The 255,782-nt window shown below is 49.8% G+C and overlaps 2 protein-coding genes and 2 non-coding genes across 5 annotated transcripts; 3 read left to right on the forward strand and 1 right to left on the reverse strand.

Annotated features, from left to right (window-relative positions):
- Positions 1-11,408: 11,408 nt before the first annotated feature.
- CRTAC1 (cartilage acidic protein 1) lies at positions 11,409-167,462 on the forward strand. Of its 2 annotated transcripts, none has more exons than XM_029060567.2 (15): positions 11,409-11,503; positions 29,396-29,601; positions 106,426-106,622; positions 116,407-116,543; positions 123,157-123,313; positions 137,610-137,744; positions 143,809-143,954; positions 147,719-147,855; positions 154,144-154,226; positions 155,142-155,242; positions 155,751-155,919; positions 163,795-163,940; positions 164,549-164,591; positions 165,942-166,085; positions 166,960-167,462. In XM_029060567.2, exons 1-15 carry the CDS (start codon positions 11,495-11,497, stop codon positions 166,986-166,988), a joined length of 1,839 nt encoding a protein of 612 aa, XP_028916400.1. In that variant the 5' UTR covers positions 11,409-11,494; the 3' UTR covers positions 166,989-167,462. The 2 variants fall into 2 exon arrangements, with proteins under 2 accessions (XP_028916400.1, XP_028916399.1); XM_029060566.2 differs by lacking the exon at positions 166,960-167,462 and adding an exon at positions 166,756-166,918.
- Positions 67,759-67,896, forward strand: LOC114810920. The gene has a single exon (XR_003758609.1). It is a non-coding gene; the product is annotated as a small nucleolar RNA SNORA7 (small nucleolar RNA).
- LOC114810551 lies at positions 80,508-80,645 on the forward strand. Its single transcript, XR_003758247.1, has one exon. It is a non-coding gene; the product is annotated as a small nucleolar RNA SNORA7 (small nucleolar RNA).
- A 21,575-nt stretch (positions 167,463-189,037) lies between the features above and the next one.
- On the reverse strand, positions 189,038-205,962 carry GOLGA7B (golgin A7 family member B). The gene is made up of 6 exons (XM_029059889.2): positions 205,639-205,962; positions 195,289-195,414; positions 194,070-194,222; positions 192,947-193,048; positions 189,188-189,304; positions 189,038-189,103 (listed from the first exon to the last, which is right to left on the reverse strand). The coding sequence occupies exons 1-6, from the start codon at positions 205,648-205,650 to the stop codon at positions 189,038-189,040; spliced, it is 576 nt and encodes a 191-aa protein (XP_028915722.1). The 5' UTR covers positions 205,651-205,962.
- Positions 205,963-255,782: the final 49,820 nt, after the last annotated feature.

Here is a 255,782-nt window from a genome sequence, read left to right on the forward strand (position 1 = left end):
GACTACCCCCTCTTTCCACAGAACACTTTCCCAGAAGACACATTTCTCCAAAAGCTCCATCCCCCTGCATCCATACCAGGCTCTACCCCTCCAAAGACCCTCTAGGCCATAAACTCGTTGTGGACAGGGAGTGTGCCCGCTATATTGTTGTGTTGTACTCTTCCAAGCACTTAGTAAACTGCTCTTCACATAATAAGCGCTCAATAAATAGGACTGATTGATTTCCTTAGAGCACCTCTTCCCTAGAATTCCAATGCTGAAACAAAGAGGTAATTAATTATTTATTAGATGATAAGTGCCTCAAGGGCAGGGACTGCTTCTTTTTACCGCTACTGTATGTTCCGGAGTGCCTAACACAGCGCTCTCTACACGGCCTGCGTTCAGAAAACGCTGTCCATAACGATGACCAGCAACTTCTTTATTAACGCAGGCTGAAAAGGTGAGCTTGCTTTCAGCCCAGAAAGATGAAGATTGAATGGGGGACATGATGGAAATTTACAAAATCGTGAAGAGTGTTCACTGGATGAATGTGGAATTATTCATCAAATTCCACAACACCAGTACTGAGGAGTGCCCTTTGAAGCTTGAAGATGGTAGGTTCAAAACAAAGAAAATACTTTTCCACACAGCGGGTAGTGAGACTAGGGAGTTTGTTTGCAGACCATTTTAAGCAGTAGGTTTAGGAGAGGTTCCTAGGAAACATGCCTGGTAGGGGCAAGAGAGTATAAAGGGCAATACCCAAACCACCAGCACTATTATCCATTCTTTTTCTCAGGTTCTAGGCCTTCAAATCCCAGGAATGAGGCTGGTCTGTCAGGCTCTACAGGCAACCTTCATCATCACCATCAGATAAACTCATTGGACATTAGACAGAAAGTTAGGGGTTTAGAAGGGAAAGCCAGGCTGTGCATCCCTAAACAAAAGGATTCACGCCAGGAGGGGTATGGAGGGAGGGCTCCTCTGATCACTCTGTTGCCACTGGCAGACAGAATCCTGGGCTGCAGGAGGAATCACTGCCTGGCCCACAGTGGCATTGTTTATGGTTTTCCCTGGGTCAATTACATGACAAGAGGCTGCAGCTTTATTTTATTGGATGTCAGAGGAGTCCGTCTAGCAGTTTGAGAAGGACGGCTTTGCAGGCTCTAAACCCAGTTTTCTGGTGAGGGAGGGAGGGGAGAGCTGATCGGGACCCTTAGCCTCAGGGCCCCTCTGTATTTTCTGGAGCCCTCACATCTGTGGTGGGATTAGGTGAGCTCCCAGTGAGGGCAGCCAGCCCCGATCCAAAATGAGTGGGAGAACGACTAGGAGATGGATTAGAAAGCAAGAGGATGAGGGGGTCAGAGGGTTGGGTGGCTGCGAGAGGGTAGGTCGTCAGTGATCTAACCGCAAGATGCCGGTCTAATGGCTCGTACTAATTGTGCTAGCGAAAACGATTGCTCTATGTGGGTTGAAAGACACAGAGACAGGCAGACCCAGACATACAGACGACCCAGACATACAGCCTCTCACATATGTTCTGGAAGAGAGGAGAGGAAAGGACGAAGCACGAGGGGCAGGATGGCGCTAACATTTCTTCGGCCCCAGCGGAGACACTTTGCAGGAAGCGATTTTGAAAAGCACAGCTACCTGCTGCTGCAGCTCGGAACCTTGGAGGAGCAGAATGGCCTAAGCAGGGGCCTGGGAGTCGGGGAAACTGGGTTATAATCCCAGATCCACTACTTGCTGCTGTGTGACCTTGAACAAGTCACTTATCTTCTCTGTGCTTCCGTTTCCTCATCTGGAAAAGGGGGGTTAAATATCTGTTCATGCTCCTATTCAGAATGTGGACCCTAGGTGGGACAGGGACGGTGTCTGACCTGATTATCTTGTATCTAACCCAGTGCTTAGTACAGTGCTCGGTTCATACTAAGCACTTAACTAAGCATGCCACAATTATGATTATTATTGGCCCACCCCTTCCCACAAATCGAAGTTATGGCTCTGGCCCTGGCTCAGTCCATTCATTCATTCATTCAATTGTATGCTTACTTTGCACAGAGCGTTCTACTAATCGCTTGGAAAGTACAATTCAGCATCGGATAGAGACAATCCCTGCCCAACAACAGGCTCACAGTCTAGAAGGGGGAGACAGACAACAAAACAAAACAAGTAGACAGGCGTCAGTACCATTAAAATAGATAAATAGAATCATAGATATATGTACATCATTAATAAAAGAAATAGAGTGATAAATATGTACAAATATACACAAGAGCTGTGGGGAGGGGAAGGGGATAGAGCAGAGGGAGGGAGTAAGCGGGGGATGGGTCAAGTAGCCACACCGCTGGAGTGGAAGATAGTCCTCTTCCTAGTCTCCAGTCAAGCACCCCCCAATCTAGACTGAAGAAACACCTGCTCGCCCAGGGCTACTCTTCTCAATTAGGAGCAACTTTCTGCATAAGGGGCCACCAAACAAAACCAAAAGACTGTGTCTAATTCTCGTCTGTATGTTTATCCCAGCATCCTGTACAGCGCTTTGCAACAAGAAATGACTATTACAACTGCAACTACTATTAACTCAGCTTTCAAGATGGCTCATTGCCCTTGCAAAGGAGGAATTTGGGAGAGCAGGGGCTGTAAATTCTTCCCCCAACAATTTGGAGTCCTGAAAATCACTCTAAGAAGGTAGAAATGAAACCACAGAAACTTAAATGTGATACTGCAATGAAGTTACGCCAAGTCATTACTATTATTTCTTGACGGGAGATTGAACTGTTCCAAATCGTGTTAAGATTCTGATGAATGGTGCAAATGAGGTCGTCTAGTTGTTAGACATTTGTGAATGTGAAGTATGTCTGGACAATTCACAAGTGGACGGAATCCACTGCTCAGGTACCAAGGGGCTTTCTCCAGGTAACACATTCATTCAATAGTATTTATTGAGCGCTTACTATGTGCAGAGCACTTTACTAAGCGCTTGGGATGAACAAGTCGGCAACAGATAGAGACGGTCCCTGCCGTTTGACGGGCTCACGGTCTAATCGGGGGAGACGGACAGACGAGAACAATGGCGAGAAATAGAGTCGAGGGGAAGAACATCTCGTAAAAACAATGACAACTAAATAGAATCAAGGCGATGTACAATTCATTAGCAAAATAAATAGGGTAACGAAAATATATACAGTTGAGCGGACGAGTACAGTGCTGTGGGGATGGGAAGGGAGAGGTGGAGGAGCAGAGGGAAAAGGGGAAAAAGAGGGTTAAGCTGCGGAGAGGTAAAGGGGGGATGGCAGAGGGAGTAGAGGGAGAAGAGGAGCTCAGTCTGGGAAGGCCTCTTGGAGGAGGTGAGTTTTAAGTAGGGTTTTGAAGAGGGAAAGATAATCAGTCTGGCGGAGGTGAGGAGGGAGGGCATTCCAGGACCGCGGGAGGACGTGACCCAGGGGTCGACGGCGGGATAGGCGAGACCGAGGGACGGCGAGGAGGTGGGCGGCAGAGGAGCGGAGCGTGCGGGGTGGGCGGTAGAAAGAGAGAAGGGAGGAGAGGTAGGAAGGGGCGAGGTGATGGAGAGCCTCGAAGCCTAGAGTGAGGAGTTTTTGTTTGGAGCGGAGGTCGATAGGCGACCACTGGAGTTGTTTAAGAAGGGGAGTGACACGCCCAGATCGTTTCTGCGGGAAGATGAGGCGGGCAGCGGAGTGAAGAATAGACCGGAACGGGGCGAGAGAGGAGGAAGGGAGGTCAGAGAGAAGGCTGACACGGTAGTCTAGCCGGGATATAACGAGAGCCCGTAGCGGTAAGGTAGCCGTCTGGGTGGAGAGGAAAGGGCGGATCTTGGCGGTATTGTAAAGGTCAGACCGGCAGGCCTCGGTAACGGATAGGACGCGTGGGGTGAACGAGAGAGACGAGTCAAGGATGACACCGAGATCGCGGGCCCGAGAGACGGGAAGGACGGTCGTGCCATCCACGGTGATAGAGAAGTCCGGGAGAGGACCGGGTTCGGGAGGGAAGATGAGGAGCTCGGTCTCGCTCATGTTGAGTTTTAGGTGGCGGGCCGACATCCAGGTGGAGACGTCCCGGAGGCGGGAGGAGACGCGAGCCTGAAGGGAGGGGGAGAGGACAGGGGCAGAGATGTAGATCTGCGTGTCATCTGCGTAGAGATGGTAGTCAAAGCCGTGAGAGCGAATGAGTTCACCGAGGGAGTGAGTGTAAATGGAGAACAGAAGAGGGCCGAGAACTGACCCTTGAGGAACTCCAACGGTTAAAGGATGGGAGGGGGAGGAGGCTCCAGCGAAGGAGACCGAGAATGACCGGCCAGAGAGGTGAGAGGAGAACCGGGAGAGGACGGAGTCCGTGAAGCCAAGGTGAGATAAGGTATAGAGGAGGAGGGGATGGTCGACAGTGTCAAAGGCAGCAGAGAGGTCGAGGAGGATCAGAATGGAGTAGGAGCCATTGGATTTGGCAAGAAGGAGGTCACGGGTGACCTTAGAGAGAGCAGTCTCGGTAGAGCGGAGGGGACGGAAGCCAGATCGGAGGGGGTCTAGGAGAGAATGGGAGTTAAGGAATTCTAAGCATCGATTGTAGACGACTCGTTCTAGGATTTTGGAAAGGAAGGGTAGTAGGGAGATAGGGAGATAACTGGAGGGGGAAGTGGGGTCGAGAGCGGGTTTTTTTAGGATGGGGGAGACGTGGGCGTGTTTGAAGGCAGAGGGGAAGGAGCCCTTGGAGATTGAGTGGTTAAAAATAGAAGTTAAGGAAGGGAGGAGGGCAGGGGCGATGGTTTTAATAAGATGAGAGGGAATGGGGTCCGAGGCGCAGGTGGAGGGGGTGGCACTCACGAGGAAGGAGGAGATCTCCTCTGAGGATACTTCAGGGAAGGATGGGAAAGTTGGGGAGGGGGTCGGTGGGGGGGAGGGGAGAAGCGGAGGGGTGACTCTGGGGAGCTCAGACCTGATCGTGTTGATTTTCATGAGGAAATAGGTGGCCAGATCATTGGGGGTGAGAGATGGGGGAGGGGGAGGAACAGGGGGCCTAAGGAGAGAGTTAAAGGTCCGGAACAATCGGCGGGGGTGATGGGCATGGGTGTCGATGAGGGAGGAGAAGAAGCTTTGCCTGGCGGAGGAGAGGGCAGAGTTAAGGCAGGAAAGGATGAATTTGAAGCGTGTGAGGTCGGCTCGGTGCTTGGACGTTCGCCAGCAGCGCTCCGCAGCTCGAGCATAGGAGCGTAGGAGGCGGACGGAGGAGGCGATCCGGGGCCGTGGGTTAGTGGAGCGAGAGCGGCGGAGGGAAAGGGGGGCGAGAGAGTCGAGATGAGTAGCGAGGGTGGAGTTGAGAGCGGAGACCTGATCATCGAGAGTGGGAAGAGAGGACAGGGCGGCAAGGTGAGGAGAGCAACCTCTCAACAGTCCGGAGAAGTCTCCATTCCTACTGCTTAGTTGATTACCAACTTGTTTACAGTCCCAAAGGTTTATCACTTCTTAGCTGTTTCCTTTATCTTCAGGATAAAAATTTAAAAATGTTGGTATTTGTTAAGCGCTTACTATGTTCTAAGCGCTGGGGGAGATTTACAGGGTCATCAGGTTGTCCCACGTGAGGCTCACAGTCTTTACCCCCGTTTTACAGATGAGGGAAATGAGGCGCAGAGAAGTGAAGTGACTTCCCTAAAGTCACACAGCTAAGTGGCAGAGCGGGGATTCGAACCCATGACCCCTGACTCCCAAAGCCAGGCTCTTTCCACTGAGCCACGCCGCTTCTCTAAGGATAAGGATGTGAGGATAAGGATAAGGAAATAGTCCTTACTCTTTCACTGTTTTGCAATTTTTGATCCGAGACAATGTACTCTTGAGTTTTGCAGCTTCAGTTTCCCCACTTCTCTAATGGGGAGGCTACTCCCAGGCCTCTTCCTACCTGGTGATTTTCCCTAAAGTGCTCTACATTCCAAGGAGAAAGGCACTCAGAAATATGGAGGATACAGATGATGCTGTTTCTTCGGCAAAGCTCTGCAAGTGATGGATGTTTCATGGAGACCGAGATGAGGTGGGTGGGGGCGGGGGGGAAAGGCCCGAGGAAAAAACAAAAATGAAAGATCTCTGATGGAAGGGAAGGGGTGACAGGCAGTGAAGGGAGTCTGTTGCCATGCTCGGCTCTCCTGCTGGTGGCGGTTTGGGGAGAAACTGGTCGTCTGAGCTCTTTTTACTATCTCCTCTCCCCCTTCAACCATACTGTGCTATTTGGATCACAACCTGAATGTCTGGGGCCAGTAAAATTAGTGGATAGAGCACAGGCCTGTGAATCAGAAGGACCCGGGTTCTAATCCCAGCTCAGCCACGTCTGCTATGTGTCCTTGGTCAAATCACTTCACATCTCTGTGCCTCACTTACCTCATCCGTAAAATGGGCATTAAGACCGCAAGCTCCATGTGGGTCAGGGACCGTGTCCAACCTGATAACAATAATAATGATGGTATCTGTTAAGCATTTACTATGCGCCAAGCACTGTTCTAAGCTCTGGGGTAAATACAAGGTCATCCATCAGGTCGGATGCAGTCCCTGTCCCAAATGGGGCTCGCGGTCTTAATTTCCATTTTATAGACGAGGTAACTGAGGTACAGAGAAGTAAAGTGACTTGCCCAAGGTCATGCAGCAGACAAGTGGCAGAGCAGAGATTAGAACCTTGGTCCTTCTGGCCAGTGCTCTATGCCACGCTGATTGTCTAACTCGTATCTACCCCAGTGTGTAGAACAGTGTTCGGCACATAGTAAGCACTTAACAAGTACCATAGTTTTGGGGGGGGGTGTTTGTTTTTCTATCGTATTTTTACAAGTGTAATGGGTAAGTGTGCATCACATTGGAAGGGTGAAACCCACACCCATGGATATAATCTTACCATCAGTAAGTATTGACTTCGTACTGAAGGGCAATTCTAGAAAGGTTTACGTTGGAGCTGAAATGACTCCCAAGCCCGTGCTCTTTCCACTAAGCCACACCGCTTCTGGTTGAGAAGCGGAGTAGCTCAGTGGAAAGAGCCCGGGCTTGGGAGTCAGAGGTCATGGGTTCTAACCCCGGCTCTGCCGTTTAGCAGCTGTGCGACTGGGCAAGTCACTTCACTTCTCTGGGCCTCAGTTCCCTCATCTGGAAAATGGGGATGAAGACTGTGAGCCCCACGTGGGACAACCTGATTATCTTGTATCTACCCCAGCGCTTAGAATAGTGCTCTGCACATAGTAATTTCTTAACAAATACCACCATTATTATTATTATTATTTCAACAGAGATGCTAGACAAGTTCTCTGTCCACAGGAGTTTACAGTCTCTAGACTGTAAAATCCTTATGGGCAGGGAATGTGTCTGCTAATTCTGATGTATTGAAATTGCCCAAGCTCTTAGTACAGTGTTCTGCACATAGTAAGCTCTCAATGAATACCATTGATCGAATGATTAGAGGAGGAGGCAGAAATTAAAATAAATCATGGATTATATACCCAAAGCGCTGTGAGAACGAGGGTGGGATGAACATCAAATGGAGATTCACATCAAATCCATAATCAGTGAAGTCTGCACCCTTCAACCGTCTGCTGAAGGCAAGACCAGACCAAGACCGATCCTTGTTCGGAACGCTGAGGGGGAAAAGGAACATCTGTGGATGAGACCGTAAGCTCGTCGTGGGCAGGAAAACATCTGCCAGCTCTGTTGTGCCGTATTCTTCCAAGCGCTTAGTACAGTGCTCTGCATATAGTAAGCACTCGGTAAGTACCATTAGTTGATTGATACCGAGGATGCGACATGTGGGGCAACTGCCCCTTCTAGTCACTCTTGCAGTTGGAATCCAAGCCGGCGCCTCTGCTATAAGCCGGTCAGCAGGGAGGACACAGAACAAAGGTGGTGATTCGGAAAAGGGATTATGTCAAGATGCTCGTGCTGGTTGTGAAGCGGGGAAGAGGAAAATGAGGGATGAGCAGCTGGATGGGGCCAGTTCTTCTTGGCATGTTCACGTGCCCCATCAGGTCTTGCAGTGAATCCCGGCTGGATTCCCCGGAGAGCCTCCTGGAATAAAGGTTTCAGCTTAATCCTTTATTTTCCCTACAGGTTCGTTGAATTCTTACCCGGGTGGTTGCGGGACGGCGCGATAATATTATGGAGTGTTTTGTGCAAAGATCGTAGACAACTCTATATAGGTAATGTTGATAATTACAGGGCCGGTTACTAAATCTGACGGGGGTCTAGATGAGGCAAAACTCTGCAGCTGCTGCTTACGACTTGGCACAGCGGAGAGGGAGGTGAGAAAGGAGCCAGGAAAGGTGTGCTCAAATGCTCCGGGATTGAGCGAAAGTAGCTAATTATTATCAGACGCCGCTGCCCAACTGAGCGGTGAATATGGGTCTGATTGGGGAGCTTTGGCGGGACAGATACGGTGCAAGGATCTCAAGGGTCAGCCGGTTCTTGCAGTGTACTGCCCGGGGTCGACTCGACAAGGACCGAGCTGTAGGGAGTTGAGTTTCCCAAGGCTTTTAATGCTTTCCACTCCAGAGTCAGAGCAGAGTGGCCAACTCAGGAACCCGAAAGAGTCCATTCTTGGCACGGTAATAATAATGGTATGTGTTAAGCGCCTACTACGTGCCAGGCACTGCTCTAAGCGCTGGGGTTGATTCAAGGCAATCAGGTCGGACACGGTCCCCCGTCCCACGTGGGGCTCATAGTCTTCATCCCCATTTTACAGAGGAGGTAACTGAGGCCCAGAGAGGCCAAGCGTCTTGCCCAAGGTCATTCATTCGATCGTATTTGTTGAGCGCTTACTGTGTGCAGAGCACTGTACTAAGCGCTTGGGAAGTATAATTCAGCAACAAAGAGAGACAATCTTTGCCCACAACGGGCTCACGGTCTAGAAGGGGAGAGGCAGAGAGCCAAACAAGGAAACAGGCATCAGTAGCATCAAGGTCACACAGCAGACAAGTGGCGGAGGAGGGATTAGAACCCACATCCTCTGACTCCCGAGCCCGTGGTCTCGCCACTAGGCCACGCTGCTTCCGTACAACCGCCCTTCTTGCCCACCACGGATCTGGCTCCCTCCGACGAAGGTTCCCTCGTCAACTCCCGCCGTCCAGCTTTCTGGGGCTGTGAGTGACGGCTGAAGATCTGTCTGTCTCCCGTGGGATGACGGGCCAACTACGAATCCACAGATATTCCCTTCTCCCTCTCGGGGGTCAGAACGAGGATCGGTCTCGGTCTGCCCTTGCCTTTAGCAGACAGTCGAAGGGAACAGACTTCACCGATCATGCATTTGATGTGAACCTCCATCCGCTCTTCATCCCACCCTCGTTCCCACAACGCTTACGTACCTATCTGTGATTTATTTTAATTTCTGCCCACCCCCGTCAATCAGTCAGTGGTACTTACGGAGCGCTTACTATGTGCAGGGCACCGTACTAAGTGCTGGGGCGAGTTCAATACAACGGCATTAACAGACACGCTCCCTGCCTATTTACGGTCTAGAGACGGACCAGGTTACGTTCGAGAGACCGTAAACTCCTTGTAGACGGGGACCGTGACGCCTAAATCTGTTGGGTCGTACTCTTCCGAGAGGTTAGTATAGCGATCCGCACAGAGTAAGTGCTCAGCATATCTAATCGGTCGGCTGAATGAGTTCAGTTCCCCTTCCCAGCCGGGCCTCGGGCCTCAGAGGTCTTGCCTGCCGGAGGGCGGGGTGGATGGTTCACGAAAGGTTCCAGTAGGAGTTGAAAGGCCCGCTGATCCGTCTCGAAGTGAACTCTAGGATGCCCAAAAGAGCAGATAGTCCCCTCCGGGTTTAGTCACGAGGTTTAAATGGGCTTAAGTGGAAAATTAATCTAGCTCCCCTCCTACCAACTCTTGGTGCATTTCCCAGTTCCGACTCCTTCTGTCGGAGAAATGATAAATAAATAAACCCCTCCGATCCCCGTGGAAGCGTGCCGATCCCGGAGAGAGGGCTGGGGGCCGTGGGCGGCGCGGGGACGGAGGGAGGGACGGAGGGAGGGACGGAAGGAGGGACGGAGGGAAGGACGGAGGGAGGGATGGAGAGAGAGATGGAGGGGAGATGGAGGAAGGGATGGAGAGAGACATGGAGGGAGGGATGGGGAGAGAGATGGAGGAAGGGATGGAGAGAGACATGGAGGGAGGGATGGGGAGAGAGATGGAGGGGCGATGGAGGAAGGGATGGAGAGAGAGACGGAGGGAGGATGGAGGGGGGATGGAGGGAGGGACAGACGGAGGGATGGAGGAAGGGATGGAGGGAGGGATGGAGAGAGGGAAGGAGGGCCAGGCGGGCCGGGCGGGGCCGGGCCGGGGAAGCCTCGCCGCGGGCGGGGAGGCGGGGAGGCGGGGAGGCGGGGCCGGGCGGCTGCGGGCTCTGTCTGGGCTCAGCCCCGCGCTCCGGAGAGGCTCGGAGAGGATCTCGCTCGGGCTTGGCCTGTGCGGGGTTCGGGAGAGCGCAGCCGGCCTCTTCCTCCTCCTCCTCCTCCTCCTCCTTTTCCTCCGTCTCCTCTACCTTTCCCTCCTCTCGCTCCTCACCTTCTCCTCCTCTTCCTCCTCCTCCTCCCCTTCCTCGTCCCCTTCCTCCTCCCTCCTCCTGTTCCTTCACCCCTTCCTCCTCCACCTTGCCCTCCTCCTTCTTTCCCTCCTCCCCCCACCCTCCTCCACCTCTCCCTTCTCCTCTTCCTCGCCCCCCTCCTCCCTCTCCCCGTCCTCCTCCTCCTCTCCCGCCGGCTTCGGCGGTGCTCTCCCCTCCCCTCCCCCCCTCCCTCCCCCTCCCCCACCCCTCCATCCTCAGCAGGTCCCGGGAGCCCCCTCCCCGCCGCCGCTCAGCCCCCGGCACGTCCCCTCCGGGGCCAAAGACCCGGCCGGGCGCCGGGGCTCCGCAGCGCGGACCGTGGCCATCAGCGCTCCGGACGGTCCGGGCTCCCGGCCTCGGGAATCCTTATCTGCGGGGGGGGGGGGGGGGGGGGGGTGGGAGGGACGGGACAGAGCTGCGGCTCCGCGCCTTTGTCCGTGGCCGGAGGGGACCCCCCTCCTCTCCCCCCCAACACGCACCGACTGGCCTCCCCCGGGGGGTCCGGAGACCTCTGGGGGACGGCTCGGGGGGGAGGGATGGAGGGGACGGCGGGGATGGAGGGGAGGGAAGGGAGGCTGGTCCATCGGGCCGCCGGAGGTGAGGGGCGGCGGCGAGCCTCCCGTCGGGCCGGGGTCGCCGCCCTCCCTCGACGCCGCCGCAATCCCGGCTCCTAAATCAGGCCCGTTTTCCCCCCCTTTTCAGGTTCGCCGCCTCCCCATTGGCCGGCCCGGCCCCGCCCCGCCCCGGCCCGCTCTCCCATTGGCCGCCCGCCCCGGCCCGCCCTTCGCATAAGCCCCGGCGCGCTCCGGCGGAATGGTATAAAGCGGAGCGGCGGCGGGGGCCGCTCACCGGCCACCGGCCACCGGCCACCGGGACCCACGAGGCGGGGAGCGCCCTGCTCCCAGCCCTCCCTCGCCCCGGCGCCCCGCTGGGGCCGAGGATGGCATCGGTGAGTACCCCCCCTCCCCGCCCCCGAGCCCTCGGGCCGGGGAAAGTTTGGCCCCCATCCCCTTCCCCTCCGCCCCGGTCCCCTCCCCCGGGCTTCGCCCTCCGACTTGCCGAGTGGCCCGGGGACGCCCGGACCCCGGGGGCGCCGGGCGGAACGGGGCCCCGTCTCTCTCGAGGTCCGGCGGGGAGATGAGCGAGAGGGGGAGAGGCCGAGGGGGGAAAGAGGAGGTGAGGTCCCGAGTCCCGAGAGCGAAGGCGAGGGGGGAGAGTTTGGGAGGTCAGGGGGTTGGGGATGGGGAGCCAGGGACGGGAGGGGACACGAGGAGGAGAGAGAGAGGAGGCTTCCCGGGGAGGTAGGACGGCCTCGGTCCCCCGGGGTGGGGCCGAGAGCCTCGCCGGTCAAGGTGTCGGGGCCTCCGGCCAACCGGAGTAGCCGGCCGGGACCGGTGCCCCCCCCCCCCCCCCCCCCGGGGGGAAGACGAGCTCCCCGAGGCTGGACGCGGGCGTGACGGAGGGCCGCCGGCAACCGACTCCACGCCCCGCCGCTTCCCGGGGCCCCCCGACGCGGGCTCCGCTCCCCGGACCGAGGGGCGTCCTGGCTCGGAGGGCGGGGGTAGAGGGGGCCGGGGAAACGGAGTTGGACACCCCCCCCCCCAGTGGGGGAGGGGGTGGAGGTCGGGGGTCGGAGGGGGAGACGGGACCGTGGGGGAGTGCCGGGGCTCCCGAGCCGTGCGTCCGTTGTCGAGGTCCGCTTCTGCGTCGGGACCCGGGGCGGAATCCGGAGTCATCTCGGCCCGGATCGGGGCCGCCCAGACGAGGTCGGGAGCGGCGCTGCTCCTTACAGACTTGGCGGGGCGGGCGGGGGCCGGGCCGGCGCAAGCCGACCCGCTGCCGGGAAGTGGCCTCCCCGGCCCGGATCGTTGGAAGGTCCCGAGGATTCGAAGTCTCGGGTCCTCGGCTCCGACGGGCCGCTGCGGGCAACCCCGGTCCCGAGCGAAGGACTTGGGGTTGGGGGAGAGGTGTCTCGAGTTCTGGCTGGGCTTCTCTGGGGACCGGGCCCGGAGAGGCTACGGATCGGAGCCGGACCGCGCTCGCCTCCCTGGGCCGCAGGCGACAGGTCGGGGGTCGGGAAGGGCCTCGTGAGGTCACTGGGAGGAGGAGGTGGTGGAGGCCATGATGGCAGTGGGATGGGAGGGAGGGGCCAGAGGAAAAGCTTCTGCTTGGGCAGGAGTTCTTGGCTCACCTTCACAGGTTCCCTCCCGGTCCCGGGAGAGGATGCCCGAGGCACCCCGCGTGACTTTCAGAGGTACGGGACGCTGAGGGTCAAGGCTCTCAGGAAGGGAAGGGGAACGAGCGTTGGCGCCTCTCCCCTTCTGCAGGCCGGTTCTGGGCCATGTGCTCCCCCCCTCCCGTGTTTTCCCTTCCCAGAGATGGAGATGTCTTATTCTAAAACCAGGAGGGGAGATGAATTCAGCTGCATTCAGCCAATCTGGGACTCAAGCGTTAATCAGAGTAGGAGACGCTGGGTGGAGAGAGGGCAGCGAGTCATGTTAAACGATGGCTCGTGTCTATACGATTTTTCATGATTGATTAGCTTGATAAAGAAAAACCCCTTTTCCCAGTAAGTTCTGAAATGTAGCCAAGAGTCTGTGGGAAAGAATTTGGGGTATCACTCCCGGCCTAACTCCCGGGCCAGGTTTCCGTTTCCTGGCCCGGTGCCCTCCTATGGAGATGGACTCTAGGGAGATCTGCATTTGGGAGGGACGGAAGGAGGGAGGGAGAAAGGGAGGGCGTAATCTTCGCCATCTCTCCTGACCTGAGACTCACTGGGTGGCAGATGGTTCGTAAGGGTATCCTGTTCCCCGCATCCCATTCCTGGTCACCGCTAGGTGTTCTATGCTCCGGGCCAGGCCGCGTCCACCGGAGTCGGTGAGCGGGCGTTAACTCTCTGTCCGAAAAGCCTCTAAAGAACGAAACTCCCTAGCCCCCGGTCGATTCCTGTGTCCGGAACCGACATCTTCTGGGTATCCCACTGGGGACCTGCACAGAGAGACGCCCGTCAGGTCCCGTGACTCCTAATGTCTACGTCTGGTCACACCTGCCGTGATTTGGTGCCCTGCTGTTTCGGGGGTTGGCTCCAAAGATCAGAGATGTGGGCGGGAGGTCTCTTCTGTGATTGAGTGAGCTACCGCACTGTGATCTGTAGGATTCTCAGGAGCTAATCTGCCCACACCCACCATTACCGTGCAGATCTGGGAATTTTAGAGGGGCTTTGCCCCGGCAGAGGGCTCTGGGAGCCTTCCCCTACCTCGTCAGTTTTTGCATCTAGTCCTTTTAAGGGTTCAGTAAGCGGGGAAACCGACACGTGGACTTGAAGATGCTGCCACTCTGGCCTGCTTCTCTGGTCATCACACCCAAGGATAGAGCTTCTTGGGTCCTAACCTAGGGTGATCGGTTGTCCCCACTTTAAAGAACCACCCAGGCTTCCTGAAAAATCCTAACTTTCAGAGCAGGATGTCCCCATTTTCCCTTTAAAAAATCTGGACTTTCTGCCTTAGTTTTCCACTCCTGAGATGACTCCCACAACCCCGGGCAGGGAATGTGTCTGTGTATTGTTGTATTGTACTTTCTCAAGGGCTTAGCACAGTGCTCTGCACACAGTATGTGCTCAATGAATACTATTGAATGAATGAATGAATGAACCCCAAACCGCACTGGGGAGTCCCAACTCCAGTTTCTGTAGTGTACCACTTCTTTAGGTTCCCTTAGGCCCTGAAGCATGAGATGGGCACTTCCCACTGGAGATTCCAGAACTTACAAGGTGAGAGGAGAGAGCAGAATCCTCTAAAGCTTCCCTTCCGAAACAAGGCTTGGGAAGTCCGTAACGGAAGTCCCCTCAGGTTTGGGTGCCATATTTGCCCAGGGATGACTTGGATGAGGCCGGCCAGCCTACGGCTTCCAGTCTTGATCCCGGTGTTGATTATGGGCCCAAGGCAGTTATCATGAGCACTAGGCTGATCTCTTGTTGACACTGGCTTTCTGGTGAATTTGCCTGCTCAGCTGGGGTTGAGGACCCCTCAATCCCTCCCCCAGCCCCATCACACACGCCAGAGAGATTATCTCCTCCTCTTCTGCTCTCAGGATGGATTCTCAAAGCTAAGGCCTAGTGTTCAGTTCTGAGGGTCCACTTCCTCCCAGTCAGAGAAAGCCAGAGGGTGGAGGTGAAGAAGCTGGAGAAAGCCAGCCCCTGTTTTGGGGCCCAGGGACATGGGCAGGGATCCTTTGAGGGGGTTCCCTTCTGCCACGGCCATTCTTATTTGGGGGGGGGGGGAATTACTCAGACCCCACCTGCACTCAGGATGTGAGGGAAAGCATTGTACTATTGATTCCTGGTGAAGGATTTTTCTGCTGGGAAAAGGTTTCCCGGGAGCACGGTGATATAAGAATGCTGACGATGTCTGTGCTCACCAAGCCCCCCTCTTCCTGCAGAGACGGTTTACATGCCCAGCTAGTGCCCTCCTCTTGGTTTCTTTAGGATACATAAATCCAGGCCTGAAAGCGTCTGTCCCACAGTCGAGGGATACGAATCCCAATCTACACTTAGCGTCATAGAAATTTGAGGGGGTCAAATTCCTGAGGGTCTTCTCCTCCCCTCAGCCGAAGTCGTGCTCTACGGGCTAGAGGAGTCTCGGACCAGTGATCGCTGAAGTACAATCAACTTTCTTCTCTTGATAATTTCAGCTTTTCTTGAGCCCTTGGCTGTGGCTTGAAGCAGTAATCATCACCACTGCGGCGCTGAGTTTAAAGGCAGAGACAATTGGTTTATGGATAGAGCAGGGCAGAAGGAACTGGGAACCCGGTTCTATTCCTGGCTCCGCCAGTGACTTGCTGTGAGATCTCAGATAAGTCACTTCCCATCTCTAGATCTCCAGTTTTCTATCAGTAACTCTTTAGGTCTCACAGGAGAGAGGGGCGGGGGAAGAGGGAGGGCTGCCTCTGTGCCAAAGTGATTCCTCTGTAGAAGAAAAGCCAAAAAATATGAACTTCAAAAGCCAAAAAATGTATTTATTTATGGAGGGCTGTGGGGTTTTTCCTTGAAAGAAACCTGTTGGCTTCTTGGGAGACAAAGCATTTACTTTTTGGAAAAATTCCAGTCCCCGCATGGTGGTTCCAGCCCAGGAAACCTGATCAACATCCAGAGGAGAAACGGTGAGCTGCAGAGTAGCCAGATGACTGGCTCTGTCCCAATCCAGATGGGAAAGGGAGTTTGGCTGGAAACTTTGCCACACTGCACCTTCCTCAGCCCTGCCGGCTCTCTGGTGGGAGAGAGAAAGCCCTGCACTGCACTCGAGTGAAGAATGGGGAAGAGTGTTATTAATTAGTAAAACCTTGTTTACTTAACGGGCATATTCTTAAAGATCTCTTTCAAGGGACGTTTTGACATATTACTTTAATTAGCCACAGAAGAATCCTGAGTGCAGAGAGTGTAAAATGACCCTTCCTGTTGTTTCCAGGTTCTCTTATCTTTGTTTGCACCCGACAAGTACAGTGACAAGGTCATAGGAGTCTGAGGAAGTAACCTAGGAGAGGGTGCATCTCGTTGGCAGAGAATGGAATTGCAGGGGGAAACCATGGGCTCCTGAAGAGCGAAACTGGGGGGCTCCTTCCTTCACAACTCTTCTTTCATTAACAGACGGGAGCCGGGAGGGAGAAATCCAGAGGCCACTGGGCTCTGCCACTTGACCGCTAAGGTGCCGCTTTAGGGAAGAAACGACCGAGGCGGCCGGGGCTTGGTCGGTCCACGGCACCCTCCCCTCGCCCATTTTTCTGTCTCGTTTGGGTAGAAAATCAATTCTGAACTGCATTGACAGTTGTGTTAGTGAAGCGCTTTCCGACCCACAAGTGTCACCAAACTACAGCCCACTCTGTAGTGCCGTTCCTTCTCCACCCAATTTTACAGCACCGGTGATAATCGTCGAACAGATTGAAGTTGATTGGCTATGTGACTGGGGTAAAATAAGCCCATGTTTAGGTATTTTCCAGGTGTTCTCCCTCTCCTTCTCCACCGGTCTCTAGGAACTGGCTTTTTCTGGAAATAGCAACGTGGCATCTTTCATTTCGGTGCTCAGCCTTTCGTATGAAGAATTCAGCGTGGGCCAAGTTAGTTTTCAGTAACCCCTGCAGAGGTTGAGGAAGAAATCCATAGGACATGATCCACTCATCTCTCTGAGACACCGGGTATCTTGGACTCTACCCTGGCGGGGAATTGAGGTCCAGAACGGGGGGAACTTGGTGCACACAATGATGTGGCAGTGATGAACCTGAGAGAAGGACTGACGCCTACTTTCTACGCTATCCTGTACTTGGTAGTTCTCTAACTTATTTATCCTGTGATCCTCTTGAGGGCTCTTGTGATCTCTCCTTCTCTCCCTCTCCATTAACAATTACAAGATGAAAGGACTTCAGTGCAGTTGACGAGGAAAGGGGTAACATAATTCCTTGCTTTTCCCCAAAGTAGAAATGTCCCTGATGACAATTGAGGTGATAAGAAGCAAAGAGCTCAGAAAGAGGAGAATGTGCTGATTGTGTGCAGGGAAATGGTTGCACCGGGGAGGCAGTGTGGCATAGTGGGAAAGCTGCAGCCCTGGAAATCAGAGGCCCTGAGTTCTAATCACGGCTCTGCCACCCATTCACTATGTGTCCTTGGGCAAGACACTTAACCTCCCCAAGCCTCAGTTTCCCCAGCTGTAAAATGGGGATAATAATACCTGAACCCTACCTCACGGAATGTTGTGGGAAGTCAATAAAAATAGCCAGTGTAAGGTGATTTGGTGATAAAAGCATCAGACAAAGACTCAGTAGAGGAGCAGTGTGGTCAATTGGAGAGAGCACAAGTCTGGCAATCAGAAGGACCCGGGTTCTAATCCCAGCACCACCACTTGCCTGCTGTGTGACGTTGGGCAAGTTACTTGACTTCTCTGTGCCTCAGTTTCCTCATCAGTATGATGGGGATTGAGACTGTGAGCCCCATCTCTAGACTGTAAGCTTGTTGTGGACAGGAATGTGTCCATTTATTATTACATTGTACTCTCCCAAGTGCTTAGTACAGCGCTCTGCACACACTAAAGAGCTCAGTAAATACAACTGAATGAATGAGGGACATGAACTGTGTCCAACCTGATCAGCTTGTGTCTACCCCAGCGTTTAGAACGATGTCTGTCACGAAGCACTTCACAACACGCTATTGATGTCTGTCTATCCTACTGATGCCTGTCTACTTGTTTTGTCTTGTTGTCTGCCTCCCCTTTCTAGACTGTGAGCCTGTTGTTGGGTAGGGATTGTCTCTATCTGTTGCCGAATTGTACTTTCCAAGTGCTTAGTACAGTGCTCTGCACACAGTTGGCGCTCAATAAATACGATTGAATGAAATATGGGCTTTGGAGTCAGGGCTCATGAGTTCGAATCCCAGCTCTGCCACTTGTCAGCTGTGTGACTGTGGGCAAGTCACTTAACTTCTCTGTGCCTCAGTTCCCTCATCTGTAAAATGGGGATTAAGACTGTGAGCCCCACGTGGGACAACCTGATTCCCCTGTGTTTACCCCAGCGCTTAGAACAGTGCTCTGCACATAGTAAGCGCTTAACAAATACCAACATTATTATTACCATGAAAAAAACAAAAGAGCTGCACGGGCGATTGTGTCCCATCCGATTGTCTTGTACCAACCCCAGTGCTTGGGGCAATGCTTTGGCACATGATAGGTGCCTAATAAATACCCTAATTGCTATTCAAATGATTATTATTACAACCTAATATGTCTCCACCATCAAACGGCTGTCCCTTTCTCCCATCCTCCTTCACCCACCCTGAATCTTCGTTGAGATCTCTGATTTCAAAGATGTCTCGCTAGGACATTCGTGGAGCTCCTCAGTTCCTTCTGATCCTCTCTGCTGGTCCTTGCAGCCTACAGTGAGTCCCAGATTTCTTCTGTGAGAAGGACTTGCCAGCATATTGCCAAATTTAGCAGATTATTCCTTCTTCTCCAGATAACAATTTCCATACCCAAGTTTTTCCACCCCCCCCAGCCTCCCAGTTAATGCATCTTTATCCTCCTCTTTACCTTGCTCATCCCCACTTCCCTCCATGACCTCCTACTCCTTGGCCCTGAAAAGATTTCTCTAGCTCTCTATTTAGTTGTCCTTTGTATTCGAAGAAGACACTACTGGCCTTGAAGCGCACTTATGAGTGCATATATGTGTGTCTGAAAAGGCGAAGGTAGAATCAGCAGTCCTGGCCACGATGCATACCCTAAAACCTACCCCTTCCTGTGTTGTCGTGTTTGGTGTTGGCAGCTCCTGGCACTGTTTTCTCTCTTGATTCCTTGTCGCCTTCCTTAACGAGCATTTGCTCGAAGAGAGTCACTCCCCTTTTGACGGCAGTGCACCATGCAATTCTGTCCTCAGCAATAAGTTCCCACTTTTCAGCTGGGAGGAGGTATTATCTGAGGCTGAATTTTACCACGTCCTTAAATGGTTTTGCTAACTCTCTCTCTCTCTCCCATATTACTCTTCCTCCTGAGTCTTTGATACTCAACCCTCTGAAAAGATCATACTGAGATGCCTGTCTAACCACACCCTACACCCAATGTCTTTTCTTATGCTGTGGAGTCGTCTCTGACCCATAGCAACGCCATGGACACAGCTCTCCCAGAATGCCCCACCTCCATCTGCAATCGTTCTGGTAGATTGGTAACCGCAGAGTTTTCTTGGTAAAAATATGGAAGTGGTTTACCATTGCCTCTTTCGGTACAGTAAACTTGAGTCTCCGCCCTTGACTCTCTCCCTTGCCGCTGCTGCCCAGCACGGGTGAGTTTTGACTTGTAGCGGATTGCCTTCCACTCGTTAGCCACTGCCCCAGCTAGGAATGGAATGGATAGGCCTCTGCTTGACTCTCCCTCCCGTAGTCGGGCCTGGTAAGCACTGGAAACTCTCCAGGTGCGACACTCGGAGGGGTCCTACACCCACTGAAGTTTGGGAACGCCCTTCTAGGAAACTCTCCCCAGAAGCACCAGGTGGCTTGGGGAGTTGGTTATATAGTTTTCTTTGGGAGTTGGTTTTGAGACCCCTGTCTGACAGAGGTTCCAAGGTGTCCACTGAAGAGATTGGGTCATTTTCCCTGGAGCCCCTTTCTTAGTTTCCAAGGAATTCATATTGTCTTGTGGGTATTCATGCCTTTTTTAATGATATTTAAGTGCTTACTATGTGCCCCACACTGTTCTAAGCACTGGGGTAGATACATGGTAATCAGGTCTCTGTCCCACAGAGGGCTCACAGTCTTAATTCCCATTTTACAGAGAAGGTAACTGAGGGACAAAGAAGTTAAGTGTCTTGCCCAAAGTCAGAGAGCAGACAGGTGGTGGAGTTTGGGATTCAAACCCAGGTCCTTCCTAACTCCCAGGCCCATGCTCTATCCATTAGGCCACGCTGGTTCTCCTAAGCCTTCACCAGTGGGCCCAGTCCAGAACAGCTCCCCAAACTAATCCAACTTTCTGGTGAGGAGCTTGGTGCTTCATCAGATAATGGCCAAAAAATGTCCGTTTCTGAGAGGAACCAGGTGTTTCTACCGGGAGACTTAGCGAAAATAGGCTAACCAGTAAGAAGTTACTGTAGCGTGATCTCAGAGGGGACTGGGTTGTAATCTCCAGGGGAGAACATTGACGGACCAAGAGGGAAAGGAGCTTCTCCTAGTTCCCAAAACAACCTGGCAGTAGAACCAGAGCTAGAACCCAGGAGTCCTTGCCCCTGTTCCAATGTTCAGCCCTCGAGATCCACCCGCCTTCTTCCTCACTTTAAAGGGAAATCCTGTCTATTTAGTTGTTGTCTTTAGCCATGTGGTCTCTCTGGAAGTGGGTTGCTATTTTTCATGCTCATCTTCCTTCCAGACACTGTTGATGCCAAAACTCTTCCTGGTATGGTGAAAGCACTGGCTGCTTCCAGACTGAAATCCCGAGCTCAATATGTAGCTTCAGCTCCACTAAACCATCCTTCTAGAAATTCTCTCCTGTGCGTTATCTCTCTCAGCACCTGGTGGCAGCAGAGCCAGTGGGTGTGAGCCTTTGACGAAGAGTCAGAAGATCGAGAGACCCCGTCCAAAAGCCTCCAGGAAATAAGCAGGAGACTCGGGGTGCGTCGCTTAATGGATCTACTTAGTCCTTTTTAAAAGACTTGGCAGGTGGCGAATGGGGAGGAGACTTTAAGGAGCGGAACATAAATGATGCAAGGATCGGAAAATCAGACCTTAAAGGAAAGGTTAAAGTGAGATGGTTTCATTTGGCAAAGAGGAAGCTGAGGGCTGATGTGATAACTGTCTCCAAGTATAGGAAAGGCTGGCTCTAACTCACTGAAAATGAGCAGGGGACCAGGATGTTACACAGGAGAGCATGGGAGAGGGCAATGAATGCATCAAGGAGAGTTTTTCTAAGAAGCAGATATTCTAGGGTGGTGGACTGTCAGAAGTATCCAAGAGTGGGGAGAAAGTCCAGGGTTTGTGAGCATTAGGTTGTAATCCCTTGAGGGCAGAAACTCTGTCCTTTGCTTCTGTTTCAGCCTCCCCAGTCCCAGTGATGGATTGAAAATTCCAGGAGTGGGTTCATGTGAGCAGGAATAGAGGAGGTTTGATCCAGATTGGGGACATAGGACTTTAAGTGTGTGCGTGTGTGATTCTTCCCCAAATAAGAGTGCCTCGAGGTTGGGTGTTATACTTCAGAAAGAGCTCCAGGAGCAGATGGCCCGGAGGATGGGTGTCTTCATGGAAGGTTTATCCTGGGGGGAGGAGGAGGAAGTGGAGGAGGAAGAAGAGGAAGTGTCAGGAGGGGAGGCATTGTTCATCAGTGGGGTTCTTGGGGACTTGTGTGCTTCGACCTTGATCCGGGGACCTTACCTTAGAAGAGACCCAAACTCCTGGGGCCCCACCAGACTGTAGGTGATCTGGAGTTATATGGGTTCATCCCAAGGCTTTTCCGAATAGGAGAGAATTTAACAAGGTCCACACGACCCAGATCTGCCCCTCTGGGTATCTGTAACTGGGACAGGGCCTTGGGCTTGTCCCCCAGTTGAGGGGCAGCTCAGACTTCTCCAGTGGCTTCAGTGAGGTCAGTTTCCTTTCCCTGGGCATCCTCTCCCCTCCTCCTCCTCCTCGGGTCCGAGGTATTCTTCCTTAGGGCAGGTTTCTCTATCCGTACTCTGCTACTCACCAGTCCCAGACTGCTTCTCACTGCCTTCTGATCAATCATCCTGATCTGTAATTAGAACCATCAGTCAGACCTGTCCAGAATCAACCACTGGAGGAGACCGGGGCCTCTAGTTTCCTTTTTTTAAAAGCTATTTCTTAAGGCCTTACTGTGTGTTAGGCACTGTCCTAAATGCTGGGCCAGACACAAGTTACTCAAGTTGGACAGTCTACATCCCACATGGGACTCACAGTCTTAATCCCCATTTTACAGATGAGGTAACTGAGGCATAGAGACCTTAAGCGACTTGCCCAAGGTCACATAGTAGAAAAGCGGTGGAGCCGGCTCCTTACGGTCAATGAGTGGTATTTATTGAGGCCTAGTGGTAAATTGGTAAATTGATAGGTAGGGAAATGTTAGAGATGTCGGTGTATACACAAGTGCTGAATTGGAGAAATGGTTTTCAGAAGAGCTTTGAGGGTGGGTGTATGTGTTGCGGAAGCATTACGATCTGGCGTATTTTAAGTCTTGGGTGCAGGGAGAGAGGGGTTTCAGGTAGGGGGAAAGCAAGTACCTTTCTAAGTCATAATCACCTTTGAATCTAGAATCACCTAAAAATCCTACAGCACCTCCAAATCAAATCACCCGGCACCACCATTACGCTCAGCTATTTATTGAGATCCCAGAACGTTACATGACTGCAAGCGACATTCTGCAAGGCTTGGAGAAAGCTGCTGTAGACAATGCTCATAACCCAGTGGAGAAAAAGGAACTGGAAAATGTTCATTGTAAACTTAAAAAATAAGTATATATGTCCTTAAATGTTAAATTCAAGTCAGGACTAAGACCTGTACACGTAATATATGGATTCTAGACTGTGAGCCCACTGTGGGCAAGGATTGTCTCTTTTTGTTGCTGAATTGTACTTTCCAAGCACTTAGTACAGTGTTCTGCACACAGTAAGCTCTCAATAAATACAATTGAATGAATTCCTATTAATCACATATCCTTCCATGATTAATAGGTCATTTCTCCACCCTATCCCATCCCCTTCTGCTACTTCAGCACCTCCCTGGCCCCTAAAACCTGGATAGTCACAACATCCCCGAAGCACTTAGGTACGTAAGTGTTATAGTGTACGTATCATGTATGCAGTGTCCTCTCCCAAGTTCTTAGTACAGTGCTTTGCACACAGTAAGTGCTCAGTAAATTTGATTGACGTATCTTTATGCTCCATTGCTTCCCCCTATCTAATTTATTTTAATGTCTCTCTTCCCTGCTTGATTGCAAACGGCTTGAAGACAGGGAATCATGCTGTTGATTTCTATTAAACTCTCCCTAGCACTTAGGTCAGTGCCCTGCACAGAATAAACACTCAGTAAATGCTATCGATTGACTGATGGATTGGTCCCTGTGACTAATCCAAATCTTTCACTGGGTTTTCTGAAACCCTCACTTAACAGGGGATGATTCCATTCTTAATCAACCTTTTCCTCTTCCTGCTTCCCAACCCCTCGTAGCCCTCCCCAAGGCCAAATGTGTCCTGCACTCTTCGTTAACAGATCTGTGTTAGCGTTGCTCTCAGTCTCCCCATCCCCTGGTAACTCCCACGTTGGTGACTTGGACATATCTTCTCTTCTCCTCCCGAGGGCTGCTGATTTTTCCACTTCAAAAACTGGCAAACTCTATATGGAATTTTAGTGAAGTCTGATTCATTTCTATTTAACGGAGAGAAGCAGGATACACTAACATTTCAAATGAAATGTGCCAATTTCCAAAGCAAGCCGCTCTGTCTCTCCCCCGCTTTGCTCTCCGTTCCTTTCCTCACAGCTCCTGCCTCCTCCCTCCCAGCCTCTCAGACACCCTCCCACCCACCCACCTACACACGCAGATGCAGCCCCAGTCACAAATGGTCCCTTCACCCCCCACAACACCCGCACATGCTCTTCTTCCTCCTCTTGGCAGGACCTTATTTTGCTAGCAGATCAGTGTACAGAGAAAACAGTTAGGGAGCAAGATGGTCATTTGCTGCTCTCCCCATTTACCCCTACCTTCTAGTTCCATTTATAATCAGGCTGGAGAAGCAGCCTGTGCAAAGTAATAATTATAATAATAATAACAAATAATAATTGTGGTATTTGTGAAGCACTTCCTCTATGCCAAGCACTATGCACTGGGTAGATATGGGATAAAGCAATCTGACACAGTCCCTGTCCCACATGGGGCTCTTAATAATAATGATAATAATAATAATCACATTTGTAAAGTGCTACTATGTACCAAGCACTGTTCTAGGCACTGGGGGAGATTCGAGGTAATCAGGTTGGACGCAGTCCCTGTCCCACATGGAGCTCACGGTCTTCGTGCCTGTTTTACAGATGAGATAACTGAGGCACACAGAAGTGAAGTGACTTGCCCAAGGTCACAGAGGGAGGGAGAACGAGGTATTGAATCTTCATTTTATAGATGAGGAAACAGGCCCAGAGAAGTTAAGGGACGTGCTCTAGGTCACACAGCAGGCAGACTGGGGAGCTGGGGTTCGAACCTGGGTCTTCGGACGCTCAGTCGTGTGCAAAGAGAAGCAGTGTGCGTGTCAGAGGAGCAGCTTCCTGCCGACACTTAGACAGTGTTGGATATTAAAGCTGGAAGAGGCCGCAAGCAGATCATCTGATCCATCCCTCTTTGTCCAGTCAGGTGGATCCCTAAATCAACCGGAACAGAAGTTTTCTGTTTTTTAATACACACTCTCTAGGGTTTGATACTCCTTAACTGACCTTGGTAGCTTGCTCTTGTGGTCAGTCATCCAGCCATTCAAGAGTGGGGGCTTTCACATTTTCTTCTGTGATTATCACAGCCTGACCCACCCTCCTATCCCCAAATCTTGGGCGATTCCAACTTCCCTTCGAAGAGCTCCGTGGACACCCCTGACTCACGGTTCCTTCCATTCCTCCACTGACCTTCGGTCACACCCTTCCCCATCAAATGGCCGCACTCTGGGCCTTGTAATCCCCCACCGTTGCTCAGTCATCAGCTCCTCCAGCTGCTCCACACCCTGAACTTTGAGCTTCCTTTAGCAATAGGCCTCAGGAGCTATCACGAAGAAAGACTCATACAAAGTGCCTCCCTTAAAACAGCAGAAAGGGAGGTCCGTTTCTCCTCAGGATTGCCATCAGATTAGATAGCCTCAATTTGACTGATGTTCTTCACTCTGCTTCCCGACTCATAGTGGACTTTTCTTCCCCTAAGGATGTTCTTGGCCCTTCGCTTCAACCCATCAGGTGGCCATCCTCTCTTTGCTAATACTAATCATATCACTTGTTAAGGTATTTGTTAAGTATAAGACAAGCAGCGTGGCTCAGTGGAAAGAGCATGGGCTTTGGAGTCAGAGGTCATGAGTTCGAATCCCAGCTCTGCCACTTGTCAGCTGTGTGACTGTGGGCAAGTCACTTAACTTCTCTGGGCCTCAGTTACCCCATCTGTAAAATGGGGATTAAGACTGTGAGCCCCATGTGGGACAACCTGGTTCCCCCGTGTCTCCCCCAGTGCTTAGAACAGTGCTCTGCACATAGTAAGCGCTTAACAAATACCAACATTATTATTATTAACTCTATACTAAATGCTGGGCTAGATGCAAGATGATCAGGTGGGACGCAGTCCCTGCCCCAAGTGGAGCCCACTTGTCTGAGGTGAAGGGAGAACAGGTATTTAATCCCCGCTTTGCAAATGAGGAAACAGGCGCGGAGAAGTTAAGCGACTTGCCCAAGGTCACAGAGCAGACAAGTGGCAGAACCGGGATTAGAACTCAGGTCCTCTGACTCTCAGGCCCGTGCTTTATCCATTAGGTCACGCTGCTTCTCTTTGTATCTGGCAGACCACCACTCTCTCCACCTTCAAAGCCATTTTAAAATCACATCTCTCTTCCGCTATTAGGCTCTCATTTCTCCCATTCATCCTTCCTCCTGCATCACCTCTGCATTTGACCTGTACCTCTTAAGCATTTGATATTCACTTCACTCCACCCTAAACCCTACAGTGCTTATGTACATATCCTTAGGTTCTGCCCTATCCCCACTCAGTCATTTATTCCAATATCTGTCTCCCCATTTACACTGTGAGCTCCCTGTGGGCCGAGAATACGTCTATCAACTCTACTGTGTTGTTCTCTAACGAGTGCCTACTACAGTGCTCGACCCTCACTAAGTGCCCAGTAAATACCATTGGCTGATTGATTTCCTATCCTGATAAGTAGTTCTCCTCTAGAAGACATCTGCGCTCCTCGCTAAGCCTTTGGGTCCTCCATTTCCACCTCCGTGTCCTTGGGATCGATGGCCTGTCTCTGTCTTCGTAGAATTCTCTTCAGTTATTGGTATGGGGGTGGGGAGTGAAGGGGGCTGGCATTTGCACGCTCATGTGCATTTTCTTCAGATGGCTTTGTCTCCCTCTCCTTTCCCAAGACAAGTCCTTTATGCCTTTGATCTAATTAAAGCAGCTTGGGTATGTTCATCAGCTGAGCACAGATGGGAAGAAAGAAAGAGCTACTCCTCACTGCTATAGGCTTCCAAAACAGTACTGCTGGACTCATGAACACTCTGAATTACTCAAGGGCACAAGGGACTCTGCTTCCTGGACCCTGTTCTCTGCTCACTGCTTTCACTTAAGCTCAAGAACAAGACAGGCCCTGGCTGAGACTCTGACGAGGAAATGTCAGCAAGAGGAGGTCTGTGGATTGGAATCGCCTAGATTTTCCTCCACCACACTATTCCCCAACATCATCATCATCCTCATCATCGTGGTATTTGTTCAGGGCTTACTTTATGCCCAGCACCGTCCTTAAGCGCTGGCATAGATACTAGATCATCAGTTTGGACGTGGTCTCTGTCCTACATGATACTTACGGTCTAGAGGGCGGTAATTGAATCCCCATTTTGCAGACGAGGAGACTGAGGCACAGAAAAGTTGCCCAAGATGAGTCAGGAGGCAAGTGGCAGAGCCAAGGTTCGAGACCACAGCGCCTGAATCTCAGTCTCATGCCTTTTCCACTAAGTCACCTTCATCATGTTTGTTATTTACTGAGGGTCTACTGAGTGCAAAACACGGTGATAACACTTGAGAAGCAGCGTGGCTCAGTGGAAAGAGCACGGGCTGAGGAATCAGCTGTCATGGGTTCTAATCCCGGCTCTGCCACTTGTCAGCTGGGTGACTGTGGGCAAGTCACTTCACTTCTCGGTGCCTCAGTTACCTCATCTGTAAAATGGGGATTAAAAGTGTGAGTCCCACACGGGACAACCTGATTACCCTGTATCTACCCCAGCGCTTAGAACCGTGCTCAGCGTATAGTAAGCGCTTAACAAATAACAAATACCAACTTGGTAGAGCACAACGAAAGCAAAACACGTGATCATAGCCCAGCAGAATCTTACAGTCTAATGGGTTGGATAGCAGATACATGTGATTTATAAATAGTGGGAGCAGGAAGCTCTTAGGACAGTGCTCTGCACACAGTAAGCGCTCAGTAAATATGATCGAATGAATGAGAAAGAGCAAAGATATGACAGGAAGTAGAATACATATATCGGGCCTCAAAGTGGCTACCTGCTTACTTGGGGCTCAGAATAGGTGAGGAACAGCCAGGGGAAAGAGCCCAGACCTGAGAGTCAAAGGAAGTGGGTTCTAATTCTGGCAATGCCACTTACCTGCTGTGTGACCTTGTACGTTACTTTTCTCCTCTATGCCTCACTTTCCTTAACTGTGAAATATTATTTGACTCTGAATCCCAGGTCAGAAAGGGATTGTGCCCGACCCAATTATATTGTATCTACCCCAGTGCGTAGTACAGTGTTTGGCACATAGTAAGCGCTTCACAAATGCCATCATTAGAAGCCAGATGTAGCTAATGTGCTTCCTCACCCCAGCCCCCACTGAGATTTCCCCACTGTGCCAGAGCCAGCCCGGCCCTGTGGTAGGCTGCAAGCAAGACCTGTTCCATCACCAAGAGGTGAACTGCCTTCCTGAAGGAAAATAGACTCCCTTCCCCTTCTGGGCACTGATGGATCCATGCCAGTTGGTCCACTGGGAACCTCGGGCTCTTTTCTGGATCTTGTGCCCCAGAGAAGAGCTTTGTTGTGCCCTCTGGAGAGGGACGGAGTTCCTTCACTGCCCTCCCTGGCCCCCCGCTGCTGTCTCCTGGGTACTAGTCTCTCATTCCCCTGGCCCCAGGCTCCTTGGCAACACTCTGAGTTATGTTAGAGATATAATAATGAATTATACAAAGTATTATACATAATTAATTTATAATAAAACACGCACGGGATGGTTTAATTTCTCCAAGTGACTGATGCGGTGCCAGCCAGCTCCTGCCAGAGAGTGCATGTGCCTTGGCTGAGTGCAATAGCCCTCGTTCCCCATTCCTAATGAGGGGCCCGGCAGCTCTTGGGAGAGAGAGTTGCCTCAGACGGATGCCAAGAACTCAACTCCCTCTGCTGCCCCTGGGACCTGGGCCAGCGAGAGGCACCTCTCCAGCTGCCAAGGATTCCTAAATCCGCCCAGTTCCCCTGGCCTGAACCCCTGGGAGGTGGCTCAGCCCCGGTGTCCCGGTCTGGAGTTTCCTGAGCTCCTAGATATCTTGATGTGGAGTTCTACTGCTCTCTCCTCTCAGGACTTGGTGGCACCACATGGCAAGAAGTGGCTCCCGTGCCCCTCTCCCCCACACCCACCCAACCCATTTCCCAAACAGCGAGCGAGCTTCCCGTAGCCTGCCCGCTGCCCATGTCCTGCCGGTTAAAGACCTTGGCCCTTCCTAGTGATGCCAGGAATCGGATTTAGCCGAGGAAGAGATCTCAGGCTGCCCCAGACCACAGATTGAATAATGGACAGAGGTCACGGGTTCTAATCCCAGCTCAGCCACTTGTCTGCTCTGTGACCTCCTCCAGACTGTAAGCTCGTGGTGGGCAGGGAATGTGTCTGTTTACTGTTGTATTGTACTTTCCCAAGTGCTTAGTACAGTGCTCTGCACATAGTAAGTGTTCAGTAAATACAATTGAATGAAGTCACTTCACTTCTCTGTGCCTCACTTACCTCATCTGGAAAATGGGGATTAAGACTGTGAGCCCCATGCGGGACAGGGACTGGGTCCAACCCTATTTGCTTGTATCCACCCCAGTGCTTAGTACAGTGCCTGGCACATAGTAAGCACTTAACAAATACCACACTTACCATTATTATTATTATTGTTTTTATTACCGTTACCTAGATCAGGCCAGTCCTCTCTCTCCGGGGGCGGCCCACATCTTTCCGGGTCGGGTCATCTTGGGCCTTGGAACTCAAGGGGGCTTTGTGATAACCTGGTGCAAGCTGAATATTGCCCATTTGATGTGAGGACGCTGGGTGAGCTTGAGGTGACCCCCTACCCCCGCTCAAGTCCTGAGCCCAAGCCTCTCCACCCGGCCTAACGCCCGGGCCTCACCCTCCTCCCAACCGGAGTCAGGCCTGGAAGCTGCTGACAGGCCCTGCTCTGCTCTGCCTACACTTGATGCATCCCCTGAGAATGTGTCTATCGTTACACTGTACTCTCTCAAGCATTTAGTCCAGTGCTCTGCACACAGTAAGCGCTCGATAAATACGATTGACTGACTGGCCAGGGGACTAAATGCTCACTGTTGGGGTTTCAGATGCTGAGGCTGCTGCTCCTGCCATCAGTTCTCCTGCTGGGGTCGCCCCCGGCCAGCGAGGGATCCCACAGGGCCGAACCCATGTTCACCGCCGTCACCAATTCTGTCTTGCCCCCGGACTATGAGAGCAACCCCACGCAGCTCAATTACGGCGTGGCTGTCACGGACGTGGACCACGACGGGGACTTCGAGATCGTGGTGGCCGGGTAAGTACTCCCCTCTGCTCGGTGAACCCCACGCGGTCAGCCCCATGTCCCTCCGTATTTGTTTTTGGTGGGGGGTGATTCTCCTGGGACGTTGGAGTTAGGAGGTGCAGTGGTAGCCCAGGTGCTCGCCTTTAATAAGCCCTCACTTCCCCTATTTGCCCACCTTCTGTGTCACCTCTGCTCTTGGGTCTGTACCCGTAAGAAATTTGATTTTCACTCCCACCCCTCACAGCTCTTATGTGTATATCCACGTCTGACTTATTTTAATATCACTCTCCCCCTCAAGACTGTAAGCTTCTTGTGAGCAGGGATTGCGATTATCTACTCTATTGCAGTGCACTCTCCCAGGCCCTTAGCACAGTGCTCTGTTCACAAGTGAAGCAGCACGGCTTAGTAGATAGAGCAGGGCCTGGGAGTCAGAAGGACCTGGGTTCTAATCCCGGCTCCCCCACTTGTCTGCTTTGCGGCTTTGGGCAAGTCACTTGACTTCTCTGGACCTCACTTACCTCAGCTGTAAAATGAGGATTAAGACTGTGAGCCCCATGCGGGACTGGGACTGTGTCCAACCTGATTTGCTTGTTTCTACCTCAGCGATTAGAACAGTGCTTGACACGTAATAAGCACTTAACAAGTGCCATAATAATAATCATTATTATGTATTCATTAAATACCATTGATTGATGGATTGACTGATGGATCGCTTCCTAGGAAATATTCTGTGTCCTGTCTCAGACACCTCCCTTCTCCCTCGCCTTTCCCAGGTGCTAGAAGAGGTGATGCCTCCCACCTTCCTTAATCATTATAATAGTAATTAGGGCATTTATTAAGTTCTCACTATGTGCTAAATGCTGTGATAGCTATAAGGTTATGAGGTAGGACACAATCCCTGGTCCACACAGACCTCACAATCTACCTTACCCCCACTATACAGATAAGGAAACTGAGTCCCAGAGAAGGACATAGATTAGATCAGTTGTGGAGCTGTAGCAAGAACACTGGTCCCAGCCATTCGTGCTCCTTCGCCATTTTCCCCTGACTTTTTGAATCCTCAAAGAAGGTTCATTCCTACAGTTTATCTCCTCAGATCCCAGTGAGAAGTTGGTGGCAGGTGGCTTACATTGTTTATTTCAGAAGCAGCTTGGCCTAGTGGAAAGAGCCCAGGCCTGGGAGTGAGAACACTTGAGTTCTAATCTCAGCTCTGCCACTTATCTGCTGTGTGACCTTGAGCAAGTCACTTAACTTCTCTGTGCCTCAGTTACCTCATCTATAAAATGGGGATTAAGACTGTGAGCCCTGTGTGGGACCCGGACTGTGTCCAACCTATCTCGTAACTTGTATTCAGTCAGTCAGTCAGTTGTATTTAGCTAGTGCTTATAGCGTGAAGAGCACTGTACTAAGTGCTTGGGAAAGTACAATATTACAATATAATAGACACAGATGTTCTTCCCCTCGACTCTATTTATTGCCATCGTTCTCATCTGTCCGTCTCCCCCGATTAGACCGTAAGCCCGTCAAACGGCAGGGACCGTCTCTATCTGTTGCCGACTTGTTCATTCCAAGCGCTTAGTACAGTGCTCTGCACATAGTAAGCGCTCAAGAAATACTATTGAATGAATGAATGAATGCCCACAAGAAACTTACAGACTTAGAAGGGGAGACAGACATTGTGATAAATAAATAAATTAGTTTGTATGTAAGTGCTGTGGGGCTGGGAGAGGGGATGAATAAAAGGAAAATCAAATCAGGGTCACTCTTGGAGGAGGTTTGCCTTCACTATGTGCCAGGCATTTTACTAAGCGATGTGGTGGATGTAAGCAAATCGAGATGGACAAAGTCCCTGTCCCAAGTGGAGCTCACACAGCCTCAATCCCCATTTTACAGATGAGGTAACTGAGGCCCAGAGAAGTAAAGTGACTTGTCCAAGGTCACACAGCAGACAAGTGGCGGAGCCAGGATTAGAACCCGTGACCTTCTGACTCCCAGGCCCGGGCTCTATCCGGTCTGTCATTCAAATACCATTTGAAACAAACAACAACAAAAAAAACCCAAAATGCTGAGACCCTGAGCAGCTGAAACCCCGAGTTCAGTGGGCTTGATTCTAAGTTGTCATCTCTGTTATGTTCCAAAGCCTCCTGTAACATTGGCAGGTCATTTGCCTCAGTTTCCCTCTGAGGTGACTTCCAGGGGTGGGGAATGGGGATTTGTGGCCCATCCCTCAGGTCTGGGTGACTGGATATGCATATGGATAACTGCAAAGATTTTTCTTGAGCCCTTAACGTTACCTGCCCAAGGTCATAGGCGAACGCCGCAGAGGGACGTAAGATTTCCAATCCAGGTTTTGGACACCTGGCCCGAAGCTTCGAATACTTACTCGGTCGTCCTGGCATTCATCCACGTGATCAGCCCGTGCCAATATTCCTAGTCTGGGTTGAGCAGAATCCAAATTCAGTTTTATGATAATTGCATCTGGTGTGTCAGTTGCTCTCTAGGTCTGCAGCTGTAGGTAGGCGGAGAAGAGGTCCTGATGAAGGCAGCTTGCTCATTTTCCTCCAGGATTTCAGGGCTATGCCTGCAGCGGGAAGCGTAGCAGGAGAGGCTGTGGCGATCAGCAGGACCCTGCCTATCTGCCCTGACACCTCACCCCGATGCCCGACTGCAGCAGTCGGTCGTATTTATTGTTTACCGTGTGCGGAACATTTTACTAAGCGCTTGGGAGAGTACAGCATAACAGATGCGTACCCTGCCGACGACGAGTTTACAGTCATCCCCGCTCTGGGACCACACACCCCCGCAGGGTTCCGGCCCCGGCTTCGCTCACAAGGGCTCCCCGAGCTGCCCTCTCCGATCCTTCGGCTGCTAGTGGCGACGGTGACTCTCTGGGCTTGCAGCACTTTGGAGCACTGGGCTCCTTCCTAATCAATCATTCCATGGACTTCTCCCTTCTGCATCGTCCTCACACTTGGATCTGTACCCTTTAAGCACTTAATAATAATAACAATAATAATAATAATTCTGGAATTTGCTAAGTTCTTACTGGGTGCCAGGCACTGTACTAAGCGATATTCATCCCACCTTCAGTTTCACAGCACTTATATACATATCCACAATTTATTTAATTCATTCATTCAATAGTATTTATTGAGCGCTTCCTATGTGCGGAGCACTGTACTAAGCGCTTGGAATGTATAAATCGGTATACATTGACAGGTTTACAGTCTAATTGGGGGAGATGGACAGACAAGAACAATAGCAATAAATAGAATCAAGGGGATGAATAGAATCAAGCCCTTCCCTCTAGACTGTAAGTGTCTTGTGGGCAGGGCTTGTGCCTTCCAACTCTGTTGTATCGTACTCTCCCAAGCAGTGGGAAGCAGCGTGGCTTAGTGGAAAAGAGCCTGGGCTTCGGAGTCAGAGGTCATGAGTTCGACTCCCGGTTCTGCCACTTGTCAGCTGTGTGACTGTGGGCGAGTCACTTCACTTCTCTGGGCCTCAGTTCCCTCATCTGTAAAATGGGGATTAATTGTGAGCCTCACGTGGGACAACCTGATTACCCTGTATCTCCCCCAGCGCTTAGAACAGTGCTCGGCACAGAGGAAGCGCTTAACAAATACCAACATTATTATACAGTAAGTGCTTGATAAAGGCCACCTATTGATTGATTGTCTACTGTGTGCAGAGCACTGTGCTAAGTTAGTACAGAGTTAAAAAAAAATAGTGGTATTTGTCAAGCACTTACTATGTGCCGTGCACTGTACTGAGTGCGGGGGTGGATACAAGCAAATGGGGTTGGACACAGTCCCTATCCCTCACGGAGTTCACGTCTCAATCTCCATTTCACAGATGAGGTAACTGAGGCAAAGAGAAGTGAAATGACCTGCCCAAGGTCACACAGCAGACAAGTGGCAGAGCCCGGTTAGAATCCATGACCTTCTGACTCCCAGGCCCATGCTCTATCCACTATGCTATGCTGCTTGTAATAATAATAATAATAATAATGTTGGTATTTGTTAAGCGCTTACTATGTGCAGAGCACTGTCCTAAGCGCTGGGGTAGACACGGGGGAATACATGATGTACCGTATGTGCTTGGGAAGGTAAAATAGAATTAGGAGACATGTTCCCTACCCTCAAGGTGCTTACGGTCTAGTGGGGAGACAGGCACTGAAATAAGCTACAGATAGTAAGAATTAATAAGAGTATAAAATTATGGACATAGGTTTTCCAGAAGGTTGTGAGTACCCAAGGGCTTGGGAGGCACGACGAGGCTGAAATGGCTTTTGGGAGAATATTAATTGGGGAAATTAACAAACCAATGGAGAAGTCTTCCTGGAGGAGATCACTGGGGGCAGGGAACGAGTCTATCAACTCTATTATACTGAATTCAGCCAAGTGCTTAGTATACTGCTCTGCACACAGTATGCTCTCAATAAATACCATTGACTGATGATTGAGATGTGATTTCAGAAGGACTTGGAAGATGGGCAGAGCAGTAGTCTGTAGAGGGAGATAATTCCGGGAAGGAGGGAGGGTGTGAGCGGCAGGAGGAAGAAAAATGAGGCACATGAGGAGCACTGTATGAAGCACTGGGAAAAAAACATCTGGTTGAGAAGTAATAATGTTGGTATTTGTTAAGCGCTTACTCTGTGCAGAGCACTCTTCTAAGCGCTGGGGGAGATACAGGGTAATCGGGTGGTCCCACGTGAGGCTCACAGTCTTCATCCCCATTTTACAGAGGAGGGAACTGAGGCCCAGAGAAGTGAAGTGACTCGCCCTTAGTCACACAGCTGACGGGTGGCAGAGCCGGGAGGCGAACCCATGACCTCTGACTCCGAAGCCCGGGCTCTTTCCACTGAGCCGCGCTGCTTCCCCCAAGCGGAGTAGAGTAGGTTGGCTTGAAAGGTGAGAGAAGAGTGCCTGCTGGGGTGTGACTGGGGTGCAAATGCTTAGGGAGTCCCTAAGTCGTCAGCTCCAGTCCTTCTCCCTCTTCTGTTTGTTAGGGGCAGGGAAGCCCTGCTCCCGGTGCCCACGTGGAAAGTCCGGGACTCACCCAAGGCCACAGGCTAAGCCTCGAGGGGAGAAGCAAAGACAGTCGAGCGTCAAAGGCCTTTTTTAAAAAATGATCCCATTGTCTAATACCTCAATGGCAGACTTTAAGATAGCAAAGTCACAGGCCATAGTAATAGTATTAATAATAAGAATAACTGTGGTATCTGTTAAGCACATACTATGTGCCAGACACCGTACTAAGGACCGGGGTGGATAGAAGCAAATCGGGTTGGACACGGTTCCTGTTCCCTGTGGAGCTCACAGTCTCAAATCCCCATTTTACAGAGGAGGTCCCTTAAGCACAGAGAGGTGAAGTGACTTGCCCAAGGTCACACAGCGGACCGGTGGTGGAGCCGGGATTAGGACCCATGACTCTCTGACTCCCAAGCCGGGCTTTAGCCGCTGTGACATGTACAAAGGCCAGAAGCAACAGAGGAGATCTTCTCTCCAGCACTGTCCAGCCTAGGCCTGAGAAGGACTATAAAAGCTACTCTTTACGGTTCACGATGGCAGCCTTCTTGTCTCACCTAGGAAATGGAGAGGTGAGAGTGCAGTCATGGATCCACCATGATCTAAGGACAGGCTTTGCCTCACTTCCCTCATCTCCATTCCTGCCCTGACTCTTTAACGGTGGCCACCATCCCATAGTGACAGCTTTTCTGTCTCTTCTTTCTTCTGCTCCTCATTGTTTCCCAACTCCCTTCAATCATCATCATCTTCAGAATCACAGTGCTGTCTGTCCAGCACTTGCTATACGAGCCAAGCACCGTACCAAACACTGGGTTAGATACAAGATAAGCAGATCGGATAAGCGGTCCCCGCCGCTCACAGTCCAAAGGGGAGGGAGGAGTCTTTCCGCCTTTTGTCCTTTGTGAGAGCAGAAGGGATCGCTATGAACAGTAAAGGAGGAAGATTGGGCATCTCTAGGTACGAATGGCATAGACTCGCAGGGTTAAGAGACTCATGGGAGGTCACCTGGTCTAGAGCCGTTCTGAGGGTGTTTTATGGCTCGCCAGTGGGTCATGAAGAGCTCCCCGGCGGACCATGAGGATTCCACCGCAAAGGGAAGGAGGTCCGGCAGCTGTCGGGCGCTACCAAACCATCCAGGTGGATGAGACGCTCACAGAAGACTGATGGAGCACGTTGACTGTGGGGGAGAGAGGGAAGTGGCCGAGTGGAAGGGCATTTATCCTCTGATCCCGGGGAGGCAAAGTCGGACGGCTGCTTCTCAAGCTCTGGGTTTTTTGGGTTTTTATTTACAGGCGTGCGATGCCCCGCGGAGGTGGCTGGAAAGCCCTGCTTTTGTCCACCTCCCGGGCTGCAAGAGAAAAAAATTTTTTTATGGCATGTGTTAAACCCTTACTCTGTGTCAAACACTTTCTAAGTGCTGGGGGAGATACAAATAAATTAGGTTGGACACAGTCCCTGCCCTTCATGGGCCTCACAGCCTAAATTGGGGGGAGAACAGGAGAAATGAGGCACAGAGAAGTGAAGTAATTTGCCCAAGGTCACACAGCAAGTATTTGGCAGAGCTAAGATTCAAACCCAGGTCTTCTGACTCCCAGACCCGTGCTCTGTCCACCAGGCCGTGCTGCTTCTGAACCATCCCAGGTCTCCTGCCTTTCAGCAAATGATCTCACAGCCCCTCTCCAGAACCCAATCCAGAACTGATAAGTCCTCTCAGTCCCTTTCCTCACAGCTAACCCAAGTCCCGCGCACTGCAGCAGAAGCAGGAGGAATTGAGGCCTCCCAAGATGAGATGAGAACATCTGTGTAAGTCTTTGTTCTCTAGGTGACAACCCTTCAGATGAAAGTAGACTAGGCAGCCACACCTTTGAGATGTGATTTCAGAAGGACTTGGAAGAACCTCTGTGGGAAGTCGCTCCCTTTCAGTTCCAGGTGACCTCAGTCTCATCTATCTCGCTGCCGGTTTCTTGCCTACTTCCTGCTTCTGACCTGGAACTTCCTCCCCCTTCATATCCGATAGACGATCGCTCTCCCAACCTTCAAAGCCTTTTTAAAAATCACATCTGCTCCAAGAGATCTTCTCCAACTAAGCCCTCGTTTCCCCTACTCCCTCTCTCTTCTGCATCATCACCCTTGCACCTGGATTTGTACCCTTTAAAATAATGTTGGTATTTGTTGAGCGCTTACTAGGTGCAGAGCACTGTTCTAAGCGCTGGGATAGATACAGGGTCATCAGGTTGTCCCACGTGAGGCTCTCAGTTAATCCCCATTTTACAGATGAGGTCACTGAGGCCCAGAGAAGTGAAGTGACATGCCCACAGTCACACAGTTGACAAGTGGCAGAGTCGGGATTCGAACCCATGACCTCTGCCTCCCCAGCCCGGGCTCTTTCCACTGAGCCACGCCGCTTCTCTAATGTTGGCATTTGTTAAGCGCTTACTATGTGCCGAGCACTGTTCTAAGCGCTGGGGTAGATATAGGGTAATCAGGTTGTCCCACGTGAGGCTCACAGTTTTCATCCCCATTTTGCAGATGAGGTAACTGAGGCACAGAGAAGGGAAGTGACTTGCCCACAGTCACACAGCTGACAAGTGGCAGATCTGGGATTCGAACCCATGACCTCTGACTCCCAAGCCCAGGCTTTTTCCACTGAGCCACACTGCTTCACCCTCAGCCCCACATCACTTATGTACGTAGCGGTAATTTATTTTGATGTCTTTCCCCGCTTCTAAACCGTGAGCTCTTTATGGGCAGGGAACGCGTCTATCAACTCTTGCTTAGTACAAGTGCTTAATACAGTGCTCCAGCACTAGGTAAATATGATTATTTGATCGACTGGACATGATCCATTGGAAGGGGTCTGACTGACCAGGGCAGGGCACAAGGAGAGGGTTATCACCTGCTTCTCTCAGGCTTCAGTTCTATCAGGAGACCCCAGTTTAGAGCTCTCCTTTTCCCTCCCTGACCTGGCGGGAGATCTGGCCAGTCATTGATTCCAACGGGGTTCCAAACTGCGTCCCCAAGTTGCCGACGAAGGCCCGGAGCAGAGCGTCGGGAGGAACACAAGGACTTAAAATCCACAATGGAGAAGCTGCAAAATTCTCATGTTAAGGATGATTCCCTCTGCCTTCAAGAGAAGGCAAGGTAAAGGAACCAGAAGCCAGTCAGAGGCCGGGGGTGTTGGGAACTCCGGGCTGAGAACGACAGTACAAAGGGAAAGAGACGGGGAGTGAAAGGTCTGCGGTCACGGGGACCGGAGAAGGAGAATGCTGGGAAACTGGGGGAGAGTTATAGGGGCAGAGCGGGGAAGGCTGAGGGATGTGTTGATTTCCTTTGGGGAAAATTTTATTTGGGGGAAGAAGCGATCGCTGTATTTGGGGCCGTAACTCAATAAAGCAGTCCAGTTTGGTGCTGCACCTGACGGAGAACCTGTTCAGTTAACATCAGTAGACCCACATAAAAATAAATATAAACCAGATTTATCCCTTTCTGGACAGGCGAGAAAAGGTATGATTTTGGCTGGGCTGCGAGAGCCCCTAGATCTTTTTCAGGCAGACATAAAGCCAATCATCCCCCAGTTTGAATTTGAGCCGATTATTTGTCCTCCCTCTGTATAGTATTATCTGCGCTCCATTCGTCAAATACAAGGCGGCCATCCCATAGTCATTTTGAATTCTGATCCTCTCTTCCGAAGTGCTGGCTACCCCCACCCAGGGTGGTCTCATCCATAAATTTAATGAGCATGCTCTGTGGGCCATCTTTCAGGTCGTGGATTAAAAAATATTCAACTGTGGATCCTTGACCATCTGCAGCGGGACATTATTTGGTTCATAGAGCTTGGGCCCCGGAGTCAGAAGGTCATAGATTCTAATCCCGGCTCTGCCGCTTGTCTGCTGTGTGACCTCAGGCAGGTCACTTCACTTCTCTGTGCCTCAGTTACCTCATCTGTAAAATGGGGAATAAGACTGTGAGCCCCATGCGGGACTGAGACTGTAGTCAACCCGATTTGCTTGTATCCAAGCATTATCCACTTTAGTAAACTGCCTGGCACAGAGTAAATGCTTAACGAATACCACAGTTATTATTATTATTATATTACTACATCTCCCCTTGACTTAGCACCCACCTATTGAGAATCATTCTCTGACCATCCCTCCATTTCAACCACCGCTCAGGAACATTTATTATTGACTTGAGTTTTACTAGAGGCCCTGTGTCCCCAAGATCCCTTCTCCCAGTTAGGGTTGCTGCGGCTGAACTAGGGAAGGGCCTCCTTAGGCTTTTCACATTTGAGGAAAGTGAGATATTCAGACTTTGCTAATTGGTCAATCAGTCAGTTGGCCTTGTGGAGGTTTGGTGGGGTCACGGTGTGATCCATTTGTCCTGGCTGCACGGTGGAAGGGCCTCTCTAGGATTTGCACATTTGATGAAAGCGAGATACTCGGCCATCGCGAGTTGGACAATCGGTCAATTGATCTGTGGGGCTTTGGTGAGGTCGCAGTGTGATCTGTTCATCCTGGAAGACTGCACATGCTGTGGGCCGGAGAGCTGTCTGCTCACTGTTGGGAGTTTGGGGTATCCTGGCTCCGTTTATCAATGCCATTGATTTTGCGCAGATTGCCGGTGAGTTTCTGTGGTGTTCCACAGTCCTCGGTTAACTGTGATCGAGAGAGTGTGCGGGCGCCTGACGCAGGGAAGACCAGAAATGAGCACTCTTGTGTTCCGCGCGGTGATCAGCAGAGGAAGAGGCCCCGCTCAGCTCGGCAGCTGCTGCTGGGAGACTGCCTGGACCGGCGAACGGCTTATCTGCTAAACTGCAGGTGCAGGATTTCGATTGGCATATATTGTCCCCTCTGGGACAGGTTGCAGTTCGGACTTGAGCCCCATGTTTCTGCTCCCCTGTCATGTTTCCCATCAGTGGAAGGTCTAGTTAACTGTCTGTCTGGATCAGCGAGGACCCAGGAGTTTCACCACTCTCAAGGGGAAAAGGGCCAACTCCAGAGGGTTCCCGACTCTCGGGGAGCTGCCCCCTACCTCCTGATGGGTGTCCGCCTTCCCTGGAAGCAGCAGCTTCCAGGAGAATCCCCAGTAGTCTATCTCCCATCCCTCTCGGCAAACAACGGCCATTTGGGCCAAATTGAGAAATTGAGAGAGGGATGGAGGTCAGTGTGTTCAGAGAAGCAGCATGGCCTAGTGGATAGAGCATGGGCCTGGGAATCAGAAGGACTTGGGTTCTAAACCTGGCTCCACCACTTATCCTATTTAGTTGCTATTGTTTTTACGAGATGTTCTTCCCCTCGACTCTATTTATCGCCATCGTTCTCGTCTGTCCGTCTCCCCCGATTAGACCGTGAGCCCGTCAAACGTCAGGGACCGTCTCTATCTGTTGCCGACTTGTTCATTCCAAGCGCTTAGTACAGTGCTCTGCACATAGTAAGCGCTCAATAAATACTATTGAATGAATGAATGAATTATCCGCTGTGCGACATTGGGCAAGTCACTTAACCTCTTTGGTCACTTAACCTCTCTGTTACCTCATCTGTAAAATGAGGATTAAGACTGTGATCCCCATGTGGGACTGAGACCGTCTCCAACCTGATTAGACTGCAACTAACCCAGAACAGGGCTTGATACATAGTAAGCACTTAACAAATACCATCAGCATCATCATCATCATCAGAAACACTGGGGTGCCCCTCCTTGGAGGGCCAGATTTGCTTTTTGAGGGCGAGCCTGGACCCTCTCTTCCTCTTTCCCTGATTCATTTTTCTCCGCAAGTCTTTGCCTCCTAACTACCACCTCAGTACTTGTGTACTTATTGATTTATATAGTCCATTTGAACATGTTGTTTTTTCCACCTAGGCATCTTTTCATTCTCTTTAACCTCTAATCTGTAAATTAGGTTGTGTCTCTCCTATTGAACTCCCTGGGTGCAAAGACTGCGTCTTTTACTTTTACTGTACTCTTCCTAGAACTTAGTACAGTGCTCTGCACTCAGCAGGCACTCAAGAAATATTTCAGATTGATTGAGCCCAGTTTCCCACTGGGCATGGATTTGGAGGAGAAGTGCAGATTGGTCAGACAGGAAAGCACAGAGCCAGCATTCTTCCTCTGTCCCCGGCCATAATTTCTGATGGGCCATTTTGCAATCAACCAGTCAGTCAATCCATGGTATTTATTGAGTGCTTACTGCATTCAGAGCACTGAACTAAGTGATCGGGAGAGTACAATATGATAGACGTGGTCGACACCTTCCCCACTCACTGCCTGCAGGATCGTGGCACCTTTGTCCAAGGTCAGGCACCATTCTGTCACCATCAGCGTCATCCCATCACCATCTCTCATTTTGTCTTCCCTCTCTGCAAAGTCCCGAGGAGGCACTTTGAGATCTTGCCCTGTGACACAGGTGAGGCCACAGGTTTGGACAGGCAGAGTTGGTTGCAGGTCCCAAAGAAGAGCTCATCGGGGCACGAATGCAGGCAGATGAAGTGGAGAGGGAGTGGGCAGAGACAGAGACGGAGAGAGTCGTTCAAGCGACAGGGCATCTCACCTTTCTGGGGGCTCAGGAAAGGCCCAGTTAACTGTGTCCAAGCTGACAGGAGGTGATTCTAACAGGATGGAGATTTGGCATATCAGGTGGACTGGGTCAGGGAGTGGAGAGAGATTTTCAAGGAGGATGGGGACAGGTGAGAGTACCCTGGAGAGTTTGGAGCAAGACTTACTGCCTTTCTACAGGGGATCCCTGGCGATTTGGGACCCCTCTTTGCTCCCAGCTTGAACAATGCCACCCAAGGTCAACCTCATTTGACAAAGCCTAAGTGGGGGAGTGCGTTCTTTGTGCAGATGAGGACTCCCACGATCTCACTCAGCCAACGTCTTTCCACCCTGACAGGTCACAGCCTTAATGATGCCAGGGGTCAATGGCCCAGCAGCCCCCAGAATCCTTCTGGGCTGAGGAGGTCACCCTTATTCCCAGGCAAAGTTGGGAGCAGCTTAGAAGGCAAAGGCCATAGACAAGACTGGAAAGGAGGGATTCAGTGTGGTTCTCTCAGAGTTGGAGAATCAGTGCTCACCTACCTGGAAATCCAGGGGGTTGCACAACTGGGGTCCTTCCATCCTTGAGAGGGGGTGTATGCATGGGGAAGGCCAATCCCAGAGGCTCTTGCCAAAGGGTTAGGCTTCACCTCCTTAATTGTGGCATTTGTGAAGCACCTACTATGTGTGAAGCACTGTATTATTGCTGGGGTAAATATAAGATAATCAGGTCCCACATGGGGCTCACAGCCTAAGTAGGTAGTAGAACAGATATTGAATCCCTATTTTATAGATGAGGGAACTGAGGCACAGAGAATAATAACGTTGGTATTTGTTAAGCGCTTACTCTGTGCAGAGCACTGTTCTGAGCGCTGGGGTAGATACAGGGTCATCAGGTTGTCCCACTTGAGGCTCACAGTCTTCATCCCCATTTTTACAGATGAGGTAACTGAGGCACAGAGAAGTGAAGTGACTTGCCCACAGTCACACAGCTGACAAGTGGCAGAGCCGGAATTTGAACCCATGACCTCTGACTCCCAAGCCCATGCTCTTTCCATGAAGTGATTTGCCCAAGGTCACACAGCAGGGATTAGGACCCAGGTCGTGTGACCCCCAGGTCCTCTGACTCCCAGGTCCATGTTCTTTCTGTTAGGTCATGCGGCTTCTCTTTGGGTTTATTTGTCATCAGTCATCATCACTGTTTTTCGGGGCCCTTGCAGATATTCTCCTTCTAGTCGATTTAGGATTATTTTTGCAAACTGGAGCCAGAGAAAGCACTAATCGTTGAACTCATTTACCAAGTCTCCATAGCAAGCAGCAGCTAAACTCAGGAAAAAATGACTGACTTAAGTTTCATCTCCTCTTTCAGCTCCTTCCCAAGGTGAGGATAAGAAGGAGGCGTAATTTCAAAGGTGGATGACACGCAGGATGGCCCAAGTGGAGAAGGGTGGGGAGAGGGAGCACAGCTGGAGACAGAGGGAGACTTGAGGGATGGCAGGCACCCAAGGTGAAGAGAGGGGAGGACTGGTGTAAGTGCACTGTCAGCTGGCTATGTTGCTCTCCAGCTGGTCACGACATTGAAAATTAGTCCGTGGTTACGGGATGACTGGAAAGAGGACGGAGCGGAGTTTGAGCATATACTGGGGAGGAAGGGTCCAAGCTGCTGTTCGTGACAAGAGCTCCCAGCTTCCCCCCACCCCCCTGCTCTGAGTGTGAGGCTGCCCAGCTGGCAGAACTAAAAATAACCCTGGGGGGCATGCGATGTGGGTCATGCCACAGGCACAAAGACACCTAGGCCTGGCCCTGGGAGGAGGAACCAAGGGCTGGGCTCATCAGTCCCTAAATAATTGATTTGGCTGCATAGAAAAGGCAAGTCTCGCCGTTCATGCCCCAGTCCTTTTGAAGAACTGGAAATTACAAAGGAGGGGGAAAAAAAACCCTGCACATTTCCAAAGAATTGAGCATGTGCAGAAGGCGGAATGCTCAAGACAGAAGGTTGGGGGAGGGGCTGGAGGGAGCCTGTCCCTTAGAACCTCCTCCATCCTAGAATGCATCCCAGCATGTCCCCGTGAAGCCACGTGAACATGCTGTGCAAGTTTGCACCCCAGAGTCCACACCTCAGCCTCAATCCCTAACCAGGTCATTCATTCATTCACTCAATCAATCGTATTTATTGAATGCTGACTGTGTGCAGAGCATTGTACTGAGTGCTTGAGAGAGTACCATATAACAATAAACAGACACATTCCCAGCACACAACGAGCTTACAGTCTAGGGACTGGGGGGAGACACACATCGATACAAATAAATAAATTACAGCTATGTACATAAATGCTGGGGGGCTGGGGGGGGGGGAGAACAAAGGGAGCAAGTGACACAGAAGGGAGTGGGAGAAGAGGAAAGGAGGGGCTTACTCTGGGAATGCCTCTTGGAAGAGAGGTGCCCTCAATAAAGCTTTGAAGGGGAGGAGAGCAACTATCCGTCAGATTTGAGGAGGGAAGGTGTTCCAGGCCAGAGGCAGGACAAGGGCTAGGGGTCAGCAGTGAGATAGGTGAGACAGAAGCACGGTAAGGAGATTGGCATTAGAGGAGCGAAGTGTGTGGATTGGGTTGTAGAAGGAGATTATGAGGTTGGGTAGGAGGGGGCAAGGTGGTGGACTGCTTTAAAGTCAATGTTGAGGAGTTTTTGTTTGATGCGGAGGTGGACGGGCAACCACTTTTTTGAGGAGCAGGTGACATGTCCTGAATGTTTCCGTAGAAAAATGATCTAGGCAGCAGAATGAAGTATGGACTCCAGTGGGGAGCGATAGGAGGCTGGGAGGTCAGCAAGGAAGATGATGCTGTAATCTAGGTGGGATAGGATGAATGATTAATTAACATGGTAACAGTTCGGATAGGGAGGAAAGGGGAGATTTTAGTCATGTCGTGAAGGTGGGATGGACAGGATTTAGTGATGGATTGAATATGTGGGTTGAATGAGAGCAAGGAGTCAAGGATAATGACATGGTTAGGGGTTGTGAGACAGGAAGGGTGATGATGCCATCGACAGTGATGGGAAAGTCAGGGGGAGAACAGGGTTTGGATGGGAAGATAAAGAGTTCTGTTTTAGACATGTTAAGCTTGAGGTGACCGGAGGATATCCAAGTAGAGATGACTTGAAGGTAAGAGGACGTGCAAGGCTGCAGAGATGGAGAGGTGGTAGAAGACATGGGAGTGAATGTGTTCTCCAAGAGAGTGGATGTAGATGGATAATAGAAGGGGACATAGAACTAAACCTTGAGGGACCCCCACAGTTAGGGGGTGGAGGGCAGAGGAGGACCCCACAGAGAGATTGAGAATGAAAGGCCAGAGAGATGAGGAGAATCAGGAGAGGACAAAGTCAGTGAAGCCAAGATTGGATAACATTTCCAGGAGAAGGGGCTGGTCCACAGTGTTGAAGGCAGCTGAGAGGTCGAAGAGGATTAGGATGGAGCACAGGCTGTTGGATTTGGCAAGAAGAAGATCACTAGTGACTTCGGAGGGCAGCTTCTGTGGAGTGAAAGGGATGGAAGCCAGATTAGAGGGGGTCAAGGAGAGAATTGGAGGAGAGAAATTTGAGAGAGTGGATGTAGACAACTCACTCAAGAAGTTTGGAGAAGAATGGTAAGAGGGAGATGGGACGATAACTGGCAGGAGCCTTGGGGTCAAGGGAGGGATTTTTTGGATAGGGGAGAAGACATGAGCATGTTTGAAAGCAGTGGGGAAGAAGCCACTGGAGAGCTAACGGTTGAAGATAGCTGTTAGGGAGATTTGTCAGGTGGTAATAATAACAATAATTGTGGTATTTGTTAAGTACTTACTGTGTGCCAGGCAGTGTACTAAGCATTAGAGTGGATAAGCCCCCCTTTTCCTCAGCTCCCCTTCTTCTCCGCATCACTCTGACTCGCTCTCTTTGCTCTACCTCATAGACTGTTTAGACTGCCATCACTGGGCAGGGATTGTCTCTGTCTGTTTCTGAATTGTACATTGTAAGTGCTTAGTACAGTGCTCTGCACAGAGAAAGTGCTTAATAAATACTATTGAATGAATACCCCCGCCTCCCTGTCCCACAGCACTTGTGTATACATGTACATATCTGTAATTCTATTTATATTGATGCCTGTTTACTTGTTTTGATGTCTCTCTCCCCGCTTCTAGACTGTAAACCCGGCGTGGGCAGGGATGGTCTCTCTTTATTGCTGAATTGTACTTTCCAAGCACCTAGTATAGTGTTCTACACAGAGTAAGTGCTCAATAAATACAATTGAATGAATGGATGAATGCAAGAAAATCAGGATGGACACAGTGTCTGTCCTACATGGGGCTCCCTGTCTCGATCCCCATTTTACAGATGAGGTAACTGAGACAAAGGGAAGTGACGTGACTTGCCCAAGGTCACAGCAGACAAGTGGCAGAGCTGGAATTAGAACCCATGACCTTCTGACTCCCAGGCCCATGCTCAAAACACTATGCCATGCTGCAGATTCTCCCACTGTCCCCATCACCACTTGACAGATCACACTTTCTGATCTCTCTTTGGCTGACTTTCTTCTTCAGAGATTTTAAGGACCTGAATTTATGCCAAGAATCAGGGAAATTCCAAATTTCCAAAGAAATGAGTATGTTTAGAACTGTGCTGAAGAGGGCAGAATTTGAGGATAACCAGAGAGGTAGGGTGGCCAGTCACCCTGTTTTATACAGGACAGTCCAGTTATCAGTTGGTCCGTCCACTGTCTGATGTGGATTTGGCCCCAGAAGCCTTTATGTCTAACTTTTTGGTGTCGTCGCCCTCCGCCATAGCACCTGCCTCTGAGTTCCATGGTGCCCGTGTTTCTGCAGACTTCAGAGAGAGTGCGGAGGGTCTGAAGGAAGCTGGGGGCTGGCCCCCTTCTCTGGAGACGTGATCTAGGTTTGGAAAACTTATTAACACTTCTGCCGAGTGGCACATGTGACTTTTTTAAAAATGGAATTTGTTAAACGCATACTATGTGCCAGGCACTATACTAAGAGCTGGGGTAGATACAAGCAAATCGGATTGGACATAGTCCCTGTCCCAAGTGGAGCTCACAGTCTCAATCCCCGTTATACAGATGAGGTAAGCGAGGCCCACAGAAGTGAAGTGACTTGCCCAAAGTCACACAGCAGACCAGTAGCGGAGGCTGGATTAGAACCCATGACCTTCTTACTCCCAGGACCTTGCTCTATCCACTACGCCCTGCTGCCGCTGCTTTAGTGTTCTTGCCTTGAAATTTCCACCTTTCCCGCCTGATCTCCTTCTTCTACTATACCGTTCCTGCTGCTGGTCCTAGGAATCAGGTGGAGGAGATGGTGCCATCATTGGTAAAGCAGGTTTTTTTCTGGTATTTGTTAAGTGCTTACTACATTAAGCACTGTTCTAAGCACTTTCCCCCCTTCAAAGTCTTATTGAAAGCAAATCTCCAAGAGGCCTTCCCTGACTAAGCCCTCCTTTCCTCTTCTCCCACTCCCTTCTCCCACTCCCTGACTTCCTCCCTTTATTCATCCCACCTCCCAGCCCCACAGCACTTATGTACATATCTGTAATGTATTTATTTCTCTAAATGTCAGTCTCCCCCTCTAGACTGTAAACTCGTTGCGGGCAGGGAATGTGCTTGTTTATTATTGTATTTTACTCTCCCAAGCACTTAGTACAGTGACTGATTGACTGACAGATAATTTCCTTAGGCATTCTAAAAAGAGGAGAGGCGAAGTGGGAATCCTGAAAGATGGTTGGCTAATGTGGATGGTCACCAGCAGACATGGCTACCTGGGCAACCATCGCCTGGGCTGTGGCACCCGGAGTATCATCGGCACTATCCTGCATTCACTTTGGCTACAAACGAGTCCTGAATTTAAAACACCTTTGCCTGCAGTTCCCAATGTGCTACAGCCCTGCCTGCCTACCTATGCAGGATGTGGGACAGGGATTGTGATTATTATTATTGTGGTATTTGTTTGTGCCAGGCACTGTACTAAGTGCTGGGGCTGATATAAGCAAATGGGGTTGGACACAGTCCCTGTCCCACAGGAGGACTCAGTCTCAATCCCCATTTTACAGATGAGGTAACTGAAGCACAGAGAAATCAAGTCACTTGCTCAAGGTCACACAGCAGTGACAGAGCCAGGATTAGAACTCATGACCTTCCAACTCCCAGGCCCTTGCTCTGTGTTCAGTCCGAATTGCTTGTATTCACCTCAGTGTCTGGCATACAGGAAGTGCTTAACAAGTATAACAATTATTATTACTATTACTATTAAATCCTGCTACAGTAACGTAGGACACCTAGATCCTGCTAGGACTCACCCTTCCTTGTGGATTGTCTCCTGTCCCTGCTCTCTTCCAGACTTCTCTATCACCTTGGATGGCACGACCATCCTTCCCGTCTCTCGGGCCCGCGATCTCGGTGTCATCCTTGACTCATCTCTCTCGTTCACCCCACGCATCCTATCCGTTACCGAGACCTGCCGGTCTCACCTCTACAATATCGCCAAGATCCGCCCTTTCCTCTCCACCCAGATGGCTACCTTACCGCTACGGGCTCTCGTTATATCCCGGCTAGACTACCGTGTCGGCCTTCTCTCTGACCTCCCTTCCTCCTCTCTCGCCCCGCTCCGGTCTATTCTTCACTCCGCTGCCCGGCTCATCTTCCTGCAGAAACGATCTGGGCATGTCACTCCCCTTCTTAAACAACTCCAGTGGTTGCCTATCGACCTGCGCTAAACAAAAACTCCTCACTCTAGGCTTCGAAGCTCTCCATCACCTTGCCCCTTCCTACCTCTCCTCCCTTCTCTCTTTCTACCGCCCACCCCGCACGCTCCGCTCCTCCGCCGCCCACCTCCTCGCCGTCCCTCGGTCTCGCCCATCCTGCCGTCGACCCCCGGGCCACGTCCTCCCGCGGTCCCGGAACGCCCCCCCCCCCACCTCCGCCAAAGTGATTCTCTTCCCCTCTTCAAAACCCTACTTAAAACTCACCTCCTCCAAGAGGCCTTCCCAGACTGAGCTCCTCTTCTCCCTCTACTCCCTCTACCGCCCCCCCTTCACCTCTCCGCAGCTAAACCCTCTTTTCCCCCTTTCCCTCTGCTCCTCCCCCTCTCCCTTCCCATCCCCTCAGCACTGTACTCGTCCGCTCGACTGTATATATTTCCATTACCCTATTTATTTTGTTAATGAATTGTACATCGCCTCGATTCTATTTAGTTGCCATTGTCTTTACGAGATGTTCTTCCCCTCGACTCTATTCATCGCCATCGTTCTCGTCTGTCCGTCTCCCCCGATTAGACCGTAAGCCCGTCCAACGGCAGGGACCGTCTCTATCTGTTTCCTACTTGTTCATTCCAAGCGCTTAGTACAGTGCTCTGCACATAGTAAGCGCTCAATAAATACTATTGAATGAATGAATGAATGAATGCTCCTCGTCGCATTCCCGATTCTAATTCCCCACTGAATTTGGGGGGGGCTGTGAGTTAAGTAGTGAATTCCTCCAGTGTGGAGCAGTGTGGGGAAGTCCCAGCCCCACTGTACTAAAGGGACAACAGACACAGAGCAAGGCATATTGTGATGCCCCGGAAACAGGGGTAGAAAGAGGTCCCTTCTGTCACCTCCCTGGGACTTGGGTTGTCAGTCAATCACTTATATTTACTGAGCACTTATTATATTCAGATCACTGTACTAAGCATTTGGGAAAGCACAAAATCCTGGTTGGGCCCCGGGGTTCAGGACTGATCTACAGCTGGAAGGAGAGGAGGAGGAAAAGAGCTTTGCGGGAGAGCGTCGATGCCATTCTGGGCTCATCGGGGGCTTTGGTCTGCTCAGGACCAGGCAGAGCTGATTGAGCAGAGCCTCTGGAACAAACCTAAACCAGGCTAGGCCAGATGACCCGCACCCATAGCTATCTGGATTAAAATTCTCTGGGCCCTTTCCAAGAGAGTCAGTTGTTATTTGGGTTGGTGGGTGATGGGTGAACTTGCCGCTTAGCCCAGTTTTAGTAATAGCATTAGTTACTTCTTATCAATCAGTGGCACTTAGTGAGCGTTTACTGTGGGCAGAGCACTGTACTAAGCACTGGGGAAAGTACAATACAATGACAATGATGATGATTGTATCTGTTAAGCGCTTACTGTTTGCAAGCACTGTTCTAAGCTCTGGGGTGGATACAAGCTAAAGCTTACAGTCTTAAATCCCATTTTATAGATTCATTCAATAGTATTTATTTATTGAGCACTTACTATGTGCAGAGCACTGGACTAAGCGCTTGGAATGAACAAGTCAGCAACAGATAGAGACAGTCCCTGCCATTTGACGGGCTTACGGTCTAATCAGGGGAGACGGACAGACGAGAACGATGGCGATAAATAGAGTCGAGGGGAAGAACATCTCGTAAAAACAATGGCAACTAAATAGAATCAATAGAAACAGATGAGGTGACTGAGGCACAGAGAAGTTGAGTGACTCGCCCAAGGTCACAGAGCGGACAAGTGGCAGAGCTAGGATCAGAAGCCACGTCCTTCTGACTCCCAGGCCCTTGCTCTATCCACCAGGCCATGCTGTGGAGTTGATAGACACATTCCCTGCCTACATTGAGCGTAATTTTATGCTTAAATAAATTCTCAACCAGGTTTCCTTTCCCAGTGTTTAGCGCAGTGTTTTCCACACAGAAAGCACTTAATAAATAGTATTACCACGATTACTAGCATTTACTGAGCACCTCCATGGTGCAGCATCCCATATCAGGTGCTTGGAGAGTACAGATGCAGAAGCGACCTGTTCCTCGCCCATAAAATGTCTACAAACCGATATCGAAGGATTTACAAATGTGTTGAAGTCAAATCATCGCGAGGTTCTCTAGGCTGTGGTGAAGCCCAAAACAGCTTGCCCCCGGCCCAGGAGGAATCAGAGATGATCGGAGCCGGGTAACGGGTCCTCCGAACATCCCGCTGCTCCTACCGTCTTAGTGGCCGAGAATGTGCCCGTCTGCACTGCTCTGATCCTGAGGTCCCGAGACCACCCCGAGCTCCAGTCCTGGGCCCCGGCCTCCTCTGGAGTGGGGCTGTGCTGACAGCACTCACTACCGCTGTGGAAATCCCATTAATTGAGGCAAATATGAGCCGGTGTGCCGGCTCAGGTGGGCTGCCAGGAGGAGATGGAGATGGAGACGAAGACCGTGAGCTGTGTGTCCCCTTTTCTCGTCCCCCTGCCCCTCACACACGCAAGGGCGGCATTAGAAGAGGCTTACTGGAGCCTTCTGAACAACAGTGTTCTCCGAGTGCACGCAGGAGACTGGGGCATTTTCAAGTGGGTGTGCAGCTGTGTGTGTTTGCCCGTGCACCATTCTCCTTTGGGGGCACACCCAAGAGTTTGCCCACCTTGTTTGCCCCCTAGACTGTAAGCACGCAATCTGTCTCCCCCGATCAGACCGTAAGCCCGTCAAACGGCAGGGACTGTCTCTATCTGTTGCCGACTTGTTCATTCCAAGCGCTTAGTCCAGTGCTCTGCACATAGTAAGCGCTCAATAAATACTATTGAATGAATGAATCGATACTATTGATTGAACTGTTTGCAGTCAGTCAGTTGTATTTATTGAGCACTTACCGTGGGCAGAGCACTCTACTAAGCGCTTGGAAGAGTACGAAATAACTCCATAACAGACACATTCCCTGGCCACAAGGAACTTACAGTCTAGAGGGGGAGGCAGACACCCATATAAGGTAATAATAATGTTGGTATTTGTTAAGCGCTCACTATGTGCCGAGCACTGTTCTAAGCCCTGGGGTAGATACAGGGTAATCAGGTTGTCCCACGTGAGGCTCACAGTTAATCCCCATTTCACAGATGAGGTAACTGAGGCACAGAGAAGTTAAGTGACTCGCCCACAGTCACACAGCTGACAAGTGGCAGAGCCGGGGTTCGAACTCATGACCTCTGACTCCCAAGCCCGTGCTCTTTCCACTGAGCCACAGACATGACATGAGAAGCAGCATGGCACAGTGGACGGAGCATGGGCCCAGGAGTCAGAAGGTCATGGGTTCTAATTCCGCCTCCACCACATGTCTGCTGTGTGGCCTTGAGTAAATCACTTCACTTCTCTTTGCCTTAGTTACCCCAGCTGTAAAATGGGGATTGAAACTGGGAGCCCCACGTGGGACAGGGACCAAGTCCAAGCCGATTTGCCTGTATCCACCCCAGCGCTTAGTACAGTTCTCGGCACACAGTAAGCGCTTTACAAATACTATTGTTAGTATTATTATTACATAAGTGGGGCGGGGCTGGGAGAGAGGATGAATCAAGGGAGCGAGCTCATTACAAACAGCTGTTGGCCCAACTTCTGGACCGGCCAGGACTGCTGCCACTCACAATCTTGATGACCTCCAATGGCTACAGTCATATGCCCTCTCTAGGGGCAGCTGGGGTACATGGCTGACGTGAAATCACAGGAAAGCACGCCCCACCACGCAAGTTGGAAACTGTGCACTGAGCAGCTCTGTCCCTAGACAACCCCAGCTTCAGTCTGACTCGCTCTCAGCCATCTCTCCCACAGCCAAAAATCATCTTCTCTTGGCACCCAGCTTGTGCGATTCGCTCTTCCCCGGCCCACCTGCTTCCCCCTCACTCCCAAATCAATTTTCCATCTCTAAGTCATTGCGATTGTCACTCCTTCTCTCTGGAACAGTTTCCAACCTCCTCTTTGCCAAACCATGCCCCCAGTCCTCCCTCAGAGAGCTATTACCCCCTCAGCTCCTGGAGAAAATCTCAGATCCAATCCGCTCCCCTGCTTGGGTCCGGGCCTCCTTTTCACAATGTTCATCCTATGGAGCAGTGGAGCTAGTGGTGTGCATTAGCGAGAACGTTCACGTTTAGCAGCTTCGGTCAGAATTTCATCAAATTCTCATGGCCCTCTTCGAGACGACTCTCTCTGCTGCTTTCTCCCCGGCTCTACAGCCTGGTGTCCTGGCCGGGGCTCACGCGCTGTGAGTTCTCTGGGTTCCCATGTTGATTTTCCCGTGAGCCCTCTCTCTTCATTTTCATGGTTATTTACTGAGCACCGACTGTGTGCAAGGTACTGTATGAAGGGCTTGGGAGACTACCCCATCGGGGCCTTGTGGGTTCACAATTTTGAGAAGCAAGCACTGCCTAGTGGAAAAAGCCCAGGTCTTGGAGTCAGGGGGGTATGATCTTGGTCAAGTCACTTAACTTCTCTGTGCTTCAGCTTCCTCATCTATCAAATGGATATTCAATATGTTCTTTCTCCCCCTTAGACTGTGAGACCCATGTGGGGCAGGGATTGTGTCCCAACTGATTTTCTTTTATCTATCCCAGAGCTTAGCCTAGTGCTTGGCACATAGTGAGCATTTCACCAATGCCACCAATATTATTTAATATTGACACCTGGGGTGTGGTGGGAACGATTTTGAAACTTCCAGGAATCCAGAATGGTCTACCTTACTGGACCAGGATTTGGGGAAGGAAGGTTGGGTTAGTGCATGTGTGGGTGTCAGGGGGGTGACACTAGAGAAGCAGCTAGGCTTAGGATAAACAGCACGGGCTTGGGAGTCATGAGTTCTAAGACTGACTCCACCACTTATCAGCTGTGTGACCTTGGGCAAGTCACTTAACTTCTCCGGGCTTCAGTTACCTCATCTGTAAAATGGGGATTAAGACTGTGAGCCCCATGTGGGACAACCTGATTACCTTGTATTTACCCCAGCATTTAGAACAGGGCTTGGCACATAGTAAGCGCTTAACAAATGCCATCATTATTATTATGACACTAATGCATAACTACAGAATGGAGTCAAATGTCCCCCCAAAAGGCAAGGAGTTCTAGCAAAATGCATTACTGAATTTTCACGGAAAAAGCGTGAAAGGATGCAAGAGATGTTCTCTCAAAGGCACTGCTGCTGCTGCTGTTTGACCATCAACATCACTGAACCTGACTCAACTGCTAAGGCATGAGCTGTGACGTTCAGATTTAACCCCAGAAAATACAATAGACTGAGGCTTTAATGAAATCTAGGATTGTGCAGGAGAGAACTTTATGTCAAAGAGAGATTCTAGACAATATCTTTTATTTTCAAGCATCTAGGACTCTTTGGTAACAAGAACAATAATAAAAACAACAATTAGAAAAATAACATTTAAGCACTTAGTGTGTGTCAAGCACTATTCTGAGCCCTGGGGTAAATACAAGGTAATCAGGTCGGACACAGTTCCTGTCCCACATGGGGTTCTCAGTCTAAGCAGGAGGGAGAACGGGTATTGAATCCTCATTTTTTATAGTTGAGGAAACTGAGACACAGAGAAGTTGTGATTTGCCCAAGATCCCACAATTAGAACTCTGCCTGATTATCCTGCCATTAAATAGGTATTAAGAAGTAGTAAAAGTAGTAGGAATAATAGTAATTATTCAATTCTTACTGTGTTTAAGCACTAATTGCTGATAAAAAATACATAGTCTAGGAATAAAGTTGATGTTATGGCTTGTTTCCTGATTGTATTGCACCAGCATAGTGTGAGCTGGTTCCTTTTTCCACAGTATAAGTGTGTTGCAGAATACACTCATTCGAGTTCCTTTTTCCTGTGTTCAAAAGCCCACCTCCTGAAGAACAAAGGATCAGAACGTCAGTCCTGGTGCCTCACACACAGTAAATAGAAACCCAGATCGCGACTCAGATGAACCTATTAGAGGTAGGGAAACCAGTGGGAAGGATAAAAGAGCTGATGGTACAGGCTCGCCTACATAACATGGGAACTTTTCCTGCGCCACCAAGACCTTAGCAAAACCCCAGTCCCATCCTCGATTTTGGACCCGCCAGGCAGAGCTGAAGTACAAGAGTCATAACACCTTCCATGTATCAGAGCCGAACAATGGCTATTTCCACCACACTGTGGGGTTCTCCTTGGAATCAGTATGGGAAGTATGGTCTCCCCCCACCCCACCCCCCGCCCGCCCCAGAGCACTTACGGATATAAGTATAATTTTATTTATTTATATGGATGTCTGTCTCCCCCATTCTAGACTGTGAGCTCATGTAGGCAGGGATTGTCTCTATTGCTGTATTGTACTTTCCCAAATGCTTAGTACACTGCTCTGCACACAGTAAGGGCTCAATAAATACAACTGAATGAATGAATGAATGCATGAATGAATCCAGAAAATCCACCAACTGGAAAACCCAACCACAAGCCATCACCGCTGTTTAATTTGAGAAACAGCATGGCGTGGTGGTTAGAGCACAGGCTGCGAGTCAGAAGATCATGGGTTCTAATCCTGGCTCCATTGCTTACCTCCTGGGTGACCTTCAGCAAGCCACTTCACTTCTCTGTGCCTGAGTAACCTCATCTCTAAAATGGGGATTGAGACTGTGAGTCCCATGTGAGACAGGTACTGTGTGTAACCCAATTTGCTTATATCACCCCAGCGCTTAGTACAGTGCCTGTCACATAGTAAGCGCTTAACAGATACCAGTTATTATTAACCAGAATCAGAACAGAGGAGAAAGCAGATCAATCAGCAACCAAAGCTGACCAAAAAGAAGCATTAGGTAAGGGGAGCACCAGGGAAATATGGGACGACCACATCTATCTCTGGTTAGGAAAGTCTACAAAACAGCACAGATAGATAAATTACAAATTTATAAATTGGATATAGTTTTCTAACATATTATATCGAGAAGCAGCATTGGCCTAGTGGAAAGAGCAGAGGTCTGGGAATCAGAGGACCTAGGTTCTCGCCTAGGCTCCACCTCCTATCTGCTCTGTGTGACTTTGGGAAAGTCTCTTAACTTCTCTGTGCCTCAGTGACCTCATCTGTAAAATGGGGGTTAAGACTGTGAGCCCCACGTGGGACCTGGACTGTGTCCAACCTAACTAGCTTTTATCTACTCCAGTACTTTGTTCAGTGCCTAGAACATAGTGAGTGCTGAACAAATACCCTTTAAAAAAAAAGTTTCCTGATGTTGTTCTGTTTTTCATGCATCTTTTTAGCTCCCTAGCTCCTTCACTAGGTTGTAAACCCCTTGAGAGCAGGCAGGGAACATGTCTACCAATTCCATTTTATTTTTCCAAGTGCTTAGAACGGTGTTCTTCACACAGTAAGTATTGAATAAATACCATTGACTGATTGATTGATTGATTGATTGACCAATGCACTTTTCTAATATGCTTTTGTATTTATGTTTAATAATAATAATAATGTTGGTATTTGTTAAGCGCTTACTATGTGCAGAGCACTGTTCTAAGCACTGGGGTAGATACAAGGTAATGAGGTTGTCCCACGTGGGGCTCACAGTCTTCATCCCCATTTTACAGATGAGCTAACTGAGGCACAGAGAGGTTAAGTGACTTACCCACAGTCACACAGCTGACAAGCGGTGGAGCCGGGATTTGAACCCATGACCTCTGACTCCCAAGCCCGTGCTCTTTCCACTGAGCCACGCTGCCTCCCCTACTAGATTCTAAACCAATCGAGAGCAGGGACTGGCTGCAGTCTTGTCTAACTCCCCACAGCTTTACACAGAGTGCACCCTCAATAAGTAAATCTTTTTCTAATGGTTCATTCATTCATTCATTCAATAGTATTTCTTGAGCGCTTACTATGTGCAGAGCACTGTACTAAGCGCTTGGAATGAACAAGTCGGCAACAGATAGAGACGGTCCCTGCCGTTTGACGGGCTTACGGTCTAATCGGGGGAGACGGACAGACAAGAACGATGGCGATAAATAGAGTCAAGGGGAAGAACATCTCGTAAAAACAATGGCAACTAAATAGAATCAAGGCGATGTACATTAACAAATTAACAAGGCGATTCATTAACAAAATAAATAGGGTAATGGAAATATATACAGTTGAGCGGACGAGTACAGTGCTGAGGGGACGGGGAGAGGGGGAAGAGTAGAGGGAAATGGGGGGAAAAGAGGGTTAAGCTGCGGAGAGGTGAAGGGGGGGCGGTAGAGGGAGTAGAGGGAGAAGGGGAGCTCAGTCTGGGAAGGCCTCTTGGAAGAGGTGAGTTTTAAGTAAGGTTTTGAAGAGGGGAAGAGAATCGGTTTGGCGGAGGTGAGGAGGGAGGGCGTTCCGGGACGGCGGGAGGACGTGGCCCGGGGTTCGACGGCGGGATAGGCGAGGTGGGCGAGGAGGTGGGCGGCAGAGGAGCGGAGCGTGCGGGGTGGGCGGTAGGAAGTGAGAAGGGAGGAGAGGTAGGAAGGGGCAAGGTGATGTAGAGCCTTGAAGCCTAGAGTGAGGAGTTTTTGTTTGGAGCGGAGGTCGATAGGCAACCACTGGAGTTGTTTAAGAAGGTGAGTGACATGCCCGGATCGTTTCTGCAGAAAGATGAGGCGGGAAGCGGAGTGAAGAATAGACCGGAGCGGGACGAGAGAGGAGGAAGGGAGGTCAGAGAGAAGGCCGACACGGTAGTCTAGCCGGGATATAACGAGAGCCCGTAGCGGTAAGGTAGCCGTCTGGGTGGAGAGGAAAGGGCGGATCTTGGCGATATTGTAAAGGTGAAACCGGCAGGTCTCGGTAACGGATAGGATGTATGGGGTGAACGAGAGAGACGAGTCAAGGATGACACCGAGATCGCGGGCCCGAGAGACGGGAAGGACGGTCGTGCCATCCACGGTGATAGGGAAGTCCGGGAGAGGACCGGGTTCGGGAGGGAAGATGAGGAGCTCGGTCTCGCTCACGTTGAGTTTTAGGTGGCGGGCCGACATCCAGGTGGAGACGTCCCGGAGGCGGGAGGAGACGCGAGCCCGAAGGGAGGGGGAGAGGACAGGGGCGGAGATGTAGATCTGCGTGTCATCTGCGTAGAGATGGTAGTCAAAGCCGTGAGAGCGAATGAGTTCACCGAGGGAGTGAGTGTAAATGGAGAACAAAAGAGGGCCGAGAACTGACCCTTGAGGAACTCCGACAGTTAAAGGATGGGAGGGGGAGGAGGCGCCAGCGAAGGAGACCAAGAATGACCGGCCAGAGAGGTAAGAGGAGAACCGGGAGAGGAAGCCAAGGTGAGATAAGGTATGGAGGAGGAGGGGATGGTCGACAGTGTCAAAGGCAGCAGAGAGGTCGAGGAGGATCAGAATGGAGTAGGAGCCATTGGATTTGGCAAGAAGGAGGTCACGGGTGACCTTAGAGAGAGCAGTCTCGGTAGAGCGGAGGGGACGGAAGCCAGATCGGAGGGGGTCTAGGAGAGAATGGGAGTTAAGGAATTCTGAGCATCGATTGTAGACGACTCGTTCTAGGATTTTGGAAAGGAAGGGCAGTAGGGAAATAGGGCGATAACTGGAGGGGGAAGTGGGGTCGAGAGCGGGTTTTTTTAGGATGGGGGAGACGTGGGCATGTTTGAAGGCAGTGGGGAAGGAGCCCTTGGAGATTGAGTGGTTAAAAATAGAAGTTAAGGAAGGGAGGAGGGCAGGGGCGATGGTTTTAATAAGGTGAGAGGGAATGGGGTCCGAGGCGCAGGTGGAGGGGGTGGCACTCGCGAGGAGGGAGGAGATCTCCTCTGAGGATACTGCAGGGAAGGATGGGAAAGTAGGGGAGAGGGTCGGTGGGGGGGAGGGGAGAGGCGGAGGGGTGACTCTGGGGAGCTCAGACCTGATCGTGTTGATTTTCGTGAGGAAATAGGTGGCCAGATCATTGGGGGTGAGAGACGGGGGAGGGGGAGGAACAGGGGGCCTAAGGAGAGAGTTAAAGGTCCGGAACAATCGGCGGGGGTGACGGGCATGGGTGTCGATGAGGGAGGAGAAGAAGTTTTGCCTGGTAGAGGAGAGGGCAGAGTTAAGGCAGGAAAGGATAAATTTGAAGCGTGTGAGGTCGGCTCGGTGCTTGGACGTTCGCCAGCGGCGCTCGGCAGCTCGAGCATAGGAGCGTAGGAGGCGGACGGAGGAGGCGATCCGGGGCCGTGGGTTAGTGGAGCGAGAGCGGCGGAGGGAAAGGGGGGCGAGAGAGTCGAGATGAGTAGAGAGGGTGGAGTCGAGAGCGGAGACCCGATCGTCGAGAGTGGGAAGTGAGGACAGGGCGGCAAGGTGAGGAGAGATGCTTTTGGAAAGACGGATGGGATCGAGAGAGCGGAGGTCTCTGTGGGGCAGTAGCGAAGATTTGCAGGGGGAGGGAGTGTGAGAGATGAGGCGGGTGAGAAGGTTATGGTCAGAGAGAGGGATTTCAGAGTCGGTGAGGGAGGAGATAGTGCAGCGGTAGGAGATGACGAGATCGAGGGTGTGACCGAGTCGGTGAGTGGGCGCGGTACGGTGGAGGAGGAGGTCGGCAGAGTCGAGGAGGGATAGCGGGCGGGCGGCAGAGGAGACGTCGGGTACATCCATGTGGATGTCGAAGTCTCCGAGGATCAGAGTGGGCAGAGAGAAGGAGAGAAGGAAGGTGAGAAAGGGGTCCAGGTGGTTGAAGAAGTCGGAGGTGGGACCGGGAGGGCGGTAGATGACGGCGACAAGTGTCTGGAGGGGGTGGTAGAGGCGAATGATATGGGCTTCGAAGGAGGGGAAGGAGAGGGAGGGGGGAGGAGGGATAGTGCGGAAGCGGCAACGGGGCGAGAGGAGGAAGCCGACGCCTCCTCCCTTACCGGTGAGTCTGGGGGAGTGGGAGAAGGAGAGGCCTCCGCCGGAGAGGGCGGCGGCGGAGACCGTGTCTTCGGGAGAGAGCCACGTTTCCGAAAGGGCGAGGAGGAGGAGAGAGCGGGAGAGGAAAAGGTCATGGACGAAAGGTAGCTTACCTGTAATAGAGCGGGGGTTCCAGAGGCCACACTTGAAAGTAGCTGTGGGTGCAAGGGGGGGAAGGGGGAAGGGTGGGGGGAGGGGAGGGTTTGGATGGGAAGGAGGTGGCGGGGCCCTGGACGGGGAGAGGGGGATGAGGGGTGGCGGTGGGACAGGAGGACTGGGATGGGGCGTGGGTGGGGAAGAGAGAAGGGAGGAAGGGGTGAGGAGGGGGTTTGGTGGGGGGGAGAGTAGGGGGAGGGGGAAGAGGGGTAGCGCTGGTAAAGTGGGGTTCTAGGGCGGGGGAGGGGAGGGGGGGAGGAGACAGAGGAGAGAGCGGGAAAGAACTGAGCGAGAGAGGGGAAGGGGAAGGGGAGGATAGGAAGGGGCGGGGGGGGGGGGGAGGAGGGACATGGCGAGGCCAGAGAGGTGGGTGGCAGCACTGGCGACAATAAACAGTAACAAATGAAATCGGTAATATAGCAACATGATACAGTATGATACAATACAGTAGTGCTAAATATAGCAACATAATAATAATAATAATGTTGGTATTTGTTAAGCGCTTACTATGTGCTGAGCACTGTTCTAAGCGCTGGGGTTGACACAGGGGAATCAGGTTGTCCCACGTGGGGCTCACAGTCTTAATCCCCATTTTACAGATGAGGTAACTGAGGCACCGAGAAGTAAAGTGACTTGCCCAAAGTCACACAGCTGACAAGTGGCCGAGCCGGGATTCGAACCCATGACCTTCATTCAATTCATTCAATAGTATTTATTGAGCGTTTACTATGTGCAGAGCACTGTACTAAGCGCTTGGGATGAACAAGTCGGCAACAGATAGAGACAGTCCCTGCCGTTTGACGGGCTTACAGTCTAATTGACCTCTGACTCCAAAGCCCGTGCTCTTTCCACTGAGCCACGCTGCTTCTCTTGATACAGTATGATACAATATAGTAGTGTTAATAAGCGGGCGATGACCAGGGTCGGGGGTAGGCTCGATTAAGGGGCGACCCGATCAAACTCAAAGTCAGGCGGCCGGTGAGGCCAGAGAGGTGGGTGGCAGCACTGACGACAATGAACGATAACAAGCGAAATCGCTAATATAGCAACATGGTACAGTAAGACACAATGCAATAGTGTTAATAAGCAGGCGATGACCAGGGTCGGGGGACGAGCCGACCCTACCCTATCAGACTCAAAGTCAAGCAGCCAGCGGCCGAGAGAGTCCCAGAGCTCATGACCAAATGTCCCTGTGGCGGCGGGGGGGCCCTGAGGTTGTCCGGGATGGGTTGGGGCCGTAGGCGGCGGCTAAGGTAACGTAACATGGTGACAAGAAGGACGTCGTCGCCCGGGGGTGGGAAGTAGAGAGTGGGTACAGCTTGAATAGTTTGGAATGGGGTGAGGGACTGATTCTCTTTGATCAATCAAAGAATGTAATTTTATGAATCCGTTGTCTATGGAGCTGAAGTTGGCTAATCAATCAGCGTGGCTAGTGGATAGAACAAGGGCCTGGGAGGCAGAAGGACCTGGGTTCATTCATTCATTCAATCATATTTATCGAGCGCTTACTGTGTGCGGAGCACTGTGCTAAGCGCTTGGAAAGTAGAATTCAGCAATAGAGGCAATCCCTGCCCACACCGGGTTCACAGTCTAGAAGGGAGGGAGGGAGACATCAAAACAAGTAAATAGGCATCAGTTACGTCATTATAAATAAGTAGAATTATACATATATACACATCATTAATAAAAATAAATAGAATTATAACTATAAATATGTAGATTTTTATATATATGCACAAGTGCTGTGGGGCAGGGAGCGGGGTAGAGCAAAGGGAGCGAGTCGGGGGGATGGGGAGGAGAGGGGGGAGGGTTCTAATCCTGACTCCACCACATGTCCTCTGTGTGACCTTGGGTAAATCCCTTAACTTCTCTTTGCCTCAGTTACCTCATCTGTAAAATTGGGATGAGAGTGTAAGCCCCAAGTGGGACAGGAACTGTGTCCGACCTAATTAATTTGTATCTACCCTAGTGCTTAAAACAGTACTTGGCACATAGTAAGCACCTAACAGGTACCATTATTATCATTATTATTAATAATAATAATAGTATTTATTGAGTGCTTAGTCTGTGCAGAGTACTGTGCTAAATAGCTGGGAGAGTACAATAAAATCAGTAGACCTGATCCACGCCCTCAAGGAGCTTATTATCTACATCAACCAAGGCCTAACGACCTTAATTTCCTGGGTCGTTAACTTTGTCTTCCCTTCATTGTTTCTGTCAAATCCACTCTTCCAACCCTCGTTGTCATAACCAAAGGTTTAATCCCTTAAATGACTGTCCCACATTTATTTCTCTAGGCAAAGCTATCTTGAGCATTAGTCCCGCATAACACCCTTTCCTTGGTTTCGAGAACAGCTTTAAAACACTTAGTCTTCCCCTCTCTAGATTCCCCTCATTTTCTGTGTCGGAAAAATCAGACTTGTTTTGAAAGTCTGTATGCTTGGGCATCTTAATGATGTTGTTTTCCCTGTGACCAACTCCTAGATGCTGATGCTGTTTGCTTTCGAGAGTCCGTGCCTGTGTCTTCAAACTATTTTAAGTATTTTCTCCAGGGACCATTGATGATATTACTCTAGCTACTGGAGGTATTTCTTCTCTGTTGTCCATGTATCAGCTCCATATTGCACGGTGAGGATTACAACTGCCTTTTAGACCATAAACATAGCTTTGGATTTATTGTCATCATCTTCAAACACCTGTTTTCTCAGGCAACCAAAGGCTGCAATTGCATATTTAAATCAATGTTGGATTTCTTTGTCGGTTGGCCTTTTGTGAAAGATGACTTCCAAGGAATAAAAAATAATCAGGCTCCTCTAGAGGCTCACCAGTAATCAGAACTAGCTGAGATAAGGGAAAAGAGCCTGGTTTTTATGAACTCTCTTCTCTCCAGCCTTCTTTCCTCTTTCTCGGCTCTCATCCCAGTCCCCCTTCCCCGCACTGTCTCCCGGAGGTCCTCCTTCCCTTATCTCCTCTACTTCTGCCAAGCTGACTGTCTGTGGGCTTGCAGTCCAAGCCCCATTGTCATTCCCAGCCCCAAATTGGTCCCTCATGGTAATTCCTAGCCCTGGATTTCCTTTCTGCCATTGCCTCGAGCCTCTGGCTTGCTCTTGTTCCCCTTTTCTTCCATCCCCGCTCCCCTTCCCTCCTTCCCACTCCCTCTGTAAGTGCGCACTTGCAAGGACAGAGCCGAGTTTGCTGGTGTATCCGTTTGTCAGAAGAAGAGAGGCAGGAGAATTTGCTATCGAAGGATCTTAATTTCCTGTCCAGCATCCTGTAAGCATTTTGTAAGCACCTTTAGTCTAATCTGCACAATCCGTTCATCGATCAGTGGTATTTATTGAGTGCTTACTGTGTGCAGAACACTGTACTAAGTGCTTGGGAGAGTATGATGTAGCAGATTTGGTAGACCCATTACCTGGCGCAGTGGAAAGAGCACGGGCTTTGGAGTCAGGGCTCATGAGTTCAAATCCCAGCTCTGCCACTTGTCAGCTGTGTGACTGTGGGCAAGTCCCTTAACTTCTCTGTGCCTCAGTTCCCTCATCTGTAAAATGGGGATGAAGACTGTGAGCCCCACGTGGGACAACCTGATTCCCCTGTGTTTACCCCAGCGCTTAGAACAGTGTTCTGCACATAATAAGCGCTTAACAAATACCAACATTATTATTATCATTATTATTATTATTATTAATGATCTCACATCCTAGAGGGTAGCTGGGGCGTTGTGCATCAGTCAGAATAAGGGGACTATCTGCTGGGACTGAAGTGGTTTTTGTTTTTAATAGTATTTGTTAAGTGCCTATTATGTGTCAGGTAGTGTCCTAAGCACTGGGGTGGATACAAGGTAATCAGGTAGGACACAGTCCATGTCCCACATGGGGCTCACAGTCCTAATCCTCATTTTACAGAAAAGGGGGACAGGAAAGTTAAGTGACCTGCCCAAGGTCACACTGCAGACAAATGGAGGAGTCAGGATTAGAACCCAGGTTCTTCTGACTCCCAGGCCCAGGCTCTAACCACTAGGCATGCTGCCTTTCTATCCAAATGGTTTCTATCCAAAAAGTCACCGAATGCACCCCGCACATGGTAGACAGACTCATCCAGGATCCTGAAAATAGCTGGATAACGTGAGCAGTACAGGTCACGTTGGCTACTGAGAAGGTGACCTTGGAAACCACCAACTGACATCATACTGCTGTCATTTGAGCCACAAACAGGTTGTTTATTTAAGATTCTCATGTGTCCTTCACACTGAGCTGCACTCGTTCTTGCTTAATCCCTTGTTTTGGGGGGTTTTTATGGTATCGGTTAGGCGCTATCTTCTAAGCACTGGTGTAGAGACGAGATAGTCAGGTTGTCCCATATGGGGCTCACAACCTTAATCCCCATTTTACAGATGTGGTAACTGAGGCACAGAGACGTTAAGTGACTTGCCCACACAGTGAACGGGGGGGGGGAGGATTAGAACTCAGGTCCCTCTGACCCCCAGGCCTGGCCTATGCACTAGACCATGCTGCTTCCCTTCACAGCAGGAACATGATTGGTAGGGATGAACCTGTACAAGCAATACTGTGAAAAGCCCGACAGTGTTATCTATTCTTTCACTCAGATTCTTTGTAAACTGGACCTACCTATCTAAATAGAAATATTTACCCTCCATTCCCACTTGCAAGATGGCACCCGGAGAGTTTCCAGTATTCTACCCGTCTCGACTACAGGAGGGCGAGTCAAGCAGAGGCTCACCCATTCCATTCCTAGCTTGGGCAGTGGCTAGTAAGTGGAAGGCAATCTGCTAAAAATCAAAATTCACCTGTGCAGTGGCAGTGGCATTGATAGCAGTGGCGTGGGAGAGACTCGAGGGTGGAGGCTCAAGTTTATTGCTCGGAAGAAGGCAATGGTAAACCGCTTCTGTATTTTTACCAAGAAAACTCTATTGGCTACACTACCAGAACGATTGCAGATGGAGGGGGAGCGTTCTGGGAGAGATGTGTCCTTGGAGTCGCTATGGGTCGGAGACAATTCGAAAGCATAAGACAAGACAGGATCATCCATTCGGTGGTTAAGCTTCACTCTTCACTGGGATTTTGGTCATGGTCAGGAATACCAGCCCAGGCCAAAATACCAAGAAGAGTGTTGTAGGATGGTTCAGCATTGTTTGATTCCTCTCAGCCTTGAAAGGGTCAGAGATGGATTGGTATTAGACACATAGTGTCCCTCAGTTGACTGATTCACGAGGTCAGAGAAGGCCGCAGAGAGAGTTTCACGCTACTCTTGATGTATTTCCTGTAACTGTTAAATGGCGAAAATTGTGTCTATTTTGCTTCTTGATGAACTGAACTCTCACTGAGATTCCAGCAGTAACTTTGGCAGGTCGATTGAGATTGTGTAGGAGAACTTATGTATTATAACATCTATTTATATATGCACATGATAATCAATCAATCAAATGTATTTATTGAGCATTTACTTTGCGCAGAGCACTGTACCAAGTGCTTGGGAGAGTACAATATAACAGACACATTCCCTGCCTACAGTGAGCTTACAGTCTTATATATTATAAATTATAATAAATATCAATTTAATGTATGCCTCCCCTTCTAGACTGTAAGCTTATTTTGGGCAGGGAACATGTCTGCTAATTCTGTTGCAGTGTACTCTCCCAAGTGCTAAGCACAGTGCTCTGCACATAGTAAGCACTCAATAAATATCATTGATTGATTGAGTCTCACACAGATCTTTCTGGAATGGAAAGTAAAGGTCTGTAAGTCCTTTCTACCATGGAATTATGTCCATTTTTTAAGATGATCAAAACCAAGATATCCATCGATCTTGTTGTTGTTTTTATTATTATTATTGCTATAAGCTTACTATGTTCAAGCTCTGTTCTAAGCACTGTGGTAGATACAGGTTAATCAAGTTGGACACAGTCCCTGTCTATATGATTCTCACAGTCTAAGTAGGAGGAAGAACAGATATTTAATCTCCATTTACAGTTGAGAAATCTGAGGCACAGAGAAGTGAACTCATTTACCCAAGGACATAAAGCAAGCAATTGGCAGAGCCGGAATTAAAACCCAAGTCCTCTGTCTCCCGGGCCTGTGCTCTTTCCTTTAGTCCATTTCGAATCTCCAAACAAGATACCTTGGGGCTGGGAAGGGATTCCTCCCTTCTCAGCCTCAAAATGCTGAAAGCTTTGTGCTTGTAGTCAAGCAACTCATCTATTACCTTATTATTCTAGTCAAATTAGCTTTGATGTTCATTGGCAAAGTAATCAGGTGCCTCTTCATAGGTGCTGCAGCAGGTGAACTAAAGAGGGCCGCTGACCGTCTCATTGTTGTTGATTAAAATTTACCATTTTTAATTGAGGCTCTTTTGAGGTTCACACAGCTTCTCCTGTAACTGCCTTTCAGGAATCATTCTAAGGGATGTAATCAAGAAAATAAATCAGGAGTTGGCCTGAGAGACATCAGTTTTCGGCACTGCTCAGGTTGAGTGGGTGTTCTAGGGATCTCACTGGGAACAAAAATGTGAAGAAACAATGCTTGGATCAAGGATGTCATGGATTTGTTTTTCTGATGGAACAGAAGGTTATGTTCCATTCATGAGTACTGAACATCTACTGAATGCAAAGAGTTATATTGTGTTTGGTCAAGAGAAGCAGTGTGGCCCAGTGGAAAAGCACGGGCCTGGGAGTCGGGGGACTCAAGTGTTAACCCTGGCTCTGCCGCTTGTCTGCTGTGTGACCTCAGACAAGTCACTTAACTTCTTTATGCCTCAGTTACCCCATCTGTAAAATGGGCATTAAGATTGTGAGCTCTATATGGGACAAGAGTCGCATCCAATCTTATAATTTTGCATCTACACCAGTACTTAGTACAGTGCCTGGAACATAGGAAGCATTACCCCAGAGATTACCTTCCCTTTTCCTTGTGGTGGTTGGGAATCAAAATGAGAGGGTTTTCAGAAGAAATGATAAAAGTGGACATGAAATCAGGGAAACAGCAATGGCATTTTGGAGGGAGGGAGAGTAGAGAGAATAATGTGGTTATTGTAAAAGCATTGTTAATGTTGGTATCTTATTATGACCTTGTTTTAAAATAGTTGACTTTTGTAATATTAAATAAAGAAAAATCTCTTCTAGCTAGGTCTGGGTAAGAACAGTGAAGGTGGGGTCAGATTGTAAGGGTTCTGGAGACATAAATAAGGAAACTTTTTTGAAGCATTTGCTCTAGCGTTGTCTTACGAGGGTGAACAAACCTTTAAGAAAGTAAAGAGTAGAGGCTTTAATTCTATCCTTCCTGACCTCTTTTCATCGCCAGGTAGGAAGGAAGGGAGGGAGGGACTCCTGTTCAGGAATTTTGGGCCTCTCTGGCCAACCTAGACCTAATTCATAAGGCTGCTCCAATTCCCAGCATGCCCCCTCACTGCTCTGGAAGAAAATTATCCAGACTACAAAGTCCTGAGTCCAACTTCCTACTTTCGATCCCAAGATCATTAAAATGACACAAATGACTGTGTTTTCTCGGAAAGACTTGCTTGCCTCGGGTTCCATTACATTTCCATATTTTCCAGGAATTTTAGTGGGGTTTAGAGGATTCTCCAGTACTGGCCTCTCCTGTTGACAGTGGATCATATGACAACCTCATCCCTATTGCTCCAAATCCCCATGTTTGTAGTAGAATAGAGATTTTAATTGCAAGAGGTAATCCCACTGATCACAGTTATCCAGTCAGGAAAAGATGAGACAGATTGTATTTGGGGCACCTTTTCTGGCATCTTCCCCATCTGGAATGAGCAGAGTAAACTGCTTTGTCACAGGTACAGCTGCTAAATCTCACTTCTGTCTCCTGCAAATGCCAGATGGCCATCTTTTATCTGCTGCTTTCATTCAAGTTCATGATTATTGTATCAACAGCATTATTGAGTGCCTACTGAGAGCAGAGCACTAAACCAGGGGTTTGGGGATCATACAAATGAGGTAAAAGATATGATCCCTGCCCTCAGAAAGTTTGCAAACCAGAGGGAAGGCAGGAAGCATTAACTGTCCAATAAACTCTAAAAAAGTAAAGAACAGATATAAAGATTCGCAGGTGATTTGAGTGGAAAGAACACAGGCCTGGGAGTCAGAGGACCAGGGTACTAATCCTTGCTCTGCCATTTGCCTGCTGTGTGACTCTGGGCAAGACACTGTACTTCTCTGTTCCTCAGCTACCTCATCTGTAAAATGGGGATTAAGACTGTGAACCCCATGAGGGACTGGGACAATGTCCAGCTTAATTACCTTGTATCTGCCCCAGCATTTTCATTCATTCATTCAATCATATTTATGGAGCACTTACTGTGTGCAGAACACTACTATGCACTTGGGAAAGTACAATACAGTGATAGAGGCAGTACCTGACACATAGTAAGCCCTTAACAAATACCATTTTATAAAGTGAATAAACAAATGACAAATAAGTAAACAGATAGATGAGGGAGTAGTCTCATCAGGAATTCTGGATGAATTTTGGCCCTGAGACTTCAGGACCAAGAACCTCTGAACAGGAAATCTGTAAACTCCTTGAGGGCAGGGATCATATCAAGTCTCTATTATAGTCTCCCAAGCACTTAATACCATACTCTGCACAGAGGAAGTGTCCTATAAATAATACTGCCGATGGATTGCACACCACCACTTAGACAGCCTCTTCCCAGCCAGTCGTGTTCCCACTCTGGCACGGCTGCAGCCGCAGGTAAGCAAGCAGCAGTGCAGTTAAGTGCAGAGGGGAGGCAAAACTTTCTATATGCGCATACACACACATATACCTCCTCCTACCGAGTATGCCCCCTCTCAGGGTTACACCTGGAGAGTTTCCAGTACTCTACCAATCTCGGTTACGGGAGGAAGAGTCAAGCAGTGGCCTACCCATTCCATTCCTAGCTTGGGCAGTGGCTAGCAAATGGAAGGCAATCTGCTACAGGTCAAAACTCACCCACGCTGGGCAGCAGCGGCATGGAAAAGAGTCGAGGGTGGAGACTCGAGTTTACGGAAGGCGGCAGTGGTTTACCACTTTCGTATTTTTACCAAGAAAACTCTATGGATACACTACCAGAACGATTGCAGATGGAGAGTGGGGCGTCCTGGGAGAGATGTGTCCGTGGTGTCGCTATGGGTCGGAAATGACTCAACGGCGTAAGACAAGACACACATATACGTACAAAATATCTGCTAAGCACTTACTATGTCCCAGGCATAGTACTAAGGCTGGGGTAGATACAAATTAGCTTGGACAAAGTCCATGTACCACAAGGGACTCACAGTCTTTATCCCCACTTTACAGATTAGGTAGCTGAGGCACAGAGAAGTGAAGTTCATTTGATTGATTCATTCCTTCATTCAGTCATATTTAGTAAGATCTGGGGGGTGAGGGGAGAGCAAAGGGAGCAAGTCAGGAAGATGCAGAAGGGAGTGGAAGATGAGGAAAAGTGGGGCTTAGTCTGGGAAGGCCTCTTGGAGGAGATGTGCCTTCAAGGTCGTACAGCAGGCAGCAATATAAAGCAGCAGCAGGAAGCAGCATGGCATAGTGGATAGAGCACATGCCTGGAAGTCAGAAGGTTGTGGGTTCTAATCCCGGCTATGTCACATAGCTGCTGTGTGACCTTTGGCAAGTTGCTTCGCTTTTCTGTGCCTAATTTCCTCATCTGTAAAATGGTGATTAAGACTACAGACTCCCCCCTTCAAAGCTTTACTGAAGGCACATCTCATCCAAGAGGCTTTCCCAGATTAAACCCCACTTTTCCTCACCTCCCACTCCCTTCTGTATCACCCTGACTTGCTTCCTTTGCTCTCCACCCAGGCCAGCCCCTCAGCACTTATGTACATATCTGTAATTTATTTATTTGTATTGATGTCTGCCTCCCCCACTCAAGATTGTAAGCTCATTGTGGGCAGGGAATGTGACTGCTTATTGTTGTATTCTCCCAAGCGCTTAGTTCAGTGCTCTGCAGACAGCACTCAAAAAATACTATTGAATGAATGAATGTGGGACAGGGACGCTGTCCAGCCAGATTTACTTGTATCCACCCCAGTACTTTGTACAATGCGTGGCACACAATAAGCACTTAACAAATACCAGAATTATTATTATTGTTATTGACTGACAGAGCCATGATTAAAACCCTGGTCTTCTGATTCCCAGGCTGTGCTCTTTCCACTAGATCAACCTTAGGGCTCCAACTGCTGAGGTGATCGGCTTCACGGACTCCGTCCTCTCCTGGTTCTCCTCTTATCTCTCTGGCCGGTCATTCTCGGTCTCCTTCGCAGGCTCCTCCTCCCCCTCATCCTCTAACTGTTGGGGTTCCTCAAGGGTCAGTTCTTGGCCCTCTTCTGTTCTCCATATACACTCACTCCCTCGGTGAACTCATTCGCTCTCACGGCTTCAACTATCATCTCTATGCAGATGACACACAGATCTACATCTCTGCCCCTGTCCTCTCCCCGTCCCTTCAGGCTCGTATCTCCTCCTGCCTCCAAGACATCTCTACCTGGATGTCGGCCCGCCACCTAAAACTCAACATGACCAAAACTGAGCTCCTCATCTTCCCTCCCAAACCCGGTCCTCTCCCTGACTTCTCTATCACCGTGGATGGTACGACCATCCTTTCCGTCTCTCGGGCCCGCGACCTCGGTGTCGTCTTTGACTCGGCTCTCTCGTTCACCCCACACATCCGATCCGTCACCAAAACCTGCCAGTCTCACCTTTAGAATATCGCCAAGATCCGCCCTTTCCTCTCTACCCCAACGGCTATCTTACTGTTACAGGCTCTCGTAATATCCCGGCTAGATTACTGTGTCAGCCTGCTCTCTGATCTCCCTTCCTCCTCTCTCCCCCCGCTCCAGTCTATTCTTCACTCCACTGCCCAGCTCATCTTCCTGCAGAAACGCTCTGGGCATGTCACTCCCCTTCTTAAAAACCTCCAGTGGTTGCCTATCAACCTCCGTACAAAAACAAAACTTCTCACTCTAGGCTTCAAGGCTCTCCATCACCTTGCCCCCTCCTACCTCTCCTCCCTTATCTCTTTCCACTGCCCACTCCGCGCGCTCCGCTCCTCTGCCGCCCACCTCCTCACCGTTCCCCATTCTCGCCTATCCCACCGTCGACCCCTGGGCCCCGTCGTCCCGCGGTCCTGGAATGCCCTCCCTCCTCACCTCCGCCAAACTAATTCGGGCAAGTCACTTAACTTCTCGGTGCCTCAGTTACCTCATCTGTAAAATGAGGATTAAGACTGTGAGCCCCACGTGGGACAACCTGATTCCCCTGTGTCTACCCCAGCGCTTAGAACAGTGTTCGGCACATAGTAAGCGCTTAACAAATACCAACATTAATTCTCTTCTCCTCTTCAAAACCCTACTTAAAGCTCACCTCCTCCAAGAGACCTTCCCAGACTGAGCTCCCCTTTTCCCTCTGCTCCCTCTACCCCCCTTCACCTCTCCTCAGCTAAGCCCTCTTTTCCCCCCTTTCCCTCTGCTCCTCCCCCTCTCCTTTCCCATCCCCTCAGCACTGTACTCGTCCGCTCAACTGCATATATCTTCATCATCCTATTTATTTTGTTAATGAGATGTACATCACCTTGATTCTATTTATTTGCTATTGTTTTAATGAGATGTTCATCCCCTTGATCCTATTTATTGCTATTGTTCTTGTCTGTCTCCCCCGATTAGACTGTAAGCCCGTCAAAGAGCAGGGACTGTCTCTGTTACCGATTTGTACATTCCAAGCGCTTAGTAGGGTGCTCTGCACATAGTAAGTGCTCAATAAATACTATTGAATGAATGAATTGATGGGATGGAATGATCAGAGGATTTAATCAATGGTATCTATTGCATGCTTACTGCATACAGACTACTGTACTAAGCCCTTAGGAGAGTACAATGTAGTTAGTAGAAATGATCCCTACCCACAAGGAGCACACAGTCTAGAGGGGGATACAGAAAATAAATTATGGCTTGGGGAAATAATAGAGCATAAGACTAAATTAAGGATTAATTAGGGATGTAATTATGATGAGTTGGGGAGTGTCTCCTGGAGGAGATCCTTTGAAAGGAGGGGAAGGTGTGGTTGGTGAGGCTGACAAGGAAGGGCCTTATTGGAAGTAAGGAAGGTAGAAGTAATGGGTCAGAGACAGTAGTAACCTACTCCTGGTTCCAGAGAGCATATGGAATATGTCCTACGGGTTTGTTTTCATCAAAGTACCCATTTGGAGGGCAGGGAGCATTTGTTAAGTGCTCACTATATGCCAAATATTGCACTGGGGTAAGCACTAAGCACTAATCAATCTGAGAAAAAGATTCAGAAACTGAAAAGCAGTTTGACCTAGTGGAGAGAGCACAGGCCTCAGAGTCAGAAGGACCTAGATTCTAATCCGGGGTTTGCCATTTCTCTGCTGGGTGACCTTGGGCAAGTCCTTAACTTCTCTGTGCCTCCGTTACTTTATCTATAAAATGGGGATTAAGACTGTGGGTCCCATGTGAGACATAGACTGTGTGCACCTCATTAGCTTGAATCTATTCTAGTGTTTAGTATGTAACTGGCACATAATAAGGGCCATAAAAGTACCATTTATAAAAGAATATCAATCAATCAATGGTATTTATTGCACGCTTATTGGGTGCAGAGAGACAGGTTAATCAGTCCCTGTCCCAAATGGGGCTCACAGTCTAAGGGGGAGAACAAATACTGAATCTCCCATTTTACAGATGAGGAAATTGAGACACAGAGAAGTGGCTTTTCCAAAGTCCCACAGCAGACAAGTGGCAGAGTTGGGATTAGAATCAGGTCCTCTGACTCTCAGACCTGTGCTTTTTTTCCCAGGCCCCACTGCTTTTCAGCATGCCCATGCCTGTCTTTTATCAAAGGGAAGCCTCACAACCCCCCTAGACTATAAGCCCGTTGTGGGCAGGGAACTTGTCTACTAACTCTGTTATAGTGTATTCTCTCAAGCACTTAGATCAGTATTCTGCACACAGTAAATGCTCAATAAATATGATTGACTGATTGACTTTACTACCCCCAGTTCTTGACAAAGTGAGACCTGATTCAATCACAAGGATCCCAGATGATTGGAAGTTTCATTCCACTGAAGTCTTTATCCTTTGTCCTCATTACGACCCTGATGTCTTTTTGTCTGCTCCGCTGGGTCTGTTGTTGTTTAGTCTGTGATTACTTATTGGTTGGGATTGTCCCAGCTCATTTCACAATTAACCAACTTTCCCTTTCATTTATGCACCTGTCTCCACCCTGAACATGCCGGGCATAAGGCAACTCTGCTCCAGGAAGGGAGCTTCTAAACGTGCTTACTATGTGCCCGGCACTGTCATAAGTGCTGGGGGTAGATACAAGCAAGTCGGGTTAGATACAGTCCCTGTCGCACCTGGGGCTCACAGTCTCAATCCCCATTTGACAGGTGAAGTAACTGAAGCCCAAAGAAGTGAAGTGACTTGCCCAAGGTCACACAGCAGACAAGTGGCAGAGTAGGGATTAGAACCCATGATCTTCTGACTCCCAGGCCCACGCTCTATCCACTACACCACGCTGCTTCTCTTCGGGGCTGATTTGAGCTCATGAGAACCTGCTCCCGGCGGAACACAGACCTCCCCATCCCATCCCAGAGAGCTCTTGGTAGGTCCAGTTCTAGTCTAAACCCAAATCCCAAATCTCGAGTGGACCAGACTTGAGACCAAAAGCAGGCTACAAAGGCCAGGTAATGTCTACTAGCTCATCAACTTTGGGGCCCAGACTGTGACAGCTTGCTCATCACATTGTCCTCCATCACAGAATGGATTTCCCTCGGGGCAAGGAAGAAGGAAGGACAAACTGAGGATCTGCTACTGTGGGAAGTATTCCTGAGAACAACTAGGAAAGATTCCAGCCTGCGAAGGTGGAGAGTGGGGACTCACATTCTCTCTATCCTGACTGCTTAGTGACAAGTGTGCATGCCCTTTAAGATACAGCTAGGGTGTCTGGCCCATCCAATACTGCTTACGTTTCGGAGCAAATGTCTCCTTGTGCTCACTGCTTCCTCTTCTCCAGGAGAGGAGGAGGGGAGTCTTAGAAAGGGCAGGAGCTGCCGCTAAACCTGGGTGAAGCGGGGAAAACGTCTTCACCGCAGAGATTGTTCTGAGGGAAACACCCCTGACTGGACTCCTGGTCCGGCCGGATGGCATCAAGCAGTCTACATCTGCTTGGACAGCGTCTCACTTAGCCGTAGCTCCTAATTCTCCGAGAAAGAGAAGACTAGGCTCAGGGTCCAGGTCTGACCACATCCCCTGAAGGAGTTAAACTTCCTTCCTTTCTCCTTGAAGCGTGAAGATAAGATTTACCCTGAAGCTTCTCTCTAAGGCAAGAGAGAGAGAGAGAGAGCCCTGCAACAACTCTTTGCCCAAAGGAGAATAAGGAGGAGATTCCTGGGCCATGCTTCCCTGCTTTCCCCTCTCTATGTTGGAGGTGAGGGGACGAGGGGACTGGATTTCGGGCTTCAGGAACAGGGCCCCCTTCCCCCCCTTGCCCCTCACTTTCTAGCGAGGGATGGGGCGTGGGAGGGGGATAAGGGGAGAGATAGAGGGACGGAGAGTCAGCCATCCAGGGCCTGAGATTTCTCTCCTTGCTGGGATTGGTCCAAGTGCATTTTGTGTTAAATGCCGACATATAAATTTGCAGCAGTCTCCCTGGGAGCAAATGGGATTCCTTCACCCAGGCCTTAAGTGCTGCCATTTAACCAGATTTTCTCAGAGCGTCTCCCTCTCCCCCACCCCTTCCCCCTTTGCTGACCCCTCTGCAGCCTCGCAGGGAATCAACCTAGCACAGCAGCCTCCCATCCCGCCTCAAAACATCCCCACAAATCTCCACGCCTTTGACCAGCCCCTCGCTTGCCTCTCTCTTTCCTTTGATTCTTCCTTGTCTCATCTCTGTCTCTCTGGCCTCTCATTTCATCCTGTCTCCATGATTTCCCTCCCTATCTCTCTCTCCTCCTCCCTCCTCCATCTCTCTTCTCCCCCCCCCCCCCCCCCCCCCGCTCCCCCATCACCACCGCCCTGCACCTCCACCACCTTTTCCCTCCCTTTCCTCTCCCTCCCTCTCGACTGAGCCGAGGCAGCTGCTTTCTAATGCGGCGGGCGAGATGCACCGATTCATTCAGCCTCACAGACGCTTTAAGGTCGTTACTAAATATATCAAGAAGAATAAAAGGGTCTTTTTTCCTCCTCCTAAATGAGGAGCATAAATTTTGGTCTTCGGAAGCTATCCTGTCCTCCCTGACCCAGGGTGGAGAGGGGCCCGGGGTGGGTCCAAGATCTGCTGATTCCTGGTGAGCCGCTCCTCGCCCCCCTCCCTCCTCCCACATCCCCTGTGTGTGTATACACACACAACACACATACCCACCACAGACACACACTTTCTCTCCACTGAAAGCCCTGTTCCATACATGCTTCAACGCCCTGCAGAAGACTAATGGGGGGCAAAGGCAGACACTGAAATTGAGGGGAAGATAAGTATTCTACGAAATCAATTTCACATCTTCCAGGAACTGAACTGCTCTGGAGCTAGTCAAAGGGTAAAGGATGGGCCGACCACCACTAAATCGCTTTCACCCCCCTGGGTTTTTCAAGTAAATTGGGAAGTGTGAAGAAGGGTTGGTGTGGCCGTCCCCGACCTGGGGTCCTCTGGGAATCAATTGATCAATCAGCGGAATTTATTGAGTGCTTCCTTGTGCATAGTGGCTTAATGGATAGAGCACCGCCCTAGGAGTCAGAAGGACCTGGGTTATAATCCCAGTTCTGCCACTTGTTTTATGTGTGACCTTGGGCAAGTCACTTCAGTACTCTGGGCCTCAGTTCCCTCGTCTGTAAAATGGGGATTAAAAGTGTGAGCCCCATGTGGGACAGGGACCGTGTCCAACCTGATTAACTTGAATCTACTCCAGCAATTAGTACAGTGCTTGGCACATAGTAAACACTTAACAAGTACGATAATAAGTATTATTATTATTAAATTTGGGGGTAGGAGAGTGAATAGCCAACATAATGGGGGAGATGACACTAAAATAAATTACGCCGGAGAAGCAACAGAGTTTAAAGCTGTGTACGTAAGTGCTACTAGGGAGACGGGGTGAGTACCCAAGGACTTAGGTGATACAGAAATACTGGAGTGGCACTAGGAAGGGAACTACAGATGGGCGATGAGAGACCGGTCAGGGAAGCCTTCTGGAGAAGATGTGATTTCAGAAGAAGCAGTCTGCCAGATGGGCAGGGGAAGAGTGTTCCAGTTGGAGGAAAGACATGAGAAAGGGGTCAGCAGTGAGAGAGATGGGAGAGAGGCGTAGTGAGAAATGCTCTAAAGAGGTGGTAATGGGTGGCGGGGGGAGGCCTCCAACCCTCTGTTTCCTCCTACTGGTTCAGTGTGTGAGGGTCTGGGGAGGGACATCTTTCTCTGAAATGCTCCATCTGAGCCCACGTGCACTCAGCCACCCAAGGCCCTTCTATACATATCGATTCACCCACTCTGTGATGCAAACACCCAGATTCTAGTCCTGGTTCTGCCACTTGGCAACTGTGTGACCACTTACCCTCTCTGGGCCTCAGTTTCGTCATCTGTAAAATGCCCTTCCGCTCTATCTCAGACTGTGCATCGAGTGTAAAAGGGACTGTATCCACTCTGAGTATCAATCAAATGATCAAACACATTTATTGAGCACTCATTGTGGGGAGAGCACTGTATTAAGCGCTTGGGAAAGCACAATATAACAGAGTTGGTAGACATATTCCCTACCCACAAGAAGCTCCTGGAGAGGGAGGCAGACATTAAAATAAATCACAGATGGGTACATAAGTGCTGAGGGATTGAGTTTAGGATGAATAAAGAGTACAAATCCAGATGCAAAGATAATACAGAAGGGAGAGGATGTAGGGGAAATTAAGGCTTAGTTGGGAAGGCCTCTTGAAGGAGATGTGATTTTAGAAGACTTTGAAAGAGTGGAGAGTGATGGCCTGTAGGATTTGAACAGGGAGGGAGTTCCAAGCCAGAGGCAGAACGTGAGTGAGGCGTGGTGGCGAGATACGCAAGATTAAGGTAGAGTGTGCAGGTTGACACTAGAGGAGTGAAGTGAGCATGCTGAGTTGAAATAGGAAATCGATGAGGTAAGATAGGAGGGCCAAGGTGATTGAGTGCTTTAAAGCCAACGATAAGGAGTTTCTGTTTGATGTGGAGGTGGATAGGCAACCACTGGACATTCTTGAAGAGTGGGGCGATGTGGACTGAACCAGTTTTTTAGAAAAATGATCTGGGCAGCAAAGTGAAGTAAGAACTAGGAGGGGAGAGGCAAGAGGCAGGAAGGCAAGTCAGGAGGCTGATGCAGTTATAAAATAAGTGCTTGGATCAACGTGATAGCAGTTTGGATGGAGAGGAAAGCGTAGGTTTTATTGATGATGTGAAGGTAGAACTGACAGGATTTGATGACACTGAATATGGGGATTGAATGGGAGAGATGAGCTAAGGATAATACCAAGGTTACGAGAGAGGGACTATGGTGGTGCTGTCTATAGTGATGAGGAAGATGGAGGAGGGCAGGGTTTAGGGGGGAAGATGAGGAGTTAAGTTTGAGGTGTTGAGGTTTGAGACATACAAGTAGAGATGTCCTGAAGGCAGCTCATTGTGGGCAGGGAACATATGGGGTTTAAGACTGTGAGCCCCACATGGGACAACCTGATTTATCCCAGTGCTTAAAACAGTGCTCAGCACATAGTAAGCACTTAACAAATACCATAACTATTATTATTATATGTGCTAATTGTGTTATACTCTCCCAAGTGTTTAGCACAGTGCACTACACACAATTAGTGCTCAATATATATCACTGGCTGATTGAGGAAATGAAAGACTGCAGCAAAGGAGGCCTGGAGATAAAGATTTGGGAATTATCCACAGAGAGATGGTAGTTTAAGCCACGAGAGTGAATGAATTCTTCAAGGGAGTGGTTGTAGATGGAGAATAGAAGGGGGACCAAAAGTGAGCACTGAGGGGCTCCCACAGTTAAGGGGTGGGAAGCCGAGGAGGGACAAGCAAAAGAGACTGAGAAGGATGGCTATAGAGAGGAGGAAAATGAGGAGAGAACGGTGTCAGTGAAGCCCAGGTTGGATAATGTTTCCAGGAGAAGGGGGTGGTTCACAGTGTCAAAGGCAGCTGAGTGGTTGAAGAGGATCAGGATGGAGTAGAGGCTGTTGGATTTGGCAAGAAGGAGATCATTGGTGACCTTTGAGTCAGTTTTGGTGGAGTGAAGAGGGTGGAAGTCAGATTGGAGGGGGTTAAGGAGAGAATTGGAGGAGAGGAAGTAGAGGCAGTGGGTTAGCCAACTCCCTCAAAGGGTTTAGAGAGGAATGGAAGGAGAGAGATGGGGCAATAACTGGCGAGAGCCAGAGAGTCAAGGGAGGGTTTTTTTTAGAATAGGGGAATTATAGCTATGAGCATGTTTGAAAGCAGTGGGGAAGAGGCCACTGGAGAGTGAACAGTTGAAGATGGCAGTCAGGGAGGGAAGAAACGCACATAATAACAGTAACGATAATAATTGTAGCCATTTGTTAAGTGCTTACTCTGAGCAGAGGACTGCACTAAGCACTTGAGAGAGTACAATATAACAGAGTTTGTAGACCCATCCCCTGCCCACAACGAGCCTAGGGTCTAGAAGAGGAGACAAAGCCAATATAAATGAATAACTTAAAGATCTGAACTTAAGTGCCATGGTGCTGAGGGAAGGGTGAATAAAGGGTGCAAATCCAAGTACAAAGATGAAGCACAAGAGAGTGGGAGAAGGGAAAATGAGGGCTTAATTGGGGAAGGCCTCTGGGAGGAGATGTGATTTTAATAAGACTTTGAAGGTGGAAAGAGTCACTGTCAGTTGGATAGGAAAAAGGAGGGAATTCCAGGCCAGAGGCAGGATGTGGGTGAGAGGTCGGAGGTGAGATAGATGAGATTGAGGTACAGTGAGTAGGTTAGTATTAGAGGAGCATAGTGCACAGTGTGGGTTGTAGTAAGAAATCAGGGAGGTAAGGTAGGAGGGGGAAGGGTGATTGAGTGCGTAAAGCCTAGGATAAGGAGTTTTTGTTTGATGTACATGTGGGTGGGCAATGACTGGAGGTTCTTGAGGAGTGGGGAAACATGGACTGAACATTTCTTCAGAACAATGATCCAGGTATAAAAGTGAAATATGGACTGGAGTAGGGAGAGACAGGAGGCAGGTGGACAGCAGGAGGCTGATGCAGTAATCAAGTGAGAAGTGTGGCCTAATGGATAGAGCACAGGCCTGGGAGACAGAAGGACCTGCATTCTAATCCCGGCTCTGCCACTTCTCTGCTGTGTGACACTGGGCAAGTCACTTCACTTTTCTGTGCCTCAGTTACCTCATCTGTAAAATGGTGATTAAGACTCTGAGACCTATGTGGGACAGGAACTGTGTTCAACCTGATTAGCTTGTCCACCCCAGTGCTTAGTACAGTCCCCTGTCCCCTATGTGGGGCTCACGGTCTCAATCCCCATTTTACAGATGAGGTAACTAGGCACAGAAAAGTTAAGTGACCTGTACTAGGTCACACAGCAGACGAGGGACAGAGCCGAGATTAGAACCCATGACCTTTTGACTCCCAGGCCCGTGCTCTATCCACTACACCATGCTGTGGCATCGAGAAGTTTAGTGACTCACCCAAGATCACCCAGTAGATAAGAGGCAGAGCTGGGACTAGAACTCACATCTCCTAATTTCCAGTCCTTGTGTCCTTCACTAGGCCAAGCTGCCCTGTATATATCCAGATGAAAACTGCCCTCGCTGTGACCTAGTGGGCAGTATGGACCCCGGGAAGGAAAGCAGTGAGAGACAATCAATCAATCAATTAATCTGAGCATTTACTGTGTGCAGAACACTGTACTAGGCACTTGGGAAAGTAAAATAGAACAGAGTTGGTAGACACATTCCCTGCCCATAAGGAATTTACAGTCTAAAGGGGGAAACAGACACTATAAATAAATATATCACAGGTATGTACACAAGTTCTGTGGGCCTGAGGGTGGGGTGGAAAAAGCATGCAAACTCAAGTGCGAGGGTGAGAGAGAAGAGAGAGTGAGTCAGGGAAGGCCTTTTGGAGGACGTGCTTTGTAGGTAGGAAGGAGTTCCATGCCAGGCAGAATGTGGGCAAGGGGTTGGTGGCGAGATAGAGGAGATCAAGAGAGGTTGGCATTATAGGAGCGAGGTGTGCAGGTAGGGTTGAAGTGGGAAATCAGCGAGGTGAGGTAGGAAGGGGGAAAGGGATTGAGTGCTTTGAAGTCAATAGTGAGGAGTTTCTGTTTGACGTGGAGGTGGATGGGCAACCATTAGAGGTTCTTGGGGAGTAGAGAGACATGGATTGAGCAGTTTTGTAGTAAAATGATCCGGACAGTAGAGTGAAGTACGGGCTGCGTGGGGAGTGACGGAGGCAGGGAGCTCAGTGAGGTGGTAGATGCGGTAATCAAGGCAAGATAGGACAAGTGCTGGGATCATCATAGTAACAGAGCGGTGAGGTCAAAGCCTTGGATGTGGAAGATGATTTTGGTTGCAATGTGCAGGTTGTTTGAGAGTGGCACAGGGCTGTACCCTGGGAGAATAGTGAGAAGGTGATGCCCGGAGTCCCGCTGGGACCTGACCAGGCTGGTAGAGGAGGCAGAAGGTGCTTGCTCAGGGCTCAGACTTCATTATATTTGTGTGCTCTTTATAAGGCCAATTAAGGTCAGGCCATTACGTTCAATTTTAATAACGTTATTGGCAGTACAAGGCAGACGAGACTTGCCAAAGTCAATATATCAAGGCTCTGTATCTCGGAACAGGCGTTTGTAGTTTTCACTTTGGCTTCTTTCCCGTTTCCCAGCAACGGCCCCTGCCCCATCCAAAAGGGTATTTGAGCATTGTTCTGGGGAATGGGGGTGGGGCCGAGGCATGCAATGGGAGAGGTGTGGGAGGAGAGGGGCGGAACCAGGGTTGGAGGGACCGTTTTTTCTGCCCATTCCAGGTGAGCCTCTGAGGCGTGTCTCTAGAGCCGAGGGAAATCCGTTATTCACAGAGCTATGCATTTAGTCAACCGAATAATGGTATCTGTTGAGTGCTTACCGTGTGCAGAGCACCATACTAAGCTCTTGGAAGAGTACAGTCCAACAGAGTTGCTAGGCGTGTTCCCTGCCCACAGTTAGCTTACGGTCTAGAGTCTAGCCCCCACTGGGAACGGGTTCTGGAAGGGCCATGGTGTGGAAACAATGACGCAGGAGGGAGAGGGAGTAGGAGAAATGAGGGCTTAGTTGGGGACAGCCTCTTGGAGTTGATATAATTTTTATAAGGCTTTGAAGGCGGGGAGAGTGGTGGTCTGTCATATTTGAAGAAGGAGGGAGTTCCAGACCATAGGGAGGATGTGGGCAAGAAGTCGATGGTTTGATGGATGAGATCAAGGTACAGTGAGCAGGTTGGTGTTAGAAAAGCAAAGTGTGCGGACTGAGTTGGAGTAGGAAATCAGCAAGCTAAGATAGGAGGCCCCTCTCAGGGTCGCACCTGGAGAGTTTTCAGTACTCTACCAGTCTCAGCTACAGGAGGGAGAGTCAAGCAGAGACCTACCCATTCCATTCCTAGCTTGGGCAGTGGCTAGCGAGTGGAAGGCAATCTGCTATAAGTCAAACTCATCCATGCTGGGCAGCAGCAGCATGGGAGAGAGTCGAGGGAGGAGACTCCAGTTTACTGCACGGAAGGCAGCAGTGGTAAACCACTTCTGAATTTTAACAAGAAAACTCTATGGATACACTACTAGGACGATTGCAGATGGAGAGTGGGGCGTTCTGGGAGAGATGTGTCCATGGTGTCGCTACGGGTCGGAGACAACTTGACGGCATAAAACAAGACAAGGTAGGGGAGACCAAGCTGAATTAGTGCTTTGAAACTGATGGGAAGGAATTTCCTTTTGATGTAGAGGTGATTGGGCAACCACTGGAGGTCCTCAAGGAGTGGGGAGATGTGGACTGTTGGGTTAAAAAAAGAATTCAGACAGCAGAGTGAAGTAAGGACTGAAGTGAGAAGAAGACAGGAGGCAGGTAGGTCAGCAAGGAGACTGATGTAGTAGTCAAGGGTGGATATAATAGGGGCTTGGATCAACACTGTAGTAGTTTGGATAGAGAGGAAAGGGCAGATTTTATTATTATTATTATGGTATTTATTAAGCACTTACTTTGTACCAGGCACTGTACTAAGAGCTGGGGTGGATACAAGCAAATCGGGTTGGACACAGTCCCTGTCCGACATAGTCTTAGTTCCCATTTTACAGAAGAGGTAAATGAGGCACAGAGAAGCGCAGGGTTTTGCCCAAGACAAGTGGCAAAGCTGGGATTAGAACCCATGACCTTCTGATTCCCAGGCTTGTGTTGTATCCACTATGCCATGCTGAAAAGAAATTGGGAGGAAAGGGTTTGGTTGGGAAGATACAAAGTTCTGTTTTGGACATGTTAAGTTTGAGAGGGCAGTGAGACATCCAAGAAGACATGTTCTAAAGGTAGGAGAAAATGCGAGCTTAACATAGCATTTGGTGCCTAATAAGTATTGATTATCAGAGGTTAATGTTGCTTCCAGGTGTGTCCAGAGGACCTGAGTCAGCCCAGATGTCTCCAGGAATTTCCCCCAGCCCACCAAAACTTGCCACATCTGCCATGGATCTCTCAAAGGGTCCACAGTGGTCTCCCACCAAAATCCTGGGGTATCTTGAAGCTGTCTTGAGGTTGAAGCGGGCCTGTTGGGTCTCATTTCATCTGTTTCATTTTGGCAGCTGTCTGCACTGTTCCACGTGCAGTGATGGGACAGAAATGAGTTGGGGTGCTTTTGCCGTGTCCCCACCTGCCTAGGCCAAGCCAGTGGAGGGCTTCCTTCTGAGGCCCTTTTCCACAGCCCCTCTGCAAACAACTACAAGAACCGTGATCCTAGAAGGCCTCACCCCTTGGACCGCTTGACTGCAGAGTAAGCTGTGGAGTGAGGGATCCCTCCTCAGCTGTTGAGTTGCTTCTCTCTAGGTCTTCCAGAGAGCTGTTGGGGTTCTGGCTTCTCCAGCCATGTGTGGGCCTGGTACTGCAGGCACATAGGGAGGATGGTCATAGGGTCAAGTTGGGGCTGGTGAATGGGTCAGCCATCCTGGTTAGGCACTGCCCTTGGGGGCGATCAGCTCTGGAAGATTCTGGATCATTCAGGAGAAGTGCTGCCTTTGCATCTTTCCTCCTTCCCTGGGCCCATCTAACAGCATCTTGAGCCTCAGGACGAGCTGGAACTGATCACCTCCCTGGGGTTCAGGATACCACCCCAAACCCAAAGGGGATCAGGCAGAACCAGTTCCTTCTTAGGAGCAGAAGGAGAGATGTATTGTCTGCTGTGGTAACAGAGGCCTTTGAGCCGCTTGAAAGGCTGCTCGTCGTCAGTCAGTCCTCAGTATTTATTGAGCAGATGTGTGTCCTTCCGTTCAGCCACAGCCGTGTTGTTAAGGTTCGGTCCGCTGCCTCGAGTGCTGTTTTGTTTTTTTTGAATCGAGGTTTCTCCTTTTTGCATTCCTGCCCTGGATGTTCATGTGGCGGCGATGTGAGCGCGTGGCGTTCTGCATGAGTGCCAGAGGTGTGTATTGAATTTCTGTTTCGGATCATTTAGTGCGTGGTGACAGAGGGAGCGGATGTTGCTGTGATTCAGGTGGAACCAAAATGGGCTATTCTCTTTGTGTTTGCAGTCCGATCAGGCTGTGTAGCTGTGCTCAGCCACTGCCCCTCCTCCCTCCTCCCCACCTACCCCCACCCCCCGCCAGAATAGCCCCTTTCTGGAGACTGTTTGCTGGATGAGTCAGTGCTGCTTGGGAAAGCCTCTGGAAAATCAAACACTTGCTGGCAGATTTTCTGCAGTATTAAAGTGGTTAAAAACCCTTACAGGACACAGGTTGTTACTGAATTAAACATTGAAACAAATAACAATCGATACGGTAATAGTATTTAATATATACTAAATTGTGCCATATTTAATAGCAAGTAGGAGAAGGGAATGAGAATGCTTGCCTGCTCATTAGAAAACCATAAGTTTTCGCTCAGTAACATCTCATAATCTGGCACTTAGACGGTGAGCCCCATGTGGAACAGAGACCGCGTCTGCCCTGATGACCTTGGTCCCCAGGGCTTAGTTCAGTATATGGCACATTGTAAGTGCTTGACAAATAAAACAATCATTGTCATTATTATTATAATTATTATTATTATTCAGAGGTTGCAGGTCCAGCTTTCTTCGGACGAAAGATTAAAGTACCTGTCTTCCCAACAGGACAAACCACTGTGATCAATTCTCAATTACTCATAAATGAATTTTACATGCTCCTCAGCGAAGCGCCTGCCCTCTCTCATCTCCCAGGATGCAGCATGCTCAATCTTTCTTTCTTCCTTTCTTTATTTCTTTTTCTTTCTTTCTCTCTCTCTTTCTCCTCCATTGATTCAGAAACTCCTCTCCCCCATCATCCAGACAGATCCTAGGACAGTGCCCTCACTGCCTCCCCTACTTTAAATCAATCCATGATAATTACTGAGTGCTTACTGTGTGCAGAGCTTTGTTCTGGGCTTGGGAAAATAAAACAGATTTGGTAGAAGTGAGCTCTGCCCTCAAGGGGCTTACATTCTATGGGGAGGCGGGGAGGGAGGGAGATAGACATGATAGTAATTGGAGAAGCAGAATGGCCTAGTGGATAGAGCATGGGGCTGGGAGTCAATTCTAAACCCAGCTCTGCCACTTGTCTGTTGTGTGACCTTGGGCAACTTATTTAGCTTCTCTGTGCCTCAGTATTAAGATTCTGTAAAATGGGGATTAAGACTGTGAGCTCTATGTGGGACAGGGACTGTGTCCAACCTGATTATCTTGTAACCACCCCATTGCTTAGTCCATGACACATAGTAAATGCTTAACAAATAGCACAATTATTATTATAGATGTAGATTAGTGATAGGGGAAATATCTCTTAGCGTGGTTCAGTGGCAAGAGCCTGGGCTTGGGAGTCAGGGGTCATGGGTTTGATTCCCGGCTCTGCCACTTGGCAGCTGTGTGACTGTGGGCAAGTCACTTTACTTCTCTGGGTCTCAGTTCCCTCATCTGGAAAATGGGGATGAAGACTGTGAGCCTCACGTGGGACAACCTGCTGACCCTGTATCTCCCCCAGTGCTTAAAACAGTACTCTGCACATAGTAAGCGCTTAACAAATACCAACATTATTATTATTATTATAGACCTTCTCCCCTCCATTGGCATGAGAGTTGACTGCCCTCTCTTGGGCTCAGGGTTGGATGTTCTTGCCAGCCATAACTTCACTGCGATGGTGCAAGCATTCCCCAGGCTTGATAGCGACCGTAGGCTGAGTGGATGAGAAGGAAAATGCTTATTCCTCTTTCCTTGTTAATAACAACAATAATGATGATTACTGCGGTATTTTTAAGCACTTACTACGTGCCAAGCACTGTACTAAGTGCTGGAGTAGATACAAATTAGGTTGAATACAGTCCCTGTTCCACCTGGGACTTACAAAACTAAATAGGAGGAGGAATAGGTATTTAATCCCCATTATACTAATAAGGAAATTTAAAGAGAAGTGAATAATAATGATGGTATTTGTTAAGTGCTTACTTTGTGCCAAACACTGTTCTGAGTGCTGATAATACTGATGGCATTTGTTAAGCACTTACTATGTGCCAAATACTGTTCTAAGCACTGGTAGATATAAGGTAATCAGATTGTCCCACGTGGGGCTCACAGTCTTAATCCCCATTTTACAGATGTGGTAACTGAGGCCCAGAGAAGTGAAATGACTTGCCCAAAGTCACACAGCTGACAAGTGGCGGAGGCGGTATTAGACCCCACGATCTCTGACGCCCAAGCCCGGGCTCTTTCCACTAGGCCAAACTGCTTGTGAAGTGACCAGCCCCAGGTCACACAGCAGGCAAATAGAAGAGCTGGGATTAGAACTCAGATCCTCCAAATTCCAGGCCCCTGCTCTTTCCACTAGATCTCATAGCTTCTTGTGCTTCTCCTTCCCTTTCCCACCTTCCAGCAGAACCCACATATGTCCTGTGGGAGGAGAAAGGCAAAGGGAAATGGGATTTTGTGCCCACATAGACTACCCACTGTTTGTTCTTAGTTCAGCCTCATAGATAAGCTCCAAAGATACTCCAGCCAGTAGAAACCTTCACCTGTCTGCCTACACTTTTCCAACCACCCCCAGCCCTCCTGCTGCCTCCCAGAGCATCAACTAGGAGATCCCAGAGCATATGCCTGCCCCTCTCCCACAAACACAAGTTTCCAAGAAATCCAGACCAAAAGGGAACAGAAAGAGAAAGGAGAGATTCAAGTTAAACACTCCAAAGACAGATCTGTTGTGGAGGAGAGGAGGGGATGGGTGAAGAGAGAGGAATGAAACTAAGACTATGGAGCTGATGTTATTAACATTTTTATTGCCCTTTTTTTTTACTGGCCAAGGCTCAACTTTTTTCAAGCCCTAGACTTGAAGGCACATCAATCAGTCAATTTATTGAGCCCTTATATGTGCAGAGCACTGTAATAATAATGATAATAATAATAATAATGTTGGTATTTGTTAAACGATATGTGCCAAGCACTGTTCTAAGCACTGGGTTAGATACAGGGTAATCAGGTCGGCCCACGTGAGGCTCACAGTTTTCATCCCCATTTTACAGATGAGGTAACTGAGGCACAGAGAAGTGAAGTGACTTGCCCACAGTCACACAGCTGACAGGTGGCAGAGCAGTGATTCGAACCCATGACCTCTGACTCCCAAGCCTAGGCTCTTTCCACTGAGCCACGCTGCTTCTCTTGGGAGAGTAAAGTACAACAGAGTTGTCAGACACATTCCTTGCCCACAAAGAGTTTGCAGCCTAGAGGGGGAGATAGCCATTAATATAAATAAATTATAATATATCATTTTAAGATATGTATATAAGTGCTGTGGGGTTGCGGGTGGGGCACATATCAAATGCCCAAAGGTCACAGAACCAAGGGCACATTCATTCATTCAATCAATAGTATTTATTGAGCACTTACTCTGTGCAGAGCACAGTACTAAGCTCTTGGAATGTTTAATTTGGCAACAGATAGAGACAATCCCTGCCCAATAACGGGCACAATCTAAACGGGGGAGACAGTAAAGCAAAGCAGAACAAAGCAGAACAACATCATGAAGATAAATAGAATCATAGAGATATACACAACTGGGGCCCTGTTCTTACAGTTCTCTTCTGAAGAAAGGGAAAGTAGGAAATGAAGTCTAGAGAAAAAGCAGAATAGAGCTCAAATCTCATTTTAGCTCTCTCTGACCTTGCTCTGTGACTTTGAGCAAGTGAGCACCCGGATTCCAGTTAGCTTGAGAGGAACAAAGAGGTGAAAGCCAGATCTAGTGGGAGAAGAGAGTGGGTTGGTAGGATTCACTCCTCAATTTTTACTATCTCCATCCTGGTTCAAGTTTTTATCACCTCCCAGCCAAATAAATTTAACAACCTCCTTACTGGTCTCTCCTCCTTAATAATAACAGTTATGGCACTTGTTAAAGGACTTTCTATGTGCAAACACTGGGGTATATACAAAAATAATCAGGTTGGACACTGTCCCTGTCCTACTTGGGGCTCACAGTCTAGATAATAATAATAATAATAATGTTGGTATTTGTTAAGTGCTTACTATGTGCCGAGCACTGTTCTAAGCGCTGGGGTAGACACAGGGGAATCAAGAGGGAGCAGGATTGAATCCCCATTTTCCAGCTGAGGTAATTGAGGCACAGAGAGTTAAGTGACTTGCCCAAGGTCACACAGCAGATAAGTAGCAGAGCTGGATTAGAATTCAAGTTCTCCGACTCCCAGGCCCGTGTACTTTCCACTAGGCCACAGTGCTTCTCGCCTCTCCAGTCCATTTGGCTTGTGGATGCACAAATCATCTCTTTAAAATGTGGCTCAGGACACATCACCCATACACTTCCCCTCGTCGCTAAACCTCCAATGTCTATTTATTTCATCTCACATAAAACACAGGCTCCTAACCAATAGCTTCAAGACCGTACACTCTGGACCATAAGCTTATTCATTCATTCATTCAATAGTATTTACTGAGCGCTTACTATGTACAGAGCACTGTACTAAGCACTTGGAATGTACAATTGGGCAACAGATAGAGACGATCCCTGCGCAATGACAGGCTCACAGTCTAATCGGGGGAGAGGTTGTTGTCAGGGAACATGTCTATCAGCTCTTTTCTACTGTACTCTCCCAAGCGCTTAGTACACTTCTCTGCACACAGTAAACACTCAATAAATGCCACTGATTAATTGAATGATCGATTCAAGGCTCTCCTACAGCAGTTTCCTCCCTACCTATCAACTCCCTTCTCCTGTTCCCCTCCAGCTGGCCCTCTTCGCTTCTTCCAAGCTTATCTTCTAACTGACTCTCACCAAGGCCCAGTAGCATAATGCCTCCCCCGCTTCTAGATTCACCCCCCTTCTAGACTGCGAGCCCGTTGTGGGCAGGGATTGTCTCTGTTGCTGAATTGTACTTCCCAAGCACTGATGACAGTGCTCTGCGCACAGTAAGCGCCAAATACGATTGAATTCATTCATTCAATAGTATTTATTGAGCACCTACTATGTGCAGAGCATTGTACTAAGCGCTTGGAATGAACAAGTCGGCAACAGATGGAGACAGTCCCTGCCGTTTGACGGGCTTACGGTCTAATCGGGGGAGACGGACAGACGAGAGCGATGGCAATAGAGTCGAGGGGAAGAACATCTCGTAAAAACAATGGCAACTAAATAGGATCAAGAACTCCAATGAACTTGAATGAATGAACCCCAATGGCATCCATTTATGATGAGCAGCTTAAAGCTAAACACTATTATCGATAACCACATCTTTCCCATTACAATCCAGCCCAACCACTTCAATCCTCTAACACCAACCTATTCACTGTATCTTAATCTCATCTCTCTCAGTGTTCACCTCTTGCTCACACTCTCCCTCCTCTGTGAAACTCCTTCCCTTTTCATATCGCACAGACCATCACTTTCCCCATCTTCAAAGCCTTAATCATATTCATTATTCAGTCAGTCGTATTTATTGAGTTCTTACTGTATGGAGAGCACTGTACTAAGCGCTTGGAAAGTACAATACAACAATATCTACTCCAGAAAGCCTTTTCTGACTAACCTCATCTACCCATCCTGTCCTTTATGGGAAGCAGTGTGGCTCAGTGGAAAGAGCATGGGCTTGGGAGTCAGAGGTCATGGGTTCGAATCCCAGCTCTGCCACTTGTCAGCTGTGTGACTATGGGCAAGTCACTTCATTTCTCTGTGCCTCAGTGACCTCATCTGTAAAATGGGGATAAAGACTGGGAGCCTCACGTGGGACAACCTGATTACCCTGTATCTACCGCAGTGCTTAGAACAGTCCTCTGCACATAGTAAGCGCTTAACAAATGCCAACATTATTATTCCACCCTTCTGCCCATCTACATACTTAGGTCTGTACCCTCTAGCCACCTTGATACTCACCCCACCCCTAGCCCCAAAACATTTATGCACACATTTTTATACTCTGTTACTTCCCCTAGCTGTAAACTCCTCGAGGACAGAGGTCATGTGTACCAACTCCATTATATTTTACTCTCCCAAGGTCTGTACTCAAAAAGTCTTCAATAAACACTATTGGTTGATTGATTGAACATCACAAGACATATCTGTGGTGGGGAGGGAAACACCAGATTTTTGAAACCCAGCCTGAGCTGGCCCCTGGAGGGTACCCTGCCCCAGACTCTCCAAACTTTGAGGTGCTTCCAAGGGGGGCCTAGAGCTTCTTCCAGATCTCAGGAAACTAACCACCCCACTCCCTTAGCCTGATGAAGTTTCTCATGATGCAGAGGTGGAAATTTACCCCCACCTTCATTGGCCTGGGTTGTTGCCTCTCCTTTCCACTTTTTTCCACTCTTTTACCTATTGTTTTTTGTCAGTTTAGCTCCTTTACTCCCCATTAGATTACAACCTCCTCAAGGGCAAGGATCAGGTATAATGATTTTTCAAACTCTAAACTCTTCCACAGAGAAAACACACCTTCCTCCCTCCCCAGCAGGGTGACTTTGAGGATGAATAGAGCCCTTCTGTTCTTCCTTCACTAGAGCTAGTCAGGGCAGACCAGGTCAGCTCCCCCAGTGAACTGACCAAATTTCCCCTCCAGTTTAAAATGGAACTCAATGGGGGGATTGATTTTAAGGGACAGGACTATGGCCAAGGAATATGAAGGATGGGGGTAGAGGGAAAGCAGAAACAAGAGGGAGATGGGAGAGAAAAGAGAAGGGAAGGAGGAAGGAGGAGGGGAAAGAGAGTGAGAAACACAGAGAAACAGATGCACCCATATCCCCTCACACTATAGCAGGAGGAGCAGGCACACACACACACACACACACAAACACACATACACACACACCCAGAGGACTGGCTTCAGGCTGAGAAAGGAAGCAGCCCCCATTAGAAATTTGAAGGTGACCAGGCTGAGTCAGACGCGGCACCGATGAGGAACCCACCGTGGCTTTGGGGAAACGCTTTAGGTTACGGAGTTCGGGACAACATCCATATGACATCATGAAATTATGCTGCATTGTGCAAACAGCGGAGCTCGATGATGTCATGTGGAAGGGGAAGGGGAAAATTTCTCCCTGCAGTAACAAGTGAGGGCAGTAGCTGCAGATACTGGCTCCATTCTCAGCTGCCACTCCGCAGATCCAAGTCAATAGGCAACCTCCCTTCTGGGGGTGACCATCAATCAATCAAAAAAAATCAATTGTATTTGCTGAGCGCTTACTGTGTGCAGAGCACTGTACTAAGCACTTGGAAGAGTGTAACACAACAGACACGTTCCCTGCCCACAAAGAGCTTACAGTCTGGAGGAGACGACAGACCTTGATATAAATTATGGATATGTACATAATAATAATAATGATTGCATTTGTTAAGCGCTTACTATATGCCAAGCACAGTTCTAAGCACTGGGGTAGATACAAGCTAATCAGCTTGTCCCCCATGGGGCTCACATTTTTAATCCCCATTTTACAGATGAGGTAACTGAGTAGTTAAGTGACTTGCCCAAGGTCACAGCAGACAAGTGGCAGACCTAGGATTAGAACCCACGTTTCTGACTCCCAAGCCTGTGCTCTTGCTACTAGGCCATGTTGTGGGGTTAGGGGAGGGGAGTAGGGGGTGAATAAAGGAAGCAAGTGTGGACGATGCAGAAGGGAGCAAGAAAGAGAAAATGAGGGTTTACTCAGGGAATGCCTTTTTGGAGGAGCTGTGCCTTCATTAAGGCTTTGAAGATGGGGAGAATAAATGTCAGATATGAAGAGGGAGGGCATTCCAGGGCAGAGACAGAAGTGGGTGAGAGGTTAGAGATGAGATAGATGAGATCGAGGTACAGTGGTTGGCATTAGAGTGAAGTGTGTGGGCTGGGTTGTAGTAGGAGAGTAGCAAGGTGAGGTAAGAAGGGACAAGGTAATTGAGTGCTTTAAAGCCAGTGGTAAGGAGTTTTTGTTTGATGTAGACGTGGATGGGCAACCACTGGAGGTTCCTGAGGTGTGGAGAAACATGGACTGAATATTTTTGTAGAAAAATGAACTGAGCGGCAGAGTGAAGAATGAGTGGGGACCTGACACTGGATAATTGATCATGCCACTTACCAGGATCCATTCCTCTCTGCAGTGACTCTGGGAGGGCAGGGTCCAGATCAGCCCTGGGGTTTGGGAGGCCTTTAGGGGTTTGGGCTGCTCTGGGGAATTCTACATCAAACCAAACAGCTATCAGAAAGAACATCATGGCCTAATGGAAAGAGCCTGCAAGTCATGAGACCTAGATTCTAAAACCCATTCCACCACTTGCCTATTGTGTGACCTTGGGCAAGTCACTTACTTTCTCTGTGCCCCCATTTCCTCATCTGTAAATTAGCCATTTAATATCTGTTCTCCCTCCCCCTTAGACTTTGATAGCCATGTGAGACTTGGACTATGTCTGACCTGATTACATGGTATTTACCCAGGGCTTAGAACAGTTCTTGGCACATAAAAAGTACTTAACTAATACCTCTGTTATGATTATCAACCTCCTCATCATCACTATCATCGTTAGGAGCTGGGCTGAAGGAGAAGCAGCCGAACCCATCTCTCTGCACTCAATAAAGCGCTGGTTCCACGTTCTTCTGTCCTATCCTGTAGTTAGCTTCCCAGCTTCCAGGAACTTTAATAAAGAGAATTAATCCCGTTTTTCACTTTATGGACTTCCCACCCATTCCACTTAATAATGCCTGAAGCCCCAGTCCTGGGTGCCCGATTGAATCCAATGCTTCTTAAGTCTATAAAGCCAGATACCTCTCCGCCAGTTGGACTTTTTAACATATCTGTTAATAAACGCCGGCACGGTTACGCCAGCCGAGTTGTGGCCTGTAGTTCATTTTCTAGGAAAGAATCCAATTTGGTTATTGTTGCTGCTTAGATAGTGTTTTATTCTTCTACGGAAGCAAATGGAGAAGAGCTGAGGCTGCTCAGTGTGACAAGCCCCTTCGCCCCCTCCTCAGGGCAGCCTGACGAGGAGGTGAAACTAGCGAGAAAGCAGCATGGCACAGCGGATAGAGCACAAGCCTAGAAGTCAGAAGGTCATGGGTTCTAATCCCAGCTCTGCCACTTGTCTGCTGTGTGACCTTGGGCAAATCATTTCACTTCTGGGTGCCTCGGTTACCTCATCTGTAAAATGGGGTTGAACCTGTGAGCCTCACATGGGACAGGGACTGTGTCCAACACGAGTTACTTGTATCCAACCCAGTGCTTAATACGGTGCCTGGCACATAGTAAGTGCTTAACAAATACCACAATTACTATTGTGCCTGGGCTTTCGCAGGACAGGATTGCAACCATGGAATTTCCTTCAATTGTTTTGATTCCTGTGGGGTTTTGTAGCTTCTCTGTCTTGTTATCCAAATGTACTCCAGAAGGCCATTGTCTCTATCTGTTGCCAAGTTGTACATTCCAAGTGCTTTGTACAGTGCTCTGCACATAGTAAGCGCTCAATAAATACTATTGAATGAATGGCCAAGCACTGCTCTGAGAATCAAGGGGCTGATCCTGTTGGACCACACTGTTTCTCTGCATGACCTTGGGCAAGTCACCTTTTCTATCAGATTCCTTCTCTGCAGGGGTGTCAAAGGCCTCCCAGGGGGATCATAAGGCGTCATGTCATGAGCAAGGGGACTGGATATCCTCTTTTGTTCCCTCTTTAACCTTTGATCCAGTACTTAATTTATACCGATAAATCCTGTTAGGGATTTAATAGCAGCACGGTCTAGTGGAAAGAGTTCGGGCTTGGGAATCAGAGGACCTGGGTTCATTCAATTCATTCATTCAATAGTATTTATTGAGCGCTTACTATGTGAAGAGCACTGGACTAAGTGCTTGGAATGTACACTTGGGCAACAGATAGAGACAATCCCTGCCCAATGACAGGCTCACAATCTAACTGGGGGAGACAGACGGACAAAAACAAGACGACATAATCACGATAGATAGAATCAAGGGGATGTACACCTCATTAACAAAATTAATAGGGTATTAAAAATATATACAAATGAGCACAGTGCTGAGGGGAGGGGAAGAGAGGGGCAAGGAGCAGAGGGAAAGGGGGCTTAGCTGAGGGGAGGTAAAGGGGGGAAGGGGAAGGGAGCAGAGGGTGGAGGGGGAGCAGAGAGGGAGCAGAGGGGAAAGGGGAAGCTCAGTCTGGGAAGGCCTCTTGGAGGAGGTGAGCTCTCAGGGCCTTAAAGAGGGGAAGAGAGTTTGGCGGAGGTGAGGAGGGAAGGCATTCCAGGACAGCAGCAGGACGTGAGCCAGAGGTCGACGGCAGGATAGGCGTGAACGGGGGACGGCGAGGAGGTGAGCGGCAGAGGAGCGGAGCGAGCTGGGTGGGCAGTAGAAAGAGAGAAGGGAGGTGCTCTGCCATCTGCCTACTGTTTGACCTTGAACAAGTCCCTTAACTTCTCTGTGCTCCAGTTTCCTCAGTCATTCATTCAATTGTATTTATTGAGTGCTTACTGAGGGCAGAGCACTGTATTAAGTGCTTGCAAAGTACAATACAGCAATAGAGACCATCCCTGACCATAACAGTCTTATAGTCTAAAATCCTCATCTCTAAATGGGTATCCAATACTTTTTCTCCCTTCTACTTAGGTTGTGAGCTTCATATGAAACAGGGACTGTGTCCAACCTGATTATCTTGTACCTACCCGAGTGCTTATTACAGTGCTTAATTAATTTAATTCATGGTATTTTTTAAACTCTTACTATATGTCAGGCACCTTACTAAGCCCTAAGATAGATACATGAAAACTGGGTTGGACACAGTCCCTGTCCCACTTGGAGTTCACCGTCTTAATCCCCATTTTACAAATGAGGTAACAGGCCCAGAGAAGTCAAGCGACCTGCCCAGGATCACACAAAAAACAAGCGGTGGAGCTGAGATTAGAAGCCAAGTTCTTCTGACTCTTAGGCCCATGATCTATCCACGAGGCTACGCTGCTTCCTATGTGGCATCCTTAAGTGTTTGCCATATAGGTAGTATATAGCATATAGCATTAAATAAATAGGGCAGAGAAGGCCCCATTGCCCACCATGCAACACCTTCTGAGTCATGGCATAATAATAATGTTGGTATTTGTTAAGCGCTTACTATGTGCAGAGCAGTGTTCTAAGCGCTGGGGTAGGTACAGGGTAATCAGGTTGTCCCACGTGAGGCTCACCGTTAATCCCCATTTTACCGATGAGGTAACTGAGGCACAGAGAAGTGAAGCGACTCGCCCACAGTCACCCAGCTGACAAGTGGCAGAGCCGGGAGTCGAACTCATGACCTTTGACTCCGAAGCCCAGGCTCTTTCCACTGAGCCACGCTGCTTCCCAGGCCAGCGTCGACGCTGTGAGCTGTGGTCACTTTGGCCATAAATGGATGTGTTCTACGGGTAATAAAACTTCGTAGGCAAGTCACACGTGCTGTACCTCTGCCCATCTACACAGCTTGTCCCAGTCGTGCACACCTGGCAGGGATGAGAGAGTGTAAGTTGTGCTGCTCAAACCACTTATTTCAACCCATTCCTGTAGGTAGCTTCTCCGTCCTGAAGGGTCGGGACCGAGGCTTACAAATTGTTCTGGATGAGAAACTTCATCCTCAGCAGCAGCAGCAGCATCATCTTCATCAAGTCATTATGAAAGAGGTGCCGAGGCTCAGGCAATTATGCAATTTTATATTTTAAATTTGTAAAGATCTTCTCAGTGTGCTGTTGTTAGTTTTGATATGGAACCGTAACGGCACCGTTCTTTAAAAGAGGATCCTCCTAAGGATGAGTCTTCAATGTTACAAATGTAAAGATATAGATTTTATTTTTCGTTTCCAAACTGAAATAGCAAGCTCAGTCATGCCAGGGCCATGACCTGCCCATTCCACCCTGGCACAAACGAAGCCTGCTTCTCTCCCACCATAAGGAGGTCCTTTGTGGGCAGAAAACTGCCTCCCCTTTCTGGTGTGGAACTCGGAGCAGGGAATGCACAGATGATTCTCCGAGGCCTGGTCTGTGAGAGGCAAGGCTGGAGAAAGAAAATTCACAGTGGGGCAGGGGAGCGTCTCTCCGTTTAGCAGTTTCAAGCCCAGCCCATGTCCCCGCCATTGTGGGTTTCATCTGACCAGACAGCCCCGTAAGTGGAATGTTTCCCACTTTTGTGCCCCCCAGAATGTTTTGTAGCGAACCCACCTGACCGTTTTTTCCAGGGTTTGACTCAACCTCCCACTCTAAAAATGCGTATAAGAAAACAGAGCCCTCCCACAGCACACGATTGGCTGCCTAGCCAGGGGATTCGCTGCCAACTTCTGGCACCATCTCAGCCCTTCCCTTCTCCCCACCCCTCCCTTTGTTTTTCCCCCACCCACTGGAATAGCAATAATAATAATAGTGGTATTTGTTAAGCGCTTACTATGTGCCAGGCACTATACTAAGTACTGGTGTGGAAACTAGCAATTTGGGTTGGACACAATCCCTGTCCCGTGTGGGGCTCACAGTCTCAATCCCCATTTTTCAGATGAGGTAACTAAAGTCCAGAGAAGTGAAGTGACTTGCCCAAGGTCATGCAGCAGACAATTGGAGGAGCCGGGATTAGAACCCGTGATCTTCTGACTCCCAGGCCCGTGCTCTATCCAGTACACCATGCTGCTTCACACCGCTACAAATCCGAGACTCCTCCCAGGAACGTTCCCTCAACCGTATTGTTCCTCCTGCCCCCCCAGGACCTACCTGCCCAGAAAGCTCCTGCCTCTAGATTCCCAGCCCAACCGGACTCCCTCTGGCCCCCAAGAGGGCAAAAGATCTCTTCTGAGCTCCCCGCTGCTCTTATCTCCTTTCTGCAAAACTGAGCTGGAGCGGGAAAGCAAAATAAAAAGCTGTCACCGTCCCTAAGGCCTGAGAGTATGTGAAAGAATGAAAATGCAGAGGTGGGAGGAGCTGTGGGCTGAGGAGCTGCTTGTGGGGAAGAGACAAGGAAGGAGGATAGAGAGGGGGCAAAGTAAGCCAGGGAGGAAAGAAAGACTTCTCCCCTGCCCAGGATACACACACACACACGCAACACATCACACCTCCCTCTACCCTAACCCATATTTCCCCACCATGACCCTTCCCCACAACCATCTCAAGCCAAATTTCCATTTCTATTATTTCTCTGCTTCTGGTTCATTTTCTCCTCTCCCTTACCCTTCAAAAACCACTCAGACAGCCCCTCCCACTCTGGGAATCTCTTCTCTCCTGGACAGTTAATCAGTGGTATTTATGGAGCGCTTACTTTGTGCAGAGAGCTGTACTCATTGTCATCTGGGTCCTCGATTCAACTGGTGAAAGCCAGGATCGGCGGCAAGATTAGGATGAAGTGGGTGCAGAAACTGTGAGCCCACAGTCCACTGAAACATTCACAGGGCCTTTTTAATAATGTTGGTATTTGTTAAGCGCTTACTATGTGCAGAGCACTGTTCTAAGCGCTGGGATAGATACAGGGTAATCAGGTTGTCCCACGTGAGGCTCACATTCTTCATCCCCATTTTACAGATGAGGTAACTGAGGCACAGAGAAATTGACTTGCCCACAGTCACACAGCTGACGAGTGGCAGAGCCAGGATTCGAACCCATGACCTCTGACTCTCAAGCCCGAGCTCTTTGCACTGAGCCACGCTGCTTCTCTTTTTCACCAAGCAGAGGCCCCCTCCCCACACCACACTAAGCGGGAAGCACCAGGGAGAGGAAGGAACCTGAACTGGTCCTGTAGGGGACAGGGAGACGTTCTCCAGGGCCAAGATTAGTCAGTTAAGCCTCCATCTGCTCAAACCCCCTCCCTGCCCCACAACACTTGTATACATATGCACATAGTTCTTATTCTATTTTATTAATGATTTGTATATCTATAATTCTATTTATTTATATTGATGCTATTGATGCCTGGTGACCTGTTTTGTTTTGTTGTCTGTCTCCCCCATTCTAGACTGCGAGCCCATGGTTGGTAGGGATTGTCTCTATTTGTTGCCGAATTGTACTTTCCAAGTGCTTAGTACAGTGCTCTGCACATGGTAAGCGCTCAGTTAATACGAGTGAATAAACGAAATGAAATGGTGGGCAGCCACATTCGGCTGCCCCTGGAAAGACATTTTCATGGATGAAAAAGGGGGTGTAGCGTGTGAGGATGTACACATGCATTTTGCAGGATGCTGCACCCCTGCCTGCTCATTGCACTCGGTGCCTCAGCGCAACTTCACCTCCAGGGACAAGAGACTGTAAGTGGCACTGGGCAAGTCACTGCCACTAGACTCAATTCTTTAGCCTGGGTTTTCTGTCCTGAAGTGTTTGCTCCTGGATCGAGGCTTGTCCGTCATCCTCCATGGAAAACACCATCACCTGCTCTCTTCTTCACCCCAGTGGGTTTCTGGGTTTTCCTCTTTTTTTTTTCCTCATGGTATTTGTTAAGCACTGGGATAGAAACCAGTTCATCTGCCCCACATGGGGATCACAGTCTTTATTTACCATTTTACAGATGAGGTAACTGAGGCACAGGGAAGGTAAGTAGCTTGCCCAAGGTCACAGAGCAGACAAGTGGTGGAGCCGGGATTAGAACCCTGGTCCTTCTGACTCCCAGGCCCGTGCTCTATTCGCTAATAATTATTATTATTATGGTACTTGTTAAGTGCTTACTATTTGCCAAACACTGTTCTAAGCGCTGGGGGTGGGGGATACAAGGTGATCAGGTTGTCCCACGTGGGGCTCACAGTCTTCATCCCCATTTTCCGGATGAGGTCTCTGAGGCACAGAGAAGTGAAGTGACTGGCCCCAAGTCACACAGCTGGCAAGCGGCAGAGCTGGGATTAGGACCCATGACCTCTGACTCCCAAGCCCGGGCTCTTTCCACTGAGCCACGCTGCTTCTCTAATACATGCACATATACCCCCAGATACCTGCACATGTGTACAAGCACACACATACGCATATACAGATCCACAGAGCCTTGGTCCCTCATTCTTCCCACCGCCCCGTGCCTACCCCATGAATATTTTTAGCTTAGTAAAATGCCCTGTGTGGGTCAGTGCTTTTCACTCTTAGACAAAGCCAATTTACCTCCACCCCTTCCCCATCCAGATTGAGTCACACAATCCCTCTGCTTCTGCCCAACTCACCCTCTCCTCTCTGAATTTCTATTGCAGGACATCTCCCCTATCCACACTCTTTACTGGGCTCCTTTACCCCTTATAATAAATGAAAGCAGCTGGAGTCAGCTGGCTGTAGAGCGATCCATAACCTCCAGGGCAGGGAGGCTGGTTCTTCTCTCCAACACCCATTGCACCTCCTAAGTGACCTTCAGCCATCCTTTTCCCATCTCTGAGCCTTGATTTCCCAATCTGGGAAACAGGGCAGCGAATGCTACGGTGTGGTCGTCGTGGGAAACAGCCAAGGAAGGTGATTCTAAAAAGTACTTTTCAAAAAGCGGGTTCTCTGAAAATGCGGAGGAATAAGAACCAACCTATAAAACACTCAAGTCAGTGACAAATCTCTGCCCCTGCCAAATCATAATGAGTCGTCACTGGAATGTGACTGGCCCAGCCCCTTCACTCCTAACTAAATCCACCTGACACCTCCCAGCTCCTTAGCAGCTGGTCACAGGCATGAAGAGCACAGATTCCAATTACCCTCCTGACTGCCTCCTCCATCACCCGTGGGACTCATCCACCCCAGCTCTGCCCCTCTCTCTCACCGGCCACCTGTGGCGGACTTCCCGGGGAGTGTGGGGGAGGGGAAGGAGGGAGGGAGGGTGGGTTCCATCCCTGAAGCCGCAGCCTGGAGAGCCCCCCGTGATTGGTCCTCAAGTCAGAGAGGAGCACTCCAAAGTGGGTGCATGCCAAGTACACATCCCTGATTCGAATCTAAGCAGCTCTAGGGACAGGTGGGGCTTAGTCTCTGAACCCCTCCAGGCCTGTCCCTTGCTCTCCCTCGGCAGAGAAGAGAGGAGGGACCCAGCTGAGGAAGCCAGAAGTGGAGGAGGCAGGATGGATGGGGGAGAAAGTCATCATAGTGATACAGTATAGAGATAGCAACACCTGGGGTTTTGGAGCTGTGGGGCACGATGGGTTAATACCGTATTCATTCATTCAATAGTATTTATTGAGCGCTTACTATATGCAGAGCACTGGACTAAGCGCTTGGAATGTACAAATCGGCAACAGATAGAGAGTCCCTGCCCTTTGATGGGCTTACAGTCTAATCGGGGGAGACAGGCAGACAAGAATAATGGCAATAAATAGAGTCAAGGGGAAGAATATCTCATAAAAACAATGGCAAATAGAATCAGGGTGATGTACATCTCATTAAACAAAATAGGGGGATGAAGATATATACAGTCGAGCGGACGAGTACGGTGCCGAGGGGGTGGGACGGGAGAGGGGGAGGAGCAGAGGGGGGGGGGAGAAGAGGGTTTAGCTGAGGAGAGGTGAAGGGGGGTTAGAGGGAGCAGAGGGAAAAGGGGAGCTCAGTCTGGGAAGGCCTCTTGGAGGAGGTGAGCTTTAAGTAGGGATTTGAAGAGGGGAAGAGAATTAGTTTGACGGAGGTGAGGAGGGAGGACATTCCGGGACCGCGGCAGGACGTGGCCCGGGGGTCGACGGCGGGATAGGCGAGGCCGAGGGACGGTGAGGAGGTGGGCGGCAGGGGAGCGGAGCGTATGGAGTGGGTGGTAGAAAGAGAGAAGAGAGGAGAGGTAGGAAGGGGCAAGGTGACGGAGAGCCTTGAAGCCACATAACAGGCGCTCAGTAAATACTGTCGATTGATTGGTTGATTGACTGATTTGGGAACAATAGAGGGCTCTGGGGGTCACCAAGGAAGCAGCAAGGTGTAGTGGATAGAGCACCTGCCTTGGAATCAGAAGGAATCATCCTAGTAGAGATAGTAGTTGAAGCCGTGAGAGTGAATGAGTTCTCCGAGTGGGGGTAAATACAGAATAGTATGGGACCCAGAACTGAGCCTAAAAGGGCTCAGTAACTCAGTAACTGTAACTCTGTGTGAGTTACAGAGTGGGAGTTTCTAACCCCAACTCTGCCACTAGGTCTGCTTTGTGACCTTGGGCAAGTCACTTCACTTCTCTTGCCTCAGTTCCCTCTTCTGTCAAATAGGGATCGAGACTGTGAGCCCCCTGCGTGACAGGGACTGCTTGTCCAACCTGATTTCATTCATTCATTAAATAGTATTTATTGAGCGCTTACTATGTGCTAAGCGCTTGGAATGTACAATTCGGCAACAGATAGAGACAATCCCTGCCCAGTGATGAGCTTACAGTCTTTTCCATTCATTAATTCAATCGTATTTATTGAGCACTTACTGTGTGCAGAGCACTGTAGCACTAGGATTCTTCTACTACAATTCATGACCCATCTGCCCATTTGGATTCCGTGGTAAGATTTTGGATTTGCTTGTATCCACCACGGCATTACTATGTGCTAGAGTGCCTGGTACATAGTAAGCGCTTAACAAATATCATAATTTTTTTTTTTAAAGGAGACTGGTGTTCCCAGACACGTGAGATCCTCTGGTCTCCTTTAACCCTGATCTCCAGTGGCAGGTCATTACTCATGGACTTAGAGAAGCAGCGTGGCTCAGTGGGAAGAGCTGGGGCTTGGGAGACAGAGTTCATGGGTTCGAATCCCCGCTCTGCCACTTGCCAGCTATGTGATTGTGGGCAAGTCACTTCACTTCTCTGTGCCTCAGTGACTTCATCTGTAAAATGGGGGTGAAGACTGTGAGCCTCACATGGGACAAACTGATTCCCCTGTATCTACCCCAGCGCATAGAACAGTGCTCTGCACATAGTAAGCACTTAACAAATACCAACATTATTATTATTGCTATGGACTTCAATCCTATTATCCTTTTTCTGTGGTATGTGCTTATCATGTGCTATGCACCGTAGGATATATCCAAGATCACCAAATCAGGAACAACCTCTGCCCCACATGAGGTTTACACTCTAAGGGGATGGGGAGAAGAGTCTTATCCCCGTTTTGCAGATGAGGAAACAGAGGCATAGAGATTTTTGTGGTGTCTGCTCTTTGCCAGGGGTATGTTTAGCAAGTGACTTTTTTTAAATTGGTATTTGTTAAACACTTACTATGTGCTAAGCACTGCACTAAGCACTGGAGTAGATACCAAGTAGTAAGATTAGAAACAGTCCCTGTCCCACTTGGGGCTCCGAGTCTAAGTAGAAGGGAGGAGGATTTTCTCCCTATTTTACAGGAGAGGTAATTGAGACGCAGAGACATTGAGTGAATTGCCCCATGTCACACAGCAGACAAGTCGCAGAGGTGGTGATGATGGTATTTGTTAAGCGCTTACTATGTGCAGAGCACTGTTCTAAGCGCTGGGGTAGATACAGGGTAATCAGGTTGTCCCACTTGAGGCTCACAGTTAATCCCCATTTTACAGATGAGGTAACTGAGGCGCAGAGCAGTTAAGTGATTTGCCCACAGTCACACAGCTGACAAGTGGCAGAGCTGGGATTTGAACCCATGACCTCTGACTCCAAAGCCCAGGCTCCTTCCACTGAGCCATGCTGCTTCTCTAATGGGATCAGAACCCAGGTCCCCTGACTCCCAGGCCCGTGCTTTTTCCATTAGGTCACACTGCTTTCCCGGAGAGGCAGTGATGCTGTAGGAAATGGGATGGACCACTAGGATGACTGGACATTTTTCCTAGTTAATAATAATAATAATAATGTTGGTATTTGTTAAGCGCTTACTATGTGCCAAGCAATGTTCTAAGCACTGGGGTAGACATAGGGGAATCAGGTTGTCCCACGTGGGGCTCACAGTCTTAATCCCCATTTTACAGATGAGGGAACTGAGGCACAGAGAAGTTAAGTGACTTGCCCACAGTCACACAGCCGACAAGAGGCAGAGCTGGGATTCGAACTCATGAGCCCTGACTCCAAAGCCCGTGCTCTTTCCACTGAGCCACGCTGCTTCTCATTAGTTGTATTAATGAGATTCCATTCAATCGGAATCTGACAACTTCCCAGGCTCTGGTGGTGTGGAGGAGGTGGGCATCACTAATATAATAATAATAATGATGTTGGTATTTGTTAAGCGCTTACTCTGTACAGATCACTCTTCTAAGCACTGGGGGAGATACAGGGTAATCAGGTTGTCCCATGTGAGGCTCACAGTTAATCCCCATTTTAGAGATGAGGTAACTGAGGCGCAGAGAAGTTAAGTGACTTGCCCATAGTCACACAGCTGACAAGTGGCAGAGCTGGGATTCGAACCCATGACCTCTGACTCCCAAACCCGGGCTCTTTTCCACTGAGCCACGCTGCTTCCCTATCCCGCATCAGTCTCGGCGTCGGGTCATGGGACAAGCTATGGCTGTCCCCGGCCCACCACCCTTCTAACTGGCACCAGGTCCCACCGGGTCACCGGCCGGGCCGATCCCCAGCTCCGGTGTCCGTTAGGGAGCCCCGGGGGCGGCCTGCCAGGCGTGGATTCCTGGGGACTATCGCTAAACCTCACGACAAACGTGGACCACCGGCAGACCAAAAGATAAACCGATTCACACTTTTATCATTGACCAACAGCACTTTGAGAAAGACGAAGGAACTGAGGCCCAGAGAAGTGAAGCGACTTGCCCAAGATCACCCAGCAGAAGTGGGATTAGAACCCAGATCCTCCGACTCCCAGGCCTAATCTCTTTCCACTAGACCACGCTGCTTTTTGCTATTGTGCATTTAAAAATGGCATTCCTAATGTAAGGTGTCAACCATTCAACTAGATTAGAGAAGCAGCGTGGCTCAGTGGAAAGAGCACGGGCTTGAGAGTCAGAGGTCATGGATTTGAATCCCGGCTCCGCCGCTTGTCAGCTGTGTGACTGTGGGCAAGTCACTTCACTTCTCTGGGCCTCAGTTATCTCATCTGTAAAATGGGGATCAAGACTGTGAGCCTCATGTGAGACAACCTGATTAGCCTGTATCTACCCCAGCGCTTAGAATAGTGCTTTGAACATAGTAAGTGCTTAACAACTACAAATACCAACATTATTATTAGACTGTGAGCCTATCATTGGGCAGGGATTATCTCTATCTGTTGCCGAATTGTACATTCCAAGCGCTTAGTACAGTATTCCGCACATAGTAAGCGCTCAATCAATGCTATTGAATGAATGAATGAGGAGTTACTGGGCGATGCTGCCAATGGAGCTGGGTCAATTGGAGACCCAAACTGGTCCCCCGGGAGTGCCAAGGTGGAGCCAGGGACCCTACAGCCCAGATTCTGAAAGACCATCTTCGGCCCGTTGGGTCTCCGGGATGCAGCAGATGCCAGGTCAGTGCGGCTGGGGGCCTCGGTAAATGTGCCCCTTAATGTTGGCGAGATGGCCTTGACCGCCTTCGTTCCTCTGCAGCGGGAAAATGGTAATACAATCTGCCGCCTGGTTGGAGATGCTGACGGTGGAAACACATACTGCTCAAAGTGCTTCTGGCTCCTGAGCAGGCCTTTATCTAATCACCAGCCATGGGCCGGGACTCCAGAGCCAAGCTCTGGCAGAGCTGGGAAGCAAACCCAGGCCTTCTGTCTCCCAACACTGTGCGCTCCCCATTACAACCCGCTGCCACCCTGGTTGGGTAGGCTTCCAACACTCTTTGTTAGTGCTCCTACACTTTTGCCCATCCTCTGTCCTGCTGACTTAGTGTGTAATAAAATAAAAAAGAAATTGTAGTATTTAAGGACTTACTAGGTGCAAAGCACTGTCCTAAGCACTGTAGGATACAAGGTGATCAGGTTGACCCACGTGGGGCTCACAGTTTTAATCCCCATTTGTCAGATGAGGTAACTGAGGCACAGAGAAGTGAAGTGACTTGCCCAAGGTCACACAGTTGACTAGCGGCGGAGCCGGGATTAGAACCCATGACCTCTGACTCCCAAGCCCGCGCTCTTTCCACTGAGCCACGCTGCTTCTCTAGTCTCCTTGTCCTCCAAAGATGCTAGACCACCACTCTCTCCACCTTCAAAGCATTAAAGGTCACATCTCCAAATGGTCTTCCCCGCTTAAGCCCTCTTTTCCCTGGCTCGCTCTCCCTTCCGCGTCACCTATGCACTTCGATCTGTGACCTTTGGGCATTTGCTATTCACCCCAACCCCTCAGCTCTCTTTTCATATCTTTAAATTATATATTATCAATTATTTATTCATATTAATGTCAGTCTCCCCCTCTAGACAGTAAGCTTGTTATGGGCAGCTAATTCTGTTGTATTAATAATGTTGATATTTGTTAAGCGGTTACTATGTGCAGACCACTGTTCTAAGCGCTGGGGTAGACACAGGGAAATCAGGTTGTCCCACGTGGGGCTCACAGTCTTAATCCCCATTTTACAGATGAGGGAACTGAGACACAGAGAAGTTAAGTGACTTGCCCACAGTCACACAGCTGACAAGTGGCAGAGCTGGGATTCGAACTCATGAGCCCTGACTCCAAAGCTCTTTCCACTGAGCCACGCTGTATTGGACTCTCCCAAGTGCTTAGGATAGTGTTCTGCCCATAGTAAGGGTTCAATAAATACCATTGAGTGATTGATTGTCTTCCTGTTCAGGGACCAAGCCCCTGTTTCCTTGTCTTGTTGCTGCCAAGGAGGCCTTTGGCTTGGCCAACATTTCACACACCTCTGACCTCACTGGCTTTGACCCTGGCTGTTGGGTCTGATTGATAGGGTGCTAGATGTTCCATCCCCTTTCCCAGACCTCTGAGACTGCAGATTGTTTTGTTTTTATGGTATTTTTTGAGTGCTTACTCTATGCAAGGCACTATACTAAGCACTACGGTATATATAAGGTCATTATGTTGGACACAGTCCCTGTCCCACATGGGGCTCACAGTTTTAATCCCCATTTTATAAATGAGGTAACTGAGGCCCAGAGAAGTGAAGTGACTTGCCCAAGGTCACACAGCACACAAGTGGCAGAGTTGGGATTAGAACCTAGTTCCTTCTGACTCTCCCCAGGTGATCTCAAGAGGAAACAAATGAGGAAAGATTCAATTTCTCTCAAGAAAAGTTTTCAGATTAAAAAGGGGATAAGGATTCAAGCCAGTTGGGGGTTTTTCTGAGTTGAGTTTGAACAGAGAAGGGTGACAAACCCTGAAACAGCAGTGGACAATGGAGAGAGCTTAGGCTGCAATTCAGGGGGTCTGGGCTCTAGCCCCACGTTCACTGTCCTCTGGAGTATTTTGAACGAGAACTTTCCCCTGGCCAATCTTTGTTACCTTCATTTGCAAAATGGGAAGAATTGTTTGAACTCCTGGGTAACTAAGAGTCACTCATTCAGCTCTTTCCCCGCTACTTACCCTCACTCCTCTCCACTACAACCCTGCTGGCACATCTTCCTCCTCTGATACCAACCTACTTATTGCGCCTCACTCTCGTCTCTTGCCAATTACCCCTCGCATAAGCCCTCCCTCCTGCCTGCAACTCTTTTCCCCCCCTTCTCATCTGGCAGACCTCCTTTGTCCCCATCTTCAAAGCTCTACTAAAATCACATCTCCTCTATAAAGCCTGCCCTGACTAATCTCTCATCTCCATCCTATTTTCCCTCCTATGCACCTAGGTGTACCCCTTTAGCATTTAGATACACCCACAGCACTTATGTATACATCTTCCAAACTTGACTGCTTCTCCTACCTTTAATTTATTTAGGTGTCTACCTCCTCCACTAGACTGGAAGCTTCTTGAGGGCAGGGATCATTTCCACTGATTGTACTGTAACTCTCCTGAGCACCTAGGACAATGCTTTGCGCAGAGCAAGCGCTCAATCTGATTGATAAGGCTGCCTGACAGAGGAGCAAAAATGTCTGGAGGTTCCAGGCTCTGTCGGGAGAGCTTCTTTCAAGAATCTGAGATGAAAAAGCATGGAAACCCCACCTGTGGAAGGAGTAAAAACTTCACAGTCAGAGGACCTGGGTTCTAATCCCAGCTCTGCCACTTGCCTGCTCTGTGACCTTGGGCAAATCACTTGGCTTCTCTGTGTCTCAATTTCTTCATCTGTAAAATAAGGATTCAAAACCTGTACCCCCTCCTACTTGGATCGTGAGTGCCATATGGGACAAGGACTGTGTCCAACTTGATTAACTTGTATCTACCCCAGCACTTAGAACAGTGCTTGACACATAGTAAGCACTTAAATATAATAATGATAATAATAATGAACAAAGAGCTGAAAATGAATCATTGGGCAGGTGAGTCTACCCACCTTAGACTGTGAGTTCCATGTGGAACAGAAACTGTGTCCAATCTGATTAATTTGTAACTATCTCAGCATTTCCCCTGGAGAGTTTCCAGCTCTATACCAGTCTCGACTACAGGAGGGAGAGTCAAGCAGAGGCCTATTCCATTTCTAGCTTGAGCAGTGGCTAGCAAGTGGAAGGCAATCTGCTACAAGTCAAAAGTCACCTGTGTTGGGCAGCAGCGGTATGGGAGAGAGTGGAAGTTTACTGCGCAGAAGGAAGCAATGGTAACCCGCTTCCGTATTTTTATCAAGAAAACTCTATGGATACACTACCAGAACGATCGCAAATGGAGGTGGAGCATGCTGGGAGAGATGTTTCCATGGAGTCGCTATGGGTTGAAGACAACCCGATAGCATGAGTCAAGACCCCAGCACTTAGAACAGTGGTTGACACAGAATAGGCCCTTAAAAATATTATAATATGGATCATCAGAGGGCTGGATCCCCAGGCAGAATGGCCTCCTCCCCTCATGCTCATCTGTCTCTCTCGTCCACCGTCTCCTCTAGGTACAACGGCCCCAACCTGGTTCTGAAGTACGACCGGGCGCGGCGTCGCCTGGTGAACATTGCGGTGGATGAGCGCGGCTCCCCCTACTATGCGCTGCGAGACCGTCAGGGCAACGCCATAGGGGTCACTGCCTGTGACATTGACGGGGACGGGCGGGAGGAGATCTACTTCCTCAACACCAACAATGCCTTCTCAGGTAGGAAACCTGGCTCTGGCTTCTCCCCTTCCTCCTCTTCCTCCTCCTCCTCATCTTTCTTCTTCTCCTTATCTCCTCCTCCCCTTCCTTCTTCCCCTACACTGCCTCTGAAACCCTCCTCTCCTGCCAGTCTCCTGCTCTCTAGCAGATTCTAAATCCATAGGAAGCTTCTGGCATCCCATAGCCAAAGGCCCATCTCACAAACAGGGGAGACAAGCTGGGTTCATCCCAGGGCAGGGTAGAGCATCAGAGCATCTCATACAGAAAATCTGCTCCTGGTGGGGAGTGAAGGGGGAAAAGTAATGAACCTGGACTGCTAAGGGTTCTTTCTTCTTCTAAGACTCGTGGACCATATCTAGGATGAGGGAGGGAGTGGGATGAGGTGGGAAGGGCTGCACCATCTCTAGGATGAGGTAAGAGGTGAGGTAGGATGAGGAGGGAAGTCTTATTGGTGGGCTAGAAAATGCTCTTGGCCCCCTCAGTATCCACATATGGAGAAAAATTCCCAGGCCATGCACTTCAGCCAGGAATATCAGGTGTGTCAGACTCTGTCTCAGCTCTGGTTTCAGATCTGGTCTCAGGTTGCACCTCTCTCAGGTTTGGTTTCAAGCCTTGCCTCAGTTCTGGTTTCAGATCTGGCCTCAGGCCTGGTTTCAGATATGGCCTCTCTCAAGTCTGAACTCAAATCTTGTCTCAGGTCTGGTCTCAGACCTGACCGCAGGCCTGGGCTTGGGTCTAGTCTCGGGTCTGAGTTTGGGTCTAGTCTCAAGTCTGGTCTGTCTCAGGTCTGGCCTCAGGTTGGGCCTCTTTCAAGTCTGGTTTCAGGTCTAATTTCGGGTCTGCTCTCAGGTAGGACCTCTCTCAGGCCTGGTCTCAGTTCTAGTCTGGCCTCAGTTCTAGCATCGGGCCTGGCCTTTCTCAGATCTGGTCTCAGGTCCGGCATCTCTCAGGTCTGGCCTTAGGTCTGATCTCAGACCTGGTTTCAGGTTGGGTCTCTCTCAGACCTGGCTTCAGGCCCGGTCTCAGGTTGCCCCCCTGCCCTCTCAGAGTCTGGTCAGAACTAAGCAGCCAGAGATGTCCTGAGAGTTAGCTCTGGGCCAGAGTGGGATTGGGAGCAGCTTAGTATCTCAGACTTTTTAAAAAAAGGATATTTGTTAAGTACTTATTGTGTGCCAGGCACCGTACTAAGCCCTGGGGTAGATACAAACTAGTCAGGTTGGACACAGTCCTTATTCCACATAGGTCTCACAATTTTAATATCCATTTTACAGATGAGGTAACAGATACAGAGAAGTAATAATGTTGGTATTTGTTAAGCACTTACTATGTGCAGAGCACTGTTCTAAGCGCTAGGGTAGATCCAGGGTAATCAGGTTGTCCCACGTGAGGCTCACAGTCTTCATCCCCACTTTACAGATGAGATAACTGAGGCACAGAGAAGTTAAGTGACTTGCCCCCAGTTACACAGCTGACAAGTGGCAGAGCCAGAATTCAAACCCATGACCTCTGACTCCCAAGCCCGTGCTCTTCCACTGAGCTTTGCTGCTTCTGCTAGCTATGCTGCTTCTGCCCAAGGTCACACAGCAGACGTGAGGCAGAGTAAGAATTAGAACCCAGGTCCTTCTGACTCCCAGGCCATGCTCTATCCACTATGCAACACTGCTTCTCTGTTATTCCAGTTATTATTCTCTATTATTCCAAGGTGTTCCAATCATTCCAATAACGCTGTTATTGACTTGGCTTCCCAGGGGCAATCTGATCTGGGGCCAGCTGGCCTCATCCCACTTCCTCCATAGAGCCTCAGAAATCCCTAGCTGGCTTCAAACTAATCCTACCTCCACGGCTGTGGGTCCAGGGTAGCCAGTCCAATAACATGCTTAGGTCCATCATCACCCTCCCACTATCCAAGCGACACTGCCATCTTCCAACTGGCCTCCTTCCCCAGGACCGGAAGTTACCGTCACTTTCCTACCCGGCACCCAAATCTCATTAGAATGATTTTTGCTGGGCCTTGTGCCCCCAACTACAGATCACTCCTAGTTGTCCCATCTCATTATCACTGTAGGGGGAGAATTAGGGGTTGAGAGGGGAAGAGGGGCTCAGTGCTTAGCACGTAGTAAGTACTTAACAACTAAACCATTAGTATTGTTATCCAGGTCCCAGTAATCCAAGGCACAGACATACCTTCAAATAAGCTTAGCCTGCCTCATCACAAATTCTGAAGGGTCGGTCGAGGTAGAAAGTTTTCAGAGGTGGAGGTACATTTCCAGGGGCAGGGAGTGTGGGGTAGGCTGGGTGATCTCCAGGCCCAAGGGAGCCAGAAACAACAATCTGCAGCTCTGACCCAGCCCTATAAATTAGTGATCATCCCCTCCCAAGTATCAGTGCAGGATTTACTCCCTTCGGCTGAGGCACAGATTGGGTTACAACACTTAATTGATGAGCTGAGGATCCCTTTAATGTGGTCTAAATCAGAGGATTACAGATATGTCCTCGATTGGGAGGTAGGGACAGGCCTCAAAGGGAGGATCTTTAGGGGAGAAAGGGCACAGAGTAGAAAGTTAAGTATTTGGGTGAAAGGAGATGGATGGAAAGGGAAATGAGAGGCAGAACTGAGGGAAGTACCTTGCTGGTTAGGATCTGGGTGGAGGAGGACTAAGAGAGGGCTGGGGGAGCCTTAGCAAGAGACCAACACCCCCTTCCCTTCCAGGAGAGACAGGTTCCTGGGGTTGGATGGAGGGGGCCACAGAGAGTGCCTCTGCAGTTACTCTCGCTCTGAGCATCCAGTCTGTAGTTCCCCTGTCAGGGCCTCCCAGGGAGACGGTAAAACCTCAGCCTATGATCTGGCTGAATTAGCAGGGGACTGGGGCTCCCAGGGCCTGGAAAACTAGGCTCTAGCTCTGAGCCTCCCCTTGACCTTCTGAGGGTTTGAGGGATGTCTGTGGTTTTGAGTTAATTTTTCAGTTGAATGATTCAATTGATTCATTGACAGCGGATGGAGGTGTGGAGCAGAGACACTTGTGCAGTGTCAGCGCTTTCTCTCTGTCCCGCTGGACCAGGTGCTCAGCAGCTCCATCCCCAGTCAGGGGTGGAGAGCCCAAGCCCCTCCCCCATCTTCCCCAGGACTGTTTAGGCCAAGAAATGTTCTAGCCTTGGGGGCGGTTCTTTGAGTTAAACACTAACACACACACATTTCAGGTTGGAGAGTGAAAAAACTCCAAACTGTGACTTTCCGGCTTATTTCTCTTTGGAACCCTGTTCGCTCCCAGTTCTCACATCCCATGTCTAAAAATCCCAACCCCTCTTTCACCGCCCCCTCCCCCATGCTGAAAAGGAAAAGTTGGCTCTCAAGGTTGGGGGCACTTTCGGTTGCCCATCCTCACTTTCCGCATCTTCTCCCAGACCACATCCAGGCCTAACATTGTTCCAAAAATGTGGAGCCAACATCAGTGGGAGGGAGTTGGGGTACTTAGCCGATGGGATGGGGAGGGGAACCTAAGGCTGCAGGTCCCACTGAGCCTAGGTGGTAGACCTGTCTACCAGCCTTGAGTGGGAAAGAAGACAGAGTAGAAAGTGGGATTCAGCAGGGTATGGTACACCTGTGTTATCTGTTTCCAGTGCAGATAAATTTAGTGTCATGAGGTAGACTTGGTGATGCAAAATCCTCCAGGTTTAATAATAAGAATAATAATGATCAAATCCACAGAAGGCACCTGCCAGGCACTTGTACTAAGCGCCGGGGTAGATAAAAAAAATAATCGGGTTGGACACGGTCCCTGTCCCACAAGGGACTCACAGTCTTAACCCCCATTTTACAGATGAGGAAACTGAGGCACAGAGAAGTTAAGTGACTTGCCCAAAGTCAAACAGCAGACATGTGGTGGAGCCAGGATTAGATCCCAGTTCATCTCACTACCAGGCCTGTGCTCTTTCCACTAGACCACACTAGTCTCTCAGGCCACAAACGACTGGCATTCTCCCCAACCTCCAAACTGAATCCCCCCTGCTTTCGACTGGAGCACCAAGTTTCCAATCCACAATCCAAGCACCTCAACCTCCAATTACCTTTCACTGGGTATTCCAATCCCCAACCCCTAAATTAAGTTCATGGGTAAACCTTCATCTGTTGGTTTTCCCTCTGCTGAAATGGATTTCCACATTTGGGGTGGGGTTCAGGCTGTCCCATCTGTTGCTTCCCCAACCCTAAAACTATATTTACTGACCAGCCATATTCACAAATGCTGCTGGGGGCCAGAGTCCCAGAATATAAGTTTTTGGGTTGCCTAGATTAGATTCATGGTAAACCCCAACCCACCGAACTATATTCACAAATATGGCTTGGTAGTCAAGGGAGCAATGAATACAGTTCAGAGTTGGAGCTACAGAAAATCCAATTATGGGAATCAGAGAAATGTTGCTTAGTGGTCCTGGAAAGGTGTCCCTGGGGTCAGGGCTACAGTAAGATAGAGTTCGAGGGTCTTGGTTATCAGCAGGGGTTGGGGGGGGGTGAGGAAAACATTGAAATTAACAACTGGTGGAGGAGAGGGGTGCCAGGGGTCCTTTACAGAATCACCCCCCCACCCATTCTAGATCATCTCCTCTTTGGGTTTCACTCACCAGCACTGGCATCCCTTGTCGATTCTGGTAGCTGAGGCAGCAACCGGGAACATTCCAATCAAGGTCAAAATCTCCTCAAGACAGAGCTTTCAGGTGACTTGTCCTGCCTCCTGCAAGCCCCGCCTCCCGACTCTTTCTCCTCATCTCTCAGGTGGAATGAACCAGCTTCAGATGCAACACCTGCTCCCTCCCTTTCTGCTCCTTACCCTAGCCTTCTGGGGTACTGCAGCTGCTAGAGTAGTCACTGCAGCTGTGGTTGCTCTGAGCCATGAGGAGCAAGAAAGTGCTCTTTTGGCCTCAGTACCCTTGCTTGGCACTTACTAAGTGCTAAACAAATACATTAATCATTTATTATCTTTGTTTTTAATCTTTATGCTGTGGTCACCTCTCCTTATATATGTCTCCAGGACCCTATCCCCTCTTTCAGGGACCATGTCTAATTCCCACATGTACATTCCTTCCCAATTTTAGTACAGCGCTCTGCATATGAGTCTCTCTGGTTTCTCCAGAGGGAGGCAGCTGTGGTGGGGTGAAGGAGCTGCTTCCGCAATCAGAAAGGCTCAGCACAAGGCAGGAGTCTGGTAGAAATCATGAGCTCTTTGCCCCTTTTGTTGGGCTAATGGGGTGCTTTTGGTTTATTTCTGGTATTTTTTGAGTGCTTACTGTGTGCAGAGTACTGTAGTATTTTTATGCTCAGTAAAAGCTGTTGGTGTCACTTAGGATCCTTTATGAAATTTATAAAAAAAAAAATTGGGGACTGGTAGACCTGTGATCTGACTAAATTAGCAGGGTCCTGGGGGCTAGGCTTCCTTGCTGAAATTGGGAGGAGTAGCTGGAGAGGAGGAAGAGAAGAAAGACTTTTTACCTCCCTTTACATCCCTTTAAGTAATAGCAGTGATGTTTTCAAGTGCTATGCACTGCACTGGGACATGCAGTGTAATGCTTAGTACGGTGCCTGGCACATAGTAGGCACTTAATTGCCATAATTGTTATTATTTCTATTAATAAACACTGGGGTAGGTACAAGATTATAATAATAATGTTGGTTTTTGTTAACCACTTACTCTGTGCAGAGCACTGTTCTAAGCGCTGGGGTAGATACAGGGTAATCAGGTTGTCCCACGTGGGGCTCACAGTCTTAATCCCCATTTTACAGATGAGGTAACTGAGGTACAGAGAAGTGAAGTGACTTGCCCACAGTCACCGAGCTGACAAGTGGCAGAGCTGGGATTCAAACCCATGACCTCCGACTCCCAAGCCCATGCTCTTTCCACTGAGCCATGCTGCTTCTCTGATTATCAAGTTCAGCACAATCCATAACCCACATGGGGCTCACAGTCTAAATAAGATGGAGAGCAAGTATCGAATCCCCCTTTTACAAGTGAGGAGACTGAGGCACAGAGAACTCAAGTGATTTGCCCAAGGTCACACAGTAGACAAGTGGCAGTTCTGAGTAGAACCCAGGTCCTCTAACTACCAGGGATGTGCTCCTTCCACTTGGCCACCCTCTCTCTGTTCAAAGCCCGTGTCTGACATTTTCTGAGTCCCAGGCATGCCCTTGCCCACCTCTCCCACATCCTTTCCTTGCTCCTGAACGTGGGGGCTAGTACTTAGCTGCCAGCCAGTGCTGGAAGGGGAGAAGGGACCATTCACTTCTGCTACCTCCTCCTTCCCTCCCCCTGAAGATGCCTCCCTCCTAGCTCTCCCTTGCCCCCTCAAGGAGCCCCCAGAAGACAGGCTCCACATGAAAGTCAGTAGGTCCTCTATACCCTCCCACCCCTGGGACCGCAGCCTCCGGTCTCTCTGTGTGCCTGTGCCCCCTCCTTCAGCGGGAGCAGCCCGAGCTGACTGCGACCCTGTGAGGAGCGGGCAGAGAGATGACGTCCTGACACAGAGTGGGGGCCACCATCCAGGGGTTTATTACCTGTCCCATCGACCCACACAGCCCGCTGTTTATCTGTCTTCCTGACACACCTAATTACCCAGGTTGCAGCTGCCAGAGCATTTGCTCTTCCTAAATCACGGGTTCCCATTACTCCTGTCGCCCAGGCTGCTCTGCTGCTGCCTGCAGAAGGCCTGCCATTGATTTTGCCGTTCCCATTTATGATCTACAAGGCTCTGCACTGCTGTTGCACATTTTACCTTAATTAGTTTATTCTTTTGGGCGTCCCCGGTCGGCTCTTAAGCCACGTGGGGGCTCGGTTGAGGGAGGAGCTGTGGAAAAGTAGATCACCCCCTCTCAGGGCACGGGAGCGGTGAGGCGTCGCTGCTGGATCAAGAGCCGGATGGCAGCGGGACGAGGGCCTGGGGGGCAAAGGCTGAGGAAACACTGGAAGAGGAGAGACAGAAGGGAAACGGCGTGGCCTAATAAGGAAGCAGCGTGGCCCAGTGGATAGAGCAAGGGCCTGGGAGTCAGAAGTACCTGGATTCTACTCACAGCTCTGCCACTTGTCTGCTGGGTGACCTTGAACAAGTCGCTTAATTTCTCTGTGCCTCAGTTCCCTCATCTGTAAAAAATGGAGATTAAACCTGTGAGCCATTAAACCTGTGAGCCCACTGTGGGACAGAGACTGTGTCCAACCCAATTGCCCAATCTATCCCAGTGCTTAGTACAGTTCTTGGCACATAATAAGTGCTTAACAAATACCATGACTAATATTATAATAAGGAGGAGCAGCCACTGGGAGAGTGGTCTGTGGGAGGGAAAGTCCTGGAGCTGGCTTCTCCAAAGATGGAACCAACTGACAGGATGTTTGTGCAACCTGCTGTGATCCCTTGGGGTTGGGGTCAGGGCAGCCCTGAAGAGCAGCTCCAACAGTCTGTCCTGAATCCCAGGAATCCCCAAGACCAAGGCCTTGGGAGCCTAACTCTCTTCCCCTCTTCAAAGTCCTACTGAGAGCTCACCTCCTCCAAGAGGCCTTCCCAGCCTGAGCACCCCCCTTTCCCTCTGCTCCCCTTCCCCTCCCCTCCCCCTCTGCTCCTCCCCCTTCCCCTCCCCTCAGCATTGTGCTCATTTGTATATATTATTTATTACCCTATTTGTTTTGTTAAGGAGGTGTACATCCCCTTGATTCTATTCATCTGGATATGTTGTCTTGTTTTTGTTTCGTTCTGTTTTGCTTTGCTGACTGTCTCCCCTGTTTAGTCTGTGAGCCTGTCTTTGGGCAGGGACTGTCTCTATCTGTTGCTGAATTGTACATTCCAAGCTCTTAGTACAGTGCTCTGCTCATAGTAAGCGCTCAATAAATACTATTGAATGAATGAATGAATTTCGATGACCTTGCGGGTTCAGGGCTGCCATCCTGCCGACTCAAGAGCGCAGTCCAATCTACATGTATATCCCCCTTCCTGCAGGTCCCCCAGGGCTGCCCTGGACCTGTCTAAACCCTTGAAGCGTGGGGATGCAGAGCTGATTCCACCTTAGGGACCAATTTGGGTTTCCCAGGGCCAGTGTTCATGGAAGCTGGAGCCCCAGGAATCCCTGGACCAAACCAAGCCCGATTCAAACCCAAGGAACTGGATGGGCTTCAGGAATGCAGCAAACTAACTTTCCACTCAGGGTTTTGTGGCACCTTCCCACTCTCCCTTTCCAGGCCCTCCAAATTAGCCTCACGGATTCCCCTCCCCAGCTGCTTTGGGGGTTTCCCAGGACACCGCACTCTCAGACCCAGGGCCAACGGCATCTCTCGGATTCTTGCTGGGGGGACTTGAGTCCTCAGGGGGGATAGCTAGGCTGGGCACTGTGGGGAAGCAGAGAAGGGAGGTGTGACAGAACAGTTTTCAAGCCCCTCTCTTTTCCTGCTGCAACCCCAGACTTGGGAGTGGTTGGTGATTGGTGCTTCTGCTGCTGCTGCCTCTTCTTCCCATCATCCTGAGACCGAACGGTAGTTAACCCCGCACCTCTCAGAACCTCTGCTCCCCGTGGCCTCAGGGGAAGACCACCCAGAGGAGTCTGAACCCCAAAAGATCCCTCCCTAGGGCATATTGAATCCCTCCGAAGTGGGTTCTCTTTGGAGGTGTCTTTTCTTAGGGGGATCAAAGTGGTGACTGGTATCCAGGAATTATTTTTGGCCACAGGATTAGAAGGCAGGATGGGAAAAACTATCTGCCCCAGTTCTGAAACTTTGCAGTAACTAGGGAAAGGAAAGAAAGAAACAGCATGGTCTAATGGATAGAGCGCTGGTCTGGGAGTCAGAAGGAACTGGGTTCTAATCCCAGCTCTGCCACTTGCCTGCTGTGTGACCTCGGTCAAGTCACTTCACTTCTCTATGCCTCAGTTACCTCAAATGTAAAATGGGGATTAACGCTGCGAAACCCCCGTGGGACATGGACTGTCTCCATCCTGATTATCTTGTATCTACCCCGGCACTTAGTTGGGTGCCTGGCACATGACAAATGCCATAACAGGGACCACCGCAGAACAACATGTCAGCCAGGCCTGGGACCCCCAGAACCCCGGGGGACGTCTGCCTGCTACTAGGCTGCACTGGGGCTTCTCTTCCAGTTCAGGGGGAGATCCAGGAAGCCCAGAGCAGTTTGGGGGCCTCCGTGATGCTGTCCAGAGGGCTGCAGTGCCCCTAAGAGCCTCCTAGGGTCCCCTTATTAGGGTGTTGAATGCCCCAAGAGGAAATGGAAAAGGACCAATGACACTTTAGAAAATATAAACGCTCAGCTGTGCTTCCTGGAGTTAAGAAAACCAGGCTAAAGCTTTAGGGCAAGGGGAGGAGGGTGGAGCCACTGGAGGACTCAGCATGGCCAAGTGGAAAGAGCATAGGCCCGGAAGTCGAGGACCTGGACCCTGATCGTGGCTCTGCCATTTGTCTGTGGTGTGACCTTGGGCGAGTCACTTCACTTCTCTGGACCTGCGTTTCCTCATCTGTAAAAATGGAGATTCAATACCTGTTCTCCCTCTTAGATTATGAGTCCCATGTGGGACAAGGACTCTGTTTGACCTGATTATCGTATATACACCCCAGCACTTAATACACTGCTTGGAACATAGTAAGCACTGAACAGATAGCACAATTTATTAATTAATCAATTCCTTGTCCAATGGCCATTGTAGTTGGAAGTCACAATAGACATCACGTTGGCAGCGAGGGGAAGGGGGATCCCTGTCTTGATCTGCTATCCACTCCATGCCTCCCCTCCCCCATTTGCTTTCCAGGAGTGGCCACGTACACCGACAAACTGTTCAAGTTCCGCAATCACCGCTGGGAGGACATCCTGAGCGATGAGGTCAACGTCCGCCGGGGTGTGGCCAGTCGCTTCGCTGGACGCTCCGTGGCCTGCGTGGACAGGACGGTGAGTGAGGAGAGCAGAGTTCCCGAAGCAGGTGTTCCGGCAGGGTTACAGGGAGGATCCCCTAGAACTGCTACGTCAGGACCCGGAGCGGGTGCCGAAGGGACAGCTACCGGCCGGGTGCACAAGGAGGGCTTGTGTTAGTCGGTCAGTCGATCGTATTTATTGAGCGGTTCCTGTGTGTGGAGCACTGTACTAAGATCTCGGAAGAATATGATATATCAATAAAACGGACGCATTCCTTGTCCATAATGAGCTTACAGTCTAGAGGGGGAGAGAGAGATTATTATAAACAGATTATAGGTATGTATCTAACTTATGTAAATTATTTTCATCATTTCCTGCACACCTGTCCATCCCCCTCCCACAGGGATCCAGCTCCCCTTGGATGTGGGGTAGTGGACTGTCCCTTTTGAGGCATAAATATGGCAGGGGGTCTCACTATCTTTGGGAAAGGTGGGTGGCTGAGGGGTTGGGCTAGATCGGGCCCACTGCTTTTGTTACTCCAGAGGCCTGTGTAGGGAAGCGGCGTCGCCCAGTGGAATAGAGCGCAGGTCTGGGAGTCAGAGGACTTGGGTTTTAATCCTGGCTCTCCCACCTAATAATAATAATTGTAGTTTTTGTCTACTTGTCCGCTGTGTGACCTTGGGCTGTCACGTAACTTCTCTGTGCCTCCGTTTCCTCAACTGTAAAATGGGGTTTAGAACCTACCCCCTCCTAATTAGACTGTGAACCCCATGTGGGACAAGGACCATGTCCATCCCAATTATCTTGTATCTATCCCATTGCTTAGAACATTGAACAGCACACAGTAAGCACTTAAAAAGTACCTAATTAATCATTATTATTTAGGAAGGGCGTTTTTTCTGCTGAGAGACCTGTAGAATTAAGGGGATTTTTTTCCCTCTTAGACTCCTGCTCTTTAGCTTGGCAAGTAATCATCGAGGGAGCAGGGGTCATGGCTTGGTCAGCCATTACAGGGCCACCTCCAGCTGCCTGGGGACCTACTCCCTGGAAGAAGGAGTGAGGGTAGCAGGGGAGGAAAGATGGGGCAGCTCACCTCAGACTTGAGATGACACAGAGGGGGATTTGGGATGCAGTGTGAAACTTCACAGCGGGGGCCTAGAGTCCCTGGCAGAAGGCAGGTGCTGGATATAAATATTTATTTTTTAACAAAGTGAGACTTGGATGGGGAGCCAAGCTAGACTGCAGAGCTACATTTAGATTTGACCTGAATCCTTTGCATCTAGACTCCTACCTTACCAAGTGTTGAGGAGGGGACGGCCATGACAGGCCCAAAGAGAGGGGAGAGTCCCACAGGGACTTGAGCCTGGCAATTCTCCAGCCATGGGTACTAGCCCATGCCCACATGTCTCCTAGGACCACCAGGCCTGCTTTCTACTTGTCCCTTCCTCTCTTCTAGTTTCCTTCAGACTGGGGGTTTCATGGATTGGGAAATATCATCATTCAATCAATCAATCCGTGGAATTTAGCAGCGTGGCTCAGTGGAAAGAGCGTGGGCTTGGGAGTCAGAGGTCATGGGTTCTAATTCCTGCTCCGCCACTAGTCAACTGTGTGACCTTGGGCAAGTCACTTAACTTCTCTGTGCCTCGGTTGCCTCGTCCGTCAAATGGGGATTAAAGCTGTGAGCCTCACGTGGGACAACCTGATCACCTTGTACCCCCAGAGCTTAGAACAGTGCTTTGCACCTAGTAAGCGCTTAACAAATACCAACATTATTATTATTGTTATTATTTATTGAGCACTTTCTGTGCAGAGCCCTGTCCTAAGGGCTTGCGAGAGTACAATACAGCAGAGTTGGTAGACATGTTCCTTGCCCACAAGGGGCTTAATTCATTCATTCAATCGTATTTGTTGAGCGCTTACTGTGTGCAGAGCACTGTACTAAGTGCTTGAGCACTGTACTAAGCGCTTGATGTCTAGAAGGGGACTCAGACATTGAAATAAGTTACAGATGGATACGTACATAAATCCTGTGGGGCTGAAGGTGGGGGTGAATATCAAGTGCTCAAAGGGGACACAGAAGGGAGGCCAATCAGGGAAAGTGAGGGCTTAGACTAGGAAGGCCTCTTGGAGGAGATATGACTTTAATAAGGTTTCGATGGTGGTGAGAGTAGTGGTCTGTCAGATAGTAAGTTGGTCAGGGATGAGGTGGGGGACACGGGAAAGGGGTCGCTGACAAGATAGACGAGATTGAGGCACACTGAATAAGTTAGCAGGGGAGGAGGGAAATGTGCAGGCTGGGTTGAAGTAGGAGATCAGCTAGGTTCGATAGGAGGGGGAGACCTGATGGATATGGAGACAGGAAATCTGTCTGACCTGATTATCCTGTATCTGATTGGTGGTTCACTCCCCACAACCAGGCTACTAAATCTTGTCACTTACACTGCATAGCATCTCTCAGTCCTTGACCCAAGCCCTTGCCTAATTGTGGTTTTTGTTAAGTGCTTACCTTGTGCCAAGCACTGTACTAAGAGCAAGGGTAGATATAAGATAATCAGTTCCCAATGGGGCACAGTCAAAGTAGGAGAGAGAACAGGCATTGAATCCCCAGTTTGCAGATGAGGGAACTGAGGCACAGAGAAGTAAATTCATTCAATAGTATTTATTGAGACCTTACTATGTGCAGAGCACTGTACTAAGCGCTTGGGATGTACAAGTCGGTAACAGATAGAGACAGTCCCTGCCCTTTGACGGGCTCACAGTCTAATCGGGGGAGACGGACAGACAAGAACGATGGCAAGAAATAGAATCGAGGGGAAGAACATCTCATTAAAGCAATAGCAAATAAATAGAATCAGGGCGATGTACATCTCATTAACAAAATAAATAGGGTAATGAAGATATAAACAGTTGAGCGGACGAGTACAGTGCTGAGGGGACGGGAGAGGGGGAGGAGCAGAGGGATGGCATTTGTTACGCGCTTACTATGTGTAAAGTACTGTTCTAGGCCACACAGCAGACAAGTGGCAGAACCAGGATTAGAACCCGACCTCTGATTCCTAGGCCCGTGCTCTTTCCACTAGATCACGTTGTTCTTTTCCCAGTATCCCCAGAGTCCTTTAACCTTCTCTTCACTGGACTTTCATCTCCAGCCTCATTTATTCGTTCAACTGCGTATAACCCTCTGCCACAAACTAACCTCCCATGATCCGTTTCAGCACAGCGCACACTGAAAAGTCGTGTGGCCCAGTGGAAAGAGCACAAGCCTGGGAGTCAGAGGACCTGGGTTCTGATCTCTGCTCCGCCACTTTGCCGTGTGACCTTGGACAAGTTACTTCTTTGTCCTTCAGTTTCCTCAATTGTAAAATGAGGATTCAGTATCTGTTCTTCCCCTAATTAGACAGTGAGCCCCATGTGGAACAGGGACTGTTTTGTGTCTACCAACTCTGTTGTATTACAATTTCCCAAGCACTTAGTACAGTGCTCTGCACACAGGAAGCACTCAATAAATGTTGTGGATTGATCGATCTACCCCAGTGCTTAGAACAATGCTTGACACATATAAGTGCTTTACAAATACCATAATTAATAAACCACTACTCTTTCATGCCCTCCACGAGCTTCAATTCACCAGCAAATCAGGAGAAATAAGCATCTCGGTTCTTCCCAGAGGAAATGAAGCTTGAACACGGGTATAAGAGAGATGGCTTGCTGGATGTCAAGTGGAAGGTTATTTCAGGCTAAGAGCACCACTGTGAAAGAAGACAAAGGCAAGAATAGGAGATGCTGCCCAAGGAGATATGTGCTCATTGGTTGGAAGAAATTGAGCCAGGAGCTATGGAAAGATGAGAGGGTAGAGGAGGGGGAAGAGCCGGACTCAAGGACAATTTGCTTAAATCCGGTTGAGAAACAATGAGGAACTGAAGCAGAATAGCCTAGTGGATAGAGCATGGGCCTGAGAGCCAGAAGTACCTGGGTTCTAATCCCGGCTCCACCACTTCTCTGCTGTGTGACCTTGGGCAAGTCATTTGTCTTTGTGCCTCTGTCACCTCATCTGTAAAATGGAGATTGACTGTGAGCCCCATAGTGGACATGGACTGTGTCCAACCTGATTAGCTAATATTTTCCCCAGCACTTTTTACAGTGCCTGGAACATAGCAGTCGCTTGACAGATAACGTAAAAAAAAACTGGATGGAATAATGCTGTGGTAGCAGACAGAGGGGACTGTTATTTTGCCCGCGCCTTTATCGACTGATGAAAAAGGATGGGGGCTGGAGGAGGGAAGGCTAATAAAGAGTTTGTACTCTCCCAAGTACTTAATGCAGTGTTTGGCATGCAGTAAACACTCTACAAATACCATCGATTGAAAGAGAAAATTGTAGTAGCCAAGATGGGAGGTGACCAGAGCATTCACAATCAATCAATCAATCAATCAATGGTATTTATTGAGCAGTTACTATGTGTAGAGCTCTGTACTAAGAGCTTGGGAGAGACAGTACAAAAGTTAGCAGACACGTTCCCAGTCCACATCGAGTTTACAGTCTCCAAGAGGTGTTGCAGTAGGGACAGGGAAAGGTCCTGAAGATGCTATGGAAGGGAGAGAGGTGAGGGAGGAGTCAAGATGAATAAGGGTTGGCTGTTGATGATGATGATGATGACATTGATGATGGCATTTGTTAAGCGCTTACTATGTGCCGAGCACTGTTCTAAGTGCTGGGGTAGATGCAAGATAATCAGGTTGTCCCACATGAGACTCACAGTCTTAATCCCCCTTTTCCAGATGAGGTAACTGAGGCACAGCGAAGTGAAGTGACTTGCCCAAAATCACACAGCTGACAAGTGGCGGAGCCAGGATTAGAACCCACAACCTCTGACTCCCAAGCCCGGGCTCTTTCCACTAAGCCACGCTGCTTCTGTTGAGGGGGTGGGTGTCTTCCAGGAGCAAGAGACATTAAGGAAGAGAGAAGACTATGGGGGAATTGGGTGGAGGGGAAAGAGGATGATCAGGAATCTTGTCTGCGATGACGATGGCGTGGCTCAGTGGAAAGAGCATGGGCTTTGGAGTCAGAGGTCATGAGTTTGAATCCCGCTCTGCCACTTGTCAGCTGTGTGACCGTGGGCAAGTCACTTAACTTCTCTGTGCCTCAGTTACCTCATCTGTCAAATGGGAATTAAGACTCTGAGCCCCACGTGGGACAACCTGATTCCCCTGTGTCTACCGCAGCGCTTAGAACAGTGCTCTGCACATAGTAAACGCTTAACAAATACCAACATTATTATTATTATGATATTAGTAATAATAATCAGAATCGTTAAGCACTATGTGACAAGCACTATTCTAAGCACTGGGGAGGTTACAAAATAAGCAGATCGGTCACAGCCGCACACAAGGCTTACAATCTAAGGAGGAGGAAGAACAGGGATTGAATCTCCCTTTTACAGATAAGGTAACTGAGGTACAGAGAAGGGGAGTGACTTGTCCAAGGTCAAACAGTAATCACATGGTAAAGCCCAGTTTAGAACCTCGGTCCTCTGACTCATTCATTCATTCCATTCATTTGATCATATTTATTGAGCGCTTACTGTGTGCAAAGCACTGTACTAAGCGCTTGGGAGAGTACAATATAGCCACAAAAAGGCACATCCCTGCCCACCGTCTAGAGGTCCGTGCTCTTTCCACTAGGCATGCTGCTCCTCCACTAATGATGACGGTGATGATGAAGATGATGATGTCGAGAATGATGGATAAACCTCTGTCCTGAGACTTCAAGTCCAAGAAACCGCATGAAAGGATTGATGATGTGGCCGGTAGTTTTTGCTGGGCTACTCAACTCCCTCATCTCTGACAGTCCTGAGCCTGCTGGGGCGCGGGGCACAGTGAACTGAAATTGCGTGGCGGGTGACAATCTCGCTGAGGCGGGGAGAGATGGAGGACTTGGTTGAGGGGTCAGAATTTGGTTGAACGAGAGGTATCGGAGGTTTGAGAACCATTTGAAAAGAGATGACAGTGGAAGTGTACGAGAAGTGGACGAGAAGCAGCGTGGCGCAGTGGAAAGAGCGTGGGCTTTGGAGTCAGGGCTCATGAGTTCAAATCCCAGCTCTGCCACTTGTCAGCTGTGTGACTGTGGGCAAGTCACTTAACTTCTCTGTGCCTCGGTTCCCTCATCTGTAAAATGGGGATTAAGTGTGAGCCCCACGTGGGACAACCTGATTCCCCTGTGTTTACCCCAGCGCTTAGAACAGTGCTCGGCACATAGTAAGCGCTTAACAAATACCAACATTATTATTATTATTAAGTGTAGTGGTAAAGGAGAAAGCAGAGATTTCTGGAGAAAACCAGCTCTCGGTGGGAGGAAAAGAGAGGAAGGCAAAGAGCCTGGAGTCACAGGAGCCCCCGAGAACCTTTTTATCGGAATCATCAGGCCTGAGAGTTTACTGTGGGCAGAGAGCTGTGCTTGATGCTTGAGAAACATACAGAAGAAGTCAATCGCTGCCCTCAAGAAGCTTACAGTTGTAAACATAAGGGAAGGGAACATGTGTGTTGCTCCTATTATACCTTCTAACACTCAAAGGGCCAATGAAAGCATACATTCATTTCTGTTCACTCCTCCCCTCCCTTCCTTCCCCTCCTGATTTTGCCTCTTACTTCAGGGCTCCGGGCGTTACTCCATCTACATCGCCAACTATGCCAATGGCAACGTGGGCCCCGATGCCCTCATCGAAATGGATCCAGAGGCCAGTGACCTCACCCGGGGCATCCTGGCACTCAACGATGTTGCGGCTGAAGCAGGGGTCAATAAATACACAGGTAAGGAGGGGTGGGGGTGGGGGAGCAGGGGCTCGAACCATAAAGCCCTACAAGTCTGAGCTAGTGGAGTCTTGGGGAGCCACGTGGACAGTGTGGGCCTCTGCTCAGAAAGGGAGGACCAGCTGGAAATTGACTCGAGAACTCCGCAGCCCATTTTCCTCTCGAATCACCCTCCAGCTCCAACTGATTAATCAATCCGTGGTATTTATTCAGCACTTAATGATGATGATGGTATTTGTTAAGCACTTACTATGTGTCAAACACTGTTCTAAATGCTGGGGTAGATACAAGATAATCAGGTTGTCCCGCATGGGGCTCACAGTCTCAATCCCCATTTTCCAGATGAGGTAAGTGAGGCACAGAGAAGTGAAGTGACTTGCCCAAAATCACACAGCTGATAAGTGGCGGAGCCGGGTTTAGAACCCATGACCTCCGACTCCCCAGCCCGTGCTCTTTCCACTAAGCCACGCTGCTTAGAGCACTGTACTAAGCATTTGGGAGAGTACATTCTAATAGAATTGGAGGGCACAATCCCTCTCAACAAGGACCTTAGTCTAGACGGGGAGGCAGACATTAAAAATATATTAGATAGAGAAAAAAATAGTGACGTATAAGGAGAAGCAGAGAAGCAGCATGGTGTAGTGGATAGAGCACGGGCCCGGGAGTCAGAAGATCATGGGTTCTAATCCCGACTCCACCACTTGTCTGCAAGTCACTTCACTTCTCTGTGACGCAGTTACCTCATCTGTAAAATGGGGATTATGACTGTGAGCCCCACATGAAACAGGGACTGTGTCCAACTCTATTTGCTTATATCCACCCCAGCACTTAGTATAGTGCCTCGCACAAAGTAAGCACTTAACAAATACCATTATTATTAAGAACAGAAGTATTGTGGGACTGAGGGTGGGATGACGATCAAGTGCTTAACCCTAGTCCCAACTCCCGGGGGACTCCCACTTATAAGTTTTTGGGGTTCCCTATAGATAAGATGTGTTCGGCCTGGGTGGAGGGCAGAGTAGGGACTTGGGCAGGTTCTTTTTAATCAATCAATCAGTGGTATTTATTGAGTGTTTACTGTGTGCAGAGCGCTATGCTGAGCTCTCGGGAGAGTACAGTATAACAGAGCTGATAGACATTTCCCTGACCACAGTGAGCTTATAGTCTAAACTGGGAGTCCGACAATAAAATAAATGTATGTAAATACCGTGGGGCTGAGGGTGGGCTGGATAAAGGATACAAGTTCAAGTTCCTATTCTCTGAAGTCTTTTACTCAAATCCGTTCTGTGAACCAGACCCATCCTGGGGGAGAAAGTCAGCAAATCATCAAAGCTCAAATTTAAAGTATTCTTTATTGCCAAACAGCAGATGAAATTATTTACTTACATGCAAGCAGCCAGGAATCCCGGACCAAATCCCTAAACTTCAGTCGAATCACGTCTCAGACAGCTGGGACTGAAGTGTACTGTTTTCGTTTCTGCCATGTCTCTTGGCTCACTTGGGCTTGAACTCTCCCAAACGCTTAGTATAGTGCTCTGTACACATTTATCACTCAAAAAATGCCATTGATTGATTACTATGTGGTTACTGAGAAGCAGCATAGCCTAGTGGAAAGAACACAGGCCTGGGAATCGGAAGACCAGGGTTCAAATTCCAGCTCTTGCAGTTGCCTGCTACTTGGGCAAGTCACTTAACTACTCTGTGCCTTGGTGGGGATTCAATCCCTGTTCTCCCTTCTACATAGGCTGGGGGTCCCATGAAGGACAGGGACTGTGTCCCACCTGAATAACTTGTATCTATCCCAGCACTTAAAACAGTGCTTGACACATAGTAAGCACATAACAAATATCATAATAATACCACTATTTTTAGGTTAACCGGCCCCCACAAAACACCTTTCTGGTCACGCGTCCCGTTGTCTTGGTTGCCAAGGAGGGCCAGCCTTCAAGGCCTAGGCAGGGGAGGGGAGGGCGGTGTTGATGGTGGTGTTTTTCTAAATTAACCACAGATGCTGACAAAACGTCTGAGAATCAGCTGTCAGGACATTGCTGATGGCAGGTCTTTCTTTCCGTTCACAATTTTTGTGCCAATTCTTGGAAGGCCAAAGTTCCATATAGCGTCTTCAATTAACTTCAACTTCTCCGGTCAGTTCAGCCTTGAAAACGTAAATCTGTTAGCCTCCCCATTCCCACTGTAAACTGCAGTTCTTCTCAAACCCCTAACCTCACAGATTGACCGATTAAGAGCTCTAGAGCTCCACAGTTACCCTCCTCACCTATTTGTAATAATAAGCATAATAATTATGGTATTTGTTAAGCACAGACTATGTGCCAGACACTGTTCTAAGTGCTGGACACTGTTCTAGGTCATGTGGGGCAGGGGGAGGGGGGAGGGAGGAGTTCCAGGTTGGAAATCTTTTAGTCCACCCCCTGCCTCCAAGGAAGGTCTACCTTATAGGCCATTTATCTTGCTTCTGCATCCAAGTTTTTAATCAATCAATCAATGATATAAATTGAGGGCTTACTATGAGCAGGGGACTGTATTAAGAGCTCGGGAGAGTACAATATAACAGACTTAGCAGACATGTTCTCTGCTAAATAGGTAAAAAATCTGGTCCATGAGCTCCTTCGGACCAGGACCTGGAGGGAAAGACTAGGAAGGATTTTGCCAATCTAAAGAACCATGAAAATGGTCAAGGGGTTTGCTGCAGAAGGAAAGAAATCGCCCCAGTCGAAAACAGAAACACAAAAAGAAGCTTCAGTTTAGGTCTGTACAGTCAATCTATCTGAATTCAATCAATCAAGCGATGATATTTATTGAGTGCTTTCTGAGTGCAGAGCACTGTACTAAGCATCTGGCAGTGTACACTGCAACAGAGTTGGTAGACAGCGTGGCTCAGTGGAAAAAGCATGGGCTTGGGAGTCAGAGGTCATGGGTTCAAATCCTAGCTCCGCCGCTTGTATCCCAGCTCTGCCACTTGTCAGCTGTGTGACTGTGGGCAAGTCACTTCACGTCTCTGTGCCTCAGTTCCCTCATCTGTAAAATGGGGATTAAGACTGTGAGCCTCACGTGGGACAACCTGATTACCCTGTATCTACCCCAGCGCTTAAAACAGTGCTCTGCACATAGTAAACGCTTAACAAATACCAACATCATTGTCAGCTGTGTGACTTTGGGGAAGTCATTTAGCTTCTCTGTGCCTCAGTTACCTCATCTGTAAAATGGGGATGGGGATTAAGACTGTGAGCCTCACGTGGGACAACCTGATCACCTTGAATCATCCCCAGAGCTTAGAACAGTGCTTTGCACATAGTAAGCACTTAACAAATGGCATCGTTATTATTATTATCATGAGGAGTTTGCATTCCAGAGGACTTCCACGCAAGAGTCTGGCTGGCCAGTTAATTAGTGACTCGGTCTGCAGAGGCGAAGGGATTGGAACTCTGGAAAATGTTGGGCCTTTGGGGGAGGCTTCTCGGGGAGGGGAAGTATACTGATGTGAAAGGCCTTTTCATGTGACCTGTTTGGATTAGGACAGCGAGGCATCCCGGCAAGGAGTTAGATCTTGCCCGTGAAAGGGTTGGGGCCAGTGTGGAATCCAAGAGGGATGATTAGGCTTCAAACCAGGGAGAGGCAGCAGGAGCTGAGGAAAACTGGGGTGAAACGTGGTCCCGTGTAGGATCATCAGCCAGCAGCTCGGGGAGACCCTGTTCCGAGAGCAGCAATGGGTGGAGATAGATGTACCCTATATATTACATTATATATGGTATGTTATGTGATACATAATAATTCATTATATATAAGGCCATAATGAGCTTACAGTCTAGAGGGGGAGACAGACATGAATATAAAGAAATAAGTAATTTATAATGCGTAACATTATATATTACATCATATGCCTATTATACGATATATATTGCCTGTTATAAATTATATATTTATATTCATGTCTACCTCCCCTTCTAGGCTTTAAGCAACAAACACGTCCACTAATTCTGTTGTACTGTACTCTCCCAACCACTTAGTACAGTGCTCTGCCCATAGTAAGCGCTCAGTAAACACCACTGATGGATTGATTGGTGCACAAGGGGCAGCTGGAGATGTAAGCCCTTAACAAATACCCTCATCATCATCATGTTCAGGGCACAAGTTTCAACCCCTGGCAAATAGGGCTCAAAGTCATTCACCCACAGGCTTGCAGTGGTCCACCTCTGTTCCCAGGGCCAGTGCCAGCTCCGCAGTTGCCCTCCTCATCTGCTCCTGTAGTTGGGGAGGGGTCCCACGTTCCAGTTTGGGCCTTTGGGAATAAGATTTCTCCCCCTCTCGGCTGCCGCAGAGAGGTAGGCTCAGGCCCCACTCCCGGAGCAATTCCATGACTCCCCCCGGCCGACGTCTCTGGGAAGATGAGACTTGGCAATAAAATGAAGCAATCTCAAATTTACAGCATCGAAACAACCCTCTCCTAGTCGGGTGGGAGTGGAGCAGAGTTGAGAAGCAGTGTAGTCTAGTGGAAAGTGCATAGGCCTGGGAGTCAGAGGACCTGGGTCCTTCTTCTGGCTCCACCATTTCCCTGCTGTGTGACCTAGGGCAAGTCACTTAACTTCTCTGTATTTCATTTTTCTCATCTATTAAATAGGGCTTAAATAACTATTCTCCCTCACCCATGGACTGTCACCCCAGTGTGGGACAGGGACGGTGTCTGACCTGATTATCTTATATCTACTCCTGTGCTTAGCGCAATGCTTGGCCCATAGTAAGTGGTTAACAAATACCCCTTGGGACTTAACATGTCCAAAACAGACCTCCTCATCTTTCCACCCAAACAGTGTCCTCCCCGTGACTTTCCCAACACTGTAGACAGCACCACCATCCTCCCTTCCTCACAAGCCCATAAACTTGGCATTATCCTCGATCCATCTCCCTCAATTCAACCCACATAGTCTGGCACCAAATCCTGTCGGTTCAACCTTCATGGCCTTGCTAAAATCCACCCTTTCCTCTCCACCCAAACTGTTACCACTTTAATACAGTCACTCATCCTAATCCTCCTGGATGACTGTATCAGCCTCCTTGCTGACCTCCCTGCCTCCTGTCTCTCCCCACTCCCGACCATACTTCACTCTGCTGCCCAGATCCTTTCTGTACAGTATTGACTATTATTGACTATGTGGACAGAGCATGGGCCTGGAAGTCAGAAGGTCGTAATTTCTAATCTCAGCTCGGTCACTTGTCTGCTGTGTGACCTTGAGCAGATCACTTCACTTCTCTGAGCCTCAGTTACCTCATCTGTAAAATGGGGATTGAAACCTTGAGCCCCACGTGGGACAGGGACTATGTCCAACCCAGTTTGCTTGTATCTACTCCAGTGCTTAGTATGGTGCCTGGCAATATAGTAAGCACCTAACAAACACCATCATTTTTATTATTATTGTTGTAGATGGACTCCTATTATTATTGACTATTATTATCAACATTATTATAATTATTATACTGTACTATAATAATAATAATGGCATCTGCCTAGGAGAATTGAGGAGTAGGTCCCTGGGGTGTTTAGAATCTCTTCTGAGATAATAATGATAATAATGATGATGATGGCATTTGTAAGCACTTACTATGTGCAAAGCACTGCTCTAAGCGCTGGGGTAGTACAAGGTAATTAGGGTGTCCCACGTAGGGCTCACAGACTTCACACCCATTTTACAGATGAGGGAACTGAGGCCCAGAGAAGTTAAGTGACTTGCCCAAAGTCACACAGCTGACAAGTGGCAGAACCGGGATTAGAACCCATGACCCATGACCATGAATGAGATGACTCATTCATTCATTCATTCAATCACCTTTATTGAGCGCTTACTGTGTGCCGAGCAGTGTACTAAGTACTTGGGAAAGTACAATACAGCAATAAAGAGAGACAATTCTTGGCCACAGTGAGCTCACATTCTAATAATGATGGTGTTTGTTAAGCACTTACTATGTGCTACGGATTGTTCTAAGCACTGGGGTAGTACATATTCATCAGGTTCGTTCATTCATTCATTCATATTTATTGAGCGCTTACTGAGTGCAGAGCACTGTATTAAGCGCTTGGAAAGTACAAATTCGGCATCAGATAGAGACAATCCCTACCCAACAACCGGTTCATAGGACTCAGTCCCTGTGCCACATGGGGCTCCCACTCTTATCCCCATTTTACAGATGAGCTAACTGAAGCACAGAGAGGTTAAGTGACTTGCCCAAGGTCTGGCACAGCCGACGTGTGGCAGAGCCGGCATTAGAACCCTTGACCCGTGACTCCCAGGCCCGTGCGCTCTCCACATAATGACCTTGGGCAAGTCTCCGCTCTCCATGACTCCCTCTCAGTGGAATGTCTTCCCTCCAAAGGGCTTTTCCTGACCCCTGCGTCCACCTCGAGAGCCCGTCCAAGCTCTGCCAATCACTGTAGTGGACATCCCGTCCAGTTCCCCTGTGATGGAGAAGCAGCGTGGCTCGGTGGAAGGAGCCCGGGCTTGGGAGTCAGAGGTCACGGGTTCGAATTCCGCATCTGCCACTTGTCAGCTGGGTGACTGTGGGCAAGTCATTTCACTTCTCAGTTCCCTCATCTGTAAAATGGGGATGAAGACTGTGAGCCTCACGTGGGACAACCTGATGACCCTATTTCTCCCGCAGTGCTTAGAACAGTGCTCTGCACATAGTAAGCGCTTAACAAATACCAACATTATTATTAAGTCACTTCACTTCTTCTCAGTTCCCTCATCTGTAAAATGGAGATTAACTGTGACCCTCACGTGGGACAACCTGATGACCCTGTATCTCCCCCAGGGTTTAGAACAGTGCTCTGCACATAGTAAGCGCTTAACAAATACCAACATTATTATTATTATTATTATTATTATTATTATTATTATTATTATGGACCACTGGAGAGGCCACACTGTTGGGTCACAGTGCCATCTAGTGGCCAGCCGGCTGACTCTCAGGGGAATGCGCTGTCTCGGGGGCGCATCCCAAACCCTTGGAAAGAGGAGTTTAATAGGTAGCCCTTAAGGCACCCAGAGAAACAGTCCCAGCCGAAATGAAAACCCCATCCACCCGTCAACGACTGCCGAGCATCCTCCCGGGGACGTTGAGCCCAGACAGCACCCCAAGTCCTCCTGGACAATGATAATAATAATGTTGGTATTTGTTAAGCGCTTATTATGTGCCAAGCTCTGTTTTAAACGCGGAGGTAGATATAAGGTAATCGCGTTGCCCCACGTGGGGCTCACAGTCTTCATCCCCATTTTACAGATGAGGGAACTGAGGCACAGAGAAGTTAAGTGACTTGCCCAAGGTCACACAGCAGAGAAGTGGCAGAGGCGGGATTAGAACCCACGTCCTCTGACTCCCGAGACCGTGCTCTGTCCACTAAGCCACACTGATAATGTGGGGTGCCCGGGGGCGGGGACTCCTCTGGGGGTGGGGGGATGTATGGGGGGGCACTCCCTCCCTCCTGGCTTCGCAGCCAGAAACCTCCACTGAGCATGGCATAATAATAATAATAATAATGGTATTTGTTAAGTGCTTACTATGTGCACAGCACTGTTTTAAGCGCTTGGGTAGATACAGGGTCATCAGGTTGTCCCACGTGAGGCTCACAGTCCTCATCCCCATTTTACAGATGAGGTCACTGAAGCCCAGAGAAGTGAAGTGACTTGCTCACAGTCACCCAGCTGACAAGTGGCAGAGCCGGGACTCGAACCCATGACCTCTGACTCCCAAGCCCGGACTCTTTCCACTGAGCCACGCTGCTTCTCTAGTGGCATACTGGATAGAGCACGGGCCTGGTTCCAATCCCAGCTCTGCCTCCTATCTGCTGTGTGACCTTGGGTAGTTGCTTCACTTCTGTGGGCCTCAGTTCCCTCATCCGTAAAACGGGGATGAAGCCTGTGAGCCCCACGTGGAACAGGGACTGTATCCAACCTGATTTGCTGGCATCCACCCCAGCGCTTACTACAGTGCCTGGCACATAGTAAGCACTTGAAAACCACGATTATTATACCTCTAGACTGTAAACCCATTGTGGGCAGGGACTGTGGCTATTGTCATAGTCAATCTCCCAAGCGCTTAGTACAGTGCTCTTCACACAGAAAGCGCTACGAATGACTGACTGACCCCTCCCTTTCACGCCCTATCAGTCTTCCAAGCTCCCCTCCCCAGCATCCACCCCCGCAGGCCTGTATCCCCACATCTTCCTGCCCACACCCAGGACGGGGCTGAGCTGCAGGGGGTGGGCACCCTCCATTCCAGAAGCATCTGGCCCAGCTGCGAGGCGGTGATTAAGGAAGACTTAAAAGAAATTTAGAAAGAAAATGAAGGTGGATTTATGGTGTCGGGCGGGGCGTTGGGCTGCTGGCTGGGAGCGAAGCAGAACAAAGGGGCGACCGGGCCTGATTTATAGGAAGTCATTATGCGAGGAGTCAGAGATGTGCACAGCCCCAGCTGGGGCCTCCCTGCCGCTCCCTTGTCAATGTCACTCCGGGGAGGCACCAAGGGCAGAGGCAGAAAGGCTGTGCAGGGGAGACCCAGCCCCGTCAGTTGGAGGGAGCTAAGGGTGGGCCCCAAGCGATCAGGGACCCCCTCCCTTATTCTTCCCGCAGATGCGGAGAGCCCTGGAGGAGGGTACCGGAAGTGGGAATAGGGGTGGGTTAAGACGATTCTCTCCCAACCCCTTATTCCACCTCTCTCTCATCACGGCCGAGAGATGTTGGAAAAGATTCTTGCCCTGGTACCTGCCAAGCGGCATCTGAGTCCAGGAAAGGCATCAAAGAGAGGTCCCTTCCCCTGCTCCTCCCAGCCACTGCAGTCAGGTCTGGCAGAAGGATGCTGCAGAGTCTGGAAGGAAAGAGGAAAGAGGAGATGGTGGCAGAGATCTTCCCCTTACCCCCACCTTCCCAGACTTCCCGGAGAAAGCAGGAATGGGGAAGGTGAGATGTGTGGGTGATGGTTAAGATATGCCCATGCTTGGATGGCTTGGGTTCTGAATTCACAGAGGCCTTGGCAACAGAGACACAGCAACGCTGCAGCTCCCTTCCCAGGGAATTTCCTGCTGCTGTTGCTGCATTTCTGGGGCCTCTCCACTTCTTTCCAGCCTTCTGACTCCCCTCCAAACCCTCCCTACCCGCCTACCTACCCATCTCCTTCCACTAGGCCACCTCCAGGTTCTTGTTCCCCGAGCCGAGGACTCTAGCAAGTTGGGGTCCCCCAACAACCCATTCCTAAAAGTCCCAGTGCCCTCCCACCCTGCCTGAAGTCCCTGGACACTTAGTTGCCCTTACCATTCCAACTGTGAGCCAAAGCCCCCTGGGGCTGTCAATTCTATGCTCTATTTTCCTGAAGTGTCACTGCCTCTGTGTTCATGGCTATGCATGTGTGAATCAGACTCTTCTGTATGCATAGGCTTATCACCAGTTCTGTACTTATATCAATCGGTGGTATTTCTTGAGTGTTTGCTGTATGCAGAGCACTGTGCTAAGCACTTGGGAAAGTACACTAGAACAGAGTCCGTAGAAACGTTCTCTGCCCAAAATCACTGTAGAGCCTAGAGGACTGTGTATGACTGTGGTTGAAAATATTGCTCTGGGGTAGTCGTATGTTCACAGGAGCAATGCTCAATAAATACCTTTAATTGAATGATGAATTCCAAGTTGTGTTTTGTGCTAAATTTGTAGAAATGGTTGCAGATTCTATATTCATGTGTGTGTGTGTTTATGCCCCCACTAGACTATAAGCTCCTCGAGAGCAGCCATCGTGACTCCCAACACTATTGTACTCTCTCAAGCTAAATTTATTACTGTGGAGACAAGTGCTCAATAAATACTATTGACTGATTGATTGACTGGCCAGTAGCTGAGTATGCTGGTTTCTTTATGTGAATGTGTAGGAAGAAAGGCTCTAGCAAAAGATTCCAATCAAATGAAGGAGTCTGCAGTTGGCTACGTCAGAGTGGACCACGTAACGATTTGAAAGTTAATTTTCCAGTTATAATTCCAGTTATTGGCCAGGTTTACCAGGGTCAAACTTCACACCCAATCCCACTTTATGGAAGTAGGAAGCAGGTGGCTCAGAGTGGAGCCACACGTAGCTCGAGATGCCCTCTTCAGCCCTCCCTGGGGTCCCCCATGTCAGTCTGTCTTTCTGCCAGTCTGATGGTGTTTCCGACTTTGATCCCCCCGGCCCCCGATGCCGTGCTCCGGAGTGCCTCTCGGACCCAGTGGGACTCTGCCAGTTAGGAGGACAGTGCAGTGTCTCCAACACCCATAGATGGCTCCCAGAGATTGGATTGACTCACAGGGAGGCCAAAAAGCCCTCCGGAGTGTGGCCTATCAGTGGTGAATTGGGCAACCCGTCTGGCAGAACCATGGCCCAAGCATGGTTTCTAGGGACTCCTTTTTTTTTCCAATAGCATTCGTTAAGCACTTATTATATGCCAGGTTGAGGTATGAGGCACTTACTATATGCCAGGCTAAGAGCTGAGGTAGATTCAAGCTAAGCAGGTGGGAGACGGTCCCTGCCCCACATGGGGTTCACAGCCTTAATCCCCATTTTTCAGATGAGGGAATTGAGGTCCAGAAAAGTTAAGTGACTTGCCCCAGATCACAGAGCAAACAAGTAGCAGAGCTGGGTTTAGAACCCAGGTCCTCTGACTCCCAAGCCTATGCTCCTTCCATGAGGCCACAAAGCTTCCCGGTCCCAACCCCCAAAGATCTCACCACTTCCTCCTCCCCTCTGACCCCTCCTCCACCCTCCTCCTCCTCCTCATTGCACCCTGGAGACTACTGTCATTACCTTCACAGAGCAGAGCAGCTCCTCTTTCCACAGTGGTGACTGGGAGAGGACGAGGAGCCTGATTTACCCTTGCCCTGAGGCCACAATTCATTTAATCTCTTAGAAAAGCTATCCTGTTTGAACTAACTCAGACTACTGCTGTTGAGTCCTACAGTGCTAAATTGTGACCCAGAAGTAGAAGCCTCAAGCCTTCCTAACGTGATCCCCCTAGGCTTCCATGAGACTTATTTCCCGTGGCTCAGTGGAAATAGCCCAGACTTGGGAGCCAGAGGTCATGAATTCAAAACCCGGCTCTGCCACCTGTCAGCTGTGTGATTGTGGGCAAGTCACTTCACTTCTCTGTGCCTCAGTTCCCTCATCTGTAAAATGGCGATGAAGACTGTGAGACTCATGTGGGACAACCTGATAACCCTGTATCTACCCCAGCGCTTAAAACAGTGCTCTGCACATAGTAAGCACTTAATAAATACCTATGTTATTATTATTATTTCACAGAACAGTAGGCTTGCCCGCTGAGGATTCCGCCATTGATTGAGTGAGGAGCAGAGGCTTCAGAGTTTGTGCGGGGCCCTGGCTGAAATTTGAGTTTCCCTTGATTCATTTGTTCTTGAGGAAATGGTCCAGATCAGCCACCACTCCTAGAGGAACTCAGGTCCATTTCCTCCAGCTCCTGATGCTGAGCCTGAGAGGACGTCAGGGTCTGAGACTTCCAACCTCGCTTGCTCCCTGACCCCGTTCCGAACTCTCCAAAATCGAATTGTGGGTAACATCTCTGTTGTGGTCCTGTTTCTATGGCAATAAATTGTCGCTAATTAGTAGCGTTGTTACCATGGCGATTTCCAGTAATTACAGGTTACAAATAGCATGAGGCTTCAACTCAACCCTATTAGTTAATTAGAAAGATTTAGAAATTTGTCCAAAAGGGAAATAACCTGCTTTGCAGAGAGTGAAGAGAATGCATCCCAGCTTGGGACCAGCAGCATAGAGGAAACTGGAAGATGCAGGAGGATGTGGAAATAATGTCCTTATATGGCCAAAGTCCCTGGGGACCACCAGGATTTCAGAGGGTCTAAGTGAGGCTAAGACTTCCACTCTACTGTCTGAGACTTAGCATCAGAGGGTTCAAGTCTCCGTGAGCATTCATATCAATTCAGGGGAGGAAGACAGAGAGGTAAGAGAGGAAAGAGGAAGGCAGAGAGGAGAGAGGGAAGAAAGGAAAGCAGAGAGGAGAAGGGGGAGGAAAGAAGGCAAAGAGGCAAGGGGGAAGAGAGGGGAAAGGGAAGAAAGGAAAGCAGAGAGGCGAGGAGAAGAGAGGAAGACAAAAGGCAAGGGGAAGAGAGGAAGGCACAGGCAGGCAGAAAAGCAATGGGGGAAAGAAGAAGACAGAGGCAAGGGGGAAGAGGGGAAAGGGAAGAAAGGATGAAGAGAGGAAGGAAAAAAGTCAAGGGAGAACAGAGGAAGGCAGAGGAAGGCGGAAAAGTGATGGGGGAAAAAAGAAGACAGAGGGGCAAGGCAGGAAAGGGGAGGGCAGAGAGGGGAAAGGGATCTGTCAGTGGCCCCCTTAAGGGCCCACCATATCCCTGAGCAAGGACAGGCAAGGTTGGGAGGGATAAGGAGGAGATGGTGATTGAGAGGTTGGCAGAGGTGAGGGAGGAGATGGTGATTGAGAGCCTCCCTGGAGAGAGTTAAAGGCTGATCTGCCCTTCAATCCCAGGTGCATCTGAACCCCCAAGGGGGGACAGCCTTGATGGGTGTCTTTTGCCGAGAACAAGTAGGTTCAGCTCTTTCCTGCATCAATTCCCCAATTTCCTCCCCAATTCCCCACCTGGGGAGATGGTGGACAATGAAGGGTAGCGTTGGGCTAGATCAACCACACTGGCTCCTCTTCTATTCTTTTAGCAAATGCTTGTAATCCCCTTGAGCAAGACATCTCCCCCACTGGGCACTTCAGTTTTTCCAACTGTAGAGGATGGGGTGACCCAGAGCCAGGGAGTGTCCTGAGCTCTTGTTTATGAAAGACTTTGAGATCCTTCTCTTTCTCCTTCCCCCTCCACAAATGGACCTTCCAATAGATCTCCCAGGATGCCTTTGGGCTGTTCCACACCTTTCCGAGGGCCCACTTGGATCTGGGCCCATGAACCTAGGACCACCAAGACTTCCTGTGATGTGGGTTGCCCAATATATCAGCCATCTGTGGTCCTAGTATTGGCCAGTACCACCAGTCACCCCTTGTTGGCCAGGGAAACATTCCACTCCAGCTCTGAGAGGGATGCTCCCCCTCCCCTCCCCACCCTACCCTCTGCTCCTCCCCCTTCCCCCTTCCCCTCCCCTCAGCACTGTGCTCATTTGTATATATCATCTATTACCCTATTTATTTTGTTAATGAGGTGTACATCCCCTTGATTTTATCTATCGTGATCATGTCTTGTTTTTGTTTTGTTCTGTTTTGCTCTGCTGTCTGTATCTCCCAATTAGACTGTGAGCCTGCCATTGGGCAGGGATTCATTCGATAGTATTTATTGAGCGCTTACTATGTGCAGAGCACTGTACTAAGCACTTGGGATGTGCAAATCATTAACAGATAGAGACAGTCCCTGCCCTGTGATGGGCTTACAGTCTAATCGGGGGAGACGGACAGACAAGAACAATAGCAATAAATAGAATCGGGGGGATGAACATCTCATTAGAACAATGGCAAATAAATAGAATCAAGGTGATGTACATCTCATTAACAAAATAAATAGGGTAATGAAGATATGTACAGTTGAGCGGATGAGTACAGTGCTGAGGGGAGGGGAAGGGAGAGGGGGAGGAGCAGAGGAAAAGGGGGGAAAAGAGGGCTTAGCTGAGGGGAGGTGAAGTGGGGGTAGAAAGGGAGCAGAGGGAAAAGGGGGAGCTCAGTCTGGGAAGGCCTCTTGGAGGAGGTGAGCTCTAAGTAGGGTTTTGAAGAGGGGAAGAGAATTAGTTTGGTTAGAGGGATGGTCTCTATCTGTTGCCAAATTGTACATTCCAAGGGCTTAGTACAGTGCTCTGCACATAGTAAGCGCTCAATAAATACTATTGAATGAATGAATGATGAAGGGAAGCTGGGGAATCTTGTTGGGGGGGGGGGTGGTCCTGTGTGGGCTAATTGCTCCTTTTCTTCCAAGACTTGTCTGGATTCCTCACCAGAACAGTGGTGAAGCTGGCTACCTGTACTAATGAGCCAGACAGCTCCATTTCCCGAATTCTGAGGTGGGGTGGAGCAGGGCCCAGGCTGGGATGACTTTCCTGGGCTCTGTTAATTCCCACAGTGGTTGTTCAGCTGAGGGCACCCCACAGTGATGCCCAACTGGAGAAAACCTCCTTGATGGTCTTGTGGTTACTCGTGTGCTGGCTCTGGGAGAAGAAGGCAGTTGGAACTCTTTTCTCCGTGGGAGCCAAAGCAAAGTTTTTACCTCTCAGTTTGGGACCCTCTGCTGTCTCCCAGGGGGTCGTGGAGTCAGCGTGGGCCCCATCCTCAGTGACAGCGCTTCGGATATCTTCTGCGACAATGAAAACGGCCCCAATTTCCTCTTCCGCAACCGGGGTGATGGCACCTTCGTCGATGTGGCTGCTAGTGTCGGTGAGTGTCCCCTAGTGCCCACCTCCCTCTACCCCAGCTCCCGCCCCTAACCCCGGGTCCTGCCCTCCTGCTCTCCCAATTTCTCATCCTTCTTGGCAGCAGGGACCCAACTGCCCACCTGAAGCAACAGAAAGAGGAAGCGCACGTTGGGGTTGTAGGGGGAGAGGCCAACTCAGGCCCCCAGAATCCACAATCCCTGGACATGGTGGCCCTCTCCTCCCTCAAAGAGTCCCCAGGCCCAACCCAGCCCAGGGTTTTCTCCCTCCTACCTGCTATTCCAACTCCACCTCTGAGCAAAGCCATAGAGGGCAGGCCTGTCATGGCCCCTGATTTCTTCAAGAAAGTATTAAGCACTAACTATGGGTAAAGCACTGGGCTAAGCTTTGGGGAGGATGCAAGATAATCAAATCACAGTCCCTGACCCACATGCAGCTCACAATTAAGGTAGCTGCTGAGGGGACAGACTGTCTGAAAACCAGACCATCCAGTATAAAACTGGACAAACAGCCACTCTACTCATAGTCTTTAGAGCTCTCCCTCCTGCTAGAGCCTCATTCTCCTGCTGAAGAAACTCATCCAGCTCTTTTCTTTGACAGCTGATTCTTCTGCTTCCTGAAAATCATAAAACCCCCTACCATACCCCAGGAGATTTGGTTAAGGGTGCTAAAGAGTTGGGAACAGAGGCGAGCAGTGAGCCAAGCCAGGCAGTGGAGAGTGAGGGGAGAGGAAGAGAGAGTCGCTCTCCCCATAATTGAAAGTCAGAATGATTGCAGGGGTTTAACAAGACATGTCAAGAGGGCATTTATCACCCAAACAGATGCTGCCGCAAAGTGTGGCTCTGGCACCTATTATTCCCGTGAAAGGGACCCATCTCCTTGTCAGGGTGCCTCATAGATGGGAGAGAAATGGGCCAGCAGAGAAGGCCACAGACACTGGGGCTGGGAACTTTCACTGGAGAAGGAATGAGATATTAATCCTGGAGACTGTGTACACTCTTTTTCTCCTCATTGCAAGCCCTCCTGGCATCTTTGGCTTTTTTTAAATGGTATTTGTTAAGCGCTTAAAATATGCTGGGCACTGTACTAAACTCTGGATTAGATACAAGCCCGTGAGCCCGTTGTGGGCAGGGATAGTCTCTGTTTGCTGCTGAATTGTACTTTCCAAGTGCTTAGTACAGTGCTCTGCACACAGTAGGCCCTCAATAAATACAACTGAATGAATGATTACAAGATAATTGGGTTAAACACAGTCCCCGTCCCACATGGGGCTCACAGTCTTAATCCCCATTTTACAGATGGGGGAACTGAGACACAGAGTACTTGAGTGACTTGCCCAAGGTCACGCTGCAGGCAAGTGGCGGAGCCAGGAATAGAACCCAGGTCCTTCTGACTCACAGGCCTATGCTCTATCCATTAGGCTACACTGCTTCCCTGCTGCTTGGTCTTCCCCATTCGCTGCTTGGTCTTCCCCAATCCTGTACCTGCAGCCCCTGAGTGAACTGTTCTGTCTCCCGGCATCCCGGTACTCCTTCGGCTCACAAGGCCTTTTGCTTTTCCAAATCGTGGTTCCAATCTGTAGCTCTACACCCGAGGCCTGTGGGTCCCCATCGATCCCAGCAGCCTGGCTGACCTTAAGGCTCCCATGCCCACAAACCTCCCCCTTTCCTGATCATGCTTTCTTTCAAAGGGCCCTGAAACCCGAAGAGAGTCCTTTGAAATCCATCTCACTCAATTGGCTCTGCCCTCAAGTTTTAATAATAACTGTGGCATTTGTTAGGCCTTTGCTATCTGCCATGCACTGTACTGAGCACTGGGATAGATACAAGAAAATTAGGTCAGACAGAGTCCCTGTCCCTGATGGGGGTCACAGCCTAAGAAGGAGGAAGAAGAGGCATTGTGCAGATGAGGATACTGAGGCACCAACAAGTTAAGTGACTTGCCTGAGATCACACAGCAAGCTAGTAGCCGTCCCCATCCTCTGACTCCCAGACCCAAGCTCTTTCCACTAGGCCATACTGCTTCTCTAAGCCATCTGCTTAGGTGGTTTGGGCCATAGTCCAGGGATCCTTCCTCCTCCCCACCTCCCAAAGGGCTCTCCTACATTTTGCCAAGGCTTGTTACTGCCTATGGCAGCCAGCAACCCCTCAGTTCAAACCACTGGGGTGTATTGTACTCTCTGGGTCTTCAGCCTCCCACATCCTTGCAGGAATCTGTGCCTCCTAGACCCCCCCCAAGATTACACAGGCAGATTCTGGTTCCAAGTTTGATGCCCCCTTAAGGCCCTGGAGTCAGTTAAGGCTCTGCTGTTTGGCCCTGCTCCTCAGTGGGGCTGACAGCTGTGCCTGGAAAGCTGAGGTTGGACCCTAAATATACATATACATACATATACATACATACATACACATATACATACATATATAGTTTCTCTCTTTTTTTATTTTTATATATATGTATGTATATGTGTATATATGTAAATATATATATACATGCATATATAGTTTCTCTCTTTTTTATTAATATATATGTATATGTGTATATATATGTAAATATATACATAAAGAGAAAGGGAAACTATATATGTATGTATACATATATAGTTTCTATATAAATGTATACATATATATAAAGAGAGAAACTGTATATGTATACATATCTATAAAGAGATGTATATTCATTTGTCCTTCATATTTGAAGACACTACTGACTGAAATTCACCTATGAATGTGTATGAGACTAAAAAGTTCAATGTGGGAGTCCCAGTCCTGGCCACACTGTACACATAAAAAGATCACCCATTGTTGTGTTGGTATATTAGTTGCTTGCAGAGATTGGTGCTGTTTTTCCTTTTACCTCTTCCCTCACCCCTTACAAAGATTTGCTCAAAGAAGAGTCACTCCTTCCTTGGTAGCATTGTGCTATATCATGCTGATCTACTCTCAGCAACTGGCAACCAGTTTTTAGCTGGAAAGTAATGTTGTCCCCTCTAGACTATAAGCTCCCTGTGGACAGGGAACATGTCTACCAAATCTATTTGTTGTACTCTCCCAAGTGCTTAGCACTGTGCTCTGCACACAGTAAGCGCTCAATAAATACGAATGATTGATTGTCTGAGGCTTTGTTTTACCTTGTCCTTAAATCAGTTCCTCCCTCCTCCTTGCTTTCTGTTTCCCGGTATCAGCTCTCCATATAGTAGTTGTTTGGGTGTCCTGCTGCTGTTCATTCAACTCACCTGTCCCACCCAGAATAGCTGTGCTGAGGCGAGCATAGCTTTGATGCCGGGAGACTGACTGTCCCAGAATTACATTGTTCATGACGTCCCTGGGTAGTCGGACCCCAGTTTGGGTGAGAGTTCCCAGAACATAAGACATTCAGGCTTCCCTGCAAGGGAGAGGAAAGCAATTTTACAAAAGCTGAAGAAAGGTTGTTCAAATATGAAGTAAAATCATAAACAGTAATTGGAATCGAACAATTTGACATTACATAACAAGATTGAATCAATCAGAGTCAGAAGAGGATAAAATCAAATCCAGTTACACAACCATCATCTCACCCTGATTCTGTAACCAAGCCTGAGCTTGAATCCAGATTCTGAAATCTTATCTGACCAAGTACGTTCAGTTCCTCTAATTGGACACCCTTGGCCGTTCACCTCGTGGCGGGCAGCCTTGTGCTTCATTTCTGTGGCCTATTAGAAAGAGTGTGGGAACCGGACACAGAAGACCCGAGTTTTAATCCCAGCTCTCCCACTGGTCAGCTGTATGACCTGGGGCAAGTCATTAATCTCTCCGAGCCTTGGTTTTCCTAACTGTAAAATGGGGATGAGATATCCACTTTACCTGATTCTACCCATTTAGAACAGGGATTCTATCTATTTTGTATCCATCCTAGTACTTAGCTCAGTGTTTTTAGACTGTGAGCCCGCTGTTGGGCAGGGATTGTCTTTATCTGTTGCCAAATTGTACATTCCAAGTGCTTAGTACTGTGCTCTGCACACAGTAAGTGCTCAATAAATATGATTGAATGAACATAGAAAATAGGCACTTAATATATACCATAATTATCATTATTTCCTGCCGCGGGTGTTTTATATTCTTGTCTGCCTCCAGCCCCGTGACTCAATGATAATAATAATTATGGTATTTGTTAAGCGCTTACTATGGGCTGGGAACTTTACTATTTATAAGCCTGATACAAGCAAATCGGATTGGACACCATCCCTTTCCCTCATAGGGCTCGCAGTATTAATCCCCATTTTACAGATGAGGTAACTGAGGGACAGAAAAGTGAACCGACTTGCCCAAGGCCACACGGCAGACAAGTGGCAGAGCCGGGATTAAAACCCATGACCTTCTGACTCCCCGGCCCGTGCTCTATCCACTACGCCATGCTCCTGACCCACTTACTTAGAGAAGCAGCGTGGCTCAGTGGAAAGAGCACGGGCTTTGGAGTCAGAGGTCATGAGTTCAAATCCCAGCTCTGTCACTTGTCAGCTGTGTGACTGTGGGCAAGTCACTTCACATCTCTGTGCCTCAGTTCCCTCATCTGTAAAATGGGGATTAAGACTGTGAGCCCCACGTGGGACAACCTGATTCCCCTGTGTCTACCCCAGCGCTTAGAACAGTGCTCTGCACATAGTAAGCGCTTAACAAATACCAACTTACTGAACACGCATTGGTTCAGCCCAAGATTGCATTCTATTCACCAGCTATCGTAATTCCCACAGGCCGGTCCTAGAGCTTTATCATCATCATCAATGGTATTTATTGAGCGCTTACAGTGTTCAGAGCACTGTGCTAAGCAGTTGGGAGAATGCAACAGAGTTGGTAGACACGCTCCCTGCCCACAACAAGCTAGAAGAGGAGACCGACACCACTGTAGCAGCTTTATAGGGCAGTTTACAAATTCTGGGACAGGTGTCGCACTTCTCGTTGTCTCGTTGTCTGTTGCTGACTTGTTCATTCCAAGCGCTTAGTACAGTGCTCTGCACATAGTAAGCGCTCAATAAATACTATTGAATAGGATAGGACACCAGTGCATGGATAGGTGGACTATAGATCCCTTAGAATGCTGACCAGGTTCTCCAGGGAACCGCTGGTTGACTCATGTCGACAACGATTGGGTCTGGTCTGATTGCAGTAACTACTCCAATAGCCCACTAGGAAATAGCAGAGACCCCGGGCCGTAGTTCTGGCTCTGCCACTTGCCTGCCGTGTGACCTTAGGTAAGTCACTTAACATCTCTGTGCCTCAGTTTCCTCGTCTGTAAAATGGAGATTAAATACCTGTTCTCCCTCCCCCTTAGACCGTGAGCCTCAAGTGAGACAGGGACTGATTATCTGTCTGATTATCCCGACTCTACCCCCGGGCTTAGCATGATGTTTGGCACATAGTAAGTGCTTAACGGATATAGTAATTATTATTATTACCCATCTCCTTCACCTGGTTCTTTCATCAACCTGCCTCTCCAGGCTTCAGAGAGTCTCCAAAGGCACCAGATTGGACACTTGGTAGCCTGGGTCCACTCCCATCTCTTTGTCCCTGTCCTGCAGCTGGACGAGGAAGCAGAGCTTAGGATGGTCACGCTGAGAAGCAGCGTGACTTAGTGGGAAGAACACGGGCTTGAGAGTCAGAGGAAGTGGGTTCTAATCCCAATCCTGCCACTTGTCTGCTGTGTGACCTTGGGAAAGCCATTTAACTTCTCTGTGCCTAAATTACCTCATCTGTAAAATGAGGATTAAGACTATGACCGCCACGTGGAACAACCTGATTACCTTGTATCTACCCCAGCACTTAGAACAGTGCTTGGCACATAGTAAGAACTTAACAAATATCAAATTATTAGTAGTATTATTAGCTAGTGGGAATGAGGCCCTGCCTCTGGGGCAAACTGCAACATGGGAAACTTGTTCTCCAGCCTGGCAGCAGAGATGCCAGGAGGATCCTGTGCTCTCTAACACATATTAGACATGTGTTAGACATGTCTTGCACATGAAGATGTCTAACACATCTCTAGCACATAAAGGCTCCTGTCCTGGATTCCCCATCCCTCCCCGTTGTCCTCTCCAGGGGTAGATGACCCACACCAGCATGGGAGAGGGGTGGCACTGGCCGACTTTAACCGCGACGGGAAAGTGGACATCGTCTATGGCAATTGGAATGGGCCACATCGCCTCTTCCTGCAGATGAGCAACCACGGGAAAGGCCGCTTCCGGGTAAGAAGGCAGACCTCCCTTTTTCTGGATTCCTCTTCTCTCCTCCCCCACCCTATTACCCCACCTGAGAATGGTGGAGTCCCATTTCCTCTCTGGAGCCTGAGAACGGTAAAGTCAGTCCCACAAGCATCTCTGATGGGGTGAAAATGTTAGAGTCCCACTACCCGTTCTGAGGCCTGAGAAAGGGCCTGGCTGTTCCCCAGGCTTATGGAGCCATAGACATTTTGATACCAGTTTTCCCAAGCTAGATCTTGGTCTGAGGTTTGCCCCACCAAGGTCCCTGGGTAGACTTGAGTGTGGGGCAGTCTGCTGGCCCAGGGGAGGGGGTCCACTTTCCTGCAACCTTCCTCTGGCACATTCTATCGCAGTTTGGGATGCATTTGGAAAACCAGTGGCCTGGAGCATTGGGCAGGATGTCAGGACTTGGATTCTATCTGAATTATGAAGTTTGACAGACGATCCTAAAGGGACAGCAGGGACAGCTGGAGGGAAAAGAGAACATGGGGCGGGGGGGAGGGCGTGGGAAGGGAGATGGGACTTGATGGGAGGTTGCTCTGACAGCAACCCACAATTCACAGAAGCTCAATACCGGAGTTGCCCTTCAGTTCCAAGATAACAGTACTGACACAAATATTGTATCGTGCATGGAGAATTTTGTGCGCACGGTGCCCACGAAAATACTACTGGTCACTTTTCTAGCCCTTTGCCATTCAGGCGAGCATTTCTCCTCCACCAGTGGTTAAGAGGGTAAAAGTATGCCCTGCAGCCAGTAGGACACGCACTTGATTTGTTTTTGCAATAAAGGGGATGGCTTGTGCTGAGCTATCCACACTTCCTCCCCCAGCCCTCCTGTGCCCAGTGGCCCACATTGCAAGGTAACTGGTAGGAAAGTAGGAGGCAACCACTATCTCAGAGCAGAATGTCTCTGAGACCTCAACAGCAGCCATCACACTGTGTCCTCACCCATTCGGTGAGGCATCGTTGAGTGCCATCCTCAGAGAGGCTCAGTTCCCAGGAGCAAGGACAGGCTGCAGGAACCACTGCTCCCACCCTCTCCTGCATTTCCCACCTGGACTCCCAGAAGTTGGAAAGGCATCTGCACTTCTGGGCCAAGAGACTGGGCCAGGTTTCTGGGAAACGAGCCCAAGGGGCCACCAGGGTGGGCAGGAGGCATCGATGGAGGTAAGAGCCGGAGCAGGGGAGAATGGGCTGCTGTGGGGTGGTTGGGTAGCATAAGACGGAACGGGGATGCCTGTTATCCAGCTCATTGCCTCCTGTGGCCCTGACCAGTCTCCTCCCTGCTGGAAACCCCAAACCTCTCAATAAGCCTCATTACCAGGCTGATGGAGGGTGACCTCTTCCCTTGGCCTTCCCAGCAGGGTCCAGCCTTCCCCAGGCTGGAAGATTGCCAGCTATCCCCGCTTCAGGCTCGTTAGAGTAGCCATCGGAGAGAGTAGCAGAGCAGAAGAGGAGCCCAAAGAGAGAATGCCTGGGAGGGGGTGCACTTAGTACTGCTCTGAAGTGGCTTGCAGAGAGTTTGTAGACTTGAGCTCCATTGAGCCCCATGGTGAGATTCGGTCACCTGGATGTTTCCTCAGGGAAATGATTGTCGTGGGACTGAAGGCTTCTGGGGCTCAGATGGCATGAAGACCCATCAGTCTTCTAGTGCTGACTCCCCTCGACCAGAGTCCAGTTTTCCCACCGTCCCTGCCCCTGAGCTGGTTCTCCCAGAGCTCTGGTGTTTCCTGCAGAAACGCTCTGGGCATGTCACTCCCCTCCTTGAAATCCTCCAGTGGTTGCCTATCTACCTCCGCACGAAACAAAAACTTCTCACTCTGGGCTTCAAGGCTCTCCATCACCTTGCCCTCTCATATCTCTCCTCCCTTCTCTCTTTCTGCTGCCCACCCCGCACGCTCCGCTCCTCTTCCACCGCTCACCTCCTCAATGGGCCTCGTTCTTGCCCGTCCCGCCGTCGACCCCAGGCCCACGTCCTACCACTGTCCTGGAACGCCCTCCCTCCTCACCTCCGCCGAACTAACTCTCTTCCCCTCTTCAAAGCCCTACTGAGAGCTCGCCTCCTCCAAGAGGCCTTCCCGGACTGAGCTTCCCCTTTTCCCTCTGCTCCCTCTGCTCCCTCTCTGCCCCCACCTTCACCTCCCCTCAGCTAAGCCCCCTTTTCCCCCTTTCCCTCTGCTCCTCCCCCTCTCCCTTCCCCTCCCCTCAGCACTGTGCTCATTTGCATATATTTTATTACCCTATTTATTTTGTTAATGAGGTGTCCATCCCCTTGATTCTATTTATCGTGATTAAGTTGTTTTGTTTTTGTCTGTCTGCATCCCCCAATTAGACTGTAAGCCCGTCAATGGGCAGGGATTGTCTCTATCTGTTGCTGAATTGTACATTCCAAGCGCTTAGAACAGTGCTCTGCACATAGTAAGCACTCAATCAATACTAATGAATGAATGAATGAATGAATGAACGAATGAATGGTGTCCCAACTCAGCTATTTTGCACCTTGGGGCTCACCCCATGGGGCAGGACTGGTGCTCATCCCTCAGTGGCACCAACTGATCCAGCCAAAGAAAACAAAACAAAACTGAGTTAGACCCAGACAGTCTGCAGAAAATCTAGTTTGAGATTCATTCATTCAATAGTATTTATTGAGCACTTACTATGTGCAGAACTCTGTGTTAAGTGCTTGGAATGTACAATTCAGCAACAGATAGAGACAGTCCCTGACCATGATGGGCTTACAGTCTAATCGGGGGAGACAGACGGACAAAAACAAGACAACATAATCACGATAAATAGAATGAAGGGGATGTATACCTCATTAACAAAATAAATAGGGTAATAAAAATATATGCAAATGAGCACAGTGCTGAGGGGAGGGGAAGGGAGAGGGGGAGGAGCAGAGGGAAAGGGGGCTTAGCTGAGGGGAGGTGAAGGGGGGAAGGGGGAGGGAGCAGAGGGCGGAGGGGGAACAGAGAGGAAACAGAGGGAGCAGAGGGAAAAGGGGAAGCTCAGTCTGGGAAGGCCTCTTGGAGGAGGAGGTGAGCTCTCAATAGGGCTTTGCAGAGGGGAAGAGAGTTAGTTTGGCGGAGGTGAGGAGGGAGGGCGTTCCAGGACAGCGGTAGGATGTGGGCCAGAGGGCGACGGCGGGATAGGTGTGAACGGGAGATGGTGAGGAGGTGAGCGGCAGAGGAGTGGAGCATGCGGGGGGGCGGGGGGCAGTAGAAAGAGAGAAGGGAGGTGAGATAGGAGGGGGCAAGGTGATGGAGAGCCTTGAAGCCCAGAGTGAGGAGTTTTTGTTTCACGTGGAGGTCGATAGGCAACCACTGGAGGTTTTTAAGGAGAGAAGTAACATGCCCAGAGCGTTTCTGCAGGAAGATGAACCGGGCAGCGGAATGAAGAATAGACTGGAGCGGGGAGAGACAGGAGGAAGGGAGATCAGAGAGAAGGCTGACATAATAATCTAGCCGGGATATTATGAGAGAGATGGCAGGGGCTGGTCTCTGTGGGGTCCCCGCCCCTTGAGCGGGGATGAGATCCCCCACCTCTCTGGCAGGGGGTGAGTCAGGGAGCCAGGGAAGAAAGGAGCTCACCCCCTCCTCAAGAGGGCAGGGGGCAACTCTGGAATCTCATCTTTCCCCAGCTCAATAACAAGGGTAAAGGGGCCACTGGTGTCGTATCGCTAGAGATGGTGAGGGGGAGAAGGACACCCTTGGACCCCCTTGACCCGTGACCCCTCTCTGCCTGCCCAGGACATCGCCACCCCCAAATTCTCCATGCCCTCTCCAGTCCGTACCGTCATTGCAGCCGACTTCGATAACGACCAAGAGCTGGAGGTCTTCTTCAACAACATTGCCTCCCGGGGTTCCTCCATCAACCGCCTCTTCCGGTGGGTATCTCCCCTTCCCTTTTAGGCTCTGGTCTCTCCCACAACTCCTTCCCTGACGGGGGAAACCGAGGCGACTCCCCTTCTCTGAGGATATCGATCCGGGAAATGAAGACGTGCTGGGAGGGAGAGGTGAGAGCTCAGGAGAGACTCAGAGGGAGGAGGTGCTCTCCCAAGCTAAAATCAAGAATAGCCATCATAATCACACAGTTCCTCCAGGCACTGGGGTCAGTGGACCACTGGTCTGACACAGTGATGGTATGGTTCTCTCCTCTAGACCGTAAGGTCGTTACGGGCAGGGAATATGTCTGCCAATTCTGTCGTACTCTCCAAATGCTTAGTACAGTGCTCTGCAAATTCCACTGATTGATGGTTCAAGCTAGGACGAAGGAGGTAGGAAGAAGAAGGAGAAGTCGAGTGTGGGCAAGTAAACCCCAGGCCTCTGAAAGAAGCTTCCAAAGTATCAGATGGAGTGGGAAGCAGGAGGCCTAGTGGAAAAAGCATGGGTCTGGATGTCAGGGACCCTGGGTCCTTCTCCCAGCTCTGCCATTTGCCTGCTCTATGATCACGGGCAAGTCACTCCACTTCTCTGTGCCTCAGTTTTCTCATTTGTACAATGGTGATGAAATACCTTAAGACTTTGAGCTCCATGTCGGACAGGGACTGGGTTCAGAATAATTATTTTGTCTCTACCTGAGCGCTTCGTACAGTGCCTAACACAAAGCAAGCGCTGAACAAATACCATAATTATTATTTATTATTATTCTATCTCCAACTGGGACTGTGAGCTGCGTGTGGCACAGGGACCGTGCCTGACTTGATTGTAGTGAATCTACTCCAGCACTTATCCCAGTGCTTGGCACCTAGTAAACATTTAACAAATTCCAGTATTGTCGTGGGGAGATTTGGGACCCAACAACAGAAACCAGGGTGCTGGGGCACTGATGGTGGGAAGTAAGGAGGAGAGAGTCCCCAGACTTTGTCAAGGTATAGTGAGATGTGATAATTCTGATTTAAAAGTGGAGTGCTTAGTATGTGCTTAGTATGTGCTCTGCCTACAGTCAATAAATAGCACTGACTTGATTCCCAAGTGCTCTCCCCTTGTTAAGTGCTCGAAAAAGGGGCTGATAGGAGGGAAAGGAGGCTGGAGGTAAATTTGCCTAGGGGCAAGCTACCTCGAGTCCTGGATGAGCCCTGATCCCGGAATGACCAGGACAGCTGGCTCAGCCAGAGGGGAGGGGGAGGAAGGGCAAGGGCTTTCTGGTCCCTGGAAATATACCGCCTAATTGCTTGGTTTCCAGAACCCCTCAGTCCTGCCCCAGCAACGCTCCAGCTACTCTTAATAAAAGGCGAGAGCTGTGACTAAGCGTCTTTTAAAATATAATTATTAACAAAAGCATCAATCCTGCCGTATGTAATCACCCCCTGAAGGCACCAGATTTACTAATTAGGTGCCTTGCAAAAAGCTTATTCACGACTTCCAGATTAATTGCAGAAGATCAATTGCTCGTTAACAGACGCTCTACTTTTCTTCTCTGGCTAATAAAGTGTCACTTGCCATGGGCCTCTGATCACTGAGAGGTGTCTCTCACTCATCTCCCCAGGACCCCAGTACTTGAGCATTGCCCTACTGGGCTGAACAGGGCTGTGTTGGCAGCTGCTTCTCCAAAACCGGGCTACTCCTGCCCTCTCCTCCCCACGGAAGACTGTCCCATCCCCAATTCAGTGACAGCTTCCCCATCCCCTTCCCTCAAGGGCCCTGGCTGATTCAGCTGCTGGCAGCGAGCAGGTTAAACGAGGCCCCTGATTCTCAGGCACATTTTGGTGTGTTTACTCAGGTCTCCGGGGCACCACCCCGAGCCTTGGCACCGGCAACTCTGGCACTTCCCGAGGTCCCCACGGCAGATGGTGGGCTTTGAGCACACAGTGACAGGCAGTGAGGAGAGCTAACAACTGGGCTGCGGCCACACAGCTGGCTGCTTGGGACTGCCTTAACCCTTGCCTGTCCGGCCCACGTGACCAGGATGGGTCCCTCGATTCCATTTTAGGGTTCCTGGAATGACAGGATACCTACTGGGAGTCCTCTTGACCCCCTAATTCCTCCCTAGGCCTACCGACCTCACTAGGAGCAGTGCACACAGACACAGGTGGCAGGCATGTTTCAGGAAAGGGATTGCAGTGATTGTACAGAGAGTCCACAAGTTCCCCCACGTATCCCCTCCAGCCCACTGCCCAGCCTGGAGCCCGTGCCCTGGTCCACACCCAGGTGCTGAGGATGTACAAGTGTGACACAATCCCTTAACTGCAGTAATACATACCCTTCTCAGATTCCTTCAATCACCGCCAAAGTAGCTCCTGCTTCTCCTTCAACCAAATTTCCTGCCCAGGCCCTCCTCACTGTCTGCCCAAACAGCTTCTCACTCCTCATGAGATTCCCAGACTCCCGCTTCAGCCCCGCCCATAGCCAGGCTGTCTTCCCTCCAATCTGTCTTCCATGTTCATTCACCAAGCAGGTGGTTTGGGCCCCATCAGATTCCTCCTCGAGGCTCTCCAGAGGCTGAGTCAATCCAACAGGGTTCTCCAAACTGCTTTTCTAGGGCAGAGACTAGTTCCAATCCCCATTAGCCCCAGTCAGTAAATCATTCACCTATCAAGCTCCCTGTGGGGGCTTCATATTTGTAATTGGCAATGGTTCCCCTTCACCTCCACCTACTTAGGCACAGACAAACCTCAGAATCTCTCACACACACCCACATACCCACACGCACACCCCCATCACTACATACAAATCTTATTTGGCAAAGCAAAATGGGACAAACTCAGCACCCTTGAGCTGCAGAATCCCCCAACCTCCGATCCCCTCCTGGATCACCCAGCCAGTTACCTCCTCTCTGACAGGGACCCATCAGTCTCATCCCCTTGTCTAATAATAATAATAATAATAATAGCATTTGTTAAGCACTTACTATGTGTCAAGCACTGATGTAGATACAATTAATCGGGTTCCTTCCCTTCTTCTGGGGTGCACGTTCCCTGATTGGTCCCAGTGGCTGGCACCTCTCACATGAAGTAGAGGGCCAATGGAAGACTGGTCATTTGTCCTGCTGGTTTGCGCCATGGAAGAGCCCAGTTGAATAATTCAGGTCCAAATCCCTCTTTGGGAGCCTAAAGCATCCTCTTGGGTTTCTCTGTGGAGCAAATTAGTTGGGTAATTGCTCGCGAGTCCAGACTGCCCTTGGGTGGCCCCATCTGATAAAGGGGCAAAAGTACCCAGACCCATCATCTGGAATGGGTGTCCACAGGCCAGCACGACAGACGAGGCTCTCAGCCCCCCTCCCCCAGTCTTCGCAACCAGTTGCCATCCCTTCAATCCAAATGATGGAATCTCTTATCAAGAGAAGCAGCATGGCCTAATAATAACGTAGGTATTTGTTAAGCGCTTACTATGTGCCGAGCACTGTTCTAAGCGCTGGGGAAGATACAGGGTAATCAGGTTGTCCCACGTGAGGCTCACAGTTAATCCCCATTTTACAGATGAGGTAACTGAGGCACCGAAAAGTTAAGTGACTTGCCCACAGTCACACAGCTGACAAGTGGCATAGCTGGGATTCGAACTCATGACCTCTGACTTCCAAGCCCGTGCTCTTTCCACTGAGCCACGCTGCTTCTCTAATGGAAAGAGCACAGGCCTGGAAATCAGAGGACCTAGGATCTAGTCCCAGCTTTGCCAATTTCTTGCCCTCCCTTGGGCAAGTCACTTAACTTCTCTGTGCTTCAGTTTCCTCAACTATAAAATGGCGATTAAGTACCTGTTCTCCCTCCTACTTAGACTGCGAGCCCAATGAGGGACAGAGACTGTGTCCGTTCTAATTAACGACATGTACCTATCCCACCGTTTAGAACAGTTTTGACACATAGTAGGCACTTAGCAAACGCCATTAAAAAAAAGGTGTTGGACTAGCCAGGATCCTGAGATTTCACAGGGAAAAGAATGAATCAAAGTGCTTTTGACCTGAGCAGTGCCGCTTACTCTCTCATACCTGGGGTCCCGGAGTGCAATGCATGAGTAGGCTAGCAGGGGTGTCACACTTTGCAAAATTCCTGCGTAGCTTTTTTTACGGTACAAGTGGCCACAGCATAATGCTTATGCTCTCTCTTCATATTCATATTCATTCATTCAGTCATATCTATTGAGGTTCATTCAGTCATATCTATTGAGTGCTTACTGTATGCAGAGCACTGTAGTAAGCGCTTGGGAGAATTTGTAACCACATAACAATAAGCAGGCACGTTTCCCGCCTACAATGAGCTTGCGGTCTAGAGGGGCAGCTTACGATTATTCCTCATTAAAAGCATATCTCTTCCTTCTTCTTCATGGTATTTGTTGAGCACTTACTATGTGGAAGATCCTATTCTAAATGCTGGGATAGATACAAGGTAATCAGGTTGGTTACAGCCCATGACCCACAAGGGAATCACAGTCTTCACCCCCATTTTACTGATAAGGTAACTGAGGCATAGGAAATGAAGTGGCTTGCCCAGGGTTACACAGCAGATAAGTGGCCGAGCCAGGTTTAGAACCCAGGACCTAGGACTCCCAGGCACGTGCTCTATCAACTAGACCATGCTGTTTCTCTTCCAAAAGGTCTTCCCTTTTATGCCCACATTTCTTCTTTTCCCACTCCCTTCTGAGTCACCCTTGCACTTGTACCCTTTATTCACTCCACTTTCAGCCTCACTTGTCAATTTATGGAAGCAGTGTGGCTAAGTGGATAGAGTGTGGCCCTGAGAGTCAGAAGGTCATGGATTCTAATCCTGCCTCTGCCACATGTCTGCTGTGTGACCTTGAGCAAGTCACTTCACTTCTCTGGACCTCAGTCCCCTCATCTATAAAATGGGGATTAAGAGTGTAAGCCCTAAGTGGGACAAGGACTGTATCCAACTTGACTACCTTGTATCTACCCCAGCACTTAGAACAGTGCTTGGCACATAGTAAGGGCTTAAGAAGTACCGTAATTATTATTATATTCCTAATTTATTTATTCATTCATTCAATCGTATTTCTTCATTCAGTCGTATTTATTGAGCACTTACTGTGTGCAGAGCACTGTACTAAGCACTTGGGAGAGTACACTCTGACAACAAGCAGACATTTCCTGCCCACAATGAGCTCCCAGGCTAGAGGGGGAGACAAACATTAATACAAATAAATAAATAAATAGATATAACAGTAATACAATAATAATAATATAATAATGTCTGACTCCCGCTCTAGACGGGAAATTGTTTATGGACAGGGAATGTGTCTACCCACTCTATTTTATTGTACTCTGTGTGTACAGTGCTCTGCACACAGTAAGCACTCAATAAATAGGATTGACTGGTTGATTGATAACCCTTGGTAGCCTCTAGAGTCCTCACTGCCCACTTTAGCCAGCTATTTTTCAGGATTCCTCCTGGACCTATCCAACCGGCAGAATAACTTAGGTGGCTCTTTGGATAGAAGCCCTCATCACTGATGGCGTAGCCCCCAGCAGACCGAGCTGGTATTAATAATAATAATAATAATAATAATGATGGTATTTGTTAAGCGCTTACTATGTGCCAAGCACTGTTCTAAGCACTGGGTAGATGCAAGGAAATTAGGTTGTCCCACATGGGGCTCGCAGTCCGAATCCCCATTTTACAGATGAGGTAACTGAGGCCCAAATAATTTAAGTGACTTGCCCAAAGTCACACAGCTGATAAGTGGCAGAGCCGGGATTAGAATCCACCACCTCTGACTCCCAAGCCCGTGCTCGTTCCACTGAGCCACGGTGCTTCTCAGTATCTACAGTATGTGTGTGTCCACAGCACAAGCCTTATGCCCCTCCTTCTCGGGGTCGGGGAAGATGAGACAATGGAGCCCTTGGAAGGAACGTTAGTGTCTTTGTCACTAGATATTCAGTTATTTATTCATTCCGTTGTATTTATTGAGTGCCTGCTGTATGCAAAGCACTGTACTAAGCACTTGGGAGAGTACAATATAACAGTAAACAGACACATTCCCTGCTCACAACCAGTAGTCTTTATTAAGTGCTTTCTGGGTGCGGAGTTCTTCCAAGTGCTGTGAAAGAACACACAAGTGGGAATTAGAGATCGTTCCCGTCCCTCTGGGGACTAGGAACTGCATGGGGAGAAGGGGAGACCCAACCAGCCCGGGGGTGCTTGACGCTGGGCGGGGGTGGAGGCTCGTGGGCAGGAGGGGAGGGAGCTGACTTTGCTGACGCTGCCTCATCTCCTCTCCCACAGGGTCATCCGCCGGGAACATGCAGACCCCCTCATCGAAGAGCTCAATCCCGGGGATGCCCTGGAGCCCGAGGGGCGGGGTACAGGTGAGTTAGAGGTCTTGGGGCCACCTACCCTACTCAGTTTGCATGTCCCTTCCCTGTGTCTCTTCATAAAGACCAGAGGTCCAGAGTACCTCAGCAGGGTCAGCCCCCTCTGGGTCACCCAGACTGCCTGGGCCGGATAGGTTTGGCCGACACAAAGAGGAAGAAGTAGGAGATCTGTTTCTGGGACTCCTGGACAGCCTTGTCCAGGCTGAGCCCTACTGATCCCCACCTCCAGGGACTCAGTTGCCTGAAGTATTTGGGTCTGAGAGAGAGTCAGTGAGCTAGCAACCCCTCCCAGGTGCCCTGAAGACCTGCTGGGCTCTTCGCTGTAGAACGCAGGAAGTGTCTTCAACTCCAAAGTCACCCCTTTTGCCCCTCCCAAATTTTGGTCGAACAACTCCCCCAACTCCCCAGTGAGGCCTCAGACCAGAGCCACCCCTGGACCACTGGATTGACTGGCTACTCTTTTTTTTTAATGGTATTCGTTTAAGCGCTTACTATGTGCCAGTCGCTGCTCTAAGCACTGAGGTAGATACAAGATAATCAGGTTGGACACGGTCCGTGTCCCACATGGGGCTCACAATCTTAATTCCCACTTTACAGAGGAGGTAGCTGAGGCACAGAGAAGTGAAATGACTTGCCCAAGGTCACACAGCAGACAAGTGATAGAGCCGGGATTAGAGTAGAGCCAAGATAGAACCCAAGTCCTTCTGATTCCCATGCCTGTGCTCTAATCGTTAGGCCACACTGCTTCTCAGGGATCTGTGCACTGTCTGTGCGTCCAGCCCCCCACAGTTTGGCCCAAGATATCAAACTCCTTAAGGCTTGCGGCACCCTGCCCCGCCACCCCTGCCCCGGCCATACCTCCTCCTGCCCACTCCCAGGGGCAGGGAGGTGAGGTGTCTGTTGTTGCAGGGGGTGTGGTGACAGACTTTGATGGAGACGGGGTGCTGGACCTGATCTTATCCCACGGGGAGTCCATGGCGCAGCCTCTTTCGGTCTTCAGAGGGAACCAGGTGCGGAGGGGACACCCAAGGTCCAGTCCTGACCTGGATGAGAATTCTCGGAGCTGTTTGGGGGGAACTGGGGAGGGGGAATTAACTTGGCAGGGAGTGGGATCCTGGACTCTGAAAGAAGTAAAGGGTAATTAAAACTTTCAGGCCTGCCTCTAGAAGCCCACCCCTTCCTCTTGGGACCTTCCTTTCTGTCTTCTGTCTTCTGGGCCCAGTGTTCCTTCCTTCCGCTTTGCCTCCTCACCCTGTTCTTCCTCTTTCACTTCAGGTTTTGCCCCTCTTCCCCTTCCTCAAGCCAGGGTCCCTCTTCTTTTGCTCCTCTTCCTTCTCTCATTTCACACTTCTCTCACCTCCGGCCATTCCTTTCCTCCTTCCCTTCCTCGCCACCCTCCCAGGTCCCTCTTCTCCTCCCCCTTGGGTCCCTGCAGCCCTCCCTCCCTCCCACCGGGCCAGTTGCCGGGGATGAAGATCGGAGCCCCCTTCCCCGCCCCACCATCTCCCTCTCCATCAGGGCTTCAAAAACAACTGGCTGCGAGTGGTGCCGCGAACCCGCTTCGGAGCCTTCGCCCGAGGGGCCAAGGTGGTGCTCTTCACGAGGCGGAGCGGCGCGCACCTGAGAGTGATCGACGGTGGCTCGGGCTACCTGTGCGAGATGGAGCCCGTGGCACACTTCGGCCTGGGTGAGTCCGGCAGCAGAGGTGGAGAAGCAATGGTGAGGGGGATGGGAGATAACTGAGTCTAGGGGGGCAGGTGGTCGGTGATCCTAAGAGAGCTGGGACAGTGAAGGGGGAGGGAAAATTGCATTCTGAAGCCTGGGCTTCGTTGCTCAGATTGGGCTATGACAGGACAGTGTGCTAGTCTTGCGGCTTAGAGAAGAGGGCAAGGCCGGGAGGACATCTGGGACCTGGGGGCGGTCTCTCTCTGTTCTACCCTCTCTATTCTTTACTATCTTTGCCCCATCCCTCATGACCCCTTGCTGACCAGGGATCCTACCCTTGGGATTCACAGGAAGCCAGTGGTCGTCAGAACGTGTCTCCTAATTCCCTTGTGTTGTGCTCCTCCAAGTGCTTAGAACAGTGTCCTGCTCATAGTAAACGCTCAATAAATACCACTGATCGATTGGGTAGGGAACGTATCTACCAGTTCTGTTGTGTCATACTCTCCCAAGCGCTTAGTACAGTACTCTGTAGACAGTAAGCATTCAATAAATACAGTGATTGGTCGATTGAGCCGGGAGGAGCAATTGTTGGGAGGTCAGGATGCTGTCTATGGGGCTGCTTTGTTGACTCTGTCCTGGGTCTCCTGAGCCTTGCTAAACAGACAAGCCCTGCAACCAGGGGCAGATTAAGGGTTTAGTAAATTTGGGGTGCTCTTTGCTTCTGGGCCAACACCCCTCCCTTCTCAACTGAGATGTTTTTATAATTGATGCCCCTTTTCCTCCACTTCCTTCGGAGCTTTCTCCCTGTCCACCCTATCTGTGAGATTTTTCTCCCTGACTAGGGGGGTCACCATTCTACTTAGGAGGTCTCCACTCTACCTTTGAGGTCTCCACTCATCTATGGGGTTTCCACCCTGTCTGCAGGGTTTCCACCCTGTCGGCAGATTTCCACACGGGAATCAGAGGATCTGGGTTCTAATCCCAGCTCCACCACGTGCCTTTGGCCAAGTCACTTAACTTCTCTCTACCTCAGTTCCCTCATGTGCAAAATGTGAATTCAATACCTCTTCTTCCTCCTACTTGGACTGTAGGAGGAATCGGGGACCTGATATAGGATCTGATTATCGTATATCTCCCCCAGCTCTTAGTACAGTGCTTGGCACATGGTAAGTGCTTAACAGACTCCACAATTATTATTATTATTATTTGGTCTTCACCATGAATACAGCTTCTTCACCCTGTCTATAAGATTTTCTCCCCTTTTATTCCACTCCCTTTGGAGTTTCCACTGCTCCCTCCCCCATCAGTCACTCCAGTCCCTTCATCCTGACTGTCTTCTCAGCTGCTGCCATCCCCTCCAAAGCCACCCCTAACTCTCCCTCTCCCAGGCAGGTGAAAGACATACCAGAACCTAACAGACTTTCCTTGACGCCACCTCGCCCCCATTCGTGGTTCTGTTTGAGGCAATGGCTAACTTAAGAGATTTGTGTTCCCCCATTGTGATTGGGCCCCTAGAGATCAAGCAGGACCCCCTGGAACTGAGCCGCCCTCTCCCCCAACTCCAGACTGTTTAAATAATAGTGAATTGAGAGAGAGGCTTATTCAGAAAAATGTGCAGGCTCCAGTGCCCAGCACCATCAGAAGGGCAGAACAGAGAGAAGAAAAGGGAGAAAGAAAAGAGTTGGAAGCTCAGGGCAACTGTCCCTTATGCCCAAGAGTCAAAACCATCCTATCACCAACCCAGCCAGCTCTGAGGCCTCATCTGCTCAGACTCTTTGCTTTACCCAGCAGCTTCTCCACTGCCCAAAGTGGCCCGAGTGATTTCCTTGTCAGGCATGTCCGCTAAATTCATTCCCTCTAAACTGGAGGCTCCTTGTGGGCAGGGAACGTGCCTACCAGCTCTGTTGTAATGTACTCTCCCAAGCATTTAGTACAGTGTTAGTGCTCAATAAATAGCATTCATTGATTGAATAATTGATTCCCGGGGGAGTTGGGATGGGAGTTCTGAGTGGGAAAGGGAAGTGGAGCAGGCTTCACTGGGCCTGTGAGGAGCCCTGCAGATAGCCCAAGATCCTTTCCCTGAATCTACTCCTCCAACATAGGAAGACTACCCGGGAGCTCCTTCTCAGATGGCAGGGTGCCACACGAGCCCACAGTCCAGCAGGGAGAAGCCTAGGTGTCTGAGCTGAGAAGGCTCGCAGTGATGAGAGCTGTTATTTTAGGCCCTGGAACACCCCCAGGTTGCTCCCGGCTTAGTCTGGCATCAGCGACACCCTCTGAGCCAGCTCAGCAGACAGTGGCTCCCACAAGCACACAGGGAGAGTAAAGCATGCTCCTCCCAAGAACTCTGAGGCTGTCATCGATCCCCAGAGTGCTCCCTTCACCAGCAGGCGGGGATGGGCAGGACGGGTCGGGGGGGGGGGGGGATCAAGGCTTTCTGATTGATGGGAGCAGAGAGAGAGACCGAGAGACAGAAAGGAGAGAGAGCAGAGGGAGAGAGTGGAGAGAGAGAGATGGAGAGGAGAGAGACAGACAGGAGAGAGATTGATAGAGAATGAGAATGAAAAAGACTCACAAGACAGGGGGTGGGGCTGTGGGCAGAGAGGCAGAAAGAGAAGGAGGAGACTGGGAGAAAGTGGAAAAGGATGAAAGGGGATAGGAAGAGGTAGTGAATTAAAAAAATAGGCACAAGAAGAAATGAAAGGAGAGTAGCTGGGAATAAAGAAGGAGAAAGGATAAAAGAGGGCAAGGAAGAGGCAAAGGGAAGAGGCTGATATAAGCCAGAAGAGACCCTGAAGACCAGGGAGAGAGAGTGGCTGGGATTCAAACTATGGGGAGAAGGGCTGAAACAGAGATCTTGGGAAGACTGAGGTTGGGTGATAAAAAGAGATCCCAGGAGGTTCAGGGTGGGAAAGTGGAGAGAAAAGAGAAAAGAAATAGAGGGGGAGGGAAGTTGAACAATAGGGAAGTGGGAGGGTGGGAAGGAAGAAGAGTCCAAGCTAGTTGGGAGAACACGTCACTGGAAATGAGACCGGTGCAGGCAGCTGGACAAAGCAGTGAGCAAGTGGGGAAGGCATTCCAGGAGGGGAGTGAATGCTGCAGGGGAAATGAGGACAAGGATCGGATCAGAGATGGGGGTGGGGAGAGAGAGAGAGAGAGAGAGAGATGATGATGATGATGATGATGATGATGATGGAGAAGAGGCAGAGCAAAAGCTGGTCCAACAGTAAATGTCAGAGTTTCTGCCCTTGAGTACCAGCATTTCTCTCAGTTCAGCAACCCTGAGGTAGAGGTGGAGGGCACAGGGAGTTCCAGACCAGTAGTAGTAGTAGTAGTAGTGGTAGTAATTGTTGTATTTAATAATAATTGTGGTAATTTTAAGCACTTCCTCTTTACCGGGCACTGTACTAAGCGGTGGGGTAGATACAAGCAAATCGGGTTGGACAGGTGCCTGTCATTCATTCATTCAATCATATTTATTGAGCACTTACTTCGTGCAGAGCACTGGACTAATCGCTTGGAATGTACAATTCGGCAACAGATAGAGATAGCCCCTGCACAACCGCGGGCTCACAGTCGAAAAGGGGGAGACAGACAGCAAAAAACAAACAAGTAGACCGGCATCGATACCATCAAAATAGATAAATAGAATCATAGATATAGACAAATCATTAATAAAATAAATAGAGTAATAAATAATATATACAAATATAGACAAGTGCTGTGGGGAGGGGAAGGGGGTAGAGCAGAGGGAGAGAGTAGGGGCAATGGGGAGGGGAGGAGGGGCAGAGGGAAAGGGAGGGCTCAGTCTGGGAAGGCCTCCTGGAGGAGGTGAGCTCTCAGTAGGGCTTTGAAGAGGGGAAGAGAGTAAATTTGGCGGAGGTGAGGAGGGAGGGCATTTCAGGACAGCGGTAGGATTTGGTCCAGGGGTCGATGGTGGGACGGACGAGAACGAGGCACAGTGAGAAGGTTAGCAGCACCAGAGGCTGGGCTGGAGAAAGAGAGAAGGGAGGTGAGGTAGGAGGGGGCAAGGTGATGAAGAGCTTTGAAACCAAGAGTGAAGAGTTTTTGCTTCATGCGAAGGTTGCTAGGCAATCACTGGAGGTTTTTGAGGAGGGAAGTGACATGCCCAGAGCGTTTCTGTGTTTCTGTCCCATATGGTACTCAAAATCTTAATCCCCATTTTACAGATGAGGTGACTGAGGCATAGAGAATTGAATTGACTTGCCCAAGGTCACACAACAGGGAGGTATTGGAGCCAGGATTAGAACCTAGGTCTTTCTGACTCTCAGGCCTGTGCTCTATCCATTAGGCTGTGCTCCTTCTCATAATGATAGTAATTGTGGTATTTGTTAAGCGCTTTCTCTGTGCCAGGCTCTGTACTAGTGCAGGGGTAAATACAGGTTTATCAGGTTGGACTCAGTTCCCATCTCACATGGGGCTCATGGTCTCAATCCCCATTTTACAGATGAGGTAACTGAGGTGCAGAGAAGTTGAGTGACTTGCCCAAGGTCACACAGCAGACAAGTGGTGGACCCAGGATTAGAACCCATAAGTAGTAGTATTTTTAAAATGCTTACTGTGTGCAGTTCACTGTAGTAAGCACTGGGAAAGAACACACAGGTGGGAATTGGACACAGACCCTGTCTCTTGGTGGAACTCAAAATCAATCAATCAATCAATCATATTTATTGAGTGCTTACTATTTGCAAAGCACTATACTAAGCACTTGGGAGCGTACAGTGCAACAGAATTAGCAGACACATTCCCTGACCATAGTGAGTTACAATCTGAAAAATAAAAGGGAGAGCTTGAACTGGTGACAAACACAAAAGGAGGGAGGGCAAGGGAGGTCTGATTCTCCTCAACGCATTTCAGTCAGTTAATCAATTGATCAATCGTATTTATTGAGTGCTTACTCTGTGCAGAGCTCCTAGGAGAAACGTTTGAGCCCTTCTGGCTACCCCTACCCTCCCGCCTGGCTTCTGAATGAGTCTCTCCCACTCCTTGCTGCTGCTACATCAGCCTCCCACCGGCCAGGCCTTGTGCCCAGATCGGGAAACAGCCACCTTGCCATGGCTCCCGGAAGCTTGGGCTCAGGACTGGATATCAGTCAGTCAGTCGGATTTATTGAGCACTTATTGTGTGCAGAGCACTGTACTAAGCATTTGGGAGAATATAATTTAACAATACAACAGACTCATTCCCTGCCCACAACACGCTTACAGTCTGAAGGGGATATGATTCTACCCGCTTCCCTAGAGATAGCGGGTCCATAATCGTTGCTCCTCCATCAATGGATTCTTTTCTTTCTTATGTTCCTGTCCTCATTTGGATTGAATTAGTCCTGGCCCCACCCCCTTGTGACCTATTTTTTGTGGTATTTCTTAAGCTCTTACTATATCTCAGTCGCTGCACTAAGTACTGGGATAGATACAAGATAATCAGGTTGGAGACAGTCTATGTCTCACATAGGGCTCACAGTCTTGATCCCCATTTTACCGATGAAGTAACTGAATTATAGAGAAGTTTGCGCAAAATCACAGAGCAGTCAAGTGGCAGAGCCAGTATTAGAACTCAGGTCCTCTGACTCCCAGGCCTGGGCTCTTTCCACTAGGCCACGCTGCTTATGTAAGAATTCCTCTTTGGGGTTGTCTCCTCTGAGGCCTCCAAACTCTTTCTTTTAAAGGCTATAGGGATACATATTGGTTTACCTGAAATTACTCTGCAGAGAATTTTCTAGTCAAAAGCTCTGATCCGGAGGAGCTGCATGGAGCCGACGGCTAATAGAGAAATGAGATTATGTAGGTGCTAAATAATCCCCACTCATCAACCCCACACCACCCCTGCCCTCCTGGCCCCTTCACCCGAATCCTCCCTCACCAGAGACATTTACATGGAGTGCCCTTTGTGTCTGCTCTTTCTGTTATTTGCAAGAAGAGGGTGTGTATTCAAGCCGCCAGGGCTCATTTGAGCAAGGGAAATCCAGTGGTCCACATACCAATTGCTTTATTAAAGTGCAAAAATATTCCGTCGACTCTATTCCCTCCGTCTGCTCTGCTTGTAATTCTTCTGAAAAGAGCAGTCCTGTTTGTCTTGATTGCCTTTGTCCTTTTCCAACCACCTGAGACTGTGCACTCCAGCTCCTGGTGGCATTATCCCATTATCCCCTGCAGTTTGTGAGAAGGGAACCAGTGGTAGGTCTGTGGTATGGTGCAGGGGCTCATATCAGGCCCTTGTCCACCACTGGTATTTATTGAGCACTAGTGTGAGGCTCTGTACTAAGCTCTTAGAATACTACAGAAGCTAAACACACATTTCCTGCCTCAAGGAGCTTATAATTTCTTGGAGGCCCCAGCTGCACCTTGGGCTCTGAGCCACAAGGAACCTGAAATTCTTCTCTAGCACAGCACCCTGCTGATTTTTGTTTTCATTTTTGCACGTGTCCTCGTCTTTTAAGTCATTTTTCTGTTCTGTCGTCTCATCACTCCATCACTTCAGTCCCCTCTCCCGTTATATTTTGAGATAATAAACCCCTTGAAGGGCTCTGATTCCCACCTGTGAATTCTTTCCTAGCATTTAGACAGTGCTCTGCACATTGTCAGTGATTACTAAATACCATGACTATAATTCAGCTGGGAAGCAAGACAAATCGTGTTGGCCAGTAGCGGAAGCGGTTGGAAGAACGAGGGTGAAATAATATGAATATTAAAAGAATGAATTATCAAATTGGATACATTCGTAAGTGCTGAAGGTGGCTATTGGGGTGATGTCACGGGGTGTTTGGACACGAGGAAGGCTCTTGCTGGGGATGGGATTTTAGGAAGGCTTTGAAGATCGGGAGAGCTGTGGTCCAGTGAATTTGAAGGGTGAGGAAATTATCTCAGCTTGATATAATAATAATAACTGTGGTATTTGTTAAGCGCTTACTATGTACCTGGCACTGTTCTAAGCACTGGGGTAGATACAAGATAATTAGGTTGGACAGTCTATATCCCACATAGGGCTCACTGTCCTAATCCCCACTCTACAGATGAGGGAACTGAGGCACAGAGAAATTGACACAAGGTCACACAGCAGTCAAGTGGTGGAGTCAGGACTAAAAGCCAGGTCCTTCTGACTCCCAGGCCCGTGCTCTATCCACTAGATCATGTTGCTTCTCAAGATATCTTTCTTGGTTTAGTCTGATAAATTCCAAATCCCTTTTACCCAAGTGGAGGTGGCAGTCAAGAGCTGATGCCCCCGCCTCAGACCCGGCCCCTACCTCTTCCCTTGCCCCTGGCCCTCCTCTGCCCTGGCCCCAGCCTGCCCCCGCCTCTGCCCCTTCCCTTGCCCTGGCCCTGCCTTGGCCTTGGCCCTGCCCTTCCCCTGACTTCCCTTCCTTTGCTCCAACCACACTCCTGTCTTTTGTAGCCCCCCCAGCACTTAGTACAGTGCCTCACACATAGTAAGTACTTAACAAATGTAATTATTATTATTATTACCTCTGCCCCTGAGCCAGGCCGGCCCTGCCCCTTTCCCAGCATTCCACTGCTCTCAGCTCTGTCCATTCTCTCTCCTACCGCTGCACCAAGTCTACTTCTGGTGGTGTTCCCAGGGCAAATGTCCCGTTGAACGTTTCTACCCTTCACCTGCTTCCTTTTCCTACTGGCCAAGCCTGCCGGTCTGTCGAATTCCTTAACTGCCTGAGGCCAGAGTTGGAATCCTTTGGGGAAGCAGGGAATCAGCCGTTGGGCAGAAAGCTGTCTGTCCGTACCTGGCTGCACCCTCAAGACTGTCCCAGATGCCCCAAACTCTGCAGGCTGATTCCGGTGTGGGGGTGAGCTGGGCAGACTTGGGGTGGGCTCGGAGATGGGGGAACAGCCCTGGTCACCTCCCCCTTGTGTCTTCCCCACAGGGCAAGACGAGGCCAGCAGCCTGGAGGTGACATGGCCCGACGGCAGGGTTGTGAGCCGCGGAGTGGCCAAGAGCGAGAGGAACTCGGTGCTGGAGATCCCCTACCCCTCGGAAGAGGATGAGCTCCCCCAGCCCGTCACCCTGGAGGTGGGCGCTGGGGTCTGGGCCCGATCCGGTCTGGCCTTCCCAAAGGGAGGAGTTGGGGAGAGGCCAGAGGGCCAGGAGCCGGCTTGGGGGCTCAGGTCATAATTGTCCTCAGTAGTAGCCCGACTCCCCCAGGCAGTGACCCATGCTCCAGCCTCCACTGATGCCAGGCCCTGGGCAGACCTTTGGCAATTTCTCCCTTCATATGGAGCAAGTGGCTGAGGCCCAGGGATGCTGGGAACCCTCTGCTCTGTAGGATTGAAGCCTTGGGGATCCTGTCTCAGTGCAGAGCCCAGGCTGGGGAAGAAGACCACAAGGGTGTGGGGAAGAGGGCCACAGGGACTGAAGAAAAAGAGCCTTGCAGTTGGGTTTCCTGTTCCTGGCTCTCCCATCCTACTCTGAGGAAGTCTGAAATTGAACTATTGAATTTGCTCATGTTGAATCCCTCCCAGCCTGAGTCTGGGCAGGAACAGGCCGTCTCCAGCCGTTCCTCAGATTAGCCACCTGAGAGCCGGGGCCTACAGGGCAGCTGCTTTGGCCCGGGGTCTTGCAAAGGGACAGCATGGGAGTAACGTGACCCACGGGTGTCTCTGTTTCCTCCTACAATGCAGTGTGGCCAGGGATTCGCCCAGCAAGAAAATGGACGCTGCAGGGGTGAGTTGCCAGCAGGTCCCGGAGACCGTGAGAGTCTGGCCTTGCAAGGAAGGCAGGGACCGGGGCTGCCCAAACCAAGACCTGGGAGGAGGATTACTTGGATTGAGGGTAGACCTGGATACCAGATAAGCCATGTGACCTATGGAAGGAAGGTTGGGACTGCCTGGGGACTTGACAACAAGACCTCCGGGTGTACCCACATGTACACCCTCACACGCACATACACACACACACACCCCACCCAGTGTCCCCCACCACACACATACACTAGCTCCCCACCCCTACAGTCCCCTTCATTCCAAGCGGTGGCCTTGGCCTGAAGGGGAGGGCATCCTTACCGAGACAGCTTAGGGGGAGGTAGCAGATGAGGGAGTGCATAGGGTCGCCATGGGTCCAGAGCAGTTGAGCAAGGAAGAAATCACTTGATAAGAGAAGGGGACCCCAATAAAATAGCCGATTGAACAGCCAAAAGAACAGTAGCTTGGAAACTCAGTCAAGATGGGGCATCCAGCCCTAGGGCCTGATCAAGGTGGAGTTTCTGGGGGTCCTTGGGGGCTAGCTGGCTTCCCTGGAGGCTGCCTAGGCTGCTTGAGGGTTGCCATCCCTCACAGTGGTTACCTGAATGAGATTTATTGGACAGGCTGTTCTTTGATCTTTAACGTGATCGTTGAACTACGCTTGTTGATGTCTTATTGGTAGCCACAAAGTTTGGTTATAGACAGGCACTTGCTCAGAAGGCTGGGGTGTTCTTAGTGATGGTGATGATGATGATGATGATGATGGTGATGATGTTCTTAGTGGTGATGGTGAAGATGATGCTGTGATGGTGGTGAGGATGATGGTGATGATGGAGAGCGTTCACAGAGGATAGAGAACAGGAAGTCTGGGCTGTTAGTATTCATTCATTCCATCGTATTTATTGAGCACTTACTGTGTGCCGAGCATTGTAGTAAGTGCCTGGAAAGTACAATTCGGCAACAGATAGAGACAATCCCTACCCAACAAGGGGCTCACAATCTTGAAGGGGGAGACAGACAACAAAACAAAGCAAGTAGACCGGCATCAATACCATCAAAATAGATAAATAGAATCATAGATATATACACAGTATATATTAGTTATATTATATTTTATATTAGTTATATATGATATATGTGTTAGTAGGCCCTTAGTAAGCCCAGGGCTGCCTTTTGGTGATAACAGTGATCAGACCTGAGCCCACCTAGCCCAGACCAGGATGGGCCAAAGAAGCCTTTATTTGTTTGTTCATCCAGTGACTGTGTATTGAGCCCCCCAGCAACAGGGGCACCTGGCCCCCAGCACCAGGGAGCAGCTTCTCTCTGCTTTCAGACAGCGATGAGTGTATCCAGTTCCCCTTCGTGTGCCCCAGGGACAGGCCGGTGTGTATCAACACCTACGGGAGCTACCGCTGCCGTGCCAACAAGAGGTGCAGCCGGGGTTACGAGCCCAACGAGGATGGCACTGCCTGTGTGGGTGAGTGGGGACTCCAGGACCCCGGGGATGAGGCTCGGAGCCCCAAGGGCAACCCGGCCAGAAGGGAAACGGAACTGAGAGCACGTCCAGGAATTCCCATGGATTAGGGACCCTTCGGCCCCCATGCCCGCTCCCTACTTTTGCAAGGTGATGGGAGGTCATTCATTCATTCATTCAGTTGTATTTATTGAGCACTTACTGCGTGCGGAGCACTCTACTAAGCTCTTGGGATAAACAGACACGTTCCCTGCCCACGATGAGCTTACAGTCTGGCTGGGGGAGGAGGAGGGGGTCACCCTAGGTCGTTCCCCAAGAGGGCATGGTGAGTCCCCAGGCCGGGGAGATGCCCCCCTAATTGAGGCGGGAGGTCGAGGGGTGGCGGGAGGAGGGAGAAGGAGCAAGCAGCAATTCTCCCTGCCGTGCCAGTCGGGAGCCTAGCTGTGCATTGTCCTTTGGTCGGTGCAGCTAGCTGCTCCGGGATCTGCCTAAAAAATGATTTCTTCCAAAGAACGTGCTCCTGTCCATTTCAGCCGGCCTGCTCCGAGCTGGGAAATAAATTAGCTCTTGTTAACCTCTGCCTGAACTGGTATTTCTCTTCTCCCTCTTGTACTCCCTTCCTTTTTCTTTCTCCGTTTCTCTCATTTTCTCTTACCCCTCTCTCCCTCTGCAGCTCAAGTGGCCTTTTTGGGTGGATATCCCTCTGCCGCCATTAGAATCTCTGAGTTTCTCTCTCAAGCCTCCTATTTTTTTTTAGGCCTTGGACTTTGCCTTCAGTTATATGCACTTTAAATCCCAACAATAAAGAAAAACTAACAACCTTTGTGGAAACTGAATCTCTCTCCCTCTGCCTGTTTCTCTCACTCTCCACATCCAGTAGCTGCAATGGCCCCTCAGAGTTACTGACTGAACAGCCGGGCGGCCATCTTTGAAAAGGGAAAGAGAAGCTTGGAAGTCGATGATATTTTCGTAAACAGAGTTGTTTGTGAATTCTTTCTTTGCATGTTTTCTGAGAAAACAGAACGAGGACTCCTCTCCACCCCTCCCCCAGATCCCAAGGCGGCCCTAGTTTATCTGTATTGGTCAGTGTTGTCAACTTTCTCTTTTTCCGTACGATTTTGCCCTCAACAGAGATAGTGGCTCCCAGGTGGTGGCTTGCTCAATTGACTTGATGATGTACCATGGTCCTGCTGGTTTGGTCTGTGCTGTTTCTGCTTTGCCCGCCCTGACCCCGTACTTCGGGTGTTTGGGATTGTCTTGGTGGGGAGGGGAGATTCTTTGGATTTCTTGATTTTAAAAGTGTTAAAGTTTTAACCTGCTAAGTCTTCCAGCCCCTTCTTCAGAGAAATGATGCCAATAAACTGTATCCTGTACATTAGAGCCTAGCTGGTGGAATGCTTCTGGGGCATCAAATGATCTATCTACGGCTACATAGGGAAACCATCGCTGACCCCTCGTGCTCATCCAAAGAATCGATCGACAAGCAGAGGAGACCGAGCTGGTCCTTCCCAAGGTCCTGACTATGGAGCAGGGAGAGGCCAAAGCCACAGAACGAGTCGGTGGGGGAGCCAATCCGGAGGTCACTAACCCACTAATCCAGTACAGCAATTACAGGGCTGGGAGCTCCCTGAGAATAGGTGGGCACACTAGCCTGCTCCAATCAATCAATAATAACAATAAGTGTGGTATTTGTTAAGCGCTTACTATATGCCAGACACTTTACTAAGCACGGGGGTGGACACAAGCAAAGAGGGTTGGACAGAGTCCCATGTCCCACATGGAGCTCCCAGTCTCAATCCCCATTTTACGAATGATGTCACTGCGGCCCAGAGAAGTGAAGTGACTTGCCCAAGGTCACAAAGCAGACAAGTGGCAGGGGCAGGATTAGAACCCATGGCCTGCTGACCCCCAGGCCCATGGTCTATCTACTAATCAATCCATCAATCAGTCGTATTTACCCAGGAAGCCAGCTTTGGTCCTGCACCTTCCTTGAGGCCAGAACAACAATGGGAGGATCTAGCAGACTGGCTGCACGGCTAGGGATTCTGCCCCGGGAGAGGAGTGTGGAGTGAGATTTGGCCAAAGCCATGAAGACCAGGCCCCTTTTCAGGCAGCCCTGCTCACTGTCCCGAGCCCCGCAGCTGGGTCTCTCCAGCAGACCATTTCCCTTCGGGGCTTTGGAAATTCTCAGTGCCACATCGGTCCTTTCAAGCTGATACAGAATGCTCCAGAATGGTTTCCTCCCAAGCCATCAAAAAAGTGGCCTAAGTATGCTCAGAGCTGGCCACACTAGATAACCCCAGGGTTTCTCTGGTGTCTAAGGAGACGCAGTAACGAGTGAGCCCCGAGGGAGCCCTCTAATGTTTGAGGAACTGGTGATTCCTGCTTCCCTACTGGGACGGGGGAGAGAGAGGGTTGTGGCAGGCCCTGGGGAAGAGTGGCTCTCTGGGATTCATTCATCTCCTTCCTCCCACTCCAAGTCCCAGGGAAGTCAACTGGGGACAATCCTCTCCCTGCCCATTTGAAGAGAATGTGCCCACTGGAAAGCACAGGGGCCTCACTCAGGAGCTGGAGTTTGACTTTCCCCTCCACAACTTGCCTGCTGTGTGACCTCGGCAAGTTATTAAACTTCTCTATGCCACAGTTTCCTCATCTGGACAAATAGGGGTTTGATCAATCAGTCAATATTGAGTACTTACTGCGGGCAGAGCAATGATAATGGTAATATTAATAAATGATTATGGTATTTGTTAAGCGCTTACTATGTGCCAAGCACTGTTCTAAACACTGGGGTAGATACAAGGTAATCAAGTCGGATACAATCCCTGTCCCACATGGGTCTCACGGTCTCAATCCCCATTCTACAGATGAGGTGACCGAGGCACAGAGAAGTTAAGTGATTTGCCCAAGGTCACACAGCAGACGAGTGGTGGAGCCGGGATTAGAATCCACGACCTCTGACTCCCAAGCCCGTGCTCTTGCCACTAGGCTATGCTGCTTCTCATGTACTAAGGGCTTAGAAAAGTGCAATATGCAATGGAGTTGGTAGACATGATCCCTGCCCACAGGGAGGTTGGAGTCTAATGGGGGGAGACAGATAATAAAATCAGTTACAGATCGGGGAATAGTAGAGTGTAAGAATATGTGCTATGGGGCTGGGGGTGGGATGAGTGTAAAAGAATTCAAGGGTAAAGACCCAAGTGCATAAGCGACACAGAAGGGAGGGTGAAGAGGGTGGAGAAATGAGGGTTTAGTCAGGGAAGGCTTCTCGGAGGAGATACGGTTTTGGTAGGGCTTTGAAGATGGGGAGATTGGTGATCCATTGAGAAGCAGCATAGCGTAGTGGATAGAGCACAGTCCTGGGAGTCATGGGTTTTAATCCTGGCTCTGTCATTTGTCTGTTGTGTGACCTTGGGCAAATCACTTTACTTCTCTAGGCCTCGGTTACCTCATTTGTAAAATGGGGATTGAGACTGTGAGCCCCACAGGACACAGGGATTGTGTCCAACCCGATCAGTTTGCATCCACCCCAGGACTTAGTAAAGTGCCTGGCACGTACTAAGTGCTTACCAAATGCCACAATTATTATTATTATTATTACCTGCTCTCTATTTCCCTTAGACTGTGAGCCCCATTTGAGACAGGTGGGTCTGACTAATCATCTGGCACCTACCCCAGCTCTAAGTACAGTGTTTGGCACAGAGTAAGTGTTTATCCACTATCATTATTGTTATTAGATAGAGGAATCGAGGTGCAGATGATTAAATTGATGGCTCAAAGTCTCCCAGTATTCTTCAAGAAGAGCCAAGGGCTCCCAGCTGCAAGGTCAAAGGGCTATCCAGTTGGCCACACAAGTGGCCACGCAAGCTGAAATGTTTGAAGCTGTTCACATACGGGTGTGGGGAGGAAAGAAGAACTCCTCATCACTAAGAAAACCACTTCTGAATGACCTAACTCAACAGGGTATACTGCACAGTGTCCAAAATGGATTAAATGCACACCATCCCTGCCCTGAGGAATCTCCCACAGTAAGATGGGAAACAAAGGCATACAGACAGCTGAATCTATGTTGGTCGAGAACATAAAGCAAAGAGTTTTAATATTCACTTGATCGTGGCCCAGCTGAAGCTCGTGGCTGCAAGAAGAAGAGGCCGATGGTCACAAGTCTCAATCTGGGGCTCATCCCCACTGAGAGCCAGACAGAGTCATCATTATTGATCACCCTCATCCTAGCCCCACAGCACTTACATACATATCTGTAATTTATTTATGTTAATGCTGTCTCCCACACCCCAGACTGTAAGCTCACTGTGGGCAGGGAATGCGTCTGTTATAGCGTACTCTCCGAAGAGCTTAGAACAGTGCTCCGCACACATTAAGCGCTCAATAAATACGACTGAATGAATGAATAAATGAGTGACTGACTTTGGAGTTAGAGAAGGCAGTAAAGTGAGTCTTGTGGACATCAACTCCCACCCGGATCTTTCCCAACTCCACCCCACCCCCAACCCTGCACCTAAAGGACAGTGTGATTCTAGGGGCTGAGACCAAGATGTGGACAGCATTGTCTTTGGCCTGTCTCGGCATCAGCCCAGCGTAGCCCCAGACCCGAACATCCCACAGAGCAGAAAGGCTTGCCTTCTGTGCCCAAGTGGGAAACTCAGTCTTTGTTCAATCAATCAGTCAATGAATTAAATCATATTTATTGAGCACTTACTTCTGTGTAAAGTAGTGTCCTAAGTGCTTGGGAGAATACAATATAAATGAGTTGGTAAATACATTCCCTGCTCACAACGAGTTTACAGTGAAGGGGACAGTCTGGAAATGGGAGGTAGAAGATTTTCTCTTCTCCGAAAGTAGACAAAACTTCTCCAGTTGATTTTACTGCAAGTACAAGGACACATGTGAGCATGCACACACACACATACACACACACACTGCATCATGCCCGGGAGTCCAGCAGAGACCCCCCCTCCCCCCCCCGACTCAGGGCCTTAGGGGTAGCTCTCCAGTCCCACACTCCCATCCCCTCACCAGGTGGAAAGCTGGGGTGAGTTGTCCAAACAGCAGTGGGAAAAAAGTGGGGAATGTGGAAGGGAGGAGACACAGTTGTCTCAGGTCTCTGTGCTGACAGCATGGATTAATGTCCTTCATGGATAATCTCAAACCTCTTCTTAGCCACCGCTCTCTACCCAACTTTTTCAAACAATAAATCCAGTTGGGTTCAGTTGGCCCCTCCCTGGGAGGGCCAAAAAGGCAAAAGGAGGGAAAGAGTGGAAAAACAAGAGAAAACAATTAACTCACACACTGGATGGTACAACCTGGAAAGTTGAAATGAACCCATAGGCCCCCAGACAGGGCAAGTGTAGAATCATTCAGTGGACATGCCTGCTCTTGGGAAAAGAATGGTCTATTCCATTTGGCTAGTTTACCCTAAAAGTGGGAGTAGATTTTTTCAGCAAGGAGCAACTCAGGATAGAAATGGACTTAGGTCATATTTGACTCTCAAGAGTGGATTCTCCTAAGGGCCAGCCAAAGGAGTGGGACTCTTGGTATCTGGCTCTGCTTGCCAAGAGTACCCTCTAGGCTCACACTGACCACGGGGTCCCAGTGGACAGCACACAAGGTTAGGGAAAGGAGGAGTTTCAAGCTCCTTTTGGCTGGAGTGCTCATGAATGAGCCCCAGATCCCTTCCCTTGACCTGGCTGGCCTGAGGAGCTCTGCAGCTCCTTTCTGGGGCAAATCCAGGGTCTTGGGTAGGCTAGAATGTACCGATCGGAGTCCAGATTCTCAGAACAGCTTGGTTTGTGATGCAAAGCCTTTCTGGAGCATCCATATGACAATGGATAATGAGTGTGGCTAGTACCGAGGGAATGGGAACGGAAGTCAGAAAACCTGATTCTATCCCTGGTCCTGCCTCTGGGCTGAAACCTGGACCAGCCACTTGACGTCTCTGGGTGTCTCAGTCTCTGTTTCCTCATTTGTCAAATGGAAAAGAGATACATGCTTTCCCGACCTTTAAGACTGTGGGCCCCATGTGGGACAGGAACTGTTATAGACAGGAATGTGTCTGTTTGTTGTAGCCCACTGTGGTCAGGGAATGTCTCTCTTTATTGCCGAATTGTACTTTCCAAGGATTTAGTACAGTGTTCTGCACACGATAAGTGCTCAATAAATCCTATTGAATGAATGAATGAATATTGTACTCTTCCAAGAGCTTAGTACAGTGCTTTGCACACAGTAAGTGCTCGATAAATATGAATGATTGAATGAATTAATCTTTCCCAGAGTTTAGTAGAGTGCTTAGCACAGAATAAGAACTTAACATAAGCCAAAATAAAATAAAAATCAAATAGTGAAATGTGTACACAGAGAGGAAGAATCTACTTACTTGAGCACCCAAAAGCATGGATCTAGAGGAATAAGTCGTGGCCTGGGTGGGAAGTCAGTGTCTCTTACTCCCTTTCCCTCTTTTGTATTCAGTGATGACACTATCCAAGGTATCCCACTCCTGCAAAGGCTGCAGAAAAGAAACACCCTCCTCCATTGCCAACAAGCTCTGTGAGGTCTTTGTCGCACTAGAGCTATTAGGTTTGTACCGCATCAGGCCTGTCTCTATCTTCAATTCTGCCTCCTTAGATCCCTAGACTGTAAGCTCTTTGTGAGCAGGAAATATGTATGTTTACTGTTCTATTGTCCTCTCCCAAGCACCTAACAAATATGATTGACTGAGATCTAAATTTTCTCCCATTCCCTCCTGTCAGTTTTATCAGTCTGCATATTTCTACATATGTCTACACGTGACTGACGCAAACACACACACACACATATGACATCTTTGAATAAGGAGTCTATATACATACGTATGTGTGTGTACTTCATAGTTAGCTGCCACTTTTGATGATGAGATCCTACCCACGTATCCATGTTTGTTGAAGAAAACAAAGTTCAAGCCCTAAAAACTCCATTGAATCTGTGAGGTACTTCCCCAAAACATTTAGTACAGTCCCCTGTACAATGTAAGTGATCAAAAATACCATTCGTATTTTGCTATCAGCACCCAAAAAAGCGACTGCTTTATGACGAGGCCAACCTGCCTGTCCTAGCAATCAAACAATTAATCATTCAATCGATCAGTCAATCAATAGTGTTTATCGAGCACTGCAGAGCACTCGCTAAGCGATCAAGAGAGTAGAGTAGAATTAATAGACACGATCCCGGTCCTCCAAGAGATTACAATCTAGTGGGAGATGGACACTAAAATGAGTTACAGATAGGAGGAAATAACAGAATGGGTACATAAGTGTTGCACAGTGGGGCTGGGGACTCTCCCAAGTGCTTAGGACAATGCTGTGCACATAGTAAGCGCTCAATAAATACCACCGATTGGTTGACTGATTTAAGGGCTTAGGTGGAATGTAATGCTGGAAATGCAAGTGCGAGTCTCATGGCCATAGCCCTCCATCTGAGAGAACATAGATGGGCGTCAGAGCCCTGGGTTCAAGATCCCCTGTTCTGTTACCCCTGCCCCTTCCCTCCCTCTCCCCCTCCCCACCCCCAACTGACGATGATGATGATGGTCTCTGTTAAGTGCTTACTATATGTCAAGCACTGTACTAAAGGCAAATCAGGTTGGACACAGTCCCTGTCCCAAGTGGGGCTCACAGTCTCAATCCCCATTTTACAGATCAAGTAACTGAGGCCCAGAGAAGCGAAGTGACTTGCCTAAGGTCACACAGGAGACAAGTGGAGGAGCCAGAATTAGAACCCATGCTCTGTCCATTTACACCTTGCTGCTTCTCAACCACACGATAAAGAAAGCCAGAGGTCCCCAAGGGCCGGGCTGGGGGAGGCCAGCTGAGGCTGCTAGGATTTTTAGCTGAGCTTTGTGGAAAGAGGAGACAGAAAACTGCAGCTAAGAAGCTATCCGACTGAGTACTTGAGTTCCCGGCCCTCCTCTCCCCTTTCCTCATCGTGGGAGGCGGCTGTGAGGTTGCTCGGTAGCAATCGTAGTAATAGTATTTATTAAGTGCATATGATGTGTAAAGCACTGTACTAAGCACTAGGAAAGAATATCAGGAGGGAATTAGACCTAGTCTCTGTCCCTCGGGGATTAGGTGGGAGGTGGGTGGGTGGGAGAGGGAGGTGTCACAATCTAAAGAGTCATTCTCCACTTGGCTCACTGGCCCAAAGCCAGTTGGGCCAGTGGGAGCTGGAGCCTTCCCCCGTCCATCCGCCCCATCAGGCCTGGGTGTACGGTGCTCCCGGGGATGGGAGGCCCGGGTCACCAGACCTGACTTGGATTTCTCGCCCAAGAACAAAACCTTAGGCACTGCTGGAGGTCACTGTGGGCAAGGAATGTATCTGTTTGTTGTTATATTGTACTCTCCCAAGTGCTCAGTACAGTGTTTTGCACACAGTGAGCACTCAATAAATACGATTGAATAAATGGCAGCCCCAGCAACCTCCTACCACGACTTCAGCCATATACACACAATAATCCTGGGTGTGCACTTGGTTGCATTCCATGCCCCGGCGGGATCAAGACCGGCAGGGATGAGAGAGTGCGAGTGGATGTGCCATAAACCCCTGGCACTGTCATCAGTTCCTCCACACAGATTTTCCATCCTCAGGTCTCAGACCAAAGCTCATCCATCAGTCTCAACCGGAGACTCCATTGACTAGACATAGGCAGCCATGAGAGAATTTCACCACCAGAGGATTATTCTTTCAGCACAGTGAACCACTAGATATATAAATATATACAGAGGTTTAGCTCTTTTATTCCAAAAAGCCCAAGGTGTTGAATGTAAATGCCCACATTAGGAAGTCTGTTCACTACGTGTCTGGTCACTTCCCTGTGTGCTTTGAGTTTCTGGGACCCCCATCTCTCCAGCAGACCTCTGACCCACTAGCCCACTAGCCAGCCAGTATGTCTCAGTAACCAAACTGTGTGTCTCTGACTGTCACCCCTGCACCCATCTTTCTTGATATTCATTCAATAGTATTTATTGAGCACTTATGAGGTGCAGAGCACTGTACTAAGTGCTTGGAATGTATAATTCGGCAACAGATAGAGACCATCCCTGCCCACTGACGGGCTTACAGTCTGATATCCATTGGTACCTTCCTACCACCCTTCTCCTGGCAGTACCTCGGCTTCAGGCAGAACTTTCAGCCGAGGAAGGTCCAGCATTTCCCGATAGTAAAATGTGAAAAACTAATTTATAAATTTGTCAGACTTGTTGCTTAATTCATTCATTCATTCATTCAATTGTATTTATTGAGCACTTACTGTGTGCAAAGCACTCTACTAAGCACTTGGAAAGTACAATTCAGCAATAGAGACAATCCCTGCCCACACCAGCCTTCCAGTCTAGAAGGAGGAAGACAGATGGCATTTGTTGAGCACATACTATGTGCCGGGCACTGTACTAAACACTGGGTGAATACAAGCAAATTGGGTGGGACACAGTTCCTGTCCCACGTGGGGCTCACAGTCTCAATCCCCATTTTACAGATGAAGCCCAGAGAAATGAAATGACCTGCCCAAGATCACAGAGCAGACCAGTGGCAGAGCCAGGATTAGAGTCCTCTGACTCCCAGGCCTGTGCCCTATAATAATAACAATTGTATTTGTTAAACACTTACTATGTGTCAAGCACTGTTCTAAGCGCTGGAGTAGACACAAGGTAATCAGGTTGTCCCACGTGGGGCTCACAGTCTTAATCCCCATTTTCCAGATGAGGTAACTGAGACACAGAGAAGTTTAGTGATTTGCCCAAAATCATACAGCTGACAAGTGGCGAGGCTGGGATTAGAACCCACGACCTCCGACTCCCAAGCCCATGCTCTTTCCACTATGCCATGCTGCTTCTACAGTTAACTTCTCTGTGCCTCAGTTACCTCAGCTGTAAAATGGGGATGAAGACTGTGAGCCCCACCTGATTCCCTTGTATCTACCCCAGCACTTGGAACGCGCATGGCACCTAGTAAACGCTTAACAAATACCATAATTATTATTATTGTAATCCTTTGTGCAGTCTATAAAATTTCCTTTATATAATTAATAGAAGGATCCAGACTCCTGTTCCTCCCACCCCCTTGTTTATTTCTCTGCAACTCTCTCATGTGGTTGATATCCAATCACTCTTCCATTCCAGAAATCGATAGCCAGGATGACTGCAGAATAACTGACTGCCATATGCACCTGAAAGGGTAATCTATTTCTATATCTGTCTGGGAATCTATGAATACTTCTTCTGGGCAGGACTCTGTTGGAGACTAAATGAAAATCTGATCCTGGGAAGTTTCGTCTGTTTGTCCTTCTCTCTGACTGTCACCTAGAATGTTAATGGAGCAGGAGTCTGTCTAACGGGGCTCTCATCTCAGATCAGCAGGACCTGCCCCTTATCCACAGTTACACAAGTGGTCAGGATTTGAACCCGTCATTGGGCGGGGATTGTCTCTAACTGTTGCCGAATTGTACATCCCAAGCGCTTAGTACAGTGCCCTGCACCTAGTAAGGGCTCAATAAATACTATTGAATGAATAAATGAATTAATTAAAACTGCAGTTTCAACAGTTTAGAGATCAGTGTTTCCAGAGTTTGGGCAATCCCCACCTTAGGAGCCTGAGGAATCAGTTCATCTAATGAGAGTTTACTGTGTTCACAGCAATGTGCTAAATGCTTGGGAGAGTAAAGAGAATTGGTAGACACCTTTTCTGCCCACAGGGAGCTCTCTGTCAAGGAGGGGAGACAGATATTAAAATAAATTACAGATCGGGGTGATGGGAGAGCATAAGGATACTTATGTAAGTGTTGCTGGGGCTGGGGTGTGGTGAAAATCAAAGTGCTTAAATAATAATAATGTTGGTATTTGTTAAGCGCTTACTATGCACAGAGCACTGTTCTAAGCGCTGGGGTAGTTACAGGGAAATCAGGTTGTCCCACATGAGGCTCACACTCTTAATCCCCATTTTACAGATGAGGTAACTGAGGCACAGAGAAGTGAAGTGCCTTGCCCACAGTCACACTGCTGACAAGTGGCAGAGCCGGGATTAGAACCCATGACCGCTGACTCCCAAGATCGTGCTCTTTCCATTGAGCCACGCTACTTCTCAATATCTACAATATCGCCAAGATCCGCCCTTTTCTCTCCACCCAAACGGCTACCTTACTGTTACGGGCTCTCGTCATATCCCGGCTAGACTACTGTGTCGGCCTTCTCTCTGACCTCCCTTCCTCCTCTCTCGCCCCGCTCCGGTCTATTCTTCACTCCGCTGCCCGGCTCATCTTCCTGCAGAAACGATCTGGGCCTGTCACTCCCCTTCTTAAACACCTCCAGTGGTTGCCTATCGACCTCCGCTCCAAACAAAAACTCCTCACTCTAGGCTTCGAGGCTCTCCATCACCTCGCCCCTTCCTACCTCTCCTCCCTTCTCTCTTTCTACCGCCCACCCCGCACGCTCCGCTCCTCCGCCGCCCACCTCCTCACCGTCCCTCGGTCTCGCCTATCCCACCGTCGACCCCTGGGTCACGTCCTCCCGCGGTCCCGGAACGCCCTCCCTCCTCACCTCCGCCAAACCGATTCTCTTTCCCTCTTCAAAACCCTACTTAAAAATCACCTCCTCCAAGAGACGTTCCCAGACTGAGCTCCTCTTCCCCCTCTACTCCCTCTGCCATCCCCCCTTTACCTCTCCGCAGCTAAAGCCTCATTTTCCCCTTTTCCCTCTGCTCCTCCACCTCTCCCTTCCCATCCCCACAGCACCGTACTCGTCCGCTCAACTGTATATATTTTCGTTACCCTATTTATTTTGTTAATGAATTGTACATCGCCTCGATTCTATTTAGTTGCCATCGGTTTTTACGAGATGTTCTTCCCCTCGACGCTGTTTATTGCCATCGTCCTCGTCTGTCCATCTCCCCCGATTAGACCGTAAGCCCGTCAAACGGCAGGGACCGTCTCTATCTGTTGCCGACTTGTTCATCCCAAGCGCTTAGTACAGTGCTCTGCACATAGTAAGCGCTCAATAAATACTATTGAATGAATTCTCAAGGGTACACACCCAAGTGCACAAGTGATGCAGAAGCAAGGGAAAACAAAGGAAATGAATGCTTAAGTTAGGAAAAGCCTCTTAGAGGAAATGTGATTTTAGGAGGACTTGGAAGGTGGTGAGTGGTGGAACGGACTGCCTGGCACCTCAGCCTCTAATAGTAATAGCAATTATGGTATTTGCTAAACGCTTGCTATGTGCCAAGCACTGAGATAGATGTAAATAATCAGATCAGACCCAATCCCTGTCCCACAGTGAGACTGGAGCCTAAGGAGAACATGTATTGAATTCCCCTTTTACAGATGAGGAAACTAAAGCACTATTCATTCATTTATTCATTCATTCAATTGTCTTTATTGAGCACTTACTATGTGCAAAGCACTGTACTAAGCACTTGGGAGAGTACAATATAACAATAGACACATTCCCTGTCCACAATGAGCTCACAGTCCAGAGGGGAGAGAGATATTAATATAAATAAATAATAAATTACAGCTATATTCATAAATGCAGTGGGGCTGGGACCAGGGAAAATAATAATATTAATAATAATGACGGTATTTGTTAATAAGCACTTATTATGTGCCAGGCACTGTACTAAGCACCGGGGTGGATACAAGCAAATCGAGTTGGACACAGTCCCTGTCCCACGTGGGGCTCACAGTCTCCATCCCCATTTTATAGATGAGGTAACTGAGGCAAGAGAAGTGAAGTGACTTGCCCAAGATCGAACTGCAGACAAGTGACAGATCTAGAATTAGAACCTATGACCTTCTGATTCCAGGACCGTGCCCTATCCACTACATGGGGCAGCTGAATAAAGGGGCAAGAAAGGGAGAGGCAGGAGGGAGTGGGAGAAGAGGAAAGGAGGGCTTAGTCAGGGAAGGCCTCTTGGAGGAGCTGGGCCTTCAATAAGGCTTTGAACGGAGGGAAAGTCATTGTCCATCTGATATAAAGAAGGAGAACATTCCAGGCCAGAGGCAGGATGTGGGCGAGAGGTCGGTGGTGAGATAGACGAGATGGAGGCCCAGTGAAAAGATTAGCATTAGAGGAGCAAAGTGTGTGGGCTGGATTGCAGTAGGAGAGCAGTTAAGCGAGGTAGGAAGGGGCAAGGAGATTGACTGCTTTAAAGCCAATGAGGCGTTTATGTTTGATGGGGGTTGGAGGGGCAACCAAGGGGATTTCTTAAAGAGTGGGGAAACATGGTCTGAATGTTTTTTATAGGAAATAATATTGGTATTTGTTAAGCACTTACTATGTGCAGAGCACTGTTCTAAGCGCTGGGGTAGACACGGGGGAATCAGGTTATCCCACGTGGGGCTCACAGTCTTAATCCCCATTTTACAGATGAGGTAACTGAGGCACAGAGAAGTGAAGTGACTTGCCCACGGTCACACGGCTGACAAGTGGCAGAGCCGGGATTTGAACCCATGACCTCTGACTCCAAAGCCCGTGCTCTTTCCACTGAGCCACGCTGCTTCTCCATGATCCAGGCAACAGAGAGAAGTGTGGACTGGAGTGGGGAGAGACCAGAGGCAGGGAGGTCAGCGAGCAGGCCGATAAAGTAGTCAAGGTAGTATGGGATAAGTGACTGGATTGACGGAATAGCAGTTTGGATGAAGAGGAAGGGGTGGATTTTGGCGCAAATGAATGACTTGCTCAAGGTCACGCAACAGGGAAGTGGCAGAATCGGAACTAGAACCCAGGCCCTCTGAGTTCCAGGCCTTGCTCTTTCCATTAGACCACTAGACCACGCTACTTTGAGGTCCCTCACCTGTCTTCCAATCCAGAGGCCCAGGCAGTCATAACAGGCCCACTCCACTGCTTCCAGGTTCCTGCTGCGTGCCGAGACCCTTCCCCACTCTCCCTTTCCTCCATGCCTCTGCTGAGGAGGGAAAGGCAGTGTGGCAAGCACCAGACCCCAAATCAGGGGCCCTGAAGGCAGGACAGTGAAATGAACAGAGGCGAAGACACAACAGAATCTCAAAACTGGGGAAGAAGAAGATAATGAAGATGGAGTCTCCTGTCAGGAAAGATGGATGAGCCTCTGTCCTGAGACTTCAGAACCTCGAACCTGTGAGGAGGAATTCACGATAGGGGCTTGTAGTTTGTGCAGTGCCAATTTTCCCTACCAATCATCTATCATCTGAGGCATATAGTGCATTCATTCATTCACTCGTATTTATCGAGCGCTTACTGTGCGCAGAGCACTGGACTAATCGCTTGGAACGTACAATTCGGCAACAGAGACAATCCCTGCCCAACAATGGGCTCACGGTCTAAAAGGGGGAGACAGACAGCAAAACAAAACAAAGAGTCAGACATCAAAACCAGCAAAATTGATAAATAGAATCATAGATATATACACTTCACTAATAAAATAGAGTAATAAGATATACAAATATACACAAGTGCTGTGGGGAGGGGAAGGGGGTAGAGCAGAGGGAGGCAGTAGGGGAGATGGGGAGGGGAGAAGGAGCAGAGGGAAAGGGAGGGCTCAGTCTGGGAAGGCCTCCTGGAAGAGGTGAGCTCTCAGTAGGGCTTTGAAGAGGGGAAGAGAGCTAGTTTGGCAGCTGTGAGGAGGGAAGGCATTCCGGGTCAGTGGTAAAACATGTGCCAGGTGTCCATCGACAGGCGAGAACGAGGCGCAGTGAGGAGGTTAACGGCAGAGGAGTGGAGTTGAACAGGGTGGGCTTTAGAAGGAGAGAAGGGAGGAGAGGTAGGAGGGGGCCAGATGATGGAGAGCTTTGAAGCCAAGAGTGAGGAGTTTTTGTTTCATGCAAAGGTCGATAGGCAACCACTGGAGATTTTTCAGGAGGGGAGTGACATACCCAGAGCATTTCTATTGAAAGATAATCTGGGCAGCGGAGTGAAGTATAGACTGAAGCGGGGAGAGACAGGGGGATGGGAGCTTAGAGAGGAGGCTGATGCAATAATCCAGTCAGGATATTATGAGAGATTGTACCAGCAAGGTAGCAGTTTGGATGGAGAGGAAAGGGTGGATCTTGGTAACTTTGTGAAGGTGAGACTGGCAGGTTTTAGTGACGGATTGGATGTGTGGGGTGAAAGAGAGAGCAGAGTCAAGGATGGGTTGCGGGCTTGTGAGACGGGAAGGATGGTCGTGCCGTCCTCAGTGACGGGAAAGTCGGGAAGAGGATGGGGTTTGGGAGGGAAGATAAAGGAGCTCAGTCTTAGACATGTTGAGTTTTAGGTGGCGGGCGGACATCCGGGTGGAAATGTCCTGAAGGCAGGTGGACCTACGAGCCTGGAGGGAGGGAGACAGAATAGGGGAGGAGATGTAGACTTGGGTGTCATCTGAGTAGAGATGATAGTTGAAGCCGTGTTTGCAGTGCAACACGTGGGCAGATAGGCAGGAGTGCCACACATTGCAAAGTGTGGGAAGGATTTGTTTTATGTACAGGACCTATTTAGCACTCTGACTCAGGCAGGGAGTTTATGGTTTACGATTTATGCCATCCATTTACTTTAGGTAGCAATTTTTCGGGATTTCTATTCATTCAATCGTATTTATTGAGCACTTACTGTGTGCAGAGCACTGTACTAAGCGCTTGGGAGAGTACAATATAACAATAAACAGACACATTCCCTGCCCACAATGATGTTACAGCCTAGAGGGAGAGATAAACATTAATATGATAAACTGCAGATATGTACATAAGTGCTGTGGGGCTGGGAGGGGAGATGAATAGAGAGAGCAAATCAGGGCAATGCAGACGAGAGTGAGAGAAGAGGAAAGGAACAACAGCGGAGCTTAGAGAAGATGAGGCCCCTTCCCAACCAGTCAAAAGCTGTGCCCATGAAGGGTCATGGGCTACTACCAACCCCCTGCGGGCATCCTGGAGATGGCACAGCATGGTAAACTTTTGCCGAAAGCTGTCCCTCAGTTCAGCACGAGAGCCAGGTTAGCCACCGAGAACCACATGAGGTCATCTTCAGGTAGAGAGATTCAAATGGGAGGAGGGGATCTGGATTCATGGCCACTGCCATCCTTTCCATCATGCCCACGGTCGACTCTATCCCTCCCATCCACTGGCACCGGTACTATGACCATTTTGCTGGCAGCTCTCACCTCGGTCTAGCTCAACTGTGGTGGTATTTGTCAAGTGCTGTTCTAATCACTGGGGTGGATAAAAGCAAATTAGGTTGGACACAGTCCCTGTCCCATGTGGGGCTCACAGTCTTAATTCCCCTTTTACAGATGAGGGTACTGAGTCCCAGATAGGTGATGTGACTTGCCCAAGGTCACACGGCAGACAAGTGATAGAACTGGGATTAGAACCCCGGTCCTTCTGACTCCCAGACCCGTGGTCTATCCACTAGGCCACACTGGGGTCTGGGGATGGAACTGATTTAGGAGGAGTGAGGGGTGGTTAGAGGGTGGACCAGACTCTGAAGGCCAGTTTGGGCAGGAACAAGAAGCTGGCCTCAATTCTCCTGTGGATTGGAGATCTGTAAAACGGTGTTCTCCAGCAGCCAAACCTTAGTGCCTGAAAAGCTACAATGGACTTGAGCCAGTCCTAATCTACCCCTCCCCTCTTCATCACCCCGCAATCCCAAAATAACAGGTCAAACTAAGGAATGGCAAGGATGGTGGTAAGAAGGATCTCTGGGATCTCTGACTCGCTGTGTGACTCTGAGCAAATCACACCCCCTCTCTGTGCATGTTTTTCTATTACTGGTAGCAAACGCCCTCCCTTCACTGTCTAACAGAGTTTAATCGGTGCCAGGGCATGACAGAGCTCAACCCCGGCACCTCTGGAATCGGCTGCTCATAGTCCTGGCACCCTGGGATGGGCAGCACGTAGCCCCAGCACCTCTGGGATCGGAAGCTTATAGTCCTGGCATCTTTGGCACTGGCCACTCCAAGCCCTGAAATCCCTAGGATTGCCTTTTCAGTTTTGAAATTAAAAAATGAAATCCATATTTTATATTTTTATACAGCTCTCGGGAAAGGCAGCTGGGCTGGCTGATTCCCCCTATTGCTAGGAGGTGGCTCTGCCAGATGAACTTGCTATGTGTGACTAGATTATATGGCATTTTAGCATCAGGGATAATAGTGCTACAGCACAGGTCGGGGAGTCAGAGGACCTGGGTTCTAATTCCAACTCTGCCACTTGGCTGCTGTGTGACACTGGGAAAGTCACTTCACTTCTCTGTGACTCAGATATCTCATCTGTAAAATGAGGATTAATACTATGAGCTCCATGTCCCACCTGATTAGCTTGTACCTACTCAGGTGCTTAGTACGGTGCCTGGAACATATTAAGCGTTTAACAGATATACCTTTTTAAAAATGGTGACACCTTGCATCCTCATATCCAAGGCCAGAGATGGTTTAAAATGTGAAAATAAAAGAGCCGCGGGATCCCCTTTCCTTACAAATCCAGCCTGGCAGCCCCTGCATTCTGAGGATGGTCTCAGGGACAGAAGCAGGGTGGCTTAGTGGCAAGAGCGTGGGCTTGGGAGTCAGAAGTCGTGGGTTCTAATCCCGACTCTGCCACTCGTCAGCTGTGTGACTTTGGGCAAGTCACTTCACTTCTCTGGGCCTCAGTTACCTCATCTGAAAAATGGGGATTAAGACTGTGGGCCCCACGTGGAACAACCTGATTACCCTGTATAATAATAATAATGATGATGTTGGTATTTGTTAAGCGCTTACTATTTGCAGAGCACTGTTCTAAGCGCTGGGGAAGATACAGGGTAATCAGGTTGTCCCACGTGAGGCTCACAGTCTTCATCCCCATTTTACAGATGAGGCAACTGAGGCCCAGAGAAGTGAAGTGACCTGCCCACAGTCACAGAGCTGACGAGTGGCAGAGCCGGGATTCGAATTCATGACCTCTGACTCCCAAGCCCGGGCTCTTTCCACGCTGCTGCTTCTACGCTGTATCTACCCCCAGAGCTTAGAACAGTGTTTGGCGCATAGTACGCGCTTAACAAATACCACAATTTTTAGTATCATTATAATAATAATAATAATAATTATTATTATTATTATTATTAATAAAGATCTCCGAGCTGCAGGTCGCTGTGCGGCCACTTGATGGGGCCAAACCCATCTGAAAATCCAGTGCCGAGCGCTGGCACCTCGGCCGGGCAAAGCCAGGGCGACGGTCCTGGGCCGCGAAGATGCCCGGGGCGAACGGCAGCTGTATCAGGGGCACTCCTGCCCGGGACCCTGGAGTGAGAGAGCAGGGAAGGCTCTGGGGCTGTCCAGAGAAAGAAAATGGAACATCTTGCAGGGGGCAATTAGGGGAAGGGGATTTTCCATTGGGACCCCTGTCCTCCGGCTGCTCTGCTGGGTCAGGACGCCTTGTCTTGGGGAATGTTTTGGAGAGCCGAGCTGCCCGGCTTCTGTGCTTAGAGCAGCCTCGGGAGCCGAGTCCAGGGGGACTCGGCCCCGACACCCACTCCGTCCCTGGCGAGGGGCTCCCCAGGCCATTCCTTGGGGGTGGGCCCAGCTTTGCCCAGATCTCCCTTGGGACTGTGGTAGCCAGGAGACCCTAGGCTTCCCCAGAGATCCAGGCCTCGGCTTCCCCGGCAGCTCCACGCCGTCTCAAGCAGGAATCGCAGCGAGTCCTGCTCACTCACCTTTGGCTTCTTCAGCCCCCATACAAACCCTCCACCTAGAGCTCACACACACACACACACACACACACACATACAAATACACACACATTCATACATGAGCAAATACACAAACACCCCACTCACAGACTGGTCCCTGGTTGGATGGAGGGGAGCCCTTGGGACAGAAGTGCAGGAAACCAAGGACATACAGCCACGCAAAAGCACACATCCACACACATCCACTTCAGGGTTGCACGATGTGCTGGACCTCAGTCAGCGCCCTCTGGCTCCTCTGGCTCCAAGCCTTCACCTGTGATTCTGATGGCACAGCAGGACAGGAAGCCTGGATCCAGCATTTTCTGCCATACGATGTTTGTGCCCCGAAGAGTGATTAAAGTTTGGGGTGGAACGCTGCCAACTCCTCTCCAGACCCCTCGCCCTCTACCCTTGGCAGTTCTCTAAGCCAGAAGATGCCAGGTGTGCTGGGGGGGTCAGCAGGGCACTGTCCATCAAGCCCTAAAGGAAGGGAAGAGGGGAAGGCGAGGAGGGATTGGACGGTACCGTTGGCAGATTCCAGCTCCCCATGGGGCTATATCTCCAGCCCAGACTGGCTTCACCTCGTACTGAGCTGAGGTGTTTGTGACATTTCCTCCCTCCACCTCCCGGGCACCCCCTCCTAGTGTCCTAGGCAGAGAGGAGGGACTGGGTCCGGGGCTCAGACTCAGCTGGGACCGGGTGCCTCTGTATCTCAAAGTGCCCTGCAGAGGGAAGAAGTTCACAGCTACATTGCAGCCCTTCTACTGGCAGCAAGCATCCTCAGGCAAACATCAGAACTTGGACTTTCCCCAGTGGGGTCCTAGCATTTCTTTCCCATCCCTCCAGCTCACTTTCCCCAGGCGTGGGACCTGGACAGAACCTGGCTAGGAGATGCTCCGGTCTGCCCCAGGGCAGCCCCTCTGTAGCCAGGGCACAACAGGGAGCTTCTTCACACAATCTCCAGACCCTGTTCTGTCCCCCCAGCAGTTCCCAGCATTTCTCCCCAGCCTGTAGCTGGATGGACCCTGGCTAGGAGATGTACCACTTTTCTGTCCCAGGATAGGCCCTCTGTGGCCAGGCCGCTAACAGGGAACTTTTTGGGATAATCTCCAGACCCTGATCTGTCCCCTAACAGGGATCCCTAGCATTTCTCCCCGGATTGGTGGCTAGAAGATGCACCCGTCTGACTCTGGACAGACAGACAGCATGGTTGAGCCCTCTCTCCCAGCACAGCCCAAGGACAGAGTTGGGGGCAGTCAACTGGTGTACAAGGAGAGGGTGAGGAGGGAAAGCAGGAGAAACAAGAGTACCTCCAAACAGGGGTACCCTGGCTGCTTCTGTCCCTGAGGACGTCAACACTTGGCCAGGAGAGAAGACAGGGTCCCAGCCCAGAGCTCAGGGCCAAGGGCCAAGACAATCAGGTGCTTGGCGTGTCTCTGCCCCTGATGGGCAAAAGTCACAGCCTCTGTCTGAGATCTGGTGGGAAAAATCTCACCATCCAGGGGGATACTTGGCCCCACCTGATGGGGTGAGTCGGGGACAGTGAAATCCCCCAAACCCCGGGCCAGGAGACAGAGGGGACAGAGGCAGACCCAACAGCTCCCTTTATTTGTCAAAGGCTTCTCTTCTCCCCCTGCAAAGACTTTTCAGAAAACACGCGGGCCGACAGACATCGGTAGGAAAGCACAGACAGAACTTCGATGGGAAAGAGGGACCAGGACACAATCGTCTTCTACCTTAACTAGGGAGGGGGGGAGAGGGCGGGAGGTCCCAGGCTGGGACTGGCTAAGGCATTGGCAGCCACAACTCTCTCCTGGAAGCCCCCCGGCTTCTCAGCTTCATAGGCATGGTGATCCGGCTGGGAACTCCCCTGATGACAGAAACAGAATCTACCCCTCCGTAGATACCTCGGGCACCCCTTGATGAAGGAGTAGAGCTGTCTCTTTATTAATAGTAACTGTGGTGTTCAACCGTTTCTAAGTGCCAAGCACTGTGCTATGCACTGGGCCTCTTAAATCCAACTCTAAAGTATGGCCTAGTGGATAGAGCATGGACCTGGAAGTCAGAAAGACCTGGGTTCTGATTCCAGCTCTGCCACTTGCCTGCTGTGTCCTTGGGCAAGTCGCTTCACTTCTCTGTGCCTCAGTTACCTCATCTGTAAAAGAGGGATTAAGAGTGTGAGCCCCATACGGAACAGGGACTGGGTTTGCCTGTATCCGCCTTGGCACATAGTAAGCACTTAACAAATACTACAGTTATTATCATTGCTACTGTTATTATTATTATGGCCTGAGAAGCAGAGTAGAGATTTCCTCTTGCAGTGTTTCCCTGCAGACCGGGGTATCTTTCGCCAGCTCTGGCAGGACAGGGTGGGGTGAGGAGGGCCGGGGCTCAGTCCCCCGGTCTCTGTTGCCAATGCAGCTGCTGAGGGAGCTCTGTCCTGTTGCCATCAGCTGCAGGGTGGCTCGCCACACTCCACGTGGGTCCAAAACCAGTTCCTCTCCATGCCAGGGTAGGAGCCCCTGGGGGGCAGCCCCCCGAGTCTGATAATGCCCTCTGGGTGGAGTGGCTGGAGGAAGTGGTCGGAGGTCAGGAAGACTGTCCGGGAAGCACCTTGAGGGTCGGACGGGCCTCTGGCTAGCGTCACGCCGGCGAGTCGCCGAACCACCAGATCACTGCCACCCAGGCTGGAGGAGGGCCTCGTCACAGAGCGCCATACGTGGTGGGCGGCAGGGAGCAGACCTCCACTCTAGAGTGGTCGCATGAATGTACGGGGAGGGGAGAGGAGGGGCCGCCCCTTAGGTAGGGGATAGGGTTGGAAGACGGGGTCTCTGAAGCAGGCTGGGACTGGAAAGGGGAGGGAAGGAGACAGCGGCTTGGCTAGTGTCCCCACCCCTCCCCTGATTCCTTGGCTACCCAGGAGCCCGGGGTAGAAAGCTTCACCATGGAAAAGCCACAGACACATGCAACTGGGGTGGGGATGGGGCACCACACTCTTAATAGTGACAGGTAGAGCAGAGCGCCAGTAAGGAATAAGCAGAGCCCCCAGGAGATCGCAGCAGCCCCCCACCTGATGCTCCCTCTGCCCTCCACCTCCTCCCTGAGGCAGGGTGGGAGGTGAGAAGCAGCAGGGAAAAGGGGGTCTGGGATGCGGGGGGGGGGGGGCGGAATGGGGCTCCTTCTCACATACTGACCCCTGCTCCTACTTTCCCTTGTTCCTCTCCCTCTCCACTTCGATTCCCCCAGTCTTCTTGACCAGAGGCTCCTGCCCTATCTGCCGGTTCATCCCTGACACTCCCCCCTTCCCACCCCAGGTTCAGGCCCCTCCCCGGGCCCCTCCCCCTGCCTCAATCCCCCACCCAGCTGGTTCCCTGTTATAGAAGGGAGTCCCCACTCCAGAGCCAAGCCCTTCAAACCCCAATTTCCAGGGGCTTGGGGGGAGTGGAAGTTGGGAAGGCAGAAGGCTTCCGCTGGCAGCTCTCGGCAACTGACCCTTTGGGGTCAGTTTCCATCCCAGTCCGTTCTCAGGGGCGCCCAGGCCCTCATCCCATCCAGCAGAGGCCTCCCGGTGCCCCGGCTGGGGATGGTAAAGCAAATAGCAGGAGGAGGAGGGAAAGGGGGGACAGGAGGGGAGGCTGGGGAGAGTTCCTGGGGGGCGGGGGAGGAGGGCAACACCTCCAGGTGCCCCAAATGTCCCTCGCTCATCCGGGCAAGGGGAAGTGGCAGGCAGTAGGTGAGGAAGGGTGGGCATAAAGCGGAGAGTGGGAGAGCAGACGAGGGGGGGGAAATCTCTCCGCAGCCAGCGGGGCGAGAACGGCATCGCAAGGGGCGACCGGGCCTCGGACCACCGAGCCCGGCAGTTGGAAGCCCAGGTGGGTGAGGTATGGTGCAGCGGGCCCGAGGCTTTTGGGGGGGAAAGAGCTGCTGCTGCAGCTGGCGTGGGGCACCCTATGGGACAGTCCCCCTATGGCCCTGCTCCGGGGGTGCCCCCCGACCTCCCCCCATTCCTCCTGCACCCCTCGGGGCCGGATAGGGCGCTGGGGGCGTGGAGGGGGAGTCTCTCCCGGGGAGAGAGCTGGAAAAGGACTGTCCGCGGGAGGAGGCCGGGGGAAGGACAGGGCCGGACGAGGCAGGCCAGGGCCGGACGAGGCCGGACGGGCCCGGACGAGGCCGGACGGGACCAGAGGGGGATGGACGGAGGACCAGAGTGGGATGGACGGGGAAGGGGCTCCCCCTCTCCCCCTCCTCAGGGGGCGGGGGGGGTCGTCCGAGTCAGAAGCGGGTGCTCTGGTAGCGCAGCCGGCGCAGCTCGGACAGGCCCTCGTCCCGGCAGTAGAGCTCCCTGCAGGGACTCTCGGTCAGTCAGCGTCCCCCGGCCCCTCCGCCGCCCCCGCCGCCGGCCGGCCCGGCCCCTCCGCCCGCCCCGCCGCTGCTGCAGCCGCTGCTGCCGCCGCCGCCGCCGCTGCTGCCGCTGCCGCTGCTGCTGCCGCTGCTGGAGCTGCCGCTGCTGCACCGGTCCTCGTAGATGGAGATCTCCATCTGCCCCCGCCGCCGTTAAGGGCCGCACCCACGCCCCGCTGCGCCCGCCACGCCGCACGCGATGCACCGCGCCGCTCGGGGTGGGGGAGAGGCGGGGGGCGGGGGTTCTAATCCCGCCGCAGCCGCTCCTCGGCTGTGGGACTTGGGGCCGGGTCACTCCGATTAGACCGTAAACCCGTCAGAGGGCAGGGACTGTCTCGATCTGTTACCCATTTGTCCGTTCCAAGCGCTCAGTCCAGTGCTCTGCACATAGGAAGCGCTCCATAAATACTATTGAACTTCACTTCTCTGGGCCTCAGTGAGCTCAAATGGGGAGGAGGTCGGCGGCCGGGATCACCCTCCTGTCTTCCCCAGCGCTTAGAACGGTGCTTTGCACAGAGTAAGGGCTTAACAAATGCGATTTTTAAAAAATGAATAAAGAAATTACTACCGTCACCCACCAGTGACCCCATCCGTTCAACCCTGACTACGCGCTCCGGGCTCTGCCCTCCTTCCTTCCTTTCTTCATTCATTCCATCGTGTTTATTGAACGCTTATTGTGCAGACCACTGTGCTAACCGCTTGGAATGTACAGTTAGGCAACATATATGTCCTTAATGTCACTCCCTTCCTCCAAAATCTCCGGTGGTTGACTATCAACCTTGGCATGTAGCAAAAACTCCTCACTCTTGGCTTCCAAGCTGTCCATCCCCTTGCCCCCTCCTACCTCACCTCCCTTCTCACCTTCTCCATCCTACCCCGCACACTCCGCTCCTCTGCCGTCGCTCACCTCTTCACCGGGCCTCCTCCTCACCTGTCCCGCCATCAACCCCTGGCCCACGTCCTACCGCTGACCTGAAATGCCCTCCCTCCTCACCTCCGCCCAACTAGCTCTCTTCCCCTCTTTAAAGCCCTACTCGGAGCTCACCTCCTCCAGGAAGCCTTCCCGGACTCAGCCCTCCCTTTCCCTCTGCTCCTCCTCCCCTCCCCTTTCCCCCTACTCCCTCCCTCTGCTCTTCCCCCTTTCCCTCCCCCACAGCACTTGTGGAGAAGCGTCGTGGCTCAGTGGAAAGAGCACGAGTTTAGGAGTCAGGGGTCGTGAGTTCTAAATCCGGCTCCGCCACCTGTCAGCTGTGTGACTTCGGGCAAGTCACTTAACTTCTCGGTGCCTCAGTTACCTCATCTGTAAAATGGGGATTAAGATTAAGATGAGCCTCCCACGGGACAACCTGATTACCCTGTATCTAACCCAGTGCTTAAAACAGTGCTCAGCACATAGTAAGCGCTTAACAAGTACCAACATTATTATTATTATTATTAAAATTATTTGTACATATTTATTCCTCTATTTTAATAATGATGTGTATATATTTATGATTCTATTTATCTATTTTGATGGTATTAATGCCTGTCTGCTTGTTTTGTTTTGTTGTCTGTCTCCCCCTTCTAGACTGTGAGCCCGTCGTTGGGTAGGGGCTGTCTCTATCTGTTGCCAAATTGTACTTTCCAAGCGCTTAGTACTGTGCTCTGCACACGGTAAGCACTCAATAAATACGTTTGAATGAATGCATGACCTCATGCAAGTCACTTCTCTGGGCCTCAGTTCCCTCATCTGTAAAATGGGAATTGAGACTGGGAGTCCCACGGGGGACAGGGACTGTGTCCAACCCGATATGCTCGTGTAATAGTGATGGTATTTGTTAAGTGCTTTCTATGTGCTAAGCACCATTCTAAGTACTGGAGGAGATACAAGTTTATCAGGTTGTCCCACAAGGGGCTCCCAGTCTTAGTCTCCGTTGTACAGATGAAGTAAATAAGGCGCAGAGAAGTAAAATGACTTTTCCAAAGTCACACAACTGACAAGTGGCAGAACCGGGATTAGAACCCATGACCTCTGACTCCCAAGCCCGGACTCTTTCCACAAAGCCACGCTGCTTCTCAGCGCTTCATACAGTGCCTGGCACATAGTAAGTGCTTAGCAAATACCACAGTTATTATTATTATTATTACTATTATGCAAGCAAATCAGGTTGGACACAGTCAGTGTCCCACAAGGGGCTCACAGTCTTATTCCCCCTTTTACAGATGAGGGAACTGAAGCCCAGAGAAGTGAGGTGATTTGCCCAAGTCATACAGCAGTCAAGTGGCAGAGGCAGGATTAAAACCCATGACCTCGTGATTCCCAGGCCTGTGCTCTATCCACTAGGCCATGCTGCTGGGTTCGGGTCGGAGGAGGGGGATCCATGGGGGGTGGGAGCGGAGCCTTGTAGTGATCAAGTTCTCCCCCTTTAGACTGGAAGCTCCTTATGGGCAGGGAATGAGTCTTCCAACTCTGTTGCATTGTATTCTCCCAAATGCTCAATACAGTGCTCTGCACATAGTAAGCACTCAATAAATACCACTGATCGATTGAAATTCCAACTCCTTCCCCGGCTGGACTTGGGGGCCTGCGGGGCTGGGGGTGGCGGGTGGAGAGAGCTGAATTTCAGAGGTGAAGGGAATCCAGGGAAACCCAGTAAACAGAGCTGTCAGAGGAACTGATGGCAGATCTCCAAGCCCAAGGATGCCACTCAGCAGCATCCCCTGGGGGGGGGGGGTCCCGCACCTCTTCTCCTTGGGGGACTCTCCAAACTGAGGGCTCGGAGTTATTAACCATTGCCGGTGGACCTCCTCACCCTCCTTCCCTCCCCTTTAATGGAGGAGCTGGGGCCACCAGCATCTTGCTCAGGGCCAAGCTGTGTTTCAGCAGGGCAAACTTGCTCTCTGATGAATTCCTGGCCTCACTCCACCTCCTCCCCACACATATACTTAAAGCTACTTAAGTACCCTACTTAAAGCTCACCTCCTCCAAGAGGCCTTCCCAGACTGAGCTCCCCTTTTCCCTCTGCTCCCTCTACCCCTCCCACCTCTCCTCAACTGAGCCCTCTTTTCCCCTCTTTCCCTCTGCTCCTCCCCCTCTCCTTTCCCATCCCCTCAGCACTGTACTCGTCCGCTCAACTGTATATATTTTCATTACCCTATTTATTTTGTTAATGAGATGTACATCACCTTGATTCTATTTATTTGCTATTGTTTTAATGAGATGTTCATCCCCTTGATCCTATTTATTGCTACTGTTCTTGTCTGTCCATCTCCCCCGATTAGACTGTAAGCCCGTCGAAGGACAGGGACTGTCTCTGTTACCGATTTGTACATTCCAAGCGCTTAGTCCAGTGCTCTGCACATAGTAAGCGTTCAATAAATACTACTGAATGAATGAATGTACATATAAAGAGACACACACACCCAAAGGCACTGGCTGAACATGTGCAGGGCAGAGTCCTTGCCTGGTGTTTTAGACCGTGAGCCCATTTTGTTGGGCTGGGATTGTCTCTGTTGCCGAACTGTACGTTCCAAGCACTCAGTACAGTGCTCTGCACACAGTAAGCACTCAATAAATATGATTGAATGAATGAATGGTTGTTCAAGTAAGTTGCTGGGACTTCTTTGAGTTCCAGGAGGCCTCCAAAGGGATTTCTTCACAAGCATCATGATCCATCCCACGTGGGCTTGCTATAGGAGGAGACCAAACCAGCTCCAGCCCAGCCCATGCTCCATAAGGGCCCCCCCCGCCTGCTGCTGTCCTCAACCCTCTTACCCCCTCCCAACAACTGAGAAGGATACCACCCTCATGCCCCGTTCCACAGGGTCTGTGAGGAGGAGGCCCCGAGGGGCAAAGATCTTCTCATTCTGGTCCTGGATGTAGCGGGAAATCTTCTTCAGGACCTGCCAGAGGAGCAGAGGAGAATTCTGTTCAGCAGGACTCCAGGAAGTCCAGCTGGCAGAACCAGGGTGTGCGTTTGGGGGGAGGGAAGGGGTGGCAGCTGTTAAGGGACCACTGAAGGGAGGAGGTTGAGTCCCCTCAGCGTGGCTTAGTGAAAAGAGCACGGGTTTGGGAGTCAGAGGCCGTGGGTTCTAATTCCGGCTCTGCCACTTATCAGCTGTGTTACTTTGGGCAAGTCACTTATAATAATAATGTTGGTATTTATTAAGCGCTTACTGTGTGCAGAGCATTGTTCTAAGCGCTGGGGTAGATACAGGGTAATCAGGTTGCCCCATGTGAGGCTCACAGTCTTAATCCCCATTTTACAGATGAGGGAACTGAGGCACAGAGAAGTGAAGTGACTTGCCCAAGGTCACACAACTGACAAGTTGCAGAGTCAGGACTAGAACCCATGACCTCTGACTCTGAAGCCTGTGTTGTTTCCACTGAGCCACGCTGAGGGGACTCAACCTCCTCCCTTTCTGTGCCTCAGCGACCTGATCTGGAAAATGGGGATTAAGACTGTGAGCCCCATGTGGGATGACCTGTTTACCTTGTATCTACCCCAGTGCTTAGAACAGGGCTTGACACATAGTAAGAACTTCAAAATTACCATCATTATTATTATTATTGTGAGCAGGGAATGTGTCTGTTATATTGTTCTACTGTACTCTCCCAAGCGCTTAGTACAGTTCTCTGCATACAGTAAGCAGTCAATTAATAAGTCTGAGAGAGAGAGGGTCCCTCTGAGATGGAGCCTGGGGGGAGCCCAAAGAGCTGGAGCAGGAATTGGAAACTGCAACTCAGAGGTTGGAGAAAGGGGCTCTGAGGTGGACACGGGAGATGTGAAAATGAAGACAGCAAGCAGGGAGGGTGGGGGAGATACAGGGGGAGACTGAGGAATGAGGGGCTAGGAAGGGATGTGAGGGGTTGAAGGGGGGCAGGAAGAAAGGTGAGGGGAACCGGGGGAGGATCAGAAAGCACCTTCTCATAGTGGGTCTCCATGCAGAGGAAGATGAAGTAGGCCGTGGCACAAGCCAGACACCCCTCTAGGTAGGAGCTGCCCCCGATCTTCTCAGCCTCGGCATAGAAATTGTTCAGCGTCTTCACCGTCTCCTCAAACAACTGCCGCTCAATCTGGAGGAAGAGCAGCGTGTAAGTCTGGGGGTCCCAAAGCCCAAGAAGCATGGATTATACTGGGGTGGGTTTCATGAATTGAGGATGGGCAGGTGAGTTCGCAGTATGGGCTTGGAGCCCGGGTGATCTGTGAGTGAGATGAGGAAGAATGCCCCATGCAGTGGATGTATTTTGTGGAAACTGCATTCCTGGAAAAAGAATAAATGGGCTCAGTCGGTACCGAGGAGAGAGAGCTGTGGCACTGTCCTTTTTGTTCATATCTTTAAATTACTATAGTATCTGTCTCTCCTGCAGAGACTCCGTCTTCTAGTTCTATAAGAAACTCCCAAGCACTTAGTCCAGGGCTTTGCACACGGTAGGCACTCAATAAATACTTCTGATTGACTGCTGATGCAATGGGCCTCTCAGGGAAAGAACAGAAGCAAACCCACTGGGGTGGCGATGGCGCTGGCCAACCCGAGGGCAGAGTTTTCAGAACTATAGGCAGCAAAAAGCCCATGCGGCCTAGTAGTGTTGCCATGTGGCCAGCTCGTGCTGGTCCCGCCCCCACTCACCAATACCACCCGTCCCCTCAGCCCTACCCCCCTCCTGCCGCTCTGGCCAATTCCACTGCAGTGCTTAGAGAGGAGGAAGGTCGACCTGCAGCAGAATCACAGGGATGGGGGTCCCAACTGCACTGGATCAGACGACCCTGAGTCAGAAGGATGGAGCAGCCGAGCAGGGCTGCCTTCTCAACTCAAGTGACCCTCCCCTGTGGCCTGTGGCCAAAGGGGTCGGTCCGCAGGACTGTCAGAGTCCACGGGCTACTCGGAGGGTGGGGGAAGGGGACAGGGAGGGCAGCTCCCCGTAGAAAATTTGGGAGTAGCTGACTGACCTTCCACCGGTCCCACGAGGAACAGGGATCCCAGGGTGGATTTGGAGCCTCTCCTGTGATCTGCCCCTCTTGCCCAGGCTAATTGGGATCTGTTTGGTCCCAAGAGGAAGACACAGGCTCCGGGGGCTGCAGGGGGTTCTAGCAGGCCCTTTGCCCCCCTCCTCTACACCTTCACCACCCTCCCCCGCTTACCCGGCTGTCCAGTTCTGGGGGGAATTTAGTCTGGAACTGGCAGATGGTCCCATCACTGTAATCCCGCTGGACGAAGACCTTGGTGGCGAGGGAGGCGCTGCGTCGGAGCTCCTGCAAGTTGTGCACCTTTGGGGACACACAACGAGAGGTGTGAGCTGCCTGTGGGGATAGTGGGAAGGATGGGGGCAGGGGGAGGAGAAAGGAGAGCAGGAGGAGGAGGAAAAAGAAGAAGAAGAGGAGGAGAAGGAGGAGGAGAAGGAGGAGGAAAAGGAGGAAGAGGCAGCAATAAGCCTGGGGCCGGGGCTTGAGATTACAGCATGACATAGTGGATAGAGCACAGGCCTGGGACTCAGAAGGTCATGGGTCCTAATCCCAGCTACACCACTTGTGTGCTGTGTGACTTTGGGCAAGTCACTTCACTTCTCTGTGCCGCAGTTACCTTATCTGTAAAATGGGGGTTGAGACTGCTCTCTACACGTAACGGGGACTGTGTCCAGCCCAATTTGCTTGTATCTACCTCAGTACTTAGTACAGTGCCTGGCACATAGTAAGCGCTTAACAAATTACCACAGATATCATTATTACAGCAAGCGTTCAATGCTTACAGAGTCCCTCTTGCACATGGGTTTACAGTCTAAGAGGGAGGGAGAACAAGGATCTTAACCCCTTTCACAGCTCAGAGAGGCTAAATGACTCACCCAAGGTCACTCAACAGGCTTGTTGCAAAGCTGAGACTAGTATCCTGTTCTCCTGACTCACAGATCCGGACTCTTTCCACTAGGCACTGGAGCCCTAAAGGAGCTTAAGGAAGATCCATTAAACGAGGTCTCCTGCTCAATAATTGTGGTGCCATTTCTTAAGTGCTTCATATGTTCCAATCACTGTTCTAAGCACTGGGGTAGATACAAGATAATCGGGTTGGATACCGTCCCTGTCCCACAGGATTAAGGCTCACAGTCTTAATCCCCATTTTACAGATGAGGGAACCGAGGCATAGAGACGTTCCGTGACTCGCCCAAGATCACGCAGCAGGTATCATGGGCAGGGATTGTCTCTATTTGTTGCTGAATTGTTCTTTCCAAGTGCTCAGTACAGTGCTCTGTACACAGTACGTACTCAATAAATACAACTGAGTGAATGAATGTGGCAGGGTCAAAACTAGAACCCACATCCTCTGACTCCCAGCCCCATGCTCCTTCCACTAGGCCATGCTGCTTCCTGCTGTTCAAGGCACCAGGTTCCAGGAAATTCATTCATTCATTCAATAGTATTTATTGAGCACTTACTATGTGCAGAGCACTGTACTAAGCGCTTGGAATGTGCAAATCGGCAACAGATAGAGACGGTCCCTGCCCTTTGACGGGCTTACGATCTAATCGGGGGAGACGGACAGACGAGAACGATGGCGATAAATAGAGTCAAGGGGAAGAACATCTCATAAAAACAATGGCAAATAAATAGAATCAGGGTGATGTACATCTCATTAAACAAAATAAACAAAATAAATAGGGTGATGAAGATATATACAGTCGAGCGGACGAGTACGGTGCTGAGGGGGTGGGATGGGAGAGGGGGAGGAGGAGAGGGAAAGGGGGGAGAAGAGAGTTTAGCTGCGGAGAGGTGAAGGGGGGGCTAGAGGGAGCAGAGGGAAAAAAGGGGGGAGCTCAGACTGGGAAGGCCTTTGCCATTGCAGGAACTGGGATTGGGGGTGGGGGGTGGTTGGGGGGAGGGGCTAAGTCTCAAAGACCCAGAATCGAGCCCAGGGTAAACCATCCTTCTCACCAGAGGAGAGAATGAGCTGGCCCTGATTTTCCATGAGGGTCTGGCAACTGGGTCCCCCACAGTCTACTTACCACCACATGTGTCTGTGCCACACGGGCCAGGTTGGCAGGGGAAAGACAGAGGAGGTCTCTGGGGACCGGCTTCTGTGCCACACTGGCTCTAGAGACCTCCTCTGTCTTTCCCCTGCCAACCCAACCCAAGACAGAGCCCCATTGCCTTGCTGGAAGCTGGTAGGTACCACTGCTGAAATTTGCAGCTGGAAAAGGGCCAGGAGAAAAGCCAGCTATATCTATGCTCTAGGCTTCAAGGCTCTCCATCATCACCTCTCCCCTTCCTATCTCTCCTCCCTTCTCTCTTTCCACTGCCCACCCCGCACTCTCCGCTCCTCTGCCGCCCACCTCCTCACCGTCCCCCGTTCTCGCCTCTCCTGCCGTCGACCCCTGGGCCACGTCCTCCCGTGGTCCTGGAACACCCTCCCTCCTCACCTCCGCCAAACTAATTCTCTTCCCCTCTTCAAAACCACCTCCTCCAAGAGGCCTTCCCAGACTGAGCTCCCCTTTTCCCTCTGCTCCCTCTACCCCCCCCTTCACCTCTCCACAGCTAAACCCTCTTCTCCCCCCTCTCCCTCTGCTCCTCCCCCTCTCCCTTCCCCTCCCCTCAGCACTGTACTCGTCCGCTCAACTGCATATATCTTCATTATCCTATTTATTTTGTTAATGAGATGTACATCACTCTGATTCTATTTATTTGTTATTGTTTTAATGAGATGTTCTTCCCCTTGATTCTATTTTTTGCCGTTGTTCTTGTCTGTCCGTCTCCCCCGATTAGACTGTAAGCCCGTCAAAGGGCAGGGACTCTATCTGTTACCGATTTGTACATTCCAAGCGCTTAGTCCAGTGCTCTGAACATAGTAAGCGCTCAATAAATACTATTGAATAGAATAGAATAGTGCACCTCCATTGCTTTGTACACTCTTCACAGTGCACACACTCCACAACGCACACCTCTGACAGCGCGTGCCCTCGGCAGTACACACCCTCAGCAGTGCACGCTGTGAGCAGGGATCAATTGGTCAGTCACTGAGGGCTCAGGTGTAAGAAGACCAATCCTGAGAACTGGAAAGCTGCTGTGAAAGGCAGCCTCTGTTGCGGGTAGGGGTATCCCATGGCATTCAGTGCTCAGAACAGTGCTTGACACATAGTAAGCACTTAACAAATGCCATTATTATTATTATTATTATTATTATTATATTGGACAGGACTTAGGAGCAGACCGAAAACTAGCACCAAATCTTGAAGATACCCAGCCCAATTGAGAGTTCTGCATTCTAGGGAAACATAATAATAATAATAATAATGTCGGTATTTGTTAAGTGCTTACTTTATGCAGAGCACTGTTCTAAGCACTGGGGTAGATACAGGGTAATCAGATTGTCCCATGTGAAGCTCACAATCTTAATCCCCATTTTACAGATGAGGTAACTGAGGCACAGAAAAGTTAAGTGACTCGCCCACAGTCACACAGCTGACAAGTGGCAGAGCCGGGATTCGAACCCATGACCTCTGACTTCCAAGCCCGGGCTCTTTCCACTGAGCCACGCTGCTTCTCATAACATGTTGAGAAGGAATGAGAATGAGCCATGGAGAGAAGAAGATGAAGAGGTTGGAGAGGGTGAACCATGGATAGCGCTGCAGTCTCCCGAGAGAACGGGCCTGGGAGTCAGAAGGACCTGGGTTCTAATCCCAGCTCTGCCACTTCTCTGCTGTGTGACCTTGGGCAAGTCACTTCTCGGGAGTTGAGTTCCCTCATCTGTAAAATGGGGATTAAGACTGTGAGACCTATGTGGGACAAGGACTATGAAAAACCTGATTATCCCGTATCATCCTCAGCACTTAGAACAGCAGCCGGCACATAGTAAGCACTTAGCAAATATCACGATTATTATCATCCCACCTCGTGATGTTGCTGAAGGCCTGAGCAGTCATCGCAGAGGTCGGATGAACCGCCCAGAAACCTGGCACACTTGCTGCAAAGGCGCTCACACAATCCTGCACCTCCCACCTCGCCCGCCCAGGCATCCAGACTGGTGTGTCAACACACCCCATGAAGACACACGCATAACAGAACTAAAGAAGAGTAGCCCAGATTGAGAATCCTGCTCACTCTGCACCCCGGGGAAACCCATCCCTCCCCACCCAACTCCATCCCACACACACACTTAATGACTCAGTTTACCCCCTGCATAAATTCAAGCTGTAATACGACTCTGATCCTACTGTTTTGCCATGAAACGTTCATTTCGGGTTTATGCTAATCATCACCTAAATGCTTTGCCATCCTAAGGAAACATTCCATGAGCCTTTCGGGTTGATACTAACCACCACCTGAGGCCCAGCCATAAGCTTCAGAAGTAAAAGCTTGGGAATCCAAAGCTAACAACACAGTTCAGAGAAAGGGACAGGTTCTCCCCTGCAGGGCCGGTTCTCTTTTTTGGGGTGGAGGAGGGGAGGCTCCTCCATACCGCTGGACCCCCCCAGCCCAATATCTCCTACTGGCTTCTGTTCCAAGCCAGCTCTGGGTGAGGAGTGGAGCTGCGATCCTGGATAATTGGGAATGGTGATGAGGCAAGATGACTCCAGGAGGGATGGGGAGAGTAGAGGGTGAGTTTGTCCAAGAAAATTGCTGGAGGGAAATGGTTCACTAGTAAGGGTGAATGAACAAAAGAAAAGCAGCAAGAATCAGTGTTGCCTAGTGGAAAGAACATGGAACCAGGAGTCAGAGGACCTGGGTTCTAATCCCTGCTGTGCCTCTGGCTTGTTGTGTGACCTTGGGGAAGTCACTTCACTTCTCTGGGCCTCACTTCTCTCATCTGTAAAATAGAGATTCAATACCTGTTTTCCCTTCCCTTTAGACTGTGAACCCCATGTGGAACAGGAATTGTGCTTGACCTGATTAGCTCGTATATAATGATCATAATAATAGTAATTTTGGTATTTATTAAGCACTTTCTATGTGCCGAGCACTGTACTATGGGCCGGGATACATACAAGAGAATCAGGTCCCAACTGGGGCTCACATTCTAAGTAGGAGGGAGAACAAAGGTATTAAATCCCCATTTTGCAGATGAGGGAACTGAGGCACAGAGAAGTTAAGTGGCTTGCCCAAGGTTACAGAGCAGGTGACTGGTAGAGCAGGGATTAGAACTCAGGTCCTCTGACTCCCAGCCCCATGCTCTTTCCACTAGGCGACGCTGCTTCTACTCCAACGCTCGGTACTTGGTAAGCATTTAACAAATACCACAGTTATTTGGAATTACTTTCAGCTACTCCCAGCAGTTCTCTGTTGGGGGGTATGGGGAACAGGGAGACTCCACAGATCAGGAATTCAGAGTTTTCCTGCTACACCCAACCAGCGCCCCGGTTAAGCACTCAGCGATTGGGGGCTGTAGGCCGCATGGACTGTTTCCCTTCTCTAGCCCCGGCCTGACTTCTGCTGGTGGAAGAACGGCAGCCGGCCAGGCTCAGAGTAATGGACAGAATCTGAGGCCTGGAGTCAGAAGGACCTGATTCTAATCCTGACTCCACCACATGTCAGTCATTCGTATTTACTGAGCGCTTATTGCGTCCTAAACGCTTGGGATAGTACAAAGTAACAGACACACTCCCTGCCCACAGTGAACTTACAGTCTAGAGGGGGAGACAGACATTAATATAAATAATTTATTTATTATCTGCTGTATGACATTGGGTAAGTCACTTAACTTTTCTGCCTCAGTTACCTCATCTGTAAAATGGGGATTAAGACTGTAAACTCCACGTGTGACTTGGACTGTGTCCAATCTGATTAGTTTGGAGAAGCAGTGTGGCTTAGCGGAAAGAGTACGGGCCTGAGAATCAGCAGGACCTGGGTCCTAATCCTGGCTCTGCCACTTGTCTGCTTTGTGACCTTGGGCAACCTTAACTTCTCTGTGCCTCGGTTACCTCATCTGCAAAATGGGGATTCGATACCTGTTCTCCCTCCTACTTAGACCGTGTGCCCCAAGTGGACCCGGTTATCTTGAATCTATCCCAGTGTTTAGTACAGGGCTTTGCACATAATAAGTGCTTAACAAATACCACAATTATTATGCGGCCTCTGCACCTCCCCTCAAACGTCTTTCCAGGAGAGCAGTCCCCACTGTTGTGGCAGGAGGCTCTGGATTCCTGGATTTTCCTGAGGGAGAGGTTTATAGCTGACACCATGAATTGAGCCTCTCATCTCTCACCCGCCTTTGCAGGCCAGACTTCCCACCTGCCCCTGGGCTCTTAGCTGAGCAAGAGCATTGCCTTGAAGCAATTAGCATGAAATAGAAAGGAAAAACACCTCAAGAAGTCTGTTAGCACCAATTATCGGGCTGCAGGGCTTGGGAGGGTGTGAATGGAAGGAAGAGTTGGGAAGCTGTCTGACCTGAGGCAGGCAGCTTGTATTCCGGATCCCTGGCCCCGTGGGTCACACATCCACAGCTTTATCCTGCTACAAGAAAAACATGCACCGGAGGCAGGTTTGGACTTTAGGGGGTTGGAGTTAATGGACATCCCGGCATCAGGGCTTGGTGCAGGCAGGAGGCACGAACAAACTTCCAATCCCAGTCATTAGAAAACTATTCCATTCCATCCAACTGAAGGTGTGAGTGGGGGTGGCATTTAGTGGCAGGGCCTTCTGGAGAATGAGCTGGACCAGCTTAGAGGGACAGTGTCCACTGATCTTTATGTGCCTGACCTTCTCCTCTGTATGCTGAGAGCCCTCACTCGGTTGGGAGCTAGGCCTCAATTTATTTCTCTGAATTCTCCCCAGAGTTTAGCACAAGGTTTTCCATAATGCAAGCAAGTAAAAAAGGTTTGTGGTGGTAGTAATGATGATGTGCACCCCAGCCTCACAATACTTCTATAAATATTCTTATACTCCACTATTTCCCCTTCCCTAACCTATTTTAATGTCTATTTTCCCCTGTAAATTATAAGCTTTTTGTGGGCAGGGATCCTATCTACCACCTCTGTTGTCTTGCACTTTCCCAAGCACTTAGTACAGTGCTCTGCACATAGTAAACACCTCAATAAATACCATTTATTGATTGATTGGTGACTTTTGGTGTCAGATATGATGACAGAGTATGGGTACACTTACGTACATATCTGTAATTTTATCTATCCCTTTGCTCTTCCCCCCTCCCAGCCCCAAAGCAACTATGTACATATCTGTGATTTTGTTTATTTGCACTGATGTCTGTTTCCCCAACTCAAGACTGTGAGTTGGTTGTGGGCAGGGAAAGGCACTGTTTATTGTTGTATTGTACTTTCCCAAGTGCTTAATACAGTGCTCTGCACGCAGTAACCGCTCAATAAAAAATATAATTGAATGATTGATGAATGAGTGAATGAATGAGTGAATAATAATAATAATAATAATCATGTTGGTATTTGTTAAGCACGTACTATGTGCAGAGCACTGTTCTAAGCGCTGGGGTAGATACAGGGTAATCAGGTGGTCCCACGTGAGGCTCACAGTTAATCCCCATTTTACAGATGAGATAACTGAGGCCCAGAGAAGTGAAGTGACTTGCCCACAGTCACACAGCTGACAAGCGGCAGAGCCGGGATTCGAACTCATGACCTCTGACTCCCAAGCCAGTGCTCTATCCACTGAGCCACGCTGCTTCTCTAGCGACGCTGCTTAGTGTGAGATCTCATAAGGCTTTTGGAAATTGGGCAGAGGGGGGCTTCACCCCATTTCCTGGTTCCCACCAGGAACCTCATCTCTCCAGAGGGAACAGTTTGTTACTCCCTTACTCAGCAGGGAGGGCCCGGCTGCCCATGACATACATTCACTGCAGTTTGCTGCACTGAAAATGTGTTCATTAAATTCCTCTTAATTAGGTCAATTTAAAGCAGAAGACTCTTCCCATACCTCTCCTCTGCTGTCTCCCTTCCCTCGTCCTCACGCTTTTTTATAACCCCTCCCACTAGCCAAGGAACAGGGACTCAAAGACTGGAGGAGACTTATTCCCACCTAAGCCATTTCTTATCCAACCCTTCTCCCTGAAGCTGCCTGCCAGGGCTCTTGGGTTCTATCGTAATTCCTCAGGCCAGCTCGGACTGTCCAACCAAAGGACGGCTACCCACCACAGTAGCCCCACCATGTTTTCCTGATATTTTCATTTTCTCCATTGACGGCCTAGATCTGAGGTTTGGGGGTGTTCTGGGGTGTTCATAGAATGTAGAGGTCCTGATTTGTGCTTCTCCCTTCATCTTTCCAAGTCACACCTCAAGACATCGACCCCGGCATTCCCTCCTGAGGCCACTCCCAGTGCTCCCTCTGCCTTTAGCATTTCTCCGGGGTCAGGGAAATCTTCAAGGGTCAGGGTCAGGGTCAGTCTTCAAGGGACTGCCTTTATCCTCACCCTACTTGTCCCCCAAGAACCACGGCCTGCACCCGAGTCACCTCACGCCTCTGTAGACAGCCGACTCTACCCCAAACGCCCGCACTTCATTCTGCAAGGAATAATATGAATCATATTTGGTATTGATGTCACACTGCTCACCAGCGCAGCCCAGTGTATCTTCCTACATTAATTTCCAAGTCTCCCCACAGTCGGGAACCCACCCAGGGCTAGAGAGACAGGGACACGAGGTTTTCTCGAGGTCTATGGAAGACCAGGAAGAGAATCCTGGTATCCCGATGCCCTTGGAGTCACCGGGGGCTGGAGCGGCAAGAAGGAACGTCTGGAATTGACTCATGGGTATAACCTGGGGAAGGGACTTTCCCGTGCCTCAGTTTACAAACCCATAAAGGAGGGAGACTATACTGCCAGCTTGTTTATAGGTTGGAATGAGTGAAGGTGATAATGTGCATAAGAGAACCTTCTGGACACCAAAGTCCTCCTTTGGCCTAGAGCTGCAGCAGATTCTGTTCTGCCTAGGGAGGAGGGCGACCTCACCTCATTTGCTGGGGAATCGATCTCACAGAGGCCCCCCTGGGGCTGACGGCCCAGCTGTCCTAGAACTGCATCCACGGAGCTGCCAGTCAGCGAAGGGCAGGATAGGGAGGGAGAGCTTCCCTCAGGAGGGACCGCCTGGCAGGAACAGGCGAGGGTGACGTTTGGCAGCCCAGAAGGCCTTTCCCCCCTGGAATTCCACCCCTGAAAATTGAAGCTTTGGTTTTCAAGCCGGGGGCTCTCTGAACCTCCCTTTCCTCCCCCCCACCACCCCAACTCAGAAGACCGGGAAAAGGTGCTGAGCGGTGGAGAGACAGCTTCCTCTTGGAACAACTTCAGACCGACCGAGCCCATGGGCGAACGCGCCGCATTAGCGACGCGCGGAAGCAAGCGCGGCCACTGGTGACGGGGAGCCCTGCTTCCCCTCCCCCACGCCCCTTCCACCCCCACCTCGCCACCCGAGGCTGGGGATGAGAGTCAGTGTGGTGTAGTGGATAGGCCACAGGTCTGGGAGTCAGGTCATGGGTTCTAATTCAGGCCTCACCACTTGTCTGCTGTGTGACCTTAGGCAAGTCGCTTCACTCTTCTATGCCCCAGTTCCCTCATCTGTAAAATAACAATAATGGTATTCGTTAAGTGCTTCCTATGTGCCAAGAACTGTTCTACGCGGTGGGGGAGTTACAAGGTAATCAGATTGTCCCACGTGGGTCTCGCCATTTTAATTCCCATTTTACAGATGAGATAACTGAGGCACAGAAAAGTTAAGTGACTTGCCCAAAGTCACACACCCGACAAGCGGCAGAGGTGGGATTGGAACCCACGACCTCTTACTCCCGAGCCCGGGCTCTTTCCACTAAGCCACGTAGATTGCGAACCACACAGGGGACAGGGCCTCTGTCCACCCCGATTTTCTTAGATCCACCCCAGCGATTAGTACAGTGTTTGGCACGTAGTAAGTGCTTAACAAACACCGTGGCTTAGTCGAAAGAGCTCGAAAGAGCACGGGCCTGGGAGTCAGAGGTCGAGAGTTCTAATTCCGGCTCCGCCGCTTGCCTGCTACGTGACCTTGGGCAAGCCACTTGACTTTTCTGAGCCTCAGTTACTTCGTCGGTAAAAGGGAGATTGAAACTGTGAGCCCCACGTGGGACAACCTGATTACTCTGTATCTACCCACTGTTCAGAACAGTGCTTGGCAAATAGTAAGCGCTTAACAAATACCGTTATTATTATTCGACCCCCGCTCGCGGCTCCTGCATCCTTTCTCCGGCAAAGCCAAGCCGGGGATCCTGGGAGAGGTGACGGTTGGCGGTTCCCTTGCCAACAAGTGGTGCGGGAGGATGTGCGGGACTCCTCGGGGGAGGAGGCCCCCGGGGAATGTGGAGGAGGGGGTCCCCTCCTTGGTTTTCTCGCCACCCTTTCCCCCCTCCTACGTCCGGCGGTTTTCCTGGCCTTCCGCTCCCTCCAAGTCAGCCCCGAGGCCCGGGCTTTGTCCCTGAGTGCTACCTGCAGCCCCGGGAAGGGGTTGAGCCGGGGGGGGGGGGGGACGGACCGTGGGGGACGGGGAGGTGGGCAGGGCCCAGGGGCTGGTCTCCCCTTACCTCGGTGGCCATATTCTGGCGGAGCGAAGACAGGAGGGCGGAGCTGGCTGTGGCTCTGGTCCGGACGAGGACCAGCTCCGAGGGAGGATGCGGGAGGATGCGGGAGGATGCTCTCCGCTGTGCTGGTGCACTGTCCTCTGTTCCGATCCTGGCCCGGAGCCGGGAAGGACAGCGTGCGGGGGTCAGCCCGCAGCGGCGCCCGCTTCCGTGGCCGCCGCAGAGCTCCGAGGAGCTGGAAGAGCTGCGGCGGCTGCAGGAGGAGGGGCCTGGACGTCCCAGCCCCCAGACTCAGCGGCTCGAGGAGCCCCCCTCCCCACCCCAGCCCCGGGGGAGGGGAGGTCGGTGAGCAGAGGAGAGAAAGCTGCCCCGCCCCGCCCGGCGGCCCCGCCCGCTCCTCCCCCCCTACCGAGTCCCGGGAGATCCCGGGAGGCGGCCCCGGCCTGACCCTGTCACGATCCTGTCCCGACTCAAGCGATAGCCCAGAGCGAGCTACTTCGGGGTCTGCGGACGATCCGGGGGTCGGAGCCGGCGGGGCCCGAAGCGCTGTGTGGGAGGACTCTCTGCTCTTTCCCTCCCCCCGGCCCCTGTGGATACGTGTGTATATTATTTAGTACTCTATTTTATTAAGGACGCGTATATATCTACGATTCTATTTTGATGGTAACAACAACGATAAGAATTATGGTATTTGTTAAGCCCGTACAGTGCGCCGAGAACTGTTCTAAGCGCTGGGGTAGATACAGGGTGATCACGTTGTCCCGCGTGGGGCTCACAGTCTTAATTAGGAGAAGCAGCCTGGCTCCGTGGAAAGGGCCCGGGCTTGGGAGTCAGAGGTATGGGTTCTAATCCCGGCCCCGCCACCTGTCAGCTGTGTGACTCCGGGCGGGTCATTTCACTTCTCTGGGCTTCAGTTACCTCATCTGTAAAATGGGGACTAAGACTGTGGGCCCCACGTGGGACAACCTGATTATCTTGTATCCACCCCCTCCAGGGCTTAGAACAGCGCTCGGCACGTAGTAAGCGCTCAACGAATGCCATCATTATTATTAATCCCCATTTCACAGATGAGGTAACTGAGGCACAGGGAAGTTAAGTGGCCGGCCCAAGGTCACACAGCAAACGAGTGGCGGAGCCGGGATTAGAACCCACGTCCTCTGACTCCCAAGCCCGGCCTCTTTCCACTTGAGCCATGCCGCTCCTCCTATTGATGCCTGCTTACTTGTTTTGTTTTGCTGTCTCTCTCTCTCCCTTTTAGACTGTGAGCCTGTGGTTGGGCAGGAATTCTCTATCTGTTGTCGAATTGTACATTCCAAGCGCTCAGTACAGTGCTCTGCACACAGTAAGTGCTCAACAAATACGAATGAATGAATGAATGAATGAATGAATGAATGAATGAATGAATGAATGAATGAATGAATGAATGAGGAAGAGCACCCGGTTGTCTCTAGGCCTCCAGGCTATCGTCGAGCCTCACCTGTCCACTTTCACTCCTCTTTCTATCTTTTGTCTCTCCTCTCTGCCTCGCCAATGCTTCCTCTTCCTTCTGTATTTCTTTGCTCTCATTGCCCGCGGTTTTCCACACGTAGCCTATCGGGGATCATCCTGGTAAATGATAGCTTAAAGAAGTTAAACCGGTGGGTTTGCATCAGTATTCTAACGCTGGCACCATCTCGTGTTTGGGTTGGAACCCCTCTTCCTGCAGTTTCCACACGTCCTTTGTCCGCGATTTTCTCTGCTCTGACACCCCTGGGAAACGAAGGTTCTTTCTCCTGCTCTCTCTCTCTCTCACACACAGAGAGTCAGAATCGTTGATACTTAATCAATACCTGTCTGTGACTCTGCAGGGCTTGTACTAAAGGAAAAAGGCATTCTAATTAGGAATCTGTAAATCTGGGGCCCTGTGACTCTCCCCAGGCAATAACTCCAAATTTTGATACCACGCCTTCCACTAGGATGGCCCAAGCATCACCTTCTCTTCCCTGAAAAATACCACCCATGAACTGGCATTTCTAATGGAGCAGTGATTATCTTTTGTATGAGGAGCTAACAGTACCCTTTCAGACCATTATTTTCTTCCTCCTGTCAGGCCTTTGGGTAGGTGGGTTGGTTACCGGGATTGTTAGTCCCATTTTACAGATGAGAAAACTGAGGACCAGAAAGGGTGCAGTGATTTGGCACCGGGTAACGACCTCTAAGCATCTTTTGCTCCTGACTGGCTAAATATGTGATGGGACTTGGTGGTTTCCTCAGATGAGTCAGTCAGACATGTTTACTTAGAGTGGAGAAAAGAGAACTACACATTTCTCTGTTTGGCAAAGAGGCCCAGAGGCAAGAGCACTAGATTTGGAATCATGAGACCTGGGTCCTTGTACCAAAGCTGGTCCTGTTGTTCATGAGCCTACTAGCAAAGCCCTCCGACTCGCCACAGTTTCTCCAACCTGATAATAGGAATAATAATGATGGGTGGATAAATTGTGGTAATGTGTGAAAATTCAAGGACTTCTTAGCAAGAAAACTTATGTGAATCCAAGTTATTTTGCTATTAGGACAAAAATCTCTATGGAATGTTATAGGATGTGAATGTTCTCAAAGAAAAACTGTGATAATTGGCACTAATGCTTGGGGTTGAGAGGACTAAAGATGATTATCCAACCCCATTTGGCTCTGGGACAATCCAGGGCTTGTGCAAACGTCTGACTCTGATGCTTTTGTCATAAATCCATGACTTATCTGAATTGACTAACAAAATGACATCAAAGCAAACCTACCAACTGATTCAGGGCTCTCTTCCTCCAATCTGGGACCAGTTCAAGAATCTCCAAAGACAGAGTCGTGGTAACAGGAAGAAAACGACCCCTGGAAGAGTTGGAGAGCATGAGCTCTGGAAGGAGATGAGAGGAAATGATCCTGCACAGCCTGGAAAGGAGGCAGGGAAAGAGGCAGTGCAAGGCAAAGAGGAATGAACGAAGAGGAAAGAGTGAGGAGAGGGAGAATTTCCTCTAGTCGGGACTGAAAGAATACAAACAGCAGAGCCGATGTGGGGGAAGGGAAAATGCGGTGGGAGGGCCTGAAGCAGTGTGGTCTGATTATGGATTAACTGAACTCTTCCAAGAGGATGAAGAATGAGCTTTCTGGACACACACACACACATACACACACACACACCTGGATATTTTTCTGCAGTGATACAGTGATACCCCTCCTGCCAGACCCAACAGGACTTCCCTAAGGCAATGAAACAAGATGTGCAAACACATTCAGTAGACATCTGCACACCCAAGAGAGTCGCTGAAAAATAAAACCCAAGGCAAAAAAAAAAAAAAACAATTGGGAAAAGCTATGTGGTATCTGCCAATCCCCCAGAAGTCTGAATAAGTCTGGACTTCCATGTGAACAGAAATCTGGCAGGAGGGTAGTACACAGGGGGCAATAGAGGGTGTCTTATAAGAGCTACCAGGGGATGGGAGTCTGACTCTGGTCCTATTTATCATCTTCATTAATGAGATGTGAGAGGAATGTTGTGAACATCCGTGAGGGTGAGATGTGCAGATGATACTAAATTTAGAGGCGCTATAATTGCCAGGAAGGACGGAGAAATGAATTCAAGGGGACCAAGAGCAGTTGAAAATATAAGCAAGATAATTCACAATGCGAAGCAGAAGGGGAAAATGCCATTAATCCAACTTGACAAAAATTAATGAGAAAGATTTTATTTCGAAAACCTGTGCTAAGTGAAACTGAAGCTCTTGGGAATTAGTGTTTCAGGAGGCAAGAATTCAGGATGCAGTTGAACAGTGAAAACGTGGCAGGCCTGGTAGGAGGGTGCATAATGAGCTGGGGGTGGAGGGCATGACACCGGACTAGGAGTTAAAGATTCTGGAATTTCTTTTCAGTTAGACCATCTTGAGCAGATTGACGCTGTTCTTTCCAGTTGCTGTGAGGATTAGTGAGTGGATGGTGGTGAAAATTAATGAGATAATGAGCCTGCTTTTGTCCTGCTTTTCCTCCCCCTCCCTCTACCTCACCCCAGTATGCACAGAGAGTGAACTGGTAGGGATGCAGAAGGTACCTAGGATATCCTGAGCAGGACAGGTCATGCCAGGAGCAGAGCAGGAAAGAGCCACTGGCAGCATGTAAATTCTCTCATCCATCTGCTGCACTGTTGGAGAGCAGGCTGTCCTGGCACAAGCCAGGTTGGAGGGGAGAAAAGTGGAGAGCTCGGTGGGGGCAGCTTATTTAACAGTCTTCGGGGGGTCAGAGAGCCCTTATCTCCGGAAGACCTTCAAGGGGCTAAAGAAACTAAATGGAGAGGGCAGTCTTATTAGAGCTGATCATGTTATTATGGACAATGTTACTTTTCCTTCAGACCAAAGAATCACCAGCCCCTGTCTGTTTCTGAAGAGATCTTACCGAAATCCCAGTCTTTTTTTTTTTTTTTAGCAGCCACAGGACCAGAAAGATCACCTTAGGTTGGAGGAGATTTGGAGATGAATTGCAAAAACAACATACTAGGGGGCACAATGCAAAATTAGAAAAGATGAAAAGAATTAAATCTCTCTGTCTCTCTCACACACACACACACACACACACACACACCTCTCTGCTGAGTAAATGGGACTATGATAATTGGGGGCACGTCTTTGGGGGCGGATAAGTCCAACGAGGGAAGAAAAAACTGCTGCGTATGACATGAGAGGGTATAATTAGGTGAAATGGAACAAAATGGAGTCCTGGAAGTCATTGGCTTGGAGAAAGGAAATGAAAGCTGAGAGGCTATGGCATGGAGCCCTCATGGCAGGAGGGAAAGAGGGAGAAGGTGGTGAAAGAGCCCTGGACCTCTGGCTCCAGTTTAGATGTGATAAAGCCCACGAGAGTCCTGAAATTGGGATCTGGAAAGAACCAGCCTGCCTTCTGAGGCATCCCACCTGCACGGTAGCTCTGATTTGAGCTCTTCTCTTCTCAGTTCTCATTATTCTCAGAACACAATCGTTTCGAAGTTATGTCTCACCAAGTTACATATTCCATTCTACTTCAGCTGCTAAAGACTAATTCGAGACCCACAAACTTAAATCTGAAAATGCAGGGAGGTAAAGGTGATGCTGCATATGCATTTAATAGCTTATGACACTTGCTGGGTTTTGAGGGGGGCTGCTCAAAATTCTAAATCTGAATGTTTCCTTGCAAAGGTTTAGAGCTGTAATCTCCATTTTTAGAAGGAAAAATGGGAAGGTGAGGCAGAGAGAGGTCATACTTGCCTCAAGTTTTTTTTGTATCCATTTTCACACTGCTCAGAAGAGGCAGAAAAACTGGAAGCAGACCTTGTGGCTTTTGCAACCACTGCTCATTTCACACTTCCTGGGGCCATGACTTAACTAGACCCTTCCCAGAATCCTCTCTCTCACAGGAACAACTTACTTGCTAAGTGCTCTTACACCCATTATCCCCTTCGTGCTATTTTCCAAACTTGACAAAGTGAGGAATCCTCACTGAGAGCAGCTGAAGCCAAGTTGCAAGTTTTATAGATGGGAGTGACATTTTCCAACTCGCATTCACCCCGGAGTGCACCATCAAGTTTATATTCTAACTCTAAACAAATTATCCTTTGAGCTGAGATCAAATTTGAAAGAGCGAACTTGAAAAGAAAATGAGAACGTTCTGATGGAGTGAAAACTGAGTGTTATAATGGGACCTGAGTGGCTCTGCACTGGGTATTTAGGAAATGTTGACCTGTGTGATGGCGGGTATCCAAATGCTGGCCCCGGGCTGTGGGGGAGTGGGGGAAGTTCAGGCAACTAACGGTCATTTAGATGGGTCAGGAGAGAGTTGGGGCAGGGGATGAGGTTGGCAAGGTAGAGGCACTTTCTACCCTATTCCCCATCCTATCCAAAACCCCAAGGGTCAAGTCACCCCTCTCATACCAGGACCCCCCCGCCCCCCCTCACTAACAGGTGGCATCATCATCACCAGTGATATTTACTGAGTGCCTCTGTAGTGCATAACTCTATATAAGTGCTTGGAAGAGTTCAAGAAGAACAAGACACCCCATCGCTGTCCTTTGAGAGCTTACGCCGTAATAGAATGGATGGGCAAAGTAATTTACAAATACTGGGTGAAGGAGGACAAACAAGGAGATACCAGGAACTATGTATAGATCAGGGTGAAATCTTTGATTAAATAATTGAATATACAAATAAAAATATACATAAGTATGTAAGTGCTAAAGGTTGGGTCACGTCACATCACGTCAGTGACTGGGTTTTGAGTCAATCGGGGAGGACTTCCTGGGGAAGGTGAGATTTTAGGAGGGCTTGGGGGATGGGGAGAGTGGTGATTTAGGAGATGGAGGAATTTCAGGCTCAAAGAGAATGAGTGAGGGGTCGGAGGTGTGAAACTGAAGTGTGAGGTACAGTTATGTGCACTTGAGGTGAGAAAAAAAATCTAGTAAGTGAATAGAGCTGATGTGGTCAAGGAACATATCTACCAACTCTTCTTTACTGTACTCTCCCAAGCACTCGGTAAAGTGCTCAGAACACAGTAAGCACTCAATAAATACAATTGATTGACATAAGATGGAGAGATTTGGTAGGCTCTAAATTCCCCACATAGATTATAAGCTCCTTTGGGCAGGGATCACGTCTACCAACCCACATCTACCAATTCTACCAAGCGCTTATACGATGCAATGCACACAGTGAGTGGTCACTAAGTACCAGAAATCAATGGTAAAGAATTTCTGCTTGATATGAGGAGAGATCGGTATCCACTGAAGGTGTATTGAGGAGTAGAGCATACAGTAGCACGCAGAAAAGTGATCCATGCAGTCAGTCATGTGTTGTAAAGACCAAAGTGGAGAGAGGCTGAAGGGAGACCAGTGAAGAGACTGATTCAACAGTCTCAACAGTTGAGAAGCAGCATGGCCCAGTGGATAGATTGCAGGCCAGGGAGTCAGAAGGATCTGGGTGCTAATCCCCGCTCCACCTCTTCTCTGCTGTGTGACCTTGGGCAAGTTACTTCTCTCTCTCTTTTACCTCATCTGTAAATAGGGATTAAGACTGCAAGTCCCATGTGGGACAGGGACTATATCCAACCTGATGATCTTGTTTCTAACTATCCCAGTGCTTAGTACAGTGCCTGGCACATAGTAAACACATAATATGATAAAAAAAACTCCCTCCGGATCCCTTGGAGTCATAGGTCATGGGTTCGAATCCCGGCTCTGCCACTTGTCAGCTGTGTGACTGTGGGCAAGTCACTTAACTTCTCGGTGCCTCAGTGACCTCATCTGTAAAATGGGGATGAAGACTGAGCCCCACGTGGGACAACCCGATTCCCTTGTGTCTATCCCAGCGCTTAGAACAGTGCTCTGCACATAGTAAGGGCTTAACAAATACCAACATTATTATCACAGCTTTCCCAGGACCTGCACGGGCTCAGTGTGGACTCTGGCCCAAGTCTCAAGAATCTCACCAACCAACAACACTGTGCTGGGAGGGAGAGAAGGGAAAGGAAGGGGATAAAGGAAGGAGGGAGAGGAGGAGGGGTACGGGAAGACTTATTCCATTAGGCGGGGGCAGGAAGGAGGTTGGAAGCTGCTGGCTCCAGGCTGCTCTCTGTTTCCGGATTCATCTCTCCATTTCCCATTCAAAGCACCAGATAATCATCATCCTTTTTGAAAGCTCGACAGGGAAGGGAATTACAGAGACTTCACAACACCCATAAATGATTGCAGAATAGAGGTATTTCCTGATCAAAAATCATCTCCGCTGACAGAAATTCAATTGGCAGAACCAAACCTGCAGCCTTGCCCCATGCTGCCAGAGGCCCCCAGGACCTTGTCAGAATGAATGAATGAGTGAACCAAGGGAGGGGACCCTTCTCCAGCCCTTCCTCTCAGCTGTAGCCACGTTAATCCACTTATGCATAGCTGTAATTTATTTATATTAATGTCTGTCTCCCCCTCTAGACCGTAAGTTCGATGTGGGCAGGGAATGTGTCTGTTATACTGTATTCTCCCAAGCGCTTAATGCAGTGCTCTGCACACAGTAAGCGCTTAACAAATAGGACTGAATGAAGACACCCCATTGCATTCCCTTCCAGCTTACCCTTAGAATATTGAAGCCAGAGGCTGGAGGATGTGACCTCAAGCAACAAATACCATTATTATTATTATGCTACCAGAATGACTGCAGAGGGAGAGTGGGGCGTTCTGGGAGAGATGTGTCCATGGAGTCACCTTGGGTCGGAAATGACTCGACTCGAGTAGCACCCATTGCTCATTCCCGGGGCTGCCTGTGCTCTTGGTTCTCTGAAAGTTGAGCCTCCAGCTGGACCCCACTCCACCCACCCAAGGACAATTCTCTGACTCATCCAGGCCCCGAATACTCTTACTGAACACTGGGATGTTTTGAGCAGGTGAAGTTTTTGTTTATTTTTCCCCAGATCATTCCAATCAAAGTGCATTTTTAGGCCTCAATTATCCAAATGATTTCCCTGGCTAGATTCCTGTCCTGGGTCCCAGCAGTCATAGATTCGGAAAAACAGTGCCAGGCTTGGCGACCAAAAAAAGTGACCAGACAGATCTTGCCATCCCACAGGCTGGCCCCAGATGGACCCATCCACATGCCCCGACTAGGATTCTGCTCGGGACAGGGAATGTATCTATTATATTGTACTCTCCCAAGCATTTAGTACAGGGTTCTGCACACAGTAAGCACTCAATAAATACCAGTGACTGAATGAGAATCTGGAACATGAACCCCAGTTCCATACCCAGGGAAAATAGACCAGAACAAGTGGGTCGGGGGAATCACCCGCTCCAGGTTCCCAACAAGGTCAAAGATGGCACCTGCCCTCCCCCTTCACCACATACACACCTGTCCATGCCAGCGAGTGAAGGGGCTTTTCTCTCCTTGGGAGAGCTGACCCCACAGCTACTTGGGGGTTAGTAGGTTTGAGTGGGGAGCACTGTGTCAAGGAACACTGAGGGGAGCAGTGTTCCCAGGAGTCAGTTGAGGTCTCCCTCACTCCAGCTTGGGACCCCCAGCTTAGGGGTCAGGGCAGGTTGAGGGAGGGAAAAGCATGCTTTCCAAGGCTGGTGAGGAACAGTATGGATAGAGCATGGGTCTGGAAGTCAGGAGGTCCTGGGTTCTAATTCCAGCTCCACTACTTGTCTGTTGTGTGTCCTTGGGCAAGTCACTTCACTGGGCCTCAGTTACCTCATCTGTAAAATGGGGAATCAGGACTGTGAGCCCCACATGGGACAGGGACCGTGTCCAACCTGATTTGATTGTATCCATCCCAGCACTCGGTACAGTGCCTAACATGTAGTAAGCGCTTAACAAATACCCTAGTTATTACAACTAACACTAGAACAACCAAAGAAGAGGTGACACATCCCCGCCTCTAGACCGTAAACGCACTGTGGGCGGGGAATATGCCTGTTTATTATTGCTGTCATATTATACTCTCCCAAGCACTTAGGACAGTGTTTTGCATCCAGTAAGGGCTCAAGTACAATTGAACGAATGAATCCCCTCTGCAGAGAATCTGCTGAAGTTTTAGCCCAATCTCACGACTCACCCTGAGAGACAGAAGTCGTAGCAGAAGAACAAAGTAACATTCTGAGACAAAAGAAAACCAATTCCTTGGGCCAAAGCAGCGACTCCCTTTGAACATTCCTAGTCCAACCCCTCCTTCTCCCCCACCAAGCCTACAAGGTTTGGTTACCTGTGGTGAAGTGGAAAGAGTCAGGTTTAGAAAGGGGAAAGTAGGCGCTTGCTGGGCTTTTATAGTGTCTGTGACTCCTGGGCGCGCTGGAAGGTGGGGCTGGGAGTAACACGACCCAGCTGAGACTCTGACAATACAGTCGAACAAATAATCCTCGCTCTTCAGCACCTGTGTTAACTTCTTTTCAGATGCTGGTAGCAGATATGACTTTTCCTATGTCCTCAGAGAGGAGATAGGTCATGCAGAAAATCAGGGAAAAGGCCCAGAACCCCCAGAATCCCAGCCCTCCGGGGCACAGGCCCCAAATCACTTCCATCAATACGTATTCAGTGAGTCACGCAGAGTGTATAACACTGATTGGAGAGGTAGGGCTGTGGACACTCACATGCTATGGGTTCAAGGAATCCCTTCTCCTTTTCTATGGGGAATATCAGCTGTAGTAGCAATGAAGCTATTTAGTGACTGCCTATTGATTGACACATACTGTACTAAGCACTTGGGAAAGCACCACAGAAGCAACAGACACATTGCCTGCCCAAAAGGAGCGTACACACTATATCAATCGATTATATTTGTGGAGTGTTTACTGTGTGCGAGCACTGTGCTAAGTGCTTGGCAGAGTACAACAAGGAGCTTCCAGTCCAGAGCGGATGACAAACATTAATATATTTATTACCCTATTTATTTTATTAATGAGGTGTACATCCCCTTGATTCTATTTATTGCTATGGTTTTTGTCTGTCCGTCTCCCCCGATTAGACTGTCAATGGGCAGGGATTGTTTCTATCTGTTGCCAAATTGTACATTCCAAGTGCTTAGTACAGTGCTCTGCCATAATAAGCGCTCAATAAATACTATTGAATTAATTAATTAATTAATTAATATAAATGAACTTGATCAAGAGTGACCAACAAATTCCACTGCTCTCTTAATGGTTTGATATACCATACAGCTGGTTAATCAAGTAATTGTATTTTCAAGTTAGAAAGAGTATAATACTAGCTTGGACCCATCCCAGGCTCCATACCCGGAGGGAGAACGGGCCATTTATCCTCTAATGGGGATGAGGGTGAGGTTCTGTGACTCAGATTCTTTAATAGATCCTTGTGTGGCCCAGTGGAAAGAGCCCAGTCAGCCAGAAGGACCTGGGTGCTAATATCAACTCCACTACTTGTCTCCTGTGTGACCTTGGGCTAGTCACTTCTCTTCTCTGGGCCTCAGCTACCTCATCTGTAAAATGGGGATTAAGACTGTGAGCCCCACGTGGGGCAACCCGATTACCTTGTAACTACCCCAACGCTTAAAACAGTGCTCACCTAAAACTCAACATGAGCAAGACTGAGCTCCTCATCTTCCCTCCCAAACCCGGTCCTCTCCCAGACTTCTCTATCACCGTGGATGGCACGACCGTCCTTCCCGTCTCTCGGGCCCGCGATCTCGGTGTCATCCTTGACTCGTCCCTCTCGTTCACCCCACGCATCCTATCCGTTACCGAGACCTGCCGGTTTCACCTCTACAATATCGCCAAGATCCGCCCTTTCCTCTCCACCCAAACGGCTGCCTTACTATTACGGGCTCTCGTTATATCCCGGCTAGACTACTGTGTCGGCCTTCTCTCTGACCTCCCTTCCTCCTCTCTCGCCCCGCTCCGGTCTATTCTTCACTCCGCTGCCCGGCTCATCTTCCTGCAGAAATGATCTGGGCCTGTCACTCCCCTTCTTAAACAACTCCGGTGGTTGCCTATCGACCTCCGCTCCAAACAAAAACTCCTCACTCTAGGCTTCGAGGCTCTCCATCACCTTGCCCCTTCCTACCTCTCCTCCCTTCTCTCTTTCTACCGCCCACCCCGCACGCTCCGCTCCTCCGCCGCCCACCTCCTCGCCGTCCCTCGGTCTCGCCCATCCCGCCGTCGACCCCCGGGTCACGTCCTCCCGCGGTCCCGGAACGCCCTCCCTCCTCACCTCCGCCAAACTGATTCTCTTTCCCTCTTCAAAACCCTACTTAAAAATCACCTCCTCCAAGAGGCGTTCCCAGACTGAGCTCCTCTTCCCCCTCTACTCCCTCTGCCATCCCCCCTTCACCTCTCCGCAGCTAAAGCCTCATTTTCCCCTTTTCCCTCTGCTCCTCCACCTCTCCCTTCCCATCCCCACAGCACCGTACTCGTCCGCTCAACTGTATATATTTTCGTTACCCTATTTATTTTGTTAATGAATTGTACATCGCCTCGATTCTATTTAGTTGCCATCGGTTTTTACGAGATGTTCTTCCCCTTGACGCTGTTTATTGCCATTGTTCTTGTCTGTCTGTCTCCCCCGATTAGACTGGCCCGTCAAACGGCAGGGACCATCTCTATCTGTTGCCGACTTGTTCATCCCAAGCGCTTAGTACAGTGCTCTGCACATAGTAAGCGCTCAATAAATACTATTGAATGAATGCTCGGCACATAGTAAGCGCTTAACAAATACCGTCATCATCATCATTATTATTATTAATGGGTTTGCCTCATCCTGTAGACTTTTAGCTCCTTATGTCTAAACTCTGTTGTAATTTCCCAAGTGCTTAGTACAATGCTCTACACCCAAGAAGTGCTCAATAAATGCCACTGATGGATTGATGGATTGAACCCGCATCGAGACTGTCCCTGTTTTCCAGTCTTTGTTCTAGGGGAGCCTCCCCACTCCTGATCTCCGCCCACCAGGCTGTTCTGTCTCCTGCAGCGGTCTCCCAGCAGTTCACCGCTACGTCGCCCTGTTTGAGACCAACAGGGAGGTAATAATAATAATAGTAATGTTGGTATTTGTTAAGCGCTCACTACGTGCAGAGTACTGTTCTAAGCGCTGGGGTAGACACAGGGGAATCAGGTTGTCCCACGTGGGGCTTACAGTCTTGATCCCCATTTTACAGATGAAGTAACTGAGGCACAGAGAAGTGAAGTGACTTGCCCACAGTCACACAGCTGACAAGTGGCAGAGCCGGGATTCGAACCCATGACCTCTGACTCCAAAGCCCGGGCTCTTTCCACTGAGCCACGCTGCTTCTCGATTGTGAGCATTTCCTCGATGCAAGAGGACTGGAGATCTACTTCCCCTTGAAGGGAAATGCCTGCAACCAGCCTGTTGGTGCCTGGTTGCTGTCAGTGTTGCTTCTGTTGCTCTTTCCTGGAAGCTGAACAACTCGCCAGAATGAGTGGGTGAGTCCACAGGAGCTCAGGCTCAAAGCTAGCCCCAGGGACTCATCTCTGTTGGGCTTCTTGGAACCAGAAGCTTGAGAGATTCTGGGATTCCCTTTCTATGGATACGATTTTCCTCTGAGAGCTTACTTGGCTGTGATATTAGCAAATCTAATCGACAACGAAGAGTAACTCTCCTTGGGGTCTGTGGAAATCTCTCCAGCCAGAAAGAATGAGCCTGAGGGTTTTGGTGCAGGCTGTAAACTCTTTGTGGGCAGGAAATATCACTGTTGATTGTTGTACTGTGCTTTCCCAAGTGCTTAGTACAGTGCTCTGCACACACTAAGGACTCAATAGATACGATTTAATGAATGAATGCTTCAGTGCAGCAACCTGACACCACTGTCCAGCTGGGCAGACTCGTCCTCTGGGCACTATTTCTCTCTTTTTGCCTATTCCAGTACCCCTGACGCACTGGAAGCAACATGATCTAGTGGATAGAGCACGACCCTAGGAGTCAGAAGGACCTGGGTTCTAATCCCAGTTTTGCCACTTGTCAACTGAGTGACCTTGGGCGAGTCACTTCACTTCTCTGTGCCTCAGTTACCTCATCTGTAAAATGGGGGTTAAGACGGCGAGCCCCGTGTGAGACAGGGATTGCTGATTAGCTTGTATCTATCCCACGTAGATACATAGTAAGTGCTTAACAAATACCTCATCATTATTACTGTCTTTTGGCTGCTGCTAGAGGAGTGGTTGTCATAGTAATTGCAGCATGTACCCCTCCCGCTATTCCCCCAAGCCCTCCTTCCCCTCTCAGCCGATAGCTGACCCTGGGATGGGGTCCCTTGATGTCCAAGAGATGCCTGTGGCATTTGCCAGGCCTTTGTTGGTAGCCCTGGCCCAGCTTGGAGAGTTTTCCAAGACTGAGCAACCCACTCCTGTCTTCTTTTCCCAGCTGTGAGCTGGGCTTCCAGGCCCACTGCACTGCCAGAGAGGCAATGAGATCTTGCACACCAAGGATTCGGGTCCAGGAGCAGGAGATGTTGGTTCTTTTCCCAACTCACCTTTGACTCTCTGTGCACTCTGGGCAAATCACTTAACCTCCCTCTGGCTGAGAGTTCCAAAATGAGTACAGTCTTTTCACCTTCCTTCCCTCTGACTGCCGGTATGTAGCTAGATTAGATCGTTTTGCGTTGCTGGGAAAGAAACCCTACAGGTATTTGTCCAATTCTTGGTTTCAGATAATACCCAGGGTGTAGAGAGGACTGTCAAGCCAACACCTAATTGATGAATAATTATAAAGAGCATAGCAAATATAAAACACTCCGAAAATGCTAATCAGCTCCCAAAACAACATCTGCCCAGCACTCAGAGCTTCTCACCAAGAAGGCATCATATCAACGGCATCGTCGTCCTCCTGATCAGTGATATCCAGCAGGCACCTCTCTCTCCTGCTCCCCTGAGCTTTGCCCTCAGCCTGGACCCGGACCTGCACAGCTCCCAGGATCCCCAACAGAGAAGGACGGTGACATTCCTGATTATAAGCAGCCCCTCTGGGTGCCGTAGGCTGAGGGCTGGGGGTGGACAGCTCACGCTTTGCTGGTTTATTTATAAAGGGAATGAATGCGGCGATGACTCAGGAGCGGAGCAGTCTGGGCTCTTGGGTAGGCTGTTTCTGGGCTGAGATGCTATAAATGCTCCTGCTGGGCTCCGGAATCCCACCCCCTGCCCGGTTGCCTTTAATGATAGGTAAGAGGCCCCTGGAGACAACGAGCCCACTGGGCAAGCAACTTCCTCCCGCTTCTCTCCCCCTAAGAGGAGCTCCTAAGCTGTCCTTGTGGTCAAAGATGGGCCTCCATAGGCCTGCCAAAGGCTAGCAGGCACAGGAGCGAAGACCCCCTCCCTGACTAAGCCCTCCTTTCCTTTTCCACTCCCTTCTGAGCTGCCCTGACTTGTTCCCTTTATTGGTTTCCCCTCTCGGCCCCACGGTGCTTAGGTACATATCTGTAATGTATTTATTTATATTGATGTCTGTCTCCCCTCGGAATGCATCGAGAAGCAGCATGGCTCAGTGGAGAGAGCCGGGGCTTGGGGGTCAGAGGTCATGGGTTCGAATCCCACTTGTCAGTTGCGTGACTGTGGGCAAGTCACAACTTCTAGGTGCCTCAGTTCCCTCATCTGTAAAATGGGGATTAACTATGAGCCTCACGTGGGACAGCATGATTCCCCTGTGTCTTCCCCAGCGCTTAGAACAGTGCTCGGCACAGAGTAAGCGCTTAACTAATACCAACGTCATCATCTGGTATATGGTTATATTGTACTCTTCCAAGCACTTAATATAGTGCTCTGCTCACAGTAAGTGTTCAATAAGTATGAATCATTCATTCATTCAATCATATTTATTGAGTGCTGAGTGTGTGCAAAGCACTGTACTAAGCGCTTGGGAGAGTACACTATAAACACAGACACATTCCTGCCCACAAAGAACTCACAGTCTAGAGGGGGAGACAGACATTAATGTAAATTAATGTGTCTTGTCTTATGCTGTCAAGTCGTTTCTGACCCATGATGACTCCACGGACACATTTCTCCCAGAATACCCGTCTCTCCATCTGCTGTCATTCTGCTAGTGTAATAGTAAAAATGATGATGGTATTTGTTAAGCGCTTACTATGTGCCAAGCACTGCTCTAAGCACTGGGGTAGTTACAACCTAATCAGGTTGTCCCACGTGGGGCTCACAGTTGGCATCTCCATTTTACAGATGAGGTAACGGAGGCATAGAGAAGTAAAGTGACTTGCCTAAGGTCACATAGCAGATAAGTGGCAGAGCCGGGATTAGAACCCATGTCCTCCCAAGTCCATGCTCATTCTGCTGAGCCACAAGTGTATGAAAATAGATAAATAAATAAATACATAAATAAATTACAGATTCATTCATTCAATCGCATTTATTGAGCCCTTTTTATGTGCAGAGGACTGTACTAAGCGCTTGGAATATACAATTCGGCAACAGATAGAGACAATCCCTACCCAACAACGGGCTCACAGTCTTAGTCCCCATTTTACAGATGAGGTAACTGAGGCACAGAGAAATGAAGTTACTTGCCCAAAGTCACACAGAGGACAAATGGTGGAGCCGGGATTAGAAGCCATGTCCTCTGACTCCCAAGCCTGTGCTCTTTCCACTGACCCACACTGCTTCTCTAATAAATCACCTTGTATCTACCCCAGCACTTAGAACAGTGCTTGGCTAGTAAGCGCTTAACAAATACCATTATTATTATTATTATTATTATTATTACTCTCTCTGCCGGGTGCCTGCCTCCTCGTGCTGGGTTGGGGATAATAATAATAATAATAATTATCATATCCATTAAGCGCTTACTATGTGGCAGGTACTGTACTAAGCGCTGGGGTGGCCACAGACAATCGGGTTGGACACAGTCCCTGTCCCGAGTGGGGCTCACAGTCTCAATCCCCATATTACAGATGAGGGAACTGAGGCCCAGAGAAGTGAAGTGACTTGCCCACTTGCGGACAAGTGGTGGAGCCGGGATCAGAAACCAAGACCTTCTGACTCCCAGGCCTGTGCTCTATTCACTTTATCATGCTGCTTCTCCAAGGGGATGGTGTATAAATAGCTGCAGCAGCGTGGCTCAGTGGAAAGAGCACGGGCTTTGGAGTCAGAGGTCATGGGTTCGAATCCCGGCTCGGCCACATGTCAGCTGGGTGACTTTGGGCAAGTCACTTCACTTCTCGGTGCCTCAGTTACCTCATCTGTAAAATGGGGATTAAGACTGTGAGCCCCACGTGGGACAACCTCATTCCCCTGTGTCTACCCCAGCGCTTAGAACAGTGCTCGGCACATAGTAAGCGCTTAACAAATACCAACATTATTATTAATGCAGTTTGATGCTCCCATCCCCCTGCCCCCTCAGAGGCGGCCCAGCCCATCCTAGCCTATTCAATCATTCAATCGAAGGTATTGGGCACTTACTGGGTGCAGAACCCTGTACTAAGCACTTGGGAAAGTACAATACGGAAGCATCGACAGGTCAGAGAGTGCCGAGGCGTGGGCTTGGATCCATCCTGGGCCCTCCTGATTCCTCCCTGCCAGAGCTGCCCACTGGGCCCATGAAATTCCAGGCACTCCAGAGCTCCCCGGAACCCTGTGTCTGCATCCCTGACAGGAAGACTGTGATTCTGAAGATGCTGGGCATCCCGGTCAGTGCCCTGGATTGTGTCCACTAACTCGATCGTGCTCTCCTAACTGTTGTGCAGTGTTTGCTAACAGTAGTTGCTCAAGAAATACCCACTGATTCAGTTTCACAGGCCCATCGATGCAGTTCTCTTGCTCTAAGCTCCAGCACCTCCTGGCCTAGAGAAGCAGCATGGCCCAGTGGATAGAGCACGGGCCTGAAAGTCAGAAGGTCATGGGTTCTAAGCCTGGCTCTGCCACCTGTCTGCTGTGTGCCCTTGGGAAAGTCACTTAACTTCTTGGTGACTCAGTTATCTCATCTGTAAAATGGGGATTAAGACTGTGAGGCCTATGTGCAACAGGGACGGTGTTCAACCCAATTTTTTTGTATCTATCCCAGCACTTAGAACAGTGCCTGGCACATAGTAAGTGCTTAACAGATGCCATAATTATTATTATTAATACATAGGGAGCCTTAAGCCAACCTCATCCTCTCTCCATCCTCACTCTCATCTTCAACCCATGACATCACGGAGAGGAGCCCGCAGCCAGGAACATTTCCCTTACCTTTCCTTCATGACAGCTCTAGACTCCACCTCTTCCTCTCCAGTCAAACTCGTTGTGGGCAGGGAATGTGTCTGGTTATTATTATTTTGTACTCTCCCAAGTGTTAGTAAGAGTGCTTTGTACTAGGTAATTTATTACTTTAATTTTAAAGTATGATGGACAATGCAACAGAGAATACCATGCAACGGAGTTGGTAGACATTCAACAGTCTAGAGATTAATGCTTGTATTACCTAAGTACCTTATATTACTCATTTTAATTTATCTCTCATATCATCCCTTGAGAGGTAGGATCAGGTATTATCATCCCCATTTTACAGATGGGAAAACTGAGGCATGGGGACATTAAGTTACTTGCCCAAGGTCATAGAGTAGCCAAGTTGGGAAAGCCAGGAGACCTGAGACCTCCGACTTCTGGTGCCACAGTTCTTCCACTGAACCACACGAACCTTCCCTGCCTAACCTCTCACCTTCTCTTCCTATTCTCTCTTAGAGAAGCAGCGTGGCTCAGTGGAAAGAGCACGGGCTTTGGAGTCACAGGTCATGAGTTTGAATCCCAGCTCTGCCACTTGTCAGCTGTGTGACTGTGGGCGAGTCACTTCACTTCTCTGTGCCTCAGTTACCTCATCTGTAAAATGGGGATTAAGACTGTGAGCCCCACGTGGGACATCCTGATTCCCCTGTGTCTACCCCAGCGCTTAGAACAGTGCTCGGCACATAGTAAGCGCTTAACAAATACCAACATTATTATTATTCCTTTTGCATTGACTAGACACTTCATACCTCCTAAGTACTTTGAGAGAAAGTCCACCCCACAAACCCCACAGCATATGTTACAAATCCTTATACTCTGCTCCTTCCCCTACCTGTAATTTATTTTAATGTCTGTCTCTCCCACTAGACGGTAAGCTCCTTGTGGACAGGGATTAGATCTGCCAACTTTACCGCACCAAACGTGTAGTACAGTGTTGTGTACATAAATACGCACTCAATAAATGCAGACGATTGAACGACTGAATAATTCCCTAAGCTCCATGGGGAACTTGTTCCATTAATTAGGGAAGCAGCATGGCTCAGTGGAAAGAGCCCGGGCTTGGGAGTCAGAGGTCATGGGTTCGAATCCCAGCTCTGCCACTTGTCAGCTGGGTGACTGTGGGCAAGTCACTTCACTTCTCGGTGCCTCAGTTACCTCATCTGTAAAATGGGGATTAACTGTGAGCCTCATGTGGGACACCCCGATGACCCTGTATCTACCCCAGCGCTTAGAACAGTGCTCTGCACATAGTAAGCGCTTAACAGATACCAACATTATTATTATTATTATTTTTAATTGCTGGGCCCTCTCTTTCTTGCCCCACAGACAATTCATGGAAGAAGGCTGGAAAAAGTTGCTCAGGAGAACAACGGGTTGAAAAGCAGCCCCTTCCCTCTCCCTTTCATGTCCTACCCCCAACTCCTCTGGGCAGCTCTAAAAATGTGGGTGGACACAGGCAGACTAATTCCAAGGGATCTGGTCCTGGGGTCCCTCGGTGATGGCCATCATCCAACCAGCGTTCCCCTCTAGACTGTAAGTTGGTGGTGGGCAGGGAATGTGTCTATTATATTGTTATACTGTACTCTTCCAAGCACTTAGTACAGCGCTCCACATAGAAAAAGTGCTCAATAAATATGATTGATTGACTGACCGACTGGGACAGTCCAGGATCATCTGGACTTTCAGCTGCTGAGTCTGGAATGTGACTTCAGCCAACTCAGTCTCATGCCCCAGTCCAAGAGGAAGTCAGCAGAGAGGAAGCCTTTGGGGAAAGGATGGGGGAAAAATGTGCAGGGTGAAAGAGGGAGGGAAGGAGTGCAAAGGGAGAGAGGGTAGAGGGAGGTCAGGGGGAAAGGTAGGCAGAACTGAGGGCCAGGGATAAAGGGAAGAAGGTAGAGTAGGAAAGGGAGGAGGCACTGTGACTGGATTTGGGGGAGGGAATTTCAGATAAAGGCAGGGAAATGAACCTGGACCTGGGCAAGGAACTGATCTGAAAACCGTTATAGCCTCCCTCCCTCCCTCCCTCTCTCAAGTTTCTCACATCTTCTGTAACCCGCTGGCTGCGGTAACCCACACCCTGTGTCCTGCTCTGATTCTCTCTGAGTGCCCTTGGGAACAGGGATTCATCTTCATTATCACTAACTTAACATTTATTGAGTGTAAAGCACTGAACTAGGCATTCCTTCTGCTTCCAGCTAGGCCCTACGGGCAGAAGAGTGAGAACACAGGGTTTAAGACCAGCCCAGGATGGCAGAGTCAGATCTGGTCAGGTGGGGCCATTAATCAATCGATGAATTGTATTTATTGAGTGCTTACTATGTGCAGAGCACTGAACTAAGCACTTGGGAGACTACACTATAACAGAAATGGTAGACTTGTTTCCCTTTTTGTTCAATGGTATTTGCAAAATGCTTCAGTATGTGCCAGGCACTGTACTAAGTGCTGAATAGAAATCAGGTAATCGGGTTGGACATAGTCCCCGTTCCACAAAAGGTTCACAGTCTTAATCCCCATTTTACAGACAGGGTAATTGAGGAACAGAAGAGCAAAGTGACTTGCCCAAGGTCACACAGCAGACAAATGGCAGAGCAGTGATCGGAACCCAGGTCCTTCTGACTCCCAGGCCCATGCTCTATCCACTAGGCCATGCTACTTCCTACAAGGATCTTAGTCAAGAGGGGAAACAGACATGAATAGAAATAAATCTGCTAAGGGTTTTATTAAAGAGCTCACCGGCCTCATCCCCTATCTTTGGAATTGCCTCAGTGGCCCCCTCCGCAAGCTGCCCAATTCGGACAGTACCAGTCCCAGATGGCTGTGGGGGAGGGGTGGGGAGGAGAGATTCGGGTATCTTTCCGCATGGAGGTGAAGCAGTGTGGCTTAGTGGAAAGCGCCAGGGCCTGGGTGTCAGAGGACCTGGGTTCTAATCTAATTCTAATTCTAATCGTTGTGTCTGTTGTGTGATCTTGGACAAGTCGTTTAAATTATGTGTGCCTCAGTTTCCTCATCTGAGGAGATCAATGGAATTTCACTGCCTGTTCTCCCTTCTTCTTAGACTGGAGCCCCATGTGGAACAGGGATGAGCTCGACCTTATTGTCTTGTATCTACCCCAGTGCTTAGTATAGAAGGATAGAGAAGTATCCTATGGGTTCGTATCCCAGCTCTGCCGCTTGCCAGCTGTGTGACTTTGGGCAAGTCACTTCACTTCTCTGTGCCTCAGTTACCTCATCTGTAAAATGGGGATTAAAACTGTGATCCCCCAGTGGGACAACCTGATGACCTTGTATCACCCAGCACTTAGAACAGTGCTTTGCGCGTAGTAAGCGCTTAACAAATACCACCATTATTATAGTACTCGGCATATAATAAGTGTTTAACAAATACCACAGTGATTACTGTTAACATTAGGTGAACAAGACAGCAGGAGGGTGCCAGGGGAGGAAAGGAGCTGGTCTTCAACATCCACTTTCACCCCTGTCCTCCTCCTAATTGTTTCTGCCCTCTTCTCACCTGCTTCTGACTTCTCACTCCTGCTATTCCCCCAGGCCAGCCTGTCACCCCTTTCCCTACAACAGGTGCTAGTCTTCCCTCCTCCCAACCTTCAAAGCCTTCCTAAAACCCAACCTCCTCCAAAAATCTTTCCCTCCGACCACTTTACCAACACTCTGAGTCATAACAACTTAACAGCTGCTTCAAACACATATGTATCTATTTATACTCCTCCTCAACTCTTGGGTATCTATGCAAATTTCAACTGAGCATTTAATTTATTCTGATTAAATTGCTTGTAAATTTTTATATGCCCATTTTCCTCTGTAAGAGTGTAAGCTCCTTATGGGCAGGGAACTTGTCTCATCAATCAATCATATTTATTGAGCACTCACTGTGTGCAGAGCACTGTTCTAAGACTTTGGGAGAGTACAACACAACCATATAACAGAAACATTCCCTGCTGACAGCAAGCTTACAGTCTAGAGGGGGAGACACGCATTAATATAAATAAATTATGGACATATACAAAAGTGCCACGGTGCTGGTTGTGAGTGTGAATAAAGGCGTGGCTCAGTGGAAAGAGCCTGGGCTTGGGAGTCAGGGGTTGTGAGTTCTAATCTTACCCCGCCACTTATCAGCTGTGTGACTTTGGGCAAATCACTCAACTTCTCTGTGCCTCAGTTACCTCATCTGTAAAATGGGGATTAACTGTGAGCCTCACGTGGGACAATCTGATGACCCTGTATCTACCCCAGCGCTTAGAACAGTGCTCTGCACATAGTAAGTGCTTAACAAATACCAACATTGAAGGGAGCAAAGGAGAATAAAGGGTGTTGCAGAAAGGAGGGGAGAAAAGGAAATGAGGGCTTAATCTTGGAGGAGATGGGCCTCATATTTTCCTAAGTGCTTTGCGCTCAGTAGGTGCTCAATAAATACAATTTTAACTGCTTAATCTGTTCTTAGTCATTGGGATGAAACTATGAACTCGCTCTTTCCCCTTTCCTTCCTTCTTGAGTGTGCAAGGGCTCAGAGTCAGAGAGCTGGTTCTAATCCAGCTCTGCCACTGCTTATTGTGTGATCTTGGGCAAGTCACTTAACTTCTCTTTGCCTGTTTCATCATCTGTAAAATGGGGATCAAATACCTGTTCTCCCTCCTTCTTAGGCTGTGAGACCCATGTGGGACAAGGACTGTGTCTGTCTTAGTTATCTTGTATCTCCCCCAGCACTTAGAACAGTGCATGACATATAGTATGCACTTAACAAATATGACAGTTGTGATTATTATTATTACGAGGGGAGAGAGATGGAGAGAGAAGGACAAAAGAAGCAGTATGTCTTAATGGAAAGAGCATGAGCCTAGGTTCTAATCCTGGCTCTGCCACTTGTCTACTGTGTGTTCTTGGTCAAGTGACTTAACTTCTCTGTGGTTCAGTTACCTCATCTGTAAAATGGAGATTTAGACTGTGAACCCCGTGTGCTTAGTACCTGGCCTGGCACACAGTCAGCACTTAACAAAAACCATTAAAAAAACCAAAAACAAAAAGCACACAGAGGTGACAGAGCAGGCTTAGAGCAATAGAACCCAGTTGAAGATCAAAGGCTGGGAGTGAGGGCAGAGAAGAAGGAACAGCTATCTTTCCCACCTCCCTCCAGACCATTTCTTAAATGATATTTGTTAAGCACTTACTATGTGCCAGCCACTGTACTAAGCGCTGGGGTAGATACAAGCTAAAGCTTGTCCCGTTTAGGGCTCACAGTCTTAATCCCCACTTTACAGATGAAGTAACTGGGGCCTAGAGAAGTGAAGTGACTTACCCAAGGTCACATAGCAGACGAGAGACAGAGCCAGGATTAGAATCCAGGTCCTGCTGACTCCCAAGGTCACCCTACGGCTCTGATCCTCACCTGACAGCCCTGGCACCAACGTAGGCCAGGGATGAGGTGCGTTAAGATCCGTGACCAGGGACTCTGAAACCCTGGGAGTGTGGCTCCCTCTTCGGCACCCCCCTACCGTGCCCACTCCAGAAAGGAGGTGGGGTTCAGCGTTCAGATTCAGAGAGGGAATCTTGGCTTAAGTCCCTGTGCTGGGATCAGGGAAAGGGGAGCAGGCCTTGCGTCAAGATTGGTGGGAGGGGGCGGGTTCCGTCCCCCACAAGCTGGGAGCAGGTGCCCTCTCCCTCCACCCTGCCCCAGCTCCTGCCAACTTGTGCTAGCAGGTTTCTTGGCTGGCATTTCAGAGACCCGGGGAAATGCCAAAGCTGGCGATGATAAGCATTGACCTTTTCTCCAGGTGCAAAGAGAAAAGGGAAGGAGGCAGGGGCACCTGCAGGAAGGCGTGGGTTAGCTGGGAGCCCGGGGAGTTCCCCGAAAGTTGGCATAGCCAATCTCTACATCCGGGAAGAAACGGTTCAGATTGGGAAATTTAGGAGGGGAGTGTGGGGGTGGGGAGAGAGGGAAGTGGGGAGTTGTGAGGTCCTACAGTCCAGCAGTGGAAAGTGAGTTATAGAGGTGAGGAGGAGGTGTCTAAGATCTCAATCCACCCAGTCAGAGTACCTCCAGGGGCTCCACACTAGGGCAGCTAGCCAACTGTCACTTAGATTAATGAAGACCCTTGCCATAATGAATGGGCCAGATTAATCATCCAGAGCCCCCCGCTTAGGCGCTGAGCTGGCCTTCTAGCAGAGAGGTGCGCATGGAGACGCCAGTGCAGACGAGGACCAGGACTTCCCACCCTCTCAGCCCCTGCCCAGTCAGGCCACTGTCTCAAGAGAGTAGACTTGGACCCAGGACTCCCTGCCCAGCGGTGTCATTGCTACTTGGGGCAGCCTGGGATCCGGGACTTGACTTCCACCCATGTAACATTTCCAGCCAGGGAGATCCAAATCTCATGACTCTTCTCCACCCTCTAGGAGAGCCATCCAGGTTGTAGCTGAGAAGGGTGGGGACCTTGCTAAGGCCACCCCTTAGGTCCCAGGGAATATGGATCACAAATCCCAGGACCCAGAGCGGCGAACACGCCTTCCTTCTCTCCTCTTGCTGCTTTGCCCACTCGGGGCACTGGGTTACTCCCAGTGCAAGAGAACCTTGGAGCTCCGCTTTTTCCCAGAAAGCTGTCACCCTGAACAGTTCACCATAGTGGGCAGGAATTGCTACTGCCCCCTCCTCCCCAAAGGACCCCAGCTGGGGAGTGGGGTATCCCGAGTTGGGAGCAGGATTAACCAACACTGAGTATTAGGTGCTTGATAAATGCCATTGATTGACTGATTGACTGAGCATCCACTCAGTCCAAGGCCTCTCACCTCTCCGGCCTCCTCCACGGTCATGAATCAACCAGTGGCCTCATTAATCAACCAGTGGACTCACAACCTCAGTCAGCTTACCTGGGGAGAAAATGGGTGGTTCGCCCATCACCTAGCTGGCCGTGACCCCTCCCCTCATCTGTTCCCTTCCAGCAGGCAGACCCCGACCCCAGAGCCCCCAGAGCTCCGGACAACCCCCACTTCCCAAAAGCCTACTTGATTCTCTCCAGAACCAATGCTCAGGCAAGAGCTCAAGTCAAGAATTCAAGTAATAGTAATAATAATAATCAATATTGTTGTTGTTGTTGCGGTATTTGTTAAGCACTTACTATGTGCCAAGCACTGTACTAAGCTCTGGGGTGGATGCAAGCAAATCGGGTTGGACCCAATCTCACGTGGAGCTCACAGTCTCAATTCCCATTTTTCAGATGAGGTAACTGAGGCCCAAAGAAGTGAAGTTACTCGCCCAAGGTCACACAACAGACACGTGGCAGAGGCCGGATTAGAACCCATGTCCTTCTGACTCCCAGGCCTGTGCTCTATCTACTGTGCTGTTAAGTCACTGATTTGACCTAGAAAGGGGGAAGGGGAGGAGAGAGGCAGCGGACCCGTCTTGTCTTCACTAAGATAAGGCAGCAGAAATGTCACACGAGGAGTTCTGAGACCTGGCTGGGTTTCTCACAAACAACTCTTGAAGGAAGGAGGATGAATGCTGCCAATTAATTATCGAAGAGGACGATGAGATCAGCGAGGCAGCAAGAGCATCTGGGATGTTTAAAATATGCCTTTAGCAAAGAGGAAAAAGCTCAAGGTGATGAAGTAATAAAACCTTGAAAAATAGCAAATGATGAAAGGAAGTGTCTGGACAGCTGGTTAGTCTCTCTCGATCTTCAAACAAGCAATCTACCAATCAATCAATAGTATTTATTGAGTGCTTATTGTATGCAGAGCACTGAACTAAGCAGAGTTGAAAGACAAGATTTCTGCCCTCAGAGATCTTAGAATCTAGCAGGGGATACAGACATCGAATTAAATTACAGGTAGGGGAAGCAATTGAGAACAGAATAATAATAATAATGATGGCGTTTGTTAAGCGCTATCTATGTGCGAAGCCTTGTTCTAAGCGCTGGGGGGACACAAAGTGATCAGATTGTCTCACATGGGGCTCACAGTCTTAATCCCCATTTTACAGATGAGGTAACTGAGGCACAGAGAAGTTAAGTGACTTGCCCAAAATCACACAGCTGACAAGTGGTGGAGTCAGGATTAGAACTCATGATCTCTGACTCTCATGCCTGTGCTCTTTCCACTGAGCCAATGTGTAATAATAATAATAATTCTGGCATTTGTTAAGCGCTTACTATGTGCCAGGCACTGTCCTAAGTGCTGGGGTGGTTACAAGCAAATCTTGCTGGACACAGTCCCTATCCCACTTGGGGCTCGTAATCTCAATCCCCATTTTACAGATGAGGTAACTGAGACCCAGAGAAATCAAGTGACTTGCCCAAGGTCCCACAGCAGATACCTGGCAGAGCCGGGATTAGAACCCATGGCCTGTGCTCTATCCACTAGGCCATGCTATTGTGAGTACTTAAGTACTTAGGCAGTGAGGACTCAAGTGGGTAAGAGGGAAATAAAATGGGGCAATGAGAGATTAGTGGGGGACGAGTTCCCGAAGGAGATGTGATTTTAGCAGGGCTTTGGCGATGGGGAGGGTGGTGGTCACAAATCAAATCCAAGGGGACAAATTCAAGATCTACTTCCACTTTAGGGGATCTTGGGCTCAGGGAAGAAGAAGCCTGGGAAAACTGCAAAGTGGAACTGATCTTTAATAATGTTGGTATTTGTTAAGCGCTTACTATGTGCCGAGCACTGTTCTAAGCGCTGGGGTAGACACAGGGGAATGAGGTTGTCCCACGTGGGGCTCACAGTCTTAATCCCCATTTTACAGATGAGGTAACTGAGGCACCGAGAAGTTAAGTGACTTGCCCAAAGTCACACAGCTGACAAGTGGTAGAGCCGGGGTTCGAACCCATGACCTCTGACTCCAAAGCCCGTGCTCTTTCCAGTGAGCCACGCTGCTTCTCGAAGAGAGAACGGTAGCCCTTCAAGGTAATCCTTCCAGTTTCACCAGCCAGTGCTTGGAACAGAACGTCCGGTCACTTTTCAAACAGCATCCTGCAAGACGCCGGCGAGCTCTGAGCGCCTCGTCCAGGAGCGGGGACACGGTGGACTGCCAACACGGGTTTGCCGAAGATCAACAACTTAACGAGCGTCCGTGAGGCAGAGCAGAAACCAGAGCCCATCATTCCTCCAGGGTCACTGAGAGCTGAGTCCAGGATGAGAAAGAACCGATCCACTTGGTCGCTCTCTAAGGCCAGCCTGGTTCCAGATGACGCTCTAACTGGATTGGAGTGGCCAGGACTGGTTCTGGCAGGCAGTGGCTTCTGAGGCACCAGTTGTGCCCTGAGCTCATCCCTCTCCCAGGGAGTCTCAGGAATCTCGGGCTCTAACCCACCCTCCACTTTACTGGCTTGCCCTGGGGTAACCAGTGAGCTAAGGGGAGTAGGCTGTTGTTCACCAACTCATCACAGTTGCTATCTTTATGTATCAAGAAAACTGGTCCAGAAACTAATTCAAATTGTTTTGCCACAGAGGCTGCTGCCGAAAGGCCTCGCCACAGCTTAACACATTTGGATAAACAAGCACGAAATTTTTGAGCTGAGAGGAGGGGGTCAGTCTCTCGAGAGGAAGGCAGGTGTTAATGAAAATCGCAGGTGATCCCAAATCGGGGAGTGTGACAGTCACCTGGGAAAGAAAGAAGTCGTTCCACAGGTTTGGAAAAGGAAGGCAGGATGGGAATAAAGTAAGATGTCCCAGGAATGATGCAGCCCCAAACTGATTGATTAGTGATTTCCTCCCCGCTTTTCTTCCTCCCTCGGCACCCACTACCAAATCACCATACTCCACCCCACCAAGCCCTAACTGAGCAGAGATAATAATAATAATAATAATAACGGTATTTGTTAAGCACTTACTATGTATAGAGCACTGTTCTAAGCGCTGGGGTAGATACAGGGGAATCAGGTTGTCCCATGTGGGGCTCACATTTTTTAATCCCCATTTTTACAGATGAGGTAACTGAGGCACAGAGAAGTTAAATGACTTGCCCAAGGTCACACAGCAGACAAGTTGCAGACTCAGGATTAGAACCCATGACCTCTGACTCCCAAGCCCGAGCTCTTTCCCCTAAGCCACGCTGCTTCTCAATGCAGCTGGCTGCAGCAATCCATATGTTACTAAATTGCCAGGGACAGTGTCTTGGACAGTAAAATGGGTCCTTTCATGGCCTTTATCATGGTGGTCCTACTTCTCACCCACCTCTGAACTTGGGGGAATCCTCTAGATCGTAAACACATTGTGGGCAGGTAACGTGTCTACCAACTCTGTTGCATTGTGCTCTTCCAGGTGCTTAGTACAGTGATCGGCACACACTAAGCACTCAATAAATATCAGTGAGGAGGAGGAGGAGGATTCAGGTGAGCGTCTGGACCTTCAGCAGGAAATGGGATTGAATAGGGCTGGAGAGAAGAGTGGATGAGTTCTCCCCTCTTGGCAGTGAGTTGACTGGATGCAAGAACCCTGGACTTCCAAGTCAGTCAGTCTAATTACTAAGTGTTTACTATGTGCAGAACACTGTTCTAAGTGCTTGGGAGAATACAATGCAACAATAAATAGACACATTCCCTGCCCACAACGAGTTTACAGTCTAGAGGATGAGGCCTGGAGGGGGTCCCCTCAACCAACTGAGTCAGTGTTTATTGAGCAACTACTAAGGGAGGAGAAATTTGTATTAATCTCTTGGGAGAGTGCAAAATAAACGAAACACATTTCCTATCCTCAAAGAGTTTAAAAGCTAAGGCCTAATCCTGGGTCTTTATTACAAAAATTTAGCTTAAAGGGCTGGAAGGTATCTGGGGAAAAATGGGAGGCCCCTGATTTACGATAGGAGGCAGAGAGGCTGGACAGGACAGAACAGGGTGGGAGGAATCAATCCATCAATTTTATTTATTGAGCACTTACTGTGTGCAAAGCATTTTAGTAAATACTTGGGAGAACACAATATTAAGGAGTTGGTAGACAGGTTCCCTGTCCAAATGGGGAGACGCAGCTTGGCCTAGTGGACAGACCACAGGTCTGGGAGTCAAAAGAATCTGAGTCCTAATCTTGACTCCGCCACTTCTCTGCTGTGTGACCTTGGGCAAGTCACTTAGCTTCTCTGTGCCTCAGTTACCTCATCAATAAAATGGGGATTAAGACTGTGAGCCCCATGTAGAACATGGACTAACTCGATTAAATTGTATCTACCTCAGTCTCCTTAGTACAATGCCAGGCAAATACTAAGTGCTTAGCAAATACCATTCAAATACAAGCTTACAGTTCAGAGGGGAGGGGATACAAGTACCCACGCTTGTCCACAGAGCCCAAGGCAGAAGGCAGAGGATGGGGAACTGAGTGATAAAAGTTCTTGGTTCCAAATCTATCAGGGACAAAATGTGTGACCTCGCTGGGCCTCAGTCTCCCCCATGAGCACTGGGGAGACTGCCCGATGCGCTGAGTCCTCACAAAGAAGCTTCTGAGGAAACCCAAGGATTAAGCGGTCATTCCAAACCCGCTAGAGTGAAGGAGGAGCTGTCACCACATGGCTGCCCGAGTGGCCAGAGCGATTTTTACCCAGAGGCTAAGAGGTCTGGGGAGATCCGTGGGCTTGAACTCCTTCCCAGAGGACCTGTCTGGAACCTAGGTACTGACCGGGGTGACCAGCTGGCCCTGGGTAAGGGCTAGAGGGGCAGATACAAAGGCCCCAAACCCCAACAGGGGTGGACCTGCCCCTTGCCAGAGTGGGTAAACCTCCACACAAACTCATTCGTAGCCCACCCACCCCAAACACATACAGACACACACCCACAGGCTCCAGTCTCCACATCCTCTAATGGTTACTGAAATCATTCTCAGCATGACCAATTTCTCAGCTTGTATTCACACACACACACACACACACACGCATGCACTCCAGTCCCCACACCCTCTCATGGTATTGAAATCAGTCTCAGCACAACTAGTTTCTCATCTTGTTCACCAGCTGCCTCTTCCTTCCCCCTCCTCCAGCCATCCAATCCTTTCACAGCTACAGCAGAGAACAGCTCCTTTAGCTGCGGAGCCACCGCTAACCATCTGACCTGTTGGTGAGGAGAACTACTGTGCTTCCCCTCCAACTTCCTGAGCTGGGATGTCTCCTCCCTCCCTCCCTCCATCCTTCAGCAGGCTGATTCTAGGATCGAGCTGTTTTCCTCCTTGCTCCCTCTTTCCACCCTTTCGCCTCTATCCAAACTGCTCCTCCTATCCTGCCTTGATGACTGCATCAGCCTCCTCGCTGACCTCCCAGCCTCCTGTCTCTCCCCACTCCAGTCCATACTTCCCTCTGCTGTCCGGATTATTTTTCTAGAAAAATGTTCAGGACATGTCACTTTGCTCCTCAAAAAACTCCAGTGGTTGCCCATCCACCTCTGCATCAAACAAAAATTCCTCACCTCCTCACCATTGGCTTTAAAACACTCCACCACCTTGCCCCCTCCTATCTCACCTCACTTCTCTCCTCCAACCCAGCCAGCACTCTTCATTCCTCGAGTGCTAATCTTCTCACTGTGCCTCGATCTTGCCTGTCTCACCACCGACCCCTGGCCCACATCCTGTCTCTGGCCTGAAAAGGCCCTCCCTCTCAAATCATTCTCCCCCGCTTATAAAGCCTTATTGAAGGCACATCTCCTATTCCAAGAGGCCTTCCCAGACTAAGTCCCTCTTTTCCTCATCTTCCACTCCCTTCTGCATCACTCTGATTTGCTCCCTTTACTGTTCCCCTCTCCCAGCCCCACAGCATTTATGAAAAAATCTGTAATTTTATTTATTGGTATTGATGTCTGTCTCGCCCACTCTAGACTGTAACCTTACTGTGGGCAGGGAATGTGACTGTTTATTGTTGGATTGTACTCTCCAAAGCTCTTAGTACAGTGCTCTGCACACAGAAAGTGCTCAATAAATTTGATTGAATGAATGAATGACAGACTGTCAGTGACAGTCGCTGAGAATCGGGGATGCTGATCCAGGGCCTGGAACGGGTAGGGCTCTAGAGTTCACCAAATATAAATGGGTCGGAGGGCAGAGGTCCTGCCCGGGGTTGCCCATGGAGGAGATGAATCTGCCCCTCCTGGGGCCCTCCATCTCCATGGCAAAGCCCCCTCTTGCCCCCCGTTCCCAAGTCCACCCCTCCAGCTGCTCTTTCCTGGGTCAACAGCAGGGAAGCTTGGCAGTCCCATCCCACAGAGCCTGATGGCATAAGCACAGATAGCATAAACACAGATGGTATGAGCTTGGCTCATGAGCCAGGGCTGCCCAGGCACAGATGCCCGGGGTAGGTCTGCGGCTCCTGCGAGGAGCCACAGTTCCAGAAAGGATGATACTGTGAGTGGGGGAGTTAACAAAGGGCAGCCTGCCTGGTGCAATGGATCTCTCACTGAGGCTAAGGACCCCAGCCTCACTGCTCCTCTGAACGCCTTTCCCCTTCTAGGGCCAAGCAGGGTACCAACTGGCTGAGGTCCCAGCCCCTTTCTCCCCCTGCAGACTCTTCAGGCTCACCGGGGATTTATCAGCTGCAGCTTATCCACATCCACAGACACCATGGCCTGGGATGTCCCCCAGATCACTGTGTCTCAACCTTGGCCAACTCTTCTGCCTTCTCCGAGAACAAATTCCTCAACGGAGTTGAAGATAAGAATGTGATTGTGTAATAATAATAATAATTAGAATTATGATACTTGTTAAGTGCTAACTATGTGCAAGGCACTGTACTAAGCGCTAGAGAAGATATAAGCAAATTGGGTTGAACTCAGTCCCTGTCTCACCTGGGGCTCACAGTTTCAAACCCCATTTTACAGATGAGGTAACCGAAGTACAGAGGAAGTGAAATGACTTGCCCAAGGTCACACAGCAGATTAGTGGCAAAGCTGGGATTAGAACCCATGACCTTCTGACTCCCACTCCCAGGCCTGTGCTCTACCCATTAAGCACTGAGCCATGCTGCTTCTCACATGTATATGTGTGATTGTGTGTGTACATGTCCACACTCTTGGGAAGGGAGAGAGGCAGGGGAATGATCATCTGTGAGAACCACTATGTGCGGGATGTGTTTGTCTCAGAGGCTCCTGGGGTTTGCCGCTGGGGTCCCGGGGCAGGACCTCTGCATCCAGGTCCCAGTGCAACTCCAGGCTCTCCTAAAAGCCTGGTGGAGTGAGCTGGGCCTCCACTCAGCCTCCCCTTCCGCCACTTTTGCCCCCATCCCGTGCCCAGTGGCCCAGCCTGCTCTGAGGAGATGTGAGAAACATTTCTGAGCCAACTGCAGGGAAGAAACTGCCTTGTCAGCCAGTCCCCACCTGTGGCTCTCCTCCCTGCGTGGGCCTGGCTCCGTCCCTGCCCCTGTTCAGCTTGTGTCTTGGGCTTCCCATGGGTTCACAGAGCCTCCTTGGCTCCTGCCTTCCTCCCCGGTTCTCTGATGTCCTGCCTTTGAGCCAGGCCCACTCTTCCCAAGCTGCGAGTCTCTCCATCCTCTGTCCGGTCCTGCTCCCTCCCGATTCATAATCAATCAGTCAGTGGTATTTACTAAATGCTTACTGTGTACCCAGCACTGTATTAGGCACTTGGTAGACACGATCCCTATCCAGAATGAGTTTACAATCTAGAGGGTTATAAGGGAGTTCATGAACTGGGGCCTGGATGCAGAGGTCCTGCCCCGGGACCCAGCAGCAAGCCCCAGGAGCCTCTGAGACTAACACATCCTGCACCTACTGGTTCTCACAGATAAGGGAATTGGATATAATCACAAATGTTGTAGGGAATCAGAAGGGAGGACAAAAGGGGAAATGAGAGCTTACCCAGGGAAGACCTTTTGGAAGAGGTGTGATTTTAGTAAGGCATTGAAAGTGGGGTGAAAGGTAGCCACTCTGCTGGGCCCCACCTTGTCTCCTCCCCACCTCTGAGACTCCTGCATCTCTGGGTCCCGAGGATCCGGACTGACCATTTCCCAGACCCTAGGTCATATCCAGGGCTGCTGCTGGCTGGTCTGGGCCTCCCCTCACCCTCCCTGACCTGCTTCTCAGCCTTCAGTCAGTCAATCATATTTATTGAGCATCTACTGTGTGCAGAGCACTATACTAAGCATTTGGGAGAGCGCAATGTAACAATAAATAAGCGTATTCCCTGTCAACAGTGAGCTTACAGTCTAGAGAGGGAAACAGACATTTATAAATTACATATATATACGTAAGTGCTGTGGGGCTCGGAGCAGGAGTGAATAAAGGAAGCAAGTCAGGGTGATGCAGGGAACTGCAACCCTAGGCCAACACAACCTCTCAATTCTATTTCTTTTTAAATGGTATTTATTAAGCATTTTCTATGTGCCAGGCACTGTACTAAGTGCTGGGGAGAAAAAAAAAACTAATCAGATTGGACACAGTCTGTGTCCCACTCAGGGCTCATAATCTTAATCCCCATTTTACAAATGAGGTTATTGAGGCTCAGAGAAGTGAAATGACTTGCCCAAGGTCACAAAGCAGACTAGTGACAGAGTCAGGATTAGAAGCCAGGTCCTCTTTTTTATGGTATTTGTTTAGCACTTATTATGTGCCAGGCACTGTTCTAAGTGCTGGGGTAGATACAAAGTAATCAGGTTGGACGCAGTGCAGGTCCCGCATGGGGCTCACAGTCTTAATCCATTATTCCTATCCCCACTTTTGCAGATGAGGTAACTGAAGCACAGAGAAGTGAAGTGACTTGTCCAAGGTCACACAGAAGACAAGTGGCAGAGCCAGGATTAGAACCCAGGTCCTTCTGCCTCTCAGGCCGTGCCGTATCCACTAGGCCACACTAATGTACTTCCGACTCCCTGACCTGTGCTCTAGTCACTAGGCTATGCTGCTACTCTATTTCACTGCCTTCCCTGCCTTCTCTCCCCTGCCTTACCTTCAGGGTCCCTGGGCTTCTCCTAAATCTTGTCGAACCTCATCATGCCTTCATAATAATAATAATAATGTTGGTATTTGTTAAGTGCTTACTATGCGCATAGCACTGTTCTAAGCGCTGGGGTAGATACAGGGTAATGGGGTCGTCCCACGTGAGGCTCACAGTCCTCATCCCCATTTTACAGATGAGGGCACTGAGGCCCAGAGAAGTGAAGTGACTCGCCCACAGTCACACAGCTGACAAGTGGCAGTGCTGGGATTGGAACCCATGACCTCTGACTCCATCACAGCCTCCCTGTGAATCCCTGCCCTTTCCCTTTTGGCTTAAACTGAAATTCGGGCTTCCTCCTGCTCTTGCTGCTGTTGTTATTGTCCAGCATTATCTTTGATCTCCCTGGCCGGGGGGGAAAGTGCCATTCACAGGCTGCTGCCGAAGGTCAGGGAGCTGGCGTGGGCAGGAGGGGAAGGCCCATTTATAAGGTCCTGCCGATGGATGAACGAGTGAGTCACTAATGAAAGCATCATGACAGATGGGCAAGTAGGTGGGCTCAGAGCCACCAATTGGCACAGGGATCTCTTTCCTCTGGGGCGGGTCCCATTAGCCTCTTCCCAATTCGGAGAAGCAGCATAGCCTAATGGATAGAGCATGGGCCCGGGAGTCACAGGGACCGGGGTTCTAATCCCAGCTCCTTCACTTGCCTGCTGTGTGACCTTCTCTTAAGTCACTCTGCGTCTAGACGATCTCATCTATAAAATGGGGATAAAAACTGTGAGCCCCATGTGGGACAGGGGCGGTGTCCAACCTAATTAGCTTGTATCTATCCCAGTGCTTAGTACAGTGCCATTCACAGAGTAAGCACTTAACAGATGCCATTTAAAAAAAAACAAAACTCTCCCAAGAGTCTCAGGGGGCTCCTGCTTAAGGCTCAGTTGTGGCCGGAGATAAACAGTCCTTGAAATGCAGAGACTCTGTATCAGCCTCCACTTCACAGCACTGGCCTGAAAGCTCCAGATCTCGGTAGCCAGGGATTCCTGGACCATTTTCCTTTCCTCCAGGGAGGAGAAGCCTTCCCCAGTTTTCAGGAAACAGCCGTGGAAGGAAGGAAGTGATATGCCACTGGAGTTGCTGTTGGAATCAGGATTGGGAGCCCTCCGGACAGCCAGGTTGATTCCTACAACCACTGCTTTACTCTCTCCTCTTTGGAATTTCACCTTAGCTCCGTCAGCATAGCATAGTGGCAAGAGCACGGGCCTGGGAGTCAGAAGGTCATGGGTTCTAATCCTGACTCCACCACCTGTCTACTGTGTGACCTTGGACAAGTCACTTCACTTCTCCAGTCCTCAGTTACCTCATTTGTAAACTGGGGATTAAGGCGGCGAACCCCTTGTGGGACAGGGATTGTGTCCAACCTGATTACCTTGTATGTACCCTAGTGTTTAGAACAGTGCTTGATGCAGAGTAAGTGCTTAACAAAAACCATAAACCCTCTTCAGTCGATCAATCAGTGGAATTTACTGAGTGTTCACTGTGTGCAGAGCACTGTACTAAGTGCTTGGGAGCAGACAACACAGTTGGTAGACATGTTCTCTGCCCACAAGGAGCCCTCTTGTTCCTTATTCAGACCTCTATAGGCCACCCATCAAGCCCACAAGCCTTCCTGAGGCAGATGCTTGACCCTTGTTTGGAAAGAGTTTAGCAAGTAATAATAATAATAATAATTGTGGCATTTCTTAAGCACCTTCTATATACCAGGCAGTGTATTACGCACTGGGGTTGATAGAAGTAAATCAGGTTAGACAATGTCCCTGTCCCTCATGGGGCTCATAGTCTTAATCCCTATTTTACAGATGAGGCCCAGAGAAGTGATGTGACTTGCCCAAGGTCACACAGCAGACATGTGGTGGAGCCAGGATTAGAACTCAGGTCATCCTGTGTCCCAGGACTGTTCTCTATCCACTAGGCCACGCTGTTTCTCCCATTTCTGTTTCTGCGGTTCATCCCACAGAGCCAGTTCTGCTTACCAGAAGTGGCCCGCTAGGCGGGCCAGTGTCCAGTCCAGATCAATCAGTTTAACAAACATAGGAAGACACTGGGTACGTGCCAAAGCAGTTGTTTTGCAATCACCTGGACCCAGCCAATTAAGCAATGGTATTTTTTTAGCACTTACTGTGCACAGAATACTGTACTGAGCACTTGAGAGAGCACGATAGAGGAGGTAGTTTGATCCTTGCCCTCAGTAAGCTTTCCATATAATAGGAGAACATAAAGGGTGAAGAAGCAAACATCAACAGGCAATGGGGCCTAGTGGAAAGAACATGGGACTTTGAGTCAGGAGACCCAGGTTCAAATCTAAGCCCTCTCACTGGCCTGCTGTATGACCCTGGGCAAGTCACTTAACTTCTCCGAGCCTGAGTTTTCTTATGTCAAATAGAGATAAGACGCTTACTCTCTATTCTTCTTAGACTGAGATCCCTGTGAGGGACAGGGACCGTCTGACCTGACGATCTTATATCGACCCCAGCACGTAGCATGTAATATATGCTTAATCAACTATTAATACTAATAATAATAATAACTGGGGTATTTGTTAAGTGCTTACTTTGTGCCAGACACTGTACTAAGTGCTGGGGTGGATGTAAGCAAATCAGATTGGACATAGTCCCTGTCCCATGTGGGGCCTCACAGTCTCAATCCCCACTTTGCAGATGAGGTAACTGAGGCTCAGAGAAATGAAGTGACTTGCCCAAGGTCACACAGCATATAAGTGGTGGAACCAGGATTAGAACCAGTGACCTTTGGACTCCCAGGCCCATCCTCGATCCACTTTGCCATGCTTCATAATTATTATTACTTGGAGAAAACCAAATCAGCTATAATGTATCTAGCCTTCAATAAGACTTTATTTTTTCTATCTTAAGAGGAAAACTGGGAAAATTACTGTTGGGTGGGCTATTCCTTGGGTCAAGGGTCACTCTCCACAGGATGGTCATCAATGGCTCAGAGTCAAAAGAGGGGTCTCACAAGGCCTAATCCTGAGACAACTTCTACTCATCTTTATTGATGGCCTGAAGAAATGCTCATCAGATCGGTGGGCGTTACGTAAATGGACAAAATGACCAACACTTGGGGAGAGACAGAAATCCAAGTTAAAGGGACTCAGTCTCACAGTGCCCTAATGTATTCAAAGCTCATAGACACACATCTGAGATGGGGCAAGATTGTCTAGGCCAAAGCCCAGCAGAAAAAGACCTGGGTGTCTTAGGTGACCAGAGATTAAATAGGACTCAATACTGGAGTGTGGTTATTTAACTGGCATATCCTCTCAACAGGAATGGAACATGCAAGCATCAAGAAGTATTTCTTCCTCAATTCTCTGCCCTGGTCAGCTCCTTATTAGAAGACTGGATCCAGTGTTGGTCAGCGCACTTTGAAAAGGATGAGGAGAGACAAGGGAAAGAAGTCCGTGAGCCCCAAGTGGGACATGGACTGTATCCAACCTGTTGCTCTTATATCAACCTCAACGCTGAGTATTCATTCATTCATTCAATAGTATTTATTGAGCGCTTACCATGTGCAGAGCACTGTACTAAGCGCTTGGGATGAACAAGTCGGCAACAGATACAGTCCCTGCCGTTTGACGGGCTTACAGTCTAATCGGGGAAGATGGACAGACAAGAACGATGGCAATAAATAGCGTCGAGGGGAAGAACATCTCGTAAAAACAATGGCAACTAAATAGAATCGAGGCGATGTACAATTCATTAACAAAATAAATAGGGTAACGAAAATATATACAGTTGAGCGGACGAGTACAGTGCTGTGGGGATGGGAAGGGAGAGGGGGAGGAGCAGAGGGAAAAGGGGAAAAAGAGGGTTTAGCTGCGGAGAGGTGGGGGGGATGGCAGAGGGAGTAGAGGGAGAAGAGGAGCTCAGTCTGGGAAGGCCTCTTGGAGGAGGTGAGTTTTAAGTAGGGTTTTGAAGAGGGGAAGAGAATCGGTTTGGCGGAGGTGAGGAGGGAGGGCGTTCCAGGACCGCGGGAGGACGTGGCCCGGGGGTCGACGGCGGGATAGGCGAGACCGAGGGATGGTGAGGAGGTGGGCGGCGGAGGAGCGGAGCGTGCGGGGTGGGTGGTAGAAAGAGAGGAGGGAAGAGAGGTAGGAAGGGGCAAGGTGATGTAGAGCCTTGAAGCCTAGAGTGAGGAGTTTTTGTTTGGAGCGGAGGTCGATAGGCAACCACTGGAGTTGTTTAAGAAGGGGAGTGACAGGCCCAGATCGTTTCTGCGGGAAGATGAGCCGGGCAGCGGAGTGAAGAATAGACCGGAGCGGGGCGAGAGAGGAGGAAGGGAGGTCAGAGAGAAGGCCGACACAGTAGTCTAGCCGGGATATAACGAGAGCCCGTAGCAGTAAGGTAGCCGTTTGGGTGGAGAGGAAAGGGCGGATCTTGGCGATATCGTAGAGGTGAGACCGGCAGGTCTCGGTAACAGATAGGATGCGCGGGGTGAATGAGAGAGACGAGTCAAGGATGACACCGAGATCGCGGGCCCGAGAGACGGGAAGGACGGTCGTGCCATCCACGGTGATAGAGAAGTCTGGGAGAGGACCGGGTTTGGGAGGGAAGATGAGGAGCTCAGTCTCGTTCATGTTGAGTTTTACGTGGCGGGCCGACATCCAGGTGGAGACGTCCCGGAGGCGGGAGGAGATGGGAGCCCGAAGGGAGGGGGAGAGGACAGGGGCGGAGATGTAGATCTGCGTGTCATCTGCGTAGAGATGGTAGTCAAAGCCGTGAGAGCGAATAAGTTCACCGAGGGAGTGAGTGTAAATGGAGAACAGAAGAGGGCCGAGAACTGACCCTTGAGGAACTCTGACAGTTAAAGGATGGGAGGGGGAGGAGGCGCCAGCGAAGGAGACCGAGAATGACCAGCCAGAGAGGTAAGAGGAGAACCGGGAGAGGAAGCCAAGGTGAGATAAGGTATGGAGGAGGAGGGGATGGTCGACAGTATCAAAGGCAGCAGAGAGGTCGAGGAGGATCAGAATGGAGTAGGAGCCATTGGATTTGGCAAGAAGGAGGTCACGGGTGACCTTAGAGAGAGCAGTCTCGGTAGAGCGGAGGGGACGGAAGCCAGATCGGAGGGGGTCTAGGAGAGAATGGGAGTTAAGGAATTCTAAGCATCGATTGTAGACGACTCGTTCTAGGATTTTGGAAAGGAAGGGTAGTAGGGAGATAGGGAGATAACTGGAGGGGGAAGTGGGGTCGAGAGCGGAGCAGTCTCGGTAGAGCGGAGGGGACGGAAGCCAGATCGGAGGGGGTCTAGGAGAGAATGGGAGTTAAGGAATGGAGAAGCAGCGTGGCTCAGTGGAAAGAGCACGGACTTTGGAGTCAGGGCTCATGAGTTCGAATCCCAGCTCTGCCACTTGTCGGCTGTGTGACTGTGGGCAAGTCACTTAACTTCTCTGTGCCTCAGTTCCCTCATCTGTAAAATGGGGATTAAGACTGTGAGCCCCACGTGGGACAACCTGATTCCCCTATGTCTACCCCAGTGCTTAGAACAGTGCTCGGCACATAGTAAGCGCTTAACAAATACCAACATTATTAAGCATCGATTGTAGACGACTCGTTCTAGGATTTTGGAAAGGAAGGGTAGTAGGGAGATAGGGAGATAACTGGAGGGGGAAGTGGGGTCGAGAGCGGGTTTTTTTAGGATGGGGGAGACGTGGGCATGTTTTAAGGCAGTGGGGAAGGAGCCATTGGAGATTGAGTGGTTAAAAATAGAAGTTAAGGAAGGGAGGAGGGCAGGGGCGATGGTTTTAATAAGGTGAGAGGGAATGCGGTCCGAGGCGCAGGTGGAGGGGGTGGCCTGGCACATAATAAGCACTGAACAAATTCCATTAAAAGAAAAGTAAGGTTTGACTTGGGAGGGCTTAGCTAGGAGGCTTTGCTGCAATGCTCTCTTCTGTTCTGAAGATTTTGATACAGAAATCGAGTGTCACCCTAAGCCAGAGCTTCCCGTGAGGCCAAGCCAGTTCTCCCGTGGTGTGGGCTATGGGCAACACACAATATGGGGACAATGTTCTCTGTCCCAGGGTGGCAGTCTGCATCAAGGAGATCCTGGGAACCCAGAAGTTGAACTACACAAGGCGTGATTTCTCATCCGTGCACCAAGTCAGAAAGGGAAAGGATCAGACAGACTATCCTGTCTGAATGTTCAAGGCTACACGACAAACGAATCCTGCCTGCCCGAGAGGCATTCAGACAACGCTTGGGCAACTAGCCAATCCACAGCCCACAAAGCCACATTACAACCCATCCCGTCTCTAGCTCTGCCCGTACCCTTCATGAATGACCCATAGCTTCAGGGCTCGGGCACCCTCTGGCATTTGGACAGAGCTGGAGTCCGGCTTGGCCTCCAATCTCACAAGCATCAGCCTAACATCCTTAGGCTAGAAGGTGAACACACACAGTAGCCCCCAAAAGAGCACCCCCAATGCCTCCCCTCACCCCCAAAGCAATTTAACTAGGTGAGAGAGAGCAACAGGGAGAAGCAGAAGGGAACTGGATCGGCGGAGACGCAGATACTTAACTGCACCCATACCCAGAGACAGAGGTAGGTAGACAGCTGTAGGTACAGAGGAAGGTGCAAAGATAGTTATGCTTGCTACAGAACGTCATGTTAAGAAAAACTCACATTCACAATCGTATTTATTGAGCGATTACTGGGTGCAGAGTAATAATGTCGGTATTTGTTAAGCGCTTACTATGTGCAGAGCACTGTTCCAAGCACTGGGATAGATACAGGGTAATCAGGTTGTCCCACATGAGGCTCACAGTCTTAATCCCCATTTTGCAGATGAGGGAACTGAGGCACAGAGAAGTGAAGTGACTTGCCCACAATCACACAACTGACAAGCAGCAGAGCGGGGATTCGAACCCATGACCTCTGACTCCCAAGCCCGTGCTCGTTCCACTGAGCCAGGCTGCTTCTCTGTACCGTACTAAGCACTTGGAATGTACAGTTCAGCAACAGATAGAGACAATCCCTGCCCAACAATGGGCTCTCAGTCTAAAAGGGGGAGACAGACCGCAAAACAAAATGAGTAGTTAGGCATCAATACCATCAAATTAGATAAATAAAATCATAGATATATACACATCATTAAAAAATAGAGTAATAAATAATATATACAAATGTACTTAAGTGCTGTGGGGAGGGGAAGGGGGTAGAGCAGAGGGAGGCAGTGGGGGAATGGGGAGGGGAGGGGGGCAGAGGGAAAGGGAGGGCTGAATCTGGGAAAGCGTCCTGGAGGAGGTGAGCTTTCAGTAAGGTTTTGATGAGGAGAAGAGAGACCAACACTTTGTGCATAATAATAAAAATAATAATAATGGTGTTTGTCAAGTGCATACATACATACAAGCAAATGAGACACAAGTCTCATCCCACATATGGCTAACAGTCTAAGGGGGAAGAAGAACAGGTATCTTATCCCCATTTTAAGGGTGAGGAAACTGAGACCCAGTTCTATTAAGTGACATGGTCCAGGGTACGCAGCAGACATTTCTTCCACCTCTGTATCACGTGATATCCAGGCACGTGTTGTGAGAGGAAGGTTTCCCTACCCCTGCTGTTGCTTTTTTATGGTATTTGCTAAGCACTTTTGTGCTAAGCACCGTATTAAGCCCTGGAGTAGATACAAACTACTGGACACAGTCCCTGTCCCACATGGAGTCACCGGCTTCATCCCCATTTTACAGATGAGGTAAATGAGGCACAGAGAAGTTCAGTGAGCTTCCCAAGGCCACACAGCAGACCAGGCCCATGCTCCATCAACTAGACCGTGCTGCTTCTCAAGATGTTGCTGTTAATAAAAGCCCCACAAACTGGCAAAACCATGTATTCGAAGTTGACATCATCAGGGGCGGAAGTTACCTGAGGGCAAACCTGAGAGTGGAGAGGCCCTGAGGGACCAAGAGTCCTGTCCACCCACGCACACACACCAACCACTCTTTGTGAGCACATGTTTGTCTTTTGCAGTACGGGGACTGTTTTCATTTTGTTTCTTAGTCTCACAGTCCTCTGGACACTTCTCATAAAAAGCCACTGCTGCTTTCTTGCAGCAGCTCATCGGATGGGTCCGTCACAGCCGCTTTGCAGCATTAGAGTTTTTGCTTCCGGTCACCCCACTTCAGCTCACCAAATGGCAGCTGTTTGGGTTTCCTACCGTCATCGATTCTACACTCATATCCCACCCAGCAGAGCTATGCCGAAGTGAAGCTACTCCCGGTCTTTCTTTAACATGGGTGTTGGGTTTTTTGCAGAAATGCACGTTAAGAAGACACACGCATTGAGGTATTCGCTCTGGGTCCAATGCTGAGCACATGTGCACAGCTGTCTCTTCTGACACCTTGGGTCCAGATGGATGGGCTAGTCGGAAGAACGCTCCCACAATCTAGCTAAAATGCCCAGTGAAAACAGACATACTAGCTGAAATGAGGGCGGTTCCAGTTCTCATTGTCTTCTCTCTGATCGTCCTACCTCCGCCTGCACTGAATATCTTGATTCTACCTTAGCGCAGGTATATAGTAAGTACTTAATAAATACCACAATAATAATTCCCTTTATCTAACTCATTCCATACCTGCCTGTCAAGCTTTCCCTCAACTACGCCCCGTGTTGGATACCCTCCCTCTTCCAGGTCACCATGCTCCCTCTTTCCGTCACCTAAACAACTCCTGAAACCCCATGAAGCTCTCCTTGACCGACTGGATGAGCGACTGGGATCTCTCCTTTCCACTGGAACAAGCAATTCCCTCTACCACTCTCTGTTTCTCTCCCTCTCCCTCCACCCCAACACATCTGTCCATGCTTAATTGACACAGTTTGTTTATGAAATCACCCAGTGCTCATATAGTTGTCTCTACATCTGAATGTCCTTGAAACATGGTTATTAACAATAATAATAATAATAATTGTTAAGTGCTTACTATGTGCCAAGCACTGTACTAAGTACTGGGTTAGATAAAAGTTAATCAGGATGGACACAGTCCCTGTCCCACATTGGGCTCACACTCTTAATCCCCATTTTTTACAGATGAGGTAACTGAGGCACAGAGAAGTTAAGAGACTTACCGAAGATCACACAGCAGACAAGTGGTGGAACGGGGATTAGAACCCATGACCTTTAGACTTCCAGGTCCGTGCTCTATCCCTTACACCATGCTGCTCCGAGGATACCTTAGATTGTAAATTCTTGGTTCCGTCTCTCTTTATAACAGGGCTGGTACAGTGTCAGGCCCAAATCAAGGGCCTAATTAATACTTTTAGGGTCTTGATGAGGGTGGTGTTGGTGGTGATGATGATGATGATGATGGTGATAAATCGGTAAAGGTCCACCGGCTTCTCTCTCAGCCCCACCTCACCAAAGAGGGTCAGGATGCTTATTCTAGAAAAGCTTAGCCCCCTCCCTAAGAGGGATCCCTCCAGGACCCCCTGGCTGGTTCTGCAGGGCTGCCTGGATGAATCTTGTCTTTTCTCTTCCAGCCAGCTGGGGTGGGCAGAGCCTGCACGCCACCCTGCCCAGAGTCTCTTGGGAGTCTGGCAGTGGAGGACGTGACCCTCCAAGAAGTAGCGGGGGCAGCTGTCAGACCTGCCCCTCCGAGAGGCAGTCAGACCCTGCTTCTGAACAAGCTGAAAGCCTAATTGATGTCAATCGATCAATCAGTCGTATTCATCGAGTCCTTACTGTGTGCAGAGCATTGTATTAAGTGCTTGGGAGAGTACAACACATTATAACACATTCCTTGCCCACGATGAGTTTACAGACCAGAGGGGGAGACAGACGTTAATATAAGTAAATCGATTACAGATATAATAATAATGATGATGGTATTCGTTAAGTGCTTATTATATGCCGAGAACTGTTCTAAGCTCTGGGGAAGATATAAAGTAATCACGTTGTCCCATGTAGGGCTCACAATCTTAATCTCCATTTTACAGATGAGGTAACTAGGACACAGAGAAGTTAAGTGGCTTGCCCAAGGTCACACAGCAGACGAGTGACGGAGCCGGGATTAGAACCCACATCCTCTGACTTCCAAGCTCCTGCTCTTTCCACTAAGCCACGCTGCTTCTCTGTACATATGATATGTAGAGATATGTAGATATGTACATAAGTGCTGGGGAACTGGGGAGGGTGAATGAAGGGAGCAAGTCAGGGTGATGCAAAAGGGAATGGAAAAGAGGAAACGAGGGTGAAGTCAGGAAAGTCCTCTTTCATTCATTCATTCATTCAATTGTATTTATTGAGCGCTTACTGCGTGCAAAGCACTGTACTAAGTGCTTGGAGAGTACAATATAACAAAAGACGCATTCCCTGCCCATGACGAGCCTTCGGTCTAAAGGGAGACGTGCCTTCAAAAATTAATACGCTTGAATGAATGAAGGATGAATAAGGCTTTGAAGGTGGGGAGACATTCATTCATTCATTCAATAGTATTTATTGAGCGCTTACTATGTGCAGAGCACTGTACTAAGCGCTTGGGATGAACAAGTCGGCAACAGATAGAGACAGTCCCTGCCGTTTGACGGGCTTACGGTCTAATCGGGGGAGACGGACAGACAAGAACAATGGCACTAAACAGCGTCAAGGGGAAGAACATCTCGTAAAAACCGATGGCAACTAAATAGAATCAAGGCGATGTACAATTCATTAACAAAATAAATAGGGTAACGAAAATATATATAGTTGAGCGGACGGGTACAGTGCTGTGGGGATGGGAAGGGAGAGGTGGAGGAGCAGAGGGAAAAGGGGAAAATGAGGCTTTAGCTGCGGAGAGGTAAAGGGGGGATGGCAGAGGGAGTAGAGGGGGAAGAGGAGCTCAGTCTGGGAAGGCCTCTTGGAGGAGGTGATTTTTAAGTAAGGTTTTGAAGAGGGGAAGAGAATCAGTTTGGCGGAGGTGAGGAGGGAGGGCGTTCCGGGACCGCGGGAGGACGTGACCCGGGGGTCGACGGCGGGATAGGCGAGACCGAGGGACGGTGAGGAGGTGGGCGGCGGAGGAGCGGAGCGTGCGGGGTGGGCGGTAGAAAGAGAGAAGGGAGGAGAGGTAGGAAGGGGCAAGGTGATGGAGAGCCTTGAAGCCTAGAGTGAGGAGTTTTTGTTTGGAGCGGAGGTCGATAGGCAACCACTGGAGTTGTTTAAGAAGGGGAGTGACATGCCCAGATCGTTTTGTCAGATATGAAAAAGGAGGGCATTCCAGGCCAGAGGCAGGACGTGGGCGAGAGGTCGGCAGCGAGACGGATGGGCTTGAGGTACAGCGAGTAGATTGGCATTAGGGGACCAAAGTGTGTGGGCTGGGTTGTAGTAATAATAATAATAATGTTGGTATTTGTTAAGCGCTTACTATGTGCCGAGCACTGTTCTGAGCGCTGGGGTAGACACAGGGGAATCAGGTTGTCCCACGTGGGGCTCACAGTCTTAATCTCCATTTTACAGATGAGGGAACTGAGGCACCGAGAAGTTAAGTGACTTGCCCAAAGTCACCCGGCTGACAAGTGGCCGAGCCGGCATTCGAACCCATGACCTCTGACTCCAAAGCCCGTGCTCTTCCCACTGAGCCACGCTGCTTCTCAGCAGGAGATTGGCGAGGTAAGGCAGGATGGGACAAGGTGAATGAGTGCTTTAAAGCCGATGTTGTAAGAAGTTTCTGTTTGATGCGGAGGTGGAAGGGCACCGGGCATGGCTTGGCTGCTTGGGCAGACTGACAGACCGACAATCCCTGCCCAGATCAATAGCTCGTGGACCGACGGAGGATGAGCATTCATTCATTCGTTCAATAGTATCTATTGAGCACTTACTATGTGCAGAGCACTGTACTAAGCACTTGGAATGTCCAGTTCGGCAACAGAGAGAGACCATCCCCGCCCAATGACCGGCTCACAGTCTCATCGGGGGAGACAGACGGCAAAGCAAAACAGAAGAAAACAAAAACAAGATGACATTATCACGATGAAGAGAATCAAGGGGATGTGCACCTCAATAACAAAATAAATAGGGTAATAAATAAGAGATACAAATGAGCACGGTGCTGAGGGGAAGGGGGAGGAGCAGAGGGAAGGGGTGTTCAGTTGAGGGGAGGTGAAGGGGGAAGGGGGAGGAGCAGAGAGTGGAGGGGAAGCAGAGGGAAAAGGAGGTCGCTCACCCCCTCATGCCCCACCCACTGAGGTGCAGATCCTGAGGTAGCCGAAACTGCAGAGCCCATTTAGGCCACACCTGTCCACTCCCTAATGTGCCCTTTGGTTAGCAGGCTTTCTCTCTGGCCTTGCTCCCAGCCTTCCCCTCTCCTCACTCTGGTATTTTTTGCGGACTTCATTTGATCTGCTAACCCTGGAAGATATTCCCAAGCCCCTGGTTTACTCCAGATACATCTGGCCCCCCTGGCCTCCAAGAGAAAATCTGGACCAGGGCCCATCCAGAAAATATGTATTAGAGTCACTCCAGCACGCCCTGGACCCCATTCAGCCCTAACCTGTATCGCGATTCTCAGGCTTGATCTGTAACTGATCCAGGCTGGAGAAGGAGTGTGACCTAGTGGGTAGAGCACGCGCCTGGAAGTCAGAAGGACCTGGGTTCTAATCCCCATTCTGCCATTTGCCTGCTGTGTGGTCTTGGGCAAGTCACTTAACTTCTCCGTGCCTCAGTTACCTCATCTGTATAATGGGGGTGAAGGCTGTGCGCCCCACGTGAGACAAGGACTGTGTCCAACCTGATCACCTCATATCCACCCCAGCGCTTAGAACAGTGCTTGGAACATAATAAATGCTTAACAAATACCATTAAAAAAGGGGTTCCTTCAGCTCGGCCCAGCTGGGTCCTGTCTGCCCACCTCAATGCCCATTATTGAAGCAGCGTGGCTCAGTGGAAAGACCCCGGGCTTGGGAGTCAGAGGTCATGGGTTCGAATCCCGGCTCTGCCACTTGGCAGCTGGGTGACTGTGGGCAAGTCACTGAACTTCTCTGTGCCTCAGTTACCTCATCTGTAAAATGGGGATGAAGACTGTGAGCCCCACGTGGGACAACCTGATTACCCTGTCTCTACCCCAGTGCTTAGAACAGTGCTCTGCACATAGTAAGTGGTTAACAAATACCATTATTTCCCAGCCAGCTCCTGACTTGCTACCACTGACGCCCCCCTGCCTCCTGCGGAAACTGGAAAGAGCAAGTCTGATCATGGCAGTTATGGAATTTGTTAAGCTCTACTATGTGTCAAGCATTTATTCATTTACTGTTCCAAGTGCTGCAATGGATACAAGATAATCAGGTCAGACACAGACCGTATCCCACATGGGGCTCACTATCTTAGTAGGAAGGAGGGTGGCTATCGAAGCCCTTTTTCATAGATGAGGGAACCGAGGCAGGGAGAAGTGAAGTGACTTGCCCTAGGTCACCCAACAGGCAAGTGGTGGAGCTAATAATAATAATAATAATAATGTTGGTATCTGTTAAGCGCTTACTATGTGCCGAGCACTGTTCTAAGCGCTGGGGTAGACGTAGGGGAATCAGGTCGTCCCACGTGGGGCTCACGGTCTTAATCCCCATTTTACAGATGAGGGAACTGAGGCACAGAGAAGTTAAGTGACTTGCCCACAGTCACGCAGCCAACAAGTGGCAGAGCTGGGATTCGAACGCATGAGCCCTGACTCCAAAGCCCATGCTCTTTCCACTGAGCCACGCTGCTTCTCCGTGACTTGCCCAAAGTCACATAGCTGACAAGTGGCCGAGCTGGGATTTGAACCCATGACCTCTGACTCCAAAGCCCGTGCTCTTTCCACTCAGCCACGCAGGATTAGAACCCAGATCCTCTGACCCCCCCCCCCCCCCCAGGCTCGTACTCTCTCCACTAGGCCATGCTGCTTCTAGTTTCCCAGGCCCCCGTGGCCACAGAAGAAAGGACCAGTTTTCCAGCAGCAGAGATTGGAATTTTCAGCCTTCCCGATTGTGTTTTTTCCTTTCCCTCTTCCTGGACCCGAGGTATCCGCTAATTCAGCAACCGCTCCCTCTGCTGGAGAAAGTTTCCAAGAGTAGGAAGACCCTGCCATTCCTTCATTCGATCTTATTTATTGAGCGTTTACTGTGTGCAAAGCACTGTATTAAGCGCTTAGAACACTGTACGGTCCTGCCAGGATGTGGGAGACGCCAGTCGTCGTGGCGGGGACCAGCCAGAAATCATTCAGGATGAGGAAGAAGCAGGGCCTGGAGGGAGGAGCGGCTAAGAATGAGATGTGATTGTTTCAGAGATGACTTTGCAGAGACACAGCTCCCTCTCTCCATCTCCACTCACCCCAGGATGGTTCTCGCCTAAACGGCAAGGCAAGGGCATCTGGGGTCGGTTAATAAGAATGGTGGTATTTGTTAAGTACTTACTGAGTGCCGGACACTCTACTAAGAACTGGGGTGATTACAAACAAATCGGCTTAGTCAGAGTCCCTGTCCCACTTGGGTCTCATACCCTTAATCCCCATTTTACAGATGAGGTAACGGAGGCCCAGAGAAGTGAAGTGACTTGCTCAAAGTCACACAGCAGACAAGTGGAGGGACCGGGATTAAAAAACAAAACGTTCTGACAGGTCCATGCTCTATCCACTACGAGGCGACAAGTCACTTGGCTGATCTGAGCCGGCCCAGACCCCAAGGGAAGGAAGGGGAGACAGAAGAGAGAGAGAGAGAGAATGAGAAAGATTTATAGGACAGGTACTGGGGCCATGGTCAGAGAGTCAGAAAGAGAGAGAAGTGGCAGTCCAGCAATGTGGGGTGAGGGGCTGGTTAGCAGGGGTTCTCATGCCTGGGATCAGCAGGGTCTGAAGAGAAAGAGGAGGGAGAGAGAGAGAGAGAAAGAGAGAGAGGGAGAGAAAGAGAAGTGAATGCCAAAAGGAGGGAGGAAGGTGAGGAAGGAGAGAAGGAGGGAGGGAGGGCCCTGCCATCCACCGGCACCCTGGTCTGGAGGGCCACGTGGGGAGAGGTTACGGTCGGCTGCAAGGCAGAGCTACACCGTGGATGGGTCACACTTTAGCCATGGGAAATGGCTGGGAGCCGGGGGCTGGCCCCGGGTCATTTGGTGCCACCGCTCGGCACCCATCCCAAGGCAGTGGCAGTCCAGCGATGGGATGTGAAGGGCGGAGTAGCAGGTGGTTTCTAGCCTGGGGGGCCGCAGGATCTGAAGTCACTTCTAAAATCAATAATGGAATGGAGACTTTGTTCCTGTTCCAGCCCAAGATCTCTCCCGGGGACATCGAGGGGGAGATGGGGAAGGGGTGAGGGTGATGGCGGGGCAGGAGAGGAGTGGAGGGAGGGATTAAGGGGGGTCGGGAGATGGTGGGACAGAGGAGACAGGGGACATCAGGAACCAATGAGCTAGGGGGAGGGAGGTCAGGGGAAGGTGAGCAGACAGGAAGGGAGGGATTTGGGGAAGGGAGAGAAGCAAAGTCTTTCACTCTCTCTCCCTCTCCCTTTCTTTGATTTCTTTCCTCCTCCTCCTCAGCTTCTCTTCCCTTCTATGTGGAAAGACTTTAACCCTCCTGGCTGTTCGGCTGCTAAGCCCTCAGGGGGCACAGGATGGGAACTCGAAGCCCCCAGGAGCTGCCCACAGTCCCTGCATCCTCTCTCCATCCTTCATACACCGTGCCCACCCAGCCACCCCCAACCCCGCGGAAGCCCCCAGCCCCAGAACGGCGGTCCAGGTGCTGTCGGCCGACACCGGGGCCCAGCGATCCCATGTGGGTGTGTGGTAGGAGGACAGAGGCCTTGCAGTCGATGCCACCATCCTGATAGCTCGGGACAGCCTTCAGTCCTCTTGGCTCACCCCCACATCCCCGCCCCAGGGGTCAGTCTGTCAGTCTTATTTATTGAGCACTTCATGTGTGCAGAGCACTGTACTAAGCACTTGGGAGAGTATAATATATCGCTGTAACAGACACGATCCCTGCCATAGGAGCCCTGGCATCTGCCCATCCTCCGTGCGGCCAGCTAGGGACATTCAGCCAGTGGCATCCCAGCCCAGACGGCCACCCACCTGGGCTCCAGCTCAGATTCCTGGACTTTGGGCAATTAACCCCACGTTCTGCCAGGAGCCCCACCCCATCCATCAGGTTTACTACTCTCTGTCAGCAGCCGGACAGGGGTAGGGGGGTGGGAAGGAAACACATCAAGGCTTATCTCAGCTCTCCTGGTTTCCACCTGCGCTCCGCTGCCATCTCGGGACCCCCTCCCCTCAGCTCCAGAGCAGACCTGATAAACTGGGCCAAGCTGTATCTTATCAGCCCAGCCACCGTTGTTACATATTAACGGGCTGGAGAGGGGCGGGGGGGGGCCAGGGGCAGGCTCTGGTCCACCCTCCAGTCCAAAGCGTGTGCCCACGGTTGCCACGGGAGAGCACGGGTGTCGCCTGGGGACGGGAAGGCTGGGCGGGCAGCCATCCTAAGCCTCTTCGGCCTTCCCGCCGGACTGGAAACAGATAATAATGATGGCATCTGTTAAGGGCTTTCTTTGTTCCAGGCACTATACTGAGCCCTGAGGTGGATATAAGCAAATCAAGTTGGAC

Source organism: Ornithorhynchus anatinus, chromosome 3 (assembly GCF_004115215.2).
Source record: "Ornithorhynchus anatinus isolate Pmale09 chromosome 3, mOrnAna1.pri.v4, whole genome shotgun sequence".
Classification (NCBI taxonomy): Eukaryota; Metazoa; Chordata; class Mammalia; order Monotremata; family Ornithorhynchidae; genus Ornithorhynchus; species Ornithorhynchus anatinus.

What these genes read in the sequence shown, in the direction of transcription:
- CRTAC1 (XM_029060566.2), top strand. An exon ending in GCCCGAGGGGCGGGGTACAG is followed by an intron (nt 154,227 to 155,141) that starts GTGAGTTAGAGG and finishes CTGTTGTTGCAG; the next exon opens with GGGGTGTGGTGACAGACTTT. An exon ending in CCCAGCCCGTCACCCTGGAG is followed by an intron (nt 163,941 to 164,548) that starts GTGGGCGCTGGG and finishes CCTACAATGCAG; the next exon opens with TGTGGCCAGGGATTCGCCCA.
- GOLGA7B (XM_029059889.2), bottom strand. An exon ending in TGGAGACCCACTATGAGAAG is followed by an intron (nt 193,049 to 194,069) that starts GTGCTTTCTGAT and finishes CTCCTCTGGCAG; the next exon opens with GTCCTGAAGAAGATTTCCCG. An exon ending in TGGAACGGGGCATGAGGGTG is followed by an intron (nt 189,305 to 192,946) that starts GTATCCTTCTCA and finishes CGGCGGGGGCAG; the next exon opens with ATGGAGATCTCCATCTACGA.